General features: G+C 52.0%; 9 protein-coding genes across 13 annotated transcripts in view; 7 read left to right on the top strand and 2 right to left on the bottom strand.

Annotated features, from left to right (window-relative positions):
• The first annotated feature begins 14,499 nt into the window (after positions 1–14,499).
• On the top strand, positions 14,500–18,220 carry LOC133758225 (lymphocyte antigen 6D-like). The gene is made up of 3 exons (XM_062189407.1): positions 14,500–14,551; positions 15,435–15,533; positions 18,036–18,220. The coding sequence occupies exons 1-3, from the start codon at positions 14,500–14,502 to the stop codon at positions 18,218–18,220; spliced, it is 336 nt and encodes a 111-aa protein (XP_062045391.1).
• A 23,367-nt stretch (positions 18,221–41,587) lies between these two features.
• Positions 41,588–48,267, top strand: LOC133757492 (cytochrome P450 11B2, mitochondrial-like). The gene is made up of 9 exons (XM_062187924.1): positions 41,588–41,826; positions 42,187–42,342; positions 45,490–45,689; positions 45,769–45,977; positions 46,198–46,347; positions 47,292–47,458; positions 47,589–47,667; positions 47,752–47,946; positions 48,154–48,267. Exons 1-9 carry the CDS (start codon positions 41,588–41,590, stop codon positions 48,265–48,267), a joined length of 1,509 nt encoding a protein of 502 aa, XP_062043908.1.
• Positions 48,268–59,717: 11,450 nt separating this feature from the next.
• LOC133757493 (cytochrome P450 11B2, mitochondrial-like) lies at positions 59,718–65,590 on the top strand. The gene is made up of 9 exons (XM_062187925.1): positions 59,718–59,956; positions 60,315–60,470; positions 62,821–63,020; positions 63,100–63,308; positions 63,533–63,682; positions 64,615–64,781; positions 64,912–64,990; positions 65,075–65,269; positions 65,477–65,590. Exons 1-9 carry the CDS (start codon positions 59,718–59,720, stop codon positions 65,588–65,590), a joined length of 1,509 nt encoding a protein of 502 aa, XP_062043909.1.
• An 11,151-nt stretch (positions 65,591–76,741) lies between these two features.
• On the bottom strand, positions 76,742–80,178 carry LY6K (lymphocyte antigen 6 family member K). Its single transcript, XM_062187932.1, has 4 exons — positions 80,155–80,178; positions 78,974–79,069; positions 78,384–78,491; positions 76,742–77,012 (listed from the first exon to the last, which is right to left on the bottom strand). The coding sequence occupies exons 2-4, from the start codon at positions 79,047–79,049 to the stop codon at positions 76,807–76,809; spliced, it is 390 nt and encodes a 129-aa protein (XP_062043916.1). The 5' UTR covers positions 79,050–79,069; positions 80,155–80,178; the 3' UTR covers positions 76,742–76,806.
• Positions 80,179–94,573: 14,395 nt separating this feature from the next.
• On the top strand, positions 94,574–155,405 carry GML (glycosylphosphatidylinositol anchored molecule like). Of its 5 annotated transcripts, none has more exons than XM_062187928.1 (4): positions 94,589–94,662; positions 139,024–139,268; positions 139,871–139,978; positions 155,019–155,405. In XM_062187928.1, the coding sequence occupies exons 2-4, from the start codon at positions 139,046–139,048 to the stop codon at positions 155,357–155,359; spliced, it is 672 nt and encodes a 223-aa protein (XP_062043912.1). In that variant the 5' UTR covers positions 94,589–94,662; positions 139,024–139,045; the 3' UTR covers positions 155,360–155,405. The 5 variants fall into 5 exon arrangements, 2 of the variants coding, with proteins under 2 accessions (XP_062043912.1, XP_062043911.1); XM_062187927.1 differs by lacking the exon at positions 94,589–94,662 and adding an exon at positions 126,378–126,432; XR_009865655.1 differs by lacking the exons at positions 139,024–139,268; positions 139,871–139,978; positions 155,019–155,405 and adding exons at positions 95,503–97,484; positions 98,887–98,977 and having other exon boundaries at positions 94,574–94,662.
• Positions 155,406–158,232: 2,827 nt separating this feature from the next.
• LOC133758226 (cytochrome P450 11B2, mitochondrial-like) lies at positions 158,233–160,800 on the bottom strand. Its single transcript, XM_062189408.1, has 3 exons — positions 160,757–160,800; positions 158,752–158,925; positions 158,233–158,392 (listed from the first exon to the last, which is right to left on the bottom strand). Exons 1-3 carry the CDS (start codon positions 160,798–160,800, stop codon positions 158,233–158,235), a joined length of 378 nt encoding a protein of 125 aa, XP_062045392.1.
• Positions 160,801–240,586: 79,786 nt separating this feature from the next.
• Positions 240,587–246,661, top strand: LOC133758227 (lymphocyte antigen 6E-like). The gene is made up of 5 exons (XM_062189409.1): positions 240,587–240,638; positions 242,908–243,006; positions 244,760–244,967; positions 246,344–246,467; positions 246,527–246,661. Exons 1-5 carry the CDS (start codon positions 240,587–240,589, stop codon positions 246,659–246,661), a joined length of 618 nt encoding a protein of 205 aa, XP_062045393.1.
• Positions 246,662–253,797: 7,136 nt separating this feature from the next.
• On the top strand, positions 253,798–254,757 carry LOC133757499 (lymphocyte antigen 6D-like). The gene is made up of 3 exons (XM_062187933.1): positions 253,798–253,852; positions 254,317–254,415; positions 254,522–254,757. The coding sequence occupies exons 1-3, from the start codon at positions 253,801–253,803 to the stop codon at positions 254,755–254,757; spliced, it is 387 nt and encodes a 128-aa protein (XP_062043917.1). The 5' UTR covers positions 253,798–253,800.
• A 13,363-nt stretch (positions 254,758–268,120) lies between these two features.
• Positions 268,121–271,194, top strand: part of LOC133758228 (maestro heat-like repeat family member 5) — a 17,236-nt gene continuing 14,162 nt past the window's right edge. Inside the window, exons 1-2 of the mRNA XM_062189410.1 lie at positions 268,121–268,145; positions 270,077–270,153. Coding sequence (XP_062045394.1) covers positions 268,121–268,145; positions 270,077–270,153 — 102 coding nt within the window. The remainder of the gene's footprint in view (positions 268,146–270,076; positions 270,154–271,194) is intronic.

Consider the following 271,194-nt stretch of genomic DNA (forward strand, 5'->3'; position numbering starts at 1 on the left):
CAGAGAGCTGGATCAGAAGTGGAGCAGCCGGGACTCAAACGGTGCCCACGTGGGGCCGGCACTGTGGGCGGCGGCTTTACCCCGCTGTGATCTCTCTCAGTAGAAAGGGCCTGGGGCCTGTGAGGACTTCCGTGCCCCCCACCCACCCCCCCAGCCACGGGAACCCCTCGTGGGCTCCGAACTGCTGAACAGCAGCCGCCACCGACTCGCTGTCGGTTACTCAGTGGCGGTGATGAGAATCCCAACCGCAGGTTAGCTGGATGGTGTGGTTGTCCCGATGTGGGGACCTCAAAGGACAAAGTTCAGCTGGAGGCCCCGCCTCCCCCACCCCAAGCAATCCAATCAACCTACCTGTCAATCAGACTGTAACCACGCCCCTTCCAGAGCTCCGGAGATGCTTGGTGAAGGGGAGGGCTCCCGCCCCCCCACATCGGGGACCAGGGACAGCAGGGTGTGAGGTCTCTGTCCCCTTCCTGCCCACTCAGTTTTATTTATCACTGCGAGAATGGGAACCCTGGAAACCAGGTGCTCGGGGCGTAGCCTTGTGTGTCCAACGTCCCCAGCTGCACCCTGTCGGGAACAGCTCCTTACTGAGCCTCGTGACAATCTGTGTTCCAAAAATCAACACTCATAACTTTTGTTTAAAAAAGATTTATTTATTTATTTGAAAGAGTTACAGAGAGGGAGAGGGGGAAGGGGAAGGGGAGGGGGAGGGGAGGGGAGGGGGAGGGGGGAGGGGAGAGGGAGGGGGAGAGGGAGAGGGAGGGGGAGAGGGAGGGGGAGGGGAAAGGGAGAAGATCCTCCATCCACTGGTTCACTCCCCAAATGGCCTCAATGGCCAGAGCTGGGCCAGACTGAAGCCAGGAGCCAGGAGCTTCTTCCCAGTCTTCCATGCGGGTGTAGAGGCCCAAGGACTTGAGGCCATCTTCCACTGCTTTCCCAGGCCATAGCAGAGAGCTGGATTGGAAGTGGAGCAGCCAGGACTTGAACTGGTGCCCCTATGGGATGCCGGCACTGCAGGCAGTGGCTTTACCTGCTAGGCCACAGCACCAGCCCCCACTCATAACTTTTTTTTTTTTTTTGAACTTTGGAGCAATTAAGTGGGAAGAAAAGGAAGATAAACATTCTTATCTGTGTTTACAAAACTGTACCTTGCCCCAAGGGCTGTAATTTGGAATTCTCCGGAAGAGCTTTCCGGAGTCCCAGTCCAGGCTTCAGTCTGACAAGTGGTGGCTCTCGCTTTGTGAGTGTTCGAGTCGTCAGAGACCTGCATTTAAGAAAAGCCGTGGGAGCCTTCTCCACCACCCTGCGTGTGGGGCACTGTCGGAGTCCCAGCTGCTCCACTTCTGATTGAGCTCCTGCTATGGCCTGGGAGAGCAGCGGAGGGCGGCCTGGGTGTCTGGGCCCCTGCACCCACGTGGGAGACCCGGATGGCGCTCCTGGATCCTGGCTTCAGCCTGGCCTAGCCCTGGCTGTTGTGGTCATCTGGGGAGTGAGTCTCTCTCTCTCTCCCTCTGTAACTCTGCCTTTCAAATTAAAAAAACCTTTTTTTGAAAAAATAAGAAGCCCAAAGTGACCGTCACCACTGCTGACATCACCCCAGGCCATCAGACGCAAGACTTTGCGCCACCCCCATTCCCTCTGCATCGCCCGCACACCCAGGGAAGCAGGGCCTGGGGCCACAGCTCTGCCAGACCCTGGGCAACACAGCGTCCCCCAGGCTCCCCGGGGCCAGGGCAAATCCCAAAGTCAGAGACTGAATCTAGAACTTTGATGCCGGGGCGCTGCCGAAGGTTTCTTTTTGACCCCATAGAAGCCCTGCTCGCTGTGAAGCTGGGGCCATCTCCGCAGCGGGGCGGTGTGACCGGGGCAGCAGAGCAGCCCTGGGACTAGAGGGATCTGCCTTAACAGTTAACTGGCGAGGGCTCACTTATCTGTGAGCAATTAGGACAGAGCCGTGCAGAGCCTCCTCCATGTGGACACAGCGCACAACACGTGGACACAGCGCACAACACGTGCACACATGGATAGCGCCGACACGACACACACTGTGCACACACGGATCACATGTAGACCTGCCACCACAGACCATGTGCCCACATAGCACAGACACACACACTGTGCACACATGGATCACATGAAGACACACCCTCCACAGACCATGTGCACACATAGCACAGACACACACACTGTGCACACATGGATCACATGAAGACACACCCTCCACAGACCATGTGCCCACATAGCACAGACACACACACTGTGTACACATGGATCACATGAAGACACACCCTCCACAGACCATGTGCCCACATAGCACAGACACACACACTGTGTACACATGGATCACATGTAGACCTACCCACCACAGACCATGTGCACACATAGCACAGACACGACACACACTGTACACACACGGATCACATGTAGACCTGCCCACCACAGACCATGTGCACACACAGTGCAGACACACACAATGTGCACACACGGATCACATGTAGACCTGCCCACCACAGACCATGTGCACACACAGTGCAGACACGACACACACTGTACACACACGGATCACATGTAGACCTGCCCACCACAGACCATGTGCACACATAGCACAGACACACACACTGTACACACGGATCACATGTAGACCTGCCCACCACAGACCATGTGCACACACAGTGCAGACACACACACTGTGCACACACGGATCACATGTAGACCTGCCCACCACAGACCATGTGCCCACATAGCACAGACACACACACTGTGCACACTGGATCACATGAAGACACACCCTCCACAGACCATGTGCCCACATAGCACAGACACACACACTGTGTACACATGGATCACATGTAGACCTACCCACCACAGACCATGTGCACACATAGCACAGACACGACACACACTGTACACACACGGATCACATGTAGACCTGCCCACCACAGACCATGTGCACACATAGCACAGACACACACACTGTACACACGGATCACATGTAGACCTGCCCACCACAGACCATGTGCACACACAGTGCAGACACACACAATGTGCACACACGGATCACATGTAGACCTGCCCACCACAGACCATGTGCACACACAGTGCAGACACGACACACACTGTACACACACGGATCACATGTAGACCTGCCCACCACAGACCATGTGCACACATAGCACAGACACACACACTGTACACACGGATCACATGTAGACCTGCCCACCACAGACCATGTGCACACACAGTGCAGACACACACACTGTGCACACGGATCACATGTAGACCTGCCCACCACAGACCATGTGCACACACAGTGCAGACACGACACACACTGTGCACACATGGATCACATGTAGACCTGCCCACCACAGACCATGTGCCCACATAGCACAGACACACACACTCTGCACACACGGATCACATGTAGACACACCCACCACAGACCATGTGCCCACATAGCACAGACACACACACTGTGCACACACGGATCACATGTAGACCTGCCCACCACAGACCATGTGCACACATAGCACAGACACACACACTGTGCACACGGATCACATGTAGACCTGCCCACCACAGACCAATGTGCCCACATAGTGCAGACACGACACACACTGTACATACACGGATCACATGAAGACACACCCACCACAGACCATGTGCACACATAGCACAGACACACACACTGTGCACACATGGATCACATGAAGACATACCCTCCACAGACCATGTGCACACATAGCACAGACACACACTGTGCACACACGGATCACATGTAGACCTGCCACCACAGACCATGTGCCCGCATAGCACAGACACACACATGTGCACACTCGGATCACATGTAGACCTACCCACCACAGACCATGTGCACACATAGTGCAGACACACACATGTGCACACATGGATCACATGTAGACACACCCACCACAGACCATGTGCCCACATAGCACACACACACGTACACACACAGATACAACATAAACACAACACACAACATGTGAACACATAGATACCAGGCATGGCACACAACATGTGCACATATAGGTATGACACACAACATACAACATGTGCACACATAAATAAAATGTAGACACACCATGGAACATGGCACACATACATATGACATACAACAGGCGACACACACACAGACACCATGTAGGTCTGTCACTGGAGGGAAGGCCGTGGAAGCCGTGGGGTTCTTGTCCTTACGCAAGAAGGAATTCAGACATGAGTCAGAGAGCGGGGAGATAAGGCTTTATTGGGGACAGGGCATCCGTCAGAATGGAGGGGACAGAGAGAGAGCGCCTAGTCGCTTTGTAGAGTAAATACGGCCGCAACCAGAGACAAAGAAAGAGAAGCAGACCCCTCCTCCCACACAGACCTTGACAAGTGGCTGCCCACAACTAACTAGCGAAGCACTGCCCCTGTGATCCTGTCTGGGAGGGAGGACGTCCTAAGTTCTGCCTCTGTAACTCCAGTCCTCTCCGTCCTAACAAATCTGCCCCTGGCATCTTCTACAAACACACCGGGCCCACCGACCACTGAAGTGCGGTCCTGGTCTCGCAGGCTGCAGTTTAACCCACCAATGCTGGGACAGCTAAGGTGTGATGCGATGAGCCTATAAATACTGTAAGAAACTTGGGATTGTGGCTCAGTTCTCGGAAAGGATTTCCGCTGAGCCTGCTGGGTAATAAACTGCTTGATCCTCCACTGGCGCTGGTGCCTGTTTAAACAAAGGGAGTCTTCCCACCTCGGATTTCTGCAACAACTCGGACGGGGGAGAGCGAGGTCACATGGTTGCTGGAGAGAACACACCTGGGCAGGTGGCTCAGCAGAGAGCAGAGGGCTGAGTGCGCAGTCTGCTTGGACTCCCTGGGTTTTTAAGGGAGTCTGTTTACCCACCTCCCCCACCTCTCCTCTCCTCCAGGACAAAGAATGGGGTTTGTTGGGTGAAAATTAGCAAGTTCCTCCCCAGATTTGCTGGCCTGCGCAGAGTAGGGGGGTTTCCCTTGGGCGTCTGAGAAGGTTTTATTGTCCCCATGGTATCAGGTCAGGTAGCCCCTTTGGTCCTGAGGAGAGAGCATTCTCCTGGGAGCTGTCCTTGGGGGGAGGGCTGGGAGCACCTGGGAGGTCATCAGGGTCTGGGCAGGACTGTGAAGTGGGGGTGCTGGGCTTCTGGGCTTCCGCAGTAGCTGCTGGGCTTCAGCCCCACACATAGGCTCAATTTCTGACTTCCTACCTAACAGATTCATCATACAACACACACATCATTCCACACATGCACAGAGACTATGTAGACACGTCATACCACACATACACACACAGAGACTGTGTAGACAAGTCATACCACATGTGCACATAGACACTGTGTAGACACATCATACAACATGTACATACAGACACCATGTAGACATGTCATGCTGCGTGTGCACACATAGACACTGTGTAGACACATCATACCAATGTGCACACACAGGCACCATGTAGACACGTTATACCACATGTGCACACATAGATACCATGTAGACATGTCATACCTCACGTGCACACAGATACCATATAGACACATCATACCACATGCACACACAGACACCATGTAGACACGTCATATCACATGTGCACTACACAGAAACCGTGTAGACACGTCATATCACACGTGCACACAGTGTGTAGACACATCATATCACACACACACAGTGTAGACACGTCATACCACATTGTGCACACACAGACACTGTGTAGACATGTCATACCACAAATGCACACAGAGACTGTGTGAACACATCATACCACATATGCACACACAGACACCATGTAGACACTTCATACAACACGTGTACACACACAGACACCATGTAGACACATCATACAACATGTGTACACACAGACACCATGTAGCCACATCATACCACACGTGCACACATAGGCACCATGTAGACACATTATACCACACGTGCACATAGATACCGTGTAGACGTGTCATACCACACATGCACACACACTGTGTAGACATGTCATACCACATGTGCACACACAGAGACCGTGTAGACACGTCCTGCCATGCGTGCACACACAGCACACGTGTGCCATGGCATGTGTCAGCTTGGTTTCACAGCCTCAGTTTGCAGGAGCGTGTCTTGTGTTCCACACACAGAGCTGATTCTCCCGTTCCAGTCCCGAGTGGGCTTGGCGCTGACCCCCAGAAGGCTGCACCCTGGCCAGCACTGGCTGGGCGGCGGCCGGGGATGGCGGGAGCTGCCTCTCCCTGCACTGCGTAGAGGCGGATTCGACGGCACACAGAGCTACCCGCTCACCCTGTGGCTGCAGTGAGAGAATCAGACACGGGCAAGCTGGGTGCGGGGGCCCAGGCCGATCCGTCTGCAGCACAGCCCCGGCGAGGCCCGGGGTCCCCGTGCTGAGGGCGTCGCCGGTGGCGGGGGTGCTTTAGGGCCCCTGCTCTGTGAGCCTGTGGCTGCCCTTGGCTCGGCCCTGGGGCTCCCGTGGGGAGATGGCCACGGGAGCCTGGAGCCCGCCGAGCTATCATCTTCTGTTTCTGTCGAAGCCCCGTCAGCCAGGGCGTGGTCACAGTGCTGTGGACCCCCAGCCTCCCGGAGAGAAATCGTTGTCAAGGACCCTTCCAGACCGGATCCTTCCCCGAGAGCGACTGGGACACAGGCACTCAGCCCGTCTCCTGCAGAGGTAGGGGATCCGCACATGGCTGGCCTGTCGGGGAGCTCCTTCCTCGAACGTGGGGCCCGCCCCTCACCGACACTGCCGCAGGAGGCAGAGGGGGGCAGGGTGCTCAAGGGCAAGCTGGAAACTCCTGGAAAGTCCCGGAAATCCCAGCTGGGGGTCAGCCTGTGGCCACCGCCTCTCCCCCGGCCAAGGGAACACAGGGCGCTGGGCCAAGGGCACTCGGCCAGGAGGTGTGGGCCGGGCCGCTCGCCGGCCGCTCTGATGCCGGGGAGTCAGGCCTGGGGGTCCTGGGTCCGAGGCCACCTCAGTCTCAGGTTAGCAGGAGAGCTTTAGAAGGGAGTGGAAGGGGAACGTGGTGGTGGTGGGGCGTTGGGACCAAGCGGCCGGAGGACGGGGCCAGCTGCACTTTGGCGCTGGCCGGGCGGACAACTCACAGTGGCTGCTTGCCACCCGTGCTTGTCATTCTGCCTCAGGACCCAGCCGGTGCCTCGCCCGGCGTCCGGAATCCTCAGACAAGCCCCGCTGGGTTTAGCGTGGGTCTGAAACCGACCTGCTTATCAATATTTCTGAAATCAATAAGCGGTGTGGGTTAAGAGAATTCTGAATACTGGCTCAACTAGACCAGGCAGCATGGTAAGTTTTTGTTTTTTTTTTTTAAGCTTTTTTATTTAGTGAGGGAAATGTGTAGGAGGGCTTGGTCTAATGGAGAAAGAAAAGTCCGGAAATTAAGCTGAGGCCATACCGAGCCGAGAGCAGGCTGGGAGCCACGTGCAGCAGGCGATTGGTTCTGAGCGGCTCCCGGCTTAGCACGGGCAGCGAAGTGAAGGCAGAGAGCGCAGGCGCCCTGGGCAGCAAAGGCCACGCACCCCAAAGACGCAGGGAACAGGGGGTCCAGGGCAGCGAGGGGAAATAATGGCGGGCCCACCGTGTTCCAGGCCTTTATCCACCTCCAAAGGGGTGTGGTCACGTAGCCCGATTGGCAGGTGGGCGCACAGGTGGGGTCAGTAGGGGCCTGAGGTCACACAGGGGCGTGGTGAGGGCGTGGTCTCCTGCTCACAGACCTGATCAATCTATCCTGTCTGGCTGCCTCCCCGAGGCCTGGTTAGTCACCACGTCCACGCGGGCTGAAGGGAGGGGCCGGGCCGGCTGCTTCCTGTCCATTTCCCGCATCGGTGCGGAAGCTATCTCCCAGAACAGCGCTGGGTCGGATAGTAGGAGGGGGCATTTTTAAAAAAACATTCTTGTATTGATTTGACAGGCAGAGTTACAGACCCAGGAGAGAGGTCTTCCATCCGCTGGTTCACTCCCCAAGTGGCCACGACAGAGGGCGCCAGGCTGGGCTGAAGCCAGGAGCCAGGAGCTTCTCGGAGTCTGGCCTGGGGCTGAGCCCTTGGGCTGTCTCTCACGCTCACCTGAATTCCTGGCCCCGGCCTGGGCCTCTGTCGCTGTGACTGTCTCCCGGGGAGCCTTCACGGCCACACAAGACCCCAGGGCCCCTCCACAGGGGGTCCCCCCCAACTGGAGATGATCTGGCACCGAAGCCACAGGCCAGGCCTGGACGCCCCACTCTCACCTGCAGGCCCCGCACTTCAGTGCTCACCACACTCGTCCACAGGCACCTGTGCCCTTCTCTGAGCTGGGCCGTCCCTTCCCCGGGCTGCTCCTGGCCTGGGAGGCCCTGACATGTCCACTGAGTGGGCAGCCTCCCTGGGAGACGGACATGGTAGTGGGGACTGAGTGGCAGTCGGAGAATCCCAGTGCCGGGCGCTGGGAGGGATGGAGGTGGCACAGCCCAGGGGGCAGGCCGGGTGCTGGGAGGGATGGAGGTGGCACAGCCCAGGGGGCAGGCCGGGCGCTGGGAGGGATGGAGGTGTCACAGCCCAGGGGGCAGGCTGGGCGCTGGGGGGGATGGAGGTGGCACAGCCCAGGGGGCAGGCCAGGCGCTGGGGGGGATGGGGGTGGCACAGCCCAGGGGGCAGGCCGGGCGCTGGGGGGATGGGGGTGGCACAGCCCAGGGGCAGGCCGGGCGCTGGGGGGGATGGGGGTGGCACAGCCCAGGGGGCAGGCCGGGCGCTGGGGGGATGGGGGTGGCACAGCCCAGGGGGCAGGCCGGGCGCTGGGGGGGATGGGGGTGGCACAGCCCAGGGGGCAGGCCGGGCGCTGGGGGTGATGGGGGTGGCACAGCCCAGGGGGCAGGCCGGGCGCTGGGGGTGATGGAGGTGGCACAGCCCAGGGGGCAGGCCGGGCCTGTTGGCCACAGTGCTGCTGGGAAGGGCGGTGTCCCCTCAGTGGGTTGGGTGGGAGCCAGAAATCAGCCTTGCGGGCCCGAGGAGAACCAGCTTCTACAGAGGGAGCGCAGAAGCGGCCCAGACCCTGATCACACAGGGGGCCCGGCCTCCCCAGGGGAGGCTGCCCGGGACAACCCTCTCTCGGCACCCACGGGTGGCCCCCAGGGGAGGCTCCCTGGGACAACCCTCTCTCGGCACCCACGGGTGGCCCCCAGGGGAGGCTGCCCGGGACAATCCTCTCTCAGCACCCACGGGTGGCCCCCAGGGGAGGCTTCCCAGGACAACCCTCTCTCGGCACCCATGGGTGGCCCGGCCTGACCACATGGAGCAATAAAACCGTCACGTCCTTCCTCCAGGGCGGTGCCCCAGGGAGGCTCCTCTGCCCGCCCAGGGGGCTCCCCGTGTGACAGCACTGAGCAGGGAACGCCGGGGAGGAATCCACTCACCGACACAGCACACCTCTGTCCTGGGGGGGGGGGGGGGGCACGGCGGGAAGACCTGGGCCCTTCCCTTGTCAGCCGCAGTCTGAGCACTGGGCGCTCGGCTCTGCCGCCCGCCCCGCCGGGGGCATCCTCTGCACTTACCCACGGGGCCTCGCCGTCCCCAGGCTGAGTGACGGGCGCTCTCTCTCAGGTTCTGCCCCCCCCCCCCATTCTGACGGACCCCCGGCCCAGTACCCCTGCCACCCTGCTGACCGCCGCTCTCTGTCCCACCCTGAATTCTTTCTCGTGAGGAGCCTGCCCCTCCCGCCGCCGCCCCCTGCATGGCGTCAGGTGCTTGGTGGTAGCCGCAGGGAGCAATCCTGGAAAACAGTTTGGGGCCCCTCGTGCGGTTTGGCGGGAGGAGGTCGGAGAGGGCGGAGAGGAGGGGGCTGGGAGAGGGAGGCGGTGCGGCAGGGCGCAGGGCTGAGTCCCACAGGGAGACTGACAGGTGCAGCTCAGGCGGGCGCTGTTCTGGGGGCTCAGGGGCTCCTGGTCCCTCCCACCTTCCCATCCTTGTGGTTTCCGCTTTTCCGTGAGGTGTCAGAGACCACGCAGCTGCCGAGCGTGTGAGCCGGGCCTGGGGCGCTCCCCACCCCCAGCCCACCCTGAGTTCCCAGGGAGAAGAGTTGATCTCAGTCCCTGCAATGATGGCCCCCTACCCTGGCGTTTCTCGTGACACAGGTGCCCCAGGCCAGCAGCAGCACTGGGTCCAGAGTCCTCTGGGTGTGCTGCCCTGGGGGAGGGGCCGGGAGTCTGAGGAATAGGGTGGGGTCCAACCGGGGCCTGTGGGCTATTGACCTCTGGAGCCTGGGCTGGCCGGGTCTTTGCAGCCTTGGGGACTCTGTGAGTCACTGGAGTGTTGGAGTGATTCAGGGGCCAAGGCCGCGGCTCCCCACATGGGGGCTCCCAGGCCCTAGTGGGCCGACCCCAGTGCCCCATGCTGAGGGCCCACCCTGGGCCTGGGGGCTCGAGAGGGCCGTCCCAAGCCCACCTGCTTTGAACTGAGTGTGGGGGTGTGGCTGAGCAGCTGACCACCCAGCCAGGGATGCAATAGACCCAGGAAGACCCTCCCACCCAGACCCCCGCCAGGGGCATGGGGGAGGGTGGGCCTTTCGTATCCTCAATATCCATCTGTGGCAGGCAGGGGCTGCTCTCACGAGGGCTGGACGTGCCAGCTACTCTGGAAGGATTTGCCTGTGTCCCACACTTTATGTGGTGGGCACTGTGATGAGACCCATGTCACAGAGAGGGAAACTGAGGCACAGAGAAGTGGAATAACTGTGCAAGGTCACCCAGCAGTCGGTGCCACTATGCTCCCCTGTCACCAAGAAAGGGACAGTGCCCTCAAGCCTGCAGCACACTTGGCCCAGGAATCTCGGGGAGGGCTTTGAGCGGGGAGCAGCAGGAGCCAGCGGGGCTGTGGGTCTGGGGTCTGCAGTGGGCAGCACCCTGGTGAGGACCCTGAGCAGCAGGAAGGGTGCACAAGGTGACTGGTGGCGGGGAGCAGGGCTCAGAGGGACCAGAGGAAGGCAGAGGTGTCTGGCTCGCTGGGGTTTTCTCGGCTTTGCATTGGTTTGGGTAAGGACAGTCTCGGGGCAAGCAGGGTAGCAAAGTGCTCAGTTCTGCAGGATGTGGGGGCGTGGTGGCTGGGGTTGGGCGCTGTGGGCAGGAGCCTTTGAGGTTGGAGCCAATAGGCTCCAGTGGTGCCCCCCTGAAATCCACGCAAGAGGAGGTGGAGTCCTGTTGCTGTGCAGTGTCCCCCCACATTGGGGCAGGAGGGCCACAGAAAGTGTGTAGAGGTGGCAAACAGTGGCTCGTGGCAAAGTCACTGGAGCTAGAACAGGGCTGGGAGTGCACGGGAATCTGGAGACCTCGCTGGAACCGGTAGGGAAGAAAGCCGGGGCGGGGTCGCGGGCTTGTGCCCCTTCCGGGCTAAGCACTTCGTTATCTCACTTGGTGCCACAGTCACCTTGGGCGGGTCCTGTGGTTGCCACCCCCCAATGACATCAGTGGGGCACACTGGGGTGGTTCACGCCCCACAGTTGGTCAGTGAATTAGCGCTGGAGCGAGTGTGTGGAATTCTGAAGGGTGAGCCCTAACTGCCACTTGGGGTTGACCCGTTCCAGGAAACACTGCAACACTGTCTCCTCCACCTTCTCCACCACATTTGCTAGCAAAGTCACCACTGCTGCCACTGTCACCACCAACACATCACCACCAACATCATCAGCAATACCACCATCACCACCACCAACACTCATCACCACCATCATCACCATCATCACCACCATCACCACCAACACCATCAGCAATACCACCATCACCACCACCAACACTCATCACCACCATCATCACCATCATCACCACCATCACCACCACATCACCACCAACACCATCAGCAATACCACCATCACCACCACTGGCACCACCAATATCACCACCATCACCACCACCACCACCACCACCACATCACCACCAACATCATCAGCAATACCACCATCACCACCACCAACACTCATCACCACCATCATCACCATCATCACCACCATCACCACCACATCACCACCAACACCATCAGCAATACCACCATCACCACCACCAACACCCATCACCACCATCATCACCACCATCACCACCACCACCAACACATCACCACCAACACCATCAGCAATACCTCCATCACCACCACCATCACCACCACCAACACCCATCACCACCTTCATCACTGCCATCACCACCACCAAAACCACTGTCACCAGTACCACCATCACCACCACTACTGTTGCCATCGTCATCACTACCCAAGCCAATGTCACCATCACCACCACCACTGTTGCCACCATCATCATCGCCGCCACCACCATCACCACCACCACCATCACATCACCACCATCACCACCAACACCATTGTCACCAGTACCACCATCACCACCACTACCACTGCCATCATCACCACCATAACCAGCACCATTACCACCACCACCACCACCATTAGTAATACCATCACCCATCACCACCACCAACACCCATCACCACCATCATCACCAACACCATCACTACCAATACCCATCACCACCACCACCACCACTGTCACCAGTACCACCATCACCACCATTACCATTGCCATCATCATCAATACCCAAACCACTATCACCATCACCATCACCACCACCATTGTCACCTTCACCACCATTACCACCACCACTGCCATCATCACCACCATTGTCACCAGCACCACTATCACCACCATCACCACCATCACTGCCATCATCATCATCATCACCACCCACACCACTATCAGTGTCACTGTCACCACCACGACCACTGCCATGTTCACCATCACCACCATCACCACCACCACCCACAGCACTATCGCCAGCACGACCACTGCCATGTTCACCATCACCAACACCACTGTCACCAGCAGCACCAGAGGCAGCTCTAGGTGGGGCTATGAGGGAAAGGAGCTATGCGCCCGAGCACGCGCATGGTCTGCTCTGTGCTTACGTCTGCTGCTACCTGCGGGCTGAAGTGGTCTCCTCACTGGAGATAACTCCCCCTCCCTTTCCAGGCACCAATCCCGGCCATCTCTTCCGCTTTAAAGCCTTCTCCCAGGAGGCAGAAACGATAGACGGCACCAGAGATGCGTCTCCCACCTGGTCAGCAGCTGTACTCGTAAAATCCACCCGCCTTTGAGACTCCGCCCTACCTCCCCAGCTTCCAGGGGATGCTCACGCTCAGCTCTCACCCTGGGGTAGCCATGTGTGGGCTCCTGGGGTGGCCAAGGTGGGTGATGAGGACCCTGCCCCTCGGGAACTTGGGGCCTGTGTCCTGAGTGACAGCTGCGGCTCTCGCCTCAGAGGACAGGTTGGGGGGCAGCTGGTGCTGCGCCCCATCCTGACCGCTGCAAGACCCTCCTCCCTCTGGGTTGCCTGGAGAGACTAAGCTTGGTCCAAACAAATGCTCCTCCCTGGGACTGGTCATCAGAGTCTGTCCAAGGTGCTGCCTGGTGTCCTTATCACAGATCTGCTGTTCCTCGGGGCTGACCCCTGCTCCCCAGCTAGGTAAACATGGTAGTGATGTGGTTGCCAGGGAGCCCTGGCCCCAGGCTTGGCTGCCTGTCTGGGAGAGGGGCTGTGGTCAAGGGTGGCTGCAGGGATTCTGTGAGGTGCACCTGCAGGGCGGGGTGCGGTGGCATCAAGGTGCTGGGCTGCACCTGGCTGCTGGCCAAGCTCTGGGTGGGTGAGGTGTGGCGAGCTTCCAGGGCTTTCCAGGGAGCCCCAGCCAGTGCATCACACGTGGCAGGCTGGGGAGCGGAGAGTCACGAGTGGGCGTCGATGTGGCTGGGCCCTAGCGCGTGACAGCCGGCAAGGGAAGCGGACCTTGTCTTGGGGGCCTCGAGGCTGTCAGGTCACGTCCCCTCAGGGAGGACAGCCTTTGCCCTGGCCAGACGCTTCTCCCCTTGGGCCCCCGGTTTCCTCATCCACAAAGTGGGGTCCAGAGCTCACCCTGGGGTCCTTGCAGCTGGAGGAGGTCAAGTTTCCTGCTCTCCACATTTTCACTTGTGTGACAACCAGAGCCCCTCCCGCCTCCATCCCGCCCCCATCCCGCCCCCAGCCCAGCATCCCCGGCCCCGCACCTGCTCCCACACAGTTGGGTAGCCCCGTGAGAATACAGGGGGAAGATGCAGGAGGAACCTGCCCTGCGACACCTGCCATCTCTGACTCCCAGCTCCCAGTGCTGCTGTAGTCCTAGCCCCGGCAAACACAGAGAGCCAGCTCTGGACAGAGCAGGAGCAAAGGCTGAGTGGCTCACGGGGGACCTGGAGTGCTGGGGCTGGCGCAGATCCCAGGGATATGTCCTGCTGTGGGCATACCTCAGGCATGACGCACCTGTGGATGCTGGGCTGGGAGCAGGTGAGTGCGGAAGCCCCGCCCAGCCCCGCTGGAGCCCTATAAAGTCCAGCTGGGCTCCTCCTGCACACACCTGTGCTCCACACTGGACGCCACCACTGGCCCGGCCCAGGGATGAGGACCCAGCTGCTGTGGCTGCTGCCTCTGCTCCTGCTGGCACAGCCAGGTGAGTCGGAGGGTGTCAGGACTCTGGCTGCCGTCCTGAGGGCCTGGGCTGACCTGGACGCAGAGGCAGGCAGGGCTTCCAGGCACCCACAAGCATGGCTGGGGCTGGGAGCAGGACCACAGCCTGAATCCACGCCCGGCTCCCGGAGCTGCCTGTACCTCTTTGCTATTTTTTTAAAAATAGATTTATTTATTTGAACGGCAGAGCTACAGAGAGGAAAAGGGAGAGGAAGAAGGAGAGGGAGAAGGAGAGGGGAGAGAAAGAGATGGGAGCAAATCTTCCACCCACTGCTTTGCTCGCCAAATGGCCACAACAGCCAGGTCTGGGCCAGGCTGAAGCCAGGAGCCAGGAGCTCCATCCAGGTCTTCCACAGGGGTGGCAGGGGCCCAGGCACTTGGGCCATCACCTACTGCCTTCCCAGGTGCGTTAGCCGGGAGCTGGACTGGAAGTGGAGGAGCGGGAGCTGGGGCCGGTGCTCTGATATGGGATGTGGGGGTCCCAAGTGGTGGCTTAGACCCCTGCATCACAATGCTGGCTCCCTCTTTGCCCTCCTGACTCCCATGGAGGTGCAGGTGTGTTGGTACAGTCCTGGGGAGCTGCCCTTCATGGGTTGCGAGGGACCCAGGCCCAGCATCACCGGTGGCCTGGAACTCCAGCTGCCTGGAGCCTTGGTTTCCTGCTGGGGAAACTGGGCCCTGCTGGGCCCTTCTGGAAGGCAGTGACAGGCCGGGTCTGTGCTGCTGCCTCCCCGGGGCCTTGGAGGTGTGGTGGGGGCTGGACGGGCTGCGGCCTTCCGAGATCACACGCACACCTTGGTGGCTGTGTGGGAGGCCAGGGCTGAGGGCAGGGCTTGGCCTCTGACCCCCTGGCCCCGTCTCCCCAGCCCAGGCGCTGAGATGCCATGAGTGCTCCGCGATGGGGAACTGTGTCCGGCCCACGACTTGCCAAGACGCCACCCGCTACTGCCTGACCACGTGGAACAGTGAGCACCTTCCCCCCAGGGTGGGGGCAGTGGGTGGTGCACAGAGCTGGTGCTTGGGGCCTCCAGTGGGCAGGGGGCTGGTGGTGGTGGGGAGGCTGGGAAGGCCTTGCATCTGAAGCAGGCACTGACGTGGCCAGCAACGCTCCCAGCAGATGCCTGTCCTGGCCCTCGTGGCTGCCCCATCCTAAGTCCTTGGGGAGAGTGGATGGGGTCGTCCACATGCCGGGCTCCCTGTGGTGCCAGCACACAGGAAGTGATCAGGCAGAAATGAGGGGGTGCGAGAGCCCGGACTCTGGCTATTCATTGAGCCCTGATTGAAATTGGAGATGACCCGCTAAAATTTATACTAAAATGTGGCCCCTTAAAGTTCCCCAGATAGCATATGTGGGGTGCCACACATTCTACCGGAATTTGGGGTGCCGTACGATTTCACCACATGCTTATTAATAAATCCCCAATATTAACAAGCCCAAGAGGGTTCTTGCCTAATATTTAGAGAAGAATTCTAAATACTGGCATAAATAAATGAGGCAGCCTGGTACATTTTAGGCTTTTAGTTAGTGTGAAAGATACATAGGAGAGTGAGAGCTTTATTAAGAGAGAGAGGTGAATCTGGGTTCATACCGAGCACCAGGAACCAGCCACATGGAGGAGCATCTAGGCCAGAAAGCCTAGAGCACGTGGCCCGAAGGCCATGCACCCTGGAGGCGCAGGGCCACAGCAAGCCCCCTCCTGGCAAGAGGCCAGGGAAGAAGAGAAGGGGCGGACACAACATGTCCCAGGCTTTTAACCTACTTCCAAAGGGGAGTGGTTAATTAACCTGATTGGCTGCTGGGCACCCAGGTGTGGCCAGGTAGGGGGATGAGGTCACACAGGGGCGAGGTGAAGGTGTGAGGTAGGGCGTGAGGTCACACAGGGGTGTGGCAAAGGTGTGGTCTTCCAGCTCACAGATCTAATCGATTTTTACCTAGATGCCTGCCTACTTTGCAAGCTGAGCCCCGATTCTGCTCATAGGCCCAGTTTGGTCCCTGGTCACACCAAACCCTGAGTCCCTGTCTACACTGAGATTTAACCCTGCTTACACAGCGAGCTCCCATCTTGGTCACAAGCTCAGCTCTGATTCTGGTCACACCTTGAGCCCTAATCCCTGAGCCCAGGTCACCCTCCTAGCCCTGATCCTTGATCTCACACTGGGCTCTGACCCATGATCACTCTCTGAGCCCTGAGTCCAACTGCACATTGAGCCCTGGCCACTCTCTGGGCCCTGATCCTTGACCACACCCTGAGCCCTGATCCCTGATCTCTCTCTGGGCCCTGATGCTTGATCTCACACTGAGCCCTGATCCCTGGTTACTCTCTGGGTTCTGATCTTGATCACACACTAAGCCCTGATCCATGGTCTCTCTCTGGGCCCTGGTCTTTGATCACACACTGAGCCATGATCCCTGGTCACTCTCTGAGCCCTGAGTCCAACTGCACACTGAGCCCTGAGCCCTGGTCTTTCTCTGAGCCCTAATCTTTGATCACACACTGAGCCCTGAGCCCTGGTCACTCTCTGAGCTCTGATCCTTGATCTCACACTGGGCCCTGACCCATGATCACTCTTTTAGCCCTGAGTCTGATTGCATACTGAGCCCTGATCCCTGGTCACTCTCTGGGCCCTGATTCTTAATCACACACTGATCGTTGGTCCCTGGTCACTCCCTGGGCTCTGATCCTTGATCTCACACTGGGCTCTGACCCATGATCACTCTTTTAGCCCTGAGTCTGATTGCATACTGAGCCCTGATCCCTGGTCACTCTCTGGGCCCTGATCCTTAATCACACACTGATCGCTGGTCCCTGGTCACTCCCTGGGCTCTGATCCTTGATCTCACACTGAGCCCTGAGTCTGCACACTGAGTCCTGATCCCTGGTCACTTTCTGAGCCCTGAGTCCAACTGTACACTGAGCCCTGATCCCTGATCTTTCTCTGGGCTCTGACCCTTGATCACACACTGAGCCCTGAGCCCTGGTCTATTTCTGGGCTCTGATCCTTGATCACACACTGAGCCCTGAGCCCTGGTCTATTTCTGGGATCTGATCCTTGATCACACACTGAGCCCTGATCCCTGATCTCACACTGAGCCTTGATCCCTGGTCACTCTCTGGGCTCTGATCCTCACACTGAGCCCTGAGTCTGCACACTGAGCCCTGATCCCTGGTCTATTTCTGGGTTCTGATCCTTGATCACACACTGATCCCTGATCCCTGGTCTCTCTCTGGGCCCTGATCCTTGATCACACACTTAGCCCTGAGCCCTGGTCACTCTCTGGCCTCTGAGAGCCCTGAGCCCTAGTCACTCTCTGAGCCCCAGCCCTGGTCGTGGTTACCTCTTGCTGTACATCTTGCAAGGCTGGGGAGTGATGTGGAGGCTGGGCAGGCTGTCAGCAGATCTGAATGTGCTGAGGGGCAGGAGTGGGTGTCATGGCCTTGGTGAACACCTCACCCTGTGTTCTGCAGGTCCCCCAGGCCAGAGAACGTTTGTTATCAAGTCCTGCGCTTACACCTGCCCTGGCTACCAAGAAAGCCTGGCTTACTCCAGGGCCTCCTGCTGCAACACGGATCTCTGCAATGGCGCTGGGAGCCCCAGGGCCCGCTGGGGGCTGCTGGCCCTCAGCCTCGGCATTGCCTACCTCTGCACGTAGCAGGGCCTCGGCCCTCGGAAGGTGCAAGGCTGCAGGACTAACCAGGTCCCCTCGCGCCACCGACTGGCTGTGTGACCGCAGGCGTGGCACCTCGGAAGGATTCCAGAGAGAGTGGGCAGAGCCTGAGCCTGGCTGGAGACCCTAGACGCAGCGGCGCTGGTGCCGGTGCTGGCTGCTGTCCAGGGTGCTGGCCGGGGGAGTTCGCCCCCTGCTGGCCTCTGGGGCTAGCGCAGTTAGGCACCACGCCTGCAAAAACCTGGTGCTAATGCCAGGGTCGGGGCAGGCGCCCTGGAAGTCCTCGCCGTGGCTCTGGGGACCCTCAGAGAGCCTGGAGTCCTGCTCCACCACGTCGGGTGAGCAGGAGACCCCAACAGACGCTGCCCCTTCCCCCTTACCTGGCTCTCAAATGGGCACCTGTTGTTTGGAAAGGAAACTCTGTAAATGGGATTGGAAAATGGCCAGCCTGTGGAGGAAGGCCGCTGCCCACATGGCCCAGATGCAGCCCGAGGCACCGTGTGGTCAGCGCTGGTGACAGCTGGGCAGGGGCAGCCAGCGCCAAGCTGCAGCTCGTGGTTCCAGAAGGGCCTGGTGCCTCTGCCAGGACAGAAGCTTTGACCGCAACCAGAACTCAGCTCCCGTGAATTCCACTGCAGACCGAGAGCCCCTGGGACGGGGCGGGGGGCGGTCAGGGCTGGGCTTCAGACGCCTGGAGACTGGACTCAAGCCCAAAGTGACAGCCTTGATCAGTTTGTGAATCCTCGTGGACCGGGTCCACTTTCAATAAAAGTCCCCCCCCAGAGTGGACGTCCGCCCGTGGTGCACGTGGGGCTCTCTCCCCGCGGCTCTGAGCCTGCTTCTCCTTAGGCTCTGTGGAGAGACATGGGCTTCCCCACGGAGAGGTGCCCGCCAGCCCCTCTCCCCATCGCTGCCTGTCCCTCAGCAGGGAGGGCACAGGGCCCCTCGCTTTTGCAGTCTCGGAGCTGGGTGGGGGTGGGTGCAGCACGGAGGGCAGGAGCCCCAGGGCCTTCCCAACACCAGGCCCCCCCTGCCTGTGCCTGCCCTGCCGCTCCCTCCTGGAGCCTCCAGCTGAGACCCGCACCCTCGGGCTGGCTCCCTGGGCACGTCACGTGTCCGGCAGTGACACACGAGAGTCCTGTGTGTGCAGCCAGCCCACGGAACAAGGGCACCTGTGGGCACAGCCACCCGACGAGCACCAGCTGTTGGAGGGGACCGGTGACTGCCGGTCAGGGCTGAGTCTGGCCTTGGGCACAGCACACGCTGCCCATGCTACAATACCACGACATGCTCAGCGATGCATTAATCAGAGAGAGGAAAAGACCTGGGGGTGGGCGGGTGTCTGCAGGCTCCTCCAGGATGTGTCAGAGGAGTGGCGGGACCCATTGATGTTCCCTCCTGTTCCGCTCGCACACAGGGTGTGGTGGGGTCAGTACTTGAGGGTGCTGGCCCGCCTGCCTCCCCATCTCCATGCTGTCTCTCAGACCTGAGCCACAGGGTTGCCTCCAGGATGGGGACCAGGACACCGGCCTGGCTGTGTGGGCAGGGCTGCAGTGGTGGGGTGGGGCTGGGCAGGACCGAGGTCCCCACAGGATGTCACCCACCGCGGGGCGCCATGGCGCTGTCCTATCTGAGCTTTACGCCTATTACAGGGGCAGAGCTTCCAGGACCCCCCCCCCCAGCTCCCCGGTGGGCACACTCTCCCCGTGTGTCCCTGTGCTGACCTCTTACCTCTGTGTGGGCTCCCACCAGGCAGTGTCCAGGAGAGGGTAGCAGGTGTGGGGTGTCGGGGCGTGGGGGAAGGTCGTCTGTGCTGACAGGGGTCACGACTCCCTAGGCAGGATTAGCCCTGCCCCTGCCCAGCCCGTCCTGACCCCCACAACGGGACCCTCTGTGCCTTCCTCGCTTCCCTCCCCTGCCCTGGTGCCCCCAGTTCACTCCATGTCTGCTTCTGGAAGACTGTGGCTGGGGGTGGGGGTGGGGAGGGGACACGCTCAGGCTGGGCCTGGCTGTGTGGCCCCCATGGGAGCAGGCGACACCCTTTTGAAGGGCCAGGTGTGGGGTGGGGGCGGGTGCAGGAACCTGGGCTGACATCTGCACGGGGGTGGGGGAGTGGGTGAGGGCTGAGGAGAGGGGGAGGAACCTGGAGGAGCCGGGATGGGGAAGGGAGTGGGGCAGACCCCTCCCCTCCCCACCCCGCCTCGGGCTCTGCCCCAGAGAGGACACTCACCCCATCTCCCTCGCTGAATCTCTGAAGCAGAGGCCCTTCCCCCGCCCCCTACCGTCCCCACCGTGCCCCTCAGTCCAGAGGCTCCCCCTTGCCCTGCACAGCCCAGAGTGGGAGCGCCATCCTCCTGGCCAGGCCTGCCCATGGCCTCCAGGAGGCTCAGCTGCGCCGGGTCCTCCTCCAGGGGGCTCCAGGCTGCTGCGCCCCAGGATGGCACGGGGGATCCATCACTATAGGAGCCCTCAGCAGGCTTCTCAGCCCTTCTGTGAGGTCGGGGGGAGGCACTGGACTCACTGTCCCCCCAGGGACACTGGGCAGGAAGTGGGAGGGCAGCAGCTGTGCGTGGCATCCCCCCAGGACCGAGCACCTGCCTGGCCGTGCCCAGCCTTCCCTGCACTGCAGGAGGGGGTGCGGGTGGGTGCTGGGGTGCAGCCACCATGCTGGGGCACTCCCTGCCTCTTCTGTGGCTTTGCAGGGCTGCCCCTCATCACCCTGGAACCCCTCATCCCCTGGAAGAGCTCCCAAAGGGCCCGGGGACCCTGCAGGCCCACAGTCTGGACGGTGCCCAGCTGCACACACAGCAGGTGTCAGCGCCCTCCCCACCAGGTGATGTCGGGTTAAAGTTCAACAGCTCCTGATGTGTTGACAAGGCTGGGTCAGGCAGGGTGGGGGCAGGTGCAGGGCCGGAAGGAGCAGCTAGCGGGACAGTGGGTCTGGAGGTGCAGTGAGCAGAGGGTGGCCAGGACAGACGGCCTTGCTTGGAAGGGGGGGCCCAGCAGGCAGGCAGATCGGTGCCTGGGCTATCGCTGTGCCTGTGTGTGGATGGGTGGGGTCTACAGCCAGTCTCCCACAGGCAGAGGGATGTCTGCATTGTCAGGGGCATCGCTGTACGGCAATAGCAGCCACAGCTCGGAATCGGCCAAGGGCGGCCCTGTGCTGAGAGCCCGGCCCAGCTGCCTGGTTGCCGACCGCCCCGCCCTGCCCCTCCCCAGAGACCCGGCCCCAGTGTGGGGCAGCACCCAGCCTGTTCCTCGGAGTGAGGCTTGGCTTCCGTGAGGTTTAGAGCCGCGTCCGCTCGGAGCCAGCCCAGCCCGAGCCTGCGACAGCACCCGCCTGAGCACAGCGCTAAATATATCAGGATACTTCGTGTCTCGTGGGTCACGGGTCCGAGTCCCCTGGGCCCTGTGGGGTGCAGGTGGGGTGGGGGGCACTCGCCAGGGGCAGTGCAAAGTTCAGCTGGGGAGGGAAGGAGCCTGCGGGAGGCGGGGCTGAGAAATGCCAGGCACCCAGCGAGGGCTCCCTGTCCTTCTCCACCTGGAGGGACGCCCTGCCTGCTCCCCGTCCCCTTGCCCGGCTTGTGCTGGCCTGGCGTGGAGGAGGGCGCTGTCCACCGTGGTCAGGGGCCTGGGACAGCAGTGCTGGGCTGCCCCAGCTCCTCCATCCACAGTAGCCTCCCTGGCTGGTCAGTGGCGGCCGCCGGCTCGCAGCCATTTCCGACGCGGTGCCAGGCGTCGTGTGCCCGCTCAGTCAGCAGGAAGCAGAGGACCCAGGGACCCAGGGACGGGGCTGCCGTGGGTGTGAGCGAACTGTGATTTTTGCTGCGGCCAAGGTCCGAGTATGTGGGTGCCGGGCAGTGGGCCTCCAGGAAGGGCTCTGGCCCCCCTGGTGGGCGCCAGTCCAGGGTGGGCAGGGAAGGCACGGGAGTGGCAGCTGAGCAGGGCGGAGCCCCCTCCAGCCTGGGGGTTGAAGTGCCCCCCCATACACCACGCGGGAGCCTGAGGATGCCCATTCTCCTGCTGGACCAAGCTGTGCCGGTCTGGAACTCGAGTGCACGGCTGGCTTCCTGTGGCAGGGCTCGGCGCTCCCCAGTGGTGACCACGTCCGAGCACCCTCACCCTCCGGTCTCTGTGGCCAGCCTCACCCGTTCTGGAATCGACTCAGGGGACCAGGCCTACCCCACGCCTGCCCCCTCTCCGTCTTCCTCCCAAGAGCGTGGGCCACAAGGACGCTTGAACCTGCTTGTCTCGGGACAGGTGTGCTGGCTGGAGTCCCAGGTGACGGCCACACAGCAGGCACCTTCCTGCCGAATCTGCTGCGTAGCTTACAAGAGGTGACACGAGCCTTGTTCTTTCATTAAATTGAGTATTCCCACGGGGCTGGCATTGTGGGTTACGCCACCGCCTGTGAGGCCGGCATCCCATATGGATGCCGGTTTGAGTCCCGGCTGCTCCACTTCTGGTCCAGCTCCCTGCTATGGCCTGGGAAAGCAGCAGAAGATGGCCCAAGTGCGTGGACCCTGCACCCATGTGGGAGACCCAGATGGAGCTCTGGGCTCCTGGCTTTGGCCTGGCCCAGCCCTGGCTATTGTGGCCATTTGAAGAGTGAACCAATGGGTAGAAGATCTTTCTCTCTCTCTGACTCTCTCATTCTCTGTCATTCTGCCTTTCAAATAAAGAAATAACCTTTAAAAAAAAATAAAAACAAAAACAGCAGCTGGGTAAACGCTGGGCACCCGAGCACAAGGACCTCGACAGGTGCCACCAGGGCTGGGGCAGCCCGAGGGGCCCTTGGCTGGGAGGGCCCGGGCCGGGGCGGTGGTGGACCGCTGTGGGTGATCGGCAGTCCCTGGGGAGAAGTGTTGGTCCCCTCAGCACCCTTGTTTGCTGGGGACTTGGGGTGCCTGGAGCATTCCTGCTTCAGCTGCTGGACTGAGACCACACAGGGCCGAGGGCTCGGGGGACTTGTCACAGCCAGGGCCTGGAGGGGGCGGGCCTTGGGCGTCCCACGTCCACTGCTAATGGCGGAGAGCGGCCTCCCGCATCAGCTTCTGCTCACACTGCGGTTTCCTGTCCCGCGTCCTCACCCGGGCTCACTTCCCTTGCTCGCTGCGGCGGTCAGATGGTGGGGGCGTGGTCTCGCTGTTCCCTGTGGTTTGGGACTTCTGCCGCTGGACGCTCCCCTTGCACCTGCTGACAGCCACTGTGCCTGCGCGCAGTTGGGGCCCTACCCGGCCGTCTCCCGACAGTGCACGGACCCAAAGGAGTGAGTTCACAGAGGCTCTGCCTTTGCTCTCCGGAGGCGGGGGTGGGGGACCCCCTTCTCCACCGGTGCAGGGCACAGTGCCCGCCCCGCAGGAGGCTCCGGGGGAAGAAGTGGAAGGTGGGCTGGGCCGTCTTACGTTCCCAAGGGCGTGCAGAGTGCAGAAGACCAAGAGCTGGCAAGTCCAAGATGGTTCAGGAAAGACTCGCCGGCAGGTGTCAGTCGCACATCGTAGCCAACTCGCGCAGAGGCTGCCTGATTTTGGCCCTGCTCCGGCTGCTCCGCGGTGGGCGTGGGGCTCAGCGGGAACGCCTGCATCCCCATATCACAGCATCCGGGCTCAAGTCCTGGCCCTGCCTCCCATCCAGCTCCCTGCTGATGCGCCTGCCCGGGAGGCAGCACACGATGGCTCAAGTGCTTGGGCCCCTGCCACCCACGTGGGAGACCCGCATGGGGGTTCAGGCTCCCGACTTCAGCCTGGTCCAGCTTTGGCTGTTGTGGGCATCTGGGGGGTGATCCAGCAGGAGATGAACACTCGCTCTGCTTTTCAAATAAAAATAAATGAATAAATAATAAATAAAATGCTCCAACAAATAGCTTCAGGTTTTAGAAAAACTGTGAGGCAGAGATCCTACAAATGCTTCCTAGCAGTCGCATTTGCTCACAGACTTCCCAAAACGGCTTCCTGGAGCACAAAGCGACGCACAGCCTCCGGGAGCCTGACAGGAGCAGGGCCCAGAGATGCTGGGCTGGCACAGCAGCCCGGGTGCGGTGACTGGGGGCTCCCGGCAACAGTGCGAGGCCCAAGCAAGTCAGGTGTGAGGTGGACCTCAGTGACAAGGGGGCCCCGCGCCACAGCGAGGTGGGGGCTGGGGGAGCTGCTCCTGTGACATCCGGGAAGGAGGAGGGGAGACTTCCTTCCCCGGGGGCCTGGGTGGACACTGCCCTGGGGACGAGGGGCGTGTTACCTGCTTCTCAGAGAGGCGCCAGACACGCATCCAACATGGAAGGGGCCTTGGGCGGGGTGGGGGAACCTTTGAACAGGCGGCAGCAGTGGAGAGAAATGGTCAGGAGGCAGAAGCCTGGACTGGGGGGACGTCAGGTGCCTGGAGCTTGGCTTCAGGCGTTGTGAACGACAGAGCAGTGTGAGCCCTGACGGCGCTGAGCCGCCCCCAGACACACACAGGTGCAGCAGGTGCCACAGGGCTGAGGGGCCCGCAGGCCGGGCAGCTCCCAGGCCAAGGCTGGAGCCACAGGTGAGGAAGGGCGGCATGGCCGTGCCAGAGGTTCAGATTCAACAGCAGAGGAGGCGGTGGGCTGATGAGGCAGGAGGCCCACAGTGGGCTCACACCTGCGTGAGTTCACACCTCCCGAGGCAGGAGGCCCACGGTGGGTTCACGCCTGCGTGAGTTCACACCTTCCGAGGCAGGAGGCCCATGGTGGGTTTACGCCTGCATGAGTTCACAACTGCTGAGGCAGGAGGCCCATGGTGGGCTCACACCTGCGTGAGTTCACACCTGCTGAGGCAGGAGGCCCACAGTGGGTTCACACCTGTGAGAGTTCACACCTTCCGAGGCAGGAGGCCCACAGTGGGTTCACACCTGCGTGAGTTCACACCTGCTCGAGGCAGGAGGCCCACAGTGGGTTCACACCTGCATGAGTTCACACCTCCCGAGGCAGGAGGCCCACGGTGGGCTCACACCTGTGAGCATTCACACCTTCCGAGGCAGGAGGTCCACAGTGGGTTCACACCTGCGTGAGTTCACACCTCCCAAGGCAGGAGGCCCACGGTGGGCTCACACCTGTGAGAGTTCACACCTGCTGAGTCAGGAGGCCCACAGCGGGTTCACACCTGCATGAGCTCACACCTTCTGAGGCAGGAGGCCCATGGTGGGTTCACACCTGTGAGAGTTCACACCTCCCAAAGCAGGAGGCCCACAGTGGGTTTACACCTGCATGAGTTCACACCTGCTGAGGCAGGAGGCCCACGGTGGGTTCACACCTGTGAGAGTTCACACCTGCTGAGGCAGGAGGCCCACGGTGGGTTCACACCTGTGAGAGTTCACACCTGCTCGAGGCAGGAGGCCCACGGTGGGCTCACACCTGCCACTGTGACACACAGACATTCCCAGTGGAACTGTCAGGGTGTTTGCCTTCCCCCAGGGCCAGTAGCACTTGGAGAGCAAGGCCAAGTGGGCAGCTGGGAGGAACCTGCTCACCATGGGGAGACCCTGCAGGGGCCCAGAGAGGAACCTGTGGGCTTTGCCCTGGTCCCACTGGTCCACACTGACTTACAAAGCAAACGGCAGGGCTGGTGGGGAGTGTGGCTTAGGTACTGCCTGGGAAGAAGCGTGTGGGTTCAGTGGATGGCACCCTCAACACAGAGATCCTTCTAGAACACTTCAGGTGCATTCAAGACACTGGGGCTGGGACCAGGAAAGAGCAGGCTTGGAGCAGAGACGCAGGTGCTGGTCTGCTGTCAGCTGAGGGCCTCTCTTCCTCCACAGTGCACCCTGAGGAGGCCCCGCCCTGCCCTGATGCCAAGACCCCTCCTCTCTGAGCAGCATGGCAGACCTGGCCAGGGCAGGAAGGCACGCATGGGCTCAGTTGCAGACCAGAGGGCCCTGCCCACCCTGTCTGCTCCCTCTGGGCTGGGCCGGGCCCTGGGTTGCAGCTCTGAGGAGGGGCTGGGCCCCAGGAGGCCGTGTCAGAGCGGGCAGGGCTGGGTGCAGGATCCCACTCCCACTCTACCGCCCCCAGGGAGCAGGGCCCCACGTGGGCTCCAGGACACGATGCGTGGCTCCCAGGCCAGGAGCTGTGGGGCCACACTTTCAGGGTATGGCCAGGGGGCTGGTGCTGGGGCCTCCACCCCTTAGCTGTGCCCACAGTTCCCTGTGGATCTCAGAGGCCAGCTCCAGACTGGCCTGATCCCCACCTCCCTGGAGTGGGCTGAGCAGAGAAACAAGTCCTGGCCCATGGCCACAGGCGAGAGTGGCCCAAGGACAGAGCAGGGCTGACTGAGAGAATGTCAGGGCCAGGCGAGGCTGGCGTGTTCTGGGAGCCAGGCCATTGTACCATGCTCCAAGGCTATGCTGTGTGGCCAGTCTGCATCGTGCTGCCCAGGGACAGCTGTGACGTCCCTGGGCCCGAGACCCATAAGGGACCTGCCCAGCGTCTGTGCTCGCTGAGGGGGTGGTCTGGAGGCCCAGCCCCCAGCTCAGGGTCCCCCAGGAAGCAGGGGCAGGAGGAGCTGACTGCACTAAAGAGATATCAAAGTGCAGACTCCGGTACTGGCTGAGCCCTGCTCCACATCAGCTGCTGCAGAGCCCAGGCCTGTGGCTCCGCCCAGCCCAGTCTGTCCACGCCCACAGCCCCTTGCTGTGTGCATGGGAGCCCTGCCCTCCTGGACCTGCAGCTGCAAGCCCGCTCCTCTCCACCCACACCATCCACGTGTGGCTGACCCCCGGCCCCTACTACAGCTGCAAGCCCACTCCCCTCCACCTACACCATCCACGTGTGGCTGACCCCTGGCCCCTACTACAGCTGCAAGCCCTCTCTTCTCCACCCACACCATCCACGTGTGGCTGACCCCCGGCCCCTACTACAGCTGCAAGCCCGCTCCTGTCCACCTACACCATCCACGTGTGGCTGGCCCCCAGCCCCTACTACAGCTGTAAGCCCTCTCCTCTCCACCCATACCATCCACGTGTGGCTGACCCCCGGCCCCTACTGCAGCCAGAATGTGCCCACACCCCAGGCTCTGGAGGCTCTGCTCTGCGGTCCTTGTCAGCAGGGGTCAGTGTGTCCCGTGGACACGGGAGCCTCCCAGGCCCTGTGCAGGGGCAGTGTGTCCCGTGGACACTGGAGCCTCCTGGGTCCCTGTGCAGGGGGCAGTGTGTCCCATGGACACTGGAGCCTCCCGGGCCCTGTGCAGGGGCAGTGTGTCCCATGGACACTGGAGCCTCCCGGGCCCTGTGCAGGGGCAGTGTGTCCCATGGACACTGGATCCTCCTGGGCCCTGTGCAGGGGCAGTGTGTCCCGTGGACACTGGAGCCTCCCAGGCCCTGTGCAGGGGGCAGTGTGTCCCGTGGACACTGGAGCCTCCCGGGCCCTGTGCAGGGGGCAGTGTGTCCCGCGGACACGGGAGCCTCCCGGGCCCTGTGCAGGGGGCAGTGTGTCCCGCGGACATTGGAGCCTTCTGGGTCCCTGTGCAGGGGTCAGTGTGTCCCGCGGACACGGGAGCCTCCCGGGCCCTGTGCAGGGGGCAGTGTGTCCCGTGGACACGGGAGCCTCCCAGGCCCTGTGCAGGGGGCAGTGTGTCCCGCGGACATTGGAGCCTTCTGGGTCCCTGTGCAGGGGTCAGTGTGTCCCGCGGACACGGGAGCCTCCCGGGCCCTGTGCAGGGGGCAGTGTGTCCCGTGGACACGGGAGCCTCCCAGGCCCTGTGCAGGGGGCAGTGTGTCCCGTGGACACTGGAGCCTCCTGGGTCCCTGTGCAGGGGCAGTGTGTCCCATGGACAGTGGAGCCTCCCGGGCCCTGTGCAGGGGCAGTGTGTCCCGTGGCCCAGGCAGCCTGAGGACACGCAGCTGTGTGAGCAGTGAGCAGCAAAGGCAGAGCCCTGCGCTGTGGTCTTCTGAAAGACAGCAAACATCCCAGCCTACGGAAGGATACTGTCCAGGCACCCAAAGGCCAAGGTTCAGCTCCAGCTCAAGGTTCTACCCCATGACATCAAATCCGCACCGAAAGGTCAAGGCCACAGAGGATCCTGGGAGCAGTAAGGGGAAGAAACCAACAGACATGGGTTCCATGTACCTGACAGCCATGACTCAGCAGAAACCAACAGACATGGGCTCCACCTGCAGCCATGACTCCGCAGATACCGTGCAGCCCAGGAAGGAGCGGACGAGTTTCCCAGCTCCAGAGGGGAAGCCCGCTAACTGAGGGTGTTCACAGAGAACCCACGCCTCAGAAAGGAAGGAGATGAAGACCTCCAGAGGACAGAGCCGAGGGCAGTTATCACCACCTGGCCTGCCCTCGGGGGAATTCTAACGGATTTCTTCAGACTGCAGGAAGGTGCACTCACACCCAGGAGGAAAAGCCATGGTGGGTCCTCACATGGACCAACCCAGGGCCTTCCAACGTGGGGTGGCGCTGTGGTGCAGGGCGTGAGGTGCTGTTTGCAACACCAGCATCCCATACGGAAGCACTGGTTTGAGTCCTTGCTGTTCTTCTTCTAATCTGGCTTCCTGCTAATGTGCCTGGGGAGGCAGCAGATGATGGCCCAGGTGCCTGGGCCCGTGCCATTGACATGGGAGACCCAGAAGGAGCTCCTGGCTCCAGACATCAGCTTGGTTCCACCTTGGCTTTTGAGTCCATTTGGAAGTATACCAACAGGTGGAGGGATCTCACTCTGTCTCCATCTCTCCCCATCTCTCTATCACTGCCTTCTCAATAAATAAATCTTTAAAAATATTCTAATATGGCAAATTTGTCATATCACATATCATTATGTGACCAAAAGCAAAACATTAAAAAATAGTTAATTACATTATTGCCCTAAGAAGTAGGCATCAAAATTCAAAATTTGGGGAAGAATGGAGTTGCATGTTTAGAATTTCTCATTACTATTTTCTCTTCCATTTTATTCCTTTTCCTATCCTTACAATTAATATTGCATTGGTTTTTTAAGATTTTAAAATTTTATTTGAAAGTGAGAGTTACAGAGAGAGAGGAAAAAACAAGGCAAATCTCCCACTTGGGCCATTTGTTACTGCTTTGCCAGGCCATCAGCAGGGAGCCGGATTAGAAGTGGAGTAGCGGGACACAATATTGCTTTGACAATATATGAGAATAGCTTGTTAACCAACATATGCCTCCTGTAAGCCTCATGGTAACCACAAAGTAAAAATCTGTAATGGAAACTTCATAAACAATAAACAAAGTTTTCAAACACATTACTAGAGGAAGTCACTTAGCCACGGGGCATAGAGAGGGAGAAAGAAAGGAAAGAATTAAAAAGAAACCAACAGTAAACAATGGACAAAACAGCAGTGGTAAGTCCTTACCTACCAATAATTGCCTCAAGGTGGATTAATTCAGTTCTCCAACTCAAGACATGAGCTGCTGAACTGATGAAAAAGCAACAGCAGGAAGACCGCACTGTCTTCCAGGGAGCTGCCTCTGCTCGCAAGGACAGACACAGGCTGGAGCTGGAGGTGACTCGGGGAGGAGCCCTGGACTGAGTGCCAGTTGCCCGGCTTGGCCTGCTCCAGGCCTGCTCTTGTGGGTACCTGGGAGAATGAAGCAGCAGATGTGAGATCTGGTCTGCCTGCCTCTGTCTCTGTCTCTCAGTCTTTCAAAACAAATTTTTTTTCAAAAGGTGAAGGGATGGAAAAAGATGCTATCAAACGGAATAAAAAAGAAAACAGAAGCAACTCTAGTTCTATCACATAAACTAAACTTTGAGTCAAGTGCAGAGAAAGAGATGAGGAAGATCACTATGTATGGGGGTCAGTTCAGCAAGAGGAATGAATAATTGTAAACACAAGCACCCACTATTAGAGCACCCAGATACAGAAAGCAGATGTCAGGAGACCTAAGGGTGAACAACCCTGACAATGGTCACGCCGTTTTAACTACCCCAGCACCATCATAGGCAACTCTAGTAAAACATTTCCTGGAATTTGGGCCAAAACCATAAGTCATGGGCAGGCAGCTGCGGTTTGAGATAACGGCGCCCGATAAACAGGAACAGGCACGGAAAGTACCCAACCACCCCTTATCTGTGGGTCCGGGCAGACGGCAAAAGTATGCAAAGTGTTTCCTGCATGCCCCCACCCCATTGTCTTATCGAAACCCTGTAACCATGCTTCTTCTGCTTCTGTACTCCCGCTTTTGCAATCCCCCAGGTATATAAGTACCCCCCAGACACTACTACGTACGCCTCTCTCCTGCCTCCCGCTGCGTCGGGTCTGGAGACGGCGTCCGCGAGCGCTCGTGAAATAAAGCCGCCTCTTGCACTTGCATCGTCTGGTCTGAGGATTTTTGAGTCTGGGGTCGCGATCTAAAGGACCCAGCGGGGATCAGGGTCCTTCAAGTGGAGAGAGAGACTCCAATGCAATGACAGCAGACAATTTAATAATAAACTTTGGCCATGGACAGATCACGCCAACAGAAATCAGCAACGAAGCAGCAGAGTTAAACTCTATCCTAGACCAGCTGGAGGTGACAGACATCCCCAGAACACTCCATCAAGACGTGCAAAAAGCTCCTTCTTCCAACAGCACGTGGGGTGTTCTCCAGGTTAGAGCACAAGACAGGTCTCAACGAATTTTTCAAAACCGCTATCACATTGAGGGTCTTTTCTGACCAGAAGCCAATAAAGCAGAATCAATAAGATAATTTTGTAAGCTATGCAAACACATGGGAATGAAATATCCTATTCCTGAGCAACACATGGATCAGGGAAGAGAATTAGGAGGGTAGTCGCACAGCTTTAGCAGCAAATGGAGACGGAGACACATGGTAGCACAGCTTGCAGGTCACAGCAGAAGCCCTGTGAAGGGGCTTATGGAGATCAATGCTCACATAAAAATGCAGAAAGATCTCAAACAAACAGTCTGCTGTTGCACTGCAAGGGGCAGAGTATACAGTGAGAGAGAGAGACAGAGAGAAAGGTCTTCCTTACGTTGGTTCACCCCCCAAATGGCCGCTACGGCCGGCGTGCTGTAGGTGCTTCCTCCTGGTCTCCCACATGTGTGCAGGGACCCAGCACTTGGGCCATCCTCCACTGCACTCCCAGGCCACAGCAGAGAGCTGGACTGGAAGAGGGGCAACTGGGACAGAATCCGGTGCCCCAACTGGGACTAGAACCCAGAGTGCCGGCGCCGCAGGCGGAGGATTAGCCTAGTGAGCCGCAGCGCTGGCCAACACCATATACTCTTAAATGTCCAGAGGAAAGGATTTAGAGTGTTTCTGCACAAAAATGAGAATGTTTAAGATAAGCTGACTGTTCGTGTCACATTGTATACAGGTATTGAACTACCACACAATACACTGCAAGTATGCGCAAGTTTATGTGCCAATAAAAATAATGCAAAAAAAAAATTACAGGAATTCCAAATTCCAAAGCACGCAAAGAGGGTCCCTCCTGAGGAATTCCTATTTGTTATATTTTAGTTCATTCTCTTTAGTTCATTCACTCTCATTTTTTTTTAAAGAAAGCATCTGTTCATTTACTTGTTTGAAAGCACAGCATCAGAGAGGGAGAGAAAGGGAAAGGTGGGTTGTGGTGGCTGGGGCAGGGGCAGGGGAGCGAATCTTCCATGCACTGGTTCACTCCCCAGATGGCTGCAACAGCTAAGGCAGGGCCAGACCAAAGCCAGGAGCCGGGGCGCCATCCTCCTCGCCCTCGTGAGTGGCAGAGCCCCGGCGTGGGCCGCCTGCGGCTGCCTTCTGGGGGGCTTCAGTGGGGAGCCTGATCTGCAGCAAAGCAGCCAGGACTCAACGCGGCGGCCTGAGATGGGATGCTGGTGCCGCCAGCAGAGTCGGGCCCACTCTGCCACAACGCCAGCCCCGTAGATTGTTGAAAACTTTAAGTTTATGCAGAGGTCAATGTTTCTAGAACTCGAGGAAGGCAACCGATGGGGTCACGGAGCGCTAGCAAAGCTCAGAGAGCGCAGTAATGCCTGAGACTCCGCGAACCACGAGAGCCTGGGCTTTGCCCCTTTTACCTGAAACATGGTTGGTTCTTCACTGTTTTTCTTTTCGGATTCAAGGACACTTCTTTCTTAAGCTACATATAACTTGCAGCAATTGTGTAAAATATACTTTAGAAGCGTTTACTGTCTTCTCTTGGTTTGACTCCTCCAAAATACTAAAATGCAGACATACTAAATACAAAATACTAAAATGGCTATGCGGTTATTTGCCCAAGTTCAGTGAGAACTCTAACAGTGGAATCTTCTATGTATTTGGAAATACAAGTGGATTCCAGTGCGGGAAACGCTACCGGCGCCACCTCGGCCCAGGTACCTCAAGGTGTTGCCCTGGACTGCTTTTCTAGCCTCAAGAAGTTTCTAAATGTGACTTCAGGCCGGCGCCGCGGCTCACTAGGCTAATCCTCCACCTGCGGCACCGGCACACCGGGTTCTAGTCCCGGCTGGGGCGCCGGATTCTGTCCCGGTTGCTCCTCTTCCAGGCCAGCTCTCTGCTATGGCCAGGGAGTGCAGTGGAGGATGGCCCAAGTCCTTGGGCCCTGCACCCCATGGGAGACCAGGAGAAGCACCTGGCTCCTGGCTTTGGATCAGCGCAGTGCGCCGGCCGCAGCGGCCACTGGGGGGGTGAACCAACGGAAAAGGAGGACCTTTCTCTCTGTCTCTCTCTCTCACTGTCCACTTTGCCTGTCAAAAATAAAAAAAATAAAAAATAAAAATAAAATAAATGTGACGTCACCACACGGGCCATCACTTTCTTACTGCACTGAAGTCAACGGTCCCAGCGAACTGGAAGCCCAGACGCAGTTTGCAAGCACATCTGTTTCTGGAGTAGCTAGAGAGAAAAACACTCCTAAAGAAAACGCGCCCTGCTCTCACCGCTGTGGTTTCTCCGGCACCTGCGGGCGGGCGGAGCCCAAGTTCCGGTGACGTCACTAACACCCGGCGGCCACCGCGACCGGAACTGGCGCTGACGCAAGATGGCGGCCGGCGTGCGGGGCTGGCCTGGTCCGCGGAGGTGGCCGAGGCCGACCGGACGAGCCCCGGGGGCAGCGCGGGGCGGAGCAGAGCGGCTCAGACCGGGCCTCAGTGAGTCGGGTGCCTGGGCTCGGAGGGGGAACCCACAGGGCTCCGACGGGAGCCGCCCACCCGCGGCCCTGGCCTGCGTCCTCCGTCCTCCGGGGCCCCCAGACTTCCAGCGGGGCCGGCTGAGCCCTGCTGGGAGCTCAGCCCGGGCCGAGGGGCTGTGGGGCGGGGCGGCTGTGTCCCCGTGCGCCTGCACACGCGGGGGAGGAGCACACGTGGCTCTGGGCTGCACACACAGGGCCCGGCTGGAAGTCTGCTGAGCCGTGAACCGGCTGGTCCACCTTGGCGCAGGGACAAGGTGGGAGTCTGACCGCGGCAGTCCCTCCCCACGCCCCATCTCCGGCCGCTCTGGACTCCCGCCCGACCCTGATCTCCCCAGGCCCACCCAGCACATACTCCTGGAGCTCTGGTACAAGCCCCAGGCACCCCACCTGGCCTAGTCACACCTCACCGCCCGGCTCTGCCCTGAGCCTAGCACAGGACACTCCTACAGCTGGCCGGGATCGCTGGCCTAGAGAATCCACGCTCAGCCCAGCCCAGCCCAGGGCTTAGGGCTCCAGGCGCCAGCCCCTCCCACAGAAGCCGCCAGAGTTTGGGACTGCTGCTCACCAGCGTTCAGGCTTCAGGCAGCGGCGGCAGACCCAGGTCAGTAACCAGCACTCAGGGATGGTTGCTCTCACTGGTGCAGAGTCCCTGCTGCCGGTCCCGCCCACATGTCCGGCCACCTGTGGATGGCAGATATAGGTCCTGCCTCTTCCAGCCTGCATAGTCTGGATATGGGCAGGGGCAAATAGCCTCTCATCCACTCGGCCCCCGGAGCCAGCTCTGACTTCACAGCCCCCGTGCTGGGCGTGGATACTGGCTGGGACTCTGGGTGCCAGGCACGCCTGGCTCCCCGTACCCGAGGAGGCTGCTGGATGCCTGCATAGTTGGACTCTCAGGGACCACACTGAGCCGCAGGAACAGCCCAGGTCCCTGCTACTGCACAGAAGGCACTGGAGACTGCAACAACTCCACCTGGGACTAAGGATAAAGCAGTGTACCACAGCCATACCCGGGGCTCCTCTCCTGTAACCACGGAGTCTACCACAGCCATACCCGGTCCTCTCTTGTAACCAAGGAGGCCAGAGACAAGGCACCCCCAGACACACAAAAGTCAGCACAGAAGCACAACAAATACAAGCAAGGGAGGCAGTGACTCCCTCAAAGGAACAAACAATGTGTTGTGATTGGACTGTGAAGGAAGGGAGATGGATGAAATCGGACAAGAAATTCCAAAGAATGGTTGCCAGGTTACGCGAAAATACAAGGAAACAGTTACATGAAACTAGGGCATCCATACATGACATGGATGAGAAACTCAGTGAACAGAGACAGTAAAAGAGAACCAAGCAGAAATATTAGACATGAAATCAAAAGTTAGAGAAGAAATAAATAAAATAGAGATTTTAAAACTATACAAAAGTGAAATAAAGAGCTGAAGTTTTAAAAGATTTTATATATTTTATATATAATATATAAATATATATAATATATAAATATATATATAAATATATATAATATATAAATATATATATACCATATATATATGGTAGAGTTGCAGAGAGAGAGAGGCAGAGAGAGAGAAAGAGGTCTTCCATCCAGTGGTTCACTCCCCAAATGGCCACAATGGCTGGAGCTGGAACAGGCAGAAGCCAGGAGTCAGGAGCTTCCTCCAGGTCTCTCACACAGGTGCAGGGGCCCAAGCACTTGGACCATCTTCTACTGCTTTCCCAGGCTCATTAGCAGAGAGCTGGATCGGGTGAGACCCCAGAAGCACAGGCACTCAAAGCAAAAATGGGCAAATGGGATTACATCAAGCCATGAAGCTTCTGCACTTCAAAGGAAGCAATTAACAAGGTGGAGTGGCACGTGATGGAAAGGGAGAAAGTTATGTGAATTTTGGCTGACTGCCTATCACATTTGTGGGCATAGAGTTGTTCACTGTGTTCCTTTATTATAATCTATCCTGATAAAGGATAAGTACCCAGAATGTATAAGGGGCTTAAGAAACTCCACAACAACAAAACAAAGCTCCAGTTAAGAAATGGGCAAAGGATGCGAACAGGCATTTTTCAAAGGGTGAAATACAAATGGACAACAGACGCATGGAAGGATGCTTAGGATCACTAGACATCAGGGAAATGCAAATAAAAAGCCAGAATGACTGTCATCCAAAAAAAAAAAATGCTGGTGAAAGTGCAGAATAAGGGCACCCTAATGCACTGCTGGTGGGAATGCATACTGGTACAGCCATTATGGAAAACGCTGTGGGGATTCTTCAGAAAACTAAAAATAGATCTACTGTGTGCTGGGAATATATCCAAAAGAAGTGAAATCAGCATATGAGTCACCTGCCCTCCCATGTTTAGAGCAGCTCAATCCACAATAGCAAAGATACAGAATCAATACAGATCTCCATCAGCTGATGATTGGACAAAGAAAATGTGGTAAACATATATACACGATGGAATATCACTCAGCCACTACAAAAGTGAAATACAGACGTCTGGAACAAAGAGAAGGAACTGGAGATCATTATGCTAAGTAAAATAAGCCAGGCTCAGAAGACAAATGTCACATGTTTTCCCTTATTTGTGGAAGTTACTATAGAGTATAAAATTGTGTGTGTATCATGTCATTTGGTACATGGTGATAAATACTGCTTTACTGCATCATAACATGTAAATAACAATGTACCTTTCTTTCCCTGCATTACAATGATTGTCACTAACTCCTCACTTTGTGACATTAATATCTGTTTTCAAGAAAAATAATATGTATGAAAAAAAGAATTGGAACTCCTCTTTGCCACAGCTAACCAAATCAGCTGGCACTGGACAGCTTGATTTGAATTTCTGGGAACAAGGCCCTGCGTGATGTGTGGGAAGCACAGAAAGTGCCCACACCACTGGGTGCTGTATCCCTAGATGTTCTCCTTGCCATTGGGGTGAGAGGTTGACAGCCTGCTGTGTGGCCAGCTTTCCTGAGAGACTCTCCTGCCCACCTTGGTTCTCCCTGTGTGCACCTGCACCTCTTACCTGATGGGTGTGGTGAACATTTCACAGTCCAGAACTATAGCAGGTAACTTGATGGAGCATGGCCTAAGAAATTTGGTGGGGCTGGCACTGTGGCGTACTGGGTAAAGCTGCTGCCTGCAGTGCTGGCATTTCATATGGGTGCCAGTTCAAGTCCTAGTTGCTCCACTTCCAATCCAGCGCTCATCTCTATGCTATGGCCTGGGAAAGCAGTAGAAGATGGCCCAAGTCCTTGGGCCTCTGCACCCATGTGGGAGACCCAGAAGAAGCTCCTGGCTCCTGGCTTTATATTGGCCCAGCTCTAGCTGATGTGGCCTTTTGGGGAGTGAACCAGCGGATGGAAGACTTCTCTCTTTGTCTGCCTCTCCTCTCTCTGTATAACTCTGACTTTCAAATAAATAAATAAATCTTTTTTTTTTGTAAATCTTTTTTTAAAAAAGGAAATTTGGTGGGAGAATTTAGCAACATTCCTAACATAACTTTGTGTTCAAATTTTACTAAGTTTCTTTTTTTGGAAAAAAAAAAAGAATAGAGTTAGCACTCTTTCTCTTAATTCAAACCCTTGATGGGATACTAAATGATGAAATTGCTTTAGATTATTTATGGAACAAACCACATCTGTGCTGGTGCTAATATTATGTTAATAGTGCTGTCCCTGGACACTCCCCAGGGGGCAGTTGTCAATGGTGTGGAAGAAGAGAACAGGGCAATGACTGCAGCAGGTCTCATTCATCCATGTGGATGCATTTTCATATCCCAGTGACACTGGATTATAATAAAGGAACACAGCAAACAATGCTATGCCACGAATGTGGGTGAAATGGGCCAGTCAGCCAAAGCTCACAGGAGAAGAAATACTCTATCTGAGCAGGCCGATATCTATGAAAGAAACTGAATTGAAAATTAATAACATGAACAGAAAGCAGCAGGCCCACATGAGGCAACCTGTGAATTCTATTGAGTGCCTATAGAAGAGAGATGAATTCTCCACGATGTCTTCCAGAAGATGGATGTGGAGAAAATACTTTTTGGTCAATCCAGTGAGGCCAGTATACCCCCATGCCAGAATGAGAGAAAGAAGGTACAAGGAGGGGCTGGTGCTGTGGCATAGTTGGTAAAGCCACTTCCTGCAGTGCTGGCATCCCATATGGGTGCCGGTTTGAGCCCCAGCTGCTCCACTTCTGATCCAGCTCTCTGCTATGCCCTGGGAAAGCAGTAGAAGATGGCTCAACTCCATGGGCTCCTGGATCCACATGGGAGAAAAAGCTTCTGGCTCCCGATTTCAGGTCAGCCTGGCTCCAGCCATTCTGACCATTTGGGCAGTGAACAAGTGGATGGAAGATTGATCTCTCTCTCCCTCCCTCTGTAACTCTTTCAAATAAATAAATAAATCTTAAAAAAAGAAGGTACAGGAAAAGAAAACTACAGATCAGTTTCTCTCACAAACAAAGATGCAGAAACAAGATGTTGACAAATTGACCCCAGTAGGATTCATTTAGGGTGTGAGAATTTGGTTCATTATTTGAAAATCAATTCATATAGCCCACAAAAGCTGTAAAACAAAAGTAAAAATCACATGATCATGTCATTAGGTGCAAAGAGGTATTTGATAAAATCCAGCACTCATGAATGATAATAATCCTCAGAAAACTAAAAATTCAGGAATAACCACATTAACTTGATGAAGAACATCTATAAAACCCTAGGGCTGACACTTAATAGTGAGGAACTGGATGCTTTCCAGTTAAGAACAGAAGCAGAAGGAGGCCCCATCCAACCTCTGTTTTCAGCATTGTTCTGTAAATCCTAGCTAATGCAATAAGAAAAGAAAATGAAATGAAGTGAAATATAATTTTGTAGGCAAGAAATACAAATTTCCTAGCAGGTGACAGGATTGTGTGTGTAGAAGTTCTGAAAGAAACCACAAAATCTACCAAAAGTAAGAAGTAACTATAGGAAGGCCATGAGATAGAAGATTAATATCAGAAAGTCAACTCTTAGTCTACATATTAGCAATGAGCAAGTGGAACCTGAACTTAGAACCACAACACCATATACTCTATATCCGCAAAATGAAATGCTTAAGTATACATCTAACAAAATACATTTAAGATATATATGAAGTGGGGCCAGTGCTGTGCCACAGTGGGTTAACACCCTGGCCTGAAACGCCAGCATCCCATGTGGGCACTGGTCCAAGTCGCAGCTGTTCCACTTCCCATCCAACTCTCTGCTATGGCCTGGTAGAAGCAGTAGAAGATGGCCCAAGCCCTCAGGACCCTGCACCCAAGTGGGAGACCTGGAAGAAACCCCTGGCTCCTGGCTTCAGATGGGCATAGCTCCGGCCGTTGCGGCCAATTGGGGAGTGAACCATTGGATGGGAGACTCTCTCTCTCTGCCTCTCCTTCTCTCTGTGTAACTTTGACTTTCAAATAAATAAATAAATCTTTAAAAAAAGATATATATGAGGAAGACTACAAAACTCTGATGAAAGAATCAAGAAAGATCTAAGTCATGGAAAGACATTCCCTGCTTATCTAGGAGAAGACCCATTATTGTCCAAGGTTTCAGTTCATTTCAACTTGACCTATAGATGTGAAGGAAATTATTTTCTGAATATCACCAACCCGATTCTAAGGTATATAACAAAAGGAAAACAACCTTGAAGAATCAAGCCAGTATCCAAAGAGAACAGAGGCAGACAACTGACACCTTCCGGCTTTTTACAAAGCTGTAGTAACCAGGACAGTGTGGCACTGATGAGTGAATAGACCAAGAGATCAAAGGGACAAAACAGAGAGCTCACAAAGACTCACAGGTACAATCAGCTGCCTTTGAAAAGGTAGCAGAGGCAATATAATGGAGAAAAGAATCTTCAAAAAATGCTGCCAAAACAACAAGACATCCTTATGCAAAATAAAAACAAACAAAAAAAAACAACACAAAAATCAAACACATCCATCACAAAACATAAGGAAATCTATACTATAGACCTAAAGATACATTGTAAAACTACAAAACTCTTAGAAGATAAATAAGGAAGAATGTACATGATTTTGGGTTTGGTGATGACTTAGGTTCAACAACAAAGACTTGGAATGTGAAAAATATAGAATATGCTGCCTTTATGAATATTGAAAATCTTTCACTCTGTCAAGGACTTCGTCAAGAGAAACAGAAGGTAAGTCATCAACCAAGAGAAAATATTTACAAAAGTTGTATCTGATGGACTGTTAGCCAAAATACATAAAGAACCCCATTAACTTAGCAAGAGCAAAGTGAACATCCACCATACAAGCACATGGAATGAGGTTCAACACCATGTATCACGAGTTCACTATGAATTAGCAGGACAGCAAGCTGCAATCACACACCCATGAGAAAGGAAAAAAGACAAAATCCTGGCTACACCCAGTGCTGGCACAGACGTGGAGTGACAGAAACACTCATCCACTGCTGGTGGGAATGCGAAGGGCTACACCACTTAGGAAGACAAAAGTAACCACTGTCTTATCATAAATCCAACAGTCATGCTACTGGTCTTGATGCAAGATAGTGGAACACTAATATCCACAAAACCACCTGTTAGCATCTTTATTAATAGTTTCCCAAACTCAGAAGAAACCAAAACACTCTTCAGTAGGTGGATGGATTAATAAATTGTAATATATCCAGAGAATAGAATCTTACTCTGTCCTAAATAGCAATGATACCTCCCCCCATGAAGATCTAGAGGACCCTTAAATACAGGTGAGGAAGGGAAAGAAGCCAGTCTACAAAGTCTACAGACTGCATGATTTCAATTCTAGAACATTCTAGAGAAGGTGAAAGTGTGTGAGAACTGGCTCCAGGTCTGTGCGAGGAATTAACCAGGGCCCAGGGGAGATTTTAGCAGTGGAATGGTCCTCTGTGGTCCTACAGTGATGGACACTGGCCATGCAGCATTTGTCAGACCACAGAAGGGACCACACCAAGAGGAAACCCTAGGTAAACCAAGGACATTGGGTGATGATTATGTATTAATCTAAACTCATGATTGTCACAGATGTGCCACTGTCATGCAGGGTGTCAATAGTGGAGGGTTGAGTGGGACATGTGTGGGGAAGGAATACAGGGAAATTCTCTACTCTTTGCTCAGTTTTCAGCAAGCCAAAAATGTTGTAGAAATAGTCTAGAAGTCAGCTTGCCCAACATGGGCGCTCACAGTGCCAGGACTCCTGGCTCCAGAACCTGGACTGGCCTTGCACTTGAACCCCTTACAGGCTTGTATGTTCCATTAGTTAATAGCCCCTGGACACAGACATCTTGTGTAATTCCTGCAATGGCCTTCCCAAGTCCTCGCATGTACGCTGGTCAAGGAGTGCACGGAATACTTGCTGAATGAATGAATGGCTACTGAGCAGTGAGTTCTCCCTCTTCCTGTCTCGCTTTAGAAACTCCTGTGTCTGGGCTTGATGTTTTGTTCCTGCTGGGGACAAGGAAGCAGGACTTAGCCTTTGAGAAGCTCTGTGAGAGGTTTTAGGAGGGGAAGGCAAAGAGGAGAGTGTAGTGTAACAGACAGTGATTAGACCAGTGCCCAACACCTTGAAGATCCAATCCACAACCAAAGTCACTTCCAGAAGCAGGAAACGGAGAAGGAAGTCACAGCACAGGTTACAACAGTAATGGAGGAGAGGTCACAGGAATGCCATGAATATTAATCCCGTTTTCCCTGTATTAATAGTTAAACATTTCCTTTATCCACAATTGAAGGATTTGAGATTTTTAAAGGGAGAATGACAAGGACAGTGATCATTTCTTTTCTCAGATTTATCTTCATCAAAGTCTGTGAACTATAAATAAAGTCTATCAAAAAACTCCAAGGTCCCCTCTCATCTCCCGATAAGATAAGGGCTTCATCCATCTTCATCTTCTTCCCCATGGGGAGAAAGCAGGGCCCCCAACCTCTGCCCTGCAGTTGGTCAGCCCCCTCTCTGGACCCCATGGCTGACCTTTTTCCCCCATCCCTACAGCATCTTTGCAGATATGGGGTAGGACACCCAATCAATTCTGTCTCCAGCTGAGCTTGGGGACCCACAGCCCTGATGACTTCCTGGGTTTTCTGCTTGGATTCAGGGACAGTGTCTCCCATGACGTGATCAGTCCCCAAGTGCAGGCTCACAGGCAACTTAAAAGGAATGGGGAGGAAGCAGGCTCGGGGAGCCTCAGGATGACATTCAGGGCAAGGGCAGCTGTGTGGATGGCAGGGCCTCGGCTGGCTCTGCGAGACACCAGGACGCTGAGCACCAGGGCGACTCTGTCTCCCAAGGCTGTGCTGCCTTTTGAAGCCATCCCCCAGTGTCCCAGCTCCGCGTGGATGAAGATGCTGCAGATCTGGAGAGAGAAGGGATATGAGAACATCCACCTGGAGATGCATCGCAACTTCCAGGAGCTGGGGCCCATTTTCAGGTAAAAGGCCTTGCTAGCCGCTGGACAGATGCTCCCAGAATCATGTGCCCCAGGCCTGGCGAGGCATACAGCAGCACCACTGCCCAGGGCAGCCTGTGCTGTGCATCTTTAGGAAGGCAGGGAGCAACACAGGGGAGCTGGGCAGTGTCCTCGCTGATGGGGACGGGGGCTCTTCAGGAGGACCAAGCACACTATGGTCACAGCTGAGCAGGCAGAAGTCAGAGGTACTAAGGGTGGAGAAGTTTTGGGTGCATAGCAGGAGGGATGTCTTGTGGGAAGCCGTGGGTCTATGGGGAGGAAGAGGTCCCACAGGAGGTGACCTGGAGAGGGCTTGGCCAGCCTCTGTGCTTCGTCCTGCAGGTATGACCTGGCGGGACGACAAGTCGTGTCTGTGATGCTGCCAGAGGACGTGGAGAGGCTGCAGCAGGTGGAGAGCCAGCACCCCCAGCGGATGTACCCAGAGCCCTGGGTGGCCTACAGACAGCATCGTGGACAGAAATGTGGCGTGTTCTTGCTGTGAGGGCCGAGTCGGGATGAGGAGGGAGGTGGGAACCAAGGCCAGGACTTGGGGAGAAGGCAGAGCAGAGCTGACACCAAGTGCACCTGCCTTGTGGTCTGTGTGTGTGGGTGGAGCCAGGCAGATCATCACACACCCAGAGCCATCCCATGGGGGACCCTTTGGCCTGTGGCTGTGGGAGTGGGGTGTGCTGGGGAAATGGCCATGGCCCCTGCAGGTGAGATGGGGGAACGATGACCACGTGGCTCCTGGAGCACCCTCTCTGTGTAGCGGGCGTTTTCTCTGGCAGGTGGATGGCTCTCCCTCCTATAGGTCAGGAGCACCTGCAAGAAGGGAGTCATTACCAGGCCAGGCAGTGCCAGGCCCAGTGTCAGGTAGAACTGCAGCCCTGCCCCAAGGTGCCCTTGTCTCCTAGACTTAACACAATCCTCACATTGGTGGGCACGGTCCTGGGCTGAGAGAGATGGGGATGCACAGGTTGATGGGTCTTCTGGCTCAGAACTCACACACTCGGGGGTGGTTGCACTGCTGCTGTTTCTCACTTTACAAAGGGCGGCACACCTGCTCAGGTAGGGAGAGAGATGGGGCTGGGGACAGATGTGCTGCTAGGGTTTGCATCAGGACAGGCGTGGGGGCTGACAGAGGGACGTCTGTGGGCAACTGCCCACAGCACGTCAGAAGGGACTTCTCCTGGCGGTGAGATTTAGGGCCATGTCCCTTCCTGTGCCCTTCACTCAGGACATATGGTAGGGAGACCCGGTTGGGGGTGCACCAGTGCCTGCATGTACATGTGTGTGTGTGCACGCATGTCTCACACTTGTGTGGCTCCCTGCACGTGCTTTCAGTATTTGCTTCTTGAGAGGGTTTGTTCCTGGTGAGGTGTTTACACATGTGTGCCTGTGTGTGTGCTTGTTAATGTGGTGTGTGTGTCATGTGAGCCTGTCCGTGCCTATGTGCTTGTGAGTCTTGCACAGGTGATTGGGGTCCTGTGTGGGCACGTGTGTGCATGTCGTGGATGTGTGACCAGTGTCACCACAGGTGCTATGGAAATGGAAAACAGCTTCAATGAGCTTGGGCTTTCTGAGACTGGGCATCCCTGCCAGTTTCCTGTGGACCCCCTGTGCTCTGGGTTGTGTGGTCAGGGTCTGTGGGAGACTTAGAGGCTCCTAGCCATGCAGATGATGGAAACCCTCCTTGGGGATAGGCAGTGAGTGGTTCTGATGCAGAAGAGTGTGTTCAGGAAGGGGATGCCATGGAGCGGGGGACGTCAGCTAGGGCCTCTCCACCTGGGCTGATAGGATATGGTCTGCCCTGTCCTGTTTCATGTCTGTTGGGGTAGCCTGTGTTTTCATGCATCTGTTTTAATGCATTTGGATCTCCTGTGGACTGAGTGTGCATGAGCCTTGTGACCTCGCCCTGCATTCTGCCCACCAGTCTTTGTTGGCACTGCTGCACCCCTCGCAGCATGGACCCATTGCTGTCCCAAGGCCCCGTGTTCTCTGTGCACCTCAAGCCCTGCCATACCCTCTGCTGTCTGAAAGAAAACAGTGAGATTCCTTCTGCATTTCTGTTTGTGCAGGTTCTCGTCTGGCTGTTGTGTGCACTGCCTTTCATGATCACATCTGCTCAGTGTCAGCAACACAGAAAAACCTCTCCTAAATGACCTCTTCCCAGCCAGTTCAGTTGCTGATGTCAAAACTTTACATGTTCATTGCCCCAAACCACAAAAACAATGGTATTTACAGTGTCTTGAATTATGTGGAGTGACTTAGCAGAGAGAAAATGTGATGCGCTTAGACTAATCACTGATGAAGGGCATTCATCAGTGGAATCAGCAAAACTGGAGGTCAACAGCATTTCTCAAATAGCAAAGCATGTGGATGGGCCCTGCACTGATCACTGTGGAGGTGTTCACATCTTCACGCCACTGGGATTTCCTGCATAGTGCCCTTCACTTCTACCCACAGAGGTTCCACAGACATGTCGTGAGGAGCAGACTTCATTCATCTGGACATTTCTAACTCCCTGCTGCACATTGCAAGGGCAATTCTGCAGGAAATAGGATCCTGCGGGGAGGTTGGCTGTTGTCTGTGTTCACAGTCGGCACTGTGAATGCTTCATCCTACATCCTCCTGGCTCCCAGAATTATCTGATGAGAAATCTCTGCTTATCCTACTTCAGACTCACTGCTTGGGACAAGCGGCTTTTGGTGCGGTGCCATCAGAACTCTGCCCTGGTCTTCTTGGTGCACCGTGATTGCCTGTGTCTGCTGTGGGCACCAGTGGGGTCATCCACATGGAGATCACTGAGCCTCCTGGGTGCTCACACCTGCGCCTTTTCCCCATTCAGGAAGTTACAGCCGTCATTCCTGCATGAACCCTCTCTAAACCCATGCTTGCTGGACTTCACAGACCTTGCCCCCTCCCTCCTAGACAGCGGTGCACCTGAGAGTGTCCCATCTAGTGCTCACTACATTGTCTTTTCTGGGGTATTTTTCTCATTCAGACCCCTTAGTCCTGGAGATTTCTGTGGTCCTACACGGAATGCTCTCGGATTCTTTCTTCTGCTGGCTCAGAACTGCTGTGAGTCTCTCTAGTGCACTCTTTATTTCTGTTTTCCTACTTTTCAGCTCCATGTTAGCCTTTTGGATTCTTCATAGATTTTCCATCTCTTTGCTGGTCCACGTGTTTTCTTGGATCAACCTTTCCTTCACTGGTCCTGTGTTATCCTGCAGATCTTGCAGGTCTTGTGAACGTTTCTAATGCATGCTTGTAGAGCTGCTGCTCAGAGTCGGGAACTGGGTTTGAGCAGCAGTTCCTGTACCGAGAGCTGAAGTGAAGTGATGTGAGCCACAGCTTGAGTCAACACCTTCCCCGGAGTTCACGAGAGATAAATCTGGAAGATTCCACAACAGTCACAGAGATCTGGGTGGGGAGGCAATGGCTGGTGCTTCCTACAGAAACCAGGAAGGCAGCTCTGAGAGACAGGGGCGCCCTAGGACAAGCAGCAGCCTGAGTCTGTGCCTGCAGTCAGCTCCTACCCCAATCCTGCTCCCCGATTCTGCCTGGGCACCAGGAGGGCAGCATGACATGGAGGGGCCTTTGCATGCTGGAGCTGCCTCCCAAGCTCTGCTCTCTGCTCTGCAGAAATGGACCTGAATGGCGTAGCAATCGGCTGAAGCTGAACCCGGTCATACTGTCACCAAAGGCCGTGGAGAAGTTCATCCCCATGGTGGACGTGGTGGCCAGGGAATTCTTGCAGGTCCTGCAGGAGAAGGTGCAGCAGAACGCACGTGGGAGCCTCACCATGGACGTCCGGCCCAGAATCTTGAACTACACCATAGAAGGTCGGTGCGGGGGTGGGGGGAGCTCTGGCCGCTGAGAGCCCAGGGAAGCCTCACCACAGCAGTGCTGTCCCCTCTGCAGCCAGCAACTTTGCACTTTTTGGGGAGCGTCTGGGCCTCCTTGGCCAGAGCATGAGCCCTGTAAGCCTGAACTTCACCCAGGGCCTGGAGGCCATGTTCAGATCCACTGTGGAGCTCATGTTCCTGCCCAGAAGCCTGTCCCGCTGGACCAGCGCCAAGGCGTGGAAGGAGCACTTTGAGGCCTGGGACCACATTTCCCAGTATGGTGAGGCCCAGGGACCCAATTTCTCATCCCCACCACCCTGGGAGGGTGAGGCCACATCTGTGAGCCTTGGCTATCTGTAGAACTTGGAGCTGGAGCTGGGTTTGGCTTCTCAGACCTTACACAGGAGTGGGAGCCTCAGATACAGGAGACAGAGTGGGCTTGAGGGGCAGAGGGGGAGACACTTCCCAAGAGGGTCTGGGGATGTTTCTCTTCTCCACAGCCAAGGTGCGCATTGAGAACATCTCCCAGGAGCTGGCAGGAGATGGCTCTGGGCACTACAGGGGCATCGTGGCCGAGCTGCTGAGGCATGCGGACTTGTCACCTGAGGCCATCAAGGCCAACTCTCTTGAACTCACAGCAGGCAGCGTGGACACGGTCAGTCAGAAAAGCCCCACCCACAGACCAAGAAGTCCACCTGAGTCTCAGTGTCCTACAAAGCAAGACCACCCTCCAGGCCCTGTGCAGTCTGCTACTTCTAGAATCTATTTCCTCACCTAAAGGCAGTTCTAGAAATTGTAGAAGGGGACTTGGAGCCCAATGTGTGAGAGGAACTCAGGGTCCAGAGAGCCCAGGGAAGGCAGGTGGGGAGGGCAGGGGCCCAGGGCATGCAGCAGCCCAGGGCCTGGAGGGGGCCAGCGAGGGTGCAGGCTTGAGGGACGCAGAGTCAGAGGAGGCAGAAGGGGACGGCCCTAAGAGGAGGCCCCTTCACTGTGTCCTTAGTCAAGATGGGGGAAGGGATACAGGGGGCATGGAGACCCCCACAGTACCCTGAGTGTCCCGGCACAGCTCTAGGGCAGAGCAGGGAGGGACCAAAGGAGACCATTTCTGAGTGAGGACGCTGCAGGAGGACCGAGGAATCAAATGGGGGCTGGTGGGAGACCCTGAGGCTCACAGAGCTGCTGATGCCCCTCACTGCCCTGGAACAGGCCCAGGGGGAGCTGAGGGGCTGAGGTGAGCAGTTCAGGTTAACACTGGGAGGCCAGGGCTGAGGGACTGTGGGTGTCCTGGACACATGACCAGGGGGCCAATGGCACTGGCTCCCGTACTCCCCCTGAGTGATGAGGAGAGGTTTGTAGGCCCTTCTGGGCCCTAGGGAAGGGGTGGACTGGCTGGGAGAGTCATCCCTGGCTGGGATGGGGCCGACGTTCCCTAGACTCAGTGCCAGGCCCCACGGTGGGCACTGGGTGCTGTGTTCCGGCATCGGGGCTGTGCCAGCTCTGGACATCCACATCCGCAGGGAGCGGTGCCCAGGAACAGGGCGCCTGAGCAAGGATCGTGCCTGCTGCTAGGTCTGAGTGTGGTCCCAACGTCCCTTGCAGACTTCTCTCCCCTTGTTGATGACGCTCTTTGAGCTGGCTCGCAACCCCGACTTGCAGCAGGCCCTGCGCCAGGAGACTCAGGCAGCTGCAGCCAGCATCTCTGCCAATCCCCAGAGGGTCATCTCAGACCTGCCCCTGCTGCGGGCTGCCCTCAAGGAGACCTTGAGGTAGGTGCTGGCTGCCCCTCCCAGCAGCCCTGCCCTCTGCTCACTGGGGGCTTGCACACAGGTGGGCTCTGCCGTGTGTGGGAGGAGAACTGGCAGAGCCTCATTCCCCCCTGCTGGTGCCCCATCCAAGGCTCTACCCTGTGGGTGTGAATGTGGATCGAATAGTCGGCTCAGACCTGGTGCTGCAGAACCACCACATCCCAGCTGGGGTGAGTGACCCCGCCCCCTGCAGCCGAGCCCCGCCCACATTGCCCTCAGCAGAGGTGTGACCTCCCCTCCATACCTGTCCACAGACATACGTCCAGGTGTTCCTCTACACGCTGGGTCGCAATCCGGTCGTGTTCCCGAGGCCTGAACGCTATTTCCCCCAGCGCTGGCTCAACAGGGGCCCACATCAGAGCTTCCGCCACCTGGCGTTTGGCTTCGGGGTGCGCCAGTGCCTGGGGCGCCGCCTGGCAGAAGTGGAGATGTTGCTCCTGCTGCACCACGTGAGCTGGCATGGGGGGCTGGGGGCAGGAGGGGCAGGGGTATGGTGTGTATTGTGTGGGTGGGGTCTGGGGAGGCCCAGGTTAACCCCTGGGGACCACAGGCCACGCCCTGTCCTGCAGCTGCAGGCTCAACAAGGCTCTAGGGAGGGGTGCAGGCCAAGGCCTGAGCTGCTGAGTGGTTCCCAGGCAGCCATGCCTCTGTCCTAGGTGCTGAAATGCTTCCTGCTGGAGACGCCATCCCGGGAGGATGTGAGCATGGTGTACTGCTTTGTCCTGAAGCCCACCAACTACCCCCTCCTCACCTTTCGGCCTGTCAACTAGTGAGCCCTCCACCGAGACTCCCTGCCTGCCACCAGATCCCTCTGCTGGGGCCCCGGGCCACCTCTCCTGGACCTTGGTGCCTCTGCTCTTGGGCCCCATGGCTGTCCAGACAGCACCCTGCAAAAATCCTCTGCCCCTAGGGTCAGTGCTTGCCAGCTAGCTAGGAAGGCCAGGGTCATTGCAGACCAACCTGGTGGCTGATGCCTCCCACACCCAGCCCCTCCCCACTCCTTTCCTGCAGTGGCATCCTCTGACCTTGGCCTCTCCCCCCCTGGCTTGACTCCTCTAGGGGCCACTCAAGGACCCTAAGACCCAGCCCTGGCCTTCCTGTGTGTCTCATGTCCCCTGCTCTTCTTCTGCCCTCTCTGCTGAGAATCAGTGTACGGTTTGAGGTTCATGGGAAGGGTCCAGCTCTGCCCTGTACCTGCTATCCCAGGAAGCTCTACTGCACACTGTGCTTCTGGTATTGGGCCTTCAGTATGGGGTTCTCAGTGCTGGTGAGACTTCTCCATTTTCAGATGAGAAACCTGAGTCTCTAGGGGGCTTGGTGGGGTCAACCACACATCCCAAACCTCATGCCATTATTGGCCTTCACGGTCAGCCTTCAGTGCTGTGCCATGGTCAGTTCTGAGGTCTCTTGAGGACCTGGGAACTCACATGCAGGTGACATGTGGGAAGTGTCTCCCCACAACAAATAATTTTCAGTGGGATGACTGCTTTCCTGGGATCCCTGCTTTTTCATCCTTCTGATCATCCCAGGAGCACATGTCAGGAGAAGCAGCTGAGGAGGAATAGGGAGGCAGCAGTGAGCAAATGCAGGATCTATTCTGGAGGTCCTGGTCAGCACAGATTGTGGACAGCTGTACAGGTGGGGACATTCTCCAGGGGAGGAGCCACAGTGTCCATGTCCCTCTTGGTGGCATCAGTCCTGGCCTTTGATCTAGTTTTGAGGTTTCCTTTTCTCAGACATAGCATCAGCAGAGATTGGCTGTCCATGGGCTCAATAGCTCTCTGTGCCACTCTAAATTGGCTGTCACCCTGGGTGTCTCAGCTGTGTGCCCTGGGCCTACTGGTGCCTGCAGGCCCACCCAGCTCTATTGGCACAAGAGGTTTCATGCACATCAACTAAACCTGGGATCCTTGTAATCACCCAGTGCAGGTTTTATGGCATCCCCCACACTGGACAGAATCCACACAGGTGTCTGCACCTTCACAGTATTCGTGATGTCGTTGGTTGGCAAGGGCAGAGGTGGCTTAGTGTAATCCCTGCTGCCACCTGTGAGCGTGTGCGGTTTCCTGCCATGCCACAGTAAATATTCACTAATAAAGCTTTAACAGTTCCTGTGTGTGTATGTGTGTCCATCCAGGCCACTCTGTCCCCTAAACAAACTTGTGTGCTACACATGTGGGAAACTCCTGTATCCCCTACACAACCTTGTGTTCTACATGTTTTGGAGCCCATGATGTCTGACACATATACAACCTTGTGTTACACTTGTATATGATGCCAGGCCACCCATGCCTCCCACATTGTCCCATGTGTCTGTTGGCCATTTTAATTTCATCTTTTGAAAAGTGCCTGTTCATGTCCTTTTCCCATTTCTCAACTGGATTGTTTGTTTTGTTGTTGGTGTGTTTCTTCAGCTCTTTGATACTGGACATTAATCCTTTATCATTTTCATAGTATGCAAATATTTTCTCCCAAATATTTTCTCTTGTCATCTGCCACATCACTTTGTTGAGTGTGTCTTTTGCAGTGCAGAAGTTTCTTAGCTTGATGTATTCCCATTTTTCTATTTTTGCTTTCAGTGCCTGTGCTTCTGAGATCTTTTCTAAGACCTTTTTGCTTATGCCAATGTCTTCCAGAGTTTCTTTGATGTTTTCCTCTAGTAATGTGATGGTATCAGGTCATCAATTTAGATCTTTGATCCATTTTGAGTTGATTTTTGTATAAGGTGTAAGGAAGGGATCTTGTTCCATACTTCTATCTGCCAATATCCAGTTTTCCCAGTACTGTTTGTTGAAGAGAATGTGATATCTCCAGGGATTGATTTTAGCTTCTTTGTCAAAGTGCATTTGGTTGTAGATGTGTGGACTAATTTCTTGAGTTTCTACTCAGTTCCGGTGGTCTACATGTCTATTTTTGTGTCAATATCAGGCTATTTTTGATTGTAACTGCCTTGTAATATGTTTTGCAATTTGGTATTATGATGTCTTTATCTTTATTTTTATTGTTTAAGATCGCTTCAGCTAATTGGGGCTCTGGTGTTTCTATATGAGTTTTAACATCATTTTTTTTCTAGATCTCAAAAGAATGTCCTTGGTATTCTGATTGGAATAGCGATGAATCTGTAAATTGCTTTGGGTCATTTGTACATTTTGATGATATTAATTGTTACGCTCTGTGAACAAAAAAGGTTTTACCACTTTTTATGTCTTCTATTTTTTCTATAGTGTTTTGCAGTTTTCATTGTAGAGATCTTTCACATCCTTGGTAAAATTTATTCAAAGGTATTTAAGTTTTTTGGTAGCTATTGTGAATGGTGCTGATCTTACAAGTTCTTTCTCAGCCATGGCATTGTCTGTGTATACAAAGGCTGTTGATCTTTGTGTGTTGATTTTATATCCTGCTACTTTAGCAAACTCTCTTATAAGTTCCCATAGCCTCTTAGTGGAGCCTTTTGGTTCCCTATATACAGAGTCATGTCATCTGCAACAGGGATAGTTTGACTTTCTCCTTTTAATTTGCATCCCATTGATGTCTTTTTCTTGCCTAATGGCTCTGGCTGAAACTTCCAGGACTGTATTGAATAGCAGTGGTGAAAGTGCGCATCCTTGTCTGGTCCTGGATCTCCATGGAAATGTTCCCAACTTTTCTCCATCCAAGATGATGCTGGCTATGGGTTTGTTGTATATTGACTTTATTGTGTTGAGGAATATTCCTTCTATACCCAATTCCTTCTATACCCAATTTATTGATGTTTTTTGAAAAATCGTGAAAGGATGTAGTTTATCAATGTTTTCTCTACATCTATTGAGATGATCATGCGGTTTTTATTCTTCAGTTTGTTACTGTGATGTGTCACATTGATTGACTTGCATATGCATCCGTGTAATAAATCCCACTCTGTTTGTGTGAATGATTTTTTTTTCTGATGTGTTGTTGGATTTGATTAGCTAGATAATCAAATCAACTTGCTGAGTCCAGGAGTCCAGGGTGACACCCAAGTTGGGTGTGGTCGATCTCCATCGTCAGCTGGCGTGATCACAGCATCAGCCTCTCTGCCAAGGTGAACCAACCACCTAGGGTGAGCCCACAGTGCCCAGGCACCTCACACACTCAGGCGCATGAGCTGCACGAGGGATCTGTGTGCTCCTTGGGTTGAGTGCAGAACCCTGAGCCTCTGAATCCAGACACCGTGATTCTCCAAGGACTCAGCCCCACCCTGTCATCTTCCCTCTTGCACAGTCAGGATTCCCACAGTCACTGGGAGTGTGGGATCCACTCTCAGCCCCACGAACCATCCCATCCACGGAAAGAGCGTGGTGTTCCTGGAGCCAGCTTCCTAACCTATAGAGGTCAGCATTCTGCCTGGATAGAATGACGGGAAAGGAGTGCTTCGTGTGCCGAAGTGGGCACCCTGCCCCCACCAACCCTCCAGGCCAGACTCCAAGTCAGCTGGGAGCATGCGTTTATCCCTCTGCTAACGTCTTCCAGTGTTGCCTAGCCTTCCGTAGCCTCTGCTTGCCTTGTTAAGATGGTGTTTCCTACCTGCCTGTTGCCTGGCATCTTGCTCTGAGAAGGTGGTCTCCCCTCCAGCCACCAGCTACAGGAAGTCGCTGATGGTGTCCTGCTCCCTGCTGCGTGATTGCACTGTCCTTGCTGCGCCACAGCCACACCATCTCTCTTCCTTTTGTAGACTCTCCATGCAAACTTCTCACCATCTGTGCCCCTGGATGCAGTTCCTTTTCTTCTGTTTTTTTCTCTGTGGTGAGAACCAGCAGGCCTTTTCCCTCCTAAGCCATCTTGGATCCCCTGCCTTTCCATTTTCTCATGAATTTCAGCATCATCTTGTCCAAGTCTCAGACCAGCCTGGGAATTTGGAAGGTAACACGTGGAGCTTAGACAGTTTCCCAAAGGTTGATTTTTAAAGAAAGATTTATTTATTTATTTGAGAGGTAGAGTTACAGAGGAAGATCTTCCATCTGCTGGTTCACTCCCCAAATGACTGCAAGAGCCAGAGCTGGCTGATCTGAAGCCAGGATCAGGAGCTTCTCCCAGGTCTCCCATGTGGGTGCAGGGGCCCAAAGACATGCGCCATCTTCCACTGCTTTCCCAGGCCATAGCAGAGAGCTAGGTAGAAAAAGAATAGCTGGGACTGGACCCAGTGCCATGTGAGATGCTGGCACCGCAGGTGGGAGCTTAGCTCACCACACCACAGCACCACCCCGGGGGTTGATGTTTTTTTGCATGCCATCTTCCAGTGCAGGGCACAGTTTGCTTCTGCAAACCACTGTGGCTGCTTTGATTTCTGTGATTGGCATTTGTTCCTCTGTGGACATGGATCCTGCAGCGTTTCCTGTACAAGTTCATGGAATGGAGTTGCCAGATGACGGATGATCTCATTCCCAGAACTTAGCTGGATCTGGGCTCTAGGGAAGGTCCCCAACTCACAGCCCTGCCTGTGGGGATGGAGGCCACCTTTGGGCTGCTGTGGCTGCAGCCTTAGGGTCAACAGGAACTGGAACTCAGGATCCTGCAGGGGGAACGGGGACAGCCTGGTCCTGGCTGAGGCTGGGCTGCCTCCCAGAGCCCGGGGTTTGGGAATTTCTGGTCCATTGCAAGATGCAGGCTGGGTCCTGGGGTTGGGGCCAGAACCGATGGGACAGGGAGTGTGGACACAGAGACCCAGGGAGGTGGGTGTGTGCGCTGGCCCAGTCTTGCTTACAGAAGTCCCTGACAGGTGCTGGGTCTGCTGTCAGCTGAGGGTCCCCACTTTCTCCACAGTGGACCCTGGGGAGGCCCCGCCCTGCCCTGCCCCCGAGACCCCTCCTCTCTGAGCAGGATGGCGACCTGGCCAGGGCAGGAGGGCATGCGTGGGGCTCAGCTGCAGCCCAGAGGGCCCTGCCCTGCATGTCTGCTCCCTCTGGGCTGGGCTGGGCTCTCAGCTGCAGCTGTGAGGAGGGGCTGGGCCCCAGGAGGCCGTGTCTGAGCCTTTCTCCTGGGAGCAGAGTCCAGGGAACACTTGGCAGGCTCGAGGGGTATGGCTGGGTGCCAAGGCCCCTCCGCACTCTACTGCCCCTGGGGGAGCAGGGCCGAGGCAGGGCCCCACGTGGGCTCCGGGACACAATGCATGGTTCCTGGCCAAGAGCTGCGGGGCCACCTGCTCTGTGCAATGCTGGGGTGGGGGGCTGGTGCTAGGACCTCTGGCCCTCAGCTGTTCCCACAGTCCCCTGTGGATGCCAGAGGCCAGCTCCAAACTGGCCTGATCCTTGCCTCCCGGGGGTGGGCTGAGTGTGGAGGTGAACTCCTGGCCCATGGCCACAGGCGAGAGTAGCCCAAGAACAGAGCAGGGCCGACTCAGAGAATGTGAGGGCCAGGAGGAGGTGGCTGTGGAGGCGGGGTGGGTGGTAGTGGTGGTGGTGTCCTGGGAGCACTGTTGTTGATGTCCACATGGAGGTGGTGCTCTGAGGCCAGCCTGCACCTGTGCCTGCGGTAGCTGGGAGACAACGGGGTTGTGGTGCCCCAGGGCTGCTGGCCGCTCGGTGGTCTTGCTCGAGGGCCCTGGGGGCTCATGCAGAGTGTGTTGCCGGAGTCTGCTCAGACTGGCTGGTGCAGCAGCCAGTGTCAGCAGAGCTGCCAGGTCTGTCTGGACACATATGTGCGCCTTCAACCTCTGTGCTCAGCAGTTGTACATGCGTGTGCCTCCAAACACATGTGAAAGCCCTCAGCACAGGTGGGAACAGTGCCAAACCCTAGCAGGTGCAGAAACCCTGGGGGAGCTCTTCAGATCTGCAACCGCCCCAGGCGCCACTGCCCCCTTCTCCTGCTTACCCAGCACAGAAGGCTCTGCTCACACAGAGACAATCGGCCTCATGACAGTATGTGAAGGCAGAGAACCTGCTAGTGACAGAACCAAGGAGACACAGAACAACCACAGGGATACCTAGGGAGAAGGCTGGGCAAATCATTACTTATCTCTTATAACCTTGCATGTCAATTGACTAAATTATCCAACTAAAAGATACAGACTGTCTGAATGGATAAAAAACCAAACACCCATCTATATGCTGCCTACAAGAAACACACCTCACCAAGGCATATTCACAAAGACAGAAAGCAGAGGATGGAAAAAGAAATTCTGTGCAATTGGAAATCAAAACGGAGCCGGTATAGCTAGAATCATATCAGACAAAACAGAGTTTAAGATAAAAGTTGAAAGAGATCAACAAGCTCATTATTTTATGATTAGGGAGTGACTTCAACATGGAGATGTGGCTATAGTAAATGTATACGCACCCAACCCTAGGCACCCAATTGTATGAAACAAATCTTAATGAACTAAAGGGAGACATAAGCTCCAGTAGTGAAACACTGGGAGATGCCAGCACCTCGCTGCCATCAGTGGGCTAATCAGTCCATCAGCTGGAGATCGATCGATGTCCACAGAGCGTTTTATCCCACAGCCGAGAACGCACACTCGCTCCTTCAGTGCATGGAGGTTTCTGGAGCACAGACTGTGTACTGGCCCATTGAACACGTCTCAGCAAATGCAGAAAAAGGAGTTCCATCAGCTGTGTTCTCATGACAATGGAGTCAGCTGACAATGAGCACAAAAGAAGCTCCATAAAATAAACAGACCATGGAGCCTGAACAACGTGCTCCTGAGTTAACCAACGGTCATAGAGGAAATCAAAAGGGAAATAAAATGCTCCTGGAATGCATTAAAGTGAAAATATAACATAAGTTCTTATGGGAGTCAGCAACATCAGTGTGAAGAGGGAAGTTCATAGCAATAAGGGTCTACATCAAGAAGTGGAAAGCTGTGAAAGAAATGATCTAACATTGTATCTCAAGGACCTTGAAAAACACAAACAAACCAAACCCCAATTAATATGTGGAAATAAAAAAATGAAACTTGGAGAAGAAATAAATAAAATAGAAATTTAAAAACTACACAAATATCGGTGAAATGAATAGCATTTTTAAAAAAATGGAGGGGCCGGCGCTGTGGCACAGCGGGTTAAAGCCCCAGCCTGCAGTACAGGTATCCATATGGGCATTGCTGTGCATCCCGGCTACTCCTCCTTTCTCTGTGTAACTCTGACTTTCAAATAAATAAAATAATTCTTTAAAAAATTGAAAAAGTTGATAAAGAATTGACCCAACTAATGAAAAACGAGAGAAAACCAAGATTCATAAAATCAGATGTGAATCTGACATATATAAAATCTAATCTATATACATGTAATTTGCATAAAAAAATCAGAGGTGGAATGGAGATGTTACAACAAATACCACAGAAATACAGACATTAAGAATTATTACAAACAGCTATAGTCCCACAAATAGGAAAATCTACAAAAAAAGACATATTTTGTTAAACATATAATTGACCAAAACTGAGGCACTAAACATAGAAAACCCAAATAGACCCATAACCTATGTTGAGATAGAACCAGTAATAAACAGCTTCCCAATTCAGAAAAGCCCGGGACCAATGGCATCGCAGCTGAATTCTACCCAACTTTAAGGAAAAACTAATCCCAATTCTTCCAGACTATTCATAGCAATGGACGGGGGGGGGGGGGGGGCTCCTCTGACTCATTCCAGAAGCCAGCGTCACCTTAGCTCTAAAACCATCACAGACACAGCAAAGAGAGAGCATGGTAGACAAGCATCCCTGAGGAACACAGCTGCAAAGGTCCTCTACAATACACTAGCTACAGAATCCAACAACACATCCAAAAGACCATCCTGGCTGCCCCAGTGGGATTTATCCCAGGGATCAGGGAAGGTTCAACACATGCAAATCAATAACTCTGACATATCACATCAGTACAATGGACAAAACTGTATGATTATCTCAACAGATGCACATAAAATACAACCGAAATATACAGCGCTTGATAAAATGCAGCACGCATTGGATATTGGATATTGGATATTGAAGGAACATACCTGAACATAACCAAGGCAATACATGACAAATCCACAGCCAGCATCATACTGAATGGGGTAGAGTTGGAAGCATTTCCACCATGATCCGGAACCAGACGAGGATGCCCACTCTCACTACTATTATTCAGTTTAGTTGGGTAGATTTAGCCAGAGCCATTAGGCAAGAAAAAGAAATCCAAGGGATGCCTGCTGGGAAGGAGGAAGTCAAATTTGCAGGTGTTTGCAGGTGACAGGATTCTTCATATAGGGGAACCTGAGACGCCACCAAGAGACTCCTGGAACTCATAAGAGAATTTGCTAAAGTTCCAAGATGTAAACTCAACACACAAAAATCAGTAACATCCTGATAGTCCACAATGCTCTGGCGAAGAAAGAACTTACAAGCCCAATCCATTCACAATAGCTACACAATTTAATTACCTTGGAGTAAATTTAACCAAGGGTGTGAGAGATTTCCACAGTGGAAGTTACAAGACATTAATGGAGGAAAATGGAATGGAAAAAATGGAAGAAACGTCCATGTTCACAGGTTGGAGGAATGAATATCATTGTAATGTCTATATTATGTGAAAACAATTCATAGACTCAATGCAATCCCAATGAAAATTCCAAGAGCATTCTCAGAGCAAAAAAGAAAAATTCCTAAAATTCACATGGAGACACAAAGACCCCAGCAGCCAAAGCAATCTCAAACAGCAGAAACAAAGCTGGTGGCCTCAGAACACCGGATTTCACGGCACATGGCAGGGCTGTTAGAATGAACAGCAGCCTGGTGCTGGCACAGAGACCAATGGGACAGCGTAGAAATCCCAGAAGTTAGCTCGTGAATCTGCAACCAACCAATCTTTGACAAACGAGTTAGAAATCACTCATGGAGAGTATTTCAGGCATGGAAAGCCAAGACACTCTGGCAAAAAAAAATGACCTAAATGAAAGATCTCTGTGAGTGAGATCACAGTGGAAAGAACAGGTCATCAAAGAAGGAGGTACCTTTCTCTGAAGTGAGGAGAGAACTTCCACTTTGACCATGACCTTGTCTAAATATGATCAGAGTCCGCGAACTCAAAAGGCTTCCTTAACCTTGGCAACTCATGACAAGAACCTAGAGTGATTACTGACGCCATAAACAAGAGTGTCAATTTGTTAAGTCAACAATGTGAGTCACTGTGCACTTACTCCTCATGTAGGATCTCTGTCCTTAATGTGCTGTACAACGTGATTTAATGCTATAAATAGTACTCAAATAGTATTTTTCACTTTGTGTTTCTGTGTGGGTGCAAACTGTTGAAATCTTTACTTAATATATACTAAATTGATCTTCTGTATATAAAGAGAATTGAAAATGAATCTTGATGTGAATGGAAGGGGAGAAGAAGCGGGAGAGGGGAGGGTTGTGGGTGGGAGGGAAGTTATGGGGGGAAAAAGCCGTAATTCATAAGCTGGACTTTGGAAATTTATATTCATTAAATAAAAGTAAAAAAAAAAAGAAAGAAATCACTCATGGAGAAAGGATAAGAAGATTCCACGCTTTCTGTTCTCTGTGGTGGTTCTGTGTAGAGGGTGAAAGTTATGTAGTTGTCATCGTTGGTGCATACCCAGTGCTTCACTGAATCATACCGCACACACCACAATATACTGTTGCTTCACACGTTAAAAGAAAAGAAATGGGGGATAGGTTGGACTCTCGGGGACCAGTTAAACTATTTTTTTTTTGACAGGCAGAGTGGACAGTGAGAGAGAGAGACAGAGAAAGGTCTTCCTTGTCCGTTGGTTCACCCTCCAATGGCTGCTGCAGCTGGCATGCTGCGGCTGGTGCACCGCGCTGATCTGAAGGCAGGAGCCAGGTGCTTCTCCTGTTCTTCCATGGAGAGCAGGGCCCAAGCACTTGGGCCATCTCCCACAGCACAATGGGGCCTCAGCAGAGAGCTGGCCTGGAAGTGGGACAACCAAACAGAATCCGGTACCCCGACTGGGACAAGAACCTGGTGTGCCGGTGCCGTAGGCTGAGGATTACCTATTGAGCCGTGGCGCCGGCCAATCTATTTTCTTAATTTGGATGTTGGTCATGAGTGTGATGACAACAGCTCATTTATCTGTACACTTCATGTGCATTTCCTGGTATGCGAACTGGGTTACAATAGAACACATTCGAACAGTGCTTGGGCACAGATGACCACACTGAACAGGTAAGCGAATGGCCTAGTCTGTGGAAGCTGCGCTCAGGGCACTGTCGCCTGGATCCTGGTGACAGCCCAGCATCACCACAGGGCACCAAGATGCGGGGCCAATGGAGGGGTGTGGATACGACGACAGGACGAGAACAGAGGGGCCCAGGCCAGCAATCCCGCAGCGGAGTCCGGTGTGGTGAGCACCTGCAGCCCACGTGCGTGGCTACATTGGTCCAGTTGCCAGCCCTCACTGCATAGGCGTGCGATGGCCCATGGGGGCACCACCAGCCTGCAGTGACAAGGGAGTGCCACCATAGGCAACCACCCGGTGACGCAGAGGACCGTGAATGAAGTGAGGAAAGCCAGACCCAGGGAGACGGGGGCCACAGATGTCCCTCCCTGTAGAGCGCGTAGAAGTGGAACACAGAACGGTGGCTGCAAGGGCGTGGGCGGCTGGGGAAGGGGAGCTGCAGACCCAAACTGTGGTTCTGCAGGAGGCGTGGGCTCAGAAGGCAGTCAGGCGGCGTGAAGACTGCGCGCCCAACTCGGTGCTGCGTGGTGGAAACTTACCGAGATTTCACATCACGCTTACTCACCGCAGAAGGAGGATGGCTGTGACCTGACCCTCGTCACTTAGCGAAATGTGGCCATGACACAGGCACCACTGTTTCAAAACATCAAGTGTCACTTGAAACACACACACATTTTTGTTTTTCAATAGAAACATGAATAAAAAGTTTTAGGTAGAACGTGTGTGGGTGACGGTGCAAACGGTGCCCTCACTTTCTGATTGATCCTGTCCAGAAGGGAAGATCAATCCAGGAGTCCATGAGAGATAAGGGCCCCATCCAAATTGCTCCTGTGACCATGGGGTGTAGGGCAGGCTGCACCTGCGCCCGCCTGCAGATCCCACCACGAGGGACGAGGAGGAGGCACTCACTCGCCGCCTTTTCCTTCCTGTGCCGTGGGTCTGTACCCAGAACTCCAGCCCTGGCCTCAAGAATCACTCAAGGACACTCAGCCATGCGTAATCAGTGTGCCAGCAAACTCCTAGGTGACATAAAAGGACTGGGGCGGAAGCAGGCTCGGGGAGCCTCAGGATGACATTAAGGGTGAGGGCAGCTGTGTGGATGGCAGGGCCTCGGCTGGCTCTGCGAGACACCAGGACGCTGAGCACCAGGGCGGCTCTGTCTCCCAAGGCTGTGCTGCCTTTTGAAGCCATCCCCCAGTGTCCCAGCTCCGCGTGGATGAAGATGCTGCAGATCTGGAGAGAGAAGGGATATGAGAACATCCACCTGGAGATGCATCGCAACTTCCAGGAGCTGGGGCCCATTTTCAGGTAAAGGCCTTGCTGGCCGCTGGACAGATGCTCCCAGAATCGTGTGCCCCAGGCCTGGCCAGGCACACAGCAGCACCATTGCCCAGGGCAGCCTGTGCTGTGCGTCCTTAGGAAGGCAGGGAGCAACACAGGGGAGCTGGGCAGTGTCCTCGCTGATGGGGACGGTGGCTCTTCAGGAGGGTCAAGCACACTATGGTCACAGCTGAGCAGGCAGAAGTCAGAGGTACTAAGGGTGGAGAAGTTTTGGGTGCATAGCAGGAGGGATGTCTTGTGGGAAGCCGTGGGTCTTGGGGAGGAAGAGGTCCCACAGGAGGTGACCTGGAGAGGGCTTGGCCAGCCTCTGTGCTTCGTCCTGCAGGTATGACCTGGCGGGACGACAAGTCGTGTCTGTGATGCTGCCAGAGGACGTGGAGAGGCTGCAGCAGGTGGAGAGCCAGCACCCCCAGCGGATGTACCCAGAGCCCTGGGTGGCCTACAGACAGCATCGTGGACAGAAATGTGGCGTGTTCTTGCTGTGAGGGCCGAGTTGGGATGAGGAGGGAGGTGGGAACCAAGGCCAGGACTTGGGGAGAAGGCAGAGCAGAGCTGACACCAAGTGCACCTGCCTTGTGGTCTGTGTGTGTGGGTGGAGCCAGGCAGATCATCACACACCCAGAGCCATCCCATGGGGGACCCTCTGGCCTGTGGCTGTGGGAGTGGGGTGTGCTGGGGAAATGGCCATGGCCCCTGCAGGTGAGATGGGGGAACGATGACCACGTGGCTCCTGGAGCACCCTCTCTGTGTAGCGGGCGTTTTCTCTGGCAGGTGGATGGCTCTCCCTCCTATAGGTCAGGAGCACCTGCAGGAAGGGAGTCATTACCAGGCCAGGCAGTGCCAGGCCCAGTGTCAGGTAGAACTGCAGCCCTGCCCCAAGGTGCCCTTGTCTCCTAGACTTAACACAATCCTCACATTGGTGGGCACGGTCCTGGGCTGAGAGAGATGGGGATGCACAGGTTGATGGGTCTTCTGGCTCAGAACTCACACACTCGGGGGTGGTTGCACTGCTGCTGTTTCTCACTTTACAAAGGGCGGCACACCTGCTCAGGTAGGGAGAGAGATGGGGCTGGGGACAGATGTGCTGCTAGGGTTTGCATCAGGACAGGCGTGGGGGCTGACAGAGGGACGTCTGTGGGCAACTGCCCACAGCACGTCAGAAGGGACTTCTCCTGGCGGTGAGATTTAGGGCCATGTCCCTTCCTGTGCCCTTCACTCAGGACATATGGTAGGGAGACCCGGTTGGGGGTGCACCAGTGCCTGCATGTACATGTGTGTGTGTGCACGCATGTCTCACACTTGTGTGGCTCCCTGCACGTGCTTTCAGTATTTGCTTCTTGAGAGGGTTTGTTCCTGGTGAGATGTTTACACATGTGTGCCTGTGTGTGTGCTTGTTAATGTGGTGTGTGTGTCATGTGAGCCTGTCCATGCCTATGTGCTTGTGAGAGTCTTGCACAGGTGATTGGGGTCCTGTGCGGGCATGTGTGTGCATGTTTGGATATATGATCCCTGGCACCCCAGGTCCTAAGGAAAAGGAAAAGCGGGGCCGGTGCCGTGGCTCACTTGGTAAATCCTATGCCTACAACGCAGGCCTCCCATTGGGCTCCGGGTTCTAGTCCCGGCTGCTACTCTTCCAGTCCAGGTCTCTGCTGTGGCCTGGAAGGGCAGTGGGGGATGGCTCAAGTGCTTGGGCCCCTGCATCCACATGGGAGACCAGGAAGAAGCACCTGGCTCCTGGCTTCAGATCTGTGTAGCTCCGGCTGTGTCATCCATTTGGGGAGTGAACCAACGGAAGGAAAACCATTTCTCTGTCTCTCTCATTGTCTATATCTCTACCTGTCAAATAAATAAATAAATAAATAAAATTTTTTTAAAAAAGGAGAACCAAGTGGCTTGAGGTGCGGTGCCATCAGAACTCTGCCCTGGTCTTCTTGGTGTACCGTGATTGCCTGTGTCTGCTGTGGGCACCAGTGGGTCATGCACATGGAGATCACTGAGCCTCCTGGGTGCTCACACCTGCACCTTTCCCCCGTTCAGGAAGTGACAACCGTCATTCCTGCATGAACCCTCTCTATACCCCATGCTCCCTAGATTTCACAGACCACGGCCCCCCATCCCACCACCAGAGAGGGGTGCATCCCATGTAGTGCTTGTCTACATTGTCTTTTCTGGGGTATTTTTCTCATTCAGACCCCTTAGTCCTGGAGATTTCTGTGGTCCTACACGGAATGCTCTCGGATTCTTTCTTCTGCTGGCTCAGAACTGCTGTGAGTCTCTCTAGTGCACTCTTTATTTCTGTTTTCCTACTTTTCAGCTCCATGTTAGCCTTTTGGATTCTTCATAGATTTTCCATCTCTTTGCTGATCCACGTGTTTTCTTGGATCAACCTTTCCTTCACTGGTCCTGTGTTATCCTGCAGATCTTGCAGGTCTTGTGAACGTTTCTAATGCATGCTTGTAGAGCTGCTGCTCAGAGTCGGGAACTGGGTTTGAGCAGCAGTTCCTGTACCGAGAGCTGAAGTGAAGTGATGTGAGCCACAGCTTGAGTCAACACCTTCCCCGGAGTTCACGAGAGATAAATCTGGAAGATTCCACAACAGTCACAGAGATCTGGGTGGGGAGGCAATGGCTGGTGCTTCCTACAGAAACCAGGAAGGCAGCTCTGAGAGACAGGGGCGCCCTAGGACAAGCAGCAGCCTGAGTCTGTGCCTGCAGTCAGCTCCTACCCCAATCCTGCTCCCCGATTCTGCCTGGGCACCAGGAGGGCAGCATGACATGGAGGGGCCTTTGCATGCTGGAGCTGCCTCCCAAGCTCTGCTCTCTGCCCTGCAGAAATGGACCTGAATGGCGTAGCAATCGGCTGAAGCTGAACCCGGTCATACTGTCACCAAAGGCCGTGGAGAAGTTCATCCCCATGGTGGACGTGGTGGCCAGGGAATTCTTGCAGGTCCTGCAGGAGAAGGTGCAGCAGAACGCACGTGGGAGCCTCACCATGGACGTCCGGCCCAGTATCTTGAACTACACCATAGAAGGTCGGTGCGGGGGTGGGGGGAGCTCTGGCCGCTGAGAGCCCAGGGAAGCCTCACCACAGCAGTGCCGTCCCCTCTGCAGCCAGCAACTTTGCACTTTTTGGGGAGCGTCTGGGCCTCCTTGGCAAGAACATGAGCCCTGTCGGCCTGAACTTCTTGAAAGCCCTGGAGGCCATGTTCAGATCCACTGTGGATCTCATGTTCCCGCCCAGAATCCTGTCCCGCTGGACCAGCGCCAAGGCATGGAAGGAGCACTTTGAGGCCTGGGACCACATTTCCCAGTATGGTGAGGCCCAGGGACCCAATTTCTCATCCCCACCACCCTGGGAGGGTGAGGCCACATTTGGGTGTCAGGACATCCTGTGGTCCTGAGAGCTTGATCTGAGTATGGCTGATCTCAGATGTTGGCACAGGAGTGGGGGCCTCAGAATACAGGGGACAGAGTGGGCTTGAGGGGCAGAGGGGGAGACACTTCCCAAGAGGGTCTGGGGATGTTTCTCTTCTCCACAGCCAAGGTGCGCATTGAGAACATCTCCCAGGAGCTGGCAGGAGATGGCTCTGGGCACTACAGGGGCATCGTGGCCGAGCTGCTGAGGCATGCGGACTTGTCACCTGAGGCCATCAAGGCCAACTCTCTTGAACTCACAGCAGGCAGCGTGGACACGGTCAGTCAGAAAAGCCCCACCCACAGACCAAGAAGTCCACCTCAGTCTCAGTGTCCTACAAAGCAAGACCACCCTCCAGGCCCTGTGCAGTCTGCTACTTCTAGAATCTATTTCCTCACCTAAAGGCAGTTCTAGAAATTGTAGAAGGGGACTTGGAGCCCAATGTGTGAGAGGAACTCAGGGTCCAGAGAGCCCAGGGAAGGCAGGTGGGGAGGGCAGGGGCCCAGGGCATGCAGCAGCCCAGGGCCTGGAGGGGGCCAGCGAGGGTGCAGGCTTGAGGGACGCAGAGTCAGAGGAGGCAGAAGGGGACGGCCCTAAGAGGAGGCCCCTTCACTGTGTCCTTAGTCAAGATAGGGGGGAGGGAGTCAGGGTCCACAGTACCCTGAGTGTCCCGGCACAGCTCTAGGGCAGAGCAGGGAGGGACCAAAGGAGACCATTTCTGAGTGAGGACGCTGCAGGAGGACCGAGGAATCAAGGGGGGCTGGTGGGAGACCCTGAGGCTCACAGAGCTGCTGATGCCCCTCACTGCCCTGGAACAGGCCCAGGGGGAGCTGAGGGGCTGAGGTGAGCAGTTCAGGTTAACACTGGGAGGCCAGGGCTGAGGGACTGTGGGTGTCCTGGACACATGACCAGGGGGCCAATGGCACTGGCTCCCGTACTCCCCCTGAGTGATGAGGAGAGGTTTGTAGGCCCTTCTGGGCCCTAGGGAAGGGGTGGACTGGCTGGGAGAGTCATCCCTGGCTGGGATGGGGCCGACGTTCCCTAGACTCAGTGCCAGGCCCCACGGTGGGCACTGGGTGCTGTGTTCCGGCATCGGGGCTGTGCCAGCTCTGAACATCCACATCCGCAGGGAGCGGTGCCCAGGAACAGGGCGCCTGAGCAAGGATCGTGCCTGCTGCCAGGTCTGAGTGTGGTCCCAACGTCCCTTGCAGACTTCTCTCCCCTTGTTGATGACGCTCTTTGAGCTGGCTCGCAACCCCGACTTGCAGCAGGCCCTGCGCCAGGAGACTCAGGCAGCTGCAGCCAGCATCTCTGCCAATCCCCAGAGGGTCATCTCAGACCTGCCCCTGCTGCGGGCTGCCCTCAAGGAGACCTTGAGGTAGGTGCTGGCTGCCCCTCCCAGCAGCCCTGCCCTCTGCTCACTGGGGGCTTGCACACAGGTGGGCTCTGCCGTGTGTGGGAGGAGAACTGGCAGAGCCTCATTCCCCCCTGCTGGTGCCCCATCCAAGGCTCTACCCTGTGGGTGTGAATGTGGATCGAATAGTCGGCTCAGACCTGGTGCTGCAGAACCACCACATCCCAGCTGGGGTGAGTGACCCCGCCCCCTGCAGCCGAGCCCCGCCCACATTGCCCTCAGCAGAGGTGTGACCTTCCCTCCATACCTGTCCACAGACATACGTCCAGGTGTTCCTCTACACGCTGGGTCGCAATCCGGTCGTGTTCCCGAGGCCTGAGCGCTATTTCCCCCAGCGCTGGCTCGACAGGGGCCTACATCAGAGATTCCACCACCTGGCGTTTGGCTTCGGGGTGCGCCAGTGCCTGGGGCGCCGCCTGGCAGAAGTGGAGATGTTGCTCCTGCTGCACCACGTGAGCTGGCATGGGGGGCTGGGGGCAGGAGGGGCAGGGGTATGGTGTGTATTGTGTGGGTGGGGTCTGGGGAGGCCCAGGTTAACCCCTGGGGACCACAGGCCACGCCCTGTCCTGCAGCTGCAGGCTCAACAAGGCTCTAGGGAGGGGTGCAGGCCAAGGCCTGAGCTGCTGAGTGGTTCCCAGGCAGCCATGCCTCTGTCCTAGGTGCTGAAATGCTTCCTGCTGGAGACGCCATCCCGGGAGGATGTGAGCATGGTGTACTGCTTTGTCCTGAAGCCCACCAACTACCCCCTCCTCACCTTTCGGCCTGTCAACTAGTGAGCCCTCCACCGAGACTCCCTGCCTGCCACCAGATCCCTCTGCTGGGGCCCCGGGCCACCTCTCCTGGACCTTGGTGCCTCTGCTCTTGGGCCCCATGGCTGTCCAGACAGCACCCTGCAAAAATCCTCTGCCCCTAGGGTCAGTGCTTGCCAGCTAGCTAGCAAGGCCAGGGTCATTTCGGGCCAATCTGGTGGCTGGTGCCTCCCACACCCAGCCCCTCCCCGCTCCTGTCCTGCAGTGGCATCCTCTGACCTTGGCCTCTCCCCTCCTGGCTTGGCTCCTCTAGGGGTCACCCAAGGACCCTAAGACCCAGCCCTGGCCTTCCTGTGTGTCTCATGTCCCCTGCTCTTCTTCTGCCCTCTCTGCTGAGAATCAGTGTACGGTTTGAGGTTCATGGGAAGGGTCCAGCTCTGCCCTGTACCTGCCATCCCAGGAAGCTCTACTGAACACTGTGCTTCTGGTATTGGGCCCTCAGTATGAGGTCCTTGGTGCTGGTGAGACTTCTCCATTTTCAGGTGAGAAACCCGAGTCTCTAGGGGGCTTGCTGGGGGCAGCCACACCTCCCAGACTTCATATCTTGTGTGGGCCTTCACGGTCAGCCTTCAGTGCTGTGCCATGGTCAGTTCTGAGGTCTCTTGAGGACCTTGAAACTCTTGTGCTTGTGATGCGTGGAATTAGTATGTGAAGTGTCTCCCCAGAAAAAATTGACTGCACTGGGATGACTGCTTTCCTGGGAGCCCCTCTTGCTCGTCCTTCTGGTCATCACAGGAGCAAAAGTCAAAGGGAGCTGCGGAGGCACAGGGAGGGGGTGGCAGTGAGCAAATGCAGGGCCCATTCTGGAGGTTCTGGCCCACTGCAGAACATGTACAGTTGTGCAGGAGGGGACTTTCTCCAGGGAAGGAGCCACAGTGTCCGTGTCGCTCTGGGACATTTTGAGGTTTGCTTTCCCCATGCATGGCATCAGTAGAGTTGTGCCATCCATGAACTCTTTAGACCTCAGTGCCACTGAGGGTTTGCTGTCACTCTGGCTGTCCCAGCTCAGCACCCTGGGCCTGCAAGGTACCCTCAGGCCACACAGGGGAAATAGCAGAAGCCCACAGGCCTCTCCAGCTGCACAGACACAAGAGGTCACGTGCACCTCAACTAGACCTGGGGAGCCCCGTCTTCACGCAGTGCAGGTTGTCACATCACCCACACTGGACAGAATACACACAGGTGCCTGCACCTTCACAGCCTCCATGATGTCGCTGCCTGGCAAGTGCAGATGTGGCTTAGCCGGAGTCATCCACCCTCCCACCTGGGAGCGAGTGCAGTTACCTACCATGCCAGAGTGAATGTTCACTAATAAAACTTTAACAGTTCTTGTGCGTGTGTGTATGTCCATCCAGGCCACTCTGTCCCCTGCACAACCTTGTATGCGACACATGTTGGAGCCCACGCTTGTACCCCTACACAACCCTGTGTGCTATACATGTGGGAGCCCATGCCACTCTGTCACAAACACAACCTTGTGCTGTGACTCCAGGCCCCTCTGTCCCTCTAGGAACCTGTGTGCTGTGACTCCAGGCCCCTCTGTCTTTCTAGAAACCTGTGTGCTGTGGATGGAGCTTTCTTTGCGATCAGAGCCAGTGTCTCAGTCCACACAGATACTTGAGCAGCAGGGGTGCCATGCTGGGAAGCACCTGAAGTGGCTGAACCCCACAGAGGCGCAGCTGGAAGCTGATGTGCGAGCAGGCTCAGTGCTCTTTGCATGACCACTGAGGGGCTCATTACTGCCCTGGGGAGCATGACCAAGGCAGGGCTCCACGTGGGCTCCAGGACACGATGCGTGGCTCCCAGGCCAGGAGCTGTGGGGCCACATGTTCAGGGTACAGCCAGGGGGCTTGGTGCTGGGGCCTCTACCCCTTAACTGTGCCCACAGTTCCCTGTGGATCTCAGAGGCCAGCTCCAGACTGGCCTGATCCCCACCTCCTTGGAGTGGGCTGAGCGGAGAAACAAGTCCTGGGCCATGGCCACCAGTGAGAGTGGCCCAAGGACAGAGCAGGGCTGACTGAGAGAATGTCAGGGCCAGGCGAGGCTGGCGTGTTCTGGGAGCCAGGCCATTGTACCATGCTCCAAGGCTGTGCTGTGAGGCCAGTCTGCATCGTACTGCCCAGGGACAGCTGTGACGTCCCTGGGCCCGAGACCCACAGGGGACCTGCCCAGCGTCTGTGCTCGCTGAGGAGGTGGTCTGGAGGCCCAGCCCCCAGCTCAGGGTCCCCCAGGAAGCAGGGGCAGGAGGAGCTGACTGCACTAAAGAGATATCAAAGTGCAGACTCCGGTACTGGCTGAGCCCTGCTCCACATCAGCTGCTGCAGAGCCCAGGCCTGTGGCTCCGCCCAGCCCAGTCTGTCCACGCCCACAGCCCCTTGCTGTGTGCATGGGAGCCCTGCCCTCTTGGACCTGCAGCTGCAAGCCCGCTCCTCTCCACCCACACCATCCACGTGTGGCTGACCCCCAGCCCCTACTACAGCTGCAAGCCCGCTCCTGTCCACCTACACCATCCATGTGTGGCTGACCCCCGGCCCCTACTGCAGCTGCAAGCCCGCTCCTGTCCACCTACACCATCCACGTGTGGCTGACCCCGGCCCCTACTGCAGCTGCAAGCCCGCTCCTCTCCACCCACACCATCCACGTGTGGCTGACCCCCCCCCCCCGGCCCCTACTGCAGCTGCAAGCCCACACCTCTCCATCTACACCATCCACGTGTGGCTGACCCCCGGCCCCTACTACAGCTGCAAGCCCACACCTCTCCACCTACACCATCCACGTGTGGCTGACCCCCGGCCCCTACTGCAGCTGCAAGCCCGCTCCTCTCTACCTACACCATCCACGTGTGGCTGACTCCCCCGGCCCCTACTGCAGCTGCAAGCCCGCTCCTGTCCACCTACACCATCCACGTGTGGCTGACCCCGGCCCCTACTGCAGCTGCAAGCCCGCTCCTCTCCACCTACACCATCCACGTGTGGCTGACCCCTGGCCCCTACTGCAGCTGCAAGCCCGCTCCTCTCCACCTACACCATCCACGTGTGGCTGACCCCCAGCCCCTACTGCAGCTGCAAGCCCGCTCCTCTCCACCTACACCATCCACGTGTGGCTGACCCCCCGGCCCCTACTACAGCTGCAAGCCCGCTCCTCTCCACCTACACCATCCACGTGTGGCTGACCCCCGGCCCCTACTGCAGCCAGAATGTACCCAAACCCCAGGCTCTGGAGACCGTGGGCAATGACACTTGAGCCTTCCGTGTCCCGCTGCAGCAGGGTAGAGTGCCCCGCAGCCCACTTGAGGCCACGCAGCAGTGGTAGCCATGAGTGGCCAAAGGGCCCTTGCTCTGGGCTGCCGGCACTGTAGCTCCTCGGCTGGGGCTCTGTCTCACCTTGGGGGGCTGTACCCTCTGCCATGGCCAGGTCCCGGCCGCACCGCCAGGAATGTGGAGGCTTCTGGTGGAGGTGGGCAGAGGTGCAGCCAGCATAAGTGAGCTGTCCTCGCTGTGAAAGTTGTCCCTGCTGTCAAGCCCTAACCAAGAAACGAATCAATCAAAACCTGCATGCAGCCAGAGGCTGTGGTGGAGGGGCTGTGCTGCTCACGCGCCTGGGCACAGGAGAGCATGCCGCAGCCACCGCCCCTCCCCCCCATGCAAGGGGGCACCACACTTATGAGCGATTCTCTCATGGGCTTCTCCCGACCTCCTGAGTACACTCACGGTTGCCAGTGGCACATGTGTCCCTTTCGCCATGCGTGGCTGTTCCCAGACAGCCCAGGGGAGAATTCTCTGCATATGCCTCACCCTGACATGTCAGCAACGTCCTCTTTGCAGAGAGCTGGAAACTCCAGGAGCCAGGTCCACCTGTTTCTGTCCTGGGGAGCGCTCCCCCAGCTGAGCGCCTACTCACGGAAGCTGAGACAGGCACGCCTGTGTCACTCTGGGGACTCCAAGGCTGTGAGCAAAGCCGCCCTCATTTAGGCTAAGTTCCCACATGGTTTGAAGACTTTGGTTTCTACAGAACGGATACTCATCTCCGAGGACCTTAGGTCCTTTCTGGAATTCTCTCTGATTCTGCACGTCTGGGTTAACGTCCTTCTCCATCCTGGGGCTTCATCTCCGGTTCCAGAGCTGTGTTCTCTGAGCTCCATGTGTGTCTGACTCAGATCTGTGAGGACTCGGCTTGAACACCTCCTGAGAGCAAACACAAGACTCCTCAGCGGTGGGCCTGGCCTGGCCCCTGGAAGCCACCAGCGTGGTCACCAGCAGGTGTGTGGGACTTGGGCTCTGGAGGTAAAAAGCCCATGAGAACATGAGCTGGCCGCAGATGGGCAGGGTCGCCCTGGAGGGCCTGCCAACCTCGAGGAACTCTTCCACAGGTAGCGCGATCTTCCTCACTCTCAGTAGATTCAGAAGCACAATGGGGGTGGAGCAAGACGGGCTGAGTGTGGCCTTCAGGGACTTTCCTCTCACAGCAAGGCCAGCTGGACAGCTGCTCACATGAGTGCACCCCGAGGTCCCCCGAGCAGCGCAGGGGAGACGCCACTCAATGGGGTGGGGAAAGAGAAGTAGGCGCAGGCCCAAGCTGGAGCCAGGCCAAGTGAGGCCCTCCACGGGGAAACTCTGGCTGGGCAGAGTCCTCACCCTGCTCCCAGGCCAGGCCTGCCGATGGGGCCTCCAGCGCTGCGCCTGTCATACAGCCCAGGGCTTGCTACCACCACCACACCCGGCACTCAGAGACTCTGTGCAGGGGAAGATGCCCCACCCTGGGGAAGTGACCGGGGGCCGAGCACAGGCATTCTCCTTGGAATTTGGTGCTGGCTCCCTGAAAACCAACACTGGCCCCTGTCCCGAGGTCAACGCCCACACAGAGCCCGAGGCCCCAGGTGGATGGACTGGCATCCTGCGCTGCACCGCCTGCTGGCCGCGGTGCTCTTGGGCTGAGCACACCACTGCAGCAGTGTGGGCCAGGATCCTGGCTGTGTGCTTGGATGGTCTTGCTGGGCTCTGGTGTGACCCAGTGCAGTGACACTGGTGGCCACACAACTGTCCACTCCATCCCTACCCCAACCCTTGGCAACACAACATGGCCAGCAGCACTGCCTGCTTGGGAGGGCAGAGGGAGCTACATGCCGAGTCCATGCATGGGGAGGCAGACTGCTGACCGCCGAGGTGCCTCGGCCAGAGCCGGCCCCAGCGGAGGCTCGCAGGGATGCAATGCCTCATGGAGGCCCTTGCCAAATCCCTACCACCGACAACACCCTTTGTGTTGAAGCAGCAGCAAGACACCCAACTGAGGGCTTGATGCAAACCCGATCCCAGGATGCCTTCCAGTGCTGAAGTCACAGCAGAGCAGGCAGAGGAGTGGCCGCCTGGAAGGACCAGCGTCCAGGCCTGGAGGGCACAGTGGCTGGCAGCACCTGCAGGCAGCGAGACCCTGTGTGCAAGCTGAGGTGAGCGACCGAGCGCTGCAGGCTCCTGGGCAAAGATGTCAAACCACCTCGAGGAAACTCCATTGACTTCCAGAAAATGGGACCCAGGGACTAAAGTGATTGTGAAAACAAAGATTTCAAACAATCCCATGAGGCATCTCAGGAACTTAGAAAAGCAAGGGTAAACCAAACCCAAAAATAGCAGGAAGCAAGAAATAAGAAGGATCAGAACAGAAATAGAGTTAAAAAAACAAACGGGGCCGGCGCTGTGGCGCAGCAGGTTAACGCCCTGGCCTGAAGCACTGGCATCCCATATGGGCACCGGTTCGAGTCCTGGCTGCTCCACTTCCAATCCAGCTCTCTGCTATGGCCTGAGAAAGCAGAAGATGGCCCAAGTCCTTGGGCCCCTGCACCCACATGGGAGACCCGGAAGAAGCTCCTGGCTCCTGGCTTCAGATCGGTGCAGCTCCGGCCATTGTGGCAAATTGGGGAGTGAACCAGCAGATGGAAGACCTCTCTCTCTCTCTCGCTGCCTCTCCTCTATGTAGCTCTTTCAAATAAATAAATAAATCTTTATTAAAAAAAAACACAAAAAATCAACAAAACGAGCAGCTGTTTTTTTAGAAAGATTAACGACACAGATAAAGCCTCACAGGATCAAGAAATAGAAAAGGGAACAGCCTGGAATACTAAAGCGAGAGGTGAGTTAAAGGAGAGGAGTAAGAGGAGATCTCACAGCTGATGTCACAGAAATCCAAAGCGTTGTAAGAAACTGCTCCAGACAGTTCCACAGGAACCACCTGGGGGCCTGGAAGGCAGGCATGACTTCCTGATCCACGCAGCTCGCCAAGTGTGGTGGAATGAGAAGGTGAAAAGGTCATGCCAAGATGGCCGCCGACAACAGAAACTGCCTGGCAACAGGCTGTGACTGGATGGCTTCAGAAACCACACGACAACAGAGTCTGACTGACAACAGGCTGTGATTAGATGGTTTCAGAAAATGCCTGACAACAGAGCCTGACTGGCAACAGGCTGTGATTGGATGGCTTTGGAAACTGCCTGGCAACAGGCTGTGATTGGTTAGGGCATAGACCGCCCCTTGACCGGATTGGCTGCCTTGGCTATATAAGCAGCTACAGCAACTGAAATAAACGAGTCTGCGGGCTGCTTGCCTCAGGCCTGCTTTCCCCGACTCCTGGGGTCTGTGTGGTGACTCCGCGCCTCTTGCCCCCACCACGCTCCTCCTCTCAGAAACGAATCCACCTGCAACAGCCAAGGTTAAGTCCAGAGGACATGGGAGATCTGAACAGCGGGATAACAAGTAGCGAGGCGAACAGAGCCACTGAGTCCCTGGCAGAGAAGAGTCCAGAACCTGGTGGCTTTACAACCACATTTTATAAAACTGAAAGGGGAACTAACTCTAATGCTTCTCAAAATACTCCAAGAAATCAAAAAGGATGGAGTTCTGCAAGGTTTCCCTGAGGACACAGCACAAATAAACAAGGAAAAGGAAAACTATGGATCGATATTCTCCATGAGCACTGATGCAAAGATTCTCAACAAATGACTGGAAACCAAACGCAGCACTACCTCAACAAGATCACACAGCACGACCATGCAGGATCTGCCTCAGGAGGGAAGCGTGGTTCAACATCCATGAATTAATAAACGTTGTACGCTTCACCAGCACAATGAAAATGAAAAAACCACAGAAATGCTAAGAAAGCATTTGATAAAATTCAGGATCACTTCATGATAAAACAAATTTCTAAAAATTATGTTCATTTACTTGAGAGGTAGAGCTACAGAGGGAGAGGGACAGAGAGAAAGATGTGCTATTTGCTGGTTCACCCCTCCAAGGGTCACAATGGCCAGAGCTGAGCCAATCCAAAGCCAGGAGTCAGGAACTTCTTCCAGGTCTCCCACGTGGGTACAGTGGCCCAAGCACTTGGGTAACCCTCCACGGCCCTCCCACACCATCAGCAGGGAGCTGGATCAGGAGAGGAGCAGCCAGGACTTGAACCGGCGCCCATAAGGGGTGTAGCACCACAGGCAGACACTAAGGCCACGATGCCATAGTGTTGGCCCCAAAACAAAAATCTTAATGCATTATATATACAAGAAACATCTCAAAATTACAAATGCAGAATACGGCAAATAAACTGCCAATTTCTTAGTGAATGGGGGAAAGCAGAAAGCATTGGCCTCAGATTTGGAGCAAGACAGGACTCCCACTTTCACCAGGGTGGTTCAGCCTAGTATTGGAAGTGTTAGCAAGAGCTGTTAGGGAAGGGAAAGAAAGCAAAGGCACACAGGATGGACGGGGGAAGTCACAACAGTGTCTCCAGGTGCTGTGGCTTTGTACATGGAATGCCCTAACCACTCCACCAAAAACTGTTACAACTGATAAACCAACTCAGAACAGTTATGGAATACACAACCAATATACAAAAGACAGGAGTTCTGTACACCACCCCTGGCCTTGCTCCCAGGGGACTCAAGGACGCAATTCCATTTACAGTAACCACAGAAACATTAGAATAAGTTTAGACACCCACAATGAAAATATGATGAGATAAACTTTATAGGACACAAAAAATGGAACAATATTCCATGAACATTGGTTGGAAGAACAAACTGATCTTGCTAAAACATCCGTATTACCTATAGAAATCTGTGGATTCAATAAGACCCCATCAAAATACCAATGCCACTCTTCACAGAATTAGGAAATCCTATAAGCACAGAGAATCATGAAACACCCAGAACAGATCAAGTGGTCCTGAGCCAATAAAATGGAAGAAAGCTGGAGGCATCGCCATGCCTGTTTTCAAGACACAGTGGTTAAAACAGTGTGGGACTGACAGAGAACCTGACCCATCCATCAGTGGACAGAATGGAGAATTCAGGAGCTAATCCACACATAGCCTGCTGAGTGTCCATGAAGGTGCCAAGCTGAGAGGAGAGACTTTCTAACACATTGTGCTGGCAAACGTGGATACCCGTGTGGAATGGAGATCAGAGCCCTACCTCCCACACTGTACACAAAAATCAACTTGGGATATAAGACCTGAAACCATGAGATTCCCAGAAAACAGACAGGGGAATCACTCCACGACGTTGGTGGGGGCAATGGCTTTTTTTGGATAAGACCTCAAAGCAAAGGCAACAGAAGCAAAAGTAGACAAACAGGATTATAAGGACCTGAGGTCTGCACAGCACAGTGTCTGCATCCCACTGAAGAAAGCAGCCGCTGAGTGATGAGGCAGCCGACAGAACGGGAGGAGACGTCTACAAGCTACTTCTAAGAAAAAAGTGACGTCTTGAGAATGGTGCTGGCTGCAGCTTTCCCGAAGCCCCCTATTCTCATTACCTAGGACTTTGCAACATCCCTCACGGTGCTGTGGGTCTCACGAGGCTCTCTGAATTATAAGATTTTCCTTCTTTGAAAGGCAGATTTAGAGAGAGGCAGAGGCCGAGGCAGGAGAGCGAGAGTGAGAGAGACAGAATGAGAATCTTCCAACTACTGGTTTACTCCTCAGAAGACCTCAACTCCCAGAGCTGCGCCAATCCGAAGCCAGGAGCCAGGAGCTTCTTCTGAGTCTCCCAAAGGGTGCAAGGGCCCAAGGACTTGGGCCATCTTCCTCTGCTTTCCCAGGACACAGCAGAGAGTTGGATCAGAAGTGGAGCAGCTGGGACTCAAACCGGTGCCCTCATGGGACGCCGGCAGTGCAGGAAGCAGTTTCACCTGTTATGCCACAGCCTGGCATGGTTCTAAGGTTGAGCCATTCTTGCATTCCTGGGGTGAACTGTACTTGGTCATTGTTCATTGACCACACAGTAGTTCGCTGTCATCACTTGGATTTGATAACGGCTGTTAAGCTCGTATGTCCCTGCCCTGGGCGTCGTTCTCCGAGGAGGGCTCCAGCCCCTGCTGTCACTTCCTTCGCTCTGCAGTCATTTCCACAACTCACAGCCAACTGCTTTCCCAAGGACATCTGCAAATCTGTGGGCCACGGGGCCCCGTGGCTCAGCTCACTCCCAGGGAGGGAGCTTCAGCCACCAGCTGTTCTCGCTCCTGTACATGGACTGTGCCTGAGGAACTCCACCCACAGCTCCTGCAGGTCTCAGCCGTGAGCGACACACTGCTGGGGTCCCCGATGTTCTGTCCCCACCACCTCTCTTCTTCCCGTCTTTGGGGACCACAGCCCCACTCACACCCCAGCCTCACTGGGCCTCTTGCTCTCTGAACAGACTCCCATTTTCTGCTCCACAGAGAAAACAGCAGGAAACAGATTCCCTCTACTTCCTGGCCCTTCCCGCCCCTGGGGTCCTGTGGACCCCTGCCTCGGCTCTCCAGGTTGCTGCGAGGAAGCGTCGACCCTGTATCTGCAGCCCCTCCACGCTGCCCGGGTTCTGCCCCACTTGGCCAGTGGTGCCAGCTCCTCCCGGTTCTGGCCCTCACTCTTGACCTGCCTTCCCGTTCGCTCTGCGAGGCCTCCAGGGCTCATTTCATGACAGAGCTGTTGTGCTGAGCCTGGAGTTGTTCTAAACACCGCCCCAGCTCCTTCCTTCCACAGGGACTTCTAGAAAGTGTCCCATGGGGGACAGCACATCCTTCATTTCTTCTAACCTCATGGCCCACAGGAACCTGGGACCTCCCACCGACGTCAGAGTGCCGCTCACATGACCCAGGACGCTGCGGTCCCACGCTTGGCTTCCCGTCACTGCCCCACAGATGACAGTCACTGTGGAAGGGGCTGCCACGTGAGCTGGCCACGCAGTCTCTGCTCATTGTGGCTGAGCATCCACTCTCACTGGCCCGGGGATGTGGACTGGCATCGGCTGGGGTGAAAGGTCCTGGGTGTGGCTGTCACGGGCAGGCTGTGTACAGGGGCCCTGGGCTGGGCCAGGAATGTGCTCGCTGGAGCACCGTGGACACTGATCCTGGCCACTACTCCCCACGTGGATGACTGGAACTGCCACAGAAATGCTTTCTGGAAGGTTCCTGAAGCTTCCTTGCTCACCAGGCAGACCAGGTGGAGGCTGGGCAGGGTGCGGGGCAGACAGGAGGGGAAGGTCCGCGGTTTTGTGCAGACACAGGCCCCGGTTTGTGCAGAACTTTGCGTCTGGCTTCTCACTGACTTTGGAGAGCGGAGTCCTCTGGGAGACGGAAGACACTGACCTTGCTGCTGTCTCCCGGGCCCAACTTCCAGACACCGGAGAAACCCAAGCAGGGGAATCGTGAATCCGCGCACCTGTGCGGTGGCGAAGTCCAAACTCACTCAACGGAACGCCTTCTCTGCTCTCTGGGCTCTGGCAGGAAGTGCTGAGGAGGGGCAGGGGTGGTGCCTCCCCCACGGGGAAGGGGTGCCCGGCACGCTGTCCCAGGACCTCCACCTGAAGAGACCTTTTCTCCAGGCTGCCGTACCCTCGAGTCTTTCTGTCTCCCCCAGAACAGCAGAAAGAGCAGCAGCACTTGGGCACCTCCTCCTCACAGGCCCCTCCCCACCAATACTCAGAGGCAAAGTGTTGGGGAGGGGAGGAGCGGGCATGGGGCTCAGCTCCCAGGACAAGGCCTTGTCGACACAGTGGCCACCAGCAGACGTGGACTCGCTCCCTGGCCTGTGCCCAGTGCTCCCACCCACCCGTCCTGGAGGCCCTGGGAAGTCAGACCAAGAGGTGACCAACACATAGCAAATTTAATGCAGCACATTCTGACCATGCGCAGCTGGCCGCCCTGGGCACGTCCCACCGCTCACAGCAGCCTGAGGCCGTCGCAGGCCAAGGCCAGCGCCGGGAGGAAGGAAAGCACGGCATGGCCGTGTGCCCTCTCACCGGCTCTCCCAGGGTATTCTCGGAACGCCGTCTCGTTGACATTGGGCACGTTGTCGTTGCATAAGGGATGTTTACAGCACTTTATGTACACGAAGGGCAGGGGCTTCACTATCACAAACGACCTGCCTGGAGAATCCGCGGGTATTATAATCAGTGGGCAGTACGGCGTGCACTGCTTGGAAACATAGTAGAAACGTGGGAATATTTCTAACAGAGAGACAGAGAGAGAAACCACGTGACTCCAGGGCTCTTTCCCCCCCCCCCGCCCCCTCCTGTCCAGGTCCTCACTGCCCCGCCCTCCGGGCCCTCCCCAGGGAGCAGGCAGGGCTCCATGTGCAAAGCTGCCTCAGGAGAGGGAGCCAGGTGCAGAGGGGCCATCAGGGGCCGGCAGCACAGGCGCCTGCATCTGGGGTCTCTGCTGGGAAACCAAAGGCTGCCTGAGAACCCAGGGCCCGCTACGGCCTTTGTGACCCCCGGACTCCTGGCCACGGTCTGGGCCCTGCCCAGGGCGTGGGGCTGGGCCTCAGGAGGCTGCACTGCGCTGTGCTCGGACAGTGCTGGGCTGACCACCCCAGTTCCTCCTCTGATAGAGGACGTCACACACTTGAACCCCAGAGGCCTGGCCATCACCCTGGGGCTTTGCTGAGCTCCCAGAACACAGAAGGCTGCCAGGACAGACACATTGACGGACTGGGAACCCCGCTGTGGGCGAAGGTGGGGGAGCTCCCCGATCGGGACGCGCCACAGGGAGGTCAGGGTCCGAGCGCTGCTGTCCACGCTGCTGAACGCACTTGCTCCCCAGATCCCTTCTGCAGCCCACACCCCCGGGTGCCCGCGGCTGCTCCCAGGGCTGGCTGGACCCTGTTCCTGCTGGGCGTGTGATTACCGATGGAGCCAGGACAGAAGCCTCGGCTGCTCCAACTCTGTGCCCAACAGCAGATGGAATCAGAATTTCCCCCTAACCCCTGCATCTTCTGAAATCTGGGAATTTAGCCCCTGTCCCTGCACCCTTTCAAGTCCCCACCGGAGTTGGCCCCACCGGACCCCCTGTACTCTTTTCCAGGTTCCAAGCTGGGGGCTGCAAACCTGAAATCCTGTGTGCAGAAACCCACTCTGGCCCCTCGGCCCACCCTAAGCACGTGAGACCCAGCCCCAGGGACTGGGCCTCTGCCAGCGCTGGGTCCGTGAGCACACGGGCAGCCGGTCACCCACCTCTGCCAATTTGCTTCTTCTCACTGGGTAAATTTGTTTTGGCTGTGAGTCACCTCCTGTGTACTCTCTGTTCCCCACACGTTCTTTCCTAACTCCAGGAACACAGGGTCTCTTGCTCCCCGCGGCCTAGCCTCCCTGGGACGCTGCGCCCTGCTCTGACCCTGGGCTCCAAGATGCTGGCCCGCACTCGGGCCTCCCAGGACCCTGCTCTTCCAACGCAAGCAGCCACTGGCCGGGCATCTCTGCCCAGCCGCAGAGAGAAGTTCCCACGCCCTGTGCACTTACTGATGGCAGCCAGCGCGCAGTACGTGTCCCGCTGGCCACAGCTCTGCTCGTTCTGGCACGAAAAGTCGTTCTCCTTCTCGCAAACGTGACAGCGCAGGACGCCAGGGTCTGCGGACAGACACACACTCAGGCGCAGGATGTAACGGGTCCCCGCCTGTCCCAGAGCCCCTGCTGCCCTCCCGGTCAGTACAAGACCAGGGCGCTGTCCCCCACAGCCACGCAGACGCCTGCACCCAGCCACGTCCCACCTCACCGGGCACCGCAGGGTCACCACCGTCAGGCCGCCGACCCTGGGGGCAGCGGACGCCAGCTCCCGGGTGTCCTACCTCCCGGCTCCCCGGCCATGGCCATGTCCACGCCCAGAGCCAGCGCCAGCAGCAGCCCTCTGCCTGGCCGGCTCTGGACAGGGCGCTGGGCAGCCACGCCACTCACCTCTGGTAACAGGGCCCCCAGAGGCCGCCTGGCCAGGACACAGCGCCCTCCCGGGAAGGCCGAGCTGCGGAGAGCCCGGCCGGGGTCGGATCCAGGACGCTCGGGGCCCCGACTGGACACCCGCACTGTGCCCGCCCCTTCCCCGTCTCTGGACTCACCCTGCCTCTCGGTCCTGTTGTCTGTGGGCCGCGCCTGGGGCAGGCCCAGGGCCAGCAGTAAAGCCAGCAGGAGCATCGTGTCCGCGGTGCCAGGGCCTGCCGAGGAGCGGAGGGGTCGGCACGGGCCCGGACCCTGCCCCTGCCCGCCGCCCCCTAGGCCCACAGCAGCCCGGCCCTGCTGACCCGGGAAGCCCACGCAGGCAGGGGTCCTCCTCAGGGCCCCCTCCTGGCTCGGCCCACGCCCCGCACGCCCCGCGCACCTCCTCCGCAGTAGCGCGGGCGCTGCTCTCCCCACCCTAATGGAGCCCACAGCGTCTTTCTGGAAGGTTCCACGCGCCTGCGCCCAGGCGTCCAGCTCCCACTCCCCCCCCCCCCCACCTGCGCTCCACAGGCAGGGGACAGTGGGAGGGGGAGCCGGTGGGGCCTGTGCACGGGCTGCGGAGCTGGGCGCTCACCCCCGCCAGGGACTTCTCCGGCCCTGTGTGGGGCGCCAGGTCCGAGAGGCCAAGCGGGCAGAGGAGCCCCCACCTTGAGCCTCCGGACCTCACCCCGAGACCGCCATCTGGGGGCTCCTCTGTTGGGCCGTGTGTGCCCGCCGAAGGTCAAAGGTTAAATGGTGTGCCCTGGAGCCCCGCAGTCCGCAGGCAGTTCATGGGGGCACTGGGCATTGCTGGCCCCGCCGACCCTGTGGGCCGCTGCCTGCGAGCGCTGTGCGGGGACCCCCCCCCGCCCCGGGATCTCCACGCAGGCCCTGTCGCCTTGGAAGTAGGTGGGCTCCCAGTCTGCACAGAGGGCAAACCCTGGGAGCAGTGTGTCCTGACTCCCGCCCAGCAAAACCTTGGTCCTGGAGGCGGCAGGAAATGGCGGGAAGACCTGGACCCCGGTCCCCTTCAGCGACCGCCCGCCGCTGCTGAGCCAAAACGTCCAACAGAACCAGGGGCCCCACGGAAGGGCCACGCAGAGACTCAAGTGCGCCGCGGCAGGTGGCCTTGTCTTGGGCCACTTGTAGCCGGGCGTGGCCGGCTGCGTCCAGTTCCTTCTGGAACCGCCCCCAAGTGCAGGGCCACCGTCGCGCGTCCCCTCTGCCAGGCCCTGGACAGATGCGGAGGCACCAAGCCCCGCGGGAAGCCAAGCCGGGGGGCGGGGCGGCCCCTCCGAGGGCCGCGTGGTCACGCCCGCACCTGTGGGGCTGGGCACTGGCTGCAGCGGCCTGACCACACCGGGGACCCCTGCGGGAACGGGGCGGGGGGCACGGCTAGGCTCCGCGTGGGGCGGCGGAGTCCCCGGAACCTCCGGGCCAAGCCCGAGTCCCCAGGCCGGAGCGGCTCAGGGCGCCGCTTCCAGAGCGAACGTCGCAGCCCAGGCAGCTAGGGCACGCCGCCGGCCGGCCTCCTCCGCGGCTGCGCGGGGGGAAGGGGCTGGACTTCCGGGCAGAGAGCGAATCAGCTTCCGGCTGCCCGCGCAGGGGCGGGGCGACGCCTGAGTGACGTGGGTCCTCACCAACCTGCGTCCTAGCCGGCCAGGGGCGGTTCCCGAGGGCGGGGCTGCTGGGACACCCCCGAGAAGAGGCGCTCCCTGCCCTGAGGCTTCTAGAACCTTCCGGGCCTCCTGAGGCGCTGAGCGGCCGAGGTGAGCGCGCCTTTCCGCTCGGTATTTTTGGCTCAGTGTCCCTGAAGGAACCTGGCGAGAGGAGTGTGGGGTCGGGGGCGGGCGCAGCGTCCTGGTGGTGAGAGGCGACGAGGCCGTGGAAGGAAGGTTCCAGACAGGCGGGTGAGGCTGGCGTTGGAGGCCCAGTGGCTGCAGGCGCCGGGGCGGACCCGCGGACAGCTGAGGCGGCTGCTGTGCCCCAGGGCCTGGTGGGTGTGTGCCGGGCCCGACCCCGTGGCTGACCTGGACCCCCGCCTCACATCCCGGAGCGCTGGAGCCAGCCTTCCGCGGGAGCCCCCTCCCCCGGGGTCCCGGAGCCCTCCCCCTCCCTCGCGAGCCCCCTCCCCCGGGGTCCCAGAGCCCTCCCCCTCCTCCCCAGAGCCCCCTCCCCCGGGTTCCCGGAGCTCTCCCCCTCCTCCCCTGAGTCCCCTCCCCCGGGGTCCCCAGAGCCCTCCCCCTCCTCCCCCCCCCCGAGCCTCCTCCCCCTCCTTCCCGGAGCCCTCCTCCTCCTCCTCCCCTGAGTCCCCTCCCCCGGGGTCCCCGGAGCCCTCCCCCTCCTCCCCCGAGCCCCCTCCCCCTCCTTCCCGGAGCCCTCCCCCTCCTCCCCTGAGTCCCCTTCCCCGGGCTCCCGGAGCCCTCCCCCTCCCCCCCTGAGCCCCCTCCCCCGGGTTCCTGGAGCCCTCCCCCTCCTCCCCTGAGCCCCTGAGCCCTCCTCCCCTGAGCCCCCTCCCACGGGGACCTGGAGCCCTCCCCCTCCTCCCTTGAGCCCCCTCCCCGGGGTCCCAGAGCCCTCCCCCTCCTCCCCTGAGTCCCCTCCCCCGGGGTCCCCGGAGCCCTCCCCCTCCTCCCCCGAGCCCCCTCCCCCTCCTTCCCGGAGCCCTCCCCCTCCTCCCCTGAGTCCCCTTCCCCGGGCTCCCGGAGCCCTCCCCCTCCCCCCCTGAGCCCCCTCCCCCGGGTTCCTGGAGCCCTCCCCCTCCTCCCCTGAGCCCCTGAGCCCTCCTCCCCTGAGCCCCCTCCCACGGGGACCTGGAGCCCTCCCCCTCCTCCCTTGAGCCCCCTCCCCGGGGTCCCAGAGCCCTCCCCCTCCTCCCCTGAGTCCCCTCCCCCCGGGGTCCCAGAGCCCTCCCCCTCCTCCCCTGAGCCCCCTCCCCCAGGGTCCCAGCGCCCTCCCCCTCCTCCCCGGAGCCCTCCTCCTCCCCTGAGCCCCCTCCCCCGGGGTCCCTGGAGCCCTCCACCCCTCACCCTGCCCGCACCCTCCGTTCTCCCATGGAATTCCGCGGGGCGGGGGCCCCGCTGGTGACAAAGTGACGTTTTCTGGCGTGGGTGCTGAGTGACGCCAGCGTCGGGAAGGCGCCCTGAGTGCCTTGCGCCAGGAACCTGTGCCCAGGGCAGGGCGTGTGCTGGAAGCTCCTCCTGGCTGGTGGCTCCCTCCAGGTCGTTCTTCCCCAGCCCGCTGCTGTGAGCCGGCCGCTCTGTCAGGCTGGGTCGTCCTGGGTTTGTTCCCGCTGTCCCCACCGAGGCGTTCCGTGGCGCTCACTTGGTTGCTCCGTCCTCCCCTGTGAACCCAGCAGCCGGTGTGCGAGGACCCAGCGCTGTCCTCTGCGGCTTCCTCCCAGTTCCGTGCCTGTCCGTGTTCTGCGGTCGGTCGGTGACCTCATGCTTCCCTCAGGAATTCTGCCGGCTGCCCCGGGCCCGCGGACCTGGGCCCTCACCACGGTCGTTCAGAATGCAGGGGGCCGAGGACCTCGAGCCCGCGATGGACTGCACGCACTTGATGTGGGACACGGGTGGAGTCAGTGCACTCCTGGTCCTCCCGCTTTGTTTCTCTAGTCTAGGACGTCCACTGCTGTTTTCACAGCTTCTACTTCTCTGGTAATAGCTTTTCTGTTTTGAAAGCATTAGTGTTGGGTCCTCTGTTCGCTCTTCTCCGATCATTGTAATTTACAGGAGATGGCTGGACTAGAGGTTCTGGTCCTCACGCTGGAAAGAACTGCGGTGGGAGACAGAGCAGGGGTCTGGTGGCAGGGTTTACCGGGTGGAGCAGCCGCCAGAATGGAGGGGGAGGGGTCTGAGGGAGCTGCCCTGCCATCAGCCTGTGGTAAGCAAGACCCCATTCCACCTGAGAGCCAGGCGGGCTACCCCACCAAGGACCGAGAGCTGAACTGAGAGACATCTGATAGACCAGGCAAGAGCCGCACACTCAACTCTGTACGCCAGGAGAGTGGGACAGCGAGGACACAGGGTGAGGGCTCACAGCCAGCGCCAGTGGATTCAAGGGACTGCACTGGAGAGGTGGCTGAGTGCTGGCACGGACACAGGGCGGACGCCTGGCAGAGTGAGAACTGAGCTCCGGGGCTGGGTTTATGGAGCATCCCAGCTGAGGGCCGTGCTGGGAGGGCGCTGCTGAGCTGGCTTGTGGGAGGTGGGTTTTTCCCGAGGCCCACAGTCCAGGGAAGTTGAGCTGGGTGAGGAGAAAGGCCGGGGGTGCGGGCGGCCAGTTTAAGCTGTTTGGAAGAGGACTTGGGAAGAAGACTGTCTCAGGGCTGGGGGCCGAGTCGCTTCCTCAGTCACACAGGCCACAGGTCAGAGCACATGGAAGGCCTTGCTCCCTCAGCCCTCACCCTGAATGTAGGTAGGGAAACGAGGCCTGGTCTCCCGCGGGCTGCTTCCTGCTGGTGAGGGACATTATGTGGGGCAGGGTATCTGCACTGCAGTCTTGTGATGTTCCCCATGATGCCTCAGGATACAGCAATCCATTCGCTACCCACGGTGGAACCAAAGCACTTGGAGATGTTGGAGACATTGCCTGTGCTGGCTGGGGGTCAGAACGAGGTGGTCTGGTTTTGGGAACAGAGTTCATTAGTGCATTTTTTTTATGTCTTCGATCCCTTTTCTTGCCACACCCGACTTCCTGGTGTAAAAACAGCACTGTTCACCCCAAAGAGGCAAAGCCTTCTCTCTCAGGGTGAGGAGCTCTAGAACACAGCGGTTTTGAGGTATCACAGCTGCCAGCGAGTCCACCTGACCTTGGAGTTGAGACAGTTGCTGCGCTAGGTGGTTTGTTCTTGCCAGAACACCCAGTGAGATTAGCGAGGGGGAGTCCAAATCCCTCTCGACACAGTGGGTTAGAGGGATAGAAAGTGGAGTCAGCCCAGGTAAAGGCCAAGAGTGGGGAGATGGGTTGAGAGGTGTTGTGAGGAAGGTTTCCTTTAGGTCCAGGACAGAACACAGGAAGCTGTAGGGGCATCTGGGAGGGGAGAGCGTCGGGGTTGGGCACGACTGGGTTGTGGGATGGGTGGCGGCATTAATACATCAGAGGTCGTGCACTAGGTGATGTAGCCATCTGGGTTTGTGACAGGAAGTATAGGTGTGTTGTGGGACAAGTGAATTGGGATGAGCTGTGAGCCTGAAGGAGGCATTCTGTAACAGGTTTTGGGCCTCTGTGGCCTTCTGGACTTGAAGGTTAGCGGGAAATAGCCGTAGCTTTGATGGGGATGTGATCGGGGTTGTTTGGTGGGTGGCGATCACGGGGTGGGACATATCCCACACTATCGGGTTAAGTAGGGCAAGGATGGGGCCTGGGGTGTGAAGTGGAGAGGAAGGTCCTTAAGATGGAGTGTAAAAGTGTGCGTCTCCACTGTCCACTCTGCCTGTCAAAAAAAAAGTGTGCGTCTCATCCCCAGTGGGAATGCAGACAGACACCCCTAAGCGAGGGAGGAGGCCTTGCCCCAAAGTGGGTGGGGCCATTAGGAGGGGCGAGGTGGGAGGGCAGGAGAGGGATGTCTCCTGAGAGCAAGGTGGTTTGCTGTCTCACTGAGTCCTATCCTGTCAGCACTGGAGCCAGACGAAGGAAGTGGCGGGCCATGATGTTAATGTAAACAGATAGTCTAGCCCCAGGCCCCACCAGGAAAGAGGTCGGCTTGCCAGACACTGTCCCTGTCACCCTTGGCAGGGGCTGTGGGTCCCAGGCGCCTTCCTTCAGCAGAGATGAGATGTCCTGCGCTGAGGAAGGCTGAGCAGAGGGCTGGCCTAGATCAGGGGGACCCTCTCTGGGGCAGCCCCTTTTCCAGGGATCCCATTGTCCACACTTGGGACACGGCCTGGTGGGAGGCCTCTGGGGGAGAGCAGGCCTTGAGCCGGTGCCCCGCATTGCCAAGCCCATCTCGAGGCTCCAGAGGGCTGGGTCTGACCTGTGCTGACAGAGGCAAGCCTCTGAGACTTCAGCTCCGGGTGTTTTTCCTCCTGTGTCCTTAGTTCCTCAACCTATTGTTAGGCCTTGAAAAGCCACATTGGTGAGGTTTCTCTGGGGTGGTGAGGGGTGTGGTGGACTGTTACAGTTCTAGGAGCTGGCACTGGGTGTCTGGGGTATCTAACAACAGTTGTCCCTCGGGGAATTGGATGTGTGGGTGCAGCTCCTTGTTGCTGCTGGTGGTTCATAAAGACAGCAGGGTATTCACTGGGTCCCTGGGGATCTTGAGGACCTTAGCACAGTTAACCTGCTTATGGCAGCTCTTATCCATGGCCACCGACAGGCAAGAGACCCCATGATCTCAGACTGTAGCCCTGGGCCTGTGTGGGGAAATTAGTTACATGATGGTGCCCAAAGGAAGTAAGGTGGGCGGAATCCAAAGTTGTTTACCACTAAAACTAATTGGTTGTGCAACATCAGGGGAGGTAACAAAACTAGTAACAAGTGTATAGAGATATGGCTAGTCCTATAGAAATCCCCCTGTAAAATGACCATTTAAGTGATTTGTTGGTCCTTAGCCCTGCCCCAATGACTCTGCAGTTTTGTGCTATAAAAGGTTCTGTTTCGCACGAAGTAAATGAGTGCTTGCTAAACTTGGCTCCCCGCTGCGTCTGATTGTCTCCGGGATCGGGAGGCTGGGGAACGGGCGAGCGGCGCACTTACCTTTCCTCGGACCCAGTCCATCCTTGTACGGGTGGACTAAGACCCAACAGGCCTGGGTTGGCAAGTCCAGTCCGTTGGGGTTAGGCGTGGCTCTGGGAAGGCCTGAGTGGCCGCTGGGTGTCTGGGGCCTGTCAGGAAGCATGCCGGAGACCTTCAAATTCATCTGGAGAGAGGTGTTTTTTTTTTTTTTGTTTTTTACGATTTTTATTATTTGAGAGATAGGTACAGAGAGAGAGAGAGGGAGAGACAGAGAGAAAAGTCTTCTGTCTTCTGGTTCACTACCCAAATGGCCACAAACTGCTGGAGCTGGACTGATGAGGAGCCAGGAGCTTCTTTGGGGTCTCCCACACAGGTATAGGGACCCAAGCTCTTGGGCCATCTTCTGCTGTTTTCCCAGGCTATAGCAGAGAGCTGAATGTGAAGAGGAGCAGCCGGGTACAAACTGGTACCCGTGTGCGATGCTGGCCCTACAGGTGGAGGCTTAGCCCTCTACAGCACAGCACCAGCCCACGAGAGAAGGTTTTCATTACCAAGTTGCAGACAGGGTAGCCCACTTGGCTGGGCAGAAGGATTCTCCCAGCATGCTTTTCTTGGGTGAAGGCTGGGACCATCTGTCATGTTTTAGGGTAGCGGTAAGACTGTGCAGTGTGAAACACTGGGCCAAGTCCACGATGAGCTTCTGAGGCTGCCAGAGGCTGCTGCACTGATGCTTTGCTCCTTAGGTCCCTCTCCCACTGCTGGAGCCCAGACAAGCTGTGGATCGCATGGGCCTCTCACCTACATACAGCACCTAGGCCCCCATTGCTCTACTCTGCAGACACAGCCCCACCCTACCTCAGGGAGCCCCGCCTCACCAGCCAACAGCTCTGCCCCGCCTTGGCCAGCCCTGCCCCTCTGCTTGCTAGCAGCCCTGCCCCGCCTTGGCCAGCCCCGCCCCTCTGCTTGCTAACAGCCCCGCCCTGCCTCGGCCAGCTCTGCCCTGTGCGCACTGCTGGACACTGCACTCTGAGCCCCGGCATCAGCCTGTGCTTGCCCCACTCCTCCCAAGCTCTCTCCCCCAGCTCAGCAGCAGGCCCCAAAGGCCAGCCTCAGCCTCAGCCCTAACCCCTCCCAGCGCACACGGTGACCTCACAGACCTCACATCTAGCCAAGCTCTGCCTCTGGGCTGCCCGGCTTTAGCTCAGAGCCCCAGACCCCTTCCCACCACTTCGTAGTATATGAGCCGCTAGTCTGTAAGGGAAGGTGCTCTCTGTGCTGGGTGCCCCCTGCAACTCTGCCCCAAGTTCAGGGGGGCTGAGCCCCTCCTAGGCCTTATTCTGAATAAAGCTGTTCGGGCTGTAGCTTCATTCTCCTCTTCTTTCCTGGCATACATGCAAGCTAATTTCTATCTTCCTACCTAACTCTAAGGCAGCAGTAAGCTAAAATCAGTGTTCAATGATCTGTGGTTGTCCTGTCACCGGAGGGAAGGCTGTGGAAGCCATAGGGTTTGTGTGTTCGTACAAGAAAGAATTCACGTGGGAGACAGAGAGCGGAGGGATAGGCTTTATTGGGGACAGAGAGTGAGCGCCCAGTCGCTGGGAGTGGGGAGAGCGAGGTCACATGGTTGATGGAGAGCACACACCTGGGCAGGCCAGTCGGGGGGCTCAACAGAGAGCAGAAGGCTGAGCGCACAGTCTGCTTGGACTCCCTGGGTTTTTAAGGGAGTCTGTTTACCCACCCCCCTCTCCAGGACAAAGGATTGGTTTGTTGGGTAAAAATTAGCAAATTCCTCCCCAGATTTGCTGGCACAGGGGTCAGAACAGAGGACCTTCCCTTAGGGCCTCTGAGAAGGTTTCATTGCCCCAGGTTATCAGGTCAGGTAGCCCATTTGGTCCTGTAGAGAGAATTCTCCTGGGAGCTGTCCTTGGGGGGAGGGCTGGGACCACCTGGGAGGTCATCAGGGTCTGGGCAGGACTGTGAAGTGGCAGATTGCTGGGCTTCTGGGGCTTCCGCAGTAGGTGCTGGGCTTCAGGCCCTTCTCACACACATGGAGGCTAAATTTCTGATTCCCTACCTAACACTTCTGTTTCTGTTGCATTGATTCGCAGTCTATGATATCATGAAATACACATTTACTCTGTTTTTGACTCCTGGCACCAAACTCTTAGAACTCCTGTAAATTCGTGAGTGATAGGGTAGAGGAGCATGTTTTGGGTCCTAGATTTAGTCTTAATCTGCTTCATTTTAGGAAAGCTCTTTCCCTGTGTTCTGTGATCCATTCCACTAAGCATCATGGAGAAGGGGGCAGTCCTGAGTGTTAGGTCTGGAAGAGCTCGGGGTTCGGGTCTTTCATACCCCTAGAGAGGAGAGATGGAAGAAGGAGCCGGAGACTGACCTCAACGGAGACAGGTTGCTTTATTGGAAGCAAAGTGGTTGGCGACAGTCTGTTCTTGAGAGGAGACTGCCTGCTGGGCGCCTCTGGGACTCAGGGTTTATCCAGTTAGGGAATTTGCCACTGGGGGGAAGTTTAGAAGGCACTGGGGACAAATGGATGTCTCTGTGAAGCCTCAGGGGACTTCCTCCTTATCTGTTTCACAAGATGCTCTGTGCCCCTCATCAGCTTTGCTAATTGCATTGCAAAGAGACAGGAAGGGTTGGTTTGGCACCTGGGATCTCTACCAAAGGGAGGATGTGGGGCTGGGAGGGAGAAAAAGGAAGAATGGGAGGAGGGGAAAGTGCCACAAGTCCTTTAGCAAGAACCTCTGTTTACACCTGTCAGAAGTATAGGAAGTGTGGACTTGAGATTGGCATCTGAAGTGCTAGCAGTACTTGGGGCCAGGCCCTTAACCTGTGGTGTCTGGGCCCTGTCTGGGGAGAGGAAAAATGGGCTCACTGGGCACTGAGTTGGTGTCCGCAGTGCTGGGGAATTGTTCTAATATCATAATTTGGCCCCCTAAAATATATACATAATGTGGCCCCTAAAAGTTCCCCAGATGTTTCATCTGGGGTGTCACATATGTTATCGAAATTTGGGTGCCATATTATATCACCAAATGCTACTTAATCCCAATATTAATAAGCCCAAGTGGGTTCTTGCCTAATATTTAGAGAAGAATTCTAAATACTGGCATAAATGAACGAGGCAGAGTGGTACATGTTAAGCTTTATTTAGTGCGAAAGATGCATAGGCGAGTAAGGGCTGTATCCATAAGGGAGAGGTAGACCTGGGTTCATATGAAGTACCAGGAACCAGCCACATGGAGGAGCATCCAGGCCAGGAAGCACAGGTCAGGTTGGCCCAAAGGCCATGGTTCCTGGAGGCTCAGGACTACTTCCAGCCCCCTATTGGCAAGAGTCCAGGGTGAGGAATAAGGCAAAAAGGCTGGACACACCCTTATGTAGATTATAAACTCACTTAGCCTGAGTATAGAGAATTATAATACAAGACCCCATTAGGTAGCTTTATCATCAATAACAGTTTTTTAGAATCAAGAGAGCCAGGCACAATATGTTTGCCTTAAGGAGACACAGGCAATAGCTTTACTTATTCTTTTTGCTTTGAAGAAGTACTTCAGGTGTCTGGCTTACAGGAATAATCAGGCATGTCTTTCGCATTCACCTGTGAAGACTTACGAGGTAGAAGGTTAATCCTAATTTCATGGAGGTAGTCGTGCTCAGTAGCACCTGGTGAGGTCTCTTTCATTTAAGCTGAATCTGATCTGAAGAGGATCTTATGAATGGCTTGCTCAGGAATTCCTACTGTTGGAGTTTTTGTCAAAAACTCCTTGATTCCTTGGAACACCTTTTGTAGCTCCCCTGTCCAGCACAGTGTGTCTATTTCAGGGGCTTTTTAAGCAAACACAAGGCTTAGAGTCCAAATCCTAGAATCCATAAAAACTTTTGTAGCTACCCTTTTCAGTACAGAGTCTGCATCAAGGCCTCTTTAAAGCTATATAAAAAGCTTGGAGTCCAAATTCCATAGAATCCTGTTGTCAGCTATTTCCAATACCAGAGCTTTAGTTGTGTTACCGGAGAATGGCAGGGTTCTTGTCTTTGCGCAAGAAAGAATTCAGGCGTGAGACAGAGTAGTGGAAAGTAAAGTAACAAAGTTTATTAGGGGAGGGACATCAGTAAGAACGGATGGGCACCTCTCCAGACAGGACCTGAGAGAGAGTGCCCAGTTGCTCGTACTGGTGGGGAGGAGCAAGGTTACATGGTTGAGTGGGGAGATTACACCTGGGCAGGCAGGCAGGCGACTCAGCATAGAGGCAGAGAGCTGAGCATGCAGTCCGGTTGAGGCTGGGGGTTTTTAAGGAGGTGGGTCTTTGTCTTCACACATCTCCTCCTGAAACAAAGGATTTTATGGATGTAAATATTAAGAAACTCCTAAGTTTTCCCCGGAAGGTATCAGACAGGAGGAAGCCTAGCTGGCACTGTCCTAACCCAGGATCTGGAGCAGGGTATTTGAAATGCAGATACTAGGCTGCATCTGGAAGATTATCAGGCAGAAGGGGCGGGGACCCCCACCTGGCAGGTTATCAGGTAGAAGGGGCAGGGCAGGATGGGAACACTGGGCTGCCCCTGAAACATTATCGGGATGACTTTGAGATGCAGATGCATATGCTGGACATAGATGTCTTTTCTTTAGGCCTTTATGTCACACACACATAAGCTCATATCTGACTTCCTACCTAACAGTTGGAAGCTCCTTAGTTCTCTGGAACAACTTTTGTAGCCATCCTTCTTAGTAGAGTCTGCATCAGGGTGTGTTTAAAGCTATATACAAAAGCGTGGAATCGAAATTCCACAGAATTTTGCCATTCCCAGAAATCTCTGCTGACTTTAAATATCTGACCCTATGTTAAAACACGCGAGATAGGAATTTCACAGAGAGACATGTATCCAAGATTTTATGTTTAAGGCACTTACTAAACCTTAAATAAATACCTAAGAATACAGGCCATGGGGTTTGACACTTAGAAATAACTAGAACTTAACACACTTAAATAAAGTAAATCTTAGGGATCAAGTTTTACCATTAATGTTAATACTGTAGCTCTTTGAGAACAGAGGTCCTACATGGGAAGTTAATACACAGTGACTCCTGTTTTTAATTTAACAATCAACACACTTGTGTATGACATCAGTGATCACCCAAGGCTCTTGACATGAGCTGCCTAGGCTATGGAAGCCTTTTGAGTTCCACTAACTCCATCGGTATTCAGACAAGGCCATAAGCAAAGTGGAAGTTCTCTCCTCCCTCTGGAGAAAAGTACTTCCTTCTTTGATGACCACTCTTCTCCACTGGGGTCATACCCAAGGAGGTTCTCCATGTAGGGACACTTTTTGCACAAGTGTCCTGGCTTTCCACACTCTTGTGGACTTTCTAGCCAGACCAGAATCTTTAGTGCTGATGTTGAGGTCACTGAGTGCTACCTAAGATGATTGCTATTCTGAGTCTGCTGTCCAGACTCCTTCCCATGTTAAAGCACTTACTCCTCTTTAACTCTATTATTATTAGTAGTAAATGCTTAGTCCTGTTGACATGATCACTTTAACACTTAATCCCACCTATATGATCACTTTAAAACTTAAGATGTTACCATTACCATCTAGCACAATGGGATTTGTGATCCCATAGCAAGTTTTAAACTAAACCCTTACAAGTAAGTCCGTAGGAATGCACACAGAGCTATACAGCTCTACAGTGTCTCTGTAGGACTTGAGAAAATAAAAACAGACACAGCTGTTCATGAGCTTAATTATTTTTAAGCATTTTACATGGGTGCAGTGTATTAGCTATAATTCATTAATCCCATCTAGTCAAAGGGTCTCCCAATTATTAAGTGTAGATCTTTCAGGGAGTCTCCAAAGGAGCAGATGTAGAATTACACACAGTTAAATCACCTTGTAACCTAGGGAGACAGGAGGTAAATAGGGCTAAGCTTTGTCCCAGTTATATCTCTGATCACCTACCTTAACTGGTAATCTGACATCTTTAGCTACTATGCCTATTATAGAGCTTAATTCATGTATATGTAAAGTCCTGCTAAGAGGTGAAAATAACAAACTAAAATAATAAAAATGTGATTTAATATATATCACTCTATTAATCAGGCATGTAGCATGTGGTGGGCCATGGGGGCCGCTATCTTGGGGCGGAGTCTCTTTCCCATCTTCCTGTGAGGACAGAAGTTCCTGTGGTGGGTGACCATCTTGGGGTAGAAGTCCCATGTTTAAAGTTCCTCCTCCCTGCACTCACGCAGAGTGGGGTTAGCATGAGCCACAAGCTGAGTTGCTGCAGAATGAGCTGCTGTGAGCTGAGCAGACACAAACAGCCTTGGGCAGTGTGCCATAAACTTCACAGGGCCGCTCACGCTGGGCTCGTAAGCACTCATGCAGGGCAGGGCTAGCTCGAGCCACAGGCAGCCGCAGGTGCAGCTCCCTGCGAGTCACCCTCCAGCAGACAAACTGGGAGGCCACATGGGGGTACCTGCAGCGCCCCAATCTGGCACTGAGCTTGGGGCCACTTTGTACCTCAGGTTTGGCCATCCTATCCTTGCCTTGCAGCTAGCGCCAGGGCCGAAGTAAGCGACGCGCTCTTCCCCTGCGAAGTCCTTACATGCATCCCTACCAGGACAGGTGCTTTGGAGCCCTATGTTCCCATGGCTGGATGCGCAGGGAAAAGCATCAACCTAAATGGAGGAGGGAAAGGGTGCAGGCAGAGAGATAAGGTCAGAAGCCACAGGAAGTCCGCCTACATTGTAAAATCTCTTAAAAATTGCACATATTATAAGTCTCTTCGTGGTCACCATATGATATCGGAATTTGGCCCCTTAAAAGATATACTAAATGTAGCACCTTAAAGTTCCCCAGAAATCCCATCTGGGGTGCCACATATGTTATTGAAATTTGGGGTGACATACAATATCCCCATATGCTTATTAATAAATCCCCAATAGGCCAGCGCCATGGCTTAACAGGCTAATCCTCCGCCTTGCGGTGCTGGCACACCGGGTTCTAGTCCCGGTCAGGGTGCCGGATTCTATCCTGGTTGCCCCTCTTCCAGGCCAGCTCTCTGCTATGGCCCGGGAAGGCAGTGGAGGATGGCCCAAGTCCTTGGTCCCTGCACCTGCATGGGAGACCAGGAGAAGCACCTGGCTCCTGGCTTCGGATCAGCACAATGTGCCAGCCGCAGCAGCTATTGGAGGGTGAACCAACGGCAAAAAGGAAAACCTTTCTCTCTGTCTCTCTCTCACTATCCACTCTGCCTGTCAAAAAATAAATAAACAAATAAATAAATAAATAAATCGCCAATATTAACAAGCCCAAGTGGGTTCTTGCCTAACATTTAGAGAAGAATTCTGAATACTGGCATAAATAAATGAGGCAGCGTGGTGCATTTTAAGCTTTTATTCAGTGCGAAAGATGCATGGGAGAGTGAGGGCTTTATCATTAGGAGAGAGGTAAATCTGGGAGCATACCAAGTACCAGGAACCAGCCATGTGGAGGAGCATCCAGGACAGGAAGCCCCCAACTGGCGAGAGGCCAGGGCAAGAAAAAGAGGCAAAAAAGGCCGGACACACTCTGTCCCAGGCTTTTAATCCACTTTCAGAGGGGAGTGGCTAATTAACCTGATTGGCTTGTGGACACTCAGTTGTGGCCAGGTAGGGGCAAGAGGTCACAGGGCGTGGTGAAGGCATGGTCTTCCAGCTCACAAACCTAATAAATTTTAACCTGTACGCCTGCCTACTTCAGTTCCTGTGGGAAACAGCCACACATTAGGAGTTAGCAGTATGATGTCATGGAAACAGTTCACATTACAGTCACCTGTGCTTGCCTCTCACACACTTGTAATTTAAAATTGGTTTTCATCTTTTAAAAAGATACTTTTGCTATCTCTTCCTCTTTCTCTTTAATAGTCTCAAGATGATTTTCTAATGCACTCGTGTGCTAACAAGCACCTTTGAGTAAAGTGTGGCTTGCTTGAGTCACTGTTCTGTGGAGTGGCAGTGGCCTCATCCTGACCCTTCCATGTCCTGGGTCCATAGGCCTTCCCTGACAGCAGCTGTAAAGCCTGCAGCTGGACTGCTGCTGCTCTTGAGGTCTACCCTCTCCTGTCTCAGGGACACAGGGAAGCTCCGACCCCAGCACCAACCTGGTACTTGCTCTCTTCACCTCCAGGTTCAAGTTCCTGCAGGAAACCATGTTGCCCCTGGCCTTACTTCTCACCATGATGTTCCCCCTGGTGGAGAGCAATGTCACTGCCTCCAGTGAACCATGGGTGGATAGCAGCATCACTACCTCCAGGGAACTATGGGTGGAAACCAACATCACGACCTCCAGTGAACCATGGGTGGATAGCAGCGTCACTGACATCAGTGAACCACGAGTTGAGAGCAATGGCAGTAGTGTCATTGAACGGTTTTGTAAGTGTCTTTCCATCTGTGGTGTTGAGAATGAGAATTCCCTGGAATTGAACGGGATCTTTGGATAGGTGGCCTGGAATTTGAATTGTCTTAGTCCATTGAGCTTGGCACTGTCCATGTGATTAGCGATGGGGTGGGGGTGGGGGTGTGAGTTCATTATAGGACATTGTGCATGGCTAGGAGAGGATGGTCAGGAGAGAGGGGTGCTGTCCCCAAGGTGCAGCTGACCAGGACTTGAGGGGCAGTGTGGGAGTGGCACTTCCCCATGAGCGACAGGCAGCAGTGGCTTGTCCAGTGACATGCAGGAGGACTCTGCTCCTTGGCAGTTTCCTGCCTTCCAGGAGGTGTTCTCACTGGAAGGGTAAGGCACTGTCACACATGGCCACCTAGGGCACTCCTCCAGGGCTGGCTCTGGGAGCAGGGAGCTCCTGGTCCTGCCTGTCTTTGCTCAGGGAAGCTGGTGTGGGACAGAGTCAGACTGCGCGAGCGGGGCTTGCAGGCTGGGGAGGCCCTGGAGGAAGAGTCAGAGCCTGTTGTGAGAGGAGGTGGAAAGGGCTGGTAGTGGGTGGCAAAGGCACAAGGAAAAGTCTGATGTCTGCTTTCTCATTACATAGGGAGAAATGATATGAAATGCTTTAACTGTCTGGAAATAAACAACTTTAATTGTGTAGGACGATCAACCTGCCCCCAAGACATCAGGCGCTGCCTGACAGTGTCCATGCGTAAGTACCTCTTTATGTCCTCAAACTTTGTGGATGAGTTGTGTGGCCTCTGCAGATTAGGAGGTTGGGCCAGGCTGTTTGTGTGTCTGCGCCCTGTTCCCCTGCTGTCTTCCCATCCTGAGAGCGTGTTCCCAGGTAGCAGGATCAGCTTCCTGCTGGGGCAGTGGGCACTGTCTATAAATAAGGACAGGTACTGTGCCAGGTGGGTAGACCTGGCTGCCTACACAGCTCTAGGGAAAGGAGCATTGCTGGGCCTCACAGCCTCCGCCCTTGTCTGTCTTGGTCACGTGTAGACAGCCAGTGCCACGCCTCACTGCCCATTCCATGTTGGGACATCTTTGGAGGGTCTCCCTGAGCAGTGGCAGGCGGGGATGCACCTGGACCCTCAGTGCCATGGTCGCCATGACCAGGCCGCAAGGCTCAGGGTGGGGCAGAGGAAATCACTGTGCCAGCACCTCTTCATTGTAGGAACTGCTGTTGGCTCGTGAGCACCTGCTGATCTGTGGCTAAGGCCAAGACCCAGAGTCTAGCTTTGCTGGTTTTTGTGCCAAGCCTGGGCTCTGCTCAGGGTCTTTGAAGGGTTTGGTGTTGCCATTTTGGGATTACAGCTCATGAGTCAGGCTGGGACTGCTTTCTCCAAGGCTCTCTGACCCTGACTGGCTCTGGGGTCTAGCAGACCAAGAGGAACTCAGTGAGGTTGCAAGGTGGCCATGAGGTGGGGCCTCTGACTCAGGAAGGTCAGGGTGGCTTAATTTAGAGATGGGCTTCCAGGACCTTAGCCTGTCCTCACGCGAGCATCCTTCCTGTCCACCCAATCACCTCCACCTCTGGACCTTCCAGCTGCCAGCAGTTCCTAGGGCCCCAGCAGTTGCGAAGCCACCAGCCTACATGGGTGGCATGCACTCCAACGGAGCAGTTTCAGCATCCACATGAGACCCTCTGTATGGGCTCTTTGGGAGGACAGAGGGCAAGGCTCTGAGAGTTCTCTGCAGGCTGGGACTTCCCAGCGTCCTCAGCTTCAGGTGGACCTGGCCCTGGATTCTCCCTGAGACCCTCAGCCTCCCACCCGTCACTTCCCCTTCTCTGCTTCTCCCACATGGTGGAAGTGGTGAGGGTTGTATTTATCAATTTCGTCTTCTGCATTGGTGAATTCTGACATGCACTGGGGCAAAGAACGTCTGGGCGACCTCTGTGGAGGTTTGTCCGTGCTGGAGTGCCGGGACGTTTTCTGCTTCAGGAGCGTCGAGAGGCCCTACAGAGCCTTGAGTGGGAACTCTCTGAGCATCAGAGGCAGTGCTGTGCTCACAGCCAACAGCAGGGAGAATCTGTGGCAGGGAGACACACAGACCTGCGGGACACAGCAGAACCCAGTTCAGGGGCAGATGACGGACAGACACCGACCCAGCCGCGGAGGAAGGACTGCCTTGCTCTTCTACAGCAGAAGGGGCGATGACCTCAGACCTTGCATAAAAGCACTCAGAATGCATTGTGGGTGACATGGAGAAGTCATACTGAGCAGCTTTCTGACAGCCAGACGGAAGAGAAACGCTTACCCTTCTGGTGCTCCACAAGCTGTGTGGAGCTGACCCCCAAAGCGTGGTCCACAAAAGGCACACCTGGTGAAACTGGACCTCAGCCAACTGGAAGTCTGTGTTTTCTTTTAATTTTTTTGCCGTGAATGACCTTGTTACAAGGACACAGAGACAGGCTGCAGAGTGGGAGAAAGTAGCTGCACACCATGTATCCATGAACGAATGAGCATCCTGTACCCACAAAGAACTCAGAATGCAGCATCAGGGCAGCTAGTCCCTCACTAGGAGACAAGGCTAGGACAGGAAGAGACGTTTCATTGACGTGAGGTCATGGATGGCCATGGGCACGGAAACAGATTTTCAGCATTGTTGGCCTTTAGGAGGGTGCATGTTAAGGCACATGGCTGCCTCTCGTCAGAGGGACCAGGATGAAAGCCAGTGTGATACAAATGCTGGGGAGGATGCCCGGAAACCAGATCGTGCGTCGCTGCTGGGGGAGTGGAACGTGATGGCGTCACTTCAAGTGGCAGTGCGGCCTCTTCCCTTTCTACAGAAGCGTCTGCCGCACAGCCCCAAGCCTGGCTGCGTGGGTATTTTCTCCAGAGAACTGAAAGCTCCAGGCCACACAGAAACAAGCCCGTGCATGCAAGGAACGAAGGATGGACTTCTCCCCAGCTTGACCGATGGCCTGGGCTGCTGCTGAGTGGAAAGGTTCCAAAGGTAGCATCTCTTATGGTTCTTCTAGTAATACGATGCATATATAGTAGTGGACAGCAGCTTCGTTTTGTGGGCGGTCCGGGACAAGGCAGTTGGGTGGGAAGAGATTAGTGTGTGCGTGCAGGAACACATAAATCCAGTGTTCAAACTGTTGAGACGTCTTGACTGTTACCAGTATCAGCACCATAGTTGTTGTAGCTCCTGGACTTCTGCAAGGTATTACCAGAGTTTTACCTACCAAGAAATCTAACCAGATGTGTGCAGGATTCCAGCCCTGAAACTGCAAAGCACCTGTTGAAATAAAAGTGGTAAATGCATGGCAGCTTACCCCGTGGTTGTGAATCATGGCAGCTGTGTACCTGTGCCTTTCTTGGCTCTGTATCTGGGATGCAGCTTGGAGCTGTGCAGGCTCACGGCTGAGGCATTTAGCTTTGGGTGTCAGATGAGTCTTTGGACTTGGACTTTGAGCAGTGCTGTGGCATGACGTGGATGAGACTTTGAGGATAGGATGAAGGCATTGTGTACCATGGGATGGACTTGAATCTTTGATGGCCAAAGACAGAATACTGTGATGTAAGTATTACTTTGGGTGTTGGATGTTCCCTGAACACACACCACATCTTGGTCCCTAAAGTCTGATGTTAACATATAACAGGTGGAACCTTAATCCAAACATGATGCTTAGAGTCAGGCCCTTTGGAGGTGACTGATTTGATTTGTTGGCTAGGTTGGAGCCCCGTGTCAGCTTCCTGGGGCTTTGTAAGACACCACATGGAGGTAGACAGTTGCATGCCCTGTGCTCCTGCCACATGATGTGCTTCACCACCTCAGGATGCTGCCTCCTCCTTGCAGAGTCTCGCCAACTGCAGAAATCAGCATTAGGGGCAGGCATTGTCTCGGCAGGTTAGGCTGCAGCCTGTGACGCCAACATCCCTTATCATGGGTTTGTTTCCTGGCTGCTCCACTTCTGATTCAGCTCCCTTCTGAAGCCTGGGTAAAGTCGTGGAGGATAGACCATGTATTTGGGCCCTTCCCACCCACATCAGTGACCTGACGCAGCTCTTGCTGCTGGCTTCGACGCAACCCAGAGCTGGCCTTTGTGGCCATCTGAGGAGTGAGCCAGCAGAAGGGAGATCTCTCTTTCTCTTCCTCTCTCTAACACTTTCAAATAAACTTATTTATTTATTTATTTATTTTTTTGACAGAGTGGACAGTGAGAGAGAGAGACAGAGAGAAAGGTCTTCCTTTTGCCGTTGGTTCACCCTCCCATGGCCGCCGCTGTTGGTGCGCTGCAGCCGGCGCACCGTGCTGATCCGATGGCAGGAGCCAGGTGCTTCTCCTGGTCTCCCATGGGGTGCAGGGCCCAAGCACTTGGGCCATCCTCCACTGCACTCCCGGGCCATAGCAGAGAGCTGGCCTGGAAGAGGGGCAACCGGGACAGAATCCGGTGCCCCGACTGGGACTAGAACCCGCTGTGCCGGCGCCGCAAGGCGGAGGATTAGCCTAGTGAGCTGCGACGCCGGCCCTTTTTTTAAAATTTTTAAAGTATTAGGTCCTGTTAATATGGGCACTCTTGTTAAACATCCGCAGGGTCTCTGAGAGTTGAGTACAGCATGATTTCTAGCCTCCGTTTACATTTGGAGTTCTGCAATCATCGTGACAGAAATGGACAGCACATTTCATTTGTGTAGCTGTAGGGGAGATGAGCATACCCCATTGCAGGAGGGCCCAAGACAGATGTAGAGGCAGTGTGGAGAGAAAAGCATCTCCAGAAGGTGGCGTTCTTGAAGTCTTCAGAACCTAGGAACGGGGACATGCCCCATGGTCAGGATTCCAGGCAATCTTGTATGATTTGGCAGTGAAGAATGCATGCATGAGCGGCGTGCGGTTGAATGGGAGGTGGGGTGGAGTGTGTGCTGTGATCATTAAAGCAGCAAATGCAGATGTCAGTGATTTTCATTGTTATTTTTTGTAGGACTGAACTCTCGTGAAATGCTTGTTTACAAGAACTGTACATTCAACTGCTCATTTGTATATGCTATTCATGAGCCTGCTGAACTACCAAGAATTAACTTTATCACGAATGCTTATTATTTCGTTCGCTGCTGCGGTAACATATTCTGCAATGAAGGAGGCCCCACAAACCTGGAGCGGGACATAATGCCCGATACCCCCATTGAGGAGCCGCTCCCAGAGAGTGCTGTCCGACTGAGGGCCTCGCAGCTCTTCCTGAGCATGGTCTCCATCATAGTCAGCAATCTACTGACCCGAGACCCTCTCCTGGGATGGTCAACCCATCTTCCCTGTCCCTCATAGCAGTTTTACTCTCCGTTTCCCTCTTATGAGCCAGAGACTGATATGCTGGGCCCAGATGGCTCATGTCTGCTGTACTTCAAGAGAGAAATTAAAAATAATCATTATTTACATAAATGGTCATGAACATTGTTTGCCTGCACATGCTCAGGATCTGGCCCCAGCTCATCTCTGCTCTTATCTCCTGTACTGTGCCACCTACCGAGGAATTGCCTTGGAGTTTGAGTGTTTAAAGTGCTTTTTCTCCTTCACACGTGGTGGGCTAAAGATTCGCTGTGTGAAAACATCTTGCTTTTTTTGCTTACAGAGATTGTTGTAATCCAAAGGGAAAACTTCCAGGGGCGAATCTGCCTGTAGGCTGGAAGAGAAGCCTCAGCCATGTGCAGACTGTAGCCTCGAGGCCACCTTCAGTGCTGGCCATGGGTTCCAGTTGTTGGGCCAGAGAGAGGCCTGGCACAGAGTGACTCCTTTGTCCCCAGGGTCAGATGGAAGGGACCACAGCATGTTGTACCCTTGTAGGGGCCAGATGGCTCTGCCGGTACAGTGTTGTCTCCACATGGCCCCTCAGTTCACATGGGCCGTAGACTATTCCCCAGACGTTAGCCTGTGAGACTGGTGAGGGTCTGTTTTGGAGGTCCACACTGTTCTGCAAATAGATAGTGGTGAGGATGCACAACACCATGAATGTACTGAAATACACTGAAATGGCCCCTTGGGAGGTTGGAGGTGGCCCTGAAGCCATCTGCAGCCTGACCTGAATGCAAGGAGAGTTGGGGCTGCTGCCCCTCTCATCGCATCTCTGGTCAGTACCAGGAGAATGATGTGGAGGGAACAGAAAGTTCCAGACCCTCTGGGCTCACCTCCTCCTCTTCCTTCCTTCGTAAGTCAGTTAACCTGTTTGTGAAAGTAACGGGAAAGAATTCACACATCTTAAGTTCACCATTGTAATCAAGTTAGAGTGTATTATTGAGATGACATCCACAGGGATGTGTAACCATCACCACTGTCTAATTCCAGAACAGTGGAGATCCCAGAAGAACCCCACAGCAAATACACAGTGACTGCCTGTTCACCCTCCCCAGGCCCTGGCAGCCCCTGTTGGTCTCAGTCTGTGAAGGTGGGGTTGCCTGTGGTGGATGCATCAGACAGGCTTCTCCAGAGAGTCCCAGTGTGTGTGCAAAACGTCCAAGCTTAGAGTCGTGCACGGCAGAATGACTTTCTGGTCGATGTTGCCATAGAGCACTGTGGTTGTCCAGATTATAAAGCCACCGAGGAGCTCTTCTGGCCCGGTGAGCCTGTAGCCATAGTCTACTGTAGGGCCACACGTTGCACACGGGCTCAGGTGATGCTGGTGCAGAGAACTCTGCTGTGCATGGAACCTTTTGCAGTGCACAGTGCCCAAGTTGATAATGGTCCTAAGCACTGTCACCGGTGGACAAGCTGGCTGGACTCTGCTTTCTGTCCTGTGTCAGCAAAGCTTCCTAGAAGATGAGCAGTGCCAGACCAGCTGCTGCTGCACCAGGCGGGCTTGGCTGTATGCTGGCTGCTTCACACGCTGGGTCCGTGACTGGTCTGCCCCTGTGGGATGGTGTAGCTGTGTGTGACTGCACATTTCCCACTGCAATGAGACCTCCCACTGACTCAGATACAATAAATGAAGTTAAAGATAATATAGAAGGCCACAAGAGAAGAATAATTCAAAGAGAACAAAGAATTACTGAGCTTAAGATGAGGTTATACACAGATACAGAATTGGAGGATCAAAAAATGTAAAACAATGGGAATAAATAAAGCACATGAGAAGGTTGGGACAGCATTAAACAGCACAGAGGAGCATCGATGAGAGGGTTTCAGATCTCCAAGGGGATAGAAAGCGTTATCAGACTGACAACAGAACCTCCCAAAACATGGAGGGTATGCATGCCCACACCCTGGCAGGCCTAAGTTCATCACTCAGAATCACTGAAATCAAAGGCAGATTAAAATCAAACTCTAAAAGGTGAAGACAGAGTATTCTCAAAGCAGCAGAAGAGAGAGCACTGGAATGTGGTCTGATTCACCTGACACTAACCCTCCCAGCAGAAACCATCCAGACCAGGTGAGACAGGCAAGGAAGCTGACTGCTCCCCCTCATTGAGGGGAGAAAGTGGAGGGCATTTTCCCTCAGATTGGGAACACAATGGGAATGCCCACACTCCACACTTTTATTCCACACAGTACTGGGAGCCCTGGGCAGGGCAATTGGGCAGAAGAAAGAAACAGATGTCATCCACATTGGAAAAGAAGCATTTGGATTGTCACTGTTTGCGGTGACCTTATATGTAAAAACCCCAAAGACACAGCAAAAACATTCAGCAAGGCACTTCAACGACACTGAGATATATAAAATCAGTATGCAAAATCAGAAGAGAATTACCTGAAAAAGAATTCAAGATAACATATGTGTGATCAGTGAGATGTGGTTAGAAGAAATTATCTGTAGGGTTTTTTGACAAGTGAGCATTGATACTCATATATACAACCAGAATTGAATTCTCTGTGTTTATAGAATCAGGGTTTTCTTCACCTGTGGATCTGTCCTTCATCCAGTTGGCAAGATATTTGGTTTCTCATTCTGGAATCTGCTTCTTCAGATCTGCACTGATCTTCCCCACTGCAGCTTTCCCAGTTTGAAAATTTCCATGTGATGAGTGACGGTCTCTGTCTACCTCTGAGTCAGCTGCTGTAAGTTCTTTCTCCTCAGGTGTGAATTGGTGTTTGACCTCACTGTGGAAAACTTCATCGTAAAACCAAGGATAATGTCACTCTCTCTCGGCTTTGTGTGACGTGTTGGAATCGATCCCTGTGACTGGCTGGTTTCACAGCTTCTCCCATGTCCAGGAGCCACGTTTCCCGTGCCCAATGTCGAGCACACTCCATGACATGATGTGCACATGTGATCTCTCACACAGGCTGCATCCATGTCTGATTAAATCCACATCTTTTTTTCCTATGTTCTGACGCTCAGGACAGCTACCTTGGCCTCCCACGAATAGCCATATGCTGCTGTGGATTCGTTTTGAGAGGAGCAGTGTGGTGGGGGCAAGAGGCACAGAGTCACTACACAGATCCCGGGAGTCGGGTGAAAGCAGGCCAGAGGTGAGAAGCCTGCAGACTCATTTGTTTCAGTTGGTACAGCAGCTTAAATAGCCAAGGCAGCCAATCTGGTCAAGGGGCGGTTTATGCCCTAACCAATCACAGCCAGTTGCCAGGCAGCATCTAGGTGGGTTTCAAAGCCATTCCTGAGTAACTGATGCTCGCTTGCCAGCAGCCATCTTGGCATGGCATTCTCATTCCACCACATTTCCCCGTTTTCATTTATTTTTGAGCAATGGGAGGCATGATTATTAGCCACACCATTGTTGACCCCATTTCCATGTGGTCTTCATAAGCAGCTGTGCCTGTCTTAGGTTGTCCCCCAGGGGATCTTAACGTCATTGACTGAAGAACCAAAGTGACTCCATTTTAAAACAATAAAAAAAGCAGCCTCCATTTCCCATAGCAGACCCGGCTCCTTGTAAAAGCAGTCATTCAGGCATTCTGGAGATATCAAAGCTTACCAGGGACAGCTAGCTCGGTAAACCAAGGACAGCACAGTAGAGATTGCTAAACAAAGTAACTCCCTGTGCCCAAAGCTCCCGTGTTGTGAGCCCCCGCTGTAACTCCCTGTACCCAAAGCTTCCATGCTGTATGTAACTTTTTTCCTGCTGATGTAGCCATTTTTTTTTCCTTAAAAACTCTCCCAAACAAGGACCGGGGCCTCACTCCTTCCTCTGCTGTGCAGGTTGGTTGGGTGGGGTCCCTGTTGCAGCTTGTACTCCTGAATAAACCTTGCTTTTGCAGTTCGGTGTGATAGACTCTCTGGGGGTTTCTGTGGGGATCTAACAATCTGGGCACAACAGACTAACCAGCGCTCAAAATGGGAGACCACAGGCTTGCTTGCTCAGATAGGGGTGGGAATGAGGAATAATGGTAATCGGGAATGGCATGACCACACACAGGCTGTGGGCCGTTTGAGTGGCTGACCAGAGCTAGTGGGGTATAAAACAGTAATGGATGTGGCTTTGGGCAGTTTCACGGGGTAGGATGATAGAGCAGGTGCATCTGCTAACAAGGCAGACTCTCAGTCTTGTTCAGCTGGTTCTGGTTGATTGTCAGTTGCAGGCTTGATATTTCTGGCTGGTACCCAAATGGGCTGTCTTGCATTCTCTGGAAAGACACAAGCATATCCTCAACCCTTGGTTAGCAGAGGGTGTGGTCCCTTCCATTCTCCTGTCAGGGGGGTCTTTCCACCTAACCATAGGGGCTGGGGGCTGGGATGGAAAGGATCCCCAATGTTTATAAGCTGGGCTGATCCCTTGGGAATCAAAAGTAAGAAAATTGATAGTGAAAAGGACCTCAGTCAAAGCAAGCTGTGAGTCTGGGGGCATATGATTGTTTTTCTGTCTTTGTAAGAGATCTTTCATTGTCCAATGAATTCTTTCAATGATTGCCTGTCCCTGTGGGTTGTATGGGATACCTGTGGCAGACTGTACCAGGATTTCAGGAAGGAATTAAATTTCTGTGATGTATATGCTGGCCCATTATCAGTCTAATTTTTTCCTATTCAGTATGATCCTGGCTGTAGGCTTGGTATAAATTCCTTTGATTATGTTGAGGAATGTTCTTTCTATACCCAATTTGCCTAAGGTTTTCATCATTAAATGGTGCTGAATGTTGTCAAATGCTTTCTCTGCATCTATTGAAATAATCATATGGTTTTTGGGCTTGAGTTTCCTAATGTGGTTAACTATATTTATTGTTGATTAACCACAGATTTTCAGATGTTGAACTGAAGAGCCAAAGTGACTCCATTTTAAAACAATAAAAAAGCAGCCTCCATTTCCCATAGCAGACCCGAGTCCTTGTAAAAGCAGTCATTCAGACATTCCAGAGATATCAAAGCTTACCAGGGACAGCTAGCTTGGTAAACCAAGGACAGCACAGTAGAGATTGCTAATCAAAAGTAATTCCCTGTATCCAGAGCTTCCGTGCTGTAAGCCCCTGCTAATGTAACTCTTTTTTTTTCCTGCTGATGTATCCCTTTTTTCCTTTAAAAACTCTCCCAAACAAAGACCGGGGCCTCACTCCTTCCTCCACTGCACCGGTTGGTTAGATAGGGTCCCTGTCATGGCTTGTACTCCCAAATAAACCTTGCTTTTGCAGTTCGGTGTGATCAACTCTCTGGGGGTCTCTGTGGGGATCTAATGATCTGGATACAACAGAACCATCCCTGCAAGCTGGGAACAAATATAAATACAAGTTAGTCCAAGTGAATGATCTTTCTGATATGTTGTTGGATTTGATTGGCTAGTATTTCACTGAGCATTTTTGCATGTATGTTCATTAGAGATTTTGGTCTATAGTTCTCTTTCTCTGTGATATCTTTTTATGGCTTAGGAATTTAGGCAATGCAGGCCTTATAGAATGAGTTTGGGGTAGGCAGGTTAAGGTGCTAGAACATGGAGGGAGCTTGTTGCTCTAGTCTAGAAGATAGTTTTTTAAAAGTGGGAGGAGTGCAGTCTCAGGAAGTATTAGGGAGAATGCAGAGGAAACTTTACACAAATTGGAGGGACACAGAGGACCCATGTGGAGGGCAAGGACACCCACAACTCAGGACCACAGCAGTGGAGAGCCGTGGCACCAGCATTGGAGAGTCAGGTGAGAGCAGGCTGCAGCAGCCCAAGCCACTGGAAAAAGCTGCAGGAAGAGCCTAGAGGGATTCCAGCTTGGAACCCCATCAGGGATACTATAACTGCCAAACTGGAAGAGAAGAAACAAAGAGGGGCACTTTTCTCTCTCCTCAATCACCCTGCAACTGCATCCTGTAACAAACTGAGAGCAGATGCCATTTGGGGCATATATAACCACTGGGCCAACTTGTTTCTGTACCCAGCAACCAGCCAAGCAGACTCCTGAGTCGCGTGGGGAGAACAATTGGGGCTGGGTACTTGTGACAGGGAGGCATGTGTGCCCGGACTGTGGAAACCTGAGGCTGCATGGGAGGACTCAGGGTGTGGCTGGGATGTTGGGCAGTCACTATGGGAGGCTCCACACAATCAGGGTGCCCTGGTTATCTGGCAAGGGACATTTCTGGGGAATCTGAGCGTACACTGAAGACCACACAGATACTTTGTGTGGTCTTTGTGGCAAAGTGGATGACTAATATATCCACTGGGGCTAGCACATAGGCACTGGTCTCCTTTGGGGAGAGGAGGTCAGCTGAGTAGAATAAACCTCCCCTTTTATTAAAAAAAAAAGACTTACCAATCCTGGGTGTGTCACCTCAAGACAAACACTTCACCCTGGAGCACTGAACAGAGCTTCTTGGCCATACCCACCACGTGCCTCTAGGTATTACCTGAAATCAGAGACTCCACTACTCCACTGAAACATAGTCCAAAGACAAAAGCCACCACAGTGAAAAAATAGAGGAAACCAACAAGTATCTCCACAAATGCTGAATAACAAACACACCAATTCAAGAAACAAAAACAAGGAAAACAACACGATGCCCTCTGAAAGAACACAATATTTCAATAGTAGATTGTGAAGATAATGAAATTGAAGAAATGACAGACATGGAATTCAAAAAATTGGTCATCAATTACTTAGAAGAGAAGTAATCAGAAGCAAATACACAAACTAATGGAACCTATAAATGATATGGAAGAAAATTTCTCCCACGAAATTGAGATCTTAAAGAGAAATCAAAATGAAATCTTAGAAATGAAGAATTCAATAGAACAAATTAAAAATGTGATGGAAAGCCTTAACAACAGAATTGGTGAAGCAGAAGAAAGAATATCTAACTTAGAGACAAAGCACAAGAAATTATACAGTCAGACCAAACACAAGAAGAAGATATTAGAAAATTAAAAAACACTTTTGGTAGGGCCAGCACCTGCAATGCCAGCATCCCATATGGGCACCAGTTCGAGTCCCAGCTGCTCCACTTCCAATCCAGCTCTCTCCTATGGCCTGGGAAAGCAGTAGAGGATGGCCTGAGTCCTTGGGCCCCTGCACCAGTGTGGGAGACCTGGAGGACGCTCCTGACTCCTGGCTTCGAATTGACACAGATCCAGCCATTGTAGTCAACTGGGGAATGAACCAGTGAATGGAAGACCTCTCTTTCTCACTCTGCCTCTTTCTCTATCTGTGTTTCTTTGACTTTAAAATAAATAAATCTTTAAAAAAAACACTGTTGGGAGTCTACAGGATACTATCAACCGACCCAATATGCAGGTATTAAGAGTTCCTGAAGGCATGGAAAGAGAGAAAAGATCAGAAGGCCTTTTCAGTGAAATAATAACAGAAAATTTCCCTAATTTGGAAAAAGGGACTTCCAAGTATAGAATGCACATAGAATTCCTAACAGACATGACTAGAAAAGATTTTCACCATGACACATTATAATCATACTCTCCACAGTAAAAGATAAAGACAAGACTAAAACGTGCACTGCCAGAGACCAGCTCCAGCCAGTCCAGGGGCCCCAAGGTGTGAGAGGTGTCGGCGCTTGAGGAAATGAGAGAAACTCACAGCAAGGCTGATGGCATGGCTCTGGCTTTCGAGCACCAGGCTTTATTTTTATATCATAAGCCACATAATGATTCTTTCTTCTTACAATGAAAAGCCTGTTGTCCATTTTTTCTAATTACAATTTCTTTTTCAAGGGCATATTTATTTATTTATTTATTTTTAAACTTTTTATTTAATGAATATAAATTTCCAAAGTACAGTTTATGGATTACAGTGGCTTCCCCCCTCCCCCCCGCATAACTTCCCTCCCACCTGCAACCCTCCCCTTTCCCGCTCCCTCTCCCCTCCATTCACATCAAGATTCATTTTCAATTCTCTTTATATACAGAAGATCAATTTAGTATATATTAAGTAAAGATTTCAACAGTTTGCACCCACACAGAAACACAAAGTGAAACATACTGTTTGAGTACTAGTTATAGCATTAAATCACAATGTATAGCACATTAAGGACAGAGATCCCACATGAGGAGCAAGTGCACAGTGACTTCTGTTGTTGATCCAACAAATTGACACTCTAGTTTATGGCACCAGTAACCACCCTAGGCTCCCGTCATGAGTTGCCAAGGCTATGGAAGCCTTCCAAGTTTGCTGACTCTGATCATATTTAGACAAAGTCATAATCAAAGTGGAAGTTCTCTTCTCCCTTCAGAGAAAGGCACCTCCCTCTTTTTTTTTTTAAGAGAAGGGGTTTATTGGGGAACACCCAACAGACCGGAAAGCTGAGTCCAGCCAAGACTGGGAGAAAAGTCACTCTTCTTTTGTAGGTAGAGGGGTTTGTCTGTAGAGAAATTTTGAACAATTAAACAGCATTAAGTGGGGAAGAGGACCATCAGTACACACAGGTTGGGAGTAGAGCCATTGGTGGTAGAGTAGAGGTTATGATTACAAAGGAATGAGGCCCAAGTGTGCTAGACAGGGTCTAGAACAAAGGACAGAGTCATTATTAGAGGAGCTAAGAAAGTTGCTGTCTAAGCTACAATTAAGTTTTCTGATTGAGAGGCAAATAGAACCTGACAGAAGGGGCTTGATAATAATCTGGCCTTGTAAGTTAAGAGGTCCAGACCTATCTATCTCTTCACATGGGGTACATCCTAAGGGAGGTGTGAACCTCCTAGGGGAAGGCACTTTGTTGACTTTCATTACTTAGCTGGCCTGGGAGGAGAGCTGGCCAGGTAAAGGCAGGTGGCATCTCTGACAAGAAATTTATAGTTCTGCCTGCATTGTTGCTGACCCTATTTGGCCGTCTCCTCAGCTGCAGTGGTCACTTTGGAAGTTGGGCTGAGTGAAGGGCTTTTCAGCTTAGAGCCAATAAGATCTGTGGCTCTGACCTGGGCATCCTTCGACTCCAGGGCAGGTCCATTTCCAGTGATCCAACTCTTGGCAGAGCTGCCAGGGCTCTTCACAAGCTGACTTCTGCTGAAGCCCAGGCTTACCACATTGAAAGCCACTGCAGTGGACTGGCCTGTTGGGTCTCTTTGAGGGCAGATCACTGTACAGAACAGCCATTAATAGGCCTGCCACCCATTGCTTCTGATGCCTAGCTTTCTTTTCCTCCTGGTTTGTGTTAAAGCAGACCAGAGGATGCAAGTCAAGGGAGTGCCCAAGTCCCATCTCTAATCTTCGGTGGGCTAAACTACAAGTCTATAGTCACAGGCATGTTCTGTAGTAGTTTTTCTAAGGTAGACAATGTCCATGAGGAAAACTATATTCTCACTTTAAAACTTTCTTTCCCTTTGTTCTGAGAGGGAGGTCTTTCTTGTTTACTGTTTACTTCGCTGATGGCGAAGTAAATCTAGCTAAGAAATTATAATTTAAGCTCTTATTTTGGCTATGCTATTACAGAAAAATGTTAGCCATCTCTTTTATAACGTCTAAAGATTGAATTGTGCATCCTACAGATTCCTTCATAATAGAAATAGTTTCCTACCTTGAAGAGAATAGAGAAATGAGAGAACAAGTTGGGCTTAGAATAGAGAAATGAGGGAGCAAGTCCTGGATTGCTTACTGACAATAGCAATATCACATGAAAAATTAGCAGTTTCAACCATTAGATAACAACTTAAGAAAACATTTACCAGAAGGTCCAATGCCTTCTATAAATTTTAAGAATCATGTATTTGAAAACACCTCTTAAATATCTAATATGGTTTAGTTTGTTTAACCAGTAAACTTAAGCACAGACATATAAAATGTTTTTAGTTTCTTTCTACCAACAAGTTTAAAATATATGATATGAAGATTCAGGTCACATGAATTAAAACATATCTTTGATTAATTTTAGCAGCTTAAATTTATGGACAATCTTATCTATAAGCCAATTAAAATAAAACTCTTAATAAAATTTTCCCATGTGGACATACAATATGTACACACATATAACCTAACATAATAGACCAATATAGCAATTTTAATAATAGCTTTTTGTAAATTGCCAATTGATTTGAATTGCTTTTTGTTTTTAGAAAGCTCAGTCAACCATAATTTCTCTCAGTTGGTACTGTTAATACATTATTGGATTCATCTGTTTACAGAGCCATCCCAAAGTACTGAATACAATAGAAGTGGCTGGAAAAAGTCCATAGGAACCTATAGGAGGACAGCTAAACACAGAACCAACAATGCTTTAGTTTTATGAGCAGCAAATCATATATAACTGTGGATGACAAAAGATTTTAAGTTGCCATGTTTAAAATTATAAACTCATCAACCAACAAGAGGCACTTGCTTACTTCACAGTATTTTTGAAAGCACATGTAGGCTTTTACAAGTATTTAACCCTTTAGGCCTCTGGGACTTTCTCATTAAGATAACTATCATGACTAGTAACACAATTAGGATAACATTTTAAATAAGGTAACACAAATTTTAGCCTGAGCTTTTTTTCATTTCTGTTGGCATGGTATATCTTTTTCCAGCCTTTCACTTTCAGTCTGTGTGCATCTTTGTTGGAAATATGTGTTTCTTGTAAACAGCAAATAGATGGGTTTTGTTCCTTAACCCAATCAGCCAATCTGTGTCTTTTAACTGGACAGTTCAGGTCATTAACGTTCAATGTGACTATTGATAAGTAGTAACTTTGCCCTGCCATTTGCCAAAGATATTTTCTTTCTTTCTTTCTTTCTTTCTTTCTTTCTTTCTTTCTTTCTTTGGACAGGCAGAGTGGACAGTGAGAGAGAGAGACAGAGAGAAAGGTCTTCCTTTGCCATTGGTTCACCCTCCAATGGCTGCCACGGCCAGCACATTGCACCCATCTGAAGGCAGGAGCCAGGTGCTTCTCCTGGTCTCCCACGCAGGTGCAGGGCCCAAGCACTTGGGCCATCCTTCACTGCACTTCCGGGCCATAGCAGAGAGCTGGACTGGAAGAGGGGCAACCGGGACTAGAACCTGGTGTGCCGCTGCCGCAAGGCGGAGGATTAGCCTGTTGAGCCACAGCACCAGCCTCAAGATATTTTCTAATATATACTTTGAGCTTCCTGTGATCTTTTGCTGTGAGGTTTCCTTCCTTTACCTTCTTTCATACTGATGACTGTGTTTCTGTGTGTAACACATCTTTAAGCATCTTTTTGCAGGGCTGGACGAGTGGCGACAAATTTTTTCAATTTCTGTTTGCTATGAAAGGTCTTTATTTCACCTTCATTCACAAATGAGAGCTTTGCAGGATATGATATTCTGGGCTGGCAGTTTTTCTGTCTTAGTACTTGGGCTATGTCTCGCCATTCCCTTCTAGCTTGTAGGGTTTCTGATGAGAAGTCTGCTGTGAGTCTAATTGGAGATCCTCTGAGAGTAATCTGATGTTTCTCTCTTGCACATTTTAGAATCTTTTCTTTATGCTTCACTGTGGTGAGTTTGATTACTACGTGTCGTGGTGAGGATCTCTTTTGGTCACGTTTACTAGGGGTTCTATGAGCTTCCTGTACTAGGATGTCTATCCTTCTCCAAACTCGGGAAGTTCTCTGCAAGTATCTCACTAAAAAGGCCTTCTAATCCTTTGTCTCTCTCTCCATGCCTTCAGGAACTCCTGGAACCTGAATGTTGGGTTTTTTAATAGTATCCTGTAGATTCCCAACAATATTTTTTAGAGTTCTAATTTCCTCTTCCTTTCTTTGGTTTGACTGTATGCTTTCCTGTGCTCTGTCTTCTAAGTCCAATATTCTCTCTTCTGTTTCACTGACTCTGTTTTTAAGGCTCTCTAATGTGTCATTTGATCTATTGAGTTCTTCATTTCATTTTGATTTCTCTTCACTATCACACTTTCCTGTTCTACTAGTTTCTGCATTTCATTTTGATTCCTCCTTAAGATTTCATTTTATCGAAGAAGATTTTCTATCCTGTCCAGTAAGGAATTCCGTAGCTCAAGCATTTGTTTTTGAACACTTCTAATTGTTCTTGTCATAAATTTTTTGAAATCCATCTTGCATTTCTTCCATCTCATCATCTTCATAATCTTGGCTTGGGGTGTCTTTGTTCATTTGGGGGTGTCATAATGTCATCCTTGTTCTTGTTTTCTTGGTTTTTGCATTTGTTGCTTGGCATTGTAGAGATATTCTTTGGATTCTCCTTCCCTCACTGTGGTGTTTTTTCTTGTTATACTATGACTGTATTAAGTGGACTGTCTGCTTTTGATGGAGCCTTAGAGGCTTGAAATGGGTGTGGCCTGAGAGTTATGTTTGGTTCCTCAGGGTTAAGGGTGTGCCAAAGGTGACACTCCCAGGTTAGGTGTGGTAAATCTCTCTTTCTTTTTTTGATTCAAAAGGGAAGTAATTCCACACAGCTGAGTGGAATTGGAGGTAGTTAGCAGGTGAATGATATACCCACAGGAGCCAGAGATTGGAAGCTCTTTCCCAATGACCACACAGGGAATCTGTGCTGCCCTCAGTGTGGGCTCAGATTCTCCTGCAGTCTCCCACTGGGTTGCCAAGGTTACTGAATTGTAGCATCTCTGGAGAGTACTCATGTGAATTCCATGAGTTCTCTCCCCCACCGTCTTTTTTCACAGTCTCAGTTCACCAGCACTACACATTCACTAGGTCCTAATCTCCTGTTATTTCACACCCCCCACCCCCCGAGTCAGGTGCAGACCTGAGGTCGCCCCGCTTATGACGTATGTCCAAAATGGCGCCTGCTCTTTGTCTTGCTCGCCTTTGAGAGGTGAGCGGAGAGAGAGAAACTCATGTCTGTATCAGTTACTTTTTTTTTTCCTCTCTCTTCTAGTTAGCCAGGTGAACTTTTCCCCACGGGGTTTCAAGCCTCGTTCCCTCTAGTCTCCTCTTTCTGCTTGCCTGCGGGTGTCTTGGGCTACTGAGGTTCGGCTCACCTCGCATTCCAGCACTGGTGTGTTGATTCCGCCACTGGTGTCCCTAATCGTGGGCTCCCATGCACTCCACGCAGGTCCACTGTGAATTACTAGTTCTGGAAGAGTTTCCTCTGCTGTTTCTTCCCCTACTCTTCCTTGAACCTGCAGTATCTCCACTTTTATTATATTGTCTCTCCCCAGACTATCAGTGTGCTCCCTTCCTATTCTGCCATCTTGCCGCTCTCTTCAAGGGCATATTTAGAGCATGGGTAACAGTCACAGACAGTTGCGAGGTAACAGGCTGCCCACACAACCAATGCCTTGAGTGCTGTCGAGCTATGCAGAAATTGGCTACATAAGCTAGAATAGTACCTTCCTAATCTAATCTTTACCAGAAGCCCCAAGTTCAAAGCAGACCCTTTTTTTTTTGACAGGCAGAGTGGACAATGAGAGAGACAGAGAGAAAGGTCTTCCTTTTGCCGTTGGTTCACCCTCCAATGGCTGCCTTGGTAGGCGCGCCGCAGCCGGTGCACCGCGCTGATCCGATGGCAGGAGCCAGGTGCTTCTCCTGGTCTCCCATGGGGTGCAGGGCCCAAGCACTTAGGCCATCCTCCACTGCACTCCCTGGCCACAGCAGAGAGCTGGCCTGGAAGAGGGGCAACCGGGACAGGATCGGTGCCCCGACCGGGACTAGAACCCGGTGTGCCGGCGCCGCAAGGCAGAGGATTAGCCTAGTGAGCCGCGGCACCGGCCCAAAGCAGACCCTTTTTAAAATGTATTCCCTCTTTGCAGTTCTTTTTGTAATTCTTTAAGTTCTTTATTGCACTTATTTAAAGGGTCACTTAGAACTATTCTACAGTTTTAACATCCTAACCATCATAGTGTTTGTAGCATATAGTGAATTAAAGCTTTATTAACATCTGTCTTTATTCTAGTGGGAAGTACATACCAGAGAGCCTGTTGCCTTTTAATTCTTTGCAACAAACAGCTCAACCTTGCATAAAGCATTAATCCTTTCTCCTACACTAACATTCTGTTTGATTAAAATTCTACAAAGCAATGGACATTTTGGAGGTTATGAAACTAAGTGCTCTTCCCTAAAATTAGGAATACAGAGGCCGGCGCCGCGGATCACTAGGCTAATCCTCCGCCTGAGGTGCCAGCACACCAGGTTCTAGTCCCGGTCGGGGCGCCGGATTCTGTCCTGGTTGCTCCTCTCCCAGGCCAGCTCTCTGCTGTGGCCCGGGAGTGCAGTGGAGGATGGCCCAAGTGCTTGGGCCCTACACCTGCGTGGGAGACCAGGAGAAGCACCTGGCTCCTGGCTTTGGATCAGCGCAATGCTCTGTCCACAGCGGCCATTGGAGGGTGAACCAACGGCAAAAAGGAAGACCTTTCTCTCTCTCTCTCTCTCTCTCTCTCACTGTTCACTGCCTGTCAAAAAAAAAAAAAGGAATACAGCAATCATTAGGACCACCAGGAAGCTCCAACTTGCTTATGCAGAGTGTAGTACCCACCAAACCTAAAACCAACAAGAGCACCACAGCTGTCCTTCTCATGCCTTGCTGAGACAGACCTTCTGCTGTGACCTTCTCAGCCATCCAAAGTTGCCTTGGCCTCATGAGTGCACAATAGAAATGCCAGATTACTCTCAGAGGATATCCAATTAACTAACAGCAGAATTCTCAATAGAAATCCTATGGGCTAGGAGAGAATGGTGAGATATAATTCAAGTTTTTTTTTTTAAGATTTAGTTTATTTATTTGAAAGAGTTACAGAGAGAGGTAGATACAGAGAGAGAGGTCTTCCATCCATTAGTTGACTCCCCAGATGGCTGCAATGGCCGGAGCTGTGCCCATCTGAAGCCAGGAGCTTCATCCAGGTCTCCCACGCGGGTGCAGGGGCCCAGGCCCTTGGTCACCTGCTGCTGCTTCCTCAGGTGCATTAGTGGGCAGCTGGATGTGAAGTGGAGCAACCAGGACTCAAACCGTGAGATGCAGGTACTGCAGGCAGTGGCTGAACCAGCTGCACCACAGCGCCAGCCCCTCGTTCCTCACTGTTGATCTGTTTAGATTTTCTGTGGCCTCTCCATGCAATCTTGGCATACTGAAGGAGCCCAGACACACACTCACTTCCTGTAGGCGTTCTAATCTGTATGGTCACGGTGCTCTCCACTTGCTCAGGATCATGGGTATTGCTGTGGTGTCACCTGTAAAGTGTCCTGTTTCGTCTCCAATTTCACGTAATAGGGTTTTCTTTGATGGTCTAACTAAAGGTTTCTGATTTGTTTATCATCTGAGAGTTGACTGATTTTTCAATTCACCGATATTTTGTGGTTTTAATTCGATTGTATTTCTCCTCTGATATTCTTTCGTTCTTTAGCTAGCAGAATGCCTGGCTTGCATTCTTCTTCTGTTCTGAGTCTTTGAGTTGCACTGTTAGGTCATTTATTCGAGATTTTTATAAATTTATTTCTATAAACTTGTCTCTTTATACAAATGAATTAGACTCTAGCAAATTAAAATTTGGATATGGTTTGACATGTATTTGATATGTTGTATTTTTTTATTGAGCTCAACAAAGTTGTTGAATTTCCTTTCTAATTTGGTCACCGACCCATTGGTGGCTGAGGCCTGCTGTCCAATTTCTGTGCGACTGGATATTCTTGTTGTCGACGTCTGGTTTTCCTGTTGTGGTCTGAGAGACGTGAGTTGATTTTACCTTCTAGAATGTGCTGAGACTTGATCTGGGGCCTGGCCTGTGGCCTCCCCCGGAGCGTGGCTGCTGTGCTACAGACTGTGTCCTCTGTAGCCGTCGGGCTGAGGGTCCTGTGAAGTTCTGTTAGCTCCGTCTGCTCGAGAGGAGAATTTCCCATTGCCATGAGCACCCGCTCATCTGTGTCTGAGTGATCTCGTTGCTGAGTGATACTTTAGTGGATCTGTTCCTTCCGTTGGGCCTGACACTTGCGTTCTGTGGCGGGGTGGTCTGGTGTTGGGTGCACTCTCATCGACGATCGGCGTCTGCTCTTCTTGGTGTGCTCCTTATGTCAGCATGCAGTCACCTTGTTTGTACATTTTTACAGGTTCTGGCCTACTATTTGTTTCTTGTGTGACGACAGCTCCTCCTGCTCACCTTTGGTTTGATGGTTGAAGAACACCTTCTCCTAGACCCTCACAGCCGGGCCCCGAGTGCGCGTTTCCTGCAGGGGGCTGCCCTGGGATCTTCTGTGGTTCCTGTGGTTACGACTTGGCTGGCCGGTGTCTAGGATTAGGGACTGGAGTGCTTTCTCATTGAAGGTTATTTCTAGCAGATTCAAACATCTAACTGGGTTGTTTCCCCCACAGAGCTGTGTGTTCTTTGACCCTTCCCGCCCCTCTGTGAACAGTCTCTGGGATGCTGGTGCTCAGAGCGACACACGTCATCCTTCCATCTCTCTCGTTCGCATGTTTGCTTCACCAGGGAGCTCTGTGTTCCTGATGGCAGCCGCTGCCCAGTTATTTCTGCACGGGGAACCCATAGGCAGTGCAGCAGTGATGAATTCCCTCAGTCTTTAAAAAAAGTCACCCCATTTTCTGCTGGTCTGTAAGTTTTCTGATGAGATCTGTTGTGAGTCTAATGAGAATTCCCTTACACTGTGACGACACATTTTTCTATCTTTACAATTCTATGTTGCTCTTTGATTTTAGGCAGTTAGAATTTCATATGCCTTGGAAAAGGTCTTCTGTGGGGCTGGGCGCTGTGGCATAGCAGATAAAGCCGCCGCCTGCAATACCAACATCCCATATGGGCACCGGTTGAATCCCAGCTGTCCACTTCGGATCCAGCTCCCTACTAATGTGCCAAGGAGGACAGTGGAGGATGGCCAAAGACCTTGGGCCCGTGCCACATACATGGGAGACCCTGAAGAAGCTCCTGGTTCCTGGCTTTGGACCAGCCCAGCTCTGGCTATTGAGGCCATTTGGGGAGTGACCCAGCAGATGGAAGATCTCTGTCTCTGTGTATCTCTGTCTCTGTCTCTCGATCTGTGAACTCTGCCTTTCAAATAAATAAATATATCTTTTAAAAAACACTGTCAAAAACATTTTTTTAAAAATGTTTTTTATGATTGAGGCTATTTGAAAACCCTGTAGCTTCTATGTCTGAATGTCCATGAGTCTTTTCATTTTTTAAAGATTTATTTATTGAGGGGCTGGTACTGTGGCATATTGGGTAAAGCCACTGCCTGTAGTGCCTTCATCCCATATGGGCACCGGTTTGAGTCCTGACTGCTCGACTTCTGATCCACTCCCTGCTAATGTGCCTGGGAAAGCAGTAGAAGATGGTCCAAGTCCTGGGGCCACTACACCCATGAAGAAGACCCAAAGGCGCTCCTGGCTTCAGAGCAGCGCAGCTCTGGCCGTTGCAGCCAGTTGGGGAGTGAACCGGTGGATGGAACCTCTCTCTCTCTCTCTCTCATTCTCGGCCTCTCCTGCTCTCTCTGTGTAACTCTGACTTTCAAATAAATAAACTGGTGCCCATAAGGGACGCCAGCACTGCAGGCGGTGGCTTTACCAGCTATGGCACAGCACCGGCCCCTGTGCACCTTTTGAAGCCTGGGAAGTTGTCAGCGGTAACTTCAGTAGCTGTGTCCCCAGGGCCTTTTATCTACTCTTCTCCTTCAAGAACCCTGAACGGCAGTACTGCTCACCTACTGACACCCCACAGGCCTCAGCATGTCTTCCCTCTTCAAACTCATCTTCACCTTTTGTCTGCTAGCTGGTTTCTTTCTTTCTTTCTTTCTTTCTTTCTTTCTTTCTTTCTTTCTTTTCTTTCTTTTCTTTCTTTTCTTTCTTTTCTTTCTTTTCTTTCTTTTCTTTCTTTTCTTTCTTTCTTTTCTTTCTTTCTTTCTTTCCAGGCAGAGTTAGAGAGAGAGAGACAGAGAGAAAGGTCTTCCTTCCATTGGTTCACCCCCTAAATGGCCACTGCGGCCTGCATGCAGCGCCGAGCCAAAGCCAGGAGCCAGGTGCTTCCTCTTGGTCTCCCATGTGGGTGCAGGGCCCAAGCACCTGGGCCATCCTCCACTGCCTTCCCGGGCCACAGCAGGGAGCTGGACTGGAAGAGGAGCAACCGGGACAGAATCCGGCGCCCTGACGGGGACTAGAACCCGGGGTGCTGGTGCCACAGGCGGAGGATTAGCCCAGTGAGCCGTGGCGGCGGCCTGCTAGCTGGTTTCAAAAGGAGTTTCTTCTCCTTTGATCTAGTCTGCTACTTAGCTCTCAACGGTCTCTCTCATCTCATCGACTCCTGTCTTCAGCTCGAGTATTTCCACTTGGCTGTTCTTTTTACAAATGATTTCTGTTTCCATTGGAGTTCCCATTCAGATCATGAATTGCTTGCATCCGATGGCCTCTCTTATTGTCTTGCACATCGCCCTAAGGACATATATTTAATTCCTTTTAAGGGATTTCATCCACTTGTGTTGAGGTCTGTCTCTGGAGGACTGTGCTCCTCTGTAGGTCTGCTTCCTGCTCTGTACCTATGTGACGCCGACACACCCCTCACTTCCGCGGTGCCTGTGGGGCTTGCCATGCTGGTGGTGGTGGTAGTCTCACTTACCTCCTTGGGTGGTGTGCTGCTTGGTTCCGAGTGAGCCCAGCCGTCCGGCGTCCGTCTGGGTTCCTCAGATGGGACCAGCGTCGATGTCCACAATGCCTCTGAGTGCCTTCCTGCCCTAGCATCAGGTGTCGACGGGTGCAGTGTGACTTTGCAGTGAACATGGGCTTCCAGAGGTGCATGATGGCAGGCCTCCAGGGCGTGCCTGGAGATGGACTCGCTGCGCTGTGACACCTGGGACACGCATCACGGAACGGCAGGGTGAGAAGGCGAGCCAGCGCTTCTGACAGCTGCCGCCGAAGTTCCCCCATGGCCCCATCCACTGAGCACTCAGGACAAAAGGGTAATGATGGTGGCCGCCACGATGCCGCAGTGGCTGGCCTGGGGAGGCAGCGCTCAGGCCCTGGGTGGGCAGGACTGGTGTCCCTGGGGCTTATGGCCACTGCGATCCCAGAGCTGTAGCTCAGGATTACAGGCCGATTGCATAGCAAGAGGCTGAGTCCTAGGGACTGGGGTGACCATGGTCCTACACCATCTCCATCCTGCGCCCAGCTCTCTCAAGGGAAGGGACTCAGATGTCGCAGTCGAAGGTTTTCCAGTTCAGGAAGAGATGATCTGGTACCAGCACATTGCAGAAGCTCAAGACGGAGGCCAGTCAGCTCTCACATCTGGGGGCCTCCCAGCTGGCCACATCAGCCTGTCCCCCCAGAGGAACCCGCACTCACCTGACACACACCCCTGGCCTGGCTCAGGGCAGCAGTGACCCCAGCAAACGCCTGAGGCACAGCAGACGTTCTGAACACCATCCTCTCTGAGTGCCCAGCGAAGATGCAGGCAAATTCCCTCCGAGTATCTGCATCGACAGTCAGCCGAGGGCTTAAGGCAGACGGGAAAATGGTGGGCCCAGCCAGGGCACCGGGACTGGTCCGCCTCCTGTGGCCATGCTGAGGCCAAGCATGCAGACTCAGGATCCTCAGTGAAGGCCCCCAGAGACTAAGCTCGGACCCGCGGCCACCCAGCATCAGAGGAGAGGAGGGGCTGGGAGAGGGGGCCTGTGAGGGCTACAGCCGCCCTGGCACACACTTGTCTGCGCCTCGTCTTCCAGATTGCGTGCCACAAAACCAGATTTACTGAAAGTCAAGTTAATTTCTTTTCTTTTTACAAAGCTGTATTTCAAAGGCAAAGCTACAGAGAACAGAGACAGAGAGGGATCTTGCACCCGCTGGTTCACTCCCCAAATGGCCACAATGGCCGATCCTGGGCCAGGCTGAGGACAAGAGCCTGGAGCTTCTGAGTTTCCCACAGTGGCGGCCAGGCCCAGGGGCTCGGGACATCTTCCACTGCTTTCCCAGGCACATACGTGGGGAGGCAGATGGGCAGTGGAGCATCCGGGACTCGAACCAGTGCCCATAAGGGATGCTGGCGCTGCAGGTGGCTGCGTGACCTGGTGGGCCACAGGGCCGGCCTTTAGGAATGTCCTCTGCAGAGGTGATTTCTACGGTAGGCCTGGAGGGACAATGGAGTGACCGTGTGATCCCACACCTAGGCCAAACACCACCGGAAGGGGTCCTGAGCTGTCCTGGTGCTGCTGAGTGTGGCAAATAGTACCAGAAACCGGTGCTGAAGGGGACGTGCCCTCCACCGGGACTCACAGTTCCCAGCAGACGGACGCTGACCCAAACAAACGTGCCACACACAGCCAGAGGCCCAAGAGCCATTCGCCCACCTGGAGCAAAAGCAGAACCAAAATATCAACCGGAATGCTCTCTCCCTTCTCCGCGGCTGCCGGACTTTTCCTTCCGCTCCTGACTGCCTCCTGGGTCATGACGTCACCGTCCCAGTCAGGGGCTCAGGCGCTGATGGTCAATGGCTCTTCTTCCTCTGTGATCCGGACTGGCTTGGGTCATGAGAGTTTCCCGGCGTCTTGAAGGCTTTGTAAAATTTTCTGTTGCCAGTACCGAGTCCTGACTGATCATGATACCTGCCTCTTTGTGATGCTTGAGTGATTACCTTAACTCTATCGGATCTGGTCCACAGCTTTGGGTAAAACGCCCAGGTTAAATGCATTGCATTGTAAGGTTATAAAAAGACACCCAATTTATGTTGTCTTCATGTCACTCTTTTCTAGATAGAGTTGTTTTATAAAAAATGGGGGTACAAAGAAATCACATCTGACGTTTTAGCTGAGACCACCATTGTTCAGGCAGAGCCATTTCTCTGCAGTATGACTTTCCTCTTGGTTCTGTTGTTTCACCTGACCATTAAGGATTTTTAGGTCTAGACTGTATGCACTTGAGAACCTTGTGCAAATAGTTGTATAGAAATTCGACTGAAGATACATGGCCATCAACTGAGCACGTTATATAGAAGGTACAAGCTTGCAAAGCCTCATTTTACTGGTGCAGCAGCTGTGTGTCAGTGTAAATTGCTCCTATGTTCCTTGTGTATCTCTAAACTCTGGACAGGATAATGTCACAGACCGTTTTCACAGAACCAAGAGGAAAGTCATACTGCAGAGGAATGGCTCTGCCTGAACAATGGTGGTCTCAGCTAAAACGTCAGATGTGATTTCTTTGTCCCCTTATATTCTTTGGATGTGGTTATGCCATTGATAGGCTTGCAGGTGAAGAACTGAAGATGACTGGTGCTGGATAGAGGAGCCTTATTTTTTTATTATGGCAGCTTTGCTATTTTTGTAACATGGTGATTGAGTTGAACACAATCAAAGTACAGTGGTAACTGATCTCCCCTTCCTGAATGAGTGAGCAGATGATTTAATATTGATGTCAGCATCCTTGACCTGCCAAGCGAGCAATGTTTGGTTACTGCTTCTGTTTGAAATGATGCTGTGTTTTGGTTGTGGTTCAAAGCTTCAAAGCACTGTTTGGCATTTCCTTTCTTCTATGAAGCTCTCACCATTTACATGTGGCAGATCTGGTAAAATACTAGTTAGGTTGAATCTTGCTTGCCTCCACTCCGTCATCTTTGTATGAATCGAATTTTCACGTGTGCCCCCCCCCCCCCTTTTTAACGGTTTTTTAGCTGATGTTCTTGAAGAGCAGTGAGTACCTAGAACTGTGCCACTAATGAAAGGAAATCTCATCAAAGAAGGTACATTTCTTTACAGAGCTGTGTCATACCATCCTTTGGGCACTCTGCTGGGAAAGTAGAATCAAGTCTCAAATAATGCCTTTTAATTGTATCCTCTAGTATTTAGATGTAGGACAGTACTGTATCATACCTCTGTGAATGTAAAATATCTTGTACCTGCTTCATGATACGTAGTAGTGACTGTGCTTTATCAGAGCTGTTTTTAATGATGTTATTCTAGAATGTTTTCTTTCCAGATGATTGAGAAGCTAATTAAAAAAAATGGTGCCAGGTACCACGACAGTAACAAAACTTTGCTGTTTTCGGGGTTTTGTTTTTTTACCTTTTTTCTTTTCTTTTTTTTTTTAATGGAGTGTGCTAGATGTCTCTATAATTTTGTTCAAATGACTGCAGAACCTGGAAAAGCTGTTGCTGCTATTGATACATAACATACTGCTATTACTGGTCTTTATATATATATATATATATATATATATATACATATATATAATTGAATTTTTGGAAACTTTAGCTGTGCTGTCAACTTTGAGAAAAGTATCCCAGTTTACCGTGTTGAGTTGGCATTGTACAGAAATTAACAGCCATATTGGTCTAGAAACGTTAAACTTAATTTTTTTCCATTTGTACAGGGGTAACGCACTGTATTAAATATGTAAGGTCTTATCTACGTGGGTTTGATTACAGAACTAATAAAGTATTCTCTAAATGATGAAAAAAAATGGGGGTAAATTCTGCAAGTTTTTGTATTCTTACACCAAAGCGAGCAAATACAGATTGGTTCAGAAAATGTTAACCCAAACACCCTTCAGTTCAGTCGGATTATGTGTATCTGATGAGATGCTTTCAACTTGTTTTTTTCTTTATAATAATTTAGATATTCATGGGGCTGGCACTGTGGCATACTGGGTAAAGCCGCCGCCTGCAATGCCGGGTCCCATATGGGTGTTGGTTCCTGTCCCAGCTGCTCCTCTTCCAGGCCAGCTCTCTGCTATGGCCTGGGAAGCAGTGGAAGATGTCCCAAGTCCTTGGGCCCCTGCACCCGCATGGTAGACCAGGATGAAGCTCCTGGCTCCTGGCTTCAGATTGACTCACCTCTGTCCATTGTGGCCAATTGGGAATGAACCAGTGGATAGGAGACCTCTATCTCTGTCTCTCTCTGCCTCTTCTCCTCTCTCTGTATAACTCTTAACTTTCAAATAAATAAATCTTTAAAAAAAGATGAAGATATTTTCATATTGTTAACAATAGCCTAACGCCTGTGTTTGCTGTTTTGGAGGTGTTATCCTTATCACTTATGTAAAAAACATGGAAATATAATTTTGGCCTTAAAATATTTCAGATAATGGCATGGTATTCATCAATATCTCAGTGTCTTCAGTCATCCAGGCATCATTGCTAAGTAAAACTTGGGTAAAGGCACATAAAAACATGGATGTGTGCACTTGTAGAATCTTAAATCCTATAAAGAATTGCCTCTCAGCCTTTTGGCTAAGATCAAGTGTGAAATTCTATAAGGGAGACTGGGTTTGTTACCACAGATTTTCAGAACTTGTCCATGCATGACGATTCAAGATGGCCTGAAAGTAACTAAAGGCTTGAAAAAGCTGCAAAACATGTGAGCGAGTCATACAGTGTTGGAGAGGAATGCATCTTGGAAGAAGTTTCTGTGTGCTAAAATTGATTATGATTTTAAAATAGTGTACAGAATTTTCTTCCAGTTGAGTGTTAATCCCAAAGTTACACTGACCTAAGATTGAAGCCTGATCTGTTACAGCAATGAGGTTTTTGAAAATGTATGTTAATATCTTAGTCAATATCTATAAACAGTCTTAAAATCTGGTCTACAATTGGTAAGATCACTCTAAATAGATGAATGTTATTTCACAGTGTTTACAAATTCCATTTTGCCCAGATACTTTCAGTTCTCTTGGCACCTTTAACAGACTTTCTGAACATCAGGGTTCTGAATTCTTTGGACTTTGATATGTCCAGAGGGGCCCTGGGAATGTCAGAGGATGTATTTCTCATCTTGTAGAGATAATAACCCGTTGGGCTGTTGGGATGATGCAGCCAAGATGTGCAATGATGCTAAACTTCAGGTAAGAGCATGTTTCTTTTTCCCAGCTGCCCCCGTCTCTGGCTCACAGGCCAGATTCTTCAAAGGGGGACTGACACAGTCCCAGTCAGCTAACACTGAAGCCAGGCATTGCCAGTTCAAATTGTGGATCAAGGGGGTCCAGACAACACAGAGAAAGTATTCGAAAAGAGACCTGGAGACGATGGAGACGGTTATGTGCAGATCTAGAGACCTGGGTTCCAGGACCCAAGAAAGCTCTAGTGTGCATAGTGAAAACCCAGAAGCCCAAAAACTTACTACATAAATGCAAAAACTCACTTTTGAGTTATGTGGTAAGTGCTAGTATAAACTTATGGGTTACATGGTAATGCTAATTAAACCTGGCAACCCAGGCCCATAACCCACTGGCTACCTGGTAAAAGTCTGGAAGCCTAAGGATGTCAGAGATGTCTGCCACAACTTCTCCTCTAAGTCAGGCTATTCAGTAAGCACTGGTTAAATGCCAGTTAAATCTGAAAGCCAAGGAAATCAGGCTAAGCAATCAGAAAGATCGCATTCGCTGCTCATTTCTCTTTTCTCTTCCAGAAGGGAAGTTGACTGTTCTGCAGGACTCTCCACTGTGATGTACAGTTTGATCCCCAGATCCTATAAAAGGGATGACTGACCTTTTTTGTAATAATTCCTGGCAAGTAGCATAGCAAGAAAGTGAGAGATTAAACTATGAAATAATGTTACAGCTAGATTGATTTTTCTGTGTGCATCGTAAGTGGACAGAGCTCTCCTTTTAAAACAAATGGAGAGGTGTGGCCGGCACTGTGGCTTACTTGGTTAATCCTCTGGCTGCAGCGCTGGCATCCCATATGGGCGCCGGGTTCTAGTTCCAGTTGCTTCTCTTCCAGTCCAGCTCTCTGCTGTGGCCTGGGAGGGCAGTGGAGGATGGCCCAAGTGCTTGGGCCCCTGTACCCACATGGGAGACCAGGAGGGAGCATCTGGCTCCTGGCTTCAGATCAGCATAGCTCCGGCCATAGCGGCCATTTGATGTGTGAACCAATGGAAGGAAGACCTTTCTCTCTGTCTCTCTCAGTAACTCTGTCAAATTAAAAAAAAATGGAGGGGGAAATAGGAAGTTTCACTGATGACCTCAAAGTATATAGACAGGTCACCATATTCGATCTTACATTAAAGGTCCTAGTTCTCCTCATGGGCACTGTCTTAACTCACAGGGAAATACTAAGTGTTTGAGTTTGCCCATGACCGCAGCTTTCTAGCTCACCCTGACGATATTAAGAGAAATCTTCAAAAATTAGGGATGGGACTGAGCACCCCCTTGAATGACATCATAGAGGCTACCTGCATGGTCTAGTTTATTATAGATCGGGAGAACGAGGAGCAAGCTAGGCAGAAGAATCGAGGTAAGGGGAGGCACAGGCCAATCAATGGCTGCTTTACACGGTGATCTGCCATCAAGGATCCCAGCAAGGCCAGTCCACCTCCAAATGGTACCTGTTTTTGATATGAGGAGCAGGGCAGTGGGAAAGCAGGTGTCGTGAGAGGAACAGGCTTCTGAAGAGTCCTGTCAGCTCTGCCAAGAGCCAGGCCACTGGAACCTGACCGCCCTGGGGTTGAAGGGCTCCTGGGTCAGAAGAGCAGACCCTGTTAGCCTCCAGCTAAGAAGCCCTTCATCCCGCCCAGCTTCCAGAGTAATCACTGCTACTGAGGGGATGGCCCACGGGTCAGTGACACTGCAGGGAAAACCACAAGATTCCATCTAGACAGCTGCCAATTCTGTACTGGCCTCCTGCTCAGACCAGTGCTCCTAGTCCAGCCACGTAACGGGAGCCAATGGGGTGCCTTCTAATGTCTCTTCCAATACCCCATGGGTAGGTCTGGGCCTCACACATACCTGGCCAGGCCTTAAGGCCCACCCTCCTGTCAGTTCTATTTGACTTTAAATGAGTTAAAGGGGGGGGGGCTTAGCATAGCTAGTCTGCCAGCACATTAATTATTTAGGCCTTGTCCTCACCCCTCGGGAGAGAGGACCAGCCCGAGAGAGAGGAGACAGGCCATGCAGCAAATTCCTAGTTCTGAACACAGTCCCGGCATTTCCCTAACAGGTTACAAATTCCTAGATACAGGGAAATAGCAAAGTTCCTAAATCCGGCTCTCAACAGGGAGCCAAAGTATAGCCCCTTCCTTTGGGAAACAAAACACAGCTTTCATCCATTGAAAAGCTGCCATGACCAGGCCCCCAGAATAGGATTGCTACACTCAGTCCTTCAAAAAAAAAAAAAAAAAAAAAAAAAGGCCCTGGACCTGCTCACTGCTGCCCAGGAGAGTGTCTGCTCCAAAAATGTTTGTGGGTCAGAAGAGATGTGTACAAATCATGTTCCTCCTTTCTTGGACAAGGCCAGACAACTCCAGGTCCAGGCTAAACAAGGCTAGAAAATCTGGCCTGGCTTCTGCTCATGGAATCCTGGCCATTGCCCATCCACGGTAACATGGCTTTTGCACTTGTCCTGCGTCTCTTTAGACTACTGTGTTGTAGTGCCCTTGGTTTGCCTCTAACAGAATACAACCCACCCAGCCTGCCTGTCAGACAGAATGACCAGTCCCCTGCACAGGGCTGGGCCATCTTTGCGAGCCACCCTCGGATCCTGTCCACCCGGTCTGACGGCTGCCCAGCCCCATTAACCCTGCTACCTTGTTGAGCACGCTACCTTGTTGAGCATGGTTCTTGTCGCACGTCTGAATTCTTTCTTGGGTGAAGACAAGAACCTAGCCCATCCATCTCCACTAACACTAGGGGCCCCACGGAAGGGCCACGCAGAGACTCAAGTGCGCCACGGCAGGTGGCCTTGTCTTGGGCCACTTGTAGCCGGGCGTGGCCGGCTACGTCCAGTTCCTTCTGGAACCGCCCCCCAAGTGCAGGGCCACCGTCGCGCGTCCCCTCTGCCCAGGCCCTGGACAGATTGCGGAGGGCACCAAGCCCCGCGGGAAGCAAAGCCGGGGGGCGGGGCGGCCCCTCCGAGGGGCCGCGTGGTCACGCCCGCACCTGTTGGGGCTGGGCACTGGCTGCAGCGGCCTGACCACACTGGGGGACCCCTGCGGGGGAAACGGGGCGGGGGGGCAGCGGCTAGGCTCCGCGTGGGGCGGCGGAGTCCCCCGGAACCTCCGGGCCAAGCCCGAGTCCCCAGGCCGGAGCGGCTCAGGGCGCCGCTTCCAGAGCGAACGGTCGCAGCCCAGGCAGCTAGGGCACGCCGCCGGCCGGCCTCCTCCGCGGCTGCGCAGGGGGGGGAAGGGGCTGGACTTCCGGGCAGAGAGCGAATCAGCTTCCGACTGCCCGCGCAGGGGCGGGGGCGACGCACTGAGTGACGTGGGTCCTCACCAACCTGCGTCCTAGCCGGCCAGGGGCGGTTCCCGAGGGCGGGGCTGCTGGGACACCCCCCGAGAAGAGGCGCGCCCTGCCCTGAGGCTTCTAGAACCTTCCGGGCCTGCTGAGGCGCTGAGCGGCCGAGGTGACGCGCGCCTTTCCGCTCGGTATTTTTGGCTCAGTGTCCCTGAAGGAACCTGGCGAGGAGGAGTGTGGGGTCGGGGGCGGGCGCAGCGTCCTGGTGGTGAGAGGCGACGAGGCCGTGGAAGGGAAGGTTCCAGACAGGCGGGTGTGAGGCTGGCGTTGGAGGCCCAGTGGCTGCAGGCGCCGGGGCGGACCCGCGGACAGCTGAGGCGGCTGCTGTGCCCCAGGGCCTGGTGGGTGTGTGCCGGCCCGACTCCGTGGCTGACCTGGACCCCCGCCTCACATCCCGGAGCGCTGGAGCCAGCCTTCCGCGGGGAGCCCCCTCCCCCGGGGGTCCCGGAGGCCCTCCCCCTCCCTCGGCGAAGCCCCCTCCCCCGGGGGTCCCGGAGCCCTCCCCCTCCTCCCCTGAGCCCCTCCCCTGAGCCCCTCCCCCGGGGGTCCCAGAGCCCTCCCCCTCCTCCCCCTGAGTCCCCTCCCCCGGGGTCCCCAGAGCCCTCTCCCTCCCTCGGGGAGCCCCCTCCCCCGGGGTCCCAGAGCCCTCCGCCCTCCTCCCCTGAGTCCCCCTCCCCCGGGGTCCCCAGAGCCCTCCCCCTCCTCCCCCTGAGCCTCCTCCCCCCTCCCTTTCCCGGAGCCCTCCTCCTCCTCCCTCCCCTGAAACCCCTCCCCCCGGGGTCCCCGGAGCCCTCCCCCTTTCTCCCCCGAGCCCCCCTCCCCCCTATCCTTCCCGGAGCCCCTCCCATCCTCCCCCTGAGCCCCCTCCCCCAGGGTCCCCGGAGCCCTCCCCCTCCTCCCTGAGTCCCCTTCCCCGGGCTCCCGGAGCCCTCCCCCATCCTCCTCCCTCCTGAGCCGCCCTCCCCCGGGTTCCCGGGAGGGCCCTCCCATCCTCCCCTGAGCCCCCTCACCCTGGGGTCCCCGGAGCCCTCCCCCTCCTCCCCTGAGCCCCCTCCCCCCTGGCTCCCGGAGCTCTCCCCTCCCCCCGTCCCGCACCAACGTGCCCCCTCCCAACGGCGTCCCTGGAGCCCTCCACCCCTCGCCCTGCCCGCACCCTCTGTTCTCTTGTGGAATTACGCGGGGCGGGCGCCGCTGGTGACAAAGTGATGTTTTCTGGCGTGGGTCCTGAGTGACGTCAGCGTCGGGAATGCGCCCTGAGTTCCAGGGCCCCCAGGCCCCTGGGGCGCAGCTGCAGTGCGTGGGCCCACAGCTCTGCTCTCCCAATGCGCCCAGCTCGCTGTCAGGGGCCCTGTGGCCAGCAGAGGCAGCCTGAGGGCGGGCGCGCCGTCAGCCTGTGGCCCTGACGTCCTTCTAGCGCCCGCGACACAACTGCGGGCCGCTCTGTCCTCTCTCCCGGAACCTGTGCTCAGGGCGTGTGCTGGACTCGCGTCCTGGCTGGTGGCTCCCTCCAGGTCGTTCTTTCCCACCCTTGGCTGTTTTAAAGAGAGGGGGTTCAAGCCCAGCTCAGCCAGGGGGGTTTTTGAAACCACTCGTTCCAGGAATTGGACATCTGCTGTGGAAGAGTGCTTCCCCAGTGCCCTGCAGCGTCCAGGGGAGGTCTGAGGGGTTTCAATAGAAAGAGCCGTCCTGCTGTAGGAATAAACAGAGAGCCCTGTCTGCTGACAGCAGGTCAAGCCCCACAGTGTTGGACGGTCACTGCTGCCCAGGAGTCGACTTGGTCTTGAGCCCTATAAAGACCTGAGGTCCCATCTGGGCTGTTTGCCTATCTCGGGACAGGGTTGCTAGCAGTGAGGTGGGTGTGAATATTGTGTTCTAGGTTCTTGCCTTCTCACCTAGAGAAGCCTTCTATGCACAGGCACATAGAAGATGCCCAAGAGAACAAGTTGATTTAAAAAGTGAGAGGGTAAACACACGTGAGCGCGAGCTGCTCACAGAGAGATCCCTGTCAGTGTGCAGAGGGCCGGTAGGAGACCAGGGGTGCAGGAGGGGAAGCAGAGGGAGAGAGCACCCCAGAACCTCCTCCAGTAGTGTTCTCTGGTGGACGAGAGCTCTCGCCTCAGCTATTGGCCTCTTTTGTGAGGTTGGGGGGGGGGTCACTCTGTGGGCATAAAGCCACCTGGGAGTTGCGTGATACCTCTGTAAAAGTCCATGTAGACCTCAAAATGCCTGGCATCTCTCCCAACTCCTACCCAAGTGCCTTATGGTGGAGATGCACCCTGGGAAAGGGGGCATTATGATTGACAAGTAGGAGGGCACACTGGGCAGAGGGTAGTGGCTTGTGACTTTCGGCTCTGTGATCCTCACCTAGCTCCCTGCCTATCCTATCCCGTATCAGCAGGAGAGAGATACAGCAAGTTGTCCTACCCTGTGCCCACCCTGGCAGTTCCTAAGCTGGCTAGGACAGGTGTTGGGGGATGGATCTTTCTTGTTGAATATTTGTGGTTAGGGAACCAGCAGAGATTGGTTATTGAGGGCCATGTACAAAAGGTGAAATCCCAGTCCAGTTACTGGGGAAGTGTCACTGGGGAAGCTGTGATGTTCTTGTCTTCACACAAGAAAGAATGCAGGTGTGAGACAGAGAGCGGAGTGATAAGGCTTTATTGGGGACAGATCATCTATCAGAATGGAAGGGAAGGAGAGAGAGAGAGAGAGAGTGCGGGCGAGCACCCAGTCACTGGGACTGGGGAGAGTGAGGTTGCATGGTTGATGGAGAGAACACACCTGGGCAGGCCAGGCAGGAGAGCAGAGGGCTGAGCGCAAAGTCTGTTTGGACTCCCTAGGTTTTTAAGGGAATCTGTTTACCCACCTCCAGGACAAAGGACAGAGAGTCCTGGCGGAAGGGTTTGTTGGGTGAAAATTAGCAAATTCCTCCCCAGATTTGCTGGCCTGGGCAGAGTAGGGGGGCTTCCCTTAGGGCATCTGAGAAGGTTTCAGTGCCCCCTGTTATCAGGTCAGGTAGCCCATTTGGTCCTGAGTAGGGAGAATTCTCCTGGGAGCTTTCCCTGGGGGGGAAGGGCTGGGACCACCTGGGAAGTCATCAGGGTCTGGGCAGGACTTTGAAGTGGGAGATGCTGGGCTTCTGGGGTTTCCCAGTAGGTGCTGGGCTTCAAGCCCTTCTCACACACACATAGGCTAAATTTCTGACTTCCTCACAACTTGAGCAGGAAAAAAGTGTCCTTTTGCACTTCTTTGTTTTTCTTTCAGTTAGTCATAGCTACCTGAGGGAGGGCAGCCACACACAACGTCCCCCCCCCCCCCCCGCAGACAGAAGCTGGGGATGAGGGAGAGAGCTGATGTCCTCATTACCCCTGGCTTCACACACCAGCACCACAGAGCATAGGTTGTGTCTAGTAAAAAGCCATGGAGGATGGGCCCACACTGTAACTGCATAGTGTAAGTGTTACTAGTGAATGTCAGGGTTCTTGTCTTCACGCAAGAAAGAATTCAGGCGTGAGACAGAGCAAGGTTTATTAGGGAAGGGACATTCGTAAGGATGGAGGGGCACCTCTTCAGACAGGACCTGAGAGAGAATGCCCAGTCACTCAGACTGGGGAGGGGGCAGGAGTGAGATTACATGGTTGAGTGGGGAGATTATACCTGGGCAGGCAGGCGGGCAGCTCAGCAGAGAGGCAGAGGGCTGAGCACGAAGTCTGGTTGAGGCCGGGGTGGGGGGGGTGGGGGGGTTAAGGAGATGAGTCTTTGTCTTCACACATCTCCTCCTGAAACAAAGGATTTTATGGATGTAAATATTAAGAAGCTCCTATCTAAGTTTTCCCCTGAAGATGTCAGACAGGAGGAAGCCTAGCTGGCTTTATCCTGAGTTTAGAGGAAGGGTGAGCAGGACCCCCTAGAGAATGGGGATCCGGAGCTGGGTGTTTGAGATGCAGATACTGGGCTGCATCTGGGAGATTGTGGAAGATTTGTCAGGCAGAAGGGACAGGGACCCCCACCTGGCAGGTTATTGGGTAGAAGGGGCAGGGCAGTATGGGAACACTGGGCTGCCCCTGAAACATTATCAGAATGACTTTGAGATGCAGATGCATATGCTGGACATAGATGTCTTCTCTTTAGGCCTTTATGTCACACACACATAAGCTCATACCTGACTTCCTACCTAACATAAGCAAGGGGTTGCAGAACAGGGAGGAAACAGAATATGAGCTCACAGCCAAAACATACTTACTCAAGAGGTGAGTGACCAGCTGCCAGCATGCACACAGACTGAACAGGTGGCAGAGGGCCCAGTCCTCCAGGGGGCTGGGCCTTATAAATCTTAGGGTGGGCTAAGGGTCAGGGGTTGGGGGCAGTAGGTGGAGGTGAGTTTTTCCATACAGGTTTTTCAAGATTTCCTGGGCTTTTAAACCTGGACAAGAGTGCATGCGGTGGTATGGGGCACAGGACAGGGCTTGGGGCCGAGCTGGTCTCTTGGAAGAAGGCAGGGGTAAGGAAGGGGTAAAATGGAGTTTTATCTACTTTCAGGCAGTGAGCTAAAATGGATGAGGCTTGTTATGAGGAGTCAGACAGGTTAATAGGCAGTGGTCCTGGAGGAAATGCTTGCTTTCCCCAAAAGTCACTTTTAGAAGGTGAAAAATGCCTGCTCCATTTCTTAGGAATTTTTAGTTTTACCATGAGAATGAGCTTGTGGTTTACTGTAAAAACGAGTTACCTATCCTACCCCTCCACAAAGTAAGATTACAGATCAGGTCTTCTGATGGGTTTTGTTCTTGCCTTGTAACTGAATGTCAAGCTAGTTGCCAAGTTTTTTTCTTCCCCAAAATTGTTCTTAAAAACCCCACTACCACTAGCCCCCTTTGATTTTTGCCTCTCTTGGAGCCCCCTTCCAGGCCCCTCTGACTAGAGGTCTCCGACTTAAATAAATCCTATGTTTAAATGCATCCTGCTTTTCTCTTTGCCTTGTCTGTTAGGAAATTTCTTCTTCAATGTTAGACTGAGGTAATGATCTTCTCTCTGCCTTCATTTCACCTGTGACAGTTGTGTCCTTTTTTATTGCTAGCAGAGATGAGTGTGTGGGGTTTTGTCTTCCAGCAAGAAAGGATTCAGGCATGAGATAGAGAACAGTGGTAAGCAAGGTAGCAACGTTTAATGGGTTAGGGAATCTGTCAGAATGGATGGGACAGAATGCGAGAGAGAGTGCCCAGTCACCCAGGCCAGGGACAGCAGGGCCACATGGTTAAATGGAGAGAGTATACTGGGCAGGACAGGTGGGCAGCTCAGCAGACAGTTGAGTGCTGAGCCACAATCTTTGTTCAGGTTGGGATTTTTAAGGGGATAGGCTCAATTCTTCCCACCAAAGGCGTTTGCTGAGTACAGTTAAAATTCCTCCCCAGGTTTTACTACCCAGTCCCGCTGTCAGCCTGGAGCCCACGTGGTGCTGGGCAGAGGAGCCTCCACTAGGATGCCTGCTTGGGAGGAAGGGTATGATCGTTTTTATTGCTGCGTGTTGTCAGGCCAGGTGACCCATGTGGTGCTGAGAAGAGAGAATTTTCCTGGGGAGCTCTACTGGGGGAAGGGCTGAGACCATCTGGAAAGTTACCAGGGTCTGGGCAGGATTTTGCAGTGTGATTACTAGGCTCATTTCAAGGTGGGCTTCTGTGTGCTGTTTTCCTCAGGCCCCTCTCACATACACATAGGCTAATTTCTAGCTTCCTACATAACACTGTCACATAGGATATCAGAATTTTGCATCATTGTATAACCCTGTGAGCAGAGATTGATGGGGTAGGTTCTTGTCTTCATGCAAAAAAGATGTGAGATAGAGAAGTGCTAAGCAAGGTAGCAAGATTTATTGGGGTAGGGCATCTGACAGTGGATGGAACAGAATCTGAGAGGGAGTGTGTCTGGTTACTCAGATGGGGATAGCAATGTCACATGGTTAAATGGAGAGAATATACTGGACAGGACAGGTGGGCAGCTCAGCAGAGAGCTAAGAGCTGAGAGTGCAGTCTGTATTCATACTGGGGCTTATAAGGGAAAGGAGTCCAGCATCATTTCTCCTCTCCCCTCCCCAGAACAGAAGGTTTGCTGAGTGTGAATTAGGTGGAATTCCTCCCAAGGTTTCACTACTCAGTGCTGTCAGACAGGGGAGCCCACCTGGCAGAGGAGCCGCCCCTAGGGTGCCTACCTTGGAGGAGAGATGAGATGGTTTTATTGCTCAGTGTTACCAGGGCAGATACTCATCTAGTGCTGAGGAGAGAGGACTCACTGTGGGGAACCGCAGGCTGGCCACCTGTGGGAACCTCCTCTACATGGTTTGCAGCACTCGGTCGACCACAAGGCCTATGAAAACAACCAGGTGAAACAGATGAAACAGAATGGACTCTGCATAAACAACTAGGAAGAACCAGGTGAAACAGATGAACTTTCGAGAGAACCGCTATTGGCTGTGGAGCGCATGCTCCACGGGACTTGGGATATAAAGGGACATTGGGATCTGGGCGGGCCAGCCACTGCCACTGCAGCTGCCCCCTCCTCCTCTTTTCTCCTCTCCCCACTTTCCTTCTGTCCCCATGAGTAAAGTTCCTTGAGAACCAAGAAAGAGTGAAAGTTCCTTGAGAACCGATGAACAGTGACCGTGTCGTGACTGTGTTGGACCCTTGCTGGCGAGGGTCCAACAACTCTTCCTGGAGCGCTTTCCTTGGGGGGGAGGGCTGAGACCATCTGCAAAGTTATCAGGGTCCAGGTATGACTGAAGTGTAAAATCCTGGGCTGCTTCCAAGTGAGCTTCTGTAGATGCTTTGTCTTCCACAGGCCCTGCTCACACACATAGGCTAATTTCTAAATTCCTATCTAAGAACCCCACATGTATTTGACACAATTTAAATTAACTAAGTTATGAGACCTCTCATTGGAGAGTTCCAGGGATCCAATTGGAAGGCTGAAGGTCAAAGAGTAAGTTTAGAGTTCTGTGTGTAGAAGAACTGTCAGAGGCATAAACCATTTTGTTGTCAGAAAACTAGTTGAGATGAGTCCAGGCAGTGAAATTGTCAGCTTTGAAATGAACTAATTGTGTCCCATTTTACCAAGGTCTTGGAATAAACAATTTGTGTCCCTGTGGCCTAGCAGGTCCTAACAGCTGTTTCATTCTCATCTATGCATCTCCTTCCCAACTCTTTTCCTTCCCTTGTTCTAGGACTCTTGTTACCTAGACATTTACCCCAGAAATTGTCCTTGTGTTTTGTGATTTCATCTTTCGTTAGTCTGTTTTTTATTCTCTTAAGTGGAGAGGAAGGGAGGAAGAAAGGGAAAGAGGGGAGAGAGAGAGGTAGGTATAATTGTTGCCGGAGAAGCAAAGGGTCCTTGTTTTCACCCAAGAAAGAATTCAGGCATGAGACAGAGAGTAGTGGAAAGCAAAATAGCAAGGTTTATTAGGGTAGGGACATCTGTAAGAACGGACGGGCACCTCTCCAGACAGGACCTGAGAGAGAGTGTGCAGTTCACATTTAGGCTGGGGATTTTAAGGGGATGGGTCTTGCCTTCCTGCCTTTTTCCTCCCCTGCTCCTTCTCCTCTGGAACAAAGGACTTGTTGGGTGTAATACACAATATTCCTTTCTGAGTTTTTTCACTGAAGTTATCAAACAGGGAAAGCCTGGCTGGCATCACCCTGCCTTAGAGGAAGGATGTTTATCAGGCCAGGTAGAAGGGTCAGGACTCCCTGGAAGGTCATCAGGATCCAGGCAGGACTTTGAAGTGCAGATACTGGGCTGCACCTGGAAGGTTATCAGGATGACTTTGAGATGTGGATGCTGGACCACTGTAGATGTCGGTTCCTCAGGCCTTTGTCACACAAACATAAGCTCATTTCTGACTTCTTACTTAACATAAGAGGGCAGGGGGAGGGCATTTAGTTTGCTCCCCAAAGACCCATGAAAGCTGAGACTGGGCCACACTGGAAGGAATTCAAGTGAGGTCTCCCAAATCAGGGGCAGGGACCCACCTCCTTGGGCCATCATCACTGCCTTTCAGGATGTACACTGGCAGGAAGAGGAGTCAGGAAGCCATGCTGGGAATCAAACTGTGCTCTTGGATGGGGGCATGGGCATCTGAACTGGAGTCTTCGCTGCAGTTAGTCAGATGCTGCTTTTTTTCTAGAACATCCATTTGTTTCTTCTTTTTTTAAAAAATTTTTATTTTATTTATTTGAAAGTCAGAGTTACAGAGAGAGGTAGAGACAGAAAGAGGTCTTCCATCAACTGGTTCACTCCCCAGATGGCTGCAATGGCCAGAATTGTGCCGATCCAAAGCCAGGAGACAAGTGCTTCCTCCAGGTCTCCCATGCAGGTCCAGGGGCACAAGGACTTGGCACATCTTCCACTGCTATCCCAGGCCATGGCAGAGAGCTGGATCAGAAGAGGAGCAGCCGGGACTAGAACCAGCACCTATATGGGATGCCAGTGCTTCAGGACAGGGCTTGAACCTGCTGCACCACAGCGCTGGCCCCCGTCATCACTTCTTGAAGTGTCAATTTCACTTCTACAGATTTTGTTTTAGATGCTCTATTAGTTCTCACAGATCAGAGAGAACATATGGTATTTGTCCCTTATTTGGCTTATTTCACTAAATATGATGTTTTACAGATTCATCCATTTTGTGGCAAATGACTTAATTTCATTTTTTATTTATTTTTTTTTACTACTGTGTAGTACCCATAGTTTCTTTATCCAGTCTTCAATAGACAGATATTTAGGTTGATTCCAAGTCCTAGCTACTGTGAAATGAACTGCAATAAACATGGAAGTGCAGATAACTTTTTGTTTACTCATTTCATTTCCCTTAAGTAAATTCTCAGGAGTGGGATGCTGGGGCATATGCTAGGTCTATATTCAGATTTTTGAGATATCTCCATACTGTCTTCCATTGAGGTTTTACTGTTTTACATTCTCACCAAGAGTGGATTAGGGTACATTTCCCCCCACATTCTTGCCAGCATTTGTTGTTTGTTGATTTCGGTATGAAAACCATTCTAACTGGGGTAAGCTGGTTTTTTGAAAATATAATCAAAATTGACACACCATTGGCCCAACTAACCAAAAAAAGAAGAGATGACTCAAATCAATAAAATTAGAGAAAAAAGGAAATGTAACAACAGAAACCACAGAAATAAAAAGAATCATCAGAAATTACTACAAGAGCTCTATGCCAACAAACTGGGAAACCCAGAAGAAATGGATAGATTACTGGACACAAAAAACCTATATTGAGCCATGAAGACATAGAAAACCTAAACAGACACATAACCAAGACAGAAACTGAATCAGTAATAAAGACCCTCCCAGCAAAGAAAAGCCTAGGACCAGATGGATTCACTGCTGAATTCTATCAGACATTTTAAGAACTAACTCCAATTCTTCTCAAGCTATTCAAAACAATGGAAAAGGAAGAAATCCTCCCAAATTCTTCTGTGAAGCTAAAATCACCTTAATTCCTAAACCTGGAAAAGATGCAACAAAGAAAATACAGGAAAATTCCCTGATGAACATAGATACAAAAATGCTCAACAAAATAATAGCCAATTGAATCTAGCAACACATCAGAAAGATCTACCCAGACCAAGTGGGGTTTATCCCTGGTGTGCGGGGATGGTTCATCATTCATAAATCAATTAATGTGATAAACCACATTAACAAACTGCTGAACAAAAACCATATGATTATCTCAATAGAAGCAGAGAAAATAATTGATAAAATGCAACACCACTTCATGATGAAAATTCTAAACAAATTGGGTATAGCAGGAACATTCCTCAACACAGTCAAGGCAATTTATGACAAACCGACAGCCAGCATCATATTGAATGGGGAAAAATTGGAAGCATTCCCACTGAGATCTGGTACCATAGAGGGATGCCCACTCTCACGATTGCTATTTAATGTAGTCCTGGAAATTTTATCCAGAGCCAATAGGCAAGAAAAAGAAATCAAAGGGATACAAATTAGGAAGGAGGAAGTCAAACTATGCCTATTAGCAGATGACATGATTCTATATATAGGGGATCCAAAAAACTCCACTAAGAGTCTATTAGAACTCATAGAAGAGTTTGGTAAAGTAGCAGGATATAAAATCAGTACACAAAAATCAACAGCCTTTGTATACAGACAATGTAAAGGCAGTGATTCAGCTTCTAAGATCAATCTCATTCACAATAGCTACAAAAAAAATCTTGTAATAAATTTAACCAAGGATGTGAAGATCTCTATGATGAGAATTGAAAACATTAAAGAAAGAAATAGAAGATATAAAAAAAATGGAAAAATCTTCCATGTTCACAGATTGGAAGAATCAATATTATCAAAATATCCATTCTTCAGGCCGGCACTGTGGTTCAGTAGGCTAATCCTCTGCCTTGCAGTGCCGGCACACCGGGTTCTAGTCCCGGTCGGGGCGCCGGATTCTATCCTGGTTGCCCCTCTTCCAGGCCAGCTCTCTGCTGTGGCCCAGGAGTGCAGTGGAGGATGGCCCAAGTGCTTGGGCCCTGCACCCCATGGGAGACCAGGAGAAGCACCTGGCTCCTGGCTTCGGATCAGCATGGTGTGCTGGCCACAGCGGCCATTGGAGGGTGAACCAACGGCAAAGGAAGACCTTTCTCTCTGTCTCTCTCTGTCACTGTCCACTCTGCCTATCAAAAAAAGAAAAAATCTATTCTTCCAAAAGAAATTTACAGATTCAGTGCAATACCAATCAAAATATCAAAGACATTCTTTTCAGATCTAGAAAAAATGATGCTGAAATTCACATGGAGGCACAGGAGATCTCAAATAGCTAAAGCAATCTTGTACAACAAAAACAAAGCCGGAGGCATCATAATACCAGATTTCAAGACACACTGCAAGGCAGTTATAATTAAAACAGCATGTTACTGGTACAAACGTAGATGGATAGACCAATGGAACAGAATAGAAACAGCAGAAATCAATCCAAACATCTACAACCAACTTATATTTGACCAAGGAGCTTAAACCAATCCCTGGAGCAAGGACAGTCTCTTCAACAAATGGGGCTAGGAAAACTGGATTTCCACATACAGAAATATGAAGCAAGACCCGTACCTTACACCTTACACAAAAATCCACTGAACATGGATTAAAATCTAATCTGTAACACAATGCCATCAAATTATTGGAGAAAATTGGGGAAACCCTGCAAGACACTGGCACAGGCAAAGAGTTCTTGGAAAAGACCCCAGAGGCATAGGGAGTCAAAGCCAATATTAATAAATGGGATTAGATCAAATTGAGAAGTGTCTACTGTGAAAGAAACACTCAGGGAAGTGAAGAGGGAACTGACAGAATGGGAGAAATTATTTGCAAACTGTGCAGTTGATAAAGGATTAATAACCAGAATCTACAAAGAGATCAAAAACTCCACAACAACAAAACAATCCAGTTAAGAGATGGGCCAAGGACTTAAACAGACATTTTTCAAAAGAGGATATCCAAATGGCCAACAGATACTTGAAAAAATTTTCAAGATCACTAGCTGTCAGGGAAATGTGAATCAAACTACTTGATTTTAAGAGAGCAGAATTTTCCAGAATACTGGAAGCTCAGAAGTGATGATTGTCAGTTGTATGCTAATGAGATGTCTGCTAGTTGTGGCTCCTGCATGGCTTAAAGATGTTGGCTGGACCAAGGAAGGCCATGGTGGAATTAGAGGGCTGGATCTTTCAGTTTCACCCACCCAGATTCCAGGGAGGAAGAGTGGCAGAGGTGGAGTTATTCACCAGCACCCAGTGATTTATTTAACCTTACCTAAGTCGTGAAGGTTTCATACAAACCCATAAACAGTGTGCCCTATAGGGCTTCTCAGTTGCTTTAAACTCATGGAGAAACTGAGAGTGTGGTGCCTGCAGAGGGCATGGAGGCTGTTTGTTCCCCACCGCATACTTTACTCTGTCTCCTCCATTTTCCTCTTCTTGAGTTGTGTCATTTATAATAAGCTGGCAATCAAAAATAAACTCTTTTCCCCCATTCTGGGACCATTTCAACTAAACATGGAGAAGGGGGCAGTCATGAGAACCTCTGGTTTACACCTATCAGAAGTATAGGTGTAATCTCAAGCGTGGACTTGAGATTGGCATCTGAAGTGCTAGCAGTGCTTGGGGCCAGGCCCTTAACCTGTGGTGTCTGGGCCCTGTCTGGGGAGAGTAAAAATGGGCTCTCTGGGCACTGAGTTGGTGTTCACAGTGTTGGAGAATTGGTTCCTGTGGAAAAAGCAGAAGTTTGGAGTCCGCAGTATGATGTCATGGAAACAGTTCACATTACAGTCACCTGTGCTTGCCTCTCACACACTTGCAATTTAAAATTGGTTTTCATCTTTTAAAAAGATACTTTTGCTATCTCTTCCTCTTTCTCTTTAATAGTCTCAAGATGATTTTCTAATGCACTCGTGTGCTAACAAGCACCTTTGAGTAAAGTGTGGCTTGCTTGAGTCACTGTTCTGTGGAGTGGCAGTGGCCTCATCCTGACCCTTCCATATCCTGGGTCCATAGGCCTTCCCTAGACAGCAGCTGTAAAGCCTGCAGCTGGACTGCTGCTGCTCTTGAGGTCCACCCTCTCCTGTCTCAGGGACACAGGGAAGCTCCGATCCCAGCACCAACCTGGTACTTGCTCTCTTCACCTCCAGGTTCAAGTTCCTGCAGGAAACCATGTTGCCCCTGGCCTTACTTCTCACCATGATGTTCCCCCTGGTGGAGAGCAATGTCACTGCCTCCAGTGAACCATGGGTGGATAGCAGCATCACTACCTCCAGGGAACTATGGGTGGAAACCAACATCACGACCTCCAGTGAACCATGGGTGGATAGCAGCGTCACTACCTCCAGGGAACCAGGGCTGGAGAGCAATGTTACTGTTTCTAGTGAACAGCGTTGTAAGTATGATGTGAGAGATGAGAATTTCCGGGACGTGAACGGGATCTTTGGATAGGTGCCCTGGAATTTGAATTATCTAAGCCCACTGGGCTCTGCACTGTCCATGTGATTAGCGATGGGGTGGGGGTGGGGGTGTGAGTTCATTATAGGACATTGTGCATGGCTAGGAGAGGATGGTCAGGAGAGAGGGGTGCTGTCCCCAAGGTGCAGCTGACCAGGACTTGAGGGGCAGTGTGGGAGTGGCACTTCCCCATGAGCGACAGGCAGCAGTGGCTTGTCCAGTGACATGCAGGAGGACTCTGCTCCTTGGCAGTTTCCTGCCTTCCAGGAGGTGTTCTCACTGGAAGGGTAAGGCACTGTCACACATGGCCACCTAGGGCACTCCTCCAGGGCTGGCTCTGGGAGCAGGGAGCTCCTGGTCCTGCCTGTCTTTGCTCAGGGAAGCTGGTGTGGGACAGAGTCAGACTGCGCGAGCGGGGCTTGCAGGCTGGGGAGGCCCTGGAGGAAGAGTCAGAGCCTGTTGTGAGAGGAGGTGGAAAGGGCTGGTAGTGGGTGGCAAAGGCACAAGGAAAAGTCTGATGTCTGCTTTCTCATTGTTCAGGGACCTATAATATGCGGTGCCATGATTGTGAGGCAATAAATAACTTCAATTGTGATAAAACAAGAACCTGTCCCTATGATATCAGGCGCTGCATGACAGTGTCTTTGCGTAAGTACCTCTTTATGTCCTCAAACTTTGTGGATGAGTTGTGTGGCCTCTGCAGATTAGGAGGTTGGGCCAGGCTATTTGTGTGTCTGTGCCCTGTTCCCCTGCTGTCTTCCCATCCTGAGAGCGTGTTCCCAGGTAGCAGGATCAGCTTCCTGCTGGGGCAGTGGGCACTGTCTATAAATAAGGACAGGTACTGTGCCAGGTGGGTAGACCTGGCTGCCTACACAGCTCTAGGGAAAGGAGCATTGCTGGGCCTCACAGCCTCCGCCCTTGTCTGTCTTGGTCACGTGTAGACAGCCAGTGCCACGCCTCACTGCCCATTCCATGTTGGGACATCTTTGGAGGGTCTCCCTGAGCAGTGGCAGGCGGGGATGCACCTGGACCCTCAGTGCCATGGTCGCCATGACCAGGCCGCAAGGCTCAGGGTGGGGCAGAGGAAATCACTGTGCCAGCACCTCTTCATTGTAGGAACTGCTGTTGGCTCGTGAACACCTGCTGATCTGTGGCTAAGGCCAAGACCCAGAGTCTGGCTTTGCTGGTCTGTGTGCCCACCGTGGGCCCTGCTCAGGGTCTTTGAAGGGTTTGGTGTTGCCATTTTGGGATTATGGCTCATGAGTCAGGCTGGGACTGCTTTCTCCAAGGCTCTCTGTCCCTGACTGGCTCTGGGGTCTAGCAGACCAAGAGGAACTCAGTGAGGTTGCAAGGTGGCCGTGAGGTGGGGCCTCTGACTCAGGAAGTTCAGGGTGGCTTAATTTTATTTATTTATTTATTTATTTTTGACAGGCAGAGTGGATAGAGAGAGAGACAGAGAGGAAGGTCTTCCTTTTTGCCGTTGGTTCACCCTCCAATGGCCGCTGCGGCCGGAGCATCTCGCCGATCTGAAGCCAGGAGCCAGGTGCTTCTTCTGGTCTCCCATGTGGGTGCAGGGCCCAAGCAGTTGGGCCATCCTCCACTGCCTTCCCAGGCCAAAGCAGAGAGCTGGCCTGGAAGAGGGGCAACCGGGATAGAATCCGGTGCCCCAACCGGGACTAGAACCCGGTGTGCCGGCGCTGCAAGGCGGAGGATTAGCCTGTTAAGCCACAGCGCCGGCCATGGGTGGCTTAATTTAGAGATGGGCTCCCAGGACCTTAGCCTGTCCTCACGCGAGCATCCTTCCTGTCCACCCAATCACCTCCACCTCTGGACCTTCCAGCTGCCAGCAGTTCCTAGGGCCCCAGCAGTTGCGAAGCCACCAGCCTACGTGGGTGGCATGCACTCTGACAGAGCAGTTTCAGCATCCACATGAGACCCTCTGTATGGGCTCTTTGGGAGGACAGAGGGCAAGGCTCTGAGAGTTCTCTGTAGGCTGGGACTTCCCAGCATCCTCAGCTTCAGGTGGACCTGGCCCTGGATTCTCCCTGAGACCCTCAGCCTCCCACCCGTCACTTCCCCTTCTCTGCTTCTCCCACATGGTGGAAGTGGTGAGGGTTGTATTTATCAATTTCGTCTTCTGCATTGGTGAATTCTGACATGCACTGGGGCAAAGAATGTCTGGGCGACCTCTGTGGAGGTTTGTCCGTGCTGGAGTGCCGGGACGTTTTCTGCTTCAGGAGCGTCGAGAGACCCTACAGAGCCTTGAGTGGGAAATCTCCAGGGCAAACTCTCTGAGCATCAGAGGCAGTGCTGTGCTCACAGCCAACAGCAGGGAGAATCTGTGGCAGGGAGACACACAGACCTGCGGGACACAGCAGAACGCAATTCAGGGGCAGATGATGGACAGACACCGACCCAGCCACGGAGGAAGGACTACCTTGCTCTTCTACAGCAGAAGGGGCGATGACCTCAGACCTTGCATAAAAGCACTCAGAATGCATTGTGGGTGACATGGAGAAGTCATACTGAGCAGCTTTCTGACAGCCAGACGGAAGAGAAATGCTTACCCTTCTGGTGCTCCACAAGCTGTGTGGAGCTGACCCCCAAAGCGTGGTCCACAAAAGGCACACCTGGTGAAACTGGACCTCAGCCAACTGGAAGTCTGTGTTTTCTTTTAATTTTTTGCCATGAATGACCTTGTTACAAGGACACAGAGACAGGCTGCAGAGTGGGGAAAAGTAGCTGCACACCATGTATCCATGAACAAATGAGCATCCTGTACCCACAAAGAACTCAGAACGCAGCATCAGGGCAGCTAGTCTCTCACTAGGAGACAAGGCTAGGACAGGAAGAGACGTTTCATTGACGTGAGGTCATGGATGGCCATGGGCACGGAAACAGATTTTCAGCATTGTTGGCCTTTAGGAGGGTGCACGTTAAGGCACATGGCTGCCTCTCGTCAGAGGGACCAGGATGAAAGCCAGTGTGATACAAATGCTGGGGAGGATGCCCGGAAACCAGATCATGCGTCGCTGCTGGTGGAGTGGAACGTGATGGCATCACTTCAAGTGGCAGTGCGGCCTCTTCCCTTTCTACAGAAGCATCTGCCGCACAGCCCCAAGCCTGGCTGCGTGGGTGTTTTCTCCAGAGAACTGAAAGCTCCAGGCCACACGGAAACAAGCCTTTGCATGTTCACTGCAGCATCATCTGGAGACAAAGACCTGTTGCACACTGCAAGGAACGAAGGATGGACTTCATCCCAGCTTGACCGATGGCCAGGGCTGCTGCTGAGTGTAAGGCTCCAAAGGTAGCATCTCTTAACGGTTCTTCTAGTAATACGATGCATATATAGTAGTGGACAGCAGCTTCGTTTTGTGGGCGATCCGGGACAAGGCAGTTGGGTGGGAAGAGGTTAGTGTGTGGGTGCAGCAACACTTAAATCCAGTGGTCAAACTGTTGAGACGTCTGACTGTCGCCTGTCTTAACAGCCTCATTGTGATTTCTACCTGACTTCAGCAAGGTGGTACCAAATAACTGATTAATGTACACACAAGTCTCCATGAATACAGAATTCTTTAAAAACACTTAAGCGAGTAGACATGAAGATGAAACACATCATTGACTATATTAACATTAAAGCAGATATAATGAGCAGTGTATGACTTTCAGAGTAAACAAAACTAATGCACTGTGTTTACAGTAGATGAGCTTTTCAAAGAACACACTATGTTTGGGAACAAAATACTGAAAATGTCACATTTAACCACTGTGCAAAGGAAACTTACCCACACATGTGGGCAAAGCCAGTATTAAGGCCAATGCTTTACTCTGTGAAGGGTAATACTGTATGGACCTGAAGGAATGATATCCAGCGGGAAGATATCCTGATCTAAATGGAATTATACCAAATAATGTAAGATGAAAATAAATGCAAAAAAGGAAGCATAAGGTAATGCAGGCAAAGCCACAGTTACAATCTTGTCTGTAACACAGCTCTTTTCATGGCTTCCAGATAGTCTAGGAAGGAGATAAAACATGCTGGGTATAGACCTGGATGCAGCATTTCCCATGAAGTACCAGATAGAAAATGGTTTTCTTGGCTTTGTCGGTCATTTGAGCTGTGTAAACTTGCCCACATCTGCTTTGATGACCGGTGGGTGCAGTCCTAGTAAGAAGCAGCAGGTTGTTGCTATGTTCCATTAAATGTTTGTTTACAGAATCAGTTGGCTGACTGGGTGTGTCTCACAGGTTCCTGTTGCCAAACCCTATTGTAGACATATGAACCCCACCATGAACAAATGGAATAGTCTAGTCAAACATAACACCAAGCCAGAAATCACAAAATACATTCTTATAAGGACACATGACTCATTCACAGAACTCATGACATGCCATAATACATATGTTAGCAAATCATGTGACTGAAGCTGTTTTAGCTAACCCTTCTTATTGCAGGGAATTAAGGTAGAAAACCTCAGGAATGCAGATTCCTTCCAGTGCTTGGAAATCAAGCAGAGAATTTCTGAATGGCCATCTACACAAATGTGAAGTCACACAGAGAAGAGGAAACATAAATGTCTGAGTGATTAGGAGGCCAGCACACAGCTGAGTGAATAGAGAGCAGCTTAAAGGAGTGTGTCAAGCAAAATGCACAGCATTACAGGATACAACAGAAAAGGGTAATAGGAGGAAATTCCAGCGCTTCTGTCAAGAAGCTAGGAAAAGAAGGGGCAATCTACCCAGAGGAATGAGGCACATAGAAAGGATTGCTGCCAGCGCCGCAGCTCACTAGGCTAATCCTCCGCCTTGCGGCGCCAGCACACCGGGTTCTAGTCCCAGTCGGGGCGCCGGATTCTGTCCTGGTTGCCCCTCTTCCAGGCCAGCTCTCTGCTGTGGCCAGGGAGTGCAGTGGAGGATGGCCCAAGTGCTTGGGCCCTGCACCCCATGGGAGACCAGGGACCAGGAGAAGCACCTGGCTCCTGCCATCAGATCAGCGCGGTGCGCTGGCCGCAGCGCGCCGGCCGCGGTGGCCATTGGAGGGTGAACCAACAGCAAAAGAAGACCTTTCTCTCTGTCTCTCTCTCTCTCACTATCCACCCTGTAAAAAAAAAAAAAGGATTGCTGTGAAGGACTCCAAATTTGGGAATCCAACACGCTTGGGTGGTCGCCCAAAGACCCAAAACTCCAGCCCAGTAGATGCAAAAGCAAGAGGATATTTATTAATACGTTTGCGCAAATGGGCTCCCCAGCACCTCAGGCAGTCCAGAGAGCGAGAGAGCCCTGAGCAGGGGTTACAGCAGTTTTTAAAGACAGTAGCCACCTGATTAACATATGTATGCGGGGCGTTTGGTGATTGGCTATTTTGAAGGGCAAACTCTTGTTGCAATTTTAGTGAGGGAAGGGGTAAGTTTATACAATGGTCACAGAACCTTATTGCAACTCTTTTCTGGACTCCTGCAAGTGTTATCGCGTGAGACAGTTACACAGAGCAGTTTCACAAGGCAGTTTCCCAAGGTTATTCTGCAGGCGGGTGGAGACACAGTTATCTTAAGGAATGGCTACTGTCAGCAGCCAAACTTTTTAACCCTTGCTAAAATTATTTTAATATTTACTTTTAGCAGGGGTCTTACATTCCATCCTCTTCTTTTTGTACTGATTTTAATCTTAAAATTTTATGGGGCTTTTTTTAGATTAGCCATAGAGTCCCTGATGACCCCTGAATGATCAGTGTAGAAGTAGCACTTTTTTTAGGGCAGTACATAAATTTTTTTTTAAAACAATAAATCCATTTTTTTTTGTTCTGCAACACTACTTTTGAAAGTGATGTTAAAGACTGTTCTAGCTTACCGATGGTCTGCTCTAGGTCCAGTATATCGTCTTCTACTGCCCTATGGAGGGCCTGATATTTTTGGCGTTGATTATTATTTTTTTTTGCAAGGGCGGCGGTGCTGTTTTTACACCTGCCGCAACCCCCTTTTTATTTAATTGAGAATAGCCTCTGTCTTAGGTTGCCCTTAGTCATTCCTGTCCTTACCCGTCATCGGTAACTCTGGCAGCTTGGCCTAGAGCCCTGTCTTAGGTTGGTACAGGATGCTGAGTGTCTTACCCATCTTTGAGTACCATTCCAGCCTGACATTAGGTGAGAGATGAAACATACAGCCAAATATCAATTATTTTTGATTACAGAGGAGGTTTGGTAGCGAACTTGAACCAATTTTTCAGCTATATTGGACAGTCCAGTAGCAGTAAGATTGTTTTAGTCACTAAACATGCAAGCCTTCGCAGTCCATGGTTATTTTCAAAGGCCAGTCCAGGAACACTTACTACTGATACAGCCGTGGCAAGGGCAGTGTCCTCTCCTATTAGGATGACGTTGCCATTACAGTCTTTAGGTAGGCATGCCGCCGAGGTGCTTTATCCGCCGCTGTAAATACAGATGTCAGCATCGGGGCCACATGGCCCAGGGAGCAATTGCAGAAGTTATCAGAGGCTAATGATGTAAAGGCATATTGGCTGCATAGAAAAACCCATCCCTTAGGAGCCTGCATCCCATTCCAGTACCGGATCAGGTCCATTCCATTGATTGGTGATAGGATCCCTCCATTTTACCATTGCTCTTTTCGCAGCTATTTTTAAACAGTTAGAATTTAACAGAGACATCAAGACTTGAACATAATAGATTACTTTAACTCATTGCTTTAACAGAGGATCAGATTTTGATTTTATGTCAAAGAAAATAGACTAATAGTTTTATAACTGAAAATGTCTTCTTTCCATAATATTTTGTAACTTTCTCACACCTTCTGTAACTTACTTGAACCTTTTGTAACTTACTTAAACCTTTTGTAATTTATAGTCATTTTTTAGGTTTTACCTGATTTTTTAACATGCCAAATTAGGTAATTTTTTTTAGTGATTATGGGAATTATTACTTTAGTATTAACATAATTTTTTATTACCACCTAGCGGTTTGACTTTAAAGGGCAGTATTTTTTTAATTTATATTTATTTTGTACCCCCTTTTTTTTAAATTGCTTACACATGCATCAGTATGCAGATAACAAAATTTATCCTCACCTTCCTAAAGCCTATAGTTTATTTTCCTTTTTTACTGGCACCGATTGCAAACCTTAATAACTTGTGGAGGCTGTGCACTCCGTAACTTGTCATTTTAATTTTTACTCAATCCTGAGAGCCCATTTTTTTGCCAAAGAGGCCAACTGAGGGTCTTTCCAGCCAGGAACATCACAGGCTACATATGCAACTTCAGTTTTCTTTTTAAAGAAAGGCATTGCTTTGTATACTTGCAGATCCTGCCAACTTTGCCAATTTGTGACAGCAAATTATTTTTCTGCTGTCTGCTGTGCACAGACTTAGTTACTTTTAGTTTAATCTGTAAGAAATACGCTGCAAGCCTTGTAGTGCACACTAAAATTATTTAGAGGAAAGACAGTAAAGGAGCATAGATTAACAGAATGTTGCAATAAACATGGCTCCATTGCTATAATATTATAGCAAGAGAGTCCACTGATCCCCGTAGGGAGGGCCTGAGGCTGGCCCCGCTTCCAGTTTTCCCGAACTCTGTTTTTTAGTGAATTACCTTTTTTATCAGTTTTGGAGTGACATTGATTGGCCCAATGCCTTTCCCTTTAGCACTGGGGGAAAATCCAAGGAGGAGCCTTATTTTGATTTTTGACTTTTGGACAATTTTTGTACATGTCCCTGCAGAGCGGCAGGTCCTGAATGTCCTGTTTTTAAGTGAATCCATTTTATTAATCCCTTATCAAAGGGAACACCTCAGCCACAGTAGCCAATCGATCCATGTTTACATTGTACTTATGTTTAGCAGAATTTATAGTACTGTGGGCATCACTAGGCAATCTTCACAAAGCACCGGAAAAGGATCCATACTGAGAATCAGACATTATTAGTAATCATTACAGGCATGTTTAACATTTAGCTTGACTGCGTGTTCCCCTGGGATGAAACAGCAGCAGCAGAGGCTTGCTCCGGCTCCCTCTTAAAGCCCCCAAGGACACGGGTGGCTCATTGCTAAGATTTTAGGCAAGCAGTGCGTCCCGTCTTGGATCTTGGCCAGAGAGCCGAGACACGAAGCATGCCCACCTGTTTATCAGAAACATTCCTTTATCCTCCTCCCCGGGAACTGGCCAGGCTCCCAAGGAGCAGGAGAAGGTCATCCAGCAGCGAAGTTACTTGTCTACCAGAGCTGAACCTAGATACAAGCCTCTCCATCCCAAAAATCTGTCCTTACATTTGGCACTAGGGTTGCATTGAGAGGTAGACATAATTAACACATTATAAGAATGTAATACAAATTTTTTATACAAGTATACATTTAGCAAGCACAATAATATTCAATGTGTTTTAAGGATAAATTGAAACATATCTGAGGGGGAATTAGCTTCTTGGGCACCCATGTCAGGGACATAAAAAAACAGTACCATTTTAATACAATAACTCAAGCTGCTGCAGACAGCCTAAGAACTGGCTAGACAATCCCATGGCATGGAGATCTGAGGCATTGTTACTTGTTAAACAGACATGTTGACGCACACACAGTCCAATTAACAAATGCGCTAACATTTTGCATTACTCTGAAATTAGTGATTCGGGTTTTATTAAATATTTGTAACATCTCTTTTTGATAAGACAACAAATTTTTTAGCGGATGGAACACGGTGGGTAACCATTTAGCCATAATGATAGTAGCCTCTTACTATCTGTAATTGTTACATTCTTGTAGGTTTGTGCCTTCTTAACTATTTGCAGCATATTTTGATTTACAATTTTTTGTAAAGCAAACCAAGCATAATCTGTTCAAGTATTTCTATTAATAATAGGGTAGAGTTAACACATAATACAAAAATAGAATGGGTAGTCCGGACACTTTGTTACCACAATTTTTTATTTTACATAGTAATATTAATTTTACAACAGGTAACATTTACTTTAAGTAAAATATTTAAATACAGGGTGAGGGCTGTCCAGTGTACACTGATTTATATTTTTTTACTTCCAGTGTTTTTTATTTACAACACCCTTTTTAGCAAACCAAGGACAAATTTTTTTTAACAGCGCTGATAAATTGCTCTATGGTTTGTTTCTTTAACCCTATTCTCTATATCTGCAATAAAGTTTTTCCAGCCTTTGTCACGGCTTGTTTTGTTTCTTTAAATGCACATTTAAATCTTTTTTGAGTACATTTTAATGTTGCTCATCCACGACTCCTTTTGTGAACCAAGGACTGACTATTCCTATGGCATCAATGAACTGTTTTATGGCTCACCTTTTTTAACTGTATTTCCTGCATCTGTGATGGAGTCTTTATAGCCTTTATTAGGGGAGGGACTTGGGTCAGGTCTTCCCACACGGTGATATAGGGAACCTGGTCAGGGTGTCTGTAGGGTCCTGGTTGAAAGACTCATGCCTTGACCTGTGAGATAATATCAGCATTAAAGGTCCTGTCCCTCGGCCAGGCCAGCCGACCTCAAAGGTCGACCATTCCGAGGAACAGAAAGTCACCCACTTTTTACTTTTGATGACGATCGACTGATTGTGCGCGCAGTTTTGAACTTCTTTTCAGTGGCCTAAAGTAAGGCTTAAAGGGGTGGTTGTTGCCCCATGGGTACGGAGAGAGTAAAACGAACGAGGAGGGGAACAAGAAAACAGACAGACGCACACAACACACAAGATGAGCCGCGGCACCAAATCGGTAGCAAACCAAAAGTACAAGTTCAAATGGGAGTGGCCGGATGGCCAGGCTCTCCCTGGGAAGGAGAGAGGCACTTTCTCTCTCGTTTCCCTCAAACCACCGCTGGAGCATCCCCCAGGGTGGGACCAGGGGTCTCAGGGCACGTCTGCCTCCCTCACTGGTCCAATACAAATTCAAGTCCCGTACAGGCACCAAGTGCAGACTTAAACACTGACCAGACGACGAGAAGGATGCAACCAATAAAACAAGTAGCTTACCTCCAACTGGTCACAGAATTGGGTCTGGGGACATCCAAATCCCGGACGAGCTCCCAATGAAGGACTCCAAATCTGGGAATCCAACGCGCTTGGGTGGTCGCCCAAAGACCCAAAACTCCAGCCCAGTAGATGCAAAAGCAAGAGGATATTTATTAATACGTTTGCGCAAATGGGCTCCCCAGCACCTCAGGCAGTCCAGAGAGCGAGAGAGCCCTGAGCAGGGGTTACAGCAGTTTTTAAAGACAGTAGCCACCTGATTAACATATGTATGTGGGGTGTTTGGTGATTGGCTATTTTGAAGGGCAAACTCTTGTTGCGATTTTAGTGAGGGAAGGGGTAAGTTTATACAATGGTCACAGAAACCTTATTGCAACTCTTTCCTGCAAGTGTTATCGCGTGAGACAGTTACACAGAGCAGTTTCACAAGGCAGTTTCCCAAGGTTATTCTGCAGGCAGGTGGAGACACAGTTATCTTAAGGAATGGCTACTGTCAGCAGCCAAACTTTTTAACCCTTGCTAAAATTATTTTAATATTTACTTTTAGCAGGGGTCTTACAGCTGAAATCCATGAGATAGGGGGCAAGCATATATAAATTCAACAAAGCTGAGAGTTACTTCTTTAGAAAGGTTCACGGTATAACCTTGGAAAATAAGCATAAGTAAAATTCAATTTTCCGGTGTCCTAAGTGAAGGCGGTACATCATCAGAACCTATATTGAAACTAAGAGGGTGCTGTGAGGAGCCCTCCTAAGGTGAGTTGGAGATTCTTGATGAAATGAACAAAAACATGAAAAGCACCACCACATCTGATGCACAATGGAATTTGAACACTACCCTGTCTTGTGAATGAGATGGAGCCTTTATGGAAAATCTTTCCACCACGATGTTTCTTGGCTCAGAATGCTTCACTGGCAAACTTACCAAAATTGTTGTGGGGGAAATAACAGCAATGTTTCATGTTCCCTTGCAGGTAACCAACAAGGTAGAATGGCTTCATAACAAGTTTATGATGACAGCTTAACCTTAACTCTGAAAGTCAGCAAAAGCATTGCACAAAAGGGAATGTGTAGCCCCTCTGTTCTTGTGAATACACCCGGAAACATAGAAAAGAGTAACTTGTAAAGTCCTGGATACACATGAGAGTACTCCAGTGCTGTGCAGGTCCCTGGGTGGGGGGGTGAGGGGTGGGGATGGAAATAGGGAATGGATCTTGGGACAGGATAAAAACAGAGAAAAGGATGGAATCTCAGTCACATGTGGAGTAGAGTCACTGAGAATTGATCAGTGTTTGCTCACCAGTGTGACAAGTGTGCTACTCTAAGCAAGGAAGACCACTGGGCCTGGCTCTGAGCTCTGTAGAAACTCCTCATGCCATCGTTGTGCCTTTTCTAAAAACATAAGACTACTCTAAAATAAAAAACCCATTTCACACAATCATTACCACCACCTTATGGATTCAAGTCACAGAACTCTATTAATTTGCCACATTTACAAAATAGGACAAAGATCATATAGACAGGATCATTGATATAGAATCTTTTTGCTAAAATTCCAAAGTAAAAAAAAATCCTGTGGAAAGTGGGAGCAAAAAGAAAATTATATCTTATGGAAATGCCAATTAAATTTGTGTATTGCAGAGTCCGTGTCCTTGAGGTGAAGGATGTGATAAGACTCCAGCATCAACACCATGATCCCCAGGGGAACTGGCGATTTCAGTTCAGGCAGCCAACAGGCAGAATTAAAATATGTGTGGATTTGAAAGAGAAAAAATTTTCAAATACAAAGTGACTTGACCGTGGGCTCTAGATACCAGAAAAAGATTCAAAGCTCAATTTTAAAAAAAATCTTTCTATACAGCAAGAAACATATTTAAAAGATTTACAAAACATTAACATTTTTAAAGCACCATAAATCAATATCTAGAAAGAAATCTAACCAGTTTTGTGGAGGATTCCAGCCCTGAAACTGTAAAACAACAGTTAAAATGAAAGAGATAAATGCGTGGCTGCTTACTCAACAATGATGAATCACGGCAGCTGTGTGACCTGTGCCTTTTTTGCCTCTGTATCTGGGATGCAGCTTGGAGCTGTGCAGGCTCACGGCTGAGGCATTTAGCTTTGGGTGTCAGATGAGACTTTGGACTTGGACTTTTCAGCAGTGCTGTGACATGAAGTGAATGGGACTTTGAGGATAGGATGAATGCATTGTGTACCATGGGATGTGCTGGGTCTTAGTCCACCCGTACAAGGATGGACTGGGTCTGAGGAAAGGTGAGTGCGCCGCTCGCCCGTTCCCCAGCCTCCTGATCCCGGAGACAATCAGACACAGCGGGGAGCCAAGTCTAGCAAGAACTCATTTACTTCCTGAGAAACAGAACCTTTTATAGCACAAAACTGCAGAGTCATTGGGGCAGGGCTAAGGACCAACCAATCACTTAAAAAATCACCTTACGGGGGGATTTCTATAGGACTAGCCATATGTCTATACACTTGTTACTAGTTTTGTTACCTCCCCTGATGTTGCACAGCCCATCAGTTTTAGTGGTAAACAACTTTGGATTCCGCCCACCTTACTTCCCCTGGGCACCATCATGTAACTAATTTCCCCACAGGATGGACTTGAAGCTTTGATGGCCATGGCAAAATGCTCTGGTTTGGATATCACACAGAAAACCCTGAAAACCCATGTGCTACAGGCTTGGCCCCTAAAGTCTGATGTTAACATATAACAGGTGGAACCTTAATCCAAACATAGTGCTTAGAGGCCTTTTGGAGGTGACTTATTTGATTTGTTGGCTAGGTTGGAGCCCCGTGTCAGCTTCCTGGGGCTTTGTAAGACACCACATGGAGGTAGACAGTTGCATGCCCTGTACTCCTGCCACATGATGTGCAGCACCACCTCAGGACATTACCAGCAAGAATGCCATTGCCAAAGATGCACATTGTGGATCCAATTGATCTTGGGCTGTGAATCTCCAAAACCATGAGGCGCAATAAGCATCTTTTCTTCATCAGGAACTGCCTTGAGTTATACAGAGCTGATCAATTCAATACCCCCAAAATGGTAAAGGCATCTGCTCTTCTCAAATTAATCTGTGAATTGTAAAATGCCAATCAGATTTTTAGAAGGCTCCTGTGTGTTGGGGGGAGGGGCACATGTACATGTATGGGTGTTGACAAGTTGATTCCAAATTTTGTGGAAATACAAAGGGCTAGGAAGCACCAGCCAAACTTCAGGAGGAACTAAAATGCTAGAGGACTTAATGCTGTGAACTCTGAAGAATACTTAAAATAATTTTTGTAGTGAAGACAACCTGGTGTAGGTTTCAAGAGTAAAAAACAGGACACTACAAGAGGAAGGAAAATTCAAGAAAAGATCACACCTGTTCACTCACTCAACCACTGGACCACGCTGTCCCCACAGGGCACTGGGGAAAGCTGCTGTTTGCACTAAGTTGTCATGGAAATATCAGATGTTTATACCCAATATTTGCCCTCCACAGAAGGAAATATTTCAGGTGCTTTTAGATGTCAGTGTAGGGCAAAAAAAAAAGAATATATTTGTGCCTTCTGGATAATTAAGACTGTTAAAAACCTTGTCAAAATAGAGATAGTCACTCAAGAAAAAAAATTGATTAATTGGATTACATCAAGTTTCACAACTTCAAAGAAGATACTGATAAAATAGTACAAACTGCAGATGAGGGGAATGCATTAAAAATATACATTTTCTGCTAAAAGATTCATATTTAAAACCTTTAGTGAACTTTTCCTTATACACCCTTCAGAAAGAAAGCAGATACATTTGAACAAATGAGGCAGGAGTTTGGAGCACCTGTTAAGTTGCCATCTGGGATACCACATTGCATGTCAGTAGACTCGATTTGAATTCTGACTGCTCTGCTTCTTGCCCAGCTTCCTGCTAATATGCACCCTGGGAAGGAGCCAGTGATGGCCCAAGTAAGGTGTCCCTGGCACCCATATAAAGAATTGAGTTCCTGGTTCCTGACATCGATCTGGCTGCTGGCCCAGGTCTGGCTGTTCAGGGTCTCTGGGGCATGAAATAGGGCATGGATTAACTCTGTCCACCTATCTGTCTGTCTCTCTGTACACATCTCTGTCTTTCATATAAAATGGAAATATTTTTTTCAGTTTATCAAAAAGAAATATGAACAAATTGTTAAAGGAGAATTTGCAGTGAATATCTAATGTGGGAGATGGGACGTGGGAAGGACACAATGTTCAGCGTAATTCTTTGTAATGGAAATGCAGCTGAAACCCACAAACTTAAAACCCTGGAAGGGATGACAGTGTACCCCAAACCCATTAAACTGGTGTTAATGTTCTGAAGTGTGTGTGATCCTCTGGAATCTATAGACAGGCTCAGAAACCTGCAGCAATCTAAATTCCAGAAACAATCTAAATGCCAGTCAGCAATCAGTTTTTCTATGTTCACCAAGGGAATCATTTACAATTGTGAGGATGAACAATGTACAACAGGATACCTTAGGGATTTCAGAAACACAAAGTAGAGAAAAGAAGCCATCCACAAAAACTCATGTGTGATTTTATCTGTATAAAGTTCACAACCAGGCAGCTAACATGGGAGGACACTCCAAAGGGTTTGTGGAAAAGTGGAATGAAAAGAAAAGTTTCAAAATCTAGAAACCCTTGCCTAGTGTTTTCATGGCACTCAGTTCTATGAAAGTTCAGAAGGCTTCATTTGGGTACAGATGGTTCTTTTCCTTGGCCTTGTAGTTCAGAACAGTGTGAGTGGAGAGACAGAACTAGGAGCTCAATGGCTGACCTGCTCTGAGCCTGGTTCCACATGCAGACCACAGGGCCGTGTGCTCTGAGCTGAAGGAACTGCCAAAAAATCCCATGAGAAATGAAGGGAAGTGGGGGACTGCTGCTTAGTTCCATTCAGTGCTGTCCAGGAGGCAAGGCCCACAACTACTGGAGTACATCACTTAGGGTAGGTTCTGGAATCAAACATTTGTATTCCACACTGTGTAGGCTACACAGAGAAGTATTGTTTCTCAAGGACAATCTCAGTTGGAGCTGTTGTCAGGTAACATTAGATGGCTGAGGTCATTAGGCAAGCCAGGAAGAAGGTAATCATGTTTGTTGAGGAACCCTCATTGAAATGGTCCCTTGAGTACATGCTGGGGAGGAGGGTTGCAGCAAGGGCTTAGGAGCATTTGTGTATTGATCCAGGAGGTACGAACACCAGGCAGAAAGGCCTGGGAAGGCCCTTATTCTATAGGAGTCTTGCCAACTGCAGAAAGCCAACATTAGGTTCTGTTAATATAATGTCAGCATGGTCTCTGGGACATGAGGAAAGCATGATTTCTGATCTCCATTGACTTTCTGGAGCTCTCCAATTACCCTGACACAAGCTGACAGCACATTTGGTTTGTGCAGTTCCAGAAGAAGCAGCCATACACCATTATAGGAGGGGCTGAGGTAGTTACGGAGATGACAGGGTAGGCAAGAAGCAGCTCCAGAAGAAGGCATTCTTGGAGTCATCAGAGCCTCTGGGAACTGGGACATTCTCTTTTGGTTAGGATTCCAGGCAATCTTGTAAGGTTTTGCAATGTAGAATGCATGCATGAGCTACTGTGGATGAATGAGGGTCTGTGTGATGTGACAATCACAGCAAATGTGAGATGAGTGATTTTCACTGTTACCTTTTGTAGGTTTGAACCCTCGTGAAATGCTCATTTACAAGAACTGTACGTACAATTGCTCGTTTGTATACTCAGCTATACAGCCTCCTGAAGCACCAAGATTTAAAATTATAACAAATAGTTTCTATTTTCTTCGATGCTGTGGTGGCATTACTTGCAATGAAGGAGGCCCCACAAACCTGGAGCGGGATATGGAACCTGAAACCCCCATTGAGGAGCCGCTCCCAGAGAGTGCTATCCGACTATCAGCATCGCAGCTCTTCCTGAGCGTGGTCTCCATCATAGTCAGCAATCTACTGACCCGAGACCCTCTCCTGGGATGGTCGACCCATCTTCCCTGTCCCTCATAGCAGTTTTACTCTCCGTTTCCCTCTTATGAGCCAGAGACTGATCTGTTGGGCCCAGATGGCTCATGTCTGCTGTACTTCAAGAGAGAAATTAAAAATAATCATTATTTACACAAATGGTCATGAACATTGTTTGCCTGCACATGCTCAGGATCTAGCCCCAGCCCATCTCTGCTCTTTGTCTCCTGTACTGTGCCACCTACCGAGGAATTGCCTTGGAGTTTGAGTGTTTAAAGTGCTTTTTCTCCTTCACACGTGGTGGGCTAAAGATTCGCTGTGTGAAAACATCTTGCTTTTTTTGCTTACAGAGATTGTTGTAATCCAAAGGGAAAACTTCCAGGGGCGAATCTGCCTGTAGGCTGGAAGAGAAGCCTCAGCCATGTGCAGACTGTAGGCTCGAGGCCACCTTCAGTGCTGGCCATGGGTTCCAGTTGTTGGGTCAGAGAGAGGCCTGGCACAGAGGTGACCCCTTGGTCTCCAGGGTCAGATGGAAGGGACCACAGCATGTTGCACCCTTGTAGGGGCCAGATGGCTCTGCCGGTACAGAGTTGTCTCCACATGGCCCCTCAGTTCACATGGGCCGTAGACTATTCCCCAGACATTAGCCTGTGAGACTGGTGAGGGTCTGTTTTGGAGGTCCACACTGTTCTGCAGATAGATAGTGGTGAGGATGCACAACACCATGAATGTACTGAAATACACTGAAATGGCCCCTTGGGAGGTTGGAGGTGGCCCTGAAGCCATCTGTAGCCTGACCTGAATGCAAGGAGAGTTGGGGCTGCTGCCCCTCTCATCGCATCTCTGGTCAGTACCAGGAGAATGATGTGGAGGGAACAGAAAGTTCCAGACCCTCTGGGCTCACCTCCTCCTCTTCCTTCGTAAGTCAGTTAACCTGTTTGTGAAAGTAACGGGAAAGAATTCACACATCTTAAGTTCACCATTGTAATCATGTTAGAGTGTATTATTGAGATGACATCCACAGGGATGTGTAACCATCACCACTGTCTAATTCCAGAACAGTGGAGATCCCAGAAGAACCCCACAGCAAATACACAGTGACTGCCTGTTCACCCTCCCCAGGCCCTGGCAGCCCCTGTTGGTCTCAGTCTGTGAAGGTGGGGTTGCCTGTGGTGGATGCGTCAGACAGGCTTCTCCAGAGAGTCCCAGTGTGTGTGCGAAACGTCCAAGCTTAGAGTTGTGCACGGCAGAATGACTTTCTGGTCGATGTGCCATAGAGCACTGTGGTTGTCCAGATTATAAAGGCACCGAGGAGCTCTTCTGGCCCGGTGAGCCTGTAGCTGTAGTCGACTGTAGGGCCACACATTACACACGGGCTCAGGTGATGCTGGTGCAGAGAACTCTGCTGTGCATGGAACCTTTTGCAGTGCACAGTGCCCAAGTTGATAATGGTCCTAAGCACTGTCACCGGTGGACAAGCTGGCTGCACTGTGCCTTTTATTATTTTAGCATGTTATTCTACCTGTAAATCAACGATAACCAGAAACCAGTGTTGTCAGACTAGTAGCAGCCTCCTATCAGTTGGCTTCACTATGGGTCTTCATTTCTTAAGGCAGTTGTGTACATGATTGGCCTACCAGTCAGTGAAGAATCAGTTCTTCACTAAATCTCTAAAATATTAATCAGAACTTTTCTCCTGGAGAACTTCTTGGAAGCCAGAATGAAGTGTGCTGATTCACTCAAAGTGCTTAAAACAAAACAAGAGAAACCACCCATCAAGAATTCTATTTCTAGCAGAGCTATGCTCCAAAGGGCAGGAGAAAGTAAGAAATTTGGATGTTGAATGCTGAGGGAGAGCAGGCCACTAGGCCTGTTCTGCAAACCATGCTTATGGAACTCTGCAGGCTGATCTGACAGAGGGACATCTGACTGTAGACATCTGCCTATGCCAGGTCAGGAAGGGACTTCTCCTGCACTGAGAATTAAGGCCATGAGTGCTGGACAAGAATCTCGGGTGATGAGAAGAAAGACCTCTATAGATAAACTCATGGCCAATTGTGAATGCTTATATGTTTAACAACAGTGTTTGACTCCAGTTTCTCACATATGTGACTTAACAGATGGATGCACTTTAGGAGGGTGCTTAGTCTAAAAGGCACTGTAGGTTTTATCTTAGCTCCTTGGCTAAAGTCCTCAGTGAAGGGCACAGGAAGGGGCATGGCCCTAAATCTCACAGCCAGGAGAAGTCTTCCTGACGTGGTGTGAGCAGCTGTCCACAGACAGACATCCCTCTGTCAGCCCCTACGCCTGTCCTGATGCAAACCCTGAACAGCACATCTGTTCCGAGTCGCATGTCTCTCCCTACCTGAGCAGGTGTGCTGCCCTTTGCACAGGCGAGAAACAGCCCTGATGTGTGTGAGTTCTGAGCCAGAAGACCCATCAACGTGTGCATCCCCATCTCTCTCAGCCCAGGACCGTGCCCACCAATGTGAGGATTGTGTTAAGTCTAGGAGACAAGGGCACCTTGGGGCAGAGCTGCAGTTCTACCTGACACTGAGCCTGGCACTGCCTGGCCTGGTAATGACTCCCTTCTTGCAGGTGCTCCTGACCTATAGGAGGGAGAGCCATCCACCTGCCAGAGAAAATGCCCGCTACACAGAGAGGGTGCTCCAGGAGCCACGTGGTCATCATTCCCCTATCTCACCTGTAGGGGCCATGGCCATTTCCCCAGCACACCCCACTCCCACAGCCACAGGCCAGAGGGTCCCCCATGGGATGGCTCTGGGTGTGTGATGATCTGCCTGGCTCCACCCACACACACAGACCACAAGGCAGGTGCACTTGGTGTCAGCTCTGCTCTGCCTTCTCCCCAGGTCCTGGCCTTGGTTCCCACCTCCCTCCTCATCCCGACTCGGCCCTCACAGCAAGAACATGCCACATTTCTGTCCACGATGCTGTCTGTAGGCCACCCAGGGCTCTGGGTACACCCGCTGGGGGTGCTGGCTCTCCACCTGCTGCAGCCTCTCCACGTCCTCCGGCAGCATCACAGACACAACTTGTCGTCCCGCCAGGTTATACCTGCAGGATGAAGCACAGAGGCTGGCCAAGCCCTCTCCAGGTCACCTCCTGTGGGACCTCTTCCTCCCCATAGACCCACGGCTTCCCACAAGACATCCCTCCTGCTGTGCACCCGAAACCTCTCCACCCTTAGTGCCTCTGACTTCTGCCTGCTCAGCTGTGACCATAGTGTGCTTGACCCTCCTGAGGAGCCCCCGTCCCCATCAGTGAGGACACTGCCCAGCTCCCCTGTGCTGCTCCCTGCCTTCCTAAGGACGCACAGCACAGGCTGCCCTGGGCAGTGGTGCTGCTGTATGCCTGGCCAGGCCTGGGGCACACGATTCTGGGAGCATCTGTCCAGCGGCCAGCAAGGCCTTTACCTGAAAATGGGCCCCAGCTCCTGGAAGTTGCGATGCATCTCCAGGTGGATGTTCTCATATCCCTTCTCTCTCCAGATCTGCAGCATCCTCATCCACGCGGAGCTGGGACACTGGGGGATGGCTTCAAAGGGCAGCACAGCCTTGGGAGACAGAGCCGCCCTGGTGCTCAGCGTCCTGGTGTCTCACAGAGCCAGCCGAAGCCCTGCCATCCACACAGCTGAATGTCACTCTCAGGCTCCCCCAAGTCTGGTTAGCCCCAGTCTTTTCAGTCACCTGTGCGTCCACACGTGGGGAAAGCTCATTTCATGGGAGACACTGTCTGAATATGTGAATAAACCCAGGACAGATCTCAGGGCCAGGATCCTGAGCCAACACTAGTGTATGGAGGTGGTTGGCTGCCTAAGCCCTGTGTCTGCAAGGGTTGTGTTTAGGAGAGGGGAGTGTGGATGGTCAGCCATTGATTCTTCTTAGAGGGTTGATGCAGTGGGAAGGCAAACGTCAGGGGCCTCAGTTTCCTTCCTGTGGGGGAGAGGATGAAGATGGATGAAGCCCTTATCAGGAGAGAGAGGGAACATTGCAGACTTTTAAGAGATTTTATTTTTCATGGACTTTGATGAAGATAAATCTGGGAACATAAGTGGGCACTGTGTCTCATCACTCTCCCTTAAAAAATCTCAAATCCTTCAAATGTAGAATGAAGGAAATGTTTATTTTTTTAGAATTATTTTATTTATTTGAAAGAATTACAGAGAGAGGTAGAGCCTGAGAGAGACGTGTACCATTCTGCTGGTTCACTCCCCAAATGACCGCAAAGGCCAGAGCTGAGCTGATCTGAAGCCAGGAGCCAGGAGCTTCTTCCAGGTCTCCCACAAAGGTGCAGGAACCCAAGAACTTTGGCCATCTTCCACTGCTTTCCCAGGCCATAGCAGAGAGCTGGATCAGAAGAGGAGCAGCCAGGACACAAACCGCGCTCATAGGATGCTGGCACTGCAGGCTGGGGATTTAACCAACTGAGCCACAGCGCCAGCCCCAAAATGTTTAACTATTAATACAGGGAAAACGGGATTAATATTCATGGCATTCCTGTGATCTCTCCTCCATTACTGTTGTAACCTGTGCTGTGACTTCCTTCTCCGTTTCCTGCTTCTGGAAGTGACTTTGGTTGTGGATTGGATCTTCAAGGTGTTGGGCATTGGTCTAATCACTGTCTGTTACACTACACTCTCCTCTTTGCCTTCCCCTCCTAAAACCTCTCACAGAGCTTCTCAAAGGCTAAGTCCTGCTTCCTTGTCCCCAGCAGGAACAAAACATCAAGCCCAGACACAGGAGTTTCTAAAGCGAGACAGGAAAAGGGAGAACTCACTGCTCAGTAGCCATTCATTCATTCAGCAAGTATTCCGTGCACTCCTTGACCAGCGTACATGCGAGGACTTGGGAAGGCCATTGCAGGAATTACACAAGATGTCTGTGTCCAGGGGCTATTAACTAATGGAACATACAAGCCTGTAAGGGGTTCAAGTGCAAGGCCAGTCCAGGTTCTGGAGCCAGGAGTCCTGGCACTGTGAGCACCCATGTTGGGCAAGCTGACTTCTAGACTACTTCTACAACATTTTTGGCTTGCTGAAAACTGAGCAAAGAGTAGAGAATTTCCCTCTATTCTGCCCCACCCAACCCCCCACTATCGACACCCTGCATGACAGTGGCACATCTGTGACAATCATGAGTTTAGATTAATACATAATCATCACCCAATGTCCTTGGTTTACCTAGGGTTTCCTCTTGGTGTGGTCCCTTCTGTGGTCTGACAAAATGCTGCATAGCCAGTGTCCATCACTGTAGGACCACAGAGAACTGTTCCACTGCTAAAATCTCCCCCTGGGTCCTGATTAATTCCTCACACAGGCTAGGAGCCAGTTCTCACACACTTTCACCTTCTCTAGAATGTTCTAGAATTGAATTCATGCAATCTGTAGACTTTGTAGACTGGCTTCTTTCCCTTCCTCACCTGAATTTAAGGGTCCCCTGCATCTTCATGGGTGGAGGTATCATTGCTATTTAGGACAGAGTAAGATTCTATTGTTTGGATGCAGCATTGAATGAGATGTCTTCAAAACTACATCAGGTTAGGAAGAACTGACATATGGACAATAGTGTGTCCCCATCCATGACCATGGAATGTCTTGTCATTTAATTATATCTTTGGTTCTTTCATAAAATTTTTGGAGGGCCAGTGCTGTTGCCCAGTTGGTAAGGCTGCTGCCTGCAGTGTGGGCAACCCATATGGATGCCAGTTTGAATTCTGGCTGCTCCACTTCTGATCCAATCTCTGCTATGACCTGGGAATGCAGTGGAAGATGGCCCAAGTCCTTGGACCCCTGCACCCATGTGAGAGACCTGGAAGAAGCTGCTGGCTCCTGGCTTCAAATTGGCGCAGCTCCAGCTTTGCAGCAAATTGGAGAGTTAACCAGCAGATGGAAGACCTCTGTCTCTCTGCCTCTCCTCTCTCTGTGTAACTCTCTCAAATAAAGAATTTTAATTTTTTCTCATATATGTTGCTAATATTTTGTATTTTTGAAAGCTTTTATTTAATAAATATAAATTTCATGGGCATAGCTTTTGGATTATAGTGGTTCTTACCCTGATACCCTCCCTCCCTCCTCCACTCCCATCTCTCCTCCTACTCCATTTCCCATCCCATTCCTCATAAATATTCATTTTTAATTATCTTTATATACAGAAGATCAACTCTGTACCAAAAGTATTTTAACAGTTTGCATCCACACAGACACACAAAGATTAAATTACTGTTTGAAGACAAGTTTAACCATTAATTCTCATAGTATAACTCATTAAGGACAGAGGTCCTATGTGGGGAGCAAGTGCACAGTGACTCTTGTTGATTTAACAATTGACACTCTTATTTTTTTTTAGAATATTTATTTATTTATCTTTTTTTTGATAGGCAGAGTGGATAGTGAGAGAGAGACAGAGAGAAAGGTCTTCCATTTTGCCGTTGGTTCACCCTCCAGTGGCCGCTGTGGCCGGGGGTCTCGCTGATCTGAAGGCAGGAGCCAGGTTGCTTCTCCTGGTCTCCCATGCGGGTGCAGGGCCCAAGGACTTGGGCCATCCTCCACTGCACTCCCGGGCCATAGCAGAGAGCTGGCCTGGAAGAGGGGCAACCAGGATAGAATCCGGCACCCCAACTGGGACTAGAACCCGGTGTGCCGGCACCGCAAGGCAGAGGATTAGCAATTAACACTCTTATTTAAGATGTCAGTGATCACCTGAGGCTCTTGACATGAGTTGCCAGGGCTATGGAAGCCTTTTGAGTCCACAAACTCTGACATTATTTAGACAGGGCCATAAGCAAAGTGGAAGTTCTCTCTTCCCTTCAGAGAAAGGTACCTTCTTCTATTGGTCCCTTCTTTCCACTGGGGTCTCACAGAGATCCTTCATGTAGATAATTTTTTGCCACAGCGTCTTGGCTTTCCATGCCTGAAATGCTCTCAAGGACTTTTTAGCGAGATCTGAATGCCTTAAGGGCTGATTCTGAGGCCAGAGTGCTCTTTAGGGCACTTGTCATTCTATGAGTCTGCTGTGTCACCTTGCTTCTTACATTGGATCCTTCTCCCCTTTTTAATTCTGTCTGTTGTTATTAGCAGACACTTGGTCTTATTTATGTGATCCTTTGGCACTTATTCCTATTTTTATGATCAGTTATGCATTTAAAATGATCACTTTAGTATGATGGAATTAGTATCTCTCAACTTAAATGGGATTTGGAGTCTCATGGCAAGTTTTTAGCTTTACCCTTAGGGGTAAGTCCATGGGAATGTGTGCCAAACTGTACATCTCCTCCCTCTCTTATTCCCATTCTTATTTTTTACAGGGATCAATTTTCAGTTGGATTTAGACACCTAAGGATAATTCTGTGTTAAGTAAAGAGTTCAAACAATGGTAATAAGTAGAAAAGGAAAATACTAAGATGTATAAAATAGTAAGCTGTTCCTCGACAGGACAAGGGCTGATCAAGTCATTGCTTTTCATAGGGTCAGTTTCACTTCTGCAGGTTTCCTTTTAGGTGCTCAGTTAGTTGCCACAGATCAAAGAGAACATATGAGATTTGTCCCTTTGGGATTGGCTTATTTCACTCAGTATGATGTTTTCCAGATTCCTCCATCTTGTTGCAAATGACCAGATTTCTTTCTTTTTTTACTGTGTAGTATTCCATAGAGTATATATCCCATAATTTCTTTATCCAGTCTTATGTTGATGGCATTTAGGTTGATTTCATGTCTTAGTTATTGTGGATCAAGCTGCAATAAACATGGAGTGCAGATAGCTCTTTTATTTACCAATTTAATTTCCTTTGGGTAAATTCCAAGGAGTGGGATGGCTGGGTCATGTGGTAGGGCTATATTCAGGTTTCTGAGGAATCTCTAAACTGACTTCTATAGTGGCTTTACCAGTTTGCATTCCCACTAACAGTGGATTAGTGTGCCTTTTCCCCCACATCCTCACCAGCACCTGTTGTTAGTTGGTTTCTGTATGTAAACCATTCTAATCGGGGTGAGGTAAAACCTCATTGTGGTTTTGATTTGCATTTCCCTGATGGCTAGTGATCCTGAACATTTTTTCACGTGTCTGTTGGCCATTTGGATTTCCTCCTTTGAAAAATATCTATTTAGGTCCTTGGCCCATCTCTTAAGTGAGTTGTTTGCTTTGTTGTGGAGTTTCTTGATTTCTTTGTAGATTCTGGTTATTAATCCTTTCCTGGTTGCATGGTTTGCAAATAATTTCTCCCATTCTGTCAGTTGCCTCTTCATTTTCCTGTTTATTTTACCATACAGAAAGTTCTCAATTTGATATAATCCCAGTTGTTAATTTTGGCTTTGAATGCCTGTGCCTCTGGGGTCTTTTCCAATAAGTTTTTGCCTGTGCCAATATCTTGCAGAGTTTCTTCAGTGTTTTTTAATAATTTGATGGAGTCGGGTCATAGACTTAGATCTTTAATCCTTGTTGAGTGGATTTTTGTGTAAGGTAGAGGTCTTGCTTCATTTTTCTGCATGTGGAAATAAAGTTTTCCCAGTAGCATTTGTTAAAGAGATTGACCTTGCTCCAGGAATTGGTTTTAGCTACTTGATCAAATATATGTTGGTTGTAGATGTTTGGATTGATTTCTGGTGTTTCTATTCTGTTCCATTGATCTATTCATCTGTTTTTGTACCAGTACCATGGTGTTTTGATTATAACTGCCTTGTAGTATGTCTTGAAATCTGGTATTGTGATGCCTCCTTGTTTTTGTTATATAAGATAGCTTTAGCTATTCAAGGTCTCCTGTGCCTCCATATGAATTTCAGCATCTTTTTTCTGGATCTGAAAAAATTTTTGGTTGATATCACATTGGATCTATAAATTGCTTTCAGAAGAATGGAAATTTTGATGATAGTGATTCTTCCAATCCATGAACATGGAAGATTTTTCCATTTTTTAGTATCTTCTTCTATTTCTTTCTTCAATGTATTGTAATTCTCACCATCGAGATCTTTGACATTCTTGGTTAAATATTCCAAGATATTTGATTTTTTTTGTAGCTATTTTGAATGGGATTGATCTTAGAAGTTCTTTCTTAGCTGTGGCATTGTCTGTGTATACAAAGGCTATTGATTTTTGTGTATTGACTTTATTTCCTGCTACTTTACCAAACTCTTCTATGAGTTCCAATAGCCTCTTAGTAGAGTTCTTTGGATCCCCTATATAAAGAATCATGTTGTCTGCAAATAGGGATAGTTTTACTTCCTCCTTCCCAGTAGTATCCCTTTGATTTCTTGCCTAATGGCTCAGGCTACAACTTCCAGGACTATATTGAATAGCAGTGGTGAGAGTGGGCATCCCTCTATGGTACCAGATCTCAGTGGGAATGCTTCCAACTTTTCCACATTCAATATGACGCTGGCTGTCGGTTTGTCATAAATTGCCTTGACTGTGTTGAGGAATGTTCCTGCTATACCCAGTTTGTTTAGAATTTTCATCATGAAGTGGTGTCGCATTTTATCAATTGTTTTCTCTGCTTCTATTGAGATAATCATATGGTTTTTGTTCAGCAGTTGTTAATGGTGTATCACATTAATTGATTTATGAATGATGAACCATCCCCGCACACCAGGGATAAATCCCACTTGGTCTGGGTGGATGATATTTCTGATGTGTTGTTGCATTGGCTAGAATTTTGTTGAGGGTTTTTGCATCTATGTTCATCAGGGAAACTGGTCTGTAATTCTTTCTCTGTTGCATCTTTTTCAGGTTTAGGATTTAAGGTGATGCTGGCTTCATAGAAAGAATTTGGGAGGATTCCTTCTCTTTCAATTGTTTTGAATAACTTGAGTAGAACTAGAGTTAGTTCTTCTTTAAATGTCTGGTAAAATTCAGCAGTGAATCCATCTGGTCCTAGGCTTTGCTTTGTTGGTAGGCCCTTTATTAGTGATTCAATATCCATCTTGGTTATAAGTCTGTTTAGGTTTTCTATGTCTTCATGGCTCAATTTAGATAGGTTTTTTGTGTCCAGTAATCTATCCATTTCTTCTAGGTTTCCCAGTTTGTTGGCATACAACTCTGTAGTAATTTTGGATGATTCTTTTTATTTCTGTGGTGCCTGTTGTTACATTACCTTTTTCATCTCTAATATTATGGATTTTCTTCTTCTCTCTCCTTTTATTGATTAGTTGGGCCAATGGTGAGTCAATTTCATGTATTATTTCAAAAAACCATCTCTGTTTTGCTGATCTTTTGTATTTTTTGTCCACATTTTGTTGACTTCTCTAATTTTAATTATTTCTTTTATCCTACTAGTTTTGTGTTTGATTTGTTTTTGTTTTTGTAGATCCTTGAGATACATTGATAGCTCATTTATTTGGTGCCTTTCCAATTTCTTGATGTGGGAACCTCTTGGTGTATATTTTCCTCTTAACACTGTTTTTGCTGTATCCCATAATTTTGATATGTTGTCTTGTCATCTTCATTTGTTTCCAGAAAGTTTTTGATTTCTTTTTGATTTTTTCTATGACCCAATGTTTTTCAGGAGCATGTTATTCGGTCTCCATGTCTTTGCATATGCTCTAGGGATTCCTGGGTTGTTGATTTCCAGCTTCATTCCATTGTGGTCTGAGAAGATGCATGGTGTGATTTTGATTTTTTTTTTTTGCATTTGCTGAGACTTGCTTTATGGTCTACTATGTGGTCAATCCTAGAGAAAGTTCCATGCACTGCTGATTAAGAATGTGTGTTCTGAAACTGTAGGACGAAAAGTTCTGTAGATATCTGTTAGGTCCATTTGGTCTATAGTGTCGATTAAATCTGCTGTTTCCTTGTTGATTTTTTGTCTGGTATATATGTCCATTGCTGAAAGTGGAGTATTGCATTCCAATACTATTGTATTGGAGTCTAAGTCTCCCTTTAAATCCCTTAACATTTCTTTTAAATAGCCAGGTACCCTGTAATTAGGTATATATATGTTTATAGTAGTTATATCTTCCTGTTGAATTGATCCCTTAATCATTATAGAGTGCCTTCTTTGTCTCTTTTAACAGTTTTTGGAAGGTCTTTATTTCACCTTCATTCACAAATGAGAGCTTTGTAGGGTATAATATTCTAGGATGACAGTTTTTTTCTCTTAAGACTTAGCAAGATATATCTCGCCATTCTCTCCAAACCTGTAGGGTTTCTGATAAGAAGTCTACTGTGAGTCTAATTGGAGATCCTCTGAGAGTGATCTGCTGTTTCTCTTGTGCACATTTTAGAATCTTCTCTTTATGTTTCACTGTGGTGAGTTTGATTACAATGTCTTGTGGCAAGGATCTTTTCTGGTTATGTCTATTGGGAGTTATGTATGCTTCCTGTACTTGGATGTCCCTTTCTTTCTCCATAGCTGGGAAGTTTTTTCTGTTATTATTTCACTAAAAAGGCCTTATAATCCTTTCTCTATCTCCATGCCTTCAGAATCTCCTATAACTTGAATGTTGGTTTTTTTTTAATTGTACCCTGTAGATTCCTAACAGTGTTTTTTTAGTTTTCTAGTGTCTTCTTCTTGTCTTTGTTTTGACCATATACTTTCCTGTGCTTTGTCTTCTAAGTCGAATATTCTCTCTTCTGCTTTACTGATTCTGTTTTTAAGGCTCTCCACTGCATTTTTTATTTGTTCTATTGAATTCTTTATTTCACTTTGATTCCTCTTTATGATCTCAATTTCATGGTAGAAATTTTCTTGCATGTGCTGCATGGATTTTGGTAGTTTGTGTGTTTGCTTTTGATTACTTCTATGTAATCTTATGATCAATTTTTTTAGTTCCATTTCTTGCATTTCTTCTATCATCATCTTCACAATCTAGTACTGAAGTGTTGTGTTCTTTTTGGGGTGTCATGTTGTCTTCCTTATTCTTGTTTCTTGGATTGGTGCATTTGTTGTTTGGCATTTGTGGAGATAATTGTTGGTTTTTTCTTTTTCTTCTCCTCCTCCTCCTTCTTTCTTTTTTACTCCTCCTCCTCCTTCTTTTTCTTCTCCTTCCTCCTCCTCCTCCTTCTTTTCTCCTTCTCCTGCCTCTGTTGTGGCAGCTTTTATCATTGTACTATGACTCTATAGATAAGTGGAATGTCTGCTTTCAGTGAATCTCTAGAGGCTTGTAGTGGGTGTGGCCAGAGAACTTTGTTCAGTTCTCCAGGGTTAAGGGTGTCCCTAAGGTGACACACCCAGGTTTGACATGGTAAATCTCTCTCTCTCTTAATCAGAAGGGAGATATATTCTGCTCAGCTGAGCTCTCCTCAGTGGAGTCCAGAGCCCGAGTGCTAGCCCCAGTGGGTATAATATTCATCTGCTCTGTCCCAAGGACCACACAAAGGATCTGTGCAGTCCTCACTGTAAGTTCAGATTCCCCATAAATGTCTCTCACTAGGTAATCAGGAACCCTTAAGCTTGTGGAGTCTCCCACTGAGACTGCTCAAAGTCCTGGTTGCTCATATCTTGTTAGGATTATGCTAGGTATTTCACTTCTGTGGACACTGATGCTATGGTAATTTTTTTTCAAATTCCATTTTCATTGCTAATATGTAGAAGAGCAGGCACTTTTTGTGTATTCATCTTGAAATTTGAAGTCTTTTTGTTTTTTAAGGGAAAGGGTTTATTGGGGAACACCCTACAGACTGGAGTGAAGGGGTGGCGAAGGAAAAAGAGAAAGAGAGTATAAGAGAGAGAGAGAGAGAGAGAGAGGAGAGAAGATAGAGAGACGAGCCAAGAGAGAGGAGAGAGCACAGGAGAGAAGAACTAAGAGAGCACATGTTCAGGAACAGACCCTTTTAAAACTTTGCTGGGGGTGGGCAGGGAAGCAGGAGCAGCGAATCCCATTAGGATGGGGATGGAGCCTGGCTCAGGTAGCTGGGCCATGCGGCCACCTGGCTAAAACTGTGCCAGTTTCCTAACATTCCCCCCTTTTGTTTTTTATAAAGCAGGATTTGTATGGGGTTATATTAGTCCCAAAAGTCCAGGAGGGGTAGAGGGACAATGATCTGTCTTTAGAGCTACTTCCTGCTGACATGGGGCGATGAGGTACTCTTCGCTGGCATGGGGCAATGTCTCAAGCCACTGTCTCCTGGGTGGGGAGCCGAATATATTCCCGTAGCAGATTTGGTTGACTACTTTGTTGTTGAAGGCCTTCATTTGTTCCATTATAACCTGCTGTAAACACTTAGACAGGGTAGTATAAAAGGGTGAGAATATTAATTAACCAGGTAATGAGAGGGTTTCATACAGGAGAGGAAATGTTGGGGGGATCTCTGGACCCTTGTGGGGATGGATGTGGCTTAAAGCTGATTCCAGCCAAGACTGGGAGAAAGGCCACTTAACTTCTGCAGGTAGCGGGGTTTGTCTGTAAAGAAATTCTGAACAATTATACCGCATTAAGTGGGGAAGAGGACCATCATTACACACAAGTTGGGAGTAGAGCCACTGGTGGTAGAGATGAGACTATGGTTACAAAGGAATGAGGCCCAAGTGGGCAAGATACAGAGGACAGAGTTGTTATTAGAGAAGCTAAGAAAGGTGCTGTCTAAGCTACAGATACATTTTTTGATTGAGAGGCAAATAGAACCTGACATAAGGGGCTTGAAAATAATCAGGTGGGCTTTAAAGCCTTGTAAATTATGAGGCCAGACATATCCATCTCTTCATAGGGTACATCCTAAGGGAGATGAGAACCTCCTTGGGGAAGGCACCCTGTTGACTTCCATTACCTAGCTGGCCTGGGAGGAGAGCTGGCCAGGTAAAGGCAGGAGGCATCTCTAACAGGAAATTTACAGTTTTGCCTGCAATGTTGCTGACCCTATTTGGCCGTCTCCTCAGCTGCGGTGGTCACTTTGGAAGCTGGGCTGAGTGAAGGGCTTTTTGGCTTAGAGCCAATAAGATCTGTGGCTCTGACCTGAAGTCCTTCGACTCCAGGGCAGGTTCATTTCCAGTGATCCAACTCTTGGCAGAGCTTCCAGGGCTCTCCACAAGCTGACTTTTTTTTTCTTTTAACAGGCAGAGTGCACAGTGAGAGAGAGAGACAGAGAGAAAGGTCTTCCTTTTTGCTGTTGGTTCACCCTCCAATGGCCACTGTGGCCGGTGCATCTCGCTGATCCGAAGCCAGGAGCCAGGTGCTTCTCCTGGTCTCCCATGAGGGTGCAGGGCCCAAGCAGTTGGGCCATCCTCCACTGCCTTCCCGGGCCAAAGCAGAGAGCTGGCCTGGAAGAGGGGCAACCGGGATAGAATCCAGCTCCCCAACCAGGACTAGAACCTGGTGTGCCGGTGCTGCAAGGTGGAGGATTAGCCTGTTAAGCCACGGCGCCGGCCATCCACAAGCTGACTTGTGCTGAAGCCCAGGCTTGCCACGTTGGAAGCCACTGAAGTGGACTGGCCTGTTGGGTCTCCTTGAGGGCAGATCATTGTACAGAACAGCCATTAATAGGCCTGCCACCCATTGCTTCTGATGCCTAGCTTTCTTTTCCTCCTGGTTTTTGTTAAAGCAGACCAGAGGATACAAGTCAAGGGGGTGCTCAAGTCCCATCTCTAATCTTCGGTGGGCTAAACTACAAGTCTATAGTCACAGGCATGTTCTGTAGTAGTTTTTCTAAGGTAGACAATGCCCATGAGGAAAACTATATTCTCACTTTAAAACTTTCTTTCCCTTTGTTCTGAAAGGGAGGTCTTTCTTGTTTACTGTTTACTTCGCTGATGGCGAAGTAAATGTAGCTATGAAATTTTAATTTAAGCTCTTATTTTGGCTATGCTATTACAGAAAAATGTTAGTTATCCCTTTTATAAGAACTAAAAATCAAATTTTGAATCTTGGAGATTCCTTCATAATAGAAATAGTTTCCTACCTCGAAGAGAATAGAGAAATGAGAGAACAAGTTGGGCTTAGAATAGAGAAATGAGGGAGCAAGTCCTAGATCGCTTACTGACAATAGAAATATGACATGAAAATTTAGCAAACAGTTTCAACCATTAGATAACAACTTAAGAAAACATTACCAGAAGGTGCAATGCATTCCATGAATATTAAGAATACATATATTTGGAAACATCTCTTAAATATTTAACATGGTGTAGCTTGTTTAACCAGCAAATTCAAGCACAAACATATAAAATGTTTTTAGTTTCTTTCTACCAACAAGTTTAAAATATATGATATAGAGATTCAGGTCACATGAATTAAAATGTATCTTTGATTAATTTTAGCAGTTTAAATTGATAAGCAATCTTATCTATAAGCCAATTAAAATAAAATTCTTAATAAATTTTCCCATGTAGACATACAATATGTATATACATATAACATAATAGAACATAGCAGTTTTAATAGCTTTTTTAAAAAATCTAACTCCTGTTTGTAAATTACCAATTAATTTGAATTACTTTTTGTTTTTAGTAACCTCAGTTATTGAATTACTTTTTGTTTTTAGTAACCTCAGTTAACCATACTTTCTCTCAGTTGGTACCTTTAATACATTATTTACTTCAGTTTACAGAGCCATCCCAAAGTACTGAATACAAAAGTGGCTGGAAAAAGTTCATCAGAACCTACAGGAGGACAGCTAAACACAGAACCAACGATGTTTTAGTTTTATGAGCAGCAAATCATATGTAAAACTGTGGATGACAAAAGACTAGTTGGCATGTTTAAAATTATAAACTCATTAACCAACAAGAGTCATTTGCTTATTGCACACAGTATTTTTGAAAGCACCTGTAGGATTTTACAAAGCATGTAACTTTTTAGGCCTCTGGGGCTTTCTTATTAAGATAACCATCATGTCTAGTAACACAAGATCATTAGACTTTTTAATTCTCAGACATTTGTATCAATAGCACTTTATATTATAGAAACTTAAAATTTAGCACCACTTCACATCTTGACAGTACTTCTAATATAGTCCAAATAGCCTGATTAGTTGGTGTCTCTACAAGATGAGAGACATATATCCTTTGATTTTTTCAGTTGGGCCCGAACTGGAAAAACTGAAGTCCAGAATTTACTGGAAATATCAGAGTCCAAATTATTTAAACCTTTGATTTTTTGAATGCCTGTCAAGAATGCCAAGAAGGCAACAAAATCCAAAATATCTGGTTAAAATAAGATTCTTTGACGTCATGACATAATATAGACCAAATTTGATCATTGTTACAAGGTAATTATTTAAATGTTTGAAAATAAGCACATATTTAAATAACCCATGGCTCCTAATAAAAATTTAGCTGTTTTTAAACAATTAGAACTTAACAGACATCAAGAGAACATAACAGATTAACACATTGCTTTAACAGAGGATCAGATTTTAATTTTATGTCAAAGAGGAATAGATTAGTATACTTGTGATGTTTTTCATCTGCCAATGTCCTTGATTTACATTTTGAAATAACCCATTAAAAATTTTCAGAGTAAGATTAAGGTAACACATCAAATTTTAGCCTGAGTTACTTTAAACAGTGTTGAACTATTTTCATAGATGTTACTGGAGAAATTGCAGGGTTCTTGTCTTCCCGCAAGAAAGAATTCAGGCGTGAGACAGAGAGTAGTGGGAGGTAAAACAACAAGGTTTATTAGGAAGGGACATCTGTAAGGACGGATGGGCACCTCTCCAGACAGAGCCTGAGAGACTGGGGAGGAGGAAAGAGTGGAGAGATTACACCTGACCAGGCCAGGCGGGCAGCTCAGCAAAGATGCAGAGAGCTGAGTGCGCAGTCCAGTTGAGGCTGGGGGTTTTTAAGGAGATGGGTCTTGCTTCCCCACCACTGCTCCTCTTGGAACCAAGGGCTTTTTGGATGTAAATAGAAAAACTTCTCTTGAAGGTCTGAAACAAAGGACTTTATGGATGCAAATGTTATCAGACTGGAGGAAGGGAGCAGGGTGTTTGAGATGCAGATACTAGGCTGCACCTGGGAGATTGTGGAAGGCAGAAGGGGGCAGGGCAGGATGCGAGGGCCAGGCTGCCCCTGAAACATTATGGGGATGACTTTGAGATGCAGATGCATATGCTGGACATAGATGTCTTCTCTTTAGGCCTGTTACACACACATAAGCTCATAACTGACTACCTACCTAACAGAACCAGCCACATGGAAAAGCATCTAGGCCAGGAAGCCTAGAGCACATGGCCCAAAGGCCATGCGCCCTGGAGGCGTGGGGCTACAGCAAGCCCCTTCCTAGCAAGACACCAGGGAAAAAGAGCAGGCTGGGCACACTGTGCCCCAGGCTTTTAACCCACTCCAAAGGGGAGTGGTCAATTAACCTGATTGGCTGGTGGGCACCCCAGTACGGCCAGGTAGGGGAATGAGGCCACACAAGGGCGTGGCAAAGGCATCAGGTAGGAGCATGAGGTCACACAGGGGCGTGGTCTTCCAGTTCACAAATTCGAGCAACTCCAACCTGTATGCCTGCCTACTTCATTCCCCCCTCAGAGACTCCAGACCTTAATCTTAAGGGGATGTTGATGGGCGTTGAGTCTCCATCTTCTGTAGCTACTTCCTGCTGATTAGGGGCGCAGACCCTGCCTGTTCTCGGTCTGGGAGTCTCTGTCTATCTCATCTAATGAGTTTACTTCATGAGCTGGATCTCTTTCAGTCACTGCCATCCTCACTGTCTTCTGTATGGTCATCATTATTAGAAGCTGCCAGGTTCTGCTGGGTTATTTTAGATATAAATGAAGGTCCATTGTCACTCTGGAGTGACCATGGGAGTCCAAAGCGTGGCACGATGTCTTTTAACATGGCTTTAAGCACCTTGTGTGTTTTCTCCGTTCGGGTTGAAAAGGCCTCTATCCATCCTGTAAAAGTAACAATAAAGACTAGGAGGTACCTATAATTACTAATTGGGAGCATATTGGTAAAATTAACCTGCCAATCTACACCTGTTTTTTCCCCTCCTCTGCACAGGAGTCAACAGGGGAGGTGGCCTTACATGGGGAGGGTTATTCTGTAAACACAGTGGCCAAGAGTGAGTCATTTCCTTTATGACTGTATTTAGTCCCTTTCCTCTAAAAGCTCAGGAGACCAGTTGTACTAAGGTATCTCTTCCCAAGTGGGTAGAGTTGTGTATCTCCCTTATAATTTTCCATTGAGTGGCCATTGGTAGCATAATTATGATTTAGCATCCACCATCCATTTGCATTTTTAGTATAGCCTCGCTGTTGGGCCCATTCATCTCAGGCTCCGTATAGTGCGGTTCCTTAACCACTTCCACAGATTGAGGTATAAGGGCCCTTTCCAAACTTTCCTGTGTGGCTGCTCTATCTGCTAATGCATTTCTCTGGTTAACATAATTATCTCCCTTCTGATGTCCCTTGCAGTGGATGACAGCCACCTCTAAAGGCTCCAGTACTGCCTGAGATAGAGCCAGTATCTCTTTTCCATATTTAACAGGGGTCAGTAAGCCCCTCTCTTTCCAGATTGCTGCATGTGCATGTAACACAAGGAAAGCATATCTGGAATCCATCCATCTATCTATCTATCTATCTATCTATTGATCTATATTAACTCGCTGACCTTTTCCCAGTTGTAAAGCCCTAGTTAATGCAATAATCTCCACCTCTTGGGCTAAAGTATTGTGTGGTAGTGCTTGGGCTTCTATTGTCTGCCTTTCTAACTCCTTCCTTCATCTAGCTGCTGCCATCAGTAAACCATGCAGCATCTGGATTTTCCAGGGTCCCATCTCGTAGGTCTGGCCTGCTAGGGTACACCTGCCTACTTCAAAAGGAGGTTGTGGTTTTGGCGGTACCAAGGTTAGAGGTAAAAAACGAGATTTTCTACTCAGGCCTCTGACCCCTAGTGGGAGTCTTGGAGACCAGAAGGACTTGAGCGGGAGAGCAAGAAGTACACAGGGAAGGTTTAGTTCGAAGATAGGAAAAGGCTTGAACGTATGGAATCTCCTTCCATTTTCCTGATCACTCACAGAAGTGATAAAGATGTTATCAGGGTCAAACTACTCTGACTTCCGATCCCTCAGGGCCAAATGCGCCACCATGGAGGGGCCACTTTTTGAGGGCTAGGGCCAATTTGAGAGGGACCATCAGACAGAACGCAGTTAGAGAAAAGTTCCCATTGTGACCTGTAGAGTCAGATCCGTGGATTGCAAGCATCCTTGCTTCCCAGCTGTCTGACTAGCTAGAGAATATGGGAGCAGAAGGTAGGGTCATCACCCAAGCGCCTGCTGGAGTCCAGGGCCTAGCCTGTAAAGAGGCAAACAAAGATGGAGTCATCACTCGCACCCACTGTTGCCTGGACACAGTGTCCGTAGAGACTAAAGGCCTTAAGTAGGAGAAACAGGAGTGGTGGCTAGAGTCCAGTGCTGCGACCTTTATGAGAGTCAGGCGAGTATCCGACAGTAGACCACCACTCAGATAGCAGTCGCTGTGAGGGATTCTTGTTCCTCGTCTTACCTCAGAATTTGGAAGGCCGACGTGTGGATGGAGATCGCAGAGCATTCAGTAGCGTGGAAGGAGTTCCAGAGGTGTGCTTTGCGACAGGCAGAAATCCAGGATGGAGGACGCTGGATTACCAATATGAGGCTATCTGAATCACAACACCAATGTTCTATATTAATGTTAGCCGTCACAAAATACACTGAACACCGGAGTAAGGGAAAGGGTTTATTGGGGAACACCCTACAGACTGGAGTGAAGGGGTGGCGAAGGAAAAATAGAAAGAGAGTATAAGAGAGAGAGACAGAGGAGAGAAGATAGAGAGATGAGCCAAGAGAGAGGAGAGAAGAACCAAGAGCAGAAATTTGAAGTCTTAGCACAACTATTATCTTCAAGGGTTTTTATTGTTTATTCATTCAGATTTTCTACATGGAAAATAATGTCACCCATTATAAAGTTGTCTGTCTCCCCTCAAAATCTATACACTTTTCATTTCATTTTCTTTTCTTCCTGTGTAAGCTAGGATTTTTTCAAAATGACGCTGAACACAAGTGTGGGATGGGGCCTCCCTGTGTTTCTGTTCTGAACTGGAAAAAATCCATTTCCCACTAATAAGTGTAGTGTCAGCCCTAGGGTTTTACAGGTGTTCTTCATCAAGTTAATGAGGTTATTCCTGAATTTTTATTTTCTGAGTTTTATCATCCATGAGTGTTGGATTTTACCAATAGCCCTTTGTATCTATAATGCCTTTTGTGCATTACAGGAATGGGTTTTCAGATATTGAACTTTTCTCAACTTTGATGAATCCCACTGGGTTATGATGTATCATTCTGTTGACTTATCATTGCATTCAGCTTATTATTTTGTTTAGGATTTTTGCATCTTTGTCCATGAAAGATAATGGACTTTGGTTTTATTTTCTTCTAACTTCTTTCTTGGTTTTGGTAAGGGTGTACACTGGCCTCATTGAATTATTTAGGAAGTACTTTCTCTACTTTGTCTTCTGGAAGACATTTTGGAGAGCATATACTTCCTTCCTTAGCTGTTTGGTAGAATTCACCAGTTGTCTCATATTGGCCTGCTGCATTTGTTTTAGGTTATTAATTATTGATCCAATTTCTTTAACAGGTATCAGCCTATTCAGATTGTGGCTTTCTTCATGTGTGAATTTTGGCTGGTTGCACAAATTCGTCTAGTCTATTAAAGTTGTGGCCATAGCGTTGTTCCTGGTGCTCCTTAATCTTAATGTCTCTGAGATCTAAAAATGTATCCCCAGCTCCTTTCTGATATCAATAATTTGTGTTTTCTACTTTGCTTATAGAAAGGCTGGTTAGAGCCTTATCAATTTATTGAGCCTTTCAAGAAATGGGTTTTCTTTTTAAATTTCCCCAATTGATTTCCTATGTTCAGTTTCATTGATTTCTGTTCAAGTTTGTATCATGTATTTTCTTCTACTTTGAGCTTGATTTGCCCTGATCTCCTCTTTTCCTACTGTGCAAGGTTAGGTTACTGATTTTAGCCCTTCCTTCTGTTCTATGACATGCATCATATGCCATAAATTTCCCTCAAAGCACTGCTTGTGCTGCATCCCAAAACTTCTGATAGGCTATTTTAATTTACAAGAGTTCAAAATATTTTTCAATTCTTCCTGACTTACATGTTATTTACAAGTTTTGTCTTTATCTTCTAGTGTTTTGGACTTCCTAGCCATCTTTCTGTTCTTTGTCTCTAGTTGGATTCCACTGTGTCCTCAGAGCATACATGGTGTGATTTCTGTTCTTTTAAATTCCATGATGTGGGTCTGTGGCCCAGGATGAGTGCTCCCTTGGTTCTTGTGAGGAATGTCTGTTCTGCTGTCATTGAGTAAAGTACTGTGTAGATGTCAAGTTTATAAACTTCATTCATGGACTATTTAATTTAACTATACCATTTCTGGTTTTCTACCTGTGGATGTGTCCATTCTGATAGAGCTGTATTGATGCCTGCAACAATGGTGGTGAATTGGCTTGATTTTATTTGTAGTTTTATCAGGTTTCTCTGTTGATGATATGTGGTTGCATACATGCACTTAAGGATTTCTCTTTTTGCTTAGTCATTATGTGGTGGCCTCTTTGTCCCTAAGAATCTTACTTTCTCTGTCCCACCCTGTGTTAGATTAGTATAGCTACCTCAGGTTTTCTAAAATGAGAGCTGTTCAGACTCATAGAATGGCAGATGTCCTAAACAGCACTCTGGCCTCAGAATCAGCCCTTAGGGCATTCGAATCTGGCTGAAAAGGCCATGAGAGTATTTCAGGCATGGAAAGCCAAGACACTCTGGCAAAAAAAAAAGTACCTAAATGAAAGATCTCCATGAGTGAGATCCCAGTGGAAAGAATGGGTCATCAAAGAAGGAGGTAGCTTTCTCTGAAGGGAGGAGAGAACTTCCACTTTGACTATGACCTTGTCTAAATATGATAGGAGTCAGTGAACTCAAAAGGCTTCCATAGCCTTGGCAACTCATGACTGGAGCCTAGGAAGATTACTGATGCCATAAACAAGAGTGTCAAATTGTTAAATCAACAACAGGAGTCACTGTACACTTACTCCTCATGTAGGATCTCGGTCCTTAATGTGCTGTACATTGTGATTTAATGCTATAACTAGTACTCAAACAGTATTTTTCACTTTGTGTTTCTATGTGGGTGCAAACTGTTGAAATCTTTACTTAATATATACTAAACGGATCTTCTGTATATAAGAGAAATGAAAATGAATCTTGATGTGAATGGAAGGGGAGAAAGAGCAAGAAAGGGGAGGGTTGCAGGTGGGAGGGAAGTTATGGGGGGGAAGCCATTGTAATCCATAAGCTGTACTTTGGAAATTTATATTCATTAAATAAAAGTTTAAAAAATAAAATAAAATGAGCGCTGTTATTGTAAGTATGTCCCCATCCACTTACTTATAATTTAGGTGTGCCTTTACATTCAAGTAGATTTCCTTTTTTAAAAAAGATTTTACTTATGTATTTCAGAGGTAGAGTTACAGAAAGGGAGAGACAGCAAGAAGTCTTCCATCCACTGGTTCCCACCCCAAATGGCTGCAATGGCTGGAGCTGAGCAGTTCCGAAAGAAGAGCCAGGAGCCAGGAGCTACTTCTGTGTGTCCCACATGGCTGCAGGAGCCTAAGCATTTGGCCGTTTCCACTGATTTACCAGGCCTTAAGCAGAGAGCTGGATTTGAAGAGGAGCCGCCAGGACATGTACCAGTGCCCATATGGGATGATAATGCCAAAAGCAGAGGCTTAGCCTATTATGCCACAGTGCCAGCCCCTAAGATTTTTTGTAGACACACACAGTGTGTCTTGTTCTGTGATCTGTTCTGATAATTTCTTTTGATTGGTATATGTAGAAGATTCATATTTTAGTGACAATTGAAATGGTTTGAATTAATACCTGCCACATTCATTACATTTTCATTTTCAATTCATTCTCATTTTGGTTTCTATTTTGATTTTGCATCTTTCTGCCTCTCATTTAAAAAAAATTATTTATTTATTTGAAAGGCAGAGTTACAGAGAGGCAGAGGCAAGAGAGAAGTCTTTCATCTGCTGATTCATTTCCCAAATGGCCAAAACAGCTGGAGCTGGGCCGATCAGGAGGCAGGAGCTTCTTCCAGGTCTCCCACGTGGGTGCAGGGACCCAAGGATGTGGGCCATCCTCTGCTCCTTTTCTTTTCTTTTCTTTTTTCTTTTCTTTTCTTTTTCTTTTCTTTTCTTTTTTTTTTTTTTTTGACAGGCAGAGTGGACAGTAGAGGGAGACAGAGAGAAAGGTCTTCCTTTGCCAATGGTTCACCTTCCAATGGCCGCCGCGGTAGTGCGCTGCGGCCGGCGCACCGCGCTGTTCCGATGGCAGGAGCCAGGTGCTTCTCCTGGTCTCCCATGGGGTGCAGGGCCCAAGAACTTGGGCCATCCTCCACTGCACTCCCTGGCCACAGCAGAGGGCTGGCCTGGAAGAGGGGCAACCGGGATAGGATTGGTGCCCCGACCGGGACTAGAACCCAGTGTGCCGGCGCCGCAAGGCAGTCTGCTTCTTTTCTACGCTATAGCAGAGATCTGGGTCAGAAGTGGAACAGCCAGAGCTCAAACTGGCACCCATATGAGATACTGGCAGTGCAGGTGGTGGCTTTACACACTAGACCACAGTGCCATCCCTGCCACTCAGGATTTTACTTCGGTATTTCATAAACTCCCATTTATCTCTCTTCTTAACATCTGGGTTATACTTATTAAATACTTTCTACTGATCTCCCTGGGGTTTGTGGTATGCATTTACGACTAGACAGATGCACTTTCAAACACCACTGTGGAGCTCCAAGGGCAGTGCAAGCAACTTCTACCACTAAGATGGTCCTAATCCTTGCTATCCTTGTTATCATGGCATTTATCATTTCAAACATGATAGATAAACAGAGGATACTACAATGTAGCGTCTTACTATACCTTCACATATTCCTCCTGGGAAGATGGTCCAGTGGACTGATGACTCTGTCAGATGTGTTCAGCTTTCTGTGCAGTGTTTCTGATCTCTAGCATTTATTTTTATCCATTCTCGATTTTGCATTTCTCTGGATACATTATCCACCTGTTCTTCATGTTTTCTACTTTTTCCATTACAGCCATTAGCATATTTGTCAGACTGGCTTTCAATTCCCAGCTGATATTCCAGCCACATTACATCAGGTTCTGGTGCTGTTGCTTGCTCTGCCTCTGCAAACTGCATTGGTGCATACATACATAAGGCCCCTCATTTACAACCTGTGGTTTCACTCATTCATTCACTTGGTTACCGCTTGACAGGAGATTCCTTTTGAATTATAACAAGTTTAACATTCTTCATTTGGTACAGAGCTTTATCCCAAATCATTGCTGTTCCATTCCTGTGATTTCTAGATCAAGGAATCTGTAGTTATTTTGCCATCGTCCCAGGGTGCCAGGTTGGTTCTCTTCTGGTTGATGGTCAGATCTGGTCCCTTATTAGAGGGAAGTGATTGATGTCTAGGAGTTAATGTCAGAATCCTTTTAGCCACCTTTGTGTAGTGAGGTTTGGGAAGAGTGACTCTCAGGACAGGTGTATCTGGACAGGTGTATTCATTCTTATGTTCCATTTTTTTTTCTTCTATTTGACATTCTCTTGGGATCACCTCAAAATACTGGGTCAGCATTATTTTGGTAAGAGTTGCATTTCTGCAGAAATTTGACAAGCAGCAGACACAAGTTTACATGGAAAATAATACAGGGGGTTCCAAGATGACACAAAAGCGACAGGGCATTCTGATGTACGTGGGGAGAAATTAATATAGAAAGAGTGGAGAAAGTGCAGTTTCAGGGCAAAGCTGCAGGGAAACTGCAGTGGGGGGTCCTGTGAGAGCAGCAGACATGGCTGGACCTGTGTGGAAGGTGCAGAGGCACAGCAGGGAAGAAAACAGAAGACTCAGTAGCTTGGGTCCAGGAAAGGGTTGCCCACCCCTCAAACCAGGTGAGTTTGGACTCCATGGGCTCATGCCACTGTTGATACAGCAGGAGGGAAAGCTTGTGATTGGCCTTTTTGAATGCAGCCTGGATCCCTCATGAAAGTAGGGTGACTGCTCAACCAGAGGGAGGGGAAAGAGGGAAACAAGCAGCACATCTCTCTTTCCCCTCCTCCCTCCTCTAACAGTGACTTGCAGCCAGCAGCAGGAGGGCTGGCACCATTTTTGGACCTAGGCACATAGTGGCCGCCCCAGATTGTGTGCATATACCCAGCAATAGTTGGGGTCACCCTCCACTGCAGGGGGCTCCAATTGAAAAGGAAACAAAGTTGCTAAGCTTCGCTTGACAAGGCCGCTAAGCCTTTGCTTGAGTTTGCCACACTTACGCATCCCAGTAACTCAGCATTTCCAACAATCTAAGATGGCCCCTGGGGGAGGTACCTAGCCTGACAGGAGACTTCTGTATTCGTGAATAGTATGTGTCCTCGGCTGTGATAGGCCCTTGAGGGCGTGCCCGGCTTGTGTCCTGCCTTACCTTTCTGCTAGTTGGCTCGGTTCCCTTGTGCCCTGGACAGCCCCCTTTCTGTGTCTATAAAAGCTCTTCCGCAAAAGAAGAGGAAATCAGAAATCTAAAAAATATTGTCGGGAATCTACAGGATACTATTAAAAAACCCAACATTCGGGTTCTAGGAGTTCCTAAAGGCATGGAGAGGGAGAAAGGATTAGAAGGCCTTTTTAGTGAGATACTAGCAGAAAATTTCCCAGGTTTGGAGAAGGACAGAGACATCCTAGTGCAGGAAGCTCATAGAACCCCTAATAACCATGACCAAAAGAGATCCTCACCATGATACATTGTAATTAAACTCACCACAGTGAAACATAAAGAAAAGATCCTGGCCAGCGCCATGGCTTAACAGGCTAATCCTCCACCTTGAGGCGCCGGCACCCCAGGTTCTAGTCCCAGTTGGGTTGCCGGATTCTATCCCGGTTGCCCCTCTTCCAGGCCAGCTCTCTGCTATGGCCCAGGAAGGCAGTGGAGGATGGCCCAAGTCCTTGGGCCCTGCACCCTCATGGGAGACCAGGAGAAGCACCTGGCTCCTGCCTTCGGATCAGCGAGATGTGCCAGCCACAGTGGCCATTGGAGGGTGAACCAACGGCAAAAAGGAAGACCTTTCTCTCTGTCTCTCTCTCTCACTATCTCACTATCCACTCTGCCTGTCAAAAAGAAAAAATAAAAAATAAAAAAAAGAAAAGATCCTAAAATGTGCAAGAGAGAAATGTCTGATTACTCTCAGAGGATCTCCAATTAGACTCACAGCTGACTTCTCACCAGAAACCCTACAAGGTAGGAGGGAATGGCGAGATATAGCCCAGGTACTAAGAGAGAAAAACTGCCAGCCCAGAATATTATATCCTGCAAAGCTCTCATTTGTGAATGAAGGTGAAATAAAGACCTTTCACAGCAAACAGAAATTGAAAGAATTTGTCACCACTCATCCAGCCCTGCAAAAGATGCTTAAAAATGTGTAACATACAGAAACACAGAAACACTGTCACCAATATGAAAGAAGGTAAAGGAAGGAAACCTCACAGCAAAAGATCACAGGAATCTCAAAGCATTTATTAGAAAATATATTTGGCAAATGGCAGGGCAAAGTTACTCCTTCTCAATAGTCACATTGAATGTTAATGGCCTGAACTGTCCAGTTAAAAGACACCGATTGGCTGATTGGGTTAAGGAACAAAACCCATCTTTTTGCTGCTTACAAGAAACACATCTTTCCAACAATGATGCATACAGACTGAAACTGAAAGGCTGGGAAAAGATATACCATGCCAACAGAAATGAAAAAAAAAGAGTGGGCATAGCCATCTTAATATTGGACAACATAAACTTTACCACAAAAACTGTTAGGAGAGATAAAGAGGGGCACAATATAATGATTAAGGGATCCATTCAACAGGAAGATATAACGATTATCAATGTATATGCACCTAATTACAGGGCACCGGTTTATTTAAAAGACTCGTTAAGGGACTTAAAGGGAGACTTAGACCCCAATACAATAGTACTGGGGGACTTCAATACTCCACTCTCAGAGATAGACAGATCAACAGGACAGAAGATCAACAAGGAAATAGTAGATTTAAATGACACTACAGCCCAAATGGATCTAACAGATATCTACAGAACTTTTCATCCTACACATAAAGCATTTACATTCTTTTCAGCACATTGACCACATACTAGGCCATAAAGCAAGTCTCAGCAAATTCAAAAGAATTAGAATCATACCATGCAGCTTCACAGACCACAAACGAATGAAGCTGGAAATTAGCAACTCAGGAATCCCTAGAGCATATGCAAACACATGGAGATTGAACAACATGATCCTGAATGAACAATGGGTCATAGAAGAAATTAAAAGAGAAATCAAAAAATTTCTGGAAGTAAATGAGGATAACAGCACAACATACCAAAACCTATGGGATACAACAAAAGCAGTGTTAAGAGGAAAGTTTATATCAATAGGTGCCTACATCAAGAAATTGGAAAGGCACCAGATAGATGAGCTTTCAAGTCATCTCAAGGATCTAGAAAATCTGCAGCAAACCAAATCCAAATCTAGTAGGAGAAGAGAAATAATTAAAATCAAAGAAGAAATCAACAGGATTGAATCCAAAAAACATTACAAAAATCAGCCAAATGAGGAGCTGGTTTTTTTTAAAAAATAAACAAAATTGACACCCCATTGGCCCAACTAACTAAAAAAAGAAGAGAAAAGACCCAAATCAATAAAATCAGAGATGAAAAAGGAAACGTAACAACAGACACTACAGAAATAAAAAGAATCATCAGAAATTACTACAAGGACTTGTATGCCAGCAAACAGGGAAATCTATCAGAAATGGACAGATTCTTGGACACATACAACCTACCTAAATTGAGCCAGGAAGACATAGAAAACCTAAACAGACCCATAACTGAGACAGAAATTGAAACAATAATAAAGGCCCTCCCAACAAAGAAAAGCCCAGGGCCAGATGGATTCACCACTGAATTCTACCAAACATTTAAAGAACTAACTCCAATTCTTCTCAAACTATTCAGAACAATTGAAAAAGAGGGAATCCTCCCAAATTCTTTCTATGAAGCCAGCATCACCTTAATTCCTAAACCTGGAAAAGATGCAGCATTGAAAGAGAATTACAGACCAATATCCCTGATGAACATAGACGCAAAAATCCTCAATAAAATTCTGGCCAATAGAATGCAACAACACATCAGAAAGAGATCATCCACCCAGACCAAGTGGGATTTATCCCTGGTATGCAAGGATGGTTCAACGTCCGCAAAACAATCAATGTAATACACTACATTAACAGACTGCAGAAGAAAAACCATATGATTCTCTCAATAGACGCAGAGAAAGCATTTGATAAAATACAACACCCTTTCATGATGAAAACTCTAAGCAAACTGGGTATGGAAGGAACATTCCTCAATACAATCAAAGCAATTTATGAAAAACCCACGGCCAACATCCTATTGAATGGGGAAAAGTTGGAAGCATTTCCACTGAGATCTGGTACCAGACAGGGATGCCCACTCTCACCTATGCTATTCGATATAGTTCTGGAAGTTTTGGCCAGAGCTATTAGGCAAGAAAAAGAAATTAAAGGGATACAAATCAGGAAGGAAGGACTCAAACTATCCCTCTTTGCAGATGATATGATTCTGTATTTAGGGGACCCAAAGAACTCTACTAAGAGACTGCTGGAACTCATCGAAGAGTTTGGCAAAGTAGCAGGATATAAAATCAATCCACAAAAATCAACAGCCTTTGTATACACAGGCAATGCCACAGCTAAGAAAGAACTTCTAAGATCAATCCCATTCACAATAGCTACAAAAACAATCAAATACCTTGGAATAAACTTAACCAAGGACGTTAAAGATATCTACAATGAAAATTACAAAACCTTAAAGAAAGAAATAGAAGAGGATACCAAAAAATGGAGAAATCTTCCATGCTCATGGATTGGAAGAATCAATATCATCAAAAATGTCTATTCTCCCAAAAGCAATTCAATGCAATACCAATCAAGATACCGAAGACATTCTTCTCAGATCTGGAAAAAAAGATGCTGAAATTCATATGGAGACACAGGAGACCTCGAATAGCCAAAGCAATCTTGTACAACAAAAACAAAGCCAGAGGCATCACAATACCAGATTTCAGGACATACTACAGGGCAGTTGTTATCAAAACAGCATGGTACTGGTACAGAAACAGATCGATAGACCAATGGAACAGAATAGAAACACCAGAAATCAATCCAAACGTCTATAGCCAACTTATATTTGATCAAATATCCAAAACCAATCCCTGGAATAAGGACAGTCTATTCAATAAATGGTGCTGGGAAAATGGGATTTCCACATGCAGAAGCATGAAGCAAGACCCCTACCTTTCACCTTACACAAAAATTCACTCAACATGGATTAAAGACTTAAATCTATCACCCGAAACCATCAAATTATTAGAGAGCATTGGAGAAACCCTGCAAGATATAGGTACAGGCAAAGACTTCTTGGAAAATACCCCAGAAACACAGGCAGTCAAAACCAAAATTAGCATTTGGGATTGCATCAAATTGAGAAGTTTCTGTACTTCAAAAGAAACAGTCAGGAAAGTGAAGAGGCAACCAACAGAATGGGAAAAAATATTTGCAAACTATGCTACAGATAAAGGGTTGATAACCAGAATCTACAAAGAAATCAAGAAAATCCACAACAACAAAACAAACAACCCACTTAAGAGATGGGCCAAGGACCTCAATAGACATTTTTCAAAAGAGGAAATCCAAATGGCCAACAGACACATGAAAAAATGTTCAAGATCACTAGCAATCAGAGAAATGCAAATCAAAACCACAATGAGGTTTCACCTCACCCCGGTTAGAATGGCTCACATCCAGAAATCTACCAACAACAGATGCTGGAGAGTATGTGGGGAAAAAGGGACACTAACCCACTGTTGGTGGGAATGCAAACTGGTTAAGCCACTATGGAAGTCGGTCTGGAGATTCCTCAGAAACCTGAACATAACCCTAGCATACAACCCAGCCATCCCACTCCTTGGAATTTACCCAAAGGAAATTATTTTGACAAACAAAAAAGCCATCTGTACATTAATGTTTATTGCAGCTCAATTCACAATAGCTAAGACCTGGAACCAACCCTAATGCCCATCAACAGTAAACTGGATAAAGAAATTATGGGACATGTACTCCATAGAATACTATACAGCAGTAAAAAACAATGAAACCCGGTCATTTGCAACAAGGTGGAGGAATCTGGAAAACATCATGCTGAGTGAATTAAGCCAGTCCCAAAGAGACAAATATCATTTGTTTTCCCTGATTGGTGACAACTAACTGAGCACCAAAGGGGAATCCTGTGGAAGTGAAATGGACACTATAAGAAACAATGACCTGATCAGCTCTTGTCCTGACTGTTGATGTACAGTGTAATACTTTATCTTTTTTAGTATATTTTGTTGTTGTTGTTGTTCTAGTACTAGTGGCTGAACTCTGTAATTAACACACAATTATTCTTAGGTGTTTAAATTTTAACTGAAAAGTGATCCCTGTTAAATATGAGAGTGGGAAAAAGAGAGGGAGGAGATGTACAATTTGGGACATGCTCAATCAGACTTGCCCCAAAGGGTGGAGTTAAAAATGTGCCAGGGGATTCCAATACAACCCCATCAAGGTGGCATGTACCAATGCCATCTCACCAGTCCAAGTGATCAATTTCAGTTCACAATTGATCACTCTGATAGGTCTAAGAGTCAAAGGGATCGCACAAACAAGACTAGTGTCTGCTAATACTGATAGAATCAAAAAGGGAAAAAACGATCCAACATGTGAAGCGGGATACACAGCAGACTCATAGAATGGCAGACGTCCTAAACAACACTCTGGCCTCAGAATCAGCCCTTAAGGCATTCGGATCTGGCTGTAGAGCCCATGAGAGTATTGTAGGCATGGAAAGCCAAGACACTCTGTCAAAAACAAAAAGAAAAGAAGACCTAAGTGAAAGATCTCTGTGAGTGAGATCCCAGTGGAATAACGGGGCCATCAAAGAAGGAGGTAGCTTTCTCTGAAGGGAGGAGAGAACTTCCACTTTGACTATGACCCTGTCGGAATAAGATCAAAGTCGGCAAACCCTAAAGGCTTCCATAGCCTTGGCAACTCATGACTAGAGCCTAGGGAGATTACTGACACCATAAACAAGAGTGTCAAATTGTTAAATCAACAACAGAAGTCACTGTGTAGTTATGTCTCATGTGGCATCTGTCCTTAATATGTTGTCCAATGTGAAGTGATGCTATATCTAGTACTAAAAACAGTATTTTTACACTTTGTGTTTCTGTGTGGGTACAAACTGATGAAATCCTTACTTAGTATATACTGAATCGATCTTCTGTATATAAAGATAATTGAAAATGAAAAAAAAAACCCTGGTGTTAAATTGGAAATGGCATAGAAAATTAATCAATTTTTTAAAAATATCATGTAGGATCTCTGTCTTTTAATGTGCTGTACACTGTTATTTAATGCTATAACTAGTATTCCAACAGTAGTTTTTCACTTTGTGTTTCTGTGTGGGGGCAAACTGTTGAAATCTTTACTTAATATATACTAAACTGATCTTCTGTATATAAAGAGAATTGAAAATGAATCTTGATGTGAATGGAAGGGGAGAGGGAGTGGGAAAGGGGAGGGTTGTGGGTGGGAGGGAAGTTATGGGGGGGGAGCCATTGTAATCCATAAGCTGTACTTTAGAAATTTATATTCATTAAATGAAAGTTTAAAAAAAAAAGCTCTTCTCCCCCCCCCCCCCCCCCGCCAATAAAGTTGAGAACCCAGCTGCGCCCTGGGCATTGACTGATCTCCTGGTTCTGGTGTGGTTCCTTTGCCACCGACACTCATCATCTCGCTCGGCCCCTGAACTCCCCAGGCTGGCCCTGAGGAGCTCTATCGGACCTGCTGCCCTGTGACGAGCAGTACTCCACCAAGTTGGCGGGGGCACCCACAGCAGTGCAGGAGCAACTGATGGAGGCAGATTCCACCATGCCAGCTGCACCCCCCCAGCAATAGTAGGGGTGGGGAAGCTATCCCTACAGAAAGGAAGCACCACCTATGGGACCCTCCTGTGTGCCCAGTACAATGGTCAAGTGAACAGGGCTGTGGCTGGCAGGTGTTGTGCACACCTGTGACCTCGAGATCTTACCAGAGAGAAAAACCCACATACCCCACTGGTGTTGAATCTGGTTGGGAGGACAGGATTCAATCCACACATGAACATGGCCCTGGGAGTGCCTCAGTCCCCCAGAAGCCAGGACAGTCTAGTGGGATGGAATGGCTCCACTTGAACTCCTTGAGCCTGAGAGTCCTGGGTGCTGAGACTGAGAAAACACTGCGAGAGAGAAAAAGGGTGTAGCTGGGTTCTGGGCAGAGTGCCGCTGCACACTCTCAGAGCTGCTCAGTTGCATAGAGCAGCTTACAGCAGAGGGACCCATGCTTACAGGAAGGACTCTGCTGATCATATGTGCCATTCATACAGTGGTGTGGCTGAGTGTTGAACACACTGGGGGCTCACATCTGGGCACTCCTCAGCTTGGAGGAGAAGGAGTGGTCCAAACAACAGATGTGACCATTCCTTTCCATACAGTTAACCAGAGGAACACCCATCTTGGGTGTTATCCCAGATACTCGCCCCATCCTGGAGCACTGACCAAAACTCCCTGGCCATATCCACCAAACACATCTTGGTATTCAGCAAGAGTGTAGAGATTACGCTAAGCCACAGAGGCACAGTTCAAAGATAAAAAGCCATCAGAAGGAAATAAAAACATTCTACAAATGCCTGAAAATAAATGAAAAATTTCAAGAATAAGAATAAGGAAGACATTATGACCTCCACAAAGAAGTATAACCACATTTCAATATGAGAATGTGAAGATGAAGAGACTGAGGAAATGTGGGAAAAGGAATTCAAAAAATTAATCCTAGAATTACTCAAAAGCAAATTCGAGGCCAGCGCCATGGCTTAACAGGCTAATCCTCCGCCTTGCGGCACTGGCACACTGGGTTCTAGTCCCAGTTGGGGCGCCGGATTCTATCCCGGTTGCCCCTCTTCCTGGCCAGCTCTCTGCTATGGCCCGGGAAGGAAGTGGAGGATGGCCCAAGTGCTTGGGCCCTGCACCCGCATAGGAGACCAGGAGAAGCAACCTGGCTCCTGGCTTCGGATCAGCGCGATGTGCCGGCTGCAGTGTGCCGGCCACAGTGGCAATTGGAGGGTGAACCAATGGCAAAGAGGAAGACCTTTCTGTCTTTCTCTCTCTCACTATCCACTCTGCCTGTCAAAAAAAAAAAAAGCGCAAATTGGAAGCAAATGCTCAAGCCAAATAAAACCATATATGGTATCATATATGGTATGAATGACAATTTTTCCCATGAAATAGATATTTTAAAAGAAACCAAAATGAAAAATTCATAATCAAATAAAAAAATGCAGTGGAAAGCCTTAACAACAGAGTTGGTTAGGCAGAAGAAAGAATATCAGCCTGAAGACAAATCTCTGGAAATTTTACAGTCAGATCAAAAATAAGAAATTAGAATACTTTAAAACAGTGTTGGTGATATATGGGATAATATCAAATGACCCAACATACAAGCTTTGGAGAGCCTGAAGGAATGGAAAAAGAGAAGGGACTAGAAGGTCCACTTAATAAAATAATTACAGAAAACTTCCCTAACTTGGAAAAAGAAAGGAAGGTCCAAGTACAGGAAGCACATAGAACTCCTAACAGATATGACTGAAAAAGGTATTCACTCTGACACACTGTAGTCAAACTTTGTACAGTAAAGCATAAAGAAAAGATTCTAAAACATGCTTGAGAGAAACACCAGATTACTTTCAGAGGATCTCCCATTAGACTCAGAGCTGATTTCTCATCAGAAGCTCTACAGGCAAGATATAACCCAAATCTTAAGAGAAAAAAATTTCCAACCCAGAATACTGTACCCTACAAAGCTCTCATTTATGAATGAAGGTGAATTAAAGACCTTTCATAAAAAAACAGAAATTGAGGGACTGGCACGATGGTGTAGCTAGTTAATGCCCTGGCCTGAAGTGCCGGCATACCATATTGGTGCCGGTTCGAGACCTGGCTGCTGCACTACCCATCAAGCTCTCTGCTATGGCCTTGGAAAGCAGTGGAAGATGACCCAATTCCTTGGGCCATTCACCCACATGGGAGACCCAGAAGAAGCCCCTGGCTCCTGGCTTCAGATCAACTCACCTCTGTCCATTGTGGCCAATTGGAAATGAACCAGTGGATGGAAGTCCTCTATCTCTGTCTCTCTCTGCCTCTCCTCCTCTCTCTGTGTAACTATGACTTTCAAATAAATAAATAAATCTTTAACAAAACAAAAATTGAAAGGATTTGTAACCATGCTGCCAGCCTTACAGAAGTTGCTAAAGGATGTACTACACACAGAGACACACCATCATGAAAGAATCCAAAGACAGAAAAATTCCCCAGTAAAAGTGCAAAAAGAAACCTAAAGGAAACAATAGAAATATTCATGGAAAAATGTCAGAGTCAAGTAGTTACTTATCAATAATTAGCTTGAATGTAAATGGCCTCAACTCTCCAGTTAAAAGATACAGACTGAGCAAGTGAGTTAAAAAACAAGATCTATCCATTTGCTGCCTACAAGAAACACATCTCACCAACAAAGATACGTGTAGACTGAAAGTGAAAGAATGGAAAAAGATATTCCATGAGAACAGAAAAAAAAGGGCAGATGTAGCCACCCTAATGCCAGACAAAATAGTTTTAACACAATAACTGTTAAAAGAGTCAAAGAAGGACAGTATGTAATGTTTAAGGGATCAATAAAACAGGAAGATATTACTATGACAAATGTCTATGCACCCAATTACAAGATGCCTGGCTATTTAAAAGATCTGTTAATGGATCTAAAGGGAAACATAGCCTCTAATACAGTAGTAATAGGGTACTTCAACACTCCACTTTCATCAATGGATAGATCAATCAGACAGAAAATCAACAAAGAAACAACAGAGATAATCGACACTATGGACTGAATAGACCTAACTGGTATCTACAGAACTTTTCATTCATAGCTGCAGAATTCACATTCTTCTCAGCACTGCATGGAACCTTCTCCAGGATAGACCATATACTAGGTCATAAAGCAAGTCTCAATAAATTCAAAATAATCAAAATCACACCATGCATCTTCTCTGATCACAATGGATTGAAGCTCCAAAGCAACAACTCAAGAATCTCAAGAACATATGCAAACACATGGTGACTGAACAACATGCTCCTGAATGAACAGTGGGTTATAAGAGGAAAGTTTATAGCAATTAGTGACTACATCAAGAAACTGGAAAGTCACCAAACAAATGAAGTGTCAATGCATCTCAAGGACCAAGAAAAACAACAAACCAAACCCCTAATTAGTAGGAGGAAAGAAATAATTAAAATTAGAGAAGAAATAAAGAAAATTGAAACAAAAAATACAAAAGATCAAAGAAATGAAGAGCTTTTTTTTTAAAACATAAACAAAATTGATACATTATTGGTCCAACTGAGAGAGAGAAAGAGAGGAGAGAGGAGAGAGGAGAGAGAGAGAGAACACAAATCAAGAAATACAGAGATGAAAAAGACAATGTAACAACTGACACCATAGACATAAAAAGAATCATTAGGAATTACTACAAAGAGCTATAAACAAACTAGGAAAATTAGAAGTGGATAGATTAGTGGACACATACAACCTATATAAATTAAGCCATGAAACATAGAAAACCTAAACAGACCCATTAGCAAGACAGAAATTGAATCAGTAAAAAAGGCCCTCCAACAATGAAACACCCAGTACCAGATGGCTTCCCTGCTGAATTCTACCAGACATTTAATAAAGAACTAATTCCAGTCTTCTCAAGCTATTCATAACTATTTAAAGAGGGAATTCTCCCAAACTTCTTTTTTTCCCATTTTCTATTGTTATACACAGAAGACCAACTCTATACTAAGTAAAGATTTGAACAATTTACACACACACACACACGCGCGCACCTTTTGAGAACAAGTTTTTCAGTTAACTCTCATAATACAACTCATTGAGCACATAAGTCCTGCATGGGAAGTAAATGCACAGTGACTCTTGCTGATAATTTAACGATTACCACTCTTATGTATGACATTAGTGACCACCCGAAGCTCTTGACATGAACTGCCTAGGCTAAGGAAGCCTTTGAATCCACAGTTTCTGTCAGTATATAGACAAGGTCATAACCAAACTGGAAGTTCTCTCCTCAACTTAGAGAAAAGTACATCCATCTTTGGCCACTTCTTTCCACTGGGGTCTCTCTCACAGAAATCCTTCATGCAGAACATTTTTTTGCCACAGTATCTTGGCTTTCCATGCCTGAAATGCTCTCATGGGCTTCTCAGCCAGACCAGAATGGTTAAGGGTTGATTCTCAGGTCAGAGTACTACTTAAAGCGATTTTCATTCTATGAGTCTGCTGTGTGGACTTCTTCCCATGTTGTAACATTCTCTCCTTTTTAATTCTATCTATTCCTTTTAATGCTATTATTATTATTATTACCAGACACTTGATTTTATTTATATGATCCCTTTAACAATATTATCTATATGACCACTTTAACACTTAATAGGGTCACTTTAACACTGAAGATGGAATTTCTACCACCAGCTTAAAGTGATTTGGGGTACCATGGCAATTTTTAAACTGTACCCTTAGAAGGAAGTTCATAGCAATGTATGCAGAACTATACAGATTTACAGTTACAAACTTCCTCCTCCCTCTTATTCCCACTCTTATTTTTTACTGAGATCTATTTTCAATTGACTTTATTCACATATGATTAACTATGTTAAGTAAAGAGTTCAACAAATAGTATGAAGAAGAAAAAAAACTGTTCCTCAACAGTCAAGACAAGGCTGTTCAACTCATTGCTTTTCTTCTAGTTATTAATCCTTTATCAGGTGCATAATTTGCAAGTAATTTCTCCCATTCTGTTGGTTGCTTCTTCACTTTCCTGTTTCCTTTGCAGTACAGAAGCTTCTCAATTTGATGTAATCCCATTTGTTAATTTTGGTTTTGACTGTGCATCTGGGGTCTTTTCCAAGAACTTTTTGCCTGTGCCAATATCTTGCAGGGTTTTCCCAGTGTTCTCTAACAGTTTGACGGAGTCAGGTCATAGATTTAGGTCTTTAATCCATGTTGAGTGGATTTTTGTGTAAGGTGTAGGTAGGGGTCCTGCTTCATTATTCCACATGTGGTCCAGTTTTCCCAGCACCATTTGTTGAGATTGTCTTTGTTCTGGGGATTGGTTTTAGCTCCTTGATCAATATAAGTTGGTTGTAGATGCTTAGATTGATTTCTGGTGTTTCTATTCTGCTCCACTGGTCTACCTGTATGTTTTTGTGGCAGTACCAGGCTGTTTTGATTATCACTGCCTTGTGGTGTGTCTTGAAATGTGGTATTTTTATGTCACCAGCTTTGTTTCTGTTGTACAAGATTGCTTTAGCTATTCAAGGTCTCCAGTGCCTCCATATGGATTTCTTTTTTTAAAGATTTATTTATTTATTTATTTGATAGGTAGTGTTACTGACAGTGAGAGGGAGAGACAGAAAGTTCTTCCATCCACTGGTTCACCCCCCAAATGGCTGCAAGGGCCAGAGCTCTGTTGATCCAAAGCCAGGAGCTTCCTACAGGTCTCCCATGCAGGTTCAGGGGCCCAAGGACTTGTGCCATCTTCCACTGCTTTCCCAGGCCATAGCAGAGAGCTGGATGGGAAGAGGAGTAGCCAGGACTAGAACCTGTGCCTGTATGGGATGCTGGTGCCACAGGCTGAGGATTAACCTGTGCCACAGCACCAGCCCCCTCCATATGAATTTCAGCATCATTTTTTCTAGATCTGAGAAGAATGTCTTTGGTGTATTTGATTCTTATAACATTGGATCTATAAATTGCTTTCAGAAGGATGGAAATTTTGATGATACTGATTCTTCCAATCCATGAACATGGAAGATTTTTCCATTTTTGTATCTTCTTCTATTTCTTTCTTTAATGTTTTGTAATTCACATCATACAGATTTTTGACATCCTTAATTAAATTCATTCCAAGATATTTGGTGTTTTTTTTGTAGGTTTGTGAATGGGATTCATCTTAGAAGATGAATCACAGACTTGACATTGTGTATATGAATGCTGTTGATTTTTGTGTATTGACTTTATATCCAGATACTTTACCAGACTCTTCTATGAGTTCCAATAGTCTCTTAGTGGAGTCTTTTGGATCTCCTATATATAGAATCATGTTATCTGCAAATAGGGATAGTTTGACTTCTTCCTTCCCAATTTGTATCCCTTTGATTTCTTTTTCTTGCCTAATGGCTCTGGCTAATCCTTCCAGGACTATATTGAATAGCAATGGTGAGAGTGGGCATCCCTCTATGGTACCAGATCTCAGTGGAAATGCTTCCAACTTTTCCCCATTCAATAGGATGCTGCCCATGGGTTTGTCATAAATTGCTTTGATTGTGTTGAGGAATGTTACTTCTATACCCAATTTGTTTAGAGTATTCATCATAAAAGGGTGTTGTATTTTAAAAATGTTTTCTCTGCTTCTACTGAGAAAAACATATGGTTTTTATTCTGCAGTTTGTTAATGTGATGTATCACACTGATTGATTTTCAAATGTGGAAACATCCCTGCATACCAGGGATAAATCTCACTTGGTCTGGGTGAATGATCTTTCTGATGTGTTTTTGGATTGGACTGACTATAATTTTGTTGAGGATTTTTGCATCTATGTTCATCAGGGAAACCGGTCCATAATTCTTTCTCTGTTGCATCTTTTCCAGGCTTAGGAATTAAGGTGATGCTGGCTTCACAGAAAGGATTTGGGAGGATTCCCTCTCTTTCAATTGCTTTGAATAACTTGAGTAGAATTGGAGTTAGTTCTTTAAATATCTGGTAGAATTCAGTAGTGAATCCATCTGGTTCTGGGCTTTCCTTTGTTGGGAGTGTATTTCATATTACTGATTCAATTTCTGTCTCAGTTATGGGTCTGTTTAGGTTTTCTATGTCTTCATGGCTCAGTTTATGTAGGTTGTAAGTGTCCAGGAATCTATCCATTTCTTCTAGGTTTCCCAGTTTGTTGGCATACAGCTCTTTGTAGTAATTTCTGATGATTCTCTTTATTTCTGTGGTTCCTGTTGTTATATTTCCCTTTTCATCTCTGATTTTGTTGATATGGGTCCTCTCTCTCTCTCCCTCTCTCTGGTTAGTTGGGCCTATGCTGTGTCAATTTTGTATATTTTTTCAAAAAACAGCTCTTCATTTTGCTGATCTTTTGTATTTTTTGTCCACATTTTGTTGACTTCTCTAATTTTAATTATTTCTTTTATCCTACTAGTTTCGGGTTCGGTTTGCTGATGTTTTTCTAGATCTTTGAGATGCAATGATAGCTCATTTATTTGGTGCCTTTCCAATTTCTTGATGTGGGCACCTATTGCTATAAACTTTCCTCTTAACACTGCTTTTGCTGTATCCCACAATTTTGATACGTTGTATTGCCATCTTTGTTTCCAGAAATGTTTTGATTTTTCTTTTGGTTTCTTCTATGACCCACTGTTCATTCAGGAGCATGTTGTTCAGTCTCCATGTTTTTGCATATATTCTAGAGATTCTTGAGTTGCTGATTTCCAGCTTCATTCCATAGTGGTCTGAAAAGATGCATGCTGATTTCAATTTTTTTTTATTTGCTGACTTGTTTTATGGCCTAGTATGTGGTCAATCCAAGAGAAAATTCCATGCACTCCTGAGAAGAAGGTGTACTCTGCAACTTTAGGATGAAAAGTTCCGTCGATATCTGTTAGGTCCATTTTGTCTATAGTGTCAATTGACTCTGCTGTTTCCTTGCTGATTTTCTGTCTGGTTGATCTGTCCTTTGCTCAAAGTGTGGTATTGAAATACCCCAGTACTGGCCGGCGCCGTGGCTCACTAGGCTAATCCTCCGCCTTGCGGCGCCGGCACAGCGGGTTCAAGTCCTGGTCGGGGCACTGATCCTGTCCTGGTTGCCCCTCTTCCAGGCCAGCTCTCTGCTGTGGCCAGGGAGTGCAGTGGAGGATGGCCCAAGTGCTTGGGCCCTGCACCCCATGGGAGACCAGGAGAAGCACCTGGCTCCTGCCATCAGAACAGCGCGGTGCGCCGGCAGCAGCACGCCTACCGCGTGGAAAAGGCACCAAATAGATGAGCTTTCAAGTCATCTCAAGGATCTAGAAAATCTGCAGCAAACCAAACCTAAACCCAGTAGGAGAAGAGAAATAATTAAAATCAAAGAAGAAATCAACAGGATTGAATCCAAAAAAACATTACAAAAAATCAGCCAAACGAGGAGCTGGTTTTTTGAAAAAATAAACAAAATTGACACCCCATTGGCCCAACTAACTAAAAAAAGAAGAGAAAAGACCCAAATCAATAGGATCAGAGATGAAAAAGGAAACGTAACAACAGACACTACAGAAATAAAAAGAATCATCAGAAATTACTACAAGGACTTGTATGCCAGCAAACAGGGAAATCTATCAGAAATGGACAGATTCTTGGACACATACAACCTACCTAAATTGAGCCAGGAAGACATAGAAAACCTAAACAGACCCATAACTGAGACAGAAATTGAAACAATAATAAAGGCCCTCCCAACAAAGAAAAGCCCAGGGCCAGATGGATTCACTGCTGAGTTCTACCAGACATTTAGAGAAGAACTAACTCCAATACTTCTCAAACTATTCAGAGCAATCGAAAAAGGGAATCCTCCCAAATTCTTTCTATGAAGCCAGCATCACCTTAATTCCTAAGCCAGAAAAAGATGCAACATTGAAAGAGAATTACAGACCAATATCCCTGATGAACATAGACGCAAAAATCCTCAATAAAATTCTGGCCAATAGAATGCAACAACACATCAGAAAGATCATCCACCCAGACCAAGTGGGATTTATCCCTGGTATGCAGGGATGGTTCAACATTCGCAAAACAATCAACGTGATACAGCACATTAACAGACTGCAGAAGAAAAACCATATGATTCTCTCATCAGATGCAGAGAAAGCATTTGATAAAATACAACACCCTTTCATGATGAAAACTCTAAGCAAACTGGGTATGGAAGGAACATTCCTCAATACAATCAAAGCAATATAAGAAAAGCCCACGGCCAACATCCTATTGAATGGGGAAAAGTTGGAAGCATTTCCACTGAGATCTGGTACCAGACAGGGATGCCCACTCTCACCTATGCTATTCGATATAGTTCTGGAAGTTTTGGCCAGAGCTATTAGGCAAGAAAAAGAAATTAAAGGGATACAAATCAGGAAGGAAGGACTCAAACTATCCCTCTTTGCAGATGATATGATTCTGTATTTAGGGGACCCAAAGAACTCTACTAAGAGACTGCTGGAACTCATCGAAGAGTTTGGCAAAGTAGCAGGATATAAAATCAATGCACAAAAATCAACAGCCTTTGTATACACAGGCAATGCCACAGCTAAGAAAGAACTTCTAAGATCAATCCCATTCACAATAGCTACAAAAACAATCAAATACCTTGGAATAAACTTAACCAAGGACGTTAAAGATATCTACAATGAAAATTACAAAACCTTAAAGAAAGAAATAGAAGAGGATACCAAAAAATGGAGAAATCTTCCATGCTCATGGATTGGAAGAATCAATATCATCAAAATGTCTATTCTCCCAAAAGCAATTTATACATTCAATGCAATACCAATCAAGATACCAAAGACATTCTTCCCAGATCTGGAAAAAATGATGCTGAAATTCATATGGAGACACAGGAGACCTCGAATAGCCAAAGCCGGTGGCATCACAATACCAGATTTCAGGACATACTACAGGGCAGTTGTTATCAAAACAGCATGGTACTGGTACAGAAACAGATCGATAGACCAATGGAACAGAATAGAAACACCAGAAATCAATCCAAACATCTACAGCCAACTTATATTTGATCAAATATCCAAAACCAATCCCTGGAATAAGGACAGTCTATTCAATAAATGGTGCTGGGAAAATGGGATTTCCACATGCAGAAGCATGAAGCAAGACCCCTACCTTTCACCTTACACAAAAATTCACTCAACATGGATTAAAGACTTAAATCTATGACCCGAAACCATCAAATTATTAGAGAGCATTGGAGAAACCCTGCAAGATACAGGCACAGGCAAAGACTTCTTGGAAAATACTCCAGAAACACAGGCAGTCAAAACCAAAATTAGCATTTGGGATTGCATCAAATTGAGAAGTTTCTGTACTTCAAAAGAAACAGTCAGGAAAGTGAAGAGGCAACCAACAGAATGGGAAAAAATATTTGCAAACTATGCTACAGATAAAGGGTTGATAACCAGAATCTACAAAGAAATCAAGAAAATCCACAACAACAAAACAAACAACCCACTTAAGAGATGGGCCAAGGACCTCAATAGACATTTTTCAAAAGAGGAAATCCAAATGGCCAACAGACACATGAAAAAATGTTCAAGATCACTAGCAATCAGAGAAATGCAAATCAAAACCACAATGAGGTTTCACCTCACCCCGGTTAGAATGGCTCACATCCAGAAATCTACCAACAACAGATGCTGGAGAGTATGTGGGGAAAAAGGGACACTAACCCACTGTTGGTGGGAATGCAAACTGGTTAAGCCACTATGGAAGTCGGTCTGGAGATTCCTCAGAAACCTGAACATAACCCTAGCATACAACCCAGCCATCCCACTCCTTGGAATTTACCCAAAGGAAATTAATTTGGCTAATAAAAAAGCCATCTGTACATTAATGTTTATTGCAGCTCAATTCACAATAGCTAAGACCTGGAACCAACCCTAATGCCCATCAACAGTAAACTGGATAAAGAAATTATGGGACATGTACTCCATAGAATACTATACAGCAGTAAAAAACAATGAAACCCGGTCATTTGCAACAAGGTGGAGGAATCTGGAAAACATCATGCTGAGTGAATTAAGCCAGTCCCAAAGAGACAAATATCATTTGTTTTCCCTGATTGGCGACAACTGAGCACCAAAGGGAAAACCTGTTGAAGTGAAATGGACACTATAAGAAACAATGACCTGATCAGCTCTTGTCCTGACTCTAGATGTACAATGTAATACTTTATCCTTTTTAGTATTTGTTGTTGTTCTAGTACTAGTGGTTGAACTCTGTAATTAACACACAATTATTCTTAGGTGTTTAAATTTTAACTGAAAGGTGATCCCTGTTAAATATGAGAGTGGGAAAAAGAGAGGGAGGAGATGTACAATTTGGGACATGCTCAATCAGACTTGCCCCAAAGGGTGGAGTTAAAAATGTGCCAGGGGATTCCAATACAACCCCATCAAGGTGGCATGTACCAATGCCATCTCACTAGTCCAAGTGATCAATTTCAGTTCACATTCGATGGCTCTGATAGGTCTAAGAGTCAAAGGGATCACACAAACAAGTGTCTGCTAATACTGATAGAATCAAAAAGGGAGAGAAAGATCCAACATGGAAAGTGGGATACACAGCAGACTCATAGAATGGCAGACGTCCTAAACAACACTCTGGCCTCAGAATCAGCCCTTAAGGCATTTGGATCTGGCTGAAGAGCCCATGAGAGTATTGTAGGCATGGAAAGCCAAGACACCATGGAAAAGAAAAAAAGAAGAAGACCTAAATGAAAGATCTCTGGGAGTGAGATCCCAGTGGAATAACGGGGCCATCAAAGAAGGAGGTACCTTTCTCTGAAGGGAGGAGAGAACTTCCACTTTGACTATGACCCTATCAGAATAAGATCAAAGTCAGCGAACTCTAAAGGCTTCCATAGCCCTGGCAACTCATGACTAGAGCCTAGGGAGATTACTGACGCCATGAACAGGAGTGTCAAATTGTTAAGTCAGCAACAGGAGTCACTGTGTACTTACACCCCATGTGGGATCTGTCCTTAATGTGTTGTCTAATGTGCAGTGATGCTATAACTAGTACTGAAACAGTATTTTTACACTTTGTGTTTCTGCGTGGGTACAAACTGATGAGATCTTTACTAATTATATAGTGAATCGATCTTCTGTATATAAAGATAATTGGAAATGAAAAAAGGAAAAACCTGGTGTTAAATTGGAAATGGCATAGAAAATTAATTAAATTAAAAAAAAACAGATTATGTAAGATCTCTGTCTTTAATGTACTGTACACTCTTATTTAATGCTATAACTAGTACTCCAACAGTATTTTTTTTCACTTTGTGTTACTATATGGGGGCAAACTGTTGAAATCGTTACCTAATATATACTAAACTGATCTTCTGTATATAAAGAGAATTGAAAAAAAAAAAAAAGAAATACCCCAGTACTATAGTATTGGAGTCTGTGTCTCCATTTAGATACCTTAATATTTATAATAGCCAGGTGCCTTGTAATTAGGTGTATATACATTTATAATTGATACATCTTCCATTTAAAGTGATCCTTTAATCATTACATAGTGCTCTTGTCTCTTTTAACACTTTCTGTGTTGACATCTATTTTGTCTGATATTAAGATGGCTACACCAGCTCTTTTTTGGTTTCTGTTGGCATGGAATACCTTTTTTCATTCTTTCACTTTCAGCGTGCATGCATCTTTGTTGGTGAGATGTGTTTTTTGTAGGAAGCAAATGGATGGCTTTTGCTTTTGAATACATTCAGCCAGGATAAGCCTTTGAACTGGAGAATTGAGGCCATTTATATTCAAGGTGCCTAATGGTAAGTAATGAGTTTGCCCTGCCATTTTTCCATAAATATTCATATTGCTTACTTTGGATTTAATCTGTACTTTGGGGGATTTCCTTCCATTTCCTTCTTTCACAGTGATGAACACGTTTCTATGTTTCTGTGTGCAGCATGTCCTTACTTATTTTCTGCAGCGCTGGACAAACTCTTTCAATTTCTGTTTGAATTGGAAGATATTTAAATCCCCTTCATTCATAAATGAGAGCTTTTCAGGGTACAGTATTCAGGGTTGACAGTTCTTTTCTCTTAAAACTTGAATTCTGGGCCTGGCACTGTGGTGCAGTGAGTTAAGGTACTGGCCTGAAGTACCAGCATCCCATATGGGTGCCGGTTCTAGTCCCTGCTGCTCCTCTTCCCATCCAGCTCTCTGCTATAGCCTGGGAAAGCAGTGGAGGATGGTCCAAGTCCTTGAACCCCTACACCCATGTGGGAGACCCAGAAAAACCTCCTGGTTACTGGCTTCAGATCAGCACAGCTCTGGCCATTGCGGCCATCTGGGGAGTGAACCAGTAGATGCAAGACCTCTCTCTCTCTGTATCTACCTCTCTCTGTAACTCTTTCAAATAACTAAAATAAACCTTAAAAAAAAACTTAGATTTTATCTTGCCATTCTGTCCTAGCCTATAGGATTTCTGATGAGAAGTCTGCTGTGATTCTAGTTGGAGATCCTCTGAGAGTAATCTGGCATTTCTCTCATGCATGTTTTAGAGGCTTTATGTTTTACTGTGGAGAGTCTGATTATAATGTGTCATGGTGAAGATATTTTCTGGTCATGTCTATAAGAAGTTCTAAGTGTGTCCTGTACTTGGATGTCCCATTTTTTCCCAAATTAGGGAAATTTTCTGTTATTATTTCACTAAAAAGACCTTCTAATCTTTTCTCTCTTTCAATTTCTTCAGGAACTTTTAATACCTGTGTCTTGGGTCGGTTGATAGTATCCTGTAGATTCCCAATATTATTTTTTAAAAGATTTATATATTTATTTAAAGTCAAAAATACACAGAGAGAGAAAGAGGCAGAGTGAGAGAGAGAGTGCTTCCATTCACTGGTTCATTCCCCAGTTGACTACAATGGCTGGATCTGTGTCAATTCGAAGCCAGGAGTCAGGAGCATCCTCCGAGTCTCCCACACAGGTGCAGGGGCCCAAAGACTACAGATAATTTCTTCTAACCACATCTCACTGATCACACATGTTATCTTGAATTGTTTTTCAGATAATTCTCTTCTGATTTTGTATACTGATTTTATATATCTCAGTGTCGTTGAAGTACCTTGCTGAATGTTTTTGCTGTGTCTTTGGGGTTTTTACATATAAGGTCACCGCAAACAGTGACAATCCGAATGCTTCTTTTCCAATGTGGATGACATCTGTTTCTTTCTTCTGCCCAATTGCCCTGCCCAGGGCTCCCAGTACTGTGTGGAATAAAAGTGTGGAGTGTGGGCATTCCCATTGTGTTCCCAATCTGAGGGAAAATGCCCTCCACTTTCTCCCCTCAATGAGGGGGAGCAGTCAGCTTCCTTGCCTGTCTCACCTGGTCTGGATGGTTTCTGCTGGGAGGGTTAGTGTCAGGTGAATCAGAGCACATTCCAGTGCTCTCTCTTCTGCTGCTTTGAGAATACTCTGTCTTCACCTTTTAGAGTTTGATTTTAATCTGCCTTTGATTTCAGTGATTCTGAGTGATGAACTTAGGCCTGCCAGGGTGTGGGCATGCATACCCTCCATGTTTTGGGAGGTTCTGTTGTCAGTCTGATAACGCTTTCTATCCCCTTGGAGATCTGAAACCCTCTCATCGATGCTCCTCTGTGCTGTTTAATGCTGTCCCAATCTTCTCATGTGCTTTATTTATTCCCATTGTTTTACATTTTTTGATCCTCCAATTCTGTATCTGTGTATAACCTCATCTTAAGCTCAGTAATTCTTTGTTCTCTTTGAATTATTCTTCTCTTGTGGCCTTCTATATTATCTTTAACTTCATTTATTGTATCTGAGTCAGTGGGTGGTCTCATTGCAGGGGGAAATGTGCAGTCACACACAGCTACACCATCCCACAGGGGCAGACCAGTCACGGACGCAGTGTGTGAAGCAGCCAGCATACAGCCAAGCCCGCCTGGTGCAGCAGCAGCTGGTCTGGCACTGCTCATCTTCTAGGAAGCTTTGCTGACACAGGACAGAAAGCAGAGTCCAGCCAGCTTGTCCACCGGTGACAGTGCTTAGGACCATTATCAACTTGGGCACTGTGCACTGCAAAAGGTTCCATGCACAGCAGAGTTCTCTGCACCAGCATCACCTGAGCCTGTGTGCAACGTGTGGCCCTACAGTAGACTACGGCTACAGGCTCACTGGGCCAGAAGAGCTCCTCGGTGCCTTTATAATCTGGACAACCACAGTGCTCTATGGCAACATCGACCAGAAAGTCATTCTGCCGTGCACGACTCTAAGCTTGGATGTTTTGCACACACACTGGGACTCTCTGGAGAAGCCTGTCTGACGCATCCACCACAGGCAACCCCACCTTCACAGACTGAGACCAACAGGGGCTGCCAGGGCCTGGGGAGGGTGAACAGGCAGTCACTGTGTATTTGCTGTGGGGTTCTTCTGGGATCTCCACTGTTCTGGAATTAGACAGTGGTGATGGTTACACATCCCTGTGGATGTCATCTCAATAATACACTCTAACATGATTACAATGGTGAACTTAAGATGTGTGAATTCTTTCCCGTTACTTTCACAAGCAGGTTAACTGACTTACGAAGGAAGGAAGAGGAGGAGGTGAGCCCAGAGGGTCTGGAACTTTCTGTTCCCTCCACATCATTCTCCTGGTACTGACCAGAGATGCGATGAGAGGGGCAGCAGCCCCAACTCTCCTTGCATTCAGGTCAGGCTGCAGATGGCTTCAGGGCCACCTCCAACCTCCCAAGGGGCCATTTCAGTGTATTTCAGTACATTCATGGTGTTGTGCATCCTCACCACTATCTATCTGCAGAACAGTGTGGACCTCCAAAACAGACCCTCACCAGTCTCACAGGCTAACATCTGGGGAATAGTCTACGGCCCATGTGAACTGAGGGGCCATGTGGAGACAATTCTGTACCAGCAGAGCCATCTGGCCCCTACAAGGGTGCAACATGCTGTGGTCCCTTCCATCTGACCCTGGAGACCAAGGGGTCACCTCTGTGCCAGGCCTCTCTCTGACCCAACAACTGGAACCCATGGCCAGCACTGAAGGTGGCCTCGAGCCTACAGTCTGCACATGGCTGAGGCTTCTCTTCCAGCCTACAGGCAGATTCGCCCCTGGAAGTTTTCCCTTTGGATTACAACAATCTCTGTAAGCAAAAAAAGCAAGATGTTTTCACACAGCGAATCTTTAGCTCACCACGTGTGAAGGAGAAAAAGCACTTTAAACACTCAGATTCCAAGGCAATTCCTCGGTAGGTGGCACAGTACAGGAGATAAGAGCAGAGATGAGCTGGGGCCAGATCCTGAGCATGTGCAGGCAAACAATGTTCATGACCATTTGTGTAAATAATGATTATTTTTAATTTCTCTCTTGAAGCACAGCAGACATGAGCCATCTGGGCCCAGCATATCAGTCTCTGGCTCATAAGAGGGAAACGGAGAGTAAAACTGCTATGAGGGACAGGGAAGATGGGTCGACCATCCCAGGAGAGGGTCTCGGGTCAGTAGATTGCTGACTATGATGGAGACCATGCTCAGGAAGAGCTGCGAGGCCCCCAGTCGGACAGCACTCCGTGGTAATGACTCCTCAATGGGGGTATCGGGCATTATGTCCCGCTCCAGGTTTGTGGGGCCTCCTTCATTGCAGAATATGTTACCGCAGCAGCGAACGAAATAATAAGCATTCGTGATAAAGTTAATTCTTGGTAGTTCAGCAGGCTCATGAATAGCATATACAAATGAGCAGTTGAATGTACAGTTCTTGTAAACAAGCATTTCACGAGAGTTCAGTCCTACAAAAAATAACAATGAAAATCACTGACATCTGCATTTGCTGCTTTAATGATCACAGCACACACTCCACCCCACCTCCCATTCAACCGCACGCCGCTCATGCATGCATTCTTCGCTGCCAAATCATACAAGATTGCCTGGAATCCTGACCATGGGGCATGTCCCCGTTCCTAGGTTCTGAAGACTTCAAGAACGCCACCTTCTGGAGATGCTTTTCTCTCCACACTGCCTCTACATCTGTCTTGGGCCCTCCTGCAATGGGGTATGCTCATCTCCCCTACAGCTACACAAATGAAATGTGCTGTCCATTTCTGTCACGATGATTGCAGAACTCCAAATGTAAATGGAGGCCAGAAATCATGCTGTACTCAACTCTCAGAGACCCTGCGGATGTTTAACAAGAGTGCCCATATTAACAGGACCTAATACTTTAAAAATTAAAAAAAAAAGTTTATTTGAAAGTGTTAGAGAGAGGAAGAGAAAGAGAGATCTCCCTTCTGCTGGCTCACTCCTCAGATGGCCACAAAGGCCAGCTCTGGGTTGCGTCGAAGCCAGCAGCAAGAGCTGTGTCAGGTCACTGATATGGGTGGGAAGGGCCCAAACACATGGTCTATCCTCCACTACTTTACCCAGGCTTCAGAAGGGAGCTGAATCAGAAGTGGAGCAGCCAGGAAACAAACCCATGATAAGGGATGTTGGCGTCACAGGCTGCAGCCTAACCTGCCGAGACAATGCCTGCCCCTAATGCTGATTTCTGCAGTTGGCGAGACTCTGCAAGGAGGAGGCAGCATCCTGAGGTGGTGAAGCACATCATGTGGCAGGAGCACAGGGCATGCAACTGTCTACCTCCATGTGGTGTCTTACAAAGCCCCAGGAAGCTGACACGGCGCTCCAACCTAGCCAACAAATCAAATCAGTCACCTCCAAAGGGCCTGACTCTAAGCATCATGTTTGGATTAAGGTTCCACCTGTTATATGTTAACATCAGACTTTAGGGACCAAGATGTGGTGTGTGTTCAGGGAACATCCAACACCCAAAGTAATACTTACATCACAGTATTCTGTCTTTGGCCATCAAAGATTCAAGTCCATCCCATGGTACACAATGCCTTCATCCTATCCTCAAAGTCTCATCCACGTCATGCCACAGCACTGCTCAAAGTCCAAGTCCAAAGTCTCATCTGACACCCAAAGCTAAATGCCTCAGCCGTGAGCCTGCACAGCTCCAAGCTGCATCCCAGATACAGAGCCAAGAAAGGCACAGGTGCACAGCTGCCATGATTCACAACCACGGGGTAAGCTGCCATGCATTTACCACTTTTATTTCAACAGGTGCTTTGCAGTTTCAGGGCTGGAATCCTGCACACATCTGGTTAGAGTTCTTGGTAGGTAAAACTCTGGTAATACCTTGCAGAAGTCCAGGAGCTACAACAACTATGGTGCTGATACTGGTAACAGTCAAGACGTCTCAACAGTTTGAACACTGGATTTATGTGTTCCTGCACGCACACACTAATCTCTTCCCACCCAACTGCCTTGTCCCGGATCGCCCACAAAACGAAGCTGCTGTCCACTACTATATATGCATCGTATTACTAGAAGAACCATAAGAGATGCTACCTTAGGAACCTTTCCACTCAGCAGCAGCCCAGGCCATTGGTCAAGCTGGGGAGAAGTCCATCCTTCGTTCCTTGCATGCACGGGCTTGTTTCTGTGTGGCCTGGAGTTTTCAGTTCTCTGGAGAAAATACCCACGCAGCCAGGCTTGGGGCTGTGCGGCAGATGCTTCTGTAGAAAGGGAAGAGGCCGCACTGCCACTTGAAGTGACGCCATCACGTTCCACTCCCCCAGCAGCGACGCACGATCTGGTTTCCGGGCATCCTCCCCAGCATTTGTATCACACTGGCTTTCATCCTGGTCCCTCTGACGAGAGGCAGCCATGTGCCTTAACATGCACCCTCCTAAAGGCCAACAATGCTGAAAATCTGTTTCCGTGCCCATGGCCATCCATGACCTCACGTCAATGAAACGTCTCTTCCTGTCCTAGCCTTGTCTCCTAGTGAGAGACTAGCTGCCCTGATGCTGCATTCTGAGTTCTTTGTGGGTACAGGATGCTCATTCGTTCATGGATACATGGTGTGCAGCTACTTTCTCCCACTCTGCAGCCTGTCTCTGTGTCCTTGTAACAAGGTCATTCACGGCAAAAAAATTAAAAGAAAACACAGACTTCCAGTTGGCTGAGGTCCAGTTTCACCAGGTGTGCCTTTTGTGGACCACGCTTTGGGGGTCAGCTCCACACAGCTTGTGGAGCACCAGAAGGGTAAGCGTTTCTCTTCCGTCTGGCTGTCAGAAAGCTGCTCAGTGTGACTTCTACATGTCACCCACAATGCATTCTGAGTGCTTTTATGCAAGGTCTGAGGTCATCGCCCCTTCTGCTATGGAAGAGCAAGGCAGTCCTTCCTCCGTGGCTGGGTCGATGTCTGTCCGTCATCTGCCCCTGAACTGGGTTCTGCTGTGTCCCGCAGGTCTGTGTGTCTCCCTGCCACAGATTCTCCCTGCTGTTGGCTGTGAGCACAGCACTGCCTCTGATGCTCAGAGAGTTCCCACTTAAGGCTCTGTAGGGCCTCTCGACGCTCCTGAAGCAGAAAACGTCCCGGCACTCCAGCACGGACAAACCTCCACAGAGGTCGCCCAGACGTTCTTTGCCCCAGTGCATGTCAGAATTCACCAATGCAGAAGATGAAATTGTTAAATACAAGCCGGCGCCGCGGCTCAGTAGGCTAATCCTCTGCCTTGTGGCGCCGGCACACCGGGTTCTAGTCCCGGTCGGGGCACCGATCCTGTCCCGGTTGCCCCTCTTCCAGGCCAGCTCTCTGCTGTGCCCAGGAGGTGCAGTGGAGGGTGGCCCAAGTGCTTGGGCCCTGCACCCCATGGGAGACCAGGAGAAGCACCTGGCTCCTGCAATCAGAACAGCGCGGTGCGCCGGCCGCAGCACGCCTACCGCGGCGGCCACTGGAGGGTGAACCAACGGCAAAAAGGAAGACCTTTTTCTCTGTCTCCCTCTACTGTCCACTCTGCCTGTCAAAAATAAAAAAATAAAATAAAAAAATAAAAATAAAAAAGAAATGGTTAAATACAACCCTCACCACTTTCACCATGTGGGAGGAGCAGAGAAGGGGAAGTGACGGGTGGGAGGCTGAGGGTCTCAGGGAGAGTCCAGGGCCAGGTCCACTTGAAGCTGAGGATGCTGGGAAGTCCCAGCCTGCAGGGAACTCTCAGAGCCTTGCCCTCTGTCCTCCCAAAGAGCCCATACAGAGGGTCTCATGTGGATGCTGAAACTGCTCCGTTGGAGCACCTGCCCCCCCTGTAGGCTGGTGGCTTCGCAACTGCTGGGGCCCTAGGAACTGCTGGCAGCTGGAAGGTCCAGAGGTGGAGGTGATTGGGTGGACAGGAAGGATGCTTGCAAGAGGACAGGCTAAGGTCCTGGAAGCCCATCTCTAAATTAAGCCACCCTGACCTTCCTGAGTCAGAAGCCCCACCTCACGGCCACCTTGCAACCTCACTGAGTTCCTCTTTGTCAGCTAGACCCCAGAGCCAGTCAGGGACAGAGAGCCTTGGAGAAAGCAGTCCCAGCCTGACTCATGAGCCGTAATCCCAAAATGGCAACACCAAACCCTTCAAAGACCCTGAGCAGAGCCCAGGCTTGGCACAAAAACCAGCAAAGCCAGACTCTGGGTCTTGGCCTTAGCCACAGATCAGCAGGTGTTCACGAGCCAACAGCAGTTCCTACAATGAAGAGGTGCTGGCACAGTGATTTCCTCTGCCCCACCCTGAGCCTTGCGGCCTGGGTGTGGCGACCACGGCACTGAGGGTCCAGGTGCATCCCCGCCTGCCACTGCTCAGGGAGACCCTCCCCAGATGTCCCAAAATGGAATGGGCAGTGAGGCGTGGCACTGGCTGTCTACACGTGACCAAGACAGACAAGGGCGGAGGCTGTGAGGCCCAGCAATGCTCCTTTCCCTAGAGCTGTGTAGGCAGCCAGGTCTACCCACCTGGCACAGTACCTGTCCTTATTTATAGACAGTGCCCACTGCCCCAGCAGGAAGCTGATCCTGCTACCTGGGAACACGCTCTCAGGATGGGAAGACAGCAGGGGAACAGGGCGCAGACACACAAACAGCCTGGCCCAACCTCCTAATCTGCAGAGGCCACACAACTCATCCACAAAGTTTGAGGACATAAAGAGGTACTTACGCATGGACACTGTCAGGCAGCGCCGGATGTCTTGGGGGCAGGTTGATCGTCCTACACAATTAAAGTTGTTTATTTCCAGACAGTTAAAGCATTTCATATCATTTCTCCCTGTGTAATGAGAAAGCAGACATCAGACTTTTCCTTGTGCCTTTGCCACCCACTACCAGCCCTTTCCACCTCCTCTCACAACAGGCTCTGACTCTTCCTCCAGGGCCTCCCCAGCCTGCAAGCCCCGCTCAGGCAGTCTGACTCTGTCCCACACCAGCTTCCCTGAGCAAAGACAGGCAGGACCAGGAGTTCCCTGCTCCCAGAGCCAGCCCTGGAGGAGTGCCCTAGGTGGCCATGTGTGACAGTGCCTTACCCCTCCAGTGAGAACACCTCCTGGAAGGCAGGAAACTGCCAAGGAGCAGAGTCCTCCTGCATGTCACTGGACAAGCCACTGCTGCCTGTCGCTCATGGGGAAGTGCCACTCCCACACTGCCCCTCAAGTCCTGGTCAGCTGCACCTTGGGGACAGCACCCCTCTCTCCTGACCATCCTCTCCTAGCCATGCACAATGTCCTATAATGAACTCACACCCCCACCCCCACCCCATCGCTAATCACATGGACAGTGCACAGCCCAGTGGGCTTAGATAATTCAAATTCCAGGCCACCTATCCAAAGACCAGTTCAAGTCCCGGAAATACTCATCCCCAACAACACAGATGGAAAGACACTTACAACGTGGTTCAATGGCATTACTGACATTGCTCTCCAGCCCTGGTTCCCTGGAGGTAGTGACGCTGCTATCCACCCATGGTTCACTGGAGGAGGTGACATTGCTCTCCACCAGGGGGAACATCATGGTGAGAAGTAAGGCCAGGGGCAACATGGTTTCCTGCAGGAACTTGAACCTGGAGGTGAAGAGAGCAAGTACCAGGTTGGTGCTGGGGTCGGAGCTTCCCTGTGTCCCTGAGACAGGAGAGGGTGGACCTCAAGAGCAGCAGCAGTCCAGCTGCAGGCTTTACAGCTGCTGTCTAGGGAAGGCCTATGGACCCAGGACATGGAAGGGTCAGGATGAGGCCACTGCCACTCCACAGAACAGTGACTCAAGCAAGCCGCACTTTACTCAAAGGTGCTTGTTAGCACACGAGTGCACTAGAAAATCATCTTGAGACTATTAAAGAGAAAGAGGAAGAGATAGCAAAAGTATCTTTTTAAAAGATGAAAACCAATTTTAAATTGCAAGTGTGTGAGAGGCAAGCACAGGTGACTGTAATGTGAACTGTTTCCATGACATCATACTGCGGACTCCAAACTGCTGCTTTTTCCACAGGAACCAATTCTCCAACACTGTGAACACCAACTCAGTGCCCAGAGAGCCCATTTTTCCTCTCCCCAGACAGGGCCCAGACACCACAGGTTAAGGGCCTGGCCCCAAGTACTGCTAGCACTTCAGATGCCAATCTCAAGTCCACGCTTCCTATACTTCTGACAGGTGTAAACAGAGGTTCTTGCTAAAGGACTTGTGGCACTTTCCCCTCCTCCCATTCTTCCTCTTTCTCCCTCCCAGCCCCACATCCTCCCTGTGGTAGAGATCCCAGGTGCCAAACCAACCCTTCCTGTCTCTTTGCAATGCAATTAGCAAAGCTGATGAGGGGCACAGAGCATCTTGTGAAACAGATAAGGAGGAAGTCCCCTGAGGCTTCACAGAGACATCCATTTGTCCCCAGTGGCTTCTAAACTTCCCCCCAGTGGCAAATTCCCTAACTGGATAAACCCTGAGTCCCAGAGACGCCCAGCAGGCAGTCTCCTCTCAAGAACAGACTATGGCTAACCACTTTGCTTCCAATAAAGCAACCTGTCTCCGTTGAGGTCAGTCTCCGGCTCCTTCTTCCATCTCTCCTCTCTGGGGGTATGAAAGACCCGAACCCCGAGCTTTTCCAGACCTAACACTGAGCACTGCCCCCTTCTCCATGATGCTTAGTGGAATGGATCACAGAACACAGGGAAAGAGCTTTCCTAAAATGAAGCAGATTAAGACTAAATCTAGGACCCAAAACATGCTCCTCTACCCTATCACTCACGAATTTACAGTTCTAAGAGTTTGGTGCCAGGAGTCAAAAACAGAGTAAATGTGTATTTCATGATATCATAGACTGCGAATCAATGCAACAGAAACAGAAGTGTTAGGTAGGGAATCAGAAATTTAGCCTCCATGTGTGTGAGAAGGGCCTGAAGCCCAGCACCTACTGGGGAAGCCCCAGAAGCCCAGCAATCTGCCACTTCACAGTCCTGCCCAGACCCTGATGACCTCCCAGGTGCTCCCAGCCCTCCCCCCAAGGACAGCTCCCAGAATTCTCTCTACAGGACCAAATGGGCTACCTGACCTGATAACCTGGGGCAATGAAACCTTCTCAGAGGCCCTAAGGGAAGGTCCTCTGTTCTGACCCCTGTGCCAGCAAATCTGGGGAGGAATTTGCTAATTTTTACCCAACAAACCAATCCTTTGTCCTGGAGAGGGGGGTGGGTAAACAGACTCCCTTAAAAACCCAGGGAGTCCAAGCAGACTGTGCGCTCAGCCTTCTGCTCTCTGTTGAGCCCCCCGACTGGCCTGCCCAGGTGTGTTCTCTCCACTCAACCATGTGACCTCGCTCTCCCCACTCCCAGCGACTGGGCGCTCACTCTCTGTCCATTCTATTCTGAAAGATGCTCTGTCCCCAATAAAGCCTATCCCTCCGCTCTCTGTCTCCCACGTGAATTCTTTCTTGTACGAACACACAAACCCTGTGGCCTCCACAGCCTTCCCTCCGGTGACAGGACAACCACAGATCACTGAACACTGATTTTAGCTTACTGCTGCCTTAGAGTTAGGTAGGAAGATAGAAATTAGCTTGCATGTATGCCAGGAAAGAAGAGGAGAATGAAGCTACAGCCCGAACAGCTTTATTCAGAATAAGGCCTAGGAGGGGCTCAGCCCCCCTGAACTTGGGGCAGAGTTGCAGGGGGCACCCAGCACAGAGAGCACCTTCCCTTACAGACTAGCGGCTCATATACTACGAAGTGGTGGGAAGGGGTCTGGGGCTCTGAGCTAAAGCTGGGCAGCCCAGAGGCAGAGCTTGGCTAGATGTGAGGTCTGTGAGGTCACGGTGTGCGCTGGGAGGGGTTTGGGCTGAGGCTGAGGCTGGCCTTTGGGGCCCGCTGCTGAGCTGGGGGAGAGAGCTTGGGAGGAGTGGGGCAAGCACAGGCTGATGGCGGGGCTCAGAGTGCAGTGTCCAGCAGTGCGCACAGGGCAGAGCTGGCCAAGGCAGGGCGGGGCTGTTAGCAAGCAGAGGGGCGGGGCTGGCCAAGGCGGGGCAGGGCTGCTAGCAAGCAGAGGGGCAGGGCTGGCCAAGGCGGGGCAGAGCTGTTGGCTGGTGAGGCGGGGCTCCCTGAGGTAGGGTGGGGCTGTGTCTGCAGGGTAGAGCAATGGGGGCCTAGGTGCTGTATGTAGATGAGAGGCCCATGCGATCCACAGCTTGTCTGGGCTCCAGCAGTGGGAGAGGGACCTAAGGAGCAAAGCATCAGCGCAGCAGCCTCTGGCAGCCTCAGAAGCTCATCGTGGACTTGGCCCAGTGTTTCACACTGCACAGTCTTACCGCTACCCTAAAACATGACAGATGGTCCCAGCCTTCACCCAAGAAAAGCATGCTGGGAGAATCCTTCTGCCCAGCCAAGTGGGCTACCCTGTCTGCAACTTGGTAATGAAAACCTTCTCTCGTGGGCTGGTGCTGTGCTGTAGAGGGCTAAGCCTCCACCTGTAGGGCCAGCATCGCACACGGGTACCAGTTTGTACCCGGCTGCTCCTCTTCACATTCAGCTCTCTGCTATAGCCTGGGAAAACAGCAGAAGATGGCCCAAGAGCTTGGGTCCCTATACCTGCGTGGGAGACCCCAAAGAAGCTCCTGGCTCCTCATCAGTCCAGCTCCAGCAGTTTGTGGCCATTTGGGTAGTGAACCAGAAGACAGAAGACTTTTCTCTCTGTCTCTCCCTCTCTCTCTCTCTGTACCTATCTCTCAAATAATAAAAAATCGTAAAAAACAAAAACAAAAACAAAAAAAAAAACCTCTCTCCAGATGAATTTGACGGTCTCCGGCATGCTTCCTGACAGGCCCCAGACACCCAGCGGCCACTCAGGCCTTCCCAGAGCCACGCCTAACCCCAACGGACTGGACTTGCCAACCCAGGCCCAGGGCTAGTCTGAGATCATGGGGTCTCTTGCCTGTCGGTGGCCATGGATAAGAGCTGTCGTAAGCAGGTTAACTGTGCTAAGGTCCTCAAGATCCCCAGGGACCCAGTGAATACCCTGCTGTCTTTATGAACCCCCGGCAGCAACAAGGAGCTGCACCCACACATCCAATTCCCCGAGGGACAACTGTTGTTAGATACCCCAGACACCCAGTGCCAGCTCCTAGAACTGTAACAGTCCACCACACCCCTCACCACCCCAGAGAAACCTCACCAATGTGGCTTTTCAAGGCCCTAACAATAGGTTGAGGAACTAAGGACACAGCAGGAAAAACACCCGAAGCTGAAGTCTCAGAGGCTTGCCTCTGTCAGCACAGGTCAGACCCAGCCCTCTGGAGCCTCGAGATGGGCTTGGCAATGCGGGGCACCGGCTCAAGGCCTGCTCTCCCCCAGAGGCCTCCCACCAGGCCGTGTCCCAAGTGTGGACAATGGGATCCCTGGAAAAGGGGCTGCCCCAGAGAGGGTCCCCCTGATCTAGGCCAGCCCTCTGCTCAGCCTTCCTCAGCGCAGGACATCTCATCTCTGCTGAAGGAAGGCGCCTGGGACCCACAGCCCCTGCCAAGGGTGACAGGGACAGTGTCTGGCAAGCCGACCTCTTTCTTGGTGGGGCCTGGGGCTAGACTATCTGTTTACATTAAAATCATGGCCCGCCACTTCCTTCGTCTGGCTCCAGCGCTGACAGGATAGGACTCAGTGAGACAGCAAACCAAACTCCTCCATCACCTTGCTCTCAGGAGATATCCCTCTCCTGCCCTCCCACCTCGCCCCTCCTAATGGCCCCACCCACTTTGGGGCAAGGCCTCCTCCCTCGCTTAGGGGTGTCTGTCTGCATTCCCACTGGGGATGAGACGCACACTTTTTTTTTTGACAGGCAGAGTGGACAGTGGAGACGCACACTTTTACACTCCATCTTAAGGACCTTCCTCTCCTCTCCACACCCCAGGCCCCATCCTTGCCCTACTTAACCCGATAGTGTGGGATATGTCCCACCCCGTGATCGCCACCCACCAAACAACCCCGATCACATCCCCATCAAAGCTACGGCTATTTCCCGCTAACCTTCAAGTCCAGAAGGCCACAGAGGCCCAAAACCTGTTACAGAATGCCTCTTTCAGGCTCACAGCTCATCCCAATTCACTTGTCCCACAACACACCTATACTTCCTGTCACAAACCCAGATGGCTACATCACCTAGTGCACGACCTCTGATGTATTAATGCCGCCACCCATCCCACAACCCAGTCGTGCCCAACCCCGACGCTCTCCCCTCCCAGATGCCCCTACAGCTTCCTGTGTTCTGTCCTGGACCTAAAGGAAACCTTCCTCACAACACCTCTCAACCCATCTCCCCACTCTTGGCCTTTACCTGGGCTGACTCCACTTTCATTTTTATTTTTTTATTTTTATTTTTTTTTAACCTTTATTTAATGAATATAAATTTCCAGTATACAGCTTATGGATTACAATGGCTTCCCCTTCCCATAATTTCCCTCCCACCCGCAACCCTCCCCTCTCCCGCTCCCTCTCCCCTTCCATTCACATTAAGATTCATTTTCAATTCTCTTTATATACAAAAGATCAATTTAGTATACATTAAGTAAAGATTTCAACAGTTTGCACCCACTTAGAAACACAAAGTGAACATACTGTTTGAGTACTAGTTATAGCATTAAATCAAAATGTACAGTACATTAAGGACAGAGATCCCACATCAGGAGCAAGCGCACAGTGGCTCCTGTTGTTGACCCAACAAATTGACACTCTAGTTTATGGCACCAGTAACCACCCTAGGCTGTCGTCATGAGTTGCCAAGGCTATGGAAGCCTTCCAAGTTCCCCGACTCTGATCATATTTAGACAAGGTCATAAAAGACAGGGTGAGGATAGTAACCAATGATCCTAAGAGTGGCATTTACCAGGTCTGAACAATTATACAGCATTAAGTGGGGAAGAGGACCATCAGTACACACAGGTTGGGAGTAGAGCCATTGGTGGTAGAGTAGAGGTTATGATTACAAAGGAATGAGGCCCAAGTGCACTAGACAGGGTCTAGAACAAAGGACAGAGTCATTATTAGAGGAGCTAAGAAAGGTGCTGTCTAAGCTACAAGTAACTTTTCTGATTGAGAGGCAAATAGAACCTGATAGAAGGGGCTTGATAATAATCTGGTGGGCTTTAGGCCTTGTAAGTTAAGAGGCCCAGACCTATCTATCTCTTCACATGGGGTATATCCTAAGGGAGGTGTGAACCTCCTAGGGGAAGGCACTCTGTTGACTTTCATTACTTGGCTGGCCTGGGAGGAGAGCTGGCCAGGTAAAGGCAGGTGGCATCTCTAACAAGAAATTTACAGTTCTGCCTGCAATGTTGCTGACCCTACTTGACCATCCCCTCAGCTGCAGTGGTCACTTTGGAAGTTGGGCTGAGTGAAGGGCTTTTCAGCTTAGAGCCAATAAGATCTGTGGCTCTGACCTGGACATCCTTTGACTCCAGGGCAGGTCCATTTCCAGTGACCCAACTCTTGGCAGAGCTGCCAGGGCTCTTCACAAGCTGACTTCTGCTGAAGCCCAAGCTTACCACATTGAAAGCCACTGCAGTGGACTGGCCTGTTGGGTCTCCTTGAGGGCAGATCACCGTACAGATCAGCCATTAATAGGCCTGCCACCCATTGCTTCTGATGCCAAGCTTTCTTTTCCTCCTGGTTTGTGTTAAAGCAGACCAGAGGATGCAAGTCAAGGGAGTGCCCATGTCCCATCTCTAATCTTCGGTGGCCTGAACTACAAGTCTGTAGTCACAGGCATGTTCTGTAGTAGTTTTTCTAAGGTAGACAATGCCCATGAGGAAAATTATATTCTCACTTTAAAACTTTCTTTCCCTTTGGTCTGAAAGGGAGGTTTTTTTTTTCTACTTACTGTATACTTCGCTGATGGCGATGTGAATCTAGCTATGAGATTATTATTTAAGTTCTTATTTTGGCTATGCTATTACAGAAAAATGTTAGCCATCTCTTTTATAAGGTCTAAAGATTAAATTGTGCGTCCTACAGATTCCTTCATAATAGAATTAGTTCCCTACCTTGAAGAGAATAGAGAAATGAAAGAACAAGTTGGGCTTAGAATAGAGAAATGAGGGAGCAAGTCCTAGATCACTTGCTGACAATAGCAATATTACATGAATACTTAGCAAACCGTTTCAACCCTTAGATAAGAACTTAATAAAACATTTACCAGAAGGTCCAATGCCTTCTATAAATTTTAAGAATCATGTATTTGAAAACACCTCTTAAATATCTAACATGGTGTAGTTTGTTTAACCAGTAAACTTAAGCACAACCATATAAAATGTTTTTAGTTTCTTTCTACCAACAAGTTTAAAACATATGATACACAGATTCAGGTCACACAAATTAAAATGTATCTTTGATTGATTTTAGCAGCTTAAATTTATGGACAATCTTATCTAAAAGCCATTTAAAATAAAACTCTTAATAAAATTTCCCCATGTGGACATACAATATGTATGCACATATAACATAGCATAATAGACCAATATCAAAATCCAAAATATCTGGTTGAACTAAGATTCCTTAAAATCATGACATAACATAGACCAAATTTGATCATTGTTACAAGGTGATTATTCAAGTCTTTGAAAATAAGCACATAGTTAAATAACCCATAGCTCTTAATAAAAATTCAGCTGTTTTTGAACAATTAGAATTTAACAGACATCAAGAGAACATAATAGATTACTTTAACACATTGCTCTAACAGTGCATCAGAGTTTAATTCTATGTCAAAGAGAAATTGAGCTTCCTGTGATCTTTTGCTGTGAGGTTTCCTTCCTTTACCTTCTTTCATATTGGTGACCATGTTTCTGTGTTTCTGTGTGTAACACTTCTTTAAGCATCTTTTGCAGGGCAGGATGAGTGGCAACAAATTCTTTCAGTTTCTGTTTGCTATGAAAAGTCTTAATTTCACCTTCATTCACAAATGAGAGCTTTGCAGGATATAATATTCTGGGCTGGCAGTTTTTCTCTCTTAGTACCTGGGCTATGTCTCGCCATTCCCTTCTAGCTTGTAGGGTTTCTGATGAGAAGTCTGCTGTGAGTCTAATTGGAGATCCTCTAAGAGTAATCTGACGATTCTCTCTTGCACCTTTTAGAATCTTTTCTTTATGTTTCACTGTGGTGAGTTTGATTATGACGTGTCGTGGTGAGGATCTCTTTTGGTCATGTTTATTAGGGGTTCTATAAGCTTCCTGTACTAAGATGCCTCTGTCCTCCAAACCTGGGAAATTTTCTGCTAGTATCTCACTGAAAATGCCTTCTAATCCTTTCTCCCTCTCCATGCCTTCAGGAACTCCTAGAACCCAAATGTTAGATTTTTTAATAGTATCCTGTAGATTCCCGAAAATATTTTTTAGATTTCTAATTTCTTCTTCTTTTCTTTGGTTTGCCTGTTTCCTTTCCTGTTCTCTGTCTTCTAAGTCTGATATTCTCTCTTCTGCTTCGCCCATTCTGTTTTTAAGGCTCTCTAATGTGTTTGTCATTTGATCTATTGAATTCTTCATTTCATTATGATTTCTCGTCACAATCACCATTTCTTGTTCCACTAGTTGTTTCATTTCATTTTGATTCCTCCTTAATATTTCACTTTCACGAGAGAGATTTTCTATCTTGTCCTTTAAGGATTTCTGTAGTTCAAGAATTTGTTTTTGAGAACTTCTTAATGTTCTTATCAATTTTTTGAGATCCGCTTCTTGCATTTCTTCTATCTCATCATCTTCATAATCTTGAGTTGGGGTGTCTTTTTCATTTGGGGGCGTCATAGTGTCTTCCTTGTTCTTGTTACCTCGGTTTTTGCGTTTGTTGTATGGCATGTTGGATATATTTGGTTTCTTCACTGTGGTGTTTTTTTTTTCTTGTTATACTATGACTCTAGATTAAGTGGACTGTCTGCTTTTGGTGGAGCCTTAGAGGCTTGAGATGAGTGTGGACTGAGAGCTGTGTTTGGTTCCTCAGGGTTGAGGGTGTGTCAAGATGACACTCCCAGGTTAGGTGTGGTAAATGTCTCTTTCTTTTGTTGATTCAAAAGGGAAGTAATTCCGCACAGCTGAATGTAATTGGAGGTAGTTAGCAGGCAAATGATATACCCACAGGAGCCAGAGATTGGAAGCTCTTTCCCAAGGACCACACAGGGAATCTCTGCTGCCCTCGGTGTGGGCTCCAATTCTCCTGCAGTCTCCCACTGGATTGCCAAGTTAGATGCTAATCTCCTGTTATTTCACCCCTCCCCCCAGAGTCAGGTTTTTCTGCTAGGCTCAGGGCTGGTGCAGACCTGAGGTCGCCCTGCTTATGACGTATGTCCAAAATGGCGCCTGCTCTTTGTCTTGCTCGCCCTTGAGGGGTGAGCGGAGAGAAACTCGTGTCCGTCGGTCACTTTTTTTTTTCCCTCTCTCTCTTCTAGTTAGCCTGGTGAACTTTTCCCCACGGAGTTTCAAGCCTCGTTCCCTCTAGCCTCCTCTTTCCGCTTGCCCGCTGGTGTCTCGGGCTATGGAGGTTCGGCTCACCTCGCGTTCCAGCGCTGGTGCGTTGAGTCTGCTGCTGGTGTCCCGAACTTGGGCTCCCACGCTCTCCACGCAGGTCCACTGTGAATCACTAGTTCCGGAAGAGTTTCCTCTGCTGTTTCTTCCCCTACTCTTCCTTGACCCTGCAGTATCTCCACTTTTATTAACCTGTGTCTTGCCGAAGAATATCAATGTGCTCCCTTCCTATTCCGCCATCTTACCACTTCCCTGACTCCACTTTCTATCCCTCTAACCCACTGTGTCGAGAGGGATTTGGACTCCCCCTCGCTAATCTCACTGGGTGTTCTGGCAAGAACAAACCACCTAGCGCAGCAACTGTCTCAACTCCAATGTCAGGTGGACTCGCTGGCAGCTGTGATACCTCAAAACCGCTGTGTTCTAGAGCTCCTCACCCTGAGAGAGAAGGCTTTGCCTCTTTGGGGTGAACAGTGCTGTTTTTACGCCAGGAAGTCGGGTGTGGCAAGAAAAGGGATCGAAGACATAAAAAAATGCACTAATGAACTCTGTTCCCAAAACCAGACCACCTCGTTCTGACCCCCAGCCAGCACAGGCAATGTCTCCAACATCTCCAAGTGCTTTGGTTCCACCGTGGGTAGCGAATGGATTGCTGTATCCTGAGGCATCATGGGGAACATCACAAGACTGCAGTGCAGATACCCTGCCCCACATAACGTCCCTCACCAGCAGGAAGCAGCCCGCGGGAGACCAGGCCCCGTTTCCCTACCTACATTCAGGGTGAGGGCTGAGGGAGCAAGGCCTTCCATGTGCTCTGACCTGTGGCCTGTGTGACTGAGGAAGCGACTCAGCTCCCAGCCCTGAGACAGTCTTCTTCCCAAGTCCTCTTCCAAACAGCTTAAACTGGCCGCCCGCACCCCCGGCCTTTCTCCTCACCCAGCTCAACTTCCCTGGACTGTGGGCCTCGGGAAAAAACCACCTCCCACAAGCCAGCTCAGCAGCGCCCTCCCAGCATGGCCCTCAGCTGGGATGCTCCATAAACCCAGCCCCGGAGCTCAGTTCTCACTCTGCCAGGCGTCCGCCCTGTGTCCGTGCCAGCACTCAGCCACCTCTCCAGGTGCAGTCCCTTGAATCCACTGGCGCTGGCTGTGAGCCCACACCCTTTGTCCTCGCTGTCCCACTCTCCTGGCGTACAGAGTTGAGTGTGCAGCTCTTGCCTAGTCTATCAGATGTCTCTCAGTTCAGCTCTCGGTCCTTGGTGGGGAAGCCCGCCTGGCTCTCAGGTGGAATGGGGTCTTGCTTACCACAGGCTGATGGCAGGGCAGCTCCCTCAGACCCCTCCCCCTCCGTTCTGGCGGCTGCTCCACCCGGTAAACCCTGCCACCAGACCCCTGCTCTGTCTCCCACCGCAGTTCTTTCCAGCGTGAGGACCAGAACCTCTAGTCCAGCCATCTCCTGTAAATTACAATGATCGGAGAAGAGCGAACAGAGGACCCAACACTAATGCTTTCAAAACAGAAAAGCTATTACCAGAGAAGTAGAAGCTGTGAAAACAGCAGTGGACGTCCTAGACTAGAGAAACAAAGCGGGAGGACCAGGAGTGCACTGACTCCACCCGTGTCCCACATCAAGTGCGTGCAGTCCATCGCGGGCTCGAGGTCCTCGGCCCCCTGCATTCTGAACGACAGTGGTGAGGGCCCAGGTCCGCGGGCGCCGCCGCCCGGGGCAGCCGGCAGAATTCCTGAGGGAAACATGAGGTCACCGACCGACCGCAGAACACAGACAGGCACGGAACTGGGAGGAAGCCGCAGAGGACAGCGCTGGGTCCTCGCACACCGGCTGCTGGGTTCACAGGGGAGGACGGAGCAACCAAGTGAGCGCCACAGAACGCCTCGGTGGGGACAGCGGGAACAAACCCAGGACGACCCAGCCTGACAGAGCGGCCGTCTCACAGCAGCGGGCTGGGGAAGAACGACCTGGAGGGAGCCACCAGCCAGGAGGAGCTTCCAGCACACGCCCTGCCCTGGGCACAGGTTCCTGGCGCAAGGCACTCAGGGCGCCTTCCCGACGCTGGCGTCACTCAGCACCCGCGCCAGAAAACGTCACTTTGTCACCAGCGGCGCCCCCGCCCCGCGGAATTCCATGGGAGAACAGAGGGTGCTGGCAGGGTGAGGGGTGGAGGGCTCCAGGGACCCCGGGGGAGGGGGCTCAGGGGAGGAGGAGGGCTCCGGGGAGGAGGGGGAGGGCTCTGGGACCCTGGGGGAGGGGACTCAGGGGAGGAGGAGGAGGAGGGCTCTGGGACCCCGGGGGAGGGCTCTGGGACCCCGGGGGAGGGGGCTCAGGGGAGGAGGGGGAGGGCTCTGGGACCCCGGGGAGGGGGCTCAAGGGAGGAGGGGGAGGGCTCCAGGTCCCCGTGGGAGGGGGCTCAGGGGAGGAGGGCTCAGGGGCTCAGGGGAGGAGGGGGAGGGCTCCGGGGACCCCGGGGAAGGGGGCTCAGGGGAGGATGGGGAGGGCTCCGGGAAGGAGGGGGAGGGGGGTCGGGGGAGAAGGGGGAGGGCTCCGGGGACCCCGGGGGAGGGGACTCAGGGGAGGAGGAGGAGGAGGGCTCCGGGAAGGAGGGGGAGGAGGCTCAGGGGAGGAGGGGGAGGGCTCCGGGACCCCGGGGGAGGGGACTCAGGGGAGGAGGAGGGGGAGGGCTCCGGGACCCCGGGGGAGGGGCTCAGGGGAGGAGGGGGAGGGCTCCGGGACCCCGGGGGAGGGGGCTCGCGAGCGAGGGGGAGGGCTCTGGGACCCCGGGGGAGGGGGCTCAGGGGAGGAGGGGGAGGGCTCCGGGACCCCGGAGGAGGGGGCTCGCGAGGGAGGGGGAGGGCTCCGGGACCCCGGGGGAGGGGGCTCGCGAGGGAGGGGGAGGGCTCCGGGACCCCGGGGGAGGGGGCTCGCGAGGGAGGGGGAGGGCTCCGGGACCCCGGGGGAGGGGCTCGCGAGGGAGGGGGAGGGCTCTGGGACCCCGGGGGGGGGCTCGCGAGGGAGGGGGAGGGCTCCGGGACCCCGGGGGAGGGGGCTCGGGAGGGAGGGGGAGGGCTCCGGGACCCCGGGGGAGGGGGCTCGCGAGGGAGGGGGAGGGCTCCGGGACCCCGGGGGAGGGGGCTCCCGCGGAAGGCTGGCTCCAGCGCTCCGGGATGTGAGGCGGGGGTCCAGGTCAGCCACGGAGTCGGGCCCGGCACACACCCACCAGGCCCTGGGGCACAGCAGCCGCCTCAGCTGTCCGCGGGTCCGCCCCGGCGCCTGCAGCCACTGGGCCTCCAACGCCAGCCTCACCCGCCTGTCTGGAACCTTCCTTCCACGGCCTCGTCGCCTCTCACCACCAGGACGCTGCGCCCGCCCCCGACCCCACACTCCTCTCGCCAGGTTCCTTCAGGGACACTGAGCCAAAAATACCGAGCGGAAAGGCGCGCTCACCTCGGCCGCTCAGCGCCTCAGGAGGCCCGGAAGGTTCTAGAAGCCTCAGGGCAGGGAGCGCCTCTTCTGGGGGGGGGGGTGCCCCAGCAGCCCCGCCCTCGGGAACCGCCCCTGGCCGGCTAGGACGCAGGTTGGTGAGGACCCACGTCACTCAGGCGTCGCCCCGCCCCTGCGCGGGCAGCCGGAAGCTGATTCGCTCTCTGCCCGGAAGTCCAGCCCCTTCCCCCCGCGCAGCCGCGGAGGAGGCCGGCCGGCGGCGTGCCCTAGCTGCCTGGGCTGCGACGTTCGCTCTGGAAGCGGCGCCCTGAGCCGCTCCGGCCTGGGGACTCGGGCTTGGCCCGGAGGTTCCGGGGACTCCGCCGCCCCACGCGGAGCCTAGCCGTGCCCCCCGCCCCGTTCCCGCAGGGGTCCCCGGTGTGGTCAGGCCGCTGCAGCCAGTGCCCAGCCCCACAGGTGCGGGCGTGACCACGCGGCCCTCGGAGGGGCCGCCCCGCCCCCCGGCTTTGCTTCCCGCGGGGCTTGGTGCCTCCGCATCTGTCCAGGGCCTGGCAGAGGGGACGCGCGACGGTGGCCCTGCACTTGGGGGCGGTTCCAGAAGGAACTGGACGTAGCCGGCCACGCCCGGCTACAAGTGGCCCAAGACAAGGCCACCTGCCGTGGCGCACTTGAGTCTCTGCGTGGCCCTTCCGTGGACACGAGAGCCACTTGGGTCCTGGAACCCAGGTTTCTAGATCTGCACATAACCGTCTCCATCGTCTCCAGGTCTCTTTTGGAACACTTTCTCTGTGTTGTCTGGACCCCCTGGAAGACCCCTGCTAAAAGTAAATATTAAAATAATATCATAGTAAAGGGTTAAGAAGTTTAGCTGCTGGCAGTAAACATCCCTTAAAATAACTGTGTCTCCACCCGCCTGCAGAATAACCTTGGGAAAATGCTCTTTGTAACTGTCTCACGCGATAACACTTGCAGGAGCCCGGAAAAGAGTTGCAATAAGGTTCTGTGACCATTGTATAAACTTACCCCTTCCCTGGCTAAAATCGCAACAAGAGTGTGCCCTTCAAAATAGCTAATCACCAAATGCCCCACATACATATGTTAATCAGGTGGCTACTGTCTTTAAAAACTGCCTGTAACCCCTGCTCCGGGCTCTCTCGCTCTCTCCACTGCCTGAGGTGCTGGGGAGCCCGTTTGCGCAAACGCCTAATAAAAATCCTCTTGCTCTTGCATCTACCGGGCTGGAGTTTTGGGTCTTTGGGCGACCACCCGAGTGCGTTGGATTCCCAGATTTGGGGTCCTTCACCGCTCGATCCACATTTTGAACTGGCAATGCCTGGCTTCAGTGTTAGCTGACTGGGACTGTGTCAGTCCCCCTTTGAGGAATCTGGCCTGTGAGCCAGAGACGGGGGCAGCTGGGAAAAAGAAACATGCTCTTACCTGAAGTTCGCATCATTGCACATCTTGGCTGCATCATCCCAACAGCCCAATGGGTTATTATCTCTACAAGATGAGAAATACATCCTCTGACATTCCCAGGGCCCCTCTGGACATATCAAAGTCCAAAGAATTCAGAACCCTGATGTTCAGAAAGTCTGTCAAAGGTGCCAAGAGAACTGAAAGTATCTGGGCAAAATGGAATTTGTAAACACTGTGAAATAACATTCATCTATTTAGAGTGATCTTACCAATTGTAGACCAGATTTTAAGACTGTTTATAGATATTGATTAAGATATTAACATACATTTTTCAAAAACCTCATTGCTGTAACAGATCAGGCTTCAATCTTAGGTCAGTGTAACTTTGGGATTAACACTCAACTGGTAGAAAATTCTGTACACTATTTTAAAATCATAATCAATTTTAGCACACAGAAACTTCTTCCAAGATGCATTCCTCTCAAACACTGTATGACTCACTCACATGTTTTGCAGCTTTTTCAAGCCTTTAGTTACTTTCAGGCCATCTTGAATTGTCATGCATGGACAAGTTCTGAAAATCTATGGTAACAAACCCAGTCTCCCTTATAGAATTTCACACTTGATCTTAGCCAAAAGGCTGAGAGGCAATTCTTTATAGGATTTAAGATTCTACAAGTGCACACATCCATGTTTTTATGTGCCTTTACCCAAGTTTTACTTAGCAATGATGCCTGGATGACTGAAGACACTGAGATATTGATGAATACCATACCATTATCTGAAATATTTTAGGCCAAAATTATATTTCCATGTTTTTTACATAAGTGATAAGGATAACACCTCCAAAACAGCAAACACAGGCGTTAGGCTATTGTTAACAATATGAAAATATCTTCATCTTTTTTTAAAGATTTATTTATTTATTTGAAAGTTAAGAGTTATACAGAGAGAGGAGAAGAGGCAGAGAGAGACAGAGATAGAGGTCTCCCATCCACTGGTTCATTCCCAATTGGCCACAATGGACAGAGGTGAGTCAGTCTGAAGCCAGGAGCCAGGAGCTTCATCCTGGTCTACCATGCGGGTGCAGGGGCCCAAGGACTTGGGACATCTTCCACTGCTTTCCCAGGCCATAGCAGAGAGCTGGCCTGGAAGAAGAGCAGCTGGGACAGGAACCAACACCCATATGGGGCCCGGCATTGCAGGCGGCGGCTTTACCCAGTATGCCACAGCGCCAGCCCCATGAATATCTAAATTATTATAAAGAAAAAAACAAGTTGAAAGCATCTCCTCAGATACACATAATCCGACTGAACTGAAGGGTGTTTGGATTAACATTTTCTGAACCAATCTGTATTTGCTCGCTTTGGTGTAAGAATACAAAAACTTGCAGAATTTACCCCCATTTTTTATAAAACAACTCTATCTAGAAAAGAGTGACATGAAGACAACATAAATTGGGTGTGTCTTTTTATAACCTTACAATGCAATGCATTTAACCTGAGCGTTTTACCCAAAGCTGTGGACCAGATCCGATAGAGTTAAGGTAATCACTCAAGCATCACAAAGAGGCAGGTATCATGATCAGTCAGGACTCGGTACTGGCAACAGAAAATTTTACAAAGCCTTCAAGACGCCGGGAAACTCTCATGACCCAAGCCAGTCCGGATCGCAGAGGAAGAAGAGCCATTGACCATCAGCGCCTGAGCCCCTGACTGGGACGGTGACGTCATGACCCAGGAGGCAGTCAGGAGCGGAAGGAAAAGTCCGGCAGCCGCGGAGAAGGGAGAGAGCATTCCGGTTGATATTTTAGTTCTGCCTTTGCTCCAGGTGGGCGAATGGCTCTTGGGCCTCTGGCTGTGTGTGGCACGTTTGTTTGGGTCAGCGTCCGTCTGCTGGGAACTGTGAGTCCCGGTGGAGGGCACGTCCCCTTCAGCACCGGTTTCTGGTACTATTTGCCACACTCAGCAGCACCAGGACAGCTCAGGACCCCTTCCGGTGGTATTTGGCCTAGGTGTGGGATCACACGGTCACTCCCATTGTCCCTCCAGGCCTACCGTAGAAATCACCTCTGCAGAGGACATTCCTAAAGGCCGGCCCTGTGGCCCACCAGGTCACGCAGCCACCTGCAGCGCCAGCATCCCTTATGGGCACTGGTTCGAGTCCCGGATGCTCCACTGCCCATCTGCCTCCCCACGTACGTGCCTGGGAAAGCAGTGGAAGATGTCCCGAGCCCCTGGGCCTGGCCGCCACTGTGGGAAACTCAGAAGCTCCAGGCTCTTGTCCTCAGCCTGGCCCAGGATCGGCCATTGTGGCCATTTGGGGAGTGAACCAGCGGGTGCAAGATCCCTCTCTGTCTCTGTTCTCTGTAGCTTTGCCTTTGAAATACAGCTTTGTAAAAAGAAAAGAAATTAACTTGACTTTCAGTAAATCTGGTTTTGTGGCACGCAATCTGGAAGACGAGGCGCAGACAAGTGTGTGCCAGGGCGGCTGTAGCCCTCACAGGCCCCCTCTCCCAGCCCCTCCTCTCCTCTGATGCTGGGTGGCCGCGGGTCCGAGCTTAGTCTCTGGGGGCCTCACTGAGGATCCTGAGTCTGCACGCTTGGCCTCAGCACAGCCACAGGAGGCAGTCCCGGTGCCCTGGCTAGGCCCGCCATTTTCCCGTCTGCCTTAAGCCCTCAGCTGACTGTCGATGCAGATACTCGGAGGGAATTTGCCTGCATCTTCGCTGGGCACTCAGAGAGGATGGTGTTCAGAACGTCTGCTGTGCCTCAGGCGTTTGCTGGGGTCACTGCTGCCCTGAGCCAGGCCAGGGGTGTGTGTCAGGTGAGTGCGGGTTCTTCTGGGGGGACAGGCTGATGTGGCCAGCTGGGAGGCCCCCAGATGTGAGAGCTGACTGGCCTCCGTCTTGAGCTTCTGCAATGTGCTGGTACCAGATCATCTCTTCCTGAACTGGAAAACCTTCGACTGCGACATCTGAGTCCCTTCCCTTGAGGGAGCTGGGCGCAGGATGGAGATGGTGTAGGACCATGGTCACCCCAGTCCCTAGGACTCAGCCTCTTGCTATGCAATCGGCCTGTAATCCTGAGCTACAGCTCTGGGATCGCAGTGGCCATAAGCCCCAGGGACACCAGTCTGCCCACCCAGGGCCTGAGCGCTGCCTCCCCAGGCCAGCCACTGTGGCATCACGGCGGCCACCATCATTACCCTTTTGTCCTGAGTGCTCAGTGGATGGGGCCATGGGGGAACTTCGGCGGCAGCTGTCGGAAGCGCTGGCTCGCCTTCTCGCCCTGCCGTTCCGTGATGCGTGTCCCAGGTGTCACAGCGCAGCGAGTCCATCTCCAGGCACGCCCTGGAGGCCTGCCATCGTGCACCTCTGGAAGCCCATGTTCACTGCAAAGTCACACTGCACCTTCGACACCTGATGCTAGGGCAGGAAGGCACTCGGAGGCATTGTGGACATCGACGCTGGCCCCATCTGAGGAACCCAGACGGACGCCGGACGGCTGGGCTCACTCGGAACCAAGCAGCACACCACCCAAGGAGGTAAGCGAGACCACCACCACCAGCAGCACGGAAGCCCCACAGGCACCGCGGAAGTGAGGGGCGTGTTGGTGTCACATAGGTACAGAGCAGGAAGCAGACCTACAGAGGAACACAGTCCTCCAGAGACAGACGTCAACACAAGTGGATGAAATCCCTTAAAAGGAATTAAATATATGCCCTTAGGGCGATGTGCAAGAGAATAAGAGAGGCCATCGGATGCAAGCAATTCATGATCTGAATGGGAACTCCAATGGAAACAGAAATCATTTGTAAAAAGAACAGCCAAGTGGAAATACTCGAGCTGAAGACAGGAGTCGATGAGATGAGAGAGACCGTTGAGAGCTAAGTAGCAGACTAGATCAAAGGAGAAGAAACTCCTTTTGAAACCAGCTAGCAGGCCGCCGCCACGGCTCACTGGGCTAATCCTCCGCCTGTGGCGCCAGCACCCCGGGTTCTAGTCCCCGTCAGGGCGCCGGATTCTGTCCCGGTTGCTCCTCTTCCAGTCTAGCTCTCTGCTGTGGCCCGGGAAGGCAGTGGAGGATGGCCCAGGTGCTTGGGCCCTGCACCCACATGGGAGACCAAGAGGAAGCACCTGGCTCCTGGCTTTGGATCGGCGCTGCATGCAGGCCGCAGTGGCCATTTAGGGGGTGAACCAATGGAAGGAAGACCTTTCTCTCTGTCTCTCTCTCTAACTCTGCCTGTTAAAAAAAAAAAAGAAAGAAAGAAACCAGCTAGCAGACAAAAGGTGAAGATGAGTTTGAAGAGGGAAGACATGCTGAGGCCTGTGGGGTGTCAGTAGGTGAGCAGTACTGCCGTTCAGGGTTCTTGAAGGAGAAGAGTAGATAAAAGGCCCTGGGGACACAGCTACTGAAGTTACCGCTGACAACTTCCCAGGCTTCATAGGTGCACAGGGGCCGGTGCTGTGCCATAGCTGGTAAAGCCACCGCCTGCAGTGCTGGCGTCCCTTGTGGGCACCAGTTTATTTATTTATTTGAAAGTCAGAGTTACACAGAGAGAGCAGGAGAGGCCAAGAATGAGAGAGAGAGAGAGAGAGAGAGAGAGAGAGAGAGAGAGAGGTTCCATCCACCGGTTCACTCCCCAACTGGCTGCAACGGCCAGAGCTGCGCTGCTCTGAAGCCAGGAGCACCTTTGGGTCTCCTTCATAGGTCTAGTGGCCCCAGGACTTGGACCATCTTCCACTGCTTTCCCAGGCACATTAGCAGGGAGTGGATCAGAAGTGGAGCAGTCGGGACTCAAACCGGTGCCCATATGGGATGAAGGCACTACAGGCAGTGGCTTTACCCAATATGCCACAGTACCAGCCCCTCAATAAATAAATCTTTAAAAAATGAAAAGACTCATGGACATTCAGACATAGAAGCTACAGGGTTTTCAAATAGCCTCAATCATAAAAAACATTTTTAAAAAAATGTTTTTGACAGTGTTTTTTAAAAGATATATTTATTTATTTGAAAGGCAGAGTTCACAGATCGAGAGACAGAGACAGAGATACACAGAGACAGAGATCTTCCATCTGCTGGTTCACTCCCCAAATGGCCTCAATAGCCAGAGCTGGGCTGGTCCAAAGCCAGGAACCAGGAGCTTCTTCAGGGTCTCCCATGTATGTGGCACGGGCCCAAGGTCTTTGGCCATCCTCCACTGTCCTCCTTGGCACATTAGTAGGGAGCTGGATCCGAAGTGGACAGCTGGGATTCAACCGGTGCCCATATGGGATGTTGGTATTGCAGGCGGCGGCTTTATCTGCTATGCCACAGCGCCCAGCCCCACAGAAGACCTTTTCCAAGGCATATGAAATTCTAACTGCCTAAAATCAAAGAGCAACATAGAATTGTAAAGATAGAAAAATGTGTCGTCACAGTGTAAGGGAATTCTCATTAGACTCACAACAGATCTCATCAGAAAACTTACAGACCAGCAGAAAATGGGGTGATTTTTTTTAAAGACTGAGGGAATTCATCACTGCTGCACTGCCTATGGGTTCCCCGTGCAGAAATAACTGGGCAGCAGCTGCCATCAGGAACACAGAGCTCCCTGGTAAAGCAAACATGCGAACAAGAGAGATGGAAGGATGACGTGTGTCGCTCTGAGCACCAGCATCCCAGAGACTGTTCACAGAGGGGCGGGAAGGGTCAAAGAACACACAGCTCTGTGGGGGAAACAACCCAGTTAGATGTTTGAATCTGCTAGAAATAACCTTCAATGAGAAAGCACTCCAGTCCCTAATCCTAGACACCGGCCAGCCAAGTCGTAACCACAGGAACCACAGAAGATCCCAGGGCAGCCCCCTGCAGGAAACGCGCACTCGGGGCCCGGCTGTGAGGGTCTAGGAGAAGGTGTTCTTCAACCATCAAACCAAAGGTGAGCAGGAGCAGCTGTCATCACACAAGAAACAAATAGTAGGCCAGAACCTGTAAAAATGTACAAACAAGGTGACTGCATGCTGACATACGGAGCACACCAAGAAGAGCAGACGCCGATCGTCGATGAGAGTGCACCCAACACCAGACCACCCCGCCACAGAACGCAAGTGTCAGGCCCAACGGAAGGAACAGATCCACTAAAGTATCACTCAGCAACGAGATCACTCAGACACAGATGAGCGGGTGCTCATGGCAATGGGAAATTCTCCTCTCGAGCAGACGGAGCTAACAGAACTTCACAGGACCCTCAGCCCGACGGCTACAGAGGACACAGTCTGTAGCACAGCAGCCACGCTCCGGGGGAGGCCACAGGCCAGGCCCCAGATCAAGTCTCAGCACATTCTAGAAGGTAAAATCAACTCACGTCTCTCAGACCACAACAGGAAAACCAGACGTCGACAACAAGAATATCCAGTCGCACAGAAATTGGACAGCAGGCCTCAGCCACCAATGGGTCGGTGACCAAATTAGAAAGGAAACTAAACAACTTTGTTGAGCTCAATAAAAAAATACAACATATCAAATACATGTCAAACCATATCCAAATTTTAATTTGCTAGAGTCTAATTCATTTGTATAAAGAGACAAGTTTATAGAAATAAATTTATAAAAATCTCGAATAAATGACCTAACAGTGCAACTCAAAGACTCAGAACAGAAGAAGAATGCAAGCCAGGCATTCTGCTAGCTAAAGAACGAAAGAATATCAGAGGAGAAATACAATCGAATTAAAACCACAAAATATCGGTGAATTGAAAAATCAGTCAACTCTCAGATGATAAACAAATCAGAAACCTTTAGTTAGACCATCAAAGAAAACCCTATTACGTAACATTGGAGACGAAACAGGACACTTTACAGGTGACACCACAGCAATACCCATGATCCTGAGCAAGTGGAGAGCACCGTGACCATACAGATTAGAACGCCTACAGGAAGTGAGTGTGTTTCTGGGCTCCTTCAGTATGCCAAGATTGCATGGAGAGGCCACAGAAAATCTAAACAGATCAACAGTGAGGAACGAGGGGCCGGCGCTGTGGTGCAGCTGGCTCAGCCACTGCCTGCAGTACCTGCATCTCACGGTTTGAGTCCTGGCTGCTCCACTTCACATCCAGCTGCCCACTAATGCACCTGAGGAAGCAGCAGCAGGTGACCAAGGGCCTGGGCCCCTGCACCCGCGTGGGAGACCTGGATGAAGCTCCTGGCTCCTGGCTTCAGTCTGGCCCAGCCCTGGCTGTCGTGGCCATTTGGGGAGTGACCCAGCAAATGGAAGACCTCTCTCTCTGCCTCTCTCTGCTTCTCCCTCTCTGTCACTCTGCCTTTCAAATAAACAAATAAATCTTTTAATAAAATGATCAGGAATGAGATGGGAACTTTCATTCAAATTCTCAAAGAAAAGTCCAGGGCCTGGGAGTTTCACAGCTGAATTCTACCACACACTTACTGTTCCCATTCCAGTTCTACTCAGACTACTCTGGGCCGTGAACGAGGGTGGGGTGTGAGTGTGTGTGTGTGAAGGCGAGCGTGCAAAGGCCTGAATGATGCCTGCACGTGTGATGTGAGCACGTTCCGGGTGTGTGACCGGGCAAGGGTGTGCGCGTGGGAGTGTGTGCAGGGCGGTGCCTGGAGGGGCAGCGCGAGGGCCGGACACAGTGGCTGCAGCCGGCAGCTCCAGAGAAGGGCCGGGAGACGCCTTGGGGTCTCAGGTCAGCTGCAGAGCTGGACAGATGGACAAGAGCGTGTGGGGGACACCTGTGCAGGACCCCAGGGCGGGAGAGGTGTGGGCAGCCATGCAGCTGTGACGGCTGAGGGAGACAACAGAGGCCCTTGTCAGCAGGGTCTCCGGAGACCCAGAGATGTAGGCCAGGCCCCCACAGGCCTCGCGGCCACCCCTACCCAAAGAGGAGCCCCTGGCTGGCAGCCACAGGGGAGCACACCCGTCCCCAACGCGCTGGGCCCAAAGGGGCAGCTGGCCTCGCAGCCACACCTTGCAGGAGCCCTGAGGGGCGCACTGTCATGACCAGCCACTTGGGGCGCTGGTGCTTAAGTTCCAGACCCCTACCCACAGCCACGCGCTGTGCCGGCAGAGGCTGCTCCACAAACCGCATTTCCACTCTGCCAGCAGAGGGCGCTGGGGGGGGGGGCTGGCTGCCGGACCAGGGGAGGGGAGGGTGCAGTGGGGCCCGTGGTGGGGGGCGCTGTCCCTGGGCACTGCACTCAGTGGGATGCAGTGTCAGCGCCAGGCTTTGTTGAGGCCGTGCCAAATGGCACCTGCTGGGAAACAGTGGGGGGACGTCTCCTAGGACGGCTTCACTGCACTCACTGGGAGATGTGTTCACACTTCCCGGCCCAGCCCGGGACCCCACTGGCTCCTCCCACGTCTGTGGCCTGGGCTCTCCCAGGTGCACACTGCAGGACAGTGGGAGCTGGGCACCTGTGCACAGTTCGCCACCTCCTCACTCCTGGGAAACGCCAGCTGCCCCCTGGGCTCACGACACAGGCAGCCCTGCATCCCGGCTCCCGGCTGGCCAGAGCAGCCAGAACTGGTGCAGCCAGCCCGCCCAGGACACCCAGGATACCCAGGACATGTCACCTGGCTCCTCTGCTCCCTGCCCGCTTGCAGGCCAGGGCAGCCGGGCCGTGTCTGAGCACGCGGCAGCCCATGGAGCTCTCATGTGCAGCACCCCGTGTGGGGAGGCTGTATGGCCCGCCCTGTTCCCTGCAGACAGATGGCGGCAGGAGCCGAGGTGCCACAGCCGGGCCTGGAGTGGCAGGAGAAGCGTGAGGGTGGCAATGCTGGCCCAGGGCAGCACCCAGACACCTGGAATGCCCACCTTCCACCTGCCCAGGACCCACAGTCACAGCACCCCAACCCTCCACCATTGTTTGAGCCCTTTCTGGGGCGTCCTGTGGCCCCGAGAAGCCTGGCTTGGCTTCCCCAAACACTGGTCCTCGATCCTAAGACCACGTCTTGCAGAGCCTACGACAGGGCCAGGGTCCAGCCTGCAACTGGGCTCAGGGTCAGGGTGTGGTCTGGATCAGGCTTCAGGGAGCAGGTTCTAGGTTCAGGCCACGTCCGGAGGTCCGGGTATCCACTATGGGATGGCGAACCGAGGACACAGACCATGGCCTCCATTTTTCCCCGGGTACTGGCTCTGGAGACAAACTGTCTCTGGGGCTTCTTCCCACTGCCCAAGAGGCCGTGACACTGCAGGTGCAGCACAGCCACACCTGTGGCAGGGCCTGCTGGGGCCAGGGCAGCAGCCCCTCCCAGCAAGAGCAGCCTGCGTGGTTCCGGAGGGAGGTGACTACCACTCGGAACCTGCCCTGTGTCACCCCCTTGTGTGGGCGTCAGCACCTTTTCAGAGAAACTCACTTTGTGCGGTTTAGACTCCCAGAATGGTTGCGGAGAGAGTGCACACAGCCCCCTCCCACCCCGTACAACACGCAGACTCCCCTGGCGGGGGTGGGGGGGCTCCTGTTGCCTGAGTCCCTCTGCTGCCATCAAGGAGCCGGCGTGGGCATGTCGTCCTTAACCAGGGTGCACACTGCACTCAGACTCCCCAGGGCTTCACGGGACTCCCGGTCATCGCATCTCCCCTGCCTCCCGCGGCTGGTGACAGTGTCTCCAACTTTCCGTGGGGTTGATGGCCTGGGGGGGTCTTCGGGGGTGCTGGCCAGACGGTCTGAGGACAGTGCCTGAACGTGGCTGTGTCTGACGTTTCCTTCATGGCCCACATTCCCCAGGGCAACCAGAGCGGGCTGCACACCGCTGAGCCGGACCTTGAGCCCTGGGGTGATGTGGCGTTGGCCAGCTTGGTCCACGTCGGTCCTCGCTGGCCTCTTGGGAGTGACGCCGCTAAGTGCGGCCGCAGTGTGGGAGTGGAGATTGCAGGCAGAGCAGCAGCTGCGTTCCCCGGGGTTCCCGTGCTCGGAGGATCTGCCGCTTCTCGGCTGCCTTCTTCCATCTCTCGCTTACGTCATGTGGTCCTCCTGGACAGTTGGTTCACGCCTGGGGTTAGAATCTGCTCTCGTTAATATTCTGCACTGTGGCCCCTGGGAGAGTTGCTTGCTGTGTTGCTCTGACACATCCCATCATTTGGGTTCTGTTTTTTAGCATTCTCTTGTTTTCTGGCCCCTCCTGGTGCCCTACCAGCCAAACAGCCACCACCCCGAGCTGTGGTCTGTCCAGCCACTGGAACCCTAGTTCATCTTGGAAAGGAGGGAGGCACTGGCTTGTGCCACAGCTTGGGGGCACCTTGAAATCACAGTGCCGAGTCAAGAAGCCTGACCCAGAAGGGCAATCGCCGAGTGGCCCCTGTGTGTGACGTCCAGCAGAGGCAGCCCCACAGACAGGGGGAGCCGGTGAGCGGCTGCCATGGCCCCTGGGGGCAGGGGAGTGGTTCCAGGCTTTGCTCTGGAGCAGTAAAGCTGTTCCACAACTAGGGGGCAGCATCGAGCCACAGCAGGTTGAGCCACCACCTGCAACAGCCGCATCCCGGATGGCCCCAGGTTGTGTCCTGCTTGCCCCACTTCCCGCCCAGTGGCCAGCGCCCTGCTCCTGTGCCTGGGGAAGATACAGAAGATGGCTGAGTTCTCGGCTCCTGCTACCCATGTGGGAGACTCGGATGAAACTCCTGGCTCCTGGACTCTGCCTGGCTTGCCCTGGCCAGTGCAGCCATCTGGGGGGTGACCAGCCGATGAACTCTCTCTCTCTCTCTCTCTTTGTGTGTGTGTGGGTATGTCTCTTTCTCTTTTTCTCTCTCACACCCTCTCTCTCTCTCTCTCTCTCTCTCTCACACACACACACACACACACACACTGCATTTCAAATAAATTAGTTAATTTAAAAAAACTCTGTGGTGGAATGAGAAAGCTGTGCCAAGATGGCCGCTGGCAAGCGAGGGTCAGTTACTTAGGAATGGCTTCAGAAACCACTTGGCAATGGAGCCTGCATGGCAACAGGCTGTGATTGGATGGCTTTGGAAACTGCCTGGCAACAGGGTGTGATTGGTTAGGGCATAGATCGCCCCTTGACCGGATTGGCTGCCTCAGCTATATAAGTTGCTGTACCAACTGAAATAAACGAGTCTGAAGGCTGCTTGCCTCTGGCCCGTTTCACCCGACTCCAAGGGTCTGTGTGGTGACTCCGCACCTCTCGCCCCCACCACACTCCTCCTCTCAGAACGAATCCACAGCAACAAACCCCTATTCCACAACTGGGGCTGGTGATGGTTGTACAATTCTACAGATTCAGGAAAACCACCACGCATACTTCAGCTGGGTGACTTACGCCATGTTACTTAAATCTCAATGAAGAAGTTTTCTTTAAGAGATTTTTCTTTTTTTTTTTTTTTTTTTTTTTGACAGGCAGAGTGGACAGTGAGAGAGAGACAGAGAGAGAGAAAGGTCTTCCTTTTGCCGTTGGTTCACCCTCCAATGGCCGCCGCGGTTGGCGCGCTGCGGCCGGCGCACCACGCTGACCCGATGGCAGGAGCCAGGTGCTTCTCCTGGTCTCCCATGGGGTGCAGGGCCCAAGCACTTGGGCCATCCTCCACTGCACTCCCTGGCCACAGCAGAGAGCTGGCCTGGAAGAGGGGCAACCGGGACAGGATCGGTGCCCCGACCGGGACTAGAACCCGGTGTGCCGGCGCCGCAAGGCGGAGGATTAGCCTATTGAGCCAGAAGTTTTCTTTAAAAACAAAAACAAAGGGAGGTCCAGGGGTCCTTGTCCTGTCTTGGAGTCGGTGGTCTCCAGGTACCCTCAACCCCTTCACTGGAGCGAGGCGTTAGGAGCAGGGCTCAGTGCCCCAGCAGCGGCACTGGGTTAGGGAGCTGGGCTTGGGGTTAGGTAAACCCTAACCTATGCTGCAGGGGGGTCTCTGGTAGGTTCTAGGATTTTAGGGTTCAAAGAGGGAAGGGAGGCAGCTACTTTAGTGGGGACAGAATGGGGAGGCAGAGACTGGGGGACGAGCATGCCCAGGCAGAGGGCAGGGTCTGAAGCCAGGCTACAGCTGTCTGAGCAGCAGCCAGAGCCCCTTTGTAAGTGCTGTGTTGGGGGCGGGGCAGAGCACCACAGGGCCCGATAAGGAGGGTGGGGGCGCGCAGAAAGGCTCCTTGGGGAAGGTTATGATGATGCTCCAGTGGTCCCAGCAGCTTGGAATGTCCAGGTGCAGGGCTTCCCTGGGCAGGAGGGAGAGAGAGGTCCTGGCACCCCTTCTCCCTGGTTGCTTCCTGCTGAGAGGGGACGGGTAGGGGAGCGGTCCCCCTCTCCCAGGGTGGCCATCCCTGGAGCAGTGGCTGGAGCTGAGCAGGACGCTGTCCGTGCGGGTCCGAGCCATGCTTGGGCCACTGACCATGGGGTTGTTGGCACACCCAGTGGGCGTGTGGCCCTAGAGAAACAAGGGGAGCCCCTTTGGCAACGTCACGGACAAGGGCAGGACTTGGACCACCTGACCACACAGACCCCCATTCCTCCCCAGCCCCTTTCGCACACGTGGGCTAATACCTGCCTGGCTGCTGATAGCAGGGCATGGAATCTGCGGTCCCGCCTGTGACACCACTGGGAGCCTGGGCCAGGCCTCCAGCGCGGTGCCAGCCCAAGCCAGGGGCCTCCCTCTCCCCGGGGCCATCGCACATCCAGGGGCAGTTTTTTGGCCGTGTTGGGAAGCTGGCCTCTGCCGGGGCACCTGTTTGTTCAATGCCCTGGTTTTTTTGCGTCAGAGACAAGTGCTGGTGGGGTGGGCAGGCCTTGCTGGCTCCTTGTCGGGGCATCCCCGCGGAGACCTGCCCGGCCCTTCAGTCACCTATGTCACCGGGGATCCAACTGGAAGCCTCGAGGCTGGAGACTCCACTTAAAGCTGTAATATAAATAATCGGCAGTGGTTTAAACCATTTGGCCAAAGTAAACGGTAAACCCGAGCGTTTTCACCAAAGCTCTGAACCAGGTCTCAGTTAACTCCTTGAAGGCTCAGAACGTCCCCAAAATGCATCAGAGTTTGTTACCTAGGCCAGTTACAAATCACAGAAAAAGAGGCTGGCGCTGTGGCGTAGTGCGCTAAGCCCCAGCCTGCAGCGCCGGCTCCCATCTGGGCGCTGGTTCCAGTCCCGGCTGCTCCACTTCCGATCCAACTCTCTGCTGTGGCCTGAGAAAGCAGTGGAGGATGGCCCAAGTGCTTGGGCCCTGCACCCGTGTGGGAGACCCGGATGGGGCTCCTGGCTCCTGGCTTCAGATTGGCATAGCTCAATTCACTGTGGCCATTTGGGGAGTGAACCAGCGGATGCAAGACCCCTCTCTCTCTCTCTCTCTCTCTCTCTCTCTCTCTCTCTCTCTCTTTCTGTAACTCTCTCAAATAAATAAAAATCTTAAAAAAAAAAAAAAACAGAAAAAAAATGTAGATTGAAGGGGGTTAGCACGTGACATCACTCACGAAGTCAAGGACACCGTGGAGCAGAGTGAAGACGCAGGCCACATTGCTGTCTGTCTTTTAAACTCGCAGAGCTGACTTAAAAAAGTCCTTGTACACTCGTCCAAACTAACCTCGCACAACCTTTACCTACAATGTGCCTGCTCCTTCCATTGCTCTTTCTGTCAAAAACAAAGTGCTTTTCTCCTCCGGTCACCAAGACACACCCACAGCTTTCTTTCCTGCCTACTGGTGCCTCCAATCCACTCCCCAAGCAGTCCTGGGCACCTGTAAATTAAGAGAAAAAACATTTTGAAAAGCACTACAGGGAGGCCTGGCGCTGTGGCATAGCGGGTAAAGCTGCCGCCTGCAGCGCCAGCATCCCATATGGGCACCGGTTCTAGTCTTGGCTGCCCCACTTCTGATCCAGCTCTCTGCTATGGCCTGGGAAAGCAGTGGAAGATAGCCCAAGTGCTTGGGCCCCTGCACCCACGTGGAAGACCCAGAAGAAGCTCCTGGCTCCTGGCTTCGGATTGGTGCAGTTGCGGCCATCAGGGGAGTGAACCAGCAATGGAAGACCTCTCTCTCTCTTTCTCTCTCTCTCTCTCTGCCTCTCCTTCTCTGTATAACTCTGACTTTCAAATAAATACATAAATCTTAAAAAAAAAAAAAACTACAGAATTTTAACCCATAGTTACTCAAAGGCAGCTTTTGAATTTTGAGAACATTAAATCTGGTTTTTTTTGAACACTGGAGAAGCTAAGTTACTTCACAAGGTATCTCGGGAAATAGTTAAGCATGGTCCCGACAACGCTTTGCTGAGACGTACACGTACCCGAGCGAGGGACGGCGAGGGCTTCGGCGGCTCACGGCTGCAGCACGCTCAGTTTATAGCATCTTAGAAGCAGGGGGTCCACAGGCCTTGCTACTTGCTAGGGCAGCGGCCCCTGGTCTGGGGCCTTATGGACGTGGACGGAGGAACTCCTGCAACTTAGCAAGAGGGGAATGAAAGCTCGGGTCAGAGCAGCCGGGGCGCCTGCCTTCACCCGTCCTGGGAGACGGTCCCTGCGAGCGTCCGGGCAGCAGCCCGCAGGCAACCCCGTCCTGGGCAATTCTTGCTGGTGCCTTTTGCAAATGGTGGCAAAGGCGGTGGGAAGGTGAGGCTCCCTGTGTCCTTCGGTGGGGAGGGCTGACCGGGGCCAGGCGCTGTGCCTCAGCTGCTGGGCGGGGGCACATCCCCACAGCTGAGACCAGGGAGGGGGCAGGGAGGGCTTGGGGGTGGGGGAGGCCTGAGCCAGGGCCTGCGGCTGCCGACCCCTCCAGAGAGCTGCTCCTGCCCAGGCCCCGCCCCTGGGGGTCCTCTGTGGGGCTCAGCGCACAGCCTGCCGGCCAGTGGAAAACCCAGAACTCAGACCCTGGCTGCTCCACAGAACCCGTGCTCAGACTCAGTGGGAAGCCAGCCCGGAGGTGTCCACCTGCCGCTGGAATGGACGCGGGCGGCCAGGGGCACCAGGTGGGCGCACAGAGAGCAGGGCCCCCTGGACGCCTGAGGCTCCGTGTCCTGCCCGGTGCCTGCCCACATCTCGCATGCCTGGGCCGGGGCCGCTGCAGCTGCAGCACAGGTGGGCAGCAGCGAGCCTGGTGAACCCCGGGTCACAGATGTTTCTGGCTCCTAATTGAGGTCCTGTGCTCCTCTGGGCTGATCCTGCAGGACCTCGCCCCTGTCCCCTCATGCCCAGGACCGGGTGTCCTGGTCCCTCCGCCGCTCTGGGAGTGGTGTCGCTTCCAGCACTAATGATGGCCCCGGGAGACAGTCTGGGCTGTAATTGGGGGACACTCAGCTCATAAAAGTGAGTGCCGATGCTAATGAGCGTGAGGGGGGTCACAGCCCCTCCCCCAGCCTGCTCTGGCTGCATTCCTCCCCCACCCCCAACCCACCAGGGCAGTCCTTGCCCCCCCCCACATCCCAACCCATGAGGCCTCTCCCCCCAGAGGAAGAGGCCCTCCCAGCCTGAGCACACACCCCCGCTGGGAGAGCTGTGGCCTCACCAGGTAACATCAGGTAAATTCCCGCGGGCCACCGCCCTGGAATTCTTCAGGCCCTGGCATGCCCTTGGCTTTGTTTACACTGCCTCCTCCCTGCCAGCTCTCTCCCCTCCTCACTCCTAGGAAACGGAGCCCACCCGCACAGCCTCTCCAGGAAGTGGGCACAGCCCTCCCATCACTGTCCCCCACCCGCCCCACCCTCGTGCCTGCGCCCCCAGCAGCAGGGGCCAGCCTGACCGTGAGTCAGTCTGTAGGACAAAGGGACCCAGGCCTGGGCGCTGCCACTGTCGCGGCCGGAGCGCTGGGCGTGCTCTCCTGCATCGGCAGAGCCCTGCGGGTTACCTGGGTGCTGGCATGGGGGCAGGGGGAGCAGGCCAGGTTCAGGGAGCCAAGGGGCTTGTCACAAGCCACCCACCATGGCCAGGCAGCTTGCAGGGGCCCCTCGCTCCTGAGGGAGCCAGGCAGGGCCCTGCCGGGACAGCTGTGCGCCAGGTGGTGGAAGCCACACTGGGCCTCACCCTGATCCCTCTCCGGTCTCCATACAGTCTTGGTTCCACCACGCCCTTGCAGACCACAAATGCCCCCTCCAGCTTCCCCGGGCATAGGATGAGGGCTGGAAGTGCCCCAGACCCAGGCCCTGTCCCAGGATGGCTCCAGGCTGCCACTGGGGCTCCCTCCCACATGCCCACAGCCAGGAGACCACTGGGGCGGAGGTGGCACAGAGTGGCTGGGGCACTCAGTCATGTGGCGGCACCTGCCCCACCGCACAGGTGCACAGAGGTGCGCTTCCTCCAGGGAGCTGAGCAGGGCTCCAGCGCTGCAGCCCTTGGAGGCAGCCTCCAGGGGGCTCCTGGAAGGGGCAGGGGTCCCTTAAAACCAGCCCGAGGACCTGTGAGCCCACGCCCCGGGAGTCCGAAGCTTTGAGTTCTCAAGGAAGTTGGTTCACAAGGGCAGCCTCCGGCCACCAACGCCTGCGTACATTCAGGTCCTGCACGCTCGGCCCTCCCGCCGCCCACCCCCAGCCCCAGCGACCCCCCTTGCCACCCTCCGCCTAGGGCTGGCTCCCAGCATCTTCCATCCTTTGGGGGTGGGTGGTCCCAGAAGGTTCTGGAAAGGGACTCACGCCCTGAGTTGGCCCCTCCAGCGCACAGGCTGGACAGGGTGTAAGGGAGACGTAGACAAGGCTGACTGGGGGGGGAGGGGCGGACGATGCTGTGGACACAAGGCCAGGCCCCGGCCAGAGCCTGGAGGGGGAGTGCATGGCCACACAGCGTCTGAGGGGGCTGGGGCCATTGCAAGGGAGAGCAGCAGGGCTGTGGGCGAAGCTGCAGGGGCCGGGGGCCTGGGCAGTCGCGTTACCCTGAGCGTGGGAGCCCTGCGTGGGGGACAGAGGACAGAAGCTCAGACTCGAGCTCCCCCTCCTCAGCCCCACACTTCGGTAAGACCCCAGGGACACAGGCAGCAGTGGCGGAGGTGGCGTGGCGTGCTCCCGTGCCCCGGAGACACTTGGTGCCCTGTGTCCCTGTGTCCCTGGGGACATGCCCCGGCCCCCTCTCCTGGCCGGGTGAGCTGGGCCACCCCTACCCTACACCAGCAGCACCGCCAGCTCCAGACTCAGCCCTGCCTGGGGCTCGGGGTCAGATCAGCCAGTGCCTGTTTCGTCCTGCACTGCCGCGTCTCCCCCTGTCATGGGCTCAGCGCCCCCCGGCCTGCCTGCGTGCGGCTGCAGGTAGGGGGACGTGCCGGGCCAGATCTCTCAGGCCCCAGGAAGGGCAGTCACCGCAGACCACCCTCCCCAGCCCCGGTCCGGCTGGGGGCCTTGATAACTGCAGCAGGTGGGGGAGGCTCGGGACGAGGGACAGGTGGCGGTCACAGGGGACCTCCTTGAGAGCCCAGGGCCCTGGGGGTGGAGAGAGGGAGCCTGGGTGGAGTGAGTCAGGCCGGCCCTGCCAGCCCTGGCCCACCCCCCAGCTAAATTACCAGGTCCGACCCCAGCCGGGCCAGCTGTATAAAGGCAGCCTGGTGCCAGTGGCTCCAGTTGCCGGTGGATGTCCCACGATGAGGCCCCTGCTGGTGCTGCTGCTCCTGACCGCCCTGTGCACTGCCCTGGGTAAGGCTGCTGGCCCCTCCATGAGGGATGGGGCAGACGGGGCTCCGGCCTGGGCGCCGAGGGGCCGGGGCATGGATGAGGCTGGCTGTGGGCGGAAGAGAACCCAGCGACAGCAGAAGCATCGGCCTAGGTGGGGGACGGAGGGTGGCTGCACAGAGGGACTTGTTGGGAAGCTTCTTCCCTCGGGGCCAAGGTCTGGTAGCTTCCTGGCTCTCCTGGGGAGGAAGCCCCCACTAAGCAGCCTGAACTCAGGCCACGGTTCCAACGAGGGTCACTAGCCAGGGTTACCAGGAGGGTCACCAGGAGGGTCACCAGCCAAGGTCACCAGGAGGGTCACCAGCCAGGGTCACCAGGAGGGTCACCAGCCAGGGTCACCAGTTGGCCCTTCTTCCCAGGTCACACAGAGTTCCTGGGATGGGGGATTCTCATGGCCAGGCTCCTGGTGACCACGCGGACCCTGACCTTGATGACCTGACTTTGGGCCTGGAAATGGGGTCGGGGGTGGGGTGCCAGGGCTGTGTTTACCGGCAGAATAATTATCAGCTCGGTCGTAATTAGCCACAATTAGCCTGAGTGTGGGCTGGGGGGGGGGGGTAGCTTGAGGAAGGGCCTCCAGTGGGGAGGCTGGAGAGATGGGGGCTGGGGCAGAGGTCAAGTTCCTCTGGGAAGAGACTGATGGCAAGGGCAGGAAGGGAGAGGGGCCGGGCACAGAGAGGGAGGCTGAGCCCAAAAGGGGACGTCCCCTGGGGGCCCTGACCTCCGGGAGCTGGCCACCGCCCCAGGACCTGTTCTCCCCAGGGCCTGGGGCACAGACGTGGGGAAGCTCAGGTTCCGCGAGGTCCCTGTTCAGAGAGGGCGGGTGTGGGTCCCAGGGCCGACAGAGAACTCCAGAAGGCCCGGGGCACCCTGGGACACACAGGCCACTTACTGTGGCGGTTCTGGAATGTTGGCCCGGGAGGCGGGGTCTTCAGGCGGCGGGGAGCATGCTAGGAGGTATGAGGGGACCCTCTGTCCCCTGTCAGCTCTAAGCACCCCTCACTCTCTAGGGAGGGGCACCAGCCCTGGGCTCAGAGCAAGGACACCTGGTCCTGGACACTCACTACAGGACCCCCTCAGGACCCCCTCACAGGACCCCCACAGAGACCACACAGGACCCCCTCACAGGAACCCACAGAGAGCTCACAGAGACCCCATAGGACATCCCACAGAGACCCCATAGAGACCCCACAGAGACCCCACAGGACCCTCTCACAGGAATCCCCCACAGGAACCCACAGAGACCACACAGGGACCCCAGAGGAACCCACAGCACTCCCACAGAGACCCCCCACAGAGGCCCCACAGGAACCTACAGGACCCCCACAGAGACCCCCCCACAGAGATCCCACAGGAACCTACAGGACCCCCACAGAGACCCCACAGGAAGCCCCCCCACAGTACCCCCACAGAGACCGCACAGGAACCTACAGGACCCCCGTACCCCCAGGGCGCCCCCCAGCCCCCTGCACACACTTGCTGTCCCCTATGTCCCCACCCAGCAGCCCCCTTTCGGCTCCTGGCCGCTCCTGCCTGGGCAAGCTGGCCTTGCGTGGGCCGGGCTCGGGGGTCAGTCCAGGCAGCCAGTGGGAATGCCTCCCTCCAGACCAGCTCCAGGGCTACCTCCTCGGAGGAACCCCCCCAGCCCCCCCCCCGGGCCGTGTCACATCTGTTCCTTGTTGCTGCGGTCACCACGCTGGGCGTTGGGCAGCGGCACCCCAGTCTTGGCCCAGCGCACCCCGTCTCAGCCCTTGTCCCAGCCTGGACCAGGGCCGCTCGTTTCAGCTCCCCACGGGACCTGGGGTGGGGTCAGTAGCAGGCCTCAGGTGACAGAGGGCAGGGCCCTCTGCCCCAACAGGCCTTAAGCCCCTGCCCAGGCCAAGTCCTCTTCCCCACCCAGCCCCGGCCAAGTCCTGCTGTACTCCTGTCCAGCAGCAGCGGGGGACAAGGAGGCAGACCCCGGGCGCCGGCCCCGGCGTGGGGCAGCCTGCAGGACTCGTGCTGTGCACCTGCGGCCCACCTGTGCTCACGGCCCGGCACTCACACACACAGGGAGCGTCCCCACCACGGCAGAGCCCCCAGCCCCTCAGCACCCTCCCGGGACAGGCTGGCGGGAGGGAGGACGGAGGTGGTGGCGGCGGCGCAGTAGGGCAGCCCCGGGCTGGCCACGCAGCTTCAGCTGGCGCTCGGCCCCAGGCCCAGCCCGGACTGACGGGCCTGTGCTTCCCCCCAGCCCGGGCCCTGCACTGCCACGTGTGCTGTGGCCACGAGAACTGCGAGTCTCTAGTGGAGTGTGCGGTGACCGACAAGTACTGCCTGATCACGCGGGCCAGTGAGTACCCCGCCCCACCCCAGCCTGGCCCTGCAGCTCAGAGGAGCAGGGAGGAGGGAGCGGCCTTGTGTGGCCCTCTGGGCAGGCCGGCCTCACGCTCTGCCCCGGCCAGGAAGGTGGGACCCGGAGCAGAGCAGCCCCAGCAAAGGAAGGAGGCGTGGGCAGTGGGGGGCAGGAAGGGGCCCCGCCATGTTGGGATGGTGACTGGGGGGCTCCGGCCCTGTGTGCCCAATGACGGCATCCTCTGGGCTGCGTCTTCCAGGCTTCCTGCTCCGGGCTGGCCCAGGGGTCCCCCTCACAAATCCCGGCGGGGCTGGGGCTGCTCCAGGCTCTGCCCCTCACCCAGTGCCTCCCCGCACTGGCTCCCCTCTCCCAGCTCAGCCCAGGGGCTCTCAAGGGAGCAGCCGGCGGGTGGGGCCTCCTGGACTGCCAGCCACGGCAGGTGCCTCCTGGCCCCGATAGCAGCAGTCCTGGGCGGGGAAGGGAGGGATAAGGCTGTGCTATCCACGGTCCCTGCTGGTGACCCTGCAGTGGCCGCAGCCTGCCGTCCCATTTCCCTGGCCAGCAAACCGCAGTTGGGAGCCGCACGCAGTGAGGCAGGGGCTTGAGCTCTGGCCTGAGCCAGGGTCTCTAAAGCCTCAGCTCGCACGGGTGGCCACGCCTATCCCACGTCTCCCGGAAGTGGCTCAGAAACCGGTGGGCAAACACTGCCTCCGTAAAACACAGCTCCTCGTCCGCAAGAACAGCCAGACACCCACCTCACTGAGGGTTCGGGGCTGGGAGACGCCAGGGCTCGCTGTCCCGGCACTGCCTGCGGGCTGAGGAGGGTGCGTCCACAGTCGCGGGGTGCGTCCCTGGGCGGCTGATTCAGCCCTGGCCTGCGGCCTGTCGGGAGGATTTCCTGCCGCCTCTCACGCTCTCTCACGTCTAGGAGTGGCTCTGCCCCCCTGCTTTCTCAGGCCCCAGCTCTCCGCACCGGGTGCTGAACCCTCTGCTCACGCCACCCGCAGCCGGCACGGGGCCGGCACGGGGCCAGCGCGGCCGGGCCCCTGCAGAGCTCGCTCACTCACTGGCCCCAGCGCGGCCGCTCCTGTTGTCCCCTGCGTTTCCCAGCTGAGACGCAGAGAGACGAGGTCCCTCGTCCTCACCCCACAGGGTCCAGGCCTTTGGTGCAGGGTTACAGCTTCCAGAATGTTCTGAACAAGTGTGGGTTAAGGAACCGACTCCCCTTACCGAAGGCCCCTGGCTCCCGGGACCCCCACAGCTGGCACTGTGCAGGTGTAGACAGTGGTGGCGGTGGGTGGTGCAGCCCGAGACTCCTCCAACCGGCTCAGCCACCCCCAGCCCCCACCCAGGGCCCCAGGGCCCTGGCAAGGCCCTGCCTCCACTTCCCCCATGAGTCCGGAGCTTCCACAGGCACTGTGCAGGCGGGCGCCAGGTTCTGCCACGCTCAGCCTCCCCGTCCCAGAAGGGGCGGGGGCCAAGGGCCGAGGGCCGAGAGCCAGGCCTCACCCCTCCCTGGTGGCTGAAGCTCCGAGCAGAGGAGAATTCCCGACATCTCGGGCCGGGGAAGGGGCGGGGCGAGCCACGGAGTCAGTCTCATGGGAGCTCCTGGCCTGGCGGGGAGGACCCCACCTAAGGGACACCCCGAGCCACCCCAGCACCAAAGTGGGCGCTGCCCAGGTCCCAGGGCCCCCGAAGGGTCTCCCATGCACCACGCTGGGCAGCCGTGGACCCTCCTCTCTCTCCACAGCCAACCCAGGCGGCATGCTGGTTATGAAGTCCTGCGCCCCGACCTGCCCCAACAGCACCGTGTCCCCCGACGGCCGCGCCCTCTCCGTCACCTGCTGCCAGAACAGCCAGTGCAACCGCAGCGCAGCCTCAGGCCTGGCCGCCGGCCCCGGGGCCCTCTGGGCCAGCGCCTCCGCCGGCCTGCTGTGGCTGCTGCTCCAGGCCGCGTGGTGAGGCCCCGCCCTGGGCCTCTCCTTCACCTGGGTGGCTCCCGCATCCCTGCCCTGGCTGCCCCTCCCCTCCCCTGTGCTGCAGAGTGATGAGGACCACAGCCCTCTAGGGCTCATGCCCAGGGAGGGACACCTCCCCCAGCCCCACCCGCCGCGAGACCCTCAGCACCCTGGTGGGTTCCCAGGGGCGCCCGGCTACCCAGGCACAGAAAGAGTTCTCCAGGCCCCCAGCATCCTCGCCGGCATTTGAGGAAGTGGGAGGCAGGGGCTGGGGGCTCCTGCTCCCTCAGGCCCTTCCTGGCCAGACGCCCCCACACACGGCCCCTTGGACCACCTGCTGTGAACACAGCAGCCTGGGCAGGGAGAACAGGACTGGGAGCTTGGGGTCCTTCAGTTCTCTATGCATTCCCCAGGCACCCTGCTGTCACCCCACACACCCATCCACGCACACACCCACCCACCCACCCAGCCATCCACACGCCCACGCATCCACCCAGGCATCCACCCACCCACGCACCCACCCACCCACACATCCACCCAGGCACCACTTCTCGCTAATGCCCTCACTCTCTCCTGGGTGCCACCAGCCAGCACTACACTGACCCCTAACAGACCTGCCTCCCGGGACCTCCCAGAGGCTCCGTCTGCTGCCCAGAACCCCGGCCCCTGTCTGGACAAACGCAGCCTGCCTAAAGATCCCCCGGCTCCCGGGGTGGGGGCTGGGTCACCTGGGGGCCCAGGGGCAGGCGTTGGAGTTGAAGGGCTGGGTCACCTGGGGCGTGGCTGCCAACCTCCCTCCCCAAGCCGTGCTGTTGGCCAGTGCTCCCTCTGTCATGAGAATAAAATTGTATGGTCTGTGAGGCTCTCATTCTCCAAGATGTCACTCCCAGGTGGCTGGGGGGAAGGCTCTCCGTGTGCCAGCTCAGGGGTGGGGCCACGCCCTGGCCTCACTCCCTGGGCACCCCCCGTCTCCCCTGCCCCCTCCCCGTCAGCTCCAGGTGGGGATTCACATGGGGGCCCTGGAGGGTGTCCCCATCCACGCTGTCCCCGAGATGCCCACATCCCGCGTGGCCTCAGCCGTGGCTCCTGAAGCCTGGTCGGGGGCGGGGCTCCTCCCACCCTCTGGACAGCTCCAGGGCTGTGAGCCCCCCCAGGGCTGAGTGTCCACCCAGGGTTCTTCCTGGGGTGACGCCAGAGCCTCCCAACTCTGAAGTTTTCTCCCCGCCCCCTACTCCGGCCCTGCAGTCCAGCGCCCTCCATGGCTCCTGTCTGCCCCAGTCCGCGGGTCTGACCTTGAGCCTTGTCCTGCCCCCTGCCCCTCTGAAGCTGGGAGCCCTCCTGTGGGCCAGCTCCTCGCCCCTCATGTCCCTTCCCAGCTGGCCAGGTGAGCAGCAGCAGCTTCCCGGCCTCGTGGCCAAGCTGCGCACGCAGCCCGGCACCACCAGGAGCCCCCTGGATGGCCCTTGCCCTTCTGTTCCCATCAGCAGCCTCCACACAGTGGTGAGTCCTTCCCCGAGCAGCCCTGGGCTCCTCCCCTGTGTGCCCCCGCCCCTCGACAGCCTCACAGGGCCCCGACCCTGCGTGCCCCATGCAAGGGAGCAGAGGGCCTGGGCCACGGGAGCGCCTGCTGCTCCTCCGCCTGGAGCCTTCGGAGAACCACAGCGGAGGACGCGGGCGCAGGGGAGCTGAGCTAGCGCCTGGGCTGCCAGCAGGGCCCCTGTGCCTCAGCACGGCCTGGGGGGCTCAGGAGGGAGGCGACACCCAGAGCGAGGCTGCGGCCGCCTCTCCAGGAGGCGAGAATCCTGTCTCTGCAGAGCTGCCCGGGCCTCCCCCTGTGGTGTGTCGCTCCTCCTCGGAGCCTCTATGCGCGGAGCCAGGAGACAAATGCCAATGAGATGGGCCCCCGCCAGGCCTGCTGTCCCCACGCCCCCATGGCCATCCCACAGTCATTAACCAGCACCCACGGGAGAGTGCTCCCTGCACACCAGGCCCGTGCAGGAGAGATGGCCGCCTCAAGGCGCCGACGCCCCCGGGGAGCCCGGGCCGGGGATCAGGGTGGTGTGGGAGGGAGGTCTGGCTGATGGGAGGCCTCAGGGTCCCCGGTAGGGGGCACAGGTGCGTGCAGATGCCAAGGTAGGAAAGGGCTTGCAGGCCAGCGGGAGCCCAGTGCAAGCTGCACACAGACGGGGAGCGTGGCCATGACAGAGCCCAGCACGTGCTGCACACTCAGGGAGCGTGGCCGTGACGGAGCAGGCGGTGCCCACAGTGCCTCCTCGCCTCTCCTCTCCCCTGTTCTTCCCTCCTCTCCCCTCCCCTCCACTCCTCTCCTCTCCCCTCCCCTCCCCTCCCCTCTCCTCTCCTCACTCCTGTTCTTCCCTCCTCTCCCTCCCCTCCTCTCCTCTCCTCTACGCTCCCCTCTTCTTCCCTCCTCTCCCCCCTCCCTCCCCTCTTCTCCCCTCTTCTCCTCTCCCCCCTCCCCTCCACTCCTCTCCCCTCTCCTCCCCTCCTCTCCCCCCTCCCCTCCCCTCCTCTCCTCTCCCCCTCCTCTCCTTTCTTCTCCCCCCTCCCCTCCTCTTCTCTCCTCTCCTCTCCCCCTCCTCTCCACTCCTCCCCCCTCCCCTCCCCTCCCCTTCTCTCCCCTTCTCTCCCCTCCCCTCCCCTCCTCTCCCCTCCCCTCCTCTCCTGAGGTGGGCCGGGCTTGGGGTGGAGCAGCCCTGTGGTGACAGAGGCACTCAGGAGGTCGGGGGCCAGGGCACAGGCTGAAGGGGACCCAAGGCCTGGGAGGGTGCAGCACAGCCTCCCTGGGTCCCCCCCTGTTGCCGTTGATTTCTCCACAATGTTGCAGTGGGTTCCTTTCTGAGAGGAGCAGCTTGGTGGGGGCAAGAGGCGCAGAGTCAACACACAGACCCCGGGAGTCGGGTGAAAGCAGGCTTGAGGCGAGCAGCCGGCAGACTCGTTTATTACAGTTGATACAACAGCTTATATAGCCAAGACCAGCCAATCTGGTCAAGGGGCGGTCTATGCCCCAACCAATCACAGCCTGTTGCCAGGCAGTTTCCAAAGCCATCCAATCACAGCCTGTTGCAGTCAGGCTCTTGTTGCCAGGCAGTTTCCAGAGCCATCCAATCACAGCCTGTTGCCAGGCAGTTTCAAATCCATCCAATCACAGCCTGTCGCCAGGCAGTTTCCAAAGCCAGGTGGGTTTCAAAGCCATTCCTGACTAACTGACGCTCGCTTGCCAGTGGCCACCTTCACATGGCCTTCTCATTCCACTATAAGACCCCTGCTAAAAGTAAATATTAAAATAATTTTAGCAAGGGTTAAAAAGTTTGGCTGCTGACAGTAGCCATTCCTTAAGATAACTGTGTCTCCACCTGCCTGCAGAATAACCTTGGGAAACTGCCTTGTGAAACTGCTCTGTGTAACTGTCTCACGCGATAACACTTGCAGGAGTCCGAAAAAGAGTTAAGAAAAACCGCACAGCACAGACAGCCCGTACCACCCCCGCCCTGCTCGCCTTAGCTGATAAGAAGAAACTGCCCGCGACCCCCATCCCAAGCCCCTTACCTAGTAACCATTAACATATCCAATAAAATTGTAACACAACTTTTATCTTGCCCAATAGGATTGTAACATAACTAAATATGCTAATGCTGTGGTTTTAAGCTTTAAATACTCTGTAAACCTTTTGTCTGGGCCGCTCTCTCTCTGCACCTTACCAGAGGCGGAGATGGCCCATTTGCAAATGAAATAAACTTCCCTCTTGCTTTTTGCATCGATTGGAGTGGAGTCTGTGTTTCTGGGGGTCACTCTGTAGGACACCTGGTGACAGGGGTCTTACACCACCACACCCCCCTGCTCCTGCTTCCAGGCCCAGGGGGCGTCTGAGGGTGGAGGTGGGGGTGGGGCCGTGCATGGGCCTGGGGAGGCAGAGGAGGCAGCCAGCAGGTAGGAGAGCCGGGGCTGAGATGTGAGCTGCAGCAGAACAGGTGGCCTGCCGCTGGGTCATGGCCAGGGATGCAGGAGGGGCTCTCTGGGGTCAGCCCCACCTGACTTGGGTTCACGGTCAGGGCTGCTCCTCTGTCCTGGGCACAGCTCCAGGGCTCCTGGGCCTCCATGGTCCCCCCAGCCTGCATCTCCTACTCCCCAGGGACCCACCCACTCCACCTTCTTAGGTGAGGGGAGATCACACTAGGCGGCACACCCCATGATCCCTTAAGCTCTTGGGATTGTGGTAAGCAGCTCCCTGGCCGCACCCAGCTCGAGCCCAGCCCCACGCACAGAGAAGGAAGCAATGCAGTCTCTACCCAGCACTGAGCCCCGCAGCGGGGGCCCCTGGGGCCCAGGCTGTGCACGTGAGGTTGGCGCACCTGCTCTGACAGCCAGCAGGGCCCCCAGTGTGATGAGATGTCTCTTTTCCTCCTGAGGACGAGTGATGCCCCCCAAAGTCCGCTCCCGCTCCCACAGACTGGGTGTCCCAAGTCCCAGAGCAGCCACCGACTGCTAGAAGATCCCGGGGGGCTGGAGCCCCCCAGCTCGACTCAGTCAGGGGCAGGGGTGTGTAAATGAGAGAGGGGAGAGGGTCACCCAGGCAGCTGTCCGCCCGTGCCGACCGAGCTGGGCACAGGGCCTGGGGGGTCAGAGGTCAGGGGCACCACCGGCCACCAGGCAGCACCTGCCCAGCAAGGGCTGTGGTCACCTGGCCCGCACTCCTGCCGGGACCTCCACCAGGAAGCCGCTCTCATGACCCCCAGGGAAGGGGTCCCTGGGCAAGGGGAGGGTCCCAGGGGAGTAAGAAGACAAAGGTGCCGCCCACAGGCAGGGGAGCGGGTGGAAAACAGCCCCTCCCACCACAGGGCCTGTTGAGGTCACTGAGCATCACCCGTGCAGCAGTGCCCAATTCACCCACATCTCCCCCTCTGACCACCTGGCCCCCCTTCCTGGGTCACGTCCACTAGCCCAGCTCCCCCTCGCTCCATCCCCTGCCCTGCCCTGCCTGTCTCAGCGGCCCTGTCCATGCCATAGAATGCACGCGTGGTGCCGAGTGAGCTCCGTGAGGCTGGCAGTCGGCCTCCTCTGTGCGCCTGCACGTAAGCCAGCAGGACGGATGTGGGATGTGGGCACAGGCACGCGGCAGACTAACGGATGGACGGGTGGGTGGGTAGGAGATGGACGGATGGATAGACTGGTAGATGGATGGACGGGTGGGTGATGGACGGGTGGGTGACGGACTGCTGGGTGTGTGGTGGATGGACGGATGGATAGACTGGTAGGTGGGTGGGTGATGGCTGAGTGATGGACAGGTGGACAGATGGGTGGGTGGGTGGGTGGAGCATCAGCTGGAAGGGTGAATGGAAAGATGAGAGTTGGTGGGCGATGGGCGGGTGGACAAGTGAGCGGATGCTGGGGAGGAGAAGGCGGGGGAGTGAGGGAGAAAGTGGAGTAGCCCCTGTCCGTGCCCCACCCCCACAGAGCTCAGCGGTTGGCAGCCGCAGCCTCAGGCCACAGTGCGTGGGGGCCCAGCATGGGGGCGGGGTGGGGGCAGGACATGGCAGGACAGGAAGTGCGCTTTGCCCTCCTCCAGGGTCGGAGGCTCTCCCTCGGGCGCTCCGGGCTCTGCCAGTCCAGGGCCCACGCTGCCCAGAGCCTGCCTTCCTGGGCTCGCCAGGTCATTGTGCTGGGCTCCCAGGGCCCCCCGGCCCACCCCCTGCAGGCTCTCTCCGCCCCGTCACAGGAGGGTGACTGGCCCAGAGCACACTTGCCCGGTCCCCCGAGGGCCCACACCTCACAAGGGCACATGGAGCAGTGAGGTTCCCGGTTCTGACACCAGGTGTGTGGGACCCTCCCCTGCCACACACGGAGCAGGTACCAACTCTGGGCCGCAGGCGCCGGCTGGGCGTCCCCTGACTTGGGCCGGTCGTGGCACCGTCTGCCTGGCATCGTGTCAGATCCCAGGGGCCGAGGGCTCAGTCCTGACCCCGCCAGTCACCGCCCCGCCGCTCTGGCTGCACTTCCGCCTGACGGGCTGGAAACCCGGTTCCTGCGCCCTCTTCCCACTGACGTGCAGGGTGGCTCCCGGAGCTCAGCGAAGGATTCTGTTCAGGTTTATGCAGGCAGGTGGCAGATGTGCCCCGAGGGACGCACGTGGCAGGGGCAGAGGGGGGTCTCCACCCCTCCCCCAGCAGCACCCTCAGGCCCCCGGGAATGCTGTCCTTACAGGTTTCCACAGAGGCCCCATTGCACACGCATGAGCCATGTCCTTGGTGACCACCAACACCAGGGGCTGGGGGCGGGGCTGGACGTCCCAGCCCCCGAGCCCTGCCTGTGGCTTCGAAGTCCCCAGCCCCATCCTGAAGCCCTAGGGGTGCCCCCAGCCCCCAGGCACCTCCTCGGACCCCTAACCGCACCACGTGTGATGATACCGCATAGTTTAGCCGTCGTCCTCCAGGGAGCGAGACAAGGACCCAACAGCGCAGGGCCTCCCTGTCCCAGGAAAGGGGCAGCGGCGCCTGCAGCCACCCCCAGCCAGGCCCGAGAGCTGGTCTGTCTCGCAGGACCCCCAGTGTCATCCCAGCACCCTGAGAACAGGCTGCACCCCACGAAAGGCCAGCCTGCTCCCTCCACCACTGCTCCCCGGATGTGGCCCCCGGCACAGCAAGAAAGAGAGGGCCAAGCCGGACGAGGAGCCGCACATGGAAGGGCAGAGCCGGCCTCGAACCCCAGCCCTGGCTCAGCCGGAGGATGCCCGCGGCACCCCAAAGCCCAGCCCAGCCATGCGGGAGGCGAGCGTGCCCGGGGGCTAGGGAGCAGGGGAGAGAGAAAGTGCCGCTCCTAGAGACAGCGACTCTTCCGAAGGCCAGGCCCGGCCACCATTGCCACCGGCTGGGCGACGCTGGGCCAGGGCCCGCCGTCTGTGCCGCCCGCACGCAGGGTGTGTGCCTGAGAGAGACATCACCTGCTTGCCCAGCCCCTGCTGGGAAAGACTCGGAACCTGGAAGCCCAGCCCTGCCCCCGCCTTGGGCCGATGCCCCTCCCTGGTCCCCCGATTGTCACGCCCAAGGCGTACCCCACAGAGAGTCACTGAGCCCCAGCACCGGGCCCTGTCTCTCCCCTCGCTCGGTCTCCACCACTCTCGCGGTGCCTGGGATGCCCGGGGCACTTACAGCGCTGCTGACAACCCCCCCCCCCCCGGGTATGGCCGGGATCCGTGTCTGCCCCATGGCACGCTGGGACTGAAGAAGCCCCCTCCCCGTGCCCCAAGGTTGGTGGGCCCTGACAGTCCACCTGGTGCCCGCCTACCCTCCAGCCGGGGCTGGGCCACCTTCCCTCTTGGGGCCACCCACAAGCTGTGCGATGCCCGTGGCCCAGCTCGGGGGGTGGGGCACGAGCAGAGAGCCTCTGCCCCAGGTAGCCCTGTGGGCTGGGCCTGAGACTTCCCGGCCAGCCTGGGTGGGCAGCAGGTGGAAGGGCTGCTGCTAGGCCTCCCTGCCCCTCAAGGCCTCCGGGGGCCTCCTCCTGGGGGTGCAAGGCAGGGCCGGCCCCCGGGACAGAGGCATGGTCCCTGAGGGTGGGGGGGAGGCCCTGAGACCCTGCCTGGCCCTTCCTCGCCCAGGCCTCGCTTTCTCACCAGCAGACCACCTAGGGAGGCAGGACCTAATAGTGAGCTCTCCCCAATCCAGCCTCAACTGCCTCAAGGAGGCCTCCGCCAGGAAGCCCTCCCTGACTGTACTGCCCAGGAGCCCCGCCGATCCCTGCCCTCGGAATCTCCCACTTCCTCCTGCAGTGGGGCTGTGGTTCAGAACCGGAACCCAGCTGCCCTCAGCTCTGCACCTGGCGCAGCCTCCACGGCCAGGGAGACGCCGGGGCCCCTCCCCCACCAGGCTCCACGCCCAGACCTCCACTCCCAGTCGACTCAGCACCCCGGACCCTCGGGCGCCACTGGGCCCGGCAGGAATTCCAAACCCGCTTTTCCAGCGGCTTCCATGGCCCTGGCCCCAGTGAGTCACCCACAGCTGCCACCTCCCTCTATACCCAGCTGCCACCCACCCGCACTCTGCTTCCCGGGGTCCCAGCATCACCCTCCCCTGTGCCAGGCAGGCCTGAGGCTGGAGCTGAGGGTGCCTCCGGCTCTCGGGCTGAGCTGCCCCGGGGGCTTCTGTACATAGCCCTCACGGGTCCCGGAAGGCACCACCAGCGCTGGCCTGGCAGCTGCTTCAGGGAGAGCCCAGGGCTCTTAACTTTACCCCGCTTGGCAAGGGAGCCCGGCACAGGTGCTGGCTCGCCCAGGACAGGGTACAAGGGAGGACTGGAGGGTCTGGAGCCCAGGTCCGACCAGCCCCGGAGTCCACAGGGCTCCCTGGAGCGTTGGGCCGGCACAGGCCACTGTCCTCCCTGGGCCCCACCCTGCCCGTCCTCGTCCCCATGGGTTGTTGTTGGGCGGCAGGGACCCCTGGTCTCTCTCTGTCCTGATCCTGGGCTCGCTGTCCACCAGGCCCAACAGGGCAGGGGCAGAGCCAGGTCCCTGCGGGTCCTACCTCCACCCCCAGCAACAGCTTCCGGCACAGGGCAGCAGCCCGAGGGGCCAGGGGCAGCCTGGGAAAGATGGAGACAGCAGCACACAGCTGCAGGGCCTGGGCAGCCAGGCCTCTGTCCACAACCGGCAGAAGGGCAGGCCCCTGGGAGGCCGCTGGGACAGAAGGCCCCTGGGTGGCCAGGCCAGGTATGAGCTGGGCTCGTGGGTGCAGGCTGACGCCAGCAGCCCCTCCCACGGCAGGGCCCTGCTATATAAGGTCTCCGGAGAGGAGGGGCCCCACTGCTCCCACACAGCGCCGGCATGAAGACAGTCCTGCTGCTCCTTGTGGCCCTGGCCGTGGCCACGGCGCCAGGTGAGGGGCTGGGCCCGGGCAGGGGTGGGCGGCTTTGGCTGCGCGGGGGCCCTCGGGCTCAGGCTGGGGGCGGCCAGCAGTTGCTAAGCACTAGAAGCCTGGCTCCGAGAATCCAGACTCTGCCAGACAATTCCAAGTGCGGGCCCCGTGGCCCTGCGTCTTCCCTGGGTGTGGCCGCCTGAGAGTCTCAGGGGCGACCAGAGAATCGGACGCTCGGAGGACACGGCCCCCAGCCTGGGGACAGGAGGCTCCCGCTGTAGCCCCAGAGCATCCCGAGGCTCCCCAGGGAAGGGTCTCCAATACACCTGCAGTTACCAGCTCAGGACACCGCCCCCAGGATGGCCGCCGGGGCTGAGCACGGGACAGGAGGGACTGGCGCAGGAGGGGTGGCCGGGGGTTCTGTTCTGAAGGGGCTCCGTGGGCGGTGGGCACGAACCCAGCTGAGACCCCACCCTTCCCGCCAGCTCGGGCCCTGCGCTGCCACGTGTGTTCCAGCACCACCAACTGCAAGCAACCCCAGCCCTGCTCCAGCAGTGCCCGCTACTGTAGAACCATGACCAGAGGTGAGGCCTGGGGCCGGGAGCCGCGGGCGGGCGGGTGGGTGGCCGGCGATGGGAGGGGCTGCCGTGGCCGCGGGCTCGGGTGCCTGACCGTCCCCGCTCTGCGCAGTGGAGCCGCTGTCGGGGAACCTGGTGACCAAGGACTGCGTGGAGTCCTGCACCCCCTCACACACCATGCAGGGCCAGGTCAGCAGCGGCACCACGGCCACCTACTGCTGCCAGGGCGACCTGTGCAACGAGAGGCTGAACAGCGCCGCGCCCGGCCGCGCCTCGCACAGCAGCGCCCTCCTCGGCCCTGCGCTGGCCCTCGGCCTCCTCGCCCTGCTCTGGGCCCCCAACCTGTGACCCAGCCCCCTCCCCCCTTTCCCGGGGTTTCCACAGCCCCCTCCCTCGCCGTGAGTGGATGCTGGCCGCCCTCCCCTGGAAGACCCCAGAACTCTGGGACCAGGACCTGGAGAGCAGCCACTGCCCCGGGACAAGAGGAGGCAGCCCCCGCCCCAGCCCCACCCCCAGCAGCCTGGAGAGTAGGGGACCCAGTCATCCTGTTAGGTTTCTCTTTATTTTTTCTACTTGAAACTTCACGGAAATAAATGATGTTAAACCGGTGTGGTTGTGTCTGTGCTGTTCTGGCGAGGAGGGGGTTCTCGGCCCTATAGGACCCCCCTCCAAGCCTTGAGCATCTGGGCCAGTCCTGCCGGAGCACGGCCACTGGCGGAGGAGCCAGGACCCCGCCCAGGCGGAGCTGGAGGTGCTCCTGGGTGAGGCCTGCGTGGGAGCACTGGGCGGCTAGGAGCCCCTCCAGCCACAGCCCCGAGACCCTTGTCCGAGCGCCTGCAGAGGGGCCTCTACAGCTGCCCACAGCAAGCCCAGCGGCCAGCAGAGGCCACCCACGGGGCCGGAGCTCACGAGGAGGCGCTGGGGCGGGGCATGACTGAGGGTGCTGGGAGGCCGGGAGGGAGGCGAGCAGCCCAGCCTCTGGGTCTGGGTTCCACGGAAGCTGAGAGGGCAGGTGACGGGGGAGGCGCCCAGCCCAGGCCCAGGCAGGCAGCCCTCCCACAGCTCAGTCTTGCCAACGGTCCCACTCCGTCTGCCACCTGCACCCGTTCTGGCCTCACGGGCTCAGCAGCGAGGGTCTGGACTGGGAGGCCCTGGGATGGCAGCAGCATCTGTGCCCCCAGCAGGAGTGGCCAGCGGGAGGCTCAGCTTCCGGAGCACCGCCCCCGGGGCCCGAAACAGCCCCATGATGCGCAGGGAGACTTGGGGAGGCCCTGCCCCGGGCTAGCGCTTGGTTGGGGTGAGCCTGGCCTCCTCAGGTCTGGCCGGGTGGATCCTCATCCTGACCAGGCCATGCTGAGCCAGACACTCAGCCTCCCACCTCCAGCCCGCACTAGGCTGCAGCTCTCTTCCCACTGTCCACTGCCCGGAGTCCTCTGCCCCCTGGAACATTCCCACAACCGGGTCTGGGGCCAGCGCGCCCCCTGGTGGCCGCCGAGAGCTAGTCACTGGGAGACCATTCCCTGGCTAAGGCCGCTCAGCCCAGCGCCGGCCACTTTTCCCCATTGGGGCAGGCAGCCTGGACCTGGGAGTGGGAGTTGGAAGAGCAGAGCGGGGTGCCCGGACCGGAAGCATGGGAGTGGCCCTGCCTAGCCCATGGCTGGTGCGGGGATCCAGGTCGGGGGAGAGGAGCAGCCACCTTGGGGGGGTTGTAAGGAAACAGCTGATGGCCCATCTTCAGTGCAAAATGTTGAGTGGAAAGTTACTGGCAACTGGCTGTAACCAGCTGGTACAAGCAGCTTGCAGAGTAGCAACCACAAGGTTCGGGCACGCTCCCGGGCAGGGGGGAAGTTAGGGAGGGGCGGGCATGCAGGAGGGAGCAAAGAGGAAGCTTAGAGGGGGAAGGGGAGGTGGGGCAACTTGGGCGAGGAGCCGGGGGAGGGCCCTGCGAGTGGCGTCTAAACCTGCACCTGCCCTGATCCGCGAACACCGCTGGCGAGGTCTCGTTTCCCCGTTTCCACAGGAGGGCGACGGCCCCGCCCAGCCTGCGGATGGAGGACGCTGTGTGCCAAGTAAGGCAGCTTTGGGGCCACCAGGCTCCAGGCCGACAGAGCTGTGTGATGGGTCCAGGGCTTCTCCAGGCCGAGACCGGACGAGGGCTACGTGAGGCACGCGGGTGGGCAGGAGGGGGACCAGTGGCTCGGCTCAGGGAGCGGCTTCCCCTGCAGCCACGGCGGAGCCCCGGGCCATGCCAGGGACGGTCCCAGTCCCCAGGCAGCAACCTAAGCAGCAGGAAAGGTCAGAGGGCAGCAGGAAAGGTCAGAGGGCAGCAGGAAAGGTCAGAGGGCAGCAGTCCTCCCTGTGAGAACGTTCAATTGTTGGGGACAGCAGAGCGCTGCTGTGGGAATGCGCGGTGGAGCAAACTGGAGTAAACTGGAGTAAACCGGTGCATCCAAGGAGGCGGGTTCAGCTTTAAGGGCAACAATTAGAAGGATGACCTCAGACACTGAACCAGCAGCCCTGGGGCCCAGGGACCAGCAACCAGGCTGACGTCAGCACGAGGCCGTGCAGACCACGACTGCGTCCAGTCCACACAGCGATGCTCTCAATCTAAGGGCGCAGTGGCCTCCTGGCGGGACATAGCCTGCCAGGCCAGTGATGGCCACGCCCCTGGGCCAGGGAGGGCCTGCCAGGCCAGTGATGGCCACGCCCCTGGGCCAGGGAGGGCCTGCCAGTCCAGTGACGGCCACGCCCCTGGGCCAGGGAGGGCCTGCCAGGCCAGTGACGGCCACACCCCTGGGTGAGGGCGTGGCCTGCCAGTCCAGTGACGGCCACGCCCCTGGGCCAGGGAGGACCTGCCAGTCCAGTGACAGCCACGCCCCTGGGCCAGGGAGGGCCTGCCAGGCCAGTGATGGCCACGCCCCTGAGCCAGGGAGGGCCTGCCAGTCCAGTGACGGCCACGCCAGTGACGGCCACAGCCCTGGGTGAGGGCAGGCCTGCCACTCTCCTGATGGCCACCACACCCCTGGGAGAGGGCGTGGCCCGCTGTTTTAGTGATGGCCACACCCCCGGGCCAGGGCTGGCCTGCCAGTCTCCTGATGGCCACCACACCCCTGGGAGAGGGCGTGGCCTGCTGTTTTAGTGATGGCCACACCCCTGGGTGAGGGCAGGCCTGCCACTCTCCTGATGGCCACCACACCCCTGGGAGAGGGCGTGGCCCGCTGTTTTAGTGATGGCCACACCCCTGGGTGAGGGCAGGCCTGCCACTCTCCTGATGGCCACCACACCCCTGGGAGAGGGCGTGGCCTGCTGTTTTAGTGATGGCCACACCCCCGGGCCAGGGCTGGCCTGCCAGTCTCCTGATGGCCACCACACCCCTGGGAGAGGGCGTGGCCCGCTGTTTTAGTGATGGCCACACCCCCGGGCCAGGGCTGGCCTGCCAGTCTCCTGATGGCCACCACACCCCTGGGAGAGGGCGTGGCCCGCTGTTTTAGTGATGGCCACACCCCCGGGCCAGGGCTGGCCTGCCAGTCTCCTGATGGCCACCACACCCCTGGGAGAGGGCGTGGCCCGCTGTTTTAGTGATGGCCACACCCCTGGGTGAGGGCAGGCCTGCCACTCTCCTGATGGCCACCACACCCCTGGGAGAGGGCGTGGCCTGCTGTTTTAGTGATGGCCACACCCCCGGGCCAGGGCTGGCCTGCCAGTCTCCTGATGGCCACCACACCCCTGGGAGAGGGCGTGGCCCGCTGTTTTAGTGATGGCCACACCCCCGGGCCAGGGCTGGCCTGCCAGTCTCCTGATGGCCACCACACCCCTGGGAGAGGGCGTGGCCCGCTGTTTTAGTGATGGCCACGCCCCCGGGCCAGGGCTGGCCTGCCAGTCTCCTGATGGCCACCACACCCCTGGGAGAGGGCGTGGCCCGCTGTTTTAGTGATGGCCACACCCCCGGGCCAGGGCTGGCCTGCCAGTCTCCTGATGGCCACCACACCCCTGGGAGAGGGCGTGGCCCGCTGTTTTAGTGATGGCCACACCCCCGGGCCAGGGCTGGCCTGCCAGTCTCCTGATGGCCACCACACCCCTGGGAGAGGGCGTGGCCTGCTGTTTTAGTGATGGCCACACCCCCGGGCCAGGGCTGGCCTGCCAGTCTCCTGATGGCCACCACACCCCTGGGAGAGGGCGTGGCCTGCTGTTTTAGTGATGGCCACACCCCCGGGCCAGGGCTGGCCTGCCAGTCTCCTGATGGCCACCACACCCCTGGGAGAGGGCGTGGCCCGCTGTTTTAGTGATGGCCACACCCCCGGGCCAGGGCTGGCCTGCCAGTCTCCTGATGGCCACCACACCCCTGGGAGAGGGCGTGGCCCGCTGTTTTAGTGATGGCCACACCCCTGGGTGAGGGCAGGCCTGCCACTCTCCTGATGGCCACCACACCCCTGGGAGAGGGCGTGGCCTGCTGTTTTAGTGATGGCCACACCCCCGGGCCAGGGCTGGCCTGCCAGTCTCCTGATGGCCACCACACCCCTGGGAGAGGGCGTGGCCCGCTGTTTTAGTGATGGCCACACCCCCGGGCCAGGGCTGGCCTGCCAGTCTCCTGATGGCCACCACACCCCTGGGAGAGGGCGTGGCCCGCTGTTTTAGTGATGGCCACGCCCCCGGGCCAGGGCTGGCCTGCCAGTCTCCTGATGGCCACCACACCCCTGGGAGAGGGCGTGGCCCGCTGTTTTAGTGATGGCCACACCCCCGGGCCAGGGCTGGCCTGCCAGTCTCCTGATGGCCACCACACCCCTGGGAGAGGGCGTGGCCCGCTGTTTTAGTGATGGCCACACCCCCGGGCCAGGGCTGGCCTGCCAGTCTCCTGATGGCCACCACACCCCTGGGAGAGGGCGTGGCCTGCTGTTTTAGTGATGGCCACACCCCCGGGCCAGGGCTGGCCTGCCAGTCTCCTGATGGCCACCACACCCCTGGGAGAGGGCGTGGCCTGCTGTTTTAGTGATGGCCACACCCCCGGGCCAGGGCTGGCCTGCCAGTCTCCTGATGGCCACCACACCCCTGGGAGAGGGCGTGGCCTGCTGTTTTAGTGATGGCCACACCCCCGGGCCAGGGCTGGCCTGCCAGTCTCCTGATGGCCACTGTCAGACAGTGTGAGACCCACTGCTTAGGGACAACTTAGGTCACTCCCCTAGTTTTGACACAAGCGACTCGCCTGGTTCTGACGTTCGGTGACTGTCACACAGCCCAGCTCTGCCCGCCCTCAGACTCTGAGTGTCCCTGTCCCCAGCCCCCAGCCCCTGGTGGCCGCCCCATGACCCTACCCAGCAGCCCCTTGAACACTTTAGACCCATGGGACCCCACCCCATGGAGGACCCACCTGAGGCAGCAAGGAGGGGGTGGGGCACCCTGACGCCACAGGGCCACTCAGCCCCGCCCCTCATTCCCTGGTGCCCCTGAAGGAGGTGTCCTCCCCCGCCCACAAAAGCCCAAGGCCAGGACACTCTTCTGTCTCTGTCTGCAGACAGGGTCTTTCCAGGGGGGCTCTGTTCTGAGAGGGGGCTCGGCCGCTCTGCACAGCCTGGCACACCCAGCCGGCACGAGGGGCCCCTGCATGGCTGCTCCAGGACCCCCATTCCTCTGCAGCACCCCACAGGGGCTAGTGGCTGGGGAGGGGCCGCTGAGGCCGTCCAGTGGGGCTGGGGCTGGGGGCCCCTCCGACGCAGGTGCAATGTCTCCACAAGCAGGCCGCCAGTCTCCCACCCAGAGCCGGCAGGGGAAGGGGCGCGGGGAGTCGGACCGGCTCCAGGAGACCCGGCTGCCTGGGCGACCTTGTGGTTTAGATCTCACCTCCAGGTGGGGGCAGTCTCCCACCCAGAGCCGGCAGGGGAAGGGGCGCGGGGAGTCGGACCGGCTCCAGGAGACCTGGCTGCCTGGGCGACCTTGTGGTTTAGATCTCACCTCCAGGTGGGGGCAGTCTCCCACCCAGAGCCGGCAGGGGAAGGGGCCGCGTCCCTGCGGGGAGGCGGACCGGCTCCAGGAGACCCGGCTGCCTGGGCAACCTTGTGGTTTAGATCTCACCTCCAGGTGGGGGCAGTCTCCTGATGCGGGCCAGCCGCACCTGTCGAACAGAACCTGAAGGAGGGAGTGGGAATGAAAAGAGGGACAAGGGCGCAGAGAATGGAGCCAAGACAAAAGTCTGATCAAGGCTCACTTTATTGGAGAAGGAAGCAGCTTATATAATACAAGGCAAGGATTGTAACAGTCGAGGGCAAGCAGGTGTCATCTCACAACATAGTTCAAAGGAATAATTTCACAGGAATCAGTATCAATTTGAGAAAGGGAGTTACAGCGAGGTCTCACAGCTAGCAGACATGCTTATCAAGGTACAAGAAAGAGAGCACTGAAGCCAGATGGCCAGGCGCTAACCATATCAGTGAGCTGTACAAATGGACTTTCTAGTGACTCCTCCTTACAGGAACACAGTTGAAGGTTAGTCTAAACAAAGGCCTACACAGGGAACCCAGCACAGTGGCTCCCAACATCTCCCCCTTCTTTGTATATAGCAAAATGAGGTTACATGTCATCAGTGCTATACTGCTGCGTTTTTGTGAGCAGTGCTGTTTTTATTTTATAATGAAGCCAACGATGGTGCCTGTCTTAGGTCGTGGGTTCCACCTGCACATTCTTACCCGTCATCAGAATCCATCGTCATCGATGAATTCCTGTCTTAGGTTGATATGTGCGGCAACCCATCTTACCCGTCATTGACTACCCACCGTCTTATCTTTTGGGGGATTTCCAAGGCCTAGTTAGAAGATACACGAAACACCTGCCGACAAGATAGGCAGTAAGGAGGCTTATGAGAAGGCTTATGATGAAGATTACAATCCCCACAAACAGTTTTTTAAGCCAGGAGAAATTTGGCAGCCAAGATGTAAACCAATTGAATAAACTTTCGGACCCTTTGTCTTGAGTAAAATGAGAAGCAAGTTCTGTGAGTTTTTGGATTTTACTAGCAATACTATGAGAGTTATCAGTAAGATTAAAACAACACATATTTTTAACTTGATTGCATTTTTTGTGATGTAATAAGAGAAGATAATCGATGGCTGCACGATTATCTAGAATACCTTGCTGTAATACTTGTTGTTTTTTATTTATTAAGATAGGGCAGTTGAAGAATGATTAATTTTTTTTTAAAGCCAGTCAAATTTAGCAGTGGGGGGTTGTATACCAACTTTAGTGACACTAATGTTAATAAGTTCTGATAACCCACTACCATCGGACCAGCCTGACATTAGGCGAGAGATGAAACATATAGTCAAATATCAATTATTTTTGATTACAAAAGAGGTTTGGTACAAAGTTTCAAATGATGAATGTCAGTCCATACAGACTGTAGCGAGGTTAGCACAAATTGCAGAACACACGGAAAACATCCCATACAAAGTAGGAAAAGCAGTAGCGGTCCAGCCAGCATTAATAACCAATGAATCCGTTGAACTCCTCCAAATGTTAGGGGGTTAGTAATAAACATATGTTGCATTTTACTTTTAAGTTTATCAGTAACAGACTCTATGTGGCACATTGTTAGTAATGTTAAAACAACACCCCCTGGTACAGATTTACAACTTATATGATCTTTTAACAGCAAATAATCGATAGCTGCTCGGTTTAAGAGTACTCCTGAATGAACTTGATCCAATTCTTCAGCTATATTGGATAGCGCAGTAGCAGTAAGATTGATGGTTCTGGTCACCAAACATGCAAGCCTTCGAAGTCCATGGTTATTTCCATAAGCCAATCCAGGAACTCCCACTAGCTATATAGCCATGGTAAAGGCAGGTCTCCAATTAAGATGACATCATCATCACAGTTCTCAGGTAATGAGTGTTGCTGTCGTGTCTTTGGAAACACAGATGTTAGCATCGAGGCCACACGGCCCAATGAGCAGTTGCAAAAATCATCAGGGGCTAAGGATGTAAAAGCAAATTGGTTGCATAAAAATACCCATCCCTTAGGAGCCGTGTCCCACACCAGGACGGATCAGGTCCATTTGAGTGATTGGTGATAGGATCCCTGCATTCACCATTGCTCTTTTCGCAGCTGTTTGTGGATGCCAGAGTTGATCAGCTGCAAAACGACCATCTTTATCCAAGGTGAAAAAATTTAAAGTGAATAAAGCATGTGAGAGCCATTTGTTAGAAGGCAGAAACCCCAAACTCCCCCTTTTTTATTTTATTAAAATATTGCTTTAAAGTATTATGTGTACATTTAACAGTGCCTTGACCCTGAGGATTATAAGGAATGTCAGTAACATGAGATATAAAAAAAGTTACACAAAAAGTTTTAAAAGAGGCGGAAATATAAGCAGGTCCATTATCCGTTTTAATTTGTTTTTTGGAGTTCCTAGGGAAGCAAAAGCTTGTAAGCAGTGGGCAATAACATGTCTTGTAGCTTCACCTGTATGTAAGGGAGCAAAAATTAATTTAGAACAAGTATCAATAGACACATGTATATATTTTTGTTTACCAAATTCCAGGAAATGGGTGATATCCATCTGCCACAGTTGATTGGGAAACAGACCACGAGGGTTAATGCCATAATGAGGTACTGGTAACAGGATGGAGCACGTAGAACAAGATTTTACAATTTGTCGAGCCTGTTCTCGAGTAATTCTGTGTTTCAGACGCAGTGTATGAGCATTTAAATGATGTGAAGCATGATCTTTTGTAGCTGTCGCAATAGAATATACGCGCAAAGCAGCATCCGCTAAACGATTGCCTTCTACTAAAGGCCCAGGGAGGTTAGAATGTGCTCGGATATGACCTATAAAAAAGGGCAGGTACGTTGTCGAATGATAGTGCATGTGCGAGAAAACAAAGGAGAAGCAGCAGAGGACTCAGGAACAAATGAACACGTTTCTAGTTGAGGTACTGATAAGACACATATTTGCTATCGGTGTATATGTTAACCGCTACATTCAAGGTAGACTGTAATGCAAACGCAACAGCAGCTAATTCCACTAGCTGTGGAGAAGAAAAAGGGGTGTTAATAACTGTACGGTGACCGTCACGAATTACAGAAGCTTGACCAGTGTTGGAACCGTCGGTAAATATCAAGGCAGCATTTTCTAAAGGCTGAAAGCTGGTATTTTGCGGGAACACACAGGGATGTTGTCGTAAAAACTGCAATACTTTATCTGCTGGAAAATTATTATGAACTTGTCCTGAAAAAGAAGCTAATGCAAGAGGCCAATCTTCGGTGAAAGATAGAAGCCACATAAGCTGTTTGTTAGTATATGGCTGACATATGCATGTCGGCTCTATTCCAAATATTTTTCTACATTCTAATCTCCCTTTAGCTATAATCTCAGCTATTGCGTTATAATATGGTACAACATTCTTTTTAGGAGTAGCTTGTAAATATATCCAAAGTAAAGGAGCCTCTTGCCACAACAAAGCGGTGGGTAAATAGTCTGTAACCAAAATAATAAGAATTAAAGGCTGATGAGAGTCAATATAGGAAACAAATCTCTGAGCTAAGGCTGGCTGTACTTTCTCTAAAGCCAGCCGTGCTGCGGGAGTAAGCACTCGTTGGGAGGTGGGGGAACTATCTCCCTTTAGAATATCAAATAAAGGTTTAAGGTCTCCTGTTGTGAGGCGGAGATGAGGACGAAGCCAATTAATATCTCCTAGAAGTTTTTGAAAATCATTTAAAGTCCATAAAGAATCCAATCGCAAAGTGACTTTCTGTGGAAGTATTTTTCGTGGGTATAATTGGAAGCCTAGATATTGATAAGGATATTGAAGTTGCATTTTCTCAGGGACTATGATAAGACCAAAACCAGATAACTGCTCTTTTATTACCATTAGACATTGCACCACCAAAAATTTCTAGGGTCCAGTTATTAAAATATCATTCATATATTGTATAATATATAAATTGCTATATTTTTTGCAAATTTTTTGAAGAGCAGCATCAACGAATTGTTGGCACAAAGTAGGGCTATTAGCCATCCCTTGGGGCAGAACTCTCCATTGATATCTTTTCATGGGCTCTTTAAAATTTACCGATGGAACACTGAAAGCAAATCGGGGACAATCTTCTGGATGTAAAGGTATTGTATAAAAACAATCTTTTAAATATATTATTGCAATATAAGAGTCTTTTGGAATTGCAGTAGGCAACGGTAGACCCGGTTGTAAAAACCCCGATAACTTCCATAGTAGCATTAACTGCCCTAAGGTCCTGAAGCAACCGCCATCTCCCAGATTTCTTTTTGATAACAAAAATAGGACTATTCCAAGGAGAATTAGAAGGAACTATATGTCCTGCTGTAAATTGTTCTTCCACCAATATCTGTGCAGCATTTATCTTTTCCTGAGGTAAAGGCCACTGATCCACCCATATGGGAGCATCTGATTTCTTAACAGGCCAAATTGGATTATTCCTTTTAGTGATTATGGGAATCATCATTCCAGTATTAATATAATTTTTTACTGTTTTAGATATTTTCTCATGTCCACCTGGAATTCTATATTGTTTACACTGAATAACCTTAGTTGGCCCTGGCAGCGGTACAGGGGCTTGATATAATTTTCCTACCATTACCTAGCGGTTTGATTCCAAAGGGCAGCATTTTCTTTTTCCCAATTTACATTTATCCTGTACTACTCTTTAAATTGTTTGCACATGCATCAATATGCAGATAACAAAATCCATCCTCACCTTCCCAAAGCCTATAGTTCATCCCCCTTTTCTACTGGCACTGATTGATTGCAAAACCTCAATAACTTGTGGAGGCTGCGCACTCCGTAACTTGCCATCCCAATTCTCACTCAATCCTGAGCAGAGAGCCCATTCCTTTGCCAAAGAGGCCAACTGAGGGTCTTTCCAGCCAGGAACATCACAGGTTACACATGCAACTTCAGTTTTCTTTTTAAAGAAAGGCATTGCTTTGTATACTTGCAGATCCTGCCAACTACTCCAATTTTGTGACAGCAAATTATTTTTCAGCTGTCTGCTGTGCACAGACTTAGTTACTTTTAGTTTAATCTGTAAGAAATACGCTGCAAGCCTTGTAGTGCACACTAAAATTATTTAGAGGAAAGATGGTAAAGGAGCATAGATTAATAGAATGTTGCAATAAACACGGCTCCATTGCTTTAATGATACTATAGCAAGACGGTCCTCTGATCCCTGTAGGGAGGGCCCGAGGCTGGCCCTACTTCCAGTTTTCCGAACTCTGTTTTTTAATGAATTACCTTCTTTATCAGTTTTGGAGTAACATTCATTGGCCCAATGCCTTCCCCTATAGCACCGGGGGAAAATCCCAGGAGGAGCCTTATTTTGATTTTTGACTTTTGGACAATTTTTTGTACATGTTTTTGCTGTCCACATTTATAGCAGCCTCATTTCTTGGGCATAGCCCTCCTTGATTATTTTTATAATGACATACCATGTAGAGCGGCAGGTCCTGAATGTCTTGTTTTTAAGTGAATTCATTTTGCTAATCTGTCATCAAAGGAACTGTCACAGAACACCTCAGCCACAATAGCCAATCGATTTATGTTCACATTGTACTTATGTTTTGTAGAATTTACAGTACTGTGGTCATCACTAGGCAATCTTCACACAGCACCGGAAAAGGATCCATACTGAGAATTAAACATCATTAGTAATCATCACGGGCACGTTTAACGTTCAGCTTGACTGCGTGTTCCCCCAGGATGAAACAGCAGCAGCAGAGGCTTGCTCCGGCTCCCTCTTAAAGCCCCCAAGGACAAGGGTGGCTCATTGCTGAGATTTTAGGCAAGCAGTGCGTCCGGTCCCGGATCTTGGCCAGAGAGCCGAGACATGAAGCATGCCCACCTGTTTATTAGAAACATTCCTTTATCCCCCTCCTCGGGAACTGGCCAGGCTCCCAAGGAGCAGGAGAAGGTCATCTGGCAGCAAAGTTACTTGTCTACCAGAGCCGAACCTAGATACAAGCCTCTCCATCCCAAAAATCTGTCCTTACATTTGGCTCTAGGGTTGCATTGAGAGGTAGACATAATTAACACATCATAAGAATACAATACAAATTTTTCATACAAGCATACATCCAGCAATCAAACACAATAATATTCAACGTGTTTTAAGGATAAATTGAAACATATCTAAGGGAATTAGCCTCTTATTATCTGTAATTGTTGCATTTTTGCAAGTTTGTGTAATCTTAACTATTTGTGGCATATTTTGATTTACATTATTTTATAAAGCAAACCAAGCATAATCTGTCCAAGCATTCCTATCAATAATAGGGGTAGAGTTAGCACATAATACAAAAACAGAATGGGTAGTCCGGACACTTTGCCACCACAATTCCTCATTTCACATAGTAATATTAACTTTATAACAGATAACATTCACTTCAAATGAAATATTCAAATGCAGGGTGGGGGGTGTCCAGTGTACACTGATCTATATTTTTTACTTCCAGTGTTTCTTATCCACAACACCCTCTTCAACAAACCAAGGACTAATTTTTTCAACAGCACTGATAAATTACTCTATGGGTTTGTTTCTTTAACCCTATTCTCTACATCTGCAATAAAGTTTTTCCAGCCTTTGTCACGGCTTGCTTTGTTTCTTTAAATGCGCATTTAAATCTTTTTCCGAGCAAATCCCAATGTTGCTCATCCACGACTCCTTCTTCTGCGAACCAAGGACTGACTATTCCTATAGCATTAATGAACTGTTCTATGGTTCTCCTTTTTTAACCCTATTCCCTGCGTCTGTAATGGAGTCTTTATAGCCTTTATCACGGCCTGCTTACCTTGTGCTTGTCCCATAATTGCCCCTTTCACACCTATCCGGAGGCAAGCGGTATTGGGTCCTTACCGTCTTCCTCTCATTATTGTGTTGTCGCTGCAGCCTTTCTGGCGGGGTTCCTCACTTCTGTCCCTCGTATTCAGGTCCCTGTTCGGGCGCCACCTGATGCGGGCCAGCCGCACCTGTCGAACAGAACCTGAAGGAGGGAGTGGGAATGAAAAGAGGGACAAGGGCGCAGAGAATGGAGCCAAGACAAAAGTCTGATCAAGGCTCACTTTATTGGAGAAGGAAGCAGCTTATATAATACAAGGCAAGGATTGTAACAGTCGAGGGCAAGCAGGTGTCATCTCACAACATAGTTCAAAGGAATAATTTCACAGGAATCAGTATCAATTTGAGAAAGGGAGTTACAGCGAGGTCTCACAGCTAGCAGACATGCTTATCAAGGTACAAGAAAGAGAGCACTGAAGCCAGATGGCCAGGCGCTAACCATATCAGTGAGCTGTACAAATGGACTTTCTAGTGACTCCTCCTTACAGGAACACAGTTGAAGGTTAGTCTAAACAAAGGCCTACACAGGGAACCCAGCACAGTGGCTCCCAACAGTCTCCCACCCAGAGCCGGCAGGGGAAGGGGCCGCGTCCCTGCGGGGAGGCGGACCGGCTCCAGGAGACCCGGCTGCCTGGGCGACCTTGTGGTTTAGATCTCACCTCCAGGTGGGGGCAGTCTCCCACCCAGAGCCGGCAGGGGAAGGGGCCGCGTCCCTGCGGGGAGTCGGACCGGCTCCAGGAGACCCGGCTGCCTGGGCGACCTTGTGGTTTGGATCTGTCACCCAGAGCTAGCAGAGGAGGGGGGCTGAGCCCCTAAGTGGGAGACAGGCCGTCTCCAGGAGACCCCCGCTACCTCCATGAGCCCCGAGCCAATCAACATAGGTATGTGAGCCCCGCTCCTGTCCCATGGGCACCCCCCTCCCCCCAGAATGACCCAATGGACAGACAGCAATGCCATAAAAGTCCAGGACCCTGCCTCAAGGCCAGCGTCCTTCTCGGGCACTCCCTGCTCTCCTCTCCACCGCCCGCTGTCCTGTCCCGCCGCTCCTGAGGAGCCGGGCTCAGTCCCAGAGCACGGCGGCCGCGCTGCTCTGTCGGCTCCCTGAGCTCCCAGTCGCCGTCACCTCGTCACCTCCTCCAATGTGTTCTCGCTTCTGAGGGCTGGTGCTCACGCTGGGGTTTGGAGACTTTCTTCTTCTTCTTTTTTTTAAGATTTATTTTATTTGAGAACAGTCACAATGGCCGGAGCTGTGCCAGGAGCCAGGAGCTTCTTCTGGGTCTCCACGCGGGTGCAGGGGCTCAAGGACCTGGGCCATCTTCTACCGCTTTCCCAGGCCACAGCAGAGAGCTGGATTGGAAGGGGAGGAGCTGGGACTCGAACCGTTGCCCATACGGGATGCCGGCACCACAGGCGGAGGATTAACCTTCTGCGCCACGGTGCCGGCCCCCGTGCCCTCCTCCCTGGGCTGTGCTGTTCTACAGACATCGGGGGGGGGGGGGGGGAGGGGGGGGGTGTGCAGCAGCCTGCCCAGCTCCTACCCTTACAGATTCTTTACAGTTTTTACTTACTGACTTTAGAGGCGGCGGGGGGTGGGGGGTGGGGGGTAGATATACATGACAGAGTGCTCTTTCCACTGATAACCACCGCAGTGAGAACCGAACCCAGGAGCCGGAACTCAACCCAGACCCATGCGGGTAGCCGGGAACCAACAACCTGAGCCGTGGCCGCCGCCTCTGGGAATCTGGAATTGGGAGCCAGAGCCGGGGACCCCCACTCCGCCCTGGGCCCGGCACCCTCACTGCTGCACCGGTAGCCCCCGAAAGGAGCGCGCTCGCGGCTCTGGCTGCCCTGGGCAGTTCCCTCAGCCGTCCGTGTACCCTGGAGCTCGGCTGTGCAGACACTGGGGGTGGCCACATCCCCGCTGGCCAGCCGGCTGTATCCCGCCTCGCTCCAATGCCAGAGCCTTTCCCCAGCCCTGACCTCCGGGCCTCCCCCACTCACGTTCCTCCCAGCAGGCTTCTCGGTTCCTCCTGTCCTTGACCTCTCCGCCGGCCTCTGGGATTGGCCACGGGCGCCACGGGCACCGGGCTGGGTCTGTTCTGCAGCCTCTTTTCCAGGGGCCCCGGGCCCCCTTCCTCTGCTGCCGAACTTCATCGTTCTACCCTTGCTGGCTCATTAGCCGGAGCTCTTCGGTTTTTCCTATTCTTTCTCTCCACTGGCCGCTAGCTGGGTGTTTCAGCACACACTTTTAACTTTCTACGGCCAACCTGCAGGGAACAGCGCGTTGTCTCAAAAGCAGCATAGGAAATGCATCACAAGCTACTTCCACAGCCCCCTCCGGCTCTGCTGTCTACTCTTGTCTAGCAAGTTACTCGCATGTTTGCTAGACGTTCCAGAATGTAACCACTGCTTCTACGTCAGTCAGTCACCTTCTGGTGTCACCTGCCTCTTTCACAGGTGACTTTACGTTGACAGCCTGGCTGTGGCCCTGTGCGTTTGGTTGTGTGTGCGCGTGTTGTCGCCGGCGAGAAGTACACTGCCGTCGCCATCTGCGGGTACGCGCAGAACGCCAGCACCCCTGCTCCCGTGGGTTGATTCTACCCCGCTTTGCAGTGGGGGCTTCCTGCTTCCCGCGCTTGGGATTCACCGGGCTCCCGGCGCCCACGCGCAGTGTTGTTAAAAAACACCTGGCCTCAGTCGTTTTCTGCCACGCAACTCCCCCGCCACGTGGGCCTGGCAGGTGGGTGTTCTAGGCTCTGAAGTGGCTGGTAACCAGGGCTGGGGGGGTTCCGACTCTCAGCCCCCCTCCCAGACTCTGGGCAGAAGATGGAGCTGGTGACCAACGATGAGTCGTCACAAGCCCTGAGGACGCCCGTGGACACCCAGAAGGCGGGGATTCCTGGAGTTTCTGACAGCTGGACCTGGGGTCCTGGGGGCGGTGCCTGGAACCTGCTGGGAAGTGCCACGCCCCCTGCTGGCCGTGTTAATTCAGACGCTGTCCAAGAACTTTCCTGGGAGTTGGCAATTCGGGAAACAGAGCCCTGTCTGAGGCTAGGATTGTTCAGGACTTCCTAAACTTGTGTTTGTCTGAGAAGCAGAGAGACAGGGAGCGCTCCCAGCCGCTGGTGCACTCCCACAATGCCCACCGGGACCGGGTCCCGACTGGGGCTGCAGCACTGAATCCGATCTCCCAGGTGGACAGTGGACAGCAGGAACCCAGGGGCGAGAGCTGGGGGCGGGGGCGCTGGGGTCCTCACCGCTGCTCTGCGGGGCGGGAGGAGCTGAGGGGGAAGGCAGGCAAGTGGCGCGAGGAGCACGGTGGCTGTGCCCAGCTGTCCCGAGGCCAGGCAGGAGACGCTGCTGTCCCACAGGCCGTGCTGACGGCCTTCACGGCTTGGCCCGGCCAGCGGCCCTGGCGGCAGCTGCAGGGACAGAGTCCCGAGCCTTCCGCCGCCCGCTCAGCGCGTCCATCCCTGAGGCTGGCACTTGGTCTAGCGAATCAACTGCACCTGAGCAGGGGTCTGGGGACCGCGTTCCTCGCCGGTCGCTCAGAAGCGCAGGTAAGACCTGGGGCTCACGATTGGCATCCCGATAAAACCACCTCGGGGCAGTCTTGCCGGCAGTGCTGCCGGGCCGGTGCCATCACAGCCAGCGGTGTCCCCTGGGGCAGCACCCACTGCTCACCGCGGCACCAGAGGGGGCTGCGCTCTAGTCTCTCCCACACCTCACGGGAGCTTCCAGGTTGCACCAGTGCAGCGCCGGCATCCCATATGGGCGCTGGTTCTGGTCCCCGGCTGCTCCACTTCTGATCCAGCTCTCTGCTGTGGCCTGGGAGAGCAGTAGAAGATGGCCCAAGTCCTTGGGCCCCTGCACCCACATGGGAGACCCGTAGGAAGCTCCTGGCTTCGGACTGGCTCAGCTCTGGCCTTT

This window comes from Lepus europaeus, chromosome 4 (genome assembly GCF_033115175.1).
Source record: "Lepus europaeus isolate LE1 chromosome 4, mLepTim1.pri, whole genome shotgun sequence".
In the NCBI taxonomy this organism is placed as follows: Eukaryota; Metazoa; Chordata; class Mammalia; order Lagomorpha; family Leporidae; genus Lepus; species Lepus europaeus.

Coding starts and splice junctions, on each gene's coding strand:
- LOC133757492 (XM_062187924.1), top strand. CDS start 41,588: ATGACATTCAGGGCAAGGGCAGCTGTGTGGATGGCAGGGCCTCGGCTG. Junction 41,827..42,186: donor GAGCTGGGGCCCATTTTCAG/GTAAAAGGCCTT, acceptor TTCGTCCTGCAG/GTATGACCTGGCGGGACGAC. Junction 46,348..47,291: donor CAGCAGGCAGCGTGGACACG/GTCAGTCAGAAA, acceptor CGTCCCTTGCAG/ACTTCTCTCCCCTTGTTGAT.
- LY6K (XM_062187932.1), bottom strand. CDS start 79,049: ATGCTCCTGCTGGCTTTACTGCTGGCCCTGGGCCTGCCCCAGGCGCGG. Junction 78,492..78,973: donor CAACAGGACCGAGAGGCAGG/GTGAGTCCAGAG, acceptor GTCTGTCCGCAG/ACCCTGGCGTCCTGCGCTGT. Junction 77,013..78,383: donor CTGCGCGCTGGCTGCCATCA/GTAAGTGCACAG, acceptor CGGATTCTCCAG/GCAGGTCGTTTGTGATAGTG.
- LOC133757493 (XM_062187925.1), top strand. CDS start 59,718: ATGACATTAAGGGTGAGGGCAGCTGTGTGGATGGCAGGGCCTCGGCTG. Junction 60,471..62,820: donor AAATGTGGCGTGTTCTTGCT/GTGAGGGCCGAG, acceptor TCTGCCCTGCAG/AAATGGACCTGAATGGCGTA. Junction 64,991..65,074: donor ACCACCACATCCCAGCTGGG/GTGAGTGACCCC, acceptor ACCTGTCCACAG/ACATACGTCCAGGTGTTCCT.
- LOC133758225 (XM_062189407.1), top strand. CDS start 14,500: ATGAGGACCCAGCTGCTGTGGCTGCTGCCTCTGCTCCTGCTGGCACAG. Junction 14,552..15,434: donor GCTCCTGCTGGCACAGCCAG/GTGAGTCGGAGG, acceptor CCGTCTCCCCAG/CCCAGGCGCTGAGATGCCAT. Junction 15,534..18,035: donor CTGCCTGACCACGTGGAACA/GTGAGCACCTTC, acceptor TGTGTTCTGCAG/GTCCCCCAGGCCAGAGAACG.
- LOC133758226 (XM_062189408.1), bottom strand. CDS start 160,800: ATGATACCTCCACCCATGAAGATGCAGGGGACCCTTAAATTCAG. Junction 158,926..160,756: donor CAGGGGACCCTTAAATTCAG/GTGAGGAAGGGA, acceptor GTGAGACACCAG/GACGCTGAGCACCAGGGCGG. Junction 158,393..158,751: donor GAGCTGGGGCCCATTTTCAG/GTAAAGGCCTTG, acceptor TTCATCCTGCAG/GTATAACCTGGCGGGACGAC.
- LOC133757499 (XM_062187933.1), top strand. CDS start 253,801: ATGAAGACAGTCCTGCTGCTCCTTGTGGCCCTGGCCGTGGCCACGGCG. Junction 253,853..254,316: donor GGCCGTGGCCACGGCGCCAG/GTGAGGGGCTGG, acceptor CCTTCCCGCCAG/CTCGGGCCCTGCGCTGCCAC. Junction 254,416..254,521: donor CTGTAGAACCATGACCAGAG/GTGAGGCCTGGG, acceptor CGCTCTGCGCAG/TGGAGCCGCTGTCGGGGAAC.
- LOC133758227 (XM_062189409.1), top strand. CDS start 240,587: ATGAGGCCCCTGCTGGTGCTGCTGCTCCTGACCGCCCTGTGCACTGCC. Junction 243,007..244,759: donor CTGCCTGATCACGCGGGCCA/GTGAGTACCCCG, acceptor CTCTCTCCACAG/CCAACCCAGGCGGCATGCTG. Junction 244,968..246,343: donor CTGCTGCTCCAGGCCGCGTG/GTGAGGCCCCGC, acceptor GTCCCTTCCCAG/CTGGCCAGGTGAGCAGCAGC.
- GML (XM_062187928.1), top strand. CDS start 139,046: ATGTTGCCCCTGGCCTTACTTCTCACCATGATGTTCCCCCTGGTGGAG. Junction 139,269..139,870: donor TGTTTCTAGTGAACAGCGTT/GTAAGTATGATG, acceptor CTCATTGTTCAG/GGACCTATAATATGCGGTGC. Junction 139,979..155,018: donor CTGCATGACAGTGTCTTTGC/GTAAGTACCTCT, acceptor TACCTTTTGTAG/GTTTGAACCCTCGTGAAATG.